This window comes from Lycorma delicatula, chromosome 13 (assembly GCF_047948215.1).
Source record: "Lycorma delicatula isolate Av1 chromosome 13, ASM4794821v1, whole genome shotgun sequence".
Classification (NCBI taxonomy): Eukaryota; Metazoa; Arthropoda; class Insecta; order Hemiptera; family Fulgoridae; genus Lycorma; species Lycorma delicatula.
Genome location: NC_134467.1, coordinates 49,680,514 through 49,918,735, shown reverse-complemented (window position 1 = coordinate 49,918,735; position 238,222 = coordinate 49,680,514). Strand labels below are relative to the sequence as shown.

At 32.2% G+C, this 238,222-nt stretch overlaps 3 protein-coding genes across 7 annotated transcripts; 2 read left to right on the top strand and 1 right to left on the bottom strand.

The window, feature by feature from the left end:
• Positions 1–18,419: 18,419 nt before the first annotated feature.
• Positions 18,420–102,756, top strand: LOC142333737 (integrin beta-PS-like). Of its 4 annotated transcripts, XM_075381189.1 has the most exons (17): positions 23,931–24,018; positions 39,022–39,068; positions 39,785–39,977; positions 44,931–45,132; positions 49,513–49,741; positions 54,915–55,026; positions 57,445–57,615; positions 63,116–63,214; positions 66,370–66,534; positions 67,568–67,690; positions 70,385–70,549; positions 76,981–77,229; positions 84,624–84,920; positions 87,013–87,145; positions 95,414–95,554; positions 98,329–98,468; positions 102,212–102,756. In XM_075381189.1, the coding sequence occupies exons 3-17, from the start codon at positions 39,786–39,788 to the stop codon at positions 102,281–102,283; spliced, it is 2,490 nt and encodes an 829-aa protein (XP_075237304.1). In that variant the 5' UTR covers positions 23,931–24,018; positions 39,022–39,068; position 39,785; the 3' UTR covers positions 102,284–102,756. The 4 variants fall into 4 exon arrangements, with proteins under 4 accessions (XP_075237307.1, XP_075237305.1, XP_075237304.1 ...); XM_075381192.1 differs by lacking the exons at positions 23,931–24,018; positions 39,022–39,068 and adding an exon at positions 18,420–18,438; XM_075381190.1 differs by lacking the exon at positions 39,022–39,068 and having other exon boundaries at positions 23,888–24,018.
• Positions 31,993–37,711, bottom strand: Arl6 (ADP ribosylation factor-like 6). The gene is made up of 2 exons (XM_075380923.1): positions 37,354–37,711; positions 31,993–32,195 (listed from the first exon to the last, which is right to left on the bottom strand). The coding sequence occupies exons 1-2, from the start codon at positions 37,709–37,711 to the stop codon at positions 31,993–31,995; spliced, it is 561 nt and encodes a 186-aa protein (XP_075237038.1).
• A 13,656-nt stretch (positions 102,757–116,412) lies between the features above and the next one.
• On the top strand, positions 116,413–237,133 carry LOC142333729 (integrin beta-PS-like). 2 transcript variants are annotated; one of them, XM_075381175.1, is made up of 16 exons: positions 116,413–116,825; positions 170,195–170,388; positions 174,372–174,732; positions 176,985–177,213; positions 195,083–195,167; positions 206,446–206,616; positions 208,350–208,448; positions 209,268–209,432; positions 214,498–214,617; positions 216,711–216,878; positions 219,080–219,322; positions 226,043–226,339; positions 229,575–229,707; positions 231,511–231,657; positions 233,175–233,314; positions 234,896–237,133. In XM_075381175.1, exons 2-16 carry the CDS (start codon positions 170,203–170,205, stop codon positions 234,959–234,961), a joined length of 2,610 nt encoding a protein of 869 aa, XP_075237290.1. In that variant the 5' UTR covers positions 116,413–116,825; positions 170,195–170,202; the 3' UTR covers positions 234,962–237,133. The 2 variants fall into 2 exon arrangements, with proteins under 2 accessions (XP_075237290.1, XP_075237291.1); XM_075381176.1 differs by lacking the exon at positions 195,083–195,167 and adding an exon at positions 184,990–185,074.
• The last annotated feature ends 1,089 nt before the right edge of the window (positions 237,134–238,222 follow it).

Sequence of the window (238,222 nt, the reverse complement as noted above, 5' to 3'; positions counted from 1 at the left end):
ATCAATTGCACTTACATTTCAGCAGCATTAGCAAAAACTGTTCGTAGTCATGTGACCTCAGACTAGTATAATCAAGGAAAAATATCTTACGATTATATAATTTTTGTCCAGGTCTGTTTATTGTGATTAAAATATTACACTGGGAAGGGGAATTTTCTGCCCTCCATTTTTTTCTTGATTAGGAAATTTGAGTTGAGCTTTTTCTGTCATTACAATTATATTATCTGTTTGGAATTTATAAAATTTTATTGTTTACATTCTTGCTTTTTGCAATGTTTTAAAGAATACCTTAATTGTGTTCACATTTGTATATTGGTATACTAAGTAAATGATAGGTTCCATTGGTGTGTGTGTATGTGTGTGTGTGTGTGTGTGTGTGTGTGTGTGTTGGGGAGGGGGGACAGGTGCTATTTTGGTATTTTATGTACCATTATCATGAGGTCTTTCACTACAGTACATGCTGACCATAATACCATTGTTTATATAATTAGTGTAATTAATGTTAATTAGACAAGTTTAATAGCAAAGCGAGTATTAAATTAAGTTTGGTTAGGTTTTGTTGATATTGTACAAAGTTCAGTACAGGGAAACAAAATTACATAACCAAACTTAACCTGATACTTATTTCGCTCACCAAGTTTGTCTAATTAATGCTAAATATACGTAATTTAAATTAATTTACTATTTAAAATAAATTAGGTGGGAAAATGCCACATTAGATCTCATGATGATTGTCCCTCTGTGCTACTTTAGTAACAGTTTACAATAATAATAATGTATGTATGCTTTAATAATCATGTATGTTTGCAGAGTTAACTTTGTTTACTTATTTTAATATAAAACATTTGTCAATTTATAGTAATTAAATCCATATTTTCTTATAATATCTAAGGTAACGTGTGTATTAAAAAAGTAACGGTAAAATTCTTAATTATTTATATTCTTAATTAATTTGCTCTTTTCTTCTCTTTGTAACTTGCAATTATTATGAGGAATGGCTGAAATGTAATGCACAGTTTAGTCATAACTTGGAAGCAAAGAGAGTAAAAAAGTACATTTTATTTACTAAAAAAACTTAATTTTTTCCTCATACTCAAGCCTTTACAACTACACATTTCTTCCACCAATAAACCACTTCTCTCATTTCTTAACTGAGGAATCCTGGCAGTCTTTCCTCTTTCCATGACCTTGCTGCATCCTTCAATTTGTTATCTGTGGTGAAACGAATACCCTTAATGTCCTTCTTTAATTGCTGAAGGAAGTGAAAAATCACCAGCCACAAAATCCGGTGAGTATGAAGGGTCGGGTATAGGTTCAAATCTCTACTTCATGAGATTCTTTGTGGTTGCTCTATGAACAGATTTTATGTTAGCCCAGTTGTGCAATAATGTGTCCTCCTTGTTTTTGTCTATCTTTTCATCGCTCACAGAAACGGGTTGACTGCTGCGATGTCATCCTCAATATTAGCTTAAACCACCCTTCTATTGTGTAATATTTTATTTCATACCTACTTACAGTACTTCGATTATCAGTTTCGTTACCGTAAATGGCTTTTAAAAAAGATTCACTTTTTCTGCTGTTAAAAATTCTATCGCACATGTCAATTTAGATGCATTGACTAGCAGGTATTCTCGACTCTGAAAATGGTACCTGACAGAAAATGAGATTGCGAGGGTCACCAAATTTTGGAATGTTAATAGTAGGAGAATGAAATTATAAGATGGCAGCACCTGTCACTTTGTGTGACATTTTGTTCTTGCATTACATTCCAGTGTGCATTACATATCGGTCAGCATCTGCAATCTCTTTTTATATGTATTAATAATTTTATATCTACACATATAAGGCGGTTGCTTTTATATGGATTTGAATGCTAGACTATGTATATACCGTGTTCTTTGGTGGTTGAGTTTCAATTAACCACATGTCTCAGGAGTGGTCAGTCTTGAGTGTTGAAGACCACATTTTATCGGTACTTTTACAGTTAACATGCCAGACTGTGAACAGATGTGTGGCATCTCTGCGGAGTACTGTTAACATCATTTACTGTGCTATTACTCTGTAATTTGTTAAATAAATTAAATATATATATATATTTCAGGGGTGTTGTATTTTGTCGTTCTGAAAATAATTTAATAAATGGAGTGTTGTAAATTAAATGATATTGTGTTTTGGTAGTTTTAGAAATTTTACTTGAAAGTTATCCATGATGACAATTTGAATTTACTTTATTAACAGCTTTTTATGTGTGTTTTTGGGAATTTTTGTGTTAATATTTTATGCGATTTGTACTTAGCAATTTGTGAATTTTATTTATTGATAAAAATCGTAAATAATGTAAATTTTTTTTTTTAATAATAATAACCATTGTATATTTTACTGTATTGTATTAAATATTTTCTTTGTTTATTATATATGTTTATTATTTTTTTTAAATTAAGATTTTTATATATATATTGTACTCAGAATTTTTATTATATTTTTTAAGCTATTCGTGTTCATATTTTATTATTTATTATGTTTTGTTTAACTGGTGTGGTAGTTTGTCATTAATTGGTTTTTTGATTTGTTTATGTATTAATTGAGTTTAGTTCTTTAACTTCTTTAACAGATTCTTCTTTACTTTAAAAAATGTCATCAACATTTTTTTGGAAAGGTCGTCAGCATTTTTTAAAATACTATTTGCAGTTCATTTTTATTGCACAGTAGCATGTCTTCTTCCACATGTCCAGAATAATTTACAGTTTATTCTGGTTATCTAATAAAATAACAGGTGAATATTAAAGAAATTATGAATTTTTTAGCTAAATTTTATTTGAAATTCTCTCCAATTTTGTTTTTTGAAAACTCTATCGGTATGATGCTGACATGTCTCTTTTATTTTGTTGTTTCCGGTCGAGAATTATTTGCAAAGTTATTTTAAGGTGGTTCATAATGTTTAATTGATGTCATCTGTTAACAATAGCTGTAAATTAAAATTAAATGAATGTCCTTAGAATCCAGGAACCAAATTAACTCTTAAATCGAATAAATATAGTCACATGTTTTATTTTTATACACAAACATCTATTAATGCATAAGATCTAACCTTATCTTCAGGCTGATTCCATTGGTCTTATAGTTTTTAAAAATATATTTAATTTCTTTTGTTTGGTACGGTACTCATAACAAAACATTGGAAATCAGGACCGGTCGTTAAAATATAGTAATTTCTACTAATGTCATTTATAGAGTTATTAATTTATAACTAAATTCCAAACAACATATGAGCGGTACTCAAAAAAGTTATCTACCTACCTTAGAGTGGTGGTGGAGAGGTAGCGTCATTTTTATTTTTCAATATAGGACCCTTGCTCTTTAACACACTTGCTCCATCGACTCCTCAAAATACTCTGAATGTATATTACATGCTGAAAAGAAAATTTCATGCTGAGAAGAGAAAATTAATTAAGAATATAAATAATTAAGAATTTTACTATAACTTTATTAATACAGATGTAACCTTGAATATTATAAGAAAATATGGATTTAATTAATGTAAATTGACTAAAATTTTTTATATTAAAACAAGTAAACGATTAACTGAACTCAGAAATAATATACATTCAAGCTGCTTTCAATTTATCATCAATGTGAAGATGTCTGCCCCGAAGGTTTTTCTTGAGGTTTCTTAACAGGAAAAAATTACTGGGGGCCAGGTCTGGACTGTAGTGAAGATGAGGAAGTTCTTGAAATCCACACTCCCTCAAAGTTTCCTTTGCAACATGTGATGAGTGGACTGGAGCATCGTTATGCAAAAGCAAGATACCTTTAGTTAGCTTTTATTGCTGTCCTTAACTCTGCGCAGACATTACCAGTGATAGTCTGCTTGTGCTCCATGTATTTAATCCCAAAATATTATGGCCATGATCTATCCAGCTGATGGTTGGGTCTTGAACTTTTTGGGTGTTGGGGATTCTGTGCGTTTCCACTGCATGGGCTCTTGTTTGGTCTCAGGATTCCAGTAATGAACCCGTGTTTCATCATCAGTTATACCGACCTACTGAAAAAATCCGTAGGATTCCTTTCACACAGCTACAAGTTCTCCGCACTCAACTACACACGACATCGCTTCTGATTTGATGTGAGGTTTCGTGGGACCCAAGAACTTACCTTTGCCGTGTGTAAATGGTCATAAAGTATTGCTATAATGGTTCCTTCGGACACACCACATTCTGTACCGAGTAACTGTAAAATGTGCCTGTAATATAACTAGGCCTGTATATAAGTGCCCATAACTAGGCTGTCCACTTTCTGGCAAATGTCAGATGCGGTTGCTTCTGAAGTTCTTCTGCCGCAGGGATCATCTTCGATGGATTACCTGCCCCGCTTAAATTGTTTGGATCAGACTTTCACTTGTATTGTGAAGGCGCATTATCACCATACACAGTCACCAACCTATTATGGATGTCATTTGGTGAGAATATCCTTTGGATATTTCCCTTCTTTGGTGAGAAACTTTGACCGATTGATGCTCCAATTTCTGCAAATCCATTGCCACAGCCGGGTTACTAACTTTGGAGGATTTCTGCATCGACACTTGTAAAACCTAATCATATTATGAACTACATACAGGTTTCAAACACATCTCAGTATGTAACTTGCAACATCCCTAGGTAAATAACTTTTTGAGTGCTCCTTGTATAACCGGTTTCCAAACTGAATATACATTAAATTATTAAAACAGGTTGTGTAATCCTGTACAAAAATCCAGTTACTTGTAAATTAAGATAATCGGCATTAAATTGTAATACTAATCCATTCAAGAAAAATCACTTTTGTGATTGTAGTTTGTATGGAACACAAAGATTAATGTAGCTTAAAAATTAAAACCACTGATTTCCAGAATGGAGCAGTAGTGTTTCATCCTTCATCTACAAGGAGTTCAAATTCTGACCAGATCATTTTTATTCATTATAGAATTTCCTTTCTGTATGTCCATACACAAGTTTTAGCTCACTGTGGTGAATTATAATATAATCGTAATTATATTGATAGATATAACTTTAGTTGTTTACGTGATATAAGACAGAGTACTAGCTATGAAAAATTATATCACTGCTCACAAAAATCTTTGTACCATTAAATTTTTTATTAACTAGCTTATATTTCTATAAAAATTTACTCTTAATTTTTTTTTTTAATTTCATTCACAAAAATCATGTAGCTGTCTCTTAAAAAACATGATTTCATCAGAAATTCAAAATATTCCTGAAAAATATGACTTGTTCTTTGTCTCAGTGAACATAATGCTGGAATTATCTGAATAAATTTATGTTTAAAAGCATACTAACGTTCAAAAATAACATTTATAAAAAATTATATATACAAGCAAATATGCACATAGGTGTTCTGGTTTTCTGATGCAGTTTGCTATTTGTCGTAGGTCTTAGAAAACACAATCTGTGGATATCTGGACGAAAGACAGTTGGTTTTTTTTTATAAAGAGGTATCTGTTTACAGAAAGGATTATTTTATATTTTATGTGTAGTGTAGCATTGCATTAAAATTAATGTATAGATTAACAGTAAATAACAAAATTCCTTGTTAATTACAGATAATTAACTATCCTAGATGATTGTAGATATAAAATAATTAAGTCAAAAATGCTCAAGAATCATTATCAAAATATATAACTAGATGCACATTTTGGTTTAAAATTAAAACTGTTTAAAAAGATTTAAAATATAAAATGAAAAAAAATAATTATAAGTGCATTCCTAGTGGGGAGCTATTTTATTTATCTCTGGAACTAATATAAACAGGCCATTCTACCGCACGGTAGTGTTAGCAAAACTATCCCTTACTTTCCATCAGACAAATGTATTCATACCTGATTGATATAATTAGGCGTTAACCTGCAATAAGGAAAATAAAACAGACTAATGTAAAAGTAGGGAGTTTAATATTACTTATTTCTTCAGCTTGCAGACAAGACATTCTAAACTTATTATCTTTAAATTTGTTTATGTTGTTGTTACCGTATTCAGAACCATTTATTTTACTCGTACAAGGGTCAATCAAATATAAACTAAATTTTGGTTTTTAGCATTTTTTGATTTAGAATGAAAATCTAAATTTTTACATGGTCTTCCTGAAGTTCTACACATTTTCCCCAATGTGTGTGGAGATTGCGGGTCCCTTCTTCATAAAAAGTTTGAGAACATCTCACGAGCCAATCGGGTACAATCATCTCTCCTTCATTTTTACTCAAATCAATATCCATCCGGTACCTGTTTTGGCTTGGACAAAAAAAGATCACCAGAGGGGAAAATCTGGATCTTCTAAGGTTTCCCATAAATTTTGTCTATTTTAACAGAGTACTAACGGCTGAATGAGGGGGCCTGGTATCGTGAAGGAGAAATCAAATCTTTGATCAGCTGACAACAACTTTTTATTTCTTTAGGTAGTTTTTACTTTGTCCGAAAGCTGAAAATAGTTTGCAGCATTCAAGTACAAAGTTAATGAAGACAATCTCCGGGCAATACCCTTTTCTGGCCCCAAAAGATGGTTTTCAGGACTTTTCCACAGCCAACTGGCATTTCTACCTTTACAGGCCGAGATTCTTCAATCCATAATCTATACTTGCCAATTACAACCCTGGAATGCGTAATGGACCCGTAAACTTATTGCTTGTAACAATAAATTATTGGATACAAAAATTATTTCCTTCTTTTTGAAATCTTAAGGTTTTCAACCGATTTCAAATCAAAAGTCTTGGAACCCACCTCTCGCAGACTTTGCAGAACCCAAGATGATTTATGATTGTAATGAGCTCTTCCATGACCGACACCCTATTCCAAAGCAATTTTATCAGCAGTAAGGTGCTGGTCTTCTTCAGTGAGATCCTAGATCGATCGAATACTATCATTCATCACGCTTGTATTGCCGACTCATTTTCCTTTAAATTTGCAGTCTAGTCAAAATTTCAGAGTATTTGAATCCCCTATTCATAACAAACTTCTCAACAATATGTTACACGACTGACAGTGGAACCTCTTTCTCTGATATTGATGTGAATGCCCTGGCGGCTGGAGAATCTTCCCTTTTTCCACTTCACTACAGTCAGTTTATGATTTGGATTTTATGATTTCCAATGAATAGAAGTTTGCTAATAAAAGGTTTAGAATTTCAAAAATCATCTAAAAGAAATACTATCTATAATCAAAACATACCTTTAAAAATATTCATAAAAATATATATAACTGCAATCATTTGTTGATCTTTATGAGCTGCAAGATCACATAATTGTTATGTGATCTTAACAAACAATTGTTGTGATCATATTTGATCACAACAAAAAAACGATGTATAATCACTTTCTTAAGTCCATAGCGGTAGATTTATGAGCTTTTTCATGTGACAGCCTGGATGCAAATCATCGCCTTCTTCAGATGTTTGTTTTGTGCTGTGCAAATTGGAAAAAATCCAATAAAATTCATTTCCTGTTGAAGCTAGCAGTTCTTGTTAAATTGTTCTACTCATTTATTTGAATAGTATTTTAGATTTTTTAAAGAATGAGTTTTTTTAAGTCACCTAGTGCACATCTAAGCAGTCTGGATAATTGGACATTTGGAAAATCAATTTTGGTTAATCGACATCCTACTGAATAAATACCACTGTAGACACCTTTTTTTCTTTTTTTTGTAGCGTTTTGTAAAGTTTGATTTTTTTTTTATATTATTTCTTATATATTTATTTTTAAATGTTTTTATTCAGTATTAATTTTTATTATTTACTTTTATCTACTGATACTGATTGTTGATTTTTTTGGTCAAAATGCACATCTGGTTTTAGTTGTTTATTTTATAATGTTTTTTGAGCGTTTATCTTTTTTTATTAATAATATATTTTCCAATTTTTTTAATCGCTTTTAACAAATATGAATATGTTCAGTTCCATCAGGAGGAACCCTTTTTGTTAGTTACAAATCAAATATATCTGATTTTCACAGAAAATATATAAGTGTGGAAGCGTTATGTTTTTATAAATGATGTGTACTTTTTGTTAGTTTGTTACCTTTTTGTATTATATATATTATATTGTCATGTCTGTTTCTTATAGCTTGTAATTTGTTGATAAATTTTCAGCAAAATAGCTGTATGAAACGTCCTACCGGTTTGGCCTATATAAAATTTTCACTGTTTTTATATGAATATGTATAAATTATTTCCTTGTATATTTTTATAATGTATTCGCTAAATAGCTAACTGCATATTGTAAACGGTGAATTTTGTTGTAGGTAAGTTATGTTTTTCATAATTTTAAAATTACGAATCTAATTTTGTTCTGCACATTTTCATCTTTATTTAGTTTCATTTTACCTTTTCGTATATGCAGATTATTTAAGTAAAAGGGTCATATAGAATGTAAAAAGGCGATAAAAAAGTAAGCAGTAAATCTCTTCACTTTGTCGATCTGAATGTTTACAAATTTTAATATATCATTTGTCGTACTTACCCGTTATTTTTAGAAAAATATTGACTGTTTTTTATTTTATGACCTTGGACACTATTCCGTGTATTTTAACAAGGAAAATGAGAAGATGAATAGGATGACCGGTAAGAAAAAATGTTAGACCTTTGCCTAGGAATCAAACCCAAAACCAAACGATCTAGAAGCCATCACAGTAATCGCTACACCGTTTGGCTGACCAAATGGTATTATCTTTTTTATTAGTGCGGCATACTCCTTATGTATACCTGGTGTTTTGTGAAAAGGTGGAAATCACTACCTAAGTCCAGACTATAGAGTAAAATAATATAAAACTTTCCATTTGAAATGTTAAAAAAGTCACATTATTTTGTCAATATCAGGTGGACATTGTATAAAAGAATCGTGTTGCCGGATAATAATGCTTTTTTCAGCTCTGAATTGTTTGTTGTGTCGTTTAGCATTTTATATTACGTATCGGCAAATGTTACGCCTATTTTTATCTTAAACTCCAGACTATTTTGGTCCCTGAGGATTGTTTCTATGACTTAAAATATCGGTTTGTTTAAACATTTTAGAAGCGAGTAATTAATGTTGTCATTCTATCGACGGATGTTAACGTTCTGATGTCGTATAGGAAACCCGAGTCTCATTGTTCAATTTGCATAAAAAATTCATTTTCTTTTTTATTATCCATCCAAACACAATAATGCGGCATCCATACTCTTGTTTTATAAGTCGGCGTGAAATTCTTTCACCCAAATTTTTTAATTTACGAGATTATTATTAAGAATTTTTTGGATTGCGTGTCAGTAAACCGGTGAAAAACGTCAATCCTGTTTAATGAATTTACCGATAAGAAACAAGAAAATTTGTTATAATGACGGCCAGATATTCATTATTCATAATGGATGATTGTACTGTAGAATTAACTTTTCAGTCGAGATCATATAATCGTACATTTTTTATACCGAGAAATTATAAATGATTCGTATTATGTTCCACAGGTTTTTCATTTAATCGTTAAATAATTCATTGTAAGGGTGTAAAAGTTTCTATAATGTTGAAACCTACATCATGACTACCGTAGATGATCTTGAATCCAAGGTCATTAATCTAAATGATAGCAGTGCTTTATCGATGCAAATCCTGGTCAGGCTTTGTGGTTTTTTCACCTGCTAAAAATACATTGATCATAAAAATAAGAAAGGAATAATCGGGCATAGTTACCAAAGAAAGAAGAATAATATGCAAATGAGCGCTACGTTCTATGTGACCTATATGAAGAGTGAAAAACTTCATTACGTAGAATTTAATTTTTTTTTATTATAATGAGATTGTTTGGATTTTATTGAACTTTATTCTTAATTATTTGATAATCTTTTATATAAAGATTTGATTTTTGTATGGCTTTCTTTTTATTTTTTATTTTGTTGTAAATTTACTATTGATTATTATGGAAGTATTAATTTTTTTTTTCTTTTTATTAAAGCAATTTAATCTGTTCATTGTTACTTTAACTTGTGTTGTAATATTCATATATATATATATATATATATATATTCATTGTTCTTAACAATTTAATTATGGACTTATGGTATTCTGTGATAATTTTTTTTATTTTTACATTTATTTATGCGTTGTACAGGTATATAGTGTTACAGATTTAGTAAATTGTGTAAACAGTCTACTCGCAATTATTCATGATTATAAATGGTTGTGCTACCGTCGGGGTATAATCCGCATAATAAATTTAAAGCTAAAAGTAATTTTTTATTTAATTCTATTTGAATTTTAATATATATATTTTATTTTTATATATTATTATTCTACATTAGATTAATTTATTCTTAAAATTAAGAAAATGCATTTCCTTTTTGTATCAATGTATCTCATTTTTTATATGGATTTTTTTTTTAATAATATTTAAAAATAAAAATAATTCTTTTAGAGCGATAATGTAATTAATCTTACTGAAAATATATATCTAACTTATATATAGGTAGAGTGTAATGTTGTATAACCTAAAACGGTTGCGGTAATGTAGATAAAACCGCATTTACATTGATAACACTCTTATTCACTAAATTCTAAATATAGATCGAATACGGTAAGAGATAAAAATGTTGATAATAAAAGTACAGTGTTATTAATCGGTTGGTTTTTTACGTATAGTTTTTATGAAACCGATTTGTTATGGGATTCTCTTAATTCGGATCGGTATGCTGAACCTGATTTTTCTTCCCTACTCCGTGGAGTTATATGCGAAATACAATATTGATGCGTGTAAGCGATATTTTCTGATGTTTTTAAACGTATTGCTTGCCAGCATATCACCAGAATTCTTTTTAACCCGTTAACTGACAGACATATATATACTGAATTTTTTTCTAAATAAACAGTTTATTTCATATATTATTAAGTATATAAACCTACAAATATTCTCACGTCAACAAAAAAATCAATTATCACTCGCAAATAAAACGGTTCGTAAATAGCACATCTTCGGTAAATAGCATCCAAAAATGTCATTTTTTGAAAAATACGACATACGAACAATTTATATTACGACGTATCTTAATTTCTTTTTTTTTATAAAAAAATTATTTTCTTTGCTGCAAATTAAATTCTTGAATGTACGTGCACTAAACATTTTATACGCAAAAAAAATCTCATGGTTTTTTCATCTCTTATATCATCATTGTCTAGTTTTTTTCACAAGTTCTGAAATAACGTGCCCTGTTTGATCGCAATGAACATCTGCCGCATTGTTGCCAGAAGGGAACAGTTGGTAGTGAAGGAAAATTATTTTTTTTTTCGCTCTCGGTAAGATGCTTTAAGGTATTTTTCTTTCTTCGCTCATTATTAGTGATGATAATACAAGAGAAGACCTAAAATCATTTCACAGATTTTATTATTTACAAGTCTGTATATTTTCCATAAATTTACTATAATAGAATCAACAGCTTTTGTAAACAGCAGTCCACGCACTTGAATTCTATAATTTCCAGTACCGTTGTCATGGAATCGATGTGTCGCTAATGCTTTTAACGGCCGAACGACGAAGGTGTCTTTCCTTTCTTTTTATCTGTATTTTTTTTTGTTTCATAATGGATGGATATATTCCGTTGTGGTTACGACTACCATCGCCGCCGCATTATCTCATTCTATCTAGGAATTGCAAAATTTGTTTTTTTTTTGTCAAATGTACGTCTATTTACTCGATGCAATTCTTTAGAACCGTTTTAATGGCGAATTAGGATGCCTATTTTCTCTAATGTTAACGGTTTGAAGCCACTTTTTTTATAGGTTTATGGTTTTTTTGGTTTCTCCCTGCTACTGGATTTTTGAACATCGGCGTCTTTTTCAGTTTGCTTAATAATCTCAAACGTATCTGCCGTGTCGGTTGTACCTGTTAAAGGTTAGCAAATTTTCTTCAATATCTTCGTCGTCGGTAAGTTCATCGACTTTAGGTGGAGTATGTAGCATTGACGGCAGTCGCTTGCGAAATATCTTAGTCTTCTAAAATTTAATTCTCAAGCGTCAACGGTTTTTCAAAATTCCACTTTTAACAAATTCTTACATTTCAATAAAACAAAGTTAGTACTTTTAAATATATCGCACCGCGATCAAAAAATAAACATTACTTCATTAACGTGTAAAATTGACCGAGCACTTAGTCGTAGAAACTCGACGTTTAGTAAAATAATGATTTCTATAAAATCAAAGCAAAATGTAACGACTAAAGAACACATCGTATCAATGCCGTAAAACGATAGACAAAATGAACGTTTAATGATTCTAACATAAAAATAGTACAACTTGGGATGGCGCAGTTATTTATAATGTAAGAATAACATTATGCTAGCGTGCGATTCATCACTCCATAAGCCAAAGATGCATCGTCGCACCGTTTTAAGAACCGGTATTCAAAAAAAATAATTTTCACGAATACCGACAATAATTTTCAAAAATAAAAGCGACCCTTAAATAAACAAAAAAATAGAAATATTATTCTTAACGAGCACGTCACAATCATTATATATCTTACACGGAAAGGATTAACACGATCTTGTAAAATACAGTCGAAAGATATGCAAATACTCGCAGATTTAAATTACCGTATAATTTTTTTGCGTTTACAACACCTGATAAAATAGAGCCAAATTGCACAAACTGCAAAAAATCTTGTAGAAATTAAAAAGAATAAATCGTTTACGAAAAGGTTCATCGAGCACCATCGTCTGTTAATTTACAGTTTTTACTTTCTAAATCTTCATTCGTATCTGAATGCATTTTTTTATTACATCGCTCATCGGCTTAATTCATTTATTTTTTAAATTTCTCTCTTCACTTATTCATTTGAAGACCTTTTTATTTCAAATTTGATGTCCACTTAATTCTTTTATTACCCTTTATTTCAAAGGCTTTTCAAGTCTTTTCCTTTCTGTATTTTCCGTTATCTACGATTAAAGTGTGTTATACCTTAAAGCGTGTATGTAACTCTTCGTAAATGTATTCATCGATTTCATTCTATAAAATGTATTTTTTTTTTAATTTACTTTAAAAAGCCTCTTGAATAAAATTTCTGAAAAATGTTATGTTAATGAACTAATCCGGCTAAATTTTTCTATATAATTTATGAAAACCTGAAGATCCACTTCAAAAATATTAATTTGGAACTCAGACGCGTGTAATATTGTATCGGATAATATATTCTGGTGTTCAGTCGACGAACAAAATATATCGTTTATAAAAAACTAATAAAATTGTCAGTTATTCAGACAAAATGGTAAACTACCGTCATAATTGATCGTCCTTTTTTACACCGTCCATCCATTTTTTCTTATCGTAGAATTCCTTCTTCTTTGTTTTATTTATTTTTTTAAGCGTAGGTCTGACCCTGCTTAATTATCTGCGCTGATGATACCCGGAACCGAAGAGCCTTTGTATTTAGTCGGTCGGATGCTTGTGTAGTTTGATTTGGGGAATCTTGTTTCCTGTCTAGCGACTGCACGTTGAGTAAAACCGTATCGCCTAATCCTTCATTCTACGTCAGTAATGTTAGTTTTAAAAAATCAGAATGTAATGATTAATGTGCTCTCAAGAATATTGAATTAATGCTGAAAATATGATTTTTATAATTACAAAAATTAATTTGATAAAAATATGACACCTTATACACATGATTTACGGCTATTAGAATAAATTTTAATAGTTATTTGTTTAATATATTGTAACTCAGGATAACTTATTCATGAATAATTGCGAACCGACTAAATTCTAAATGTGTGTTTTTCTTAGTACAAATTTTAATATTCTTAGTGTATTATGTATAAAAAAAATGCGTATAAAAATATATATATATAGTTTTTTTTATAATCAAAAACACTTGGGTTGTTCAAGTTGGTTTTTGATTATAAAAAATACAATATATCGGTACAGAGGAGTCGGGTCTTATAAGTATCGACTTATTTTTCATAAAGGAAAATGAATATTTTTTATACTTGGTGTAACAACTGTTCTGTGCACTTCACGTGTCGTGCCTTTATTGAATCATTCGCGGTTACTTATTTTATATAGTCGGTCTGTCACTTCAACTTTATTACAGTTTTTATTTTGGTGTCGTTGTCACGATGTATAATGTTTTTATAAGCGAGCAATTTACAAGCGGCGTTTGGAAATTCCTCGACCTTACTATGAAAACACAAGATTTTTCTGAATTTTTTTTTATTTTTCAACACAGTCACCTTCCAATTTCATACGTTTAGACCGGTGACTTTCCAACGATTTTTGATATCCTCAGTATAATGCGATTTGTCCAACTCTCCAAAATAAGCGGTCGTCTTAGCTTTGACAAAAAAATTTGTAAGTAAATCCTGCCGGAAGCAAAATCCACCGGTACATTACACGCGGAAGCATTTCAGAATGTATATCGTGGAGTTGTGCAGTAACGACCCGCTATGTGTGCGTGCAGGCGCATTATCGTATTGACAGAGCACTTTCATTTGGTAAAAAAGCAAATAGCGCGAAGCGATACATAGCGGATGATTTACTTCTTCATTTATTCCCTTGGATTTTCATATATATCCCGCACGTTAACGTACTTTTGCTTGCAAATCTACTTCTGTTCGTCCTGATCTCGCAGGGAAAAACGTCTACCTGTGACGATCACGATCGCCACACCAACCGCTCCATTCCTACCTCTGATGGGCTTTAGCGGGAGTCATCCTAGATCCTCATTATCCGATTACATATTTCTGTCATCAGTATGGCCTCTTATCAGGATGGCACCGATGCAAACGTCTTGAAAGACATTTCCATCGATGTTGAAAACCGTCGACTAATAGAAGGTATTTTTCAAACTCGCCTACATCAAATCAAAAAATTAATAACCAATAAAAATTTACAAATTAAAATATTAATCTCGCATGAGATTATTATTATTATTATTATAAAATTAATCTCATACCCTCAAAAATTGTTTGCAACATTGCAGTTTTGATCTGCTGCACCTAAGCATCCAAAATTACCTATAAATCAATTCACAAACATACCAAACAACAATAGCGCACGATTGCCGAATAGAAAAGCACCCGAACGGGTCCTTAGCCACCCAGGCTACTACTCCACTAAATACAAATACCTTCTATAATTCTTTTGAGCGTCAAAAATCTTTCAACAACGCGCCACTCATCTTTGACTTTCCAGTTAGTCTGCAGATCCAGACCCAATCCGATACATTTAAGCTCCCCGACTACCTCTGCTCGCCAAAACTCATATTTTGAGCAGACGTACAGCACGTCTGCCTAGACATGTGTTCTATAGTCACGGCTATGAACGGAGGGGTGGTATAGCAACCAGACGCTCTACTTGGGGGTTTTCATCCCGTCGGGGGGGAATTGAGAGTTTTGTTTCAGATAAATCCTGTGTTTTAAAAAGCCAAATATTATGTTAAACATTCACAATTTTAATGGTTTCGGTGATGTTAGGGACGGTCTGGCTGATGACTGTGATATGTAATCTGTTAGAGGGTTTAAAGACGACCTCCGGTAAAGCCCCTCAGGGCTTGGAAAACGGGGGGGGGGGGTGGCGACCGGTAACGTCACAACAAGGTGGGTGTCTTCCTCCTACGGGGTTGGAATGTCCAATATTGATTACATCTTGTGAAAAGATTATTTTTTTTTTTTTTGAATGATGAAAATTGATATAACGAAAGTTAAATTAGAAATTGATACTAACCGATCGGGATTCTCCGCTGGTGATCGGTAACATTCCGGTGCCTACTTTTTGGTTATAGTTCATTATTTTATGAAGAAAAACAATCGCGTAAATAGAAAATATGTAAAAAATTTTAAAACATCACTGTTAAATTAAACGCGCTAAAATGTAAAAAATAATTTTAGGAATGGATCTGACAACCTTTGATGGTAATATGTAAGATTATGTGAGCAGCTGCCCGCTTTTTAGACCGTTCATCACGCGTATAAAAAAATAGGCAAAAACATCAACTCTTTCGTTTGAAGCTACGACTCGCATAATCTTACATGTTACCGACAAAGCTTGTCAGATCCATTCCTAAAATTATTTTTTACATTTTAGCGCGTTTAATTTAATTTTGGTGTTTTAAAATTTTTTATTTTCTACTTTTCAATCTTCGTAAATTTATACTTTACGGCTGCGCTACCGCACAGGTTTAAACGTGTTTAGCGAAAGATCGGATCGGTACGCTTTACGGTGGGCGAGTGCAATCAAAACGATTTAATTTCCGGATTCCCAAGATCCGGTCGATCAAGAGTGTGCTCGATACGTTACACAGATGGCGTTCGACCTTTTTTGAAATTGCAGAGAAATGCACGCCGTCCGGAAACAATGGATTCACTCTACATACTGTAGCACATAAAACGAATTTTCCTGTGGGGTTACAGTTTTCTCCTAAACAAACCGCAGAGCCTTTGTAGGCATCGAATGAAGCTAACTTTGAACTTTAGTGATGTATCATATGCGTTCATTATAAATAGATAACTAAAATCTGCTGCTTCTTTTTCGATAACCCGGTCTTTTATTTTTTTACCCCGTTTAGCCTCCGGTAACCTACCGTTTAGATAATACTTCAGAGGATGATATGTATAAGTGTGAATGAAGTGTAGTCTCTTGTACGTTCTCAGTTCGACCGTACCTGAGATATGTGGTTAATTGAAACCCGACCGCCAAAGAACACCGGTATCCATGATCTAGTATTCAAGTCCGTGTAAAAATAACTGGCTTTTCTAGGACTTGAACGCTGGAACTCTCGACTTCCAAATCGGCTGATTTGGGAAGACGCGTTCACCGCTAGACCAACCCGATGGGTTTCGATAACCCGGTCTAGTAATTAAAATTGGATTATTGTACGATATCGACGTAGCATCGCTAAGAATCTCGATCGATAAAAGAGAAACATAAAGAAACGATACCACCGACCGCATTGATCCTTGTCGATTTAAAAGAGGATACACTTATATTTTTAAATATTCTTATACGGATAGAATTTTCTTCTGGTTTTTATTTAGCAGTAATATGAATGCAGCGATCCGTCCGTATATAAATAATCGTGAATTTGGAACAGCGACTGTTTTACACCTGAAGATAATAGCATTGTTGTTGAAACTGTATTATTTTTTTTAAATATAATTTTTCTTTATTGTTACATATTTTTTATTACGATTAATATTATTTATTTAACATTATAACTAATATCGATTAAGAACTGAGGTAATTAAAGGTATATGTAACATTAACTAATAAGTTTGAATATATAAATATTTTAGGGTATTCAATTAATTTTTTTAAGTATGTATTTTTTGGTGGTTTGTTACATACATTAATTATTTATATTATACCATATATTTTAGCATGAACTGGATAATAATTAGTGTACTATAGAATATAGCATTAATATTTATTTTGTTTTTCTTAATATATATATATATTAACAGATTACTTCTTGCTCAGATACTATATATTGTATATTTGTGTGACAATAATATATATATATATATTTAATTTTTTGGTTTTTTATATGTATGACCTTGAAAACCTCTCTATTCTTGTTATCGGTGTACGATTTTATATTTTCATACTGAATAGAGAGACTATATTGATATTATTCATCATTTCACTATCAAAAGGAGCATATTAACTTTTTTTCAACCGTACGTGCTAAACTGTAATACTCCGTATACTTGTGACGCATATCACGGAGTTCGTTAGAACTTCGTCGCCTCTTGCCGACGAAGTCTGTACGTTCACAGTTTTAAACATGATCTCGCCTAACAGTGAAATTAAAATGGGGAAAAAATAAGCGTGAAAACATTTCAGTTCAATTACATTAGTAATAAATATTACTTTCAAAAAAAATCTCGAATTTTGTTAGAAAAGTTTTTTTTCCATTTAATGAACCGCGGGACGGGACTCGCATGTTATTTTTTTAATGTATCTTTACGAATCGCGCCGCTAGATAGCAGTACTGGATAGTACTACGTAGCGTACAAAAACTTTTTTTAATTTCCATCACTTCTTTAAAAAAAAATAAAAATACTAATGTACAAGAGATTATAGTAGTTTTATTAAAAAAGGATTAAATAAATTCGATTGGTAAAATCGAATTTAACGATAAAAATCGAGGGTTACACTTATAAAGTAATAAGTGCAATATTACATCACAGATTTCGATTCGTAAAGGTCATTATTAGTTTTATTAAAAAAGGGAAAAGTATGGAGTGAATGATGTATCGACAAAAAATTTTTAAGGCAATAAATTCATAAGCTATAACAATCGGTAAATCATAAAAATATAAAAGAATCCAACAAAACACAGTGACGTCAAAAAAAAAATTACAATGAAATTGTAAACCGTACGATCAAAACAATTTTTGTAATATAAATAAAACTGTTTTTAACAAAACAATACTGATATCTAAAAAGGTAAGACAAACTAGATTTCTATTATCAAAATCTGTTATTAATTTAGAATTTTCTTTCAAAAAAAAATTACCTGTTGATAGCGTTATATGATAGCGTTCCATATAATAGCAAAAAATGAAAAATTTATTACAAAACTCTTACCTGCCCGATTTCATTTATTAAACAACGAATAATCATAACAATTGTATTATTTCTGTAAATTTGATAAGTATTACATATAAATGAAATCGGGCCGGTAAGAGTTTTATAACAAATTTTTCTTATATGGAACGCTTAAACATTGTTTATTATCTATTGTCTATTACATATTTTTAACATGTATTTTTGAAGTTACACTTATTTTCAGCAAGTTGCGGATCAGTTTGCACGCAAATGCGTGTACTGTCTAATTCAGTCAGTCGTTCAATGCAATTGATTAGCACGCTAATAAATGTATATACACGGATTTCTGAAGACAGATATTTTAAACTGTGAATATTGTTCAAATTCGTAAAACTTTGTATTGCAACGTATATTTTTGTGAAAATTGTGTATTAAGATTTGAGGTTATATTTGTGTATTATTTTTTACGAGTAATATTTTTTAATGACAGAAAATAGTACGCATCAGATAAATTCTTGATTTTGCATAAATCATTTTAAATTTACCTGAAACAAAATTTTTGATAAAATACGCTATTACAAAATAAAACTCTTGTGCCTATTCGATCGTCATCCGAAGAATTAATGGAACTAAACTAATCGAAATGCATTCGATGAACTTTGTTTTATATGACAACGAATACTTCAGTACTTTTTAAACTGTAAAAAATAAATATAATTTAAATGTTATTTATTCAAACTTTTTATTCGTGGTATTTAATGTCGTCTACCGATCGTTTGACTCTATTCAAATTTGTTTGAACGCGTAAAAAAATTATTTTTTATCCACGCCAAAGAAGTATAACTTCTTACGTGCGTACATAAGTACACACGAGCTTCTTTTTAAACAAGATTGTAAATTAAAATAGATTTTGATAATAGAAATGTAGTCGGTTTTGAACGGAAGAAACTATATTTGCGAGACTCTTACCGTACGGTTTACAATTTCTTTGTAATTTTTTCGAATAAATCATTTACTGCAGAAAAGGCAAAGCAGTTGCTTTCTCTGAGAATAATACGATATAAAATGTAGTTTTGTTATATAATACTGAATATGTTAGTATATCGCGTCAGTATTTAAACGAATTTAGCATTCTTATATCGGGCTCAGAAAACATAAACAGGAACCGTTTTTCGTGATAAGCATAATACAGAATCGTTGTATTTCTACCGTTTTAAAGTAATATCTTGCGTCCCCGAATCTGCAACTAATACAGTTAAATTTATATGTTGTTTAACAATCTAAAAAAAAATTTTTTTATTTTAATTTTCCCCGTATGTATTTTTAAGCTGTACTTTCATCGAATGGATTTTTTTATTACACCGGGGAACAAAAAATATCTTTTATTTTTGGTTCGATTCTGATCACGCAAGGTTACAACCCAAATTTTTATAAGACTGTTGACAATAGTTCCTCAAACTTTTCATCGTGCATTACTGATCGTATTTGTGGAACCACAAATATTCCTTCTTTAATTTTTACATCGCGAATTTTAGGAAACTTATGTTTTAAGTAAACGAAACCGAACGTATTCTCCATGGCCTTGACGAAATTCTTCATTAATTCTAGTTTGATATGTAACGGAGGTAGATACACATTTTTATGTTCATGAATGAGTGATTCGCGTTTAGGCCGTTCTTTTCTAACGTAATTTCTTCGCAGTGCGGAACCGGTCTCATTGCAGATTGAAAGTTAGGGTGTACCACTGTACGTTTTGATTTTGACGTAATCCCAGGCCCTTGTTTGGTCACAGACTTTACACCCAAAATAAAGTTAACACGTTTTTACTAATGGAGTAAGGTTTCGTCTTTGTGTGGAGGTTGCTTGGGTGCGTCTGATGGTGGCTACTGGTAAGTGGTGTGACTATTTAAGTTTTCTGTCTCCACGGCTGTGTGTGTGTGTAACGCGTGGGTGTTGTGGATATTAGTAGGGTGTCATGTTTTCTGCAGGTTCATGTGTGTTGTCGGTGTCTATATTTGACGTGTTGCTTCCAGTGGTGTTGTTTGTGTGGTGCGTAACATTGTTGGATTGTTATGACTGTGTGTGTGGGCGGTTCCCCCTTCTTCTGATGAAATGTTTTTATAAGCAGTCCCAGGAAGGTGGAGGTTTAGTCGGTAGTGCGCAGGTATACATACGCTCTTGGTTATAACTGGCAGAACCTGTTAGCGAGCCCGTAAATAGGGTTCGTCCTTCGGACTTGAGCGTCATTTCACCACGTACATAACAAATTGTTAGGATGATTTAAAAAAAGTTGTAAATATGTGACGTTGTATACAGTGACGTATTTACTGTTTCGGAACCGGCATCGTTTTGATGATTGTGTGCTACACTAGATCACGTTTGTACATGTCTACTATACACGTCTGAACCTGCGCAACAGTAGCAACGCTACCCTTTGAGTTAGCCGATTTGTTTCCATCATATTTCCTACGCTATAGCGGGTTTTACTTTATAATGGACAAACGGACGATAAAACGTTTTAAAATATTTAAAAAGATTAAACTGGGGGCGATCGAGAAATTACGAAGTACTTATTTGAAAAAAGGATCAAAAAACTGCATTAAGTACACCTATTGTTACTCGTGAGACAAAAATCATGTTGACCACTGTTACTATTAGTGATTAAGTTCTCCTGGAGGTCCTGTTGTACCCCTTTTGTCAGATAATTTAAGCAGGGGATTTTGTTTATTTCATTTGGACAGTCTGTGGATCGCATTAAAAAACTTAAGTAAATGAGATGTGAAACTGTCATTAGCTTAAGGAGTTTTATACGGAAAAAAGCTGACAACACAGTTGTAGGCCTTTCCTGTCACGCGGCTTTTCTCTGATGCACGGCTTACACGTACAACTTAATTTAAAATATTTATTATTTTATTTAAATGTAATATTTTTTTCGTTTATTTAATTCAATGATTCTAACCACTGGTTACCACGGGTAACCCGTCGACCATTGAGCGTCGCGGTCGGCACTAACTAAACTAATGTGATTTCACAAATTTCGCTTGTACGATCGGCAGACCGGTCTAGCCGCGAGTCTTAACGCACCAGGTACAGAGTCGATCTAGTTCAAGATCCGGCCAGACCGAGTTACGTTTTTACACTTTAAATATTATTAATTTTATTTAATTCTACAGTTCACCGGTTACATCACAACGTAGCAGTAGTTCAGACATTTTTTGGGTGGGGTTGCGATTTTGCAAAGTTTTTTGCAACGTTTTTTTTTAATCGTTAAAAAATGCACCTTAGAAAAATATTACCTAAATTACGCGATAAACTGAGGGTGAACTTTCTGTACAGCCTCACCCACCTTTGAAAGTTGACCTTTGAAAGTTGAAAATTTAATGGCATCTATGTTCCGTATATTGAAGTAATCTGACCGAGTTTGGTCGAAGTCGGTCCAGTACTTCGAGATGTAAGCCGATTTGGAAGCCGACACCCAACACGCGAACGTAACATCCGGGAAATTTCCATCCGGTTTTTTAGGTGTCAAGATCTGGTGAAAACCACATACGTCCAAATCGAACCGAATACAGTACTTTCCCTTCTAGAGTTATAGCGCTATCTACACGGGAAGGTAAACATTCTTTTTAAATGTTATTTTAATATATTTATTAAAACGAATCTCGTCTGAAGTAGTAAATCATTTTTGAAACGTAATATTACGTAGCCGACAATGTCGATCGATTTATGAATTTAGAATACCGGCTTCTAGATAAGTCTCATTTCGATTCTCGCTAAGGGATTTGGCATATTTTATAACATTTCATTTTACATTATATAACCTCGTTAAAATATTTGCATAATATATGTATAAATCAAAATAAGTCGGCAACCCTGATACGAAGGCGGAAATCGAAATCCTGTGACCTTGCGTACCGGATATGGAGCATTAGACTGCCGTACACCGTACATTCGTAGCGTAAGTGTATTTAGCGATTCGGTTTTGATCAAACGGCGATTATTCGGTGAGCTTTTCAATATTCCTAGCTGCAATACTGTAAAGTTTTAAATAGCAAATTTCCAAATTAACGCTTCCGCAACAAATCGCCAGGTTCTGCGCGCTCGATGAGAAATCCACCAAACGTAGACGGCCAGGTAGGCAACGATGTTTAGCCCTCGGCGCTTAACCGGAAAGCACTCTACAGCCCTTTGTTTATCCAAGGTGACGTCAGAAGAATTCCAATCCAAGGATTTGAAGTTTCGTCCGTATTTTACTACGGCGGTACATTCCGATGAAATTGTTCTGCTGATGTGTGAAAAACTAACAAAATTGTCGTTACTGGTCTGACGAATCCGAAGCGGTTTCGTACGCGTCTTCTTCACGGTCTGCGTACGACCGTCCGGTATGCTCCGGCAAGTAATGGAATCGTTGACCCCTTATTTCTTCTAAGAGGAAGGGTACGTAACGGTAGACGATTTTTACCGGTACAAAGCGATATTATTTCCTTGCTTTTGAACCGCATATTCGTGGGATAGACTTAAATGCGGTACGGTTCCACCAGGATAGAGCGACATTTCGCACTGCCAGAGCGTCCTTAGAGTCGGTTTGAGAGATGTTTTAAGGACGTGTGACTTCCAAAGGAGGATGTCGCTTGACCGACAAGTTTCCCAGATCTTTTTACGAACTATTATTTTCTGGGTGTCGTTATGCAGAAAATATCCTCTTTTACACATTGTTGTAGTCTGTCTCGCCAATTTCACGTCGCTGGTTGTACCATGTAGTCCGGCAGGCTACCGGGAGGCATGTAGTCCGGGATGATCACTCAATTTGAGTGATCATCAATAGACCTATATCGTTAACGAAATCAAAGCCTCCCGGACTACATGGTACAAGCAGCGACGTGAAATTGGCGAGACAGACTACAACAATGTGTAAAAGAGGATATTTTCTGCATAACGACACCCAGAAAATAATAAAATAATGAAATTATTTGAAAATTCCTCTTAAAATTATTTGTTTATGCGGCGAAAGGCCGATGCCCAATAATAGTTATGACGTTTGTAGCGTTTGAAAAACGCCAGACTGGTACTCAAACCTAGAACCTCCAGATAAAAAATTAAGAATGCTACCGTATACCACGGATCATTCATATCGGATAATATTAATATGAACTCTTAAAATGTGTTTTAAATAAAATATAACTAAAAATAGTCATCATTTTTAGAGCTAATATAGAGTGACTCGTATATTAATAAAAATTTTCTTTTTAACGTTGAAAAAAGATAAACTTTGTATTTTTTTTTATCATTTTATACGTATAATGCCTGGTTCATTTTATAACTATTATTCATTTCCTGCTTTAACCTCAATTCTCCATAATTTCCTTCCTTATAAATGTAATGCGTTATACATTAACGCATTACATTTTATTTGTAATATTTATAATATCATTTTATTCGTAAAGTATGTCGAGGTTTCATGTAATGTAGCTACCGCACGTAAGTTTATTTAATTTCTTTATAGAATAGATTTTGTTTTAAGTTTAGTGCGACTGCTTTTATGTTTCTGGTATGTATTTTTTTTTCTTATAAATAAAATAAACGCAATAAAATAAATAATAGTGTACTTAAATAGTTAGGATAAGTAAATTAATGAAATGTTTAATAATTACAAGATAAAAAATAAATCTATACTTAGTAATAACACTGATAGACAAAAACGTTTTTTAATGTTTCTTCGAGTGTGATACCGTTTCTTGAATCGCTTTTTTGCGTACATTACAGATCTGTAAATATAATTTTTCTATCGCCCTTAGTTTTAAATAAATTACGTTTCAAAAAAAAAATGATGTTAAGATATAGTTAAAATCTGTAAAATTTAAATTTTGCACGACCATATCTGAGTTAGAATGATTTCGCCGATGCTTTTCTTTTATAAATGGCCCCAGACACGTTCCGAATTAATATCCAACAGTATCGGCTAGCACGTTAGTATTCCATTTCCCATTATAGCGGCTTTCCATCGCCGAAATATCTTGGTGGAAACGATCACCGTGTTCGTCACTTACGTTTCGGAGGTTGTCCGGGAAAAAATCCAGAGATGCGAGTGGAGGAAATGTATTTTCAAATATACATTACGTCACATAGCTCTGTATGAAGTAAGAAGTTCATTAACTATATCGTGGTAATTGTCGAGAAAATGTTTGCAAACTTCTTTAAATGAAGCCCGAGCTGCACATTCTACATTATTTAACATTTAGTTAAACACATCATCTTTGATCGACTCTCTTATTTGAGGACCAACAAATATTTTTTCTTTAATTTTTCCTTCGTTTACATTCGGAAATTTCTGCCAGATGTACAAAAATCCGGGACTATCCTTCATTGCTATTACAGAATTGTTCATTACTCCTAGCCTGATATGAAGAGGGAGTTAAAATATTTTTTTGGGTTTAACTAAGCGCTCGTGAATAATATTTTCTCACTTTGAGTTAAGTTGTCTCGTTTCTTCCACTCTTTGGTAAAATAATGTTTATCCATAACTCGGCTGTCCCATTCGCAAAGAAAACAGATATATTTAATATAGCCTAACTGCACGCCTTACAAAATAGTTATAACTTTCAAATCACCACATACGTTTCAGTTACGTTTTTTATAATTTATTTTTTCAAGAACGTCTTTCACCACATCGTATGTCTCTTACAAATTAATACCGTAAGCGATCGGTATCGAAGGATATTTGTTACCGTTGTGTAGTAGAACCACTTTCCGCCAGTCCTCAGGTTTATGAACTTATACTAAGTGCGACAAAAGGACAAAAGCTCATCAATATTTGTCCGATAAATCAAATTATTTTCATCGATAAATTACTGAGAAATTTCTTTTTGTCAGCTTCGAAAGCCCGAAATTTTTGTATTTTTTTTTTTTAAATAAATTCCAATCTTGCAGTCTTGATCCTAACAGTACGGCTTGGTTTTTTGATAAATTTAAATCCCTAACCGAGTCATTTAATTCACCTTGTGAATTAAATGACATAAGATCTTACAATTAAATTAATTGTAAGATGTGGCTTATCGGAAGAGAATTAAAAATCAAAATCATTTTTGTCTTCAGAACTGCCCGATTCTTCATCGGTGCTTTCGAAATATACATTCACAGCCGGAATAATTTCACTGTGTGGTACAGGCCTGATTGCAAATTGCAATGAACGATATTTTACAGTACGTTTAGATTTTTAGAAATTCCAGAAACAAAAGTAACAATCGGTTACATGATCGTTTGGTTCACTGAATCATAAGTACACCAAACGGCAAAGCCTATTACCTTTCAGTGTACCTTTCAGCCATCCTCTTAAATATTCAGAACAATTAGCGCATACTATATGAGGAGCCCACGTTTTATACTGATCACCAATTTTACATTGAAAGTATAAACGATATGCTTTTTTAATTAAAGGTGTAATATTTTTTCTATTTGATTTTACGATAAACTCACCACGTACGTAACAAAAGGCATCCACACCGTTTACACAATTTCGAATCGTTATGACACTGTTCTGTTAACAAACTTAAGACGGCGATAAGAATGAAAAAATTAATTCATTCCTAAATCTAGAGCTTTAGGAATGTTTTGACCTGCACATGATTAATCTTGTACATGATGGCTCACCTGTTTAGTATTAAATATGACGTCATAATATGTAACTATAATATGATTTAACTCTTTGTCTACTATTGTTTATTTATAGCTTACAAATTACGTTAAAAAAGTTAAACGATAAAAAATGAACTAACAAAACACAGTATAGCTTAAAATGCTAACTATACGTTAAAAAATGAAAAAAAATTCTTTAATTAAAATTAAAAAATTTTTCAAAAATGGCGGGTGATAGAAATATTCTGAGTTCATATTCAAAAAACAGTTTAATCGTGTATTGCATGCGAGGGCCTCCCCGAACGTTCTTCATCGTGCACATTATTCGTTATTTCTAAACCTGTCACGCTTTTATTCATTACATTATTTCCGTACACAGGAACCGACTACCTATAAATTTCAGCCGGCTTAACGTTTTGATGGTTTAAAAACGTATGACTCCACGTATTTCACAATCGGCGGTAACATCGATTAACCTATTTATTTTATGACGTAATAACTAACGCGTAATCAAAGATACTACAATGTACGGAAAAGCAATGCCGTGTGGCGAAAGCACAGTTTCGCCAACCTTAAAGAGAGAAATTTCTCGGCGGTCTTTACTTTAGAGGTATCCCTCCTAAAAGTCACGAATTAGTTCGCTTAGTTTTGCTTGTGTGATAAAGTGAGGTTCAGTATTTGATTCTTCTGGGATGTAATTAATATATATTGCAGTTTAGCATTCATCGGTCAAGCCTTCTGGGGAATCAGAAATTTCTTTCCAAGAAGTAATAGCGATCGGAATCTGTGAATCGACACCGTCATTGCCGGTCTCATAGCCGAACGAACATTTGGGTATTTTTGGTTTGCTTGGCATTTCTCCCGCTACCACCTCATTCGGTCGCCGTAAAGCATACGACCAAATGTTTGTGCCACAAACGGCTACTGAGACTCGAAGAGTTTAACGACTAGGGTAATAAATAGCTCCTAAAACTTACCTAACAGCTTGAGAGGACTAAGCGCGGTGCCATACATCACCGGTTTACGTGTCCCAACCGCTTATTTGTCATAAATTTGCTAAAATGGGTAGGCGCATCTCGTCAACTACTAAAAATATAAATTAAAATTTATTTCGTCGAGACAGCAATTCGCTGCCACGCCTAGGTCGCTGAATGCCAGCAAGTACTTGTCCACCACATTAAAGCGCTTGGAGCCTTAATTGGCTGGTGATCAGCCATATAGCCATATATATAACTAGATTTTGCTTCCTACAGCAGTGCAGTAGTAGTCTTTTCCGTTAGGTAAACTACTGTTGTCAGTTGAACAAAGCAACTGCATCAAGGAACTCCCACACGGTCCGATAATGCGGCTCTGAGTCGCCGCTTGTAAGTTGCAAATTTTTCCCTTGACTTCTAAGTTCCCCCTAGACTTCTAAGACCGGGCCAGGGTGGCCTGGTCTCTAGATAGAGCAGGGCAGTCAAACATCAGGCGTTCATTTGACTGGACTTCCCTGTTGACACATAGCTCATCAGCTGCCAGGGCGGAACTGAAACAGGTATTGGTTTAAATTAACACGGTTGGTGAGCACCTGGGCACCCATTGCCCTTAATAACAAGCTCAAGGTATACCGTCCCCCCAGATCCTGTATAAATTTATACAAGGATCTTCCCTTATTTGTGGTGTGCCATTCCAGCTGCCATGTACCCATCGCAAGGCTGTGCAGCCTTTTTCGCAGGCGTGAGATGGAAACATTTGGGGATGCAATACTGCTTTTATTGTTTGAATTGAAACCGGTAATATTTGTTAAGCAAAAATAGTAGTTATCATAATGGTTAGTAGGCTCACGCCAAATCATAGTTACGCCCAAAAGGCAAATGCCCTCTATTATCTTTTAACCACTTTTCTTCTTTCTTTTTTCCTGTTAGCCTCCAGGAATTACTGTTCAGTTATTACTTCAGAGGATGAATGAGGATGATACGTATGAGTGCAAATGAAGTATAGTCTTGTACAGTCTCAGTTTGACCGTTCCTGAGACGTGTGGTTAATTGAAACTCGACCACCAAAGAGCACCGGTATCCACAATCTAGTATTCAGATCTATATAAAAATAACTGTCTTTACTAGGACTTGAATGCTGGAATTCTTGACTTCAAAATCAGCTGATTTTGGGAAGATGCGTTCACCACTTGACTACCCGTTTACCTTTTAACCACCGGGTTAGTTTAACATAGCGCTTGATGAATGCTACATGTGTAGTGCATTATTTATCTTGGTCTCCTAAGCGACATGTACGCAAGCAGTTTTCAGCGGTTTTCATTGACTTCCAAGGTGAATTCTCTGTAAACGTAACAAAAAATATTTGAAGAACAGTTACAAGCCTGATTTTATTCACTGTAAAATTCAAAATGTTTTAATGAATGAAAGTAAATTGAAATATTAAAGAAATACTTACATAATTAATTAAGTCTTAATTTATAATTACTTAAAATACTTCATAAAATTGTTTCATCATGGAGTACAATAAAACACACCACAAAATACACATGCACACACTTCTTAACGTTCTTAACGTTCTTGATGTTCAATAAATTAATACCAAAAGTTGTTCTGCTATAAAAATCTTTAACTACATTTATGGGATCACTTTATAAAACAATCTTTATAATATGTGCATATTAAAACCATTACCTCAACTAAAGAACAAGGCAAGTCATACTGAGAGCTGAAGTATACTGAAGAAATTTTCATCTTGTTGAATTAGTCTTACTTGACTCGACGTGTCTATACGTGACTGTTATGTATCAAATGTCTACAACATGCATCACGATATAAATCAGGTATGAATAAGCAGACATACAGATGTACTAACTTATTTGTATTGTTTGTTCTACGAATGATGGAACAAATAAATTTAAGGGGGTTGTAACATAAGAACATTACATGATGGATTGTTTCAGAATACATATTCAGATTCAACATATGAAATACTATGTAGAACACCTACTCCCTTTCAGTTACAAATTTTATGTTGACCAGTGTAATTTGTAAAATTAGTAATAAATATTAAAAAAATAATTTTTTTGTATTTTCTGATCAGACCTCTTACCTCGCGCTCTCTCTCTCTGTACAAGATATTGCTAAGTTTTTCTTTTTTCTTGATTTAGGCCGCATAAACAACTTTACATACGAGTTTTAATCGTTTTGCTCCTGCAAATTGTAATTTTTTGTGAATGGAACACATTTTCTCTCTTCAGAACACATAATTCATTCTCTTAATTCTTGAAATCCAGTGAAATTCTTGATTTTGTCCTGAAATGTGTCACAGTTCTGTGTTTCTTTATGGTGATGTTAATATCTTCATATCTTTATGGATATCATCGATCCATCTATTGTTCTTTTGAGTTGTGTTATACATCAGGATATGTTTAGGTCATGGTATTATGTGAGAAATGTGGCCAGAGAATTGAATCTTGCATTTTCAGAGGATACTGGTTGAGTTTTTGCAGTTTGTGTAGAGTTATTTGTCTATTTTGAGTTTGTAGTTTTAGGTTTTCCTTGGGCCTAGGATTTACCTGAAGATTATTTCTTTTTTTAATAAAAAGATTCCTTTTTTAATTTTATCTTAATAATAAATAGAATTTTTAATAATTCATTTTATTTATATATATTACCTCACATGCATTACTGTTAATGTAGAATATTATTGAATAATCTTATATAAAGCTTTAATTATTACATAAAGTCAATAAAGCTTTTACTGTGAAAACACTTTATTTGTAAAAATTGAGCAGTTTTATATTTCATTGAGTAGCATATTTCATCTAGCAAGACATGAATAAAAATGAATTCAATCGACCAGCAAGACTGCCATAGCAGTGTTATCTAAATCGGTCTTAAAAAGATCCTGATCAGGATTCTGTGCCTTTACCTTAGTGCATTTTTCTAGTTATTTGCGGTCAGACAGATCTTTAAACTCAGGATCTTTTAATTGTTGAAATGTAAACATGTAGCTTGCTTATGGTCATAAAATTCATTTTTTAATGTGCATGATGTATTTACCAATGTGTAACAGGTAACAGATCTCAATTTGGACCTGTGGTTCTTAATAGGCAAAGCAGACTTCTTATTCTTCTTTAATATATAGAAACGCATATCTATTCAACTGGTCTGTTGTCAGTTGATTAACCAATACCGTGCGTCTTCAACAAAAAAGTAATACACAATTGCTAAGTAACACATGATAAATTCATCTGATAGTTTTTCTGCATAGTTAAAATACAATCGATATTAAACCATCTTACGGCCAGGCTGTAGTATTTTTACATTTTAGTATAGCACCATCAGTCAGCGTACTTTACCTCCAACATTTTTTTCAGTCTGACTTCTATATTACATATGGCTTCTATCTTCATATGGCTTATTTTGAATGACATTTAAATATGCTTCAAAGTCACCATCACCTTTAATACCTCTTTCTAATGTTTTAAAGACTGTAAAGATATTTCTTGTAGCCCCAAAAACAGAAAAATAATCTAGATATAACTGGAAAATAGGATTTTCTCTACATTTTGGACCAAAACTAGATTTTTTTTATCAGACTGACCTTAAAGATGAAACAGTGTTTAAAAATCGCTCCCAAAATTGGGGATACTACAATCCACATAATTATGGGAATAAAAATGTATTTTCTTTTAAGTAAAACCTATAGCTCTCTCTCAACTGATATTTTCCTCTGTTACAGATAACAGAACTCAACCTGCACTTCAATTGAAATTGATAAAAAAAATTTTGTATATCCTCATACAAACAGTGATTATTGTTATATAGTATTTGCAACACATTACATGATGTAATGTGTTGCAAATGCTATTAATTACATACAATCTCAACACATTACATCATGTTTATCTGGTTGTTGACCGGATTCAAATGTTAATAAAATTTACATTTCATATTCCCACGCCCAACCTTTGAGCATAAATAGTTAATTAATCATTTAACCAAAAATATATACGTTTGATAATGTTGCTGTATGTTGGGAAAATTTTATGATACTACATACATAATTTTGCAGAAAATATCACGAAATATTTTAACTACTTTTTGCATCTGTACTTTAATGTGAACATTTTTATTTTATATACATTACCAGAAAGACATTTTTTCCTTATTATACTCTATACATAATATATCACAAGGAAGAAATGTCTTTCTGCTAATATGTATAAAATGTAAATGTTTACATTAAAGTACAGTTGCAAAAGTATATTTAAGTATATATATTATATACTTAAGTATACTTAAGAATATATATTTAAGTATATTTTACTTAGTAATAAAATTATTTCCTTTAATAATAAATTATTATTATTATTTTTATAATAAAATTTTTCCATGAAACGATTTTTGCTTGTTAATGAAGTTTTTGCCCAATAACTGTTTGATAACGTATTTTTCATTAAAGTTGTTTTGGCAGTCAAGTTTTAATAAAATACAGCAACTTTTATTAAATATTGTTCATAAAAATATACATATAAATTTCATGATTACTTTAATAACAAATAAATATACGTATATAGCTTCCGCATAAATTTTTATGATAGATTTAACAAAATTAAGAGACAGTATATATCTGTTTCTAACAAAAAGCGCTATCCATATATATATATATAGTTCATAATATTGCCACTAGATAGCATATTTTGTATTATCATAATATGCGGTAACAAGCATTAATGCACAATTAAAATACAGTATGTATATACTGTATTTTAATTGTATATTCTTGTATAAGAATATACATAAACATTTTATAAATTTACAAATTAATATTTTTCTACGATCATCCGACTGCTTCGCATATTTGTTGCGTAAACCACTGTATTCCTTCTTGAAGTCCTTCACCTGTTACTGCATTTGTTGAACATATATGCCACGGTTTATCTTGCAATCGATCGAGTCCGAGAGCTGCTGCTACTTTAACGCTTGATAACGCATCTCTTAAATCCATCTTATTGGCGAAAAATAATAACGGTATCGATTTACCTGTAATTAAATAGAGGATTATCAAAGTTTATTTAAGTATTCTAAATAAAAATATGTTAAAATTTTGAATATTATCCGGAACCTACCCTTCTCCAGGCTGTATTTATTTAGTTTCAATCTAATTTATTACCAACCGACAAGAACTAATTTTTTAATTAAATTTATTTTAAATTTTGCATTTTGAAATTATTCTTTCTATTATACATTTTTCAACAACCGATTCTGTACCTGAGATAGGATTGTGAAAATTTTGACTTAAGTTTTTCTAATATAGCGCCGTTGATAAAATACAATTATTATGTATAATATGCACTGCTTACCAACATATTATTGGTTTCCCTCAAGCGTTTTCGGCTATTCTGCCGTCTTCAGGAGGGATTATAATTTACGATTGAAATATATTAGATTATCACAAGCTACATAGTTCATAACAATTGTGGTATTATTACAATACGGACGTAGTTACTTTGACTCAAGACGTTTTTTTTCTCACACTGATTGTAATGTTTAATTTTGTTACGCGAGAAATTCCAAACTCGTTGTTATCGATCGTAAATTTCCGGCACCATTAATCTACATGACGTACCGATCGTTACGATCAAGCGGCGACAAATTCACTGCGGTGGAAATGACTCCAAAAGACTTAAAAACTTTTCTTCTCTTCTGCAAGGTCAGATTGTTTTAAGAAATAAGGATACAAAAGGAAACGCCTTCAAATGGCGTGATGTTGCGCGGTTTCAATACAAAAAAGAGTTTGGTCAGGTTCTTTCAAAAATTTTTGACCGAGAGTGAAGATTTTAAAGCGATATCAATGAAAAGAAGAATGACTGCTTGAAGGGTTTCTTTCTGCTGCGTATTATAGACAATCCGCTTCCTGTAAGATGTACTTTCGTTGTAATTAATCTCCCCGATATTCCATCGGTTTTATAGGGACTTAAAAGTTAACGAAATCATAAAACACATCGACTCTGATATCGTGGAATACGTTGAAGATTAAATTGATATTTTAAATATTATTTCTTTCGTTATTTTGTGTTTAGCGCACTTTTACAACGAAAAGCTTCAAAATATTGAACATTTTAAAATGTTTCTTGAGTTGTGTATTTTTAACACAACTAGCTCCCTTTTTACTGTGATCGCGAAACATTTAGGTTATTTATGGTCAAAATGGATATTTCCGTTGAAATCTGACTTCTTGTAAGAAAGTAAAAATGTGAGCACATACAACAAATAGACAAAACCACACACCATGCTCTTTCATGGGAAAGGATACACAATTTCTTTTTATATTTATCAAGTTTGTGTCTTTTCCACCAAAATTATCCTTGAATAAATCAAAATCGATTCTATACATGTTTAACAGTATTATTTAAACTAGAATGGTACAGATGAGTAACGATTAGCAACATAAGAGGAAATTTTTGGAGGTAATTTGTAAATAGCTGTGCTCATAGTTACGGTTTATTTTTATAATTTAATGTGAAGTTACATATACAATGGTTTGTAAAGTTATTAATTAGATTTATTTTTTATTTTTATAGTCGGTGCGTTTGATTTTTGTTAAATATTATAAATTTTTGTTGAGATCGTTCAGATTAATTTTTTTAAGGATCTTACGTTAAAAGAGCAAACTGAAACCATTAACTCTAGATAAGCAATCTTTAACGCGTAGCTGCGATACCAATTATGTGTCCTGTACGAACATTTACAGTGTCATCCTGTTCTACCTTCGACTTCCCTTCTGTGCAACAGATTAAATTCTAACGTCAGAAGGATTATATTCATACCAGACCTGGGTGATGGTACTACACTGTTTGAATTTAAAATTCATAAATATTTCTATCGATGACTGGCAAGTTAAAAGAGATGAAAACTTATAAGAAACAGGTGCGATAATGCACAGCAGAAACACAAATACTGTACAATAGAGACTTGTAAAGCGTGAAAAATGTCAGAGTTAATGTCTTAACATCAGATTATACATCGAATTTTTAAACACTGTGTTCTTTGGTGATGAAGCTTGGATCCATCTCGACGGTTTTGGGAACGGTTATGGTTGAATTTGGGCGGTTGAAAATCCTAACGCTTTACAAGACAAATCTTTGCATCCTGAAAAAATTGGTGTATGGTGTGCGATATATTGTCATCGTATAGTCGCACCCGTGTTCTTCGAACAGAGAGTAAATGGTGAAGTATACAGGAATATTGTGCACCAATTTGTGTCTCTACTGGAACCTCAAGAACGATATTGCTGGCTTCAGCAAGACGGTGCTACGTGCCACACGTCTTGAGAAACCGTGGATTTTCTGCAAGAGTTCTCTGATGATCGAATAATAAGCAAGGGCTTATGGCCTCCAAGGTCCCCAGACCTCACATCTCCTGACTATATTAACTTGTGGGGCTATATTAAGTCCGAGGCCTTCAAAAACAATCCTCCCACTATTGATGAACTTAAGTCAATATCACAAATATTTCCGATGTAACTTTTTTTTTTGTTTGTTGTTTGTTGGCGAAAAACGCCTGGGTGTTATCATCGCCCGGTAGTTATCAGTAAAAGGGTAAAATAACAAACTATACAAGGTGTAAACGTAATATCAATCATATAATAAAAATTTACTACAACAAGCCAAGAAGGCAAAGTAAAACTCAAAACTGTAACTCTTAAAAAGGTTTCTGCTAATATGCTGAAAAGAGTCCGTGCGTGTGTAACCGCAAGGGGTGGGCATTTTGAGCATGTTCTTTAACGATTATGTAAGTAATAGCTTTTTATTAAATTTCTTTTGTAAGTAACAACACATTTTTTTATTCCTCCTAAATTTCCCTTTCTTAAATTACATTTAAAATTGGGCAACAGGACTAAAAAATCACTCTGTAGCAACGTATGGGATTAGTAAAAACTGGCTGATTCATTCTGTATTCTGTATTTAAGATTGTAATTGAACTGAGCGATGAAAGTTGTTTGAACAGTATTGTATGTGTGTTGATAAAGCAGCTCCAACAGAAAATTGCGCTTTTGAAGATCGGCTAAAAATTAGGTTTCTCAGACATGCATTTCATCATGAAAGAGAAACATGTGTGGTTTGTTAAAGGATAGATGTTTCTCTTAGATGCATCACTGAGATAGTGAAACATCCGGTAAAAACATTTGGTGATATTTTTCTTTGAAGGAGATTCATTGTTTTGTTTATATTGAAGTAATGATGAAGAAGAATAAATAAATACAGAGATTTTGTAAAAAGTAAGAATTTGGATCCCTGTTATTCTTCAAGTCTGAAAAAAGTTAATAAGTTCAGGAAAGTCATCCGATATCAACCCGACTGAGAATTTATGGGCTATATGTAAACAGGAAATGAGGAAGTAAGACTACACAAAAAAGGCAAAATAATTTACGTGCAGTCCATGCATAGTTTTGGAATAGAAATCATATCATTTTGCAATTATGCCAAAAAATATTGTTGTAGTTTGTACAGTATAAAGTTGGATTTATTTCATGTTAACAAAATTTATAGTGTAAATTTATGTAAAATTCATTATTTTTCAACAATGAATGAGAAAATAAAATCTAAAATTACATAAAACCACTTTACTCCTCATCTTCCCTTTGGAAGATTTTGGTAGTTTCATATCAGACACATATGACTATTATGATTATGATGCTTAAAATACAAAAAAAAAAAAAAACATATAAATTAAAAAAAAACCCTACAAAATGAATATTTCTATGTTTATAAAAATAACAACTGTTAAAAAAAAATACTACAAATTTGATTTTGGTAAAATATTTTTACAAAAACTACAATTTTTTATTATGTTTATTTTGAAAGCAACTGGAATCAAGTCATATAATATTCTAAAAAAAAAAAACAGACTATTTACTTTATTCCTATCACAGGTTTAATCATTTTATTAAAAACGCTAATATCTTTTAGTTAACCTGTCATGGGTAGTGAGAGGTTAACCGTAGATCATATTTAAAAAACTAAAGCTAAAGAAGCTTATTTTAACCCCTACTACATTAGAGAATGTGTTTTTTAACAACCTTCCTTAAATACTAATAAAAATAATGTTTCAACCTTTAAACAAGTATATTCAAAGGGATGTTTATCAGAAAAATATCTGTACTACTTAAAATCCTACAAATGTTATACAATTTTTAATGTTAATTTAGAAACTCAGCCAGATTGTCGTGTATCTAGATTTACTGCTTTGGAAATCTTCTGCTCGCATATATACTTCATTGGAATTTATGCTACACACTTTCAATTATTTAAAATACTATATCTGGTCTATCAAATCCTATCTAATTAACTATCTAATTTTGTTTCATTTTAGATATTATTCTGCAAATGTAAAAATTGTGTGCATATATGTCTTTTCCATTCAGTCGCAAAAGTTTCATGGAAACATTTTCCTTTTTTATTCATTTATAAATGACACTACCGTATTTATATTCATGATACAAAGAAGGCAACTCTGTAAACAGTGTACAAAAATTTCAAATCGCTTTTAAACTTTGTTTGATTTCAAGAAATTATTTAATACAGAGTGAAAAAACTGAAATATTGAGAACTAAAGTTTAATTCAGGAAAGACCTCTACATTAATCTTTGTTCCAATTAGTGCAACATGTTGAATTGCATATATACTAGAGTAGTATCAATGTGCCTGGATTCTAAAGCTAAGATTCTGGTTGTTGGTATATTTAAAACTGATCTTTCCAGTAATTTTACAGTTCAGGATCTGATAATACTTTTTTCAAACTATTCTTTGTGATTGGTTATTATTATGAATAATGTACACTCAATACTGACTGAAAAACTGTTTTCATTGTAAAAAAAGACATAAATGGCAAAATGTGAATTATGAAGTAATTTCATCACAATCATCACTGATACTATGGTTTTAAATTTTATCGACTAAATATGTTATACATTTTCTAAGCTAAGATTTTTTATTTATAAAGATTTTGTTTTGTTTTGCTGAACAACATATACTGTTTTTGCTTCAGCCCAAAAAAGATGTCTAAAAGTTTAAAAAACAACAATTACGTTAGGACAATCTATTCAGTAACCTTGTTTCTGATAGTTAACTAAACTTGTTTATCGGGTGCAACTTTGAAAAATGTATTAATTAATCGCGTATTATTTTTTTTATCCTACCTGCAACATCAGGATGCTGTAATAAGAGATCTAACTCTTCTCTAGCTACAGCAAGTCTTAGTCTATCGCTGCTATCAATTACAAACATAACTCCTTCACATTCTTTATAATAATGTTCCCATAAATCTCTATAACGTCCCTGACCGGACATATCTAATGCGGTAAACAAAACTTTTTGGTTTTTAAATTTTTCAACACTTAGACCAACAGTAGGTACTATTTCACTTGAACGCTCTTCTTCTGGTTTTAACTGATTTATTATTGTTGATTTACCACTGTTGTTTAAACCTACAACTAATATTTTAACTTCTCTTTTTTTAAGTCCCAAAAAACTGGTTAACTTGTCTAATAAACCCATTTTATAAATTAGTTAAAAAAAAATTGTATTAACTATTCTATACCAGTAAACATACTTTCTAAATGTTTACAATTAGTTGCTCCTAGTTACCGTATTTTGATAATCAATATTACTACGTAACTGTAATGTTCCTAACACTTTCCTCTGATTAAAAAAATAAGAAAAAATATAAGGTTTTTTAAAAGTTATGGGTTTTTGAGAAATGTTTACGTATCAACGGACTATTACTTTAATCATGTTACATCAATTACCAAATTGTGATGATATCGACTCTCTTCGTGAATCTGTTTTTAAACTTTTTAACGATTGCGTTATCAGATTTTTTCAACTTAATACTTTAATAAACTGTACATTTCTTATTATGTTATAATCTATACGCTTTTGTTTCATTTTTTACGTGCAAAAACGAGAAATTTATATCATTTAATTGTTTCTTTTCGTGATATTAAATTATTTTTATTGTATTTTAAGAGAAAAGTAGGAGTAAGTTGGTAAACCTTGCAAACAACTGTCATTTACTTCATTTTTAAACGTTGTATTTTGTAGTTATAGGTTATTCACATGAAATTCAATTTCGCTTTCTTGTATTTTGTTTTGTTAAGTTTTATCTTATTTTAAAATTTTTATGTTTTTATTAGCCATTAACAAAGTTATTGTACGTCAAAAAAAACTAGCTTTTTACCCCAATTTATTGGTTTTCATCCCTAATTTCTCAAAAATTACTGCAGATACGGTTCTGGGAAATATTTTATTAAAATGTTTAGATCAAAAACCATAAGAAATTACTAAAGCTGCCCCTTAATTAAGTACTAAAAATTTCAGTACGACGTAATTTAATCGGGGTGGCTGAAATTCGAGCGAAATCTTTCACTAGCCGTAACTCACAAACGAAGCATTTTAGGACGTACGTTTATATGAACTTTTTCCATTATTTTCACGAGTAGAATAGGTTAAGAAAGTCCCTGGAGACCTTTGTGGTATACCTGTTTAATAATTTAAACCGACTACCATGCATAACCTCTATTTTTGACTTTGCCAAAGCTTTTGACACCGTCAATCATAGATTACTATTAAATATTTATAGTTATGGAATAAGAGGTCATGCATTTGAATCAATAAAAAAGTATTTAACAAATAGAAAGCAGTTGACAAAATTTGGTAAAGCAACTAGTTCCATGTTAGACAAAACAGCCGGTGTTCCACTGTTCCAATTTTGGAATTAATGTTCTTTTTATATATAAATGAAAAATTAAAATTATCAAAGGAAGAGCATATTTTTTGTGTGCTGATGACAGTTTTAATTTGCACAGGTTGCTGGTCAACAGCTCAGAATAACATGATTGAAGCTGTAAGAAAAGTGAGTAACTGGTTAAGCCTTAATTATCTTTTTAACATAGATAAATTGTATACATGGCATAAATTGAATACATGGTGAGTTAGGCAGCTATGGGGATGGTGGATGCTGCAAAAAACAATTATCTATATGTTTTGCAGAGTTAACAGCAGTAGCATAAAATTATGAGTCAGGAAACTTTTACTAAGTTTATCAGGAAGAATAAATCTTAAAATTCAGATGGAACCCTGTTAAAACTATCAATTTTTTAAACAACAAATCAAACTAAATTTAATGATTGTAACATTTACAAAACTTATAATTTTCATTTCCTCTTACGATGACTTTCATTAATGTTGCTGTTGTTTTCATCTGATGTTCTTGTTGACAAATTTTTAAAGTTTGACAATTATATATTTCGCAAAAGTATGCTGAATTTTGTTCATAATGTTAAAGTATGTTTACATGTGCTCTGTCAGTCCTAAAATAAAAATTTATGGTGTTTTCGTACTCATTTTTTTGTGTTTTAATTTTATTTAATTAATATGAGTCAATATATCTATTGCACCCATATGTGGTGTATGTAATTACTGTGACTGAAAAATGTTAAAGTACATTATTCGTAGGTTTTTATTTTTATTTTTTATATATAAATTATATACATACGTAAATAATTATAGATCTACTAAATTTAATTTTTATAATTTCTAATTTTATTTATTTATTTTTTTTAATTTCAGAATGAAAATGGAAAGGAGGAACAGCAACTTAATATCACGTCCATTTACTTCAACAGTTCTATTTGTCTTTATATTATTCTGTGATACTACATTTAAATATATCGCTTGTCAGTCTGGTCAAATTTCATGCAAAAGTAAACAATATTGTAATGAATGTGTGCAAACACCATCATGTGCTTGGTGTACTGATATAGTAAGTTTAGTGTTTTTTTTTCATTTTATTTTATTTAGTTGGATCATTTTTTTTAATCAGTAGTCTCTGTAGGGTCACGATAAATAGTTTCAATTATTGACAATTTATTTTTTTCTTTAAAGTAAAGAAAAAACTATTGACAATTATCTCTTTTCTTTCGTTTCCACTACTTTTTTTCATTTTGGATTAATGTTATTCTTGCCTTCATTGGATTCATTCTGTAATTGTTCTTTTCTTCTGTACTCCATATCTTTTGAGTTTTTGTCTGAATGCGTCTGTGACATACTTTTTTCTATTTTTCTTTCTTTTAGATCTTTGACCGGTTTGAATCTCCTGGTACCAACCGCTTAAAACTTGGATTCCAATCGCTTGGTGACGAATCATTAAATAATTTTTCAATCGTTAAATAAAGAATAATGAAATGCTCCTATCCTGAAATGCTTTACTTTTTAGCATGAGACCACAATACCCCAAGACCTAATGGTGGAGGAGTGGCAAGCCACTCAAAAATTTTAAATGAAAGTTTAATCATTTTAAAAATGATTTAAAGCAAAAATGATGATGTAAAAATATTTTGTTACAACAAACCTAACCAAAATGACAATTTCAAAAGCGGTCTTTTAAATAACTCCTTGGCCATTAAACACTAAAAAAAATTAATTTAGCGAATGCTTCTGTCTTGCAGGAACCTTTCTGTTGTTTTCTTGAACAATGATTTCCTTGGTTTATCTGTTTTTGTCCATTCTCATCAAGTATCTGTTGAAGAGGGTTGTTTCAATTTTAATCTGTTGATGATTTATGATTATATATACATTTTTTGTGATATTCTTCAAATATCATTGTAATATTATTGTAACTTTTACAATTTCTTTTCGTACTTTAATTAGACTATGCAATCAGATCATTATTTGATTGAGTCTTTAAACACCAAAAATACTATCCTCATACCAACAAAACAAGTGTTGATCGCAACAACAACAATTTTGTCCTGCGATTCAATTTACTCAAAGTCCTACTGATTTACTTAAAAATCAAGAAACAGATTCACAAATTTAATAAGTCTGTAATGAAAACATACCCTTTCTCTCACTGTTCTGGTCTGCTTTCAGGAGTGAGATTAATGCCTACACCCTCCCACACTGCAGCTGTGTCACAGAGTTCTCCACACATCCATTATCATCCTAACAGCGAATCTCTCAGCTAACCGAGGTTTGATACCAAAATGCCTATCTTGGTGAAGTAAACACCCAGACAGGACCCTAGCCACCCAGGCTGCTGTTCTATCTGTACATCTATAGCAGTATCAGACCTCACAGCCATCCTTTGTAGGGCTGAGAATCTAAGGAAGCCGACAACTATGTTTCATTCCTTTTTTAGTTTTCCAATTAACTTGCAGATCAAAACCAGAATTGATTCTCGCAAGCTCTCTAGCTACTTTGGTGTGTTCAGCTTTGTACCTGGGGCAGACATATAAGATATGGCGTACATCAGTGGCCCTATACTTTGGACACAAGCCTGAGTTAATCAAACCAAATCTAGTCAACCTATCTTGAAAAGCATCACATCCAGAAAGAAACTGTGTAATATGTCGATCGGGGGGAAATTCACGTAACTATCTGCATTCTTCTCACATCAGGAAAATTACCATCCAATCGGAACTGTCCGATGTAAGACATCGGACAGTTCTGTCCACCTGATCTGCCATAAATTGAAACCTTGGTCGTCTATTTCTTTTATGCACCCAGAGGTAAGTTGCCCTTTCTTCTTAGCATCATAATGTAATTGGCGCTCAGTTGCAAGGATTATCAGTGGGCTTAATACACAGAAATTCTGTGTAAACTTCTGATTTATGCTATTATATATATATATATATATCTGTTGTGTGTGCGTGTGTGTGTAGATACGAGGGATATCTCTAAAAGTAAAGACCGCTGGGAAATTGCTCTCCTTAAGGTTGGCGAACCAACCTTAAGGTTGTCATTCATGGCCACGCTATTAATGTACACACTGCATTGTTGTCGCGTTGTAGTATCTTTATTTGTCAGTTATTATGTTATAAGATGAATAGGAAAATCGATGTTGCCGGCTGTGAAGTACGTAACGTTTTTAAACCTCAAAACGTTAACCTCACTGAAATTCATAGGCAGTCGGTTACTGTGTACTGTGATAATGTGATGAATGAAAAAAACGTCCGAAAATGTTATGAAAGAATGTTTAGAAATAACAGAATTAATTTGCACCATGAAAAACGTTCGGGGAGGCCCTTGATAATCACCGATGACTTGTTGAAACGCGTCGATCATGAAATCAGAAAACACGGTCGCTCAACGATTTCCGACCTATCCCTTCTTTTTGCCGATGTTTCAAGAACTGCTACCGGCCGCATTGTTCATGTCCATTTAGGCTTCAGAAAGGTTTGGGCACATCGGGTGCCGCACGTCTTAACGGAACGCCTCAAAAAAATCCGAATGGGGTCTGCTTTTGAATTTTTGATGCGCTACACGGAAAAAGGTGATGAGTTCCATAATTCGATTTTTACCGGCGAAGAAACACGGATTTCGTATCACACGCCAGAGAAAAAACGGCAGTCAAGTGAACGGTGTCATTCTCAATCGCCAACCAGACCGACATAGGTCAAGCCGCAGCCATTTCTACGCAAACTGATGGCCACAATCTTTTGGGATCGGTTTGGCGTACTGCTGATTGATTTCGAGCCACGTGTAACGAATATAAATGCAGAAACCTACTGCGAAACTCTACGAAAGTTACAGCGCGCCATTCACATGTTGCGGATACGACACGTGATTTACCGAGAACATTTGGTTGCGAAATTTACAAACACCCACCTTATAGTCCGTCCGGATTTAGCTACTTCTGATTACCACTTGTTTGGGGAAGCGAAAGGATTTTTGAGCGGTAAGCAATATGTAGGTGACAATGAACTTAAAAATGTTGTTAATCAATGGCTAAATGGACTGGCGACGGAAGAATACGATGAGGGTATATTGAAGCTATATATATATATATATATATATATAATTATAATTTTTCGAAACTCATTTTTCGAGACCCATATCACCTCTGTACTAATAATTATTGTGTATGTGTATGTATATATATATATATATATACACACACACAATTCACCTTGACCCACCCAAGTACAGAATTAAATAAAGTAAATTGACACTCATCTTACTTTTTTATGATGTCTACAATAGTACTTTCGTCGCAATCCACATCCTCAGTTGTAATTCTTCTTTATAATGTTTATTACCAAATTACATATTAAAGTCAAAATGATAATTAAAATACACAAAATTTAATATATAAGATTTAAAAATTAAAAAGTTAAAAATTTTCAAATTTATAATTTTTTTAAATCTTTTTTTTAATATAAAAATTTTTAAAATTAATATTAATTAAAAGTTATGTATATATAAATATGACGTCAATTTTTATAAAATAAAATTAAAATTAAATAGGATAAAAACAAAATAAACTACTTGTTGGTCAGCCAATACTATATAGTACTGTATGAATAATTAAATTTATGTATTATCATTATCTTTACCTGAAAATGTGCTGACAACTATTGCCACCATTATAAGTGTGCCATCCTCATACTCTGTTTGCAAGTTGACCGAGTTGAATTTCTTTCAAAAAAAATTCCATTATTATATGCTTATTTCAAATTGTTGATTCCCCTTGAAACATGTACCTTGGAAGAACAACAAGCTTTGATAAGATTTTTGTTTTCTAAAGCTGTGAAACCGGCTAAAATTCATTTGCAGATGTTAAAATGGTATGGTGCAAACCGTATTAACTATGCAAATTCTTATAAGCGGATTGAAATGTTCAAATCGGGCAGATCAAGTATCGCATTGATTTTCATTGTAGTGAAGTCCAGTGGAAGTTTTGATCATCATTTTGCAAAATCGAATTAATGAACTTATTTGCAAAGAACAACGCATAAATGTTCACGAAATCATTGAAATTTTTAGCGCAAGTATCAGGACAGTCCATTCCATTATCCATGATAAGCTGAATTACCCCTAAAATACATTCAACGTGGCTTGACTCAGGATGGTTGACTCAAAGGCATCCAAATTCTCATTTGCAAGGAATTTTAAACAACAGTTTTTATCAGAAGGTAATGGTTTTTCAGATTGCATAATAACTTATGATGAAATTTGAAATCATTATTTTCAGCTGGAATTCAAACTTCAGAGTATAGAATGGAAACATCCTAGTTCACCCCTTGAAAAAATTCAAAACCTATGCTTCAGCCAGTAAAGTGATCCTAATAGTATTTTGGGATTATAAAGACCTAATTTATTACGATTATTTGGTTGAATCAAATACAGTCTTATTATGACGTGCGAGAAAGTAAAGTGAAACCTACAATAAGAAGGAAACAACCTGTTTTTCTCAAAAGATGTAAATTCTTGTGCTTGATAATGCCCACCTGCCGTAACACTCAAAAATCACAGGAAGGTATTCAAAAGTCAAGTCAGGAGGTATTGATTGCCACATCTACCTTACAGTCCTGATTTTGCACCATCAAATTTTTATTTGTTTGGTCTTCAAAAGAGGTTTATCTGGCGCTAAGTTAGACACCAGTGGGCTGATCAACAACGGCTTACATATAAAAATAAACAGTTCCTTACTACTGGATTGAGAGAAAGTACACAGGAAGATGGGACAAGTGTCTAAATTTAGCCGGAGATTATGATGAAAAGTAATCTTAGCTTCATTGTCACTGAATTAATATCATTTCTACAGCCATTTACCTCTAATTATTGTATGATCCTCATAATTTTTATTAGAAAGTTAACCGAATGAGAAATTTGGTTCACTTTCAGTCATTTTTTTTGATCGGGATAAATGATTTTTTATTGTATTAATATTAGTTTTTTTAAATTGTATTTATTTTTTTTTGTTTTACTATAGAATTTTAAAGATTCAGATCGCTGCTTCCAATATGCAGGAGAAAATGCAAATGTTCTTAATGGAAAAGAATGCTCTAATATTTACTATCCAAAATCTAGTATTGATATCACAGTTAACAAAAATTTAACCAAAAAAATAACTGATCCGGAGCAAGTAACTGTACAAATTGCTCCGCAAAAAATTGAATTAAAATTACGATTAAGTAAGTTATCTTATTTCTTTTTATGAATTTTTTTGTTACTTACTAATAGGTATAATAAGTTTTTGCTTTCTAATAATATAAATTTATGTGCAAAGGGTTTTCAACTACTGAGTGAATCCTGACGATTTAAAAATAAAATAAAAAATTTAATTTATGTATGTATGTTTTAATATGTAATAACAGCAAATATAATGTCATAACTTCATTTTTTAAAAATTCATAATATTAGACAAATATCCTCCACCATTTTCCATTCACTGATGTAGTCTGTTCTGCAGATTTTGCATGGCTGCTATTATCATGTCATCTGGTAGCTTTGATTTCCACTTGTATGAATGGTTTGAGTTCATTAACCATATTAGGTGTCTACTAATGAACACTAGACTTTAGATACCTCCAGAGTAAATAGCCCCATACTGACAGCTCTGGAGAATGTACCAACCAAGCAATATCTCTTGAACCTTTACCATGGATGCTCTGGCAATATGGGTTTCGTGTAATTTATAGTTTACCAATCAGAATTGACTGTCACTATGTGCTCTATTTCTTTGAAGAAATAAGGATCTACGATTCCAAAACTTACCAGAGCACAACGGACAGTTACACATGAAATCACTTAGGATTCATATAAGACTGGTAATGAAAATTTTGTTTGTTCAGTGTGCCCGATAATTGGAAATATGCTTTGTCACTCATTAGCAGGACCGTTTCATCGGTAAACACATTAATAAAATTTGCATAAAATGTTACTCGATTTGCTTTGTCACACTCACTTAGATCTTGGATCACTATCATTTTATGCGGATGAAAGTTCAAATCCTCAGGTAGAATTCTTCTGACACTGTTGTAGGATAAACAAAGGGCTGCAACATGCTTCTGGTTCAGGTCTCATCATCGTCGCCTATCTGAATTGTTAATATTTGATGAAGTTCTTGTGTAGTGCACAAGACCTGTGGTTTGTTATAGAATTAGTAATTCAGAAATTTGTTATCCACAACTTTATTGCATTGCGGCTAGCCATGATGTGTATTGTGGTACCACGATGTGAGTATTGAAATCCCAACAGAGTAATTCCTGTGTAATCACAACCGAATCATTAATTTTAAAATACATTTCTACTACGAAGTCACGGTGAAGTCCACTGTCCATATTTACTGAAATGGACTCTGGTATGCAAGGTCATAGCCATATCAATTCCTTCTTACCTGTTGGAGTCGACAACTTATTTTGATTGTAAAATCGCCAGGTTTCCATGACTCATTTTGTGTATATACAGAATGTATCACAGAAACATCATAATCGGAATAGGTCTCAGAGAGATGTTAGTCTCTACGCGTTGGACATAATTTACAGTTGACCGAGATTGTAGATGGTGTATCACATACAAATTTTGGAAACTCAGCACACTTTCAAGAGAAGTTTTTTTGCAGAGGGTAGCGTTTTGAATTTTTTTGATTGTGGTGAACCATATCAGTGGTATTCCATCTTCTGCTGTTCTTCTTCTAGGTAATAATTATCCACCCGAGTTTTTTCTCCTGTCTCATTATAGGAGAAGAAGTCATCTTCCATCTTGACAATGTTTCAGAAGCTATTTACAACATTCCTGTCATTGCTGTTTGTTCTTTTCTGTAGTTTGCACGATACCCATTCCAAATAGATTTTATGGTAGCCTAGTTCTACAATAATGTGTTCCTACTTGTTTTTTTAATATGCTTTTCTAGGTGGTGATGTGTTGTGTGATTCGATTGTCATTTTGAATCAATTCATCCACCTTCTTTGGTATTTCTCACCCCACTGCAAGGTTCATCCTCAATATTAATTTTTATCAGCTTCTGGTGTTCTGATGTACAAAATTTTATTATCGGTCTACTCATAGTACTTCGATCAGTGATTTCAACACCATTAATAGCTTTTCCTTTTTTTTTGTTTAACTTCTTAGACCACCGTTAGGTATTGCTTCGAGGATGAGATGAATGATTTGTAGCATCATTAATAGTTTTTAGCGACAATGAATGTCACTAGTGTTTAATTTTTTCTGCTGCTAAAAGTTCATTCAGATTTCAAGTAAGAAATTTGGTAAATAGTTTTTTGAACACAATGTTATCCTTTTTAATTAAACTCATTGCTCTTTATTCGTATATATTGTCCTGTAAGAAATGTAGAAAAAAGTTTATTTGGCTCCTGTTATATATAGACACGCAATTAATCAAACTAATTTAAGAGAGATTTATGAATCCTCCATTGGGGACAAATCCAGCAACCTTTGAATTAAATATTATGAAATTTTAAATGTATTATATAATAATAATGTATCAAACCAAAGAAACAAACATAGGATACTACTTTAGTCTGTGAGATATACTTTGTGTTTATCTTAAAATATATAAAAAATAAATAAAAAATAAAAAATTTAATTGATAATTAAATTAATAATAAAAATGTATAAATTAAAATATATGTAATAGAACTGAATAATTTATTTGAAATTATATTCAAAGTGTTTTTCTTTTATGTAAATAAATGAATGAGCTGATGAGTTTAATTAGATAAATCTAGATTTTCTGCATATCCTAACGTATATTTGAATATTTTTCTGTTAATGCCCATGTGTATCAGAAAGGCAGAGTTAGTTAACAAAATTCTTTCCAAAAAAAAAAATCCTTTCCAAAAATTGTTTTTACTTTAAATATTCCAATAAAGTAACTGTAATTTGGGATATTAAATTAAATTATTAATATTAATCAGGACTTGCATTGATCAGGAATCGATGTGGTCTTGTTGGGTCGATTATTAGATCTTTACAATCTTTTAAATTTACCACAATATATAATTAGTTTTTATTTAATTTATGTATTCAACAAAATCTTTGATTAAGATATAATGATAAGTTATTATTAATACAAATACTTGGCTGTTTATTCAAAAGCAAGCATTTGCGTGATGCAAAGGTATGCTCAGGTATGGTTGATGCAGACTTACCTTATTGCCTTACCTAATTAGTGTATTGCAAGCTTTCCTTCCTATAGATTTAGAGGAGGTAGACCTGGGATTTGCAGGTAGACCAGGTAGACCTGGGACCTGCGGTAGATTTGTGACAGGAAGACCAGTTATATTTTTACTCTGTTAACATTTAGATGTTGTCTCTCGGCCATTACTTTGGCCTTCTAATTAACGACACACCTGGTTTATTGAACCAGAGCTGTAGCAAGCTACAGATAGATCCCAAATTGACAAAACTGCTTTATGTATGTAAAGCATCTATATTATATTATATAATAATTATAATTTTTTTTTTTTTTGTATTATTATGGACTACAACTACTCTTTTTGTATTGGCATTACTTAGATCAAGGATTCTCTTCTCTAAGGTTTTTCTTCATCCTTCCAAATCAGATTTTGCAACAGTTCTTTTTAGTTTTCCACGAAATTGCTTGCCTACTATTCTTTTAGCAATTTATGTATATCATATCCAAATCATTATGCGCTTGGAATTTATTGATTATTAATACTTAAGAATTTTCAACTGTAACAAAATATGTATGCATGATAGTGTGATTTCCTTGTATGACCGTACAGTTCTGGACACTTCAGTACACTGCAGTTCTTCTATTTGTTTGAAAACACTTTATTTAGTTGATTTCATGGAACGGTTTGGAGGTACTGTACTAGAGACCCGTTCAATTATTTGTTTTACTGATTTATCAGAAATAATGTGCTAACTTCAAATCCAAAGCTCAAAGGATATATAAGTTGTTTAAAATTATCAATCTTTAAATATTATGCATGAATCACCAAGTAAGGTGATGCAATATGATACTGATTTGTTAGTAACAAGCACAATTAATCATCATTACCATTTTGTAGATTGATGTAGCCGATTATAAATAAATTAACACTATGTTGAATCTTTTTAAAAAAGTTATTACTTTTGATAAGGCAGCTGTAAAGACTAATATACTTTTAATCACGCTATCTCCCTAACTAACTCTTAAAGGATTTCAGATTATTACAATCGTGTTTGATTTTTCAAATAAAGCCAAGCTTTAATCTACAAATCTACAAATAATGTGACACCAAAATTTAAAAAAAAAGGAAATAAAAATCCTTAAATTGATGAGACTTATACTAAAAAATGTAAGATAACAAAATATCAATATTTGTTAATATTTTAATTCAGTTCATAGTAACTTTTTGAACATTCTCTATAAATGTCTAATTGTGTTCTGATCTGAATGAGATTTATCTTTTAGTGTTATTAATGCAGAAATGATCCGACTAAGGACAAAATTAAACAAGGATTAATTTGTAATCACTTTAATTTTTATGCTTGAAATTTACAGAATTAATATATATATTATATATATATATTTTTTTTTGCAGATAAAAAGGAGACATTTAAATTTTATTATCAAAAATCTGAAGGTTATCCGGTTGATTTATATTTTTTGATGGATTTATCCAAAAGTATGGATGACGATAAAGCTAAATTATCATCTGTTGGTGAAACATTGGCAAATTCAATGAAAGAAATTACATCCAATTTTAGATTAGGATTTGGAAGTTTTGTTGATAAACCTGTCATTCCGTTCGTTTATTTACCTCACGAAATGTAAGTAAATCTAGTTAGCTAATAACACTTTTTGTTCAAATCTTATTTAACCCCAAAAAAATATTAAATTGCTGAACAATAAAACACATACCTTATAGTTCCTATTTTGTTTTGTTCCAGAATTTTATAATAAGAGGGTCATTCAAAAATTAAATAGACAAATGGCTGTAAAGAAAAATTAATATTTATTCATTGAATAAAATGGAATATTTTACAGATTCAGGCCTAGAAGTATAGTTAATTGTATCTCAACCACCAATGTCTGGTACACCAGTACTCACTTTCCAGTATTAAAATCCGTATAAAAGCAACTAACTTTTACTAGAATTTGAGCCTCATACATATCATCCTCATTCATCCTCTGAAGTAATAACTTCAGTGGTTCTAGAGGCTAAACAGTAAAGGATTTGAACTTCAGAATCGTCTACTTTGAAAATCAGCTGTTAAACAACTGATTTGTGATGACGAGTTAACTGCTAGACCAACCTGGTGGGCTTGAGAAAACATTTAAAAAAAAAATTTAACAAAAAAATAAATTTAAATAAATTGTAAATAATACTCTTTAGAAGAAAAATAATAATAATCTTTGTTCCACAAAATATAAACTGATTAAAAGTGAAAATAAAATTATTTAGTTATAAATTCTTAAAACAAAAGCTTAATAGACATATAAAATAAACAGACAGTAATAACATTTATTATTTATTCATTTATTATTTATTAATATCATTTATTATATATGAGCTTGTGGAACTGGGTACCCGCTATAATAATAACTGTATTGGAGGTTACCATCTATTATTTTTCAACGAGTAAAGTAATTAACTAATCATTTATTGAAAAATGGTCAAGTGTGGATTTCCAAGCGGACTACAAAGTTAATTACACTATACAAGTCTTACAGTACTAAAATTTCAAACTAGTGGCAAGATTATATATATACAAGCAGATTAGATAACTCAAAACCATAAATACAATACAGGAATACAGTGATAAAATTGAAAATGAAATTAAACCTAGATAAAATAGAAAGAAAAATAATGATAATAAAAATATTAAACTTTCAAAGTTACAGATTCCACCCAGAATCACAGGCCAATTAATTAAAAAAACTCTACATCTTCATTTGACAACAACCAATCTTAAATTAATAATGAAAACTTGTTAGTCTTCTATGAATTTAAATTCCCTCGGTAAGTGATTAAATGTTTTTGGACTAAGTACAAATAAATAAAAACATTTAAATTACTCGATTCTTGGCGTAGAAGGAACTACTCTATCTGCTTACCACAAAGGCCTCGTAACAAAAATACCAAGGATCCTATCCTGTTTACAGCCTTTATAATACGTCATTAGTATTTTATAGAAATACATGTAACACCGCGGCAAGATCTTAAGACCTATGAATAACGGGAAGGATGTCTAGTTTTACCAGATATTATATATGTTACATGTTTCTGAGCGATATAAGCAGACCTAAAAACATTGTGGTAAGCTCCAACCCGACAAATTTATCTGTACTTTAACCTTGACTGTACAAAAGCATTCAGAACTCTGACGGCACAATATTTTTTTAAATAATAGAATTTATTTATACAAATCCTAATTGCTTTTTTGAAATTGTAATCTGGACGTTTCAGAATAGTCTACTGTCCAAAGTATTTCACAAATGTAGCATGTGAAATGTCCTTTGCAAACTGATATTCATGTAATTTGTCTTATTTACATTCGATGAAATTCCGTTCATTACAAGTCACTGTCTTATGACCCTTAGATCAGCCTCATGTCATTTTAAATGCAAAAAACTTTAAAAAAAGACAAATTTTTTATATTTTTTTTTACGAATCTATATACTTTCATGAAAAACTATAGCTGCTGCCTAGCCGGGAAGTAAAAGTTTTGAAAAATAAACTTTTAATATTTCTTGAAAAGCATAATGTATTAACAAAATTTTCAGTATGGCTTTAGGAAAAATTGTCACTTGTTCAACCATTTTCTTTCTTTTTTTTTTGCAATTTCAATATTGCATTTGAATTAGTTCTGATTTTTTTACCGATGACAAAACTTAATATCTATGATACCAAAGGAGCTACTTACAATTAATCGGTTAGTGTTATCTTACCGATTGTAAACAGGTAGCTGAAATTTCATCTTTTTATAAGAATTAATGTATAAAACCTAGGTCGTAACTTCAAGATGTAGTGCCACAAAGAAGTATCATCTGTGCCTTGCTTTTGTTATTGTTTATTAATAGAATAAACTCTCTCAAAAATGTTGAACCTTTCATTGTTACCATCTTGTCGGCTGAAATAACCATACCTACATATGAAAATAATTATTTAAAGGGAATTAAAAATTACACAATAACAGTTCAAAAAATTATTCCCAGAGAAGATTATAACCAACCTACTTTAAATATGGATAAAACTTCTTTTCAGGAGACATAATTATATGGTTAGAACTTCCATTTATGATAATGATAACACTTCTGTCACCCATAAACCAAAATTTGTGGATGCTTTATTAAATGACAGATACTCTTGAAACAAAGAAATTGTTTGATTTGCAACAAATCAAATGGTATTGTTTTGCTTTGAAGTGTCTTAATTAAACACTAAGATTATAATCAGTATTTAATGTTTATTATGGTTACATTCATTTCTATATCAGATGTATAATATAATCTCTTGTTACTCCCTCAAAAATCATAATTAGTTTTCAAGATATAAAAATGGGCTATCATATCGTTGTTTGGCATCCATAAGTATTAATCATGTAGACTGACATTTAAAAAATTAACCGTATATTAATATCTTTAACTTATGTTTATATGAATGTATAATCTTTGCTAAAATCTCTTATTCTTTAAAAAAATAACAATATCCATCTTTACCAAACCAGACAATTGAATAGTTTTCATTAAATACAATACAATAATTTGGCTTATGAGAAAGTTCTGTTGCCATTTTTAATAAATTTCCATATCATTTGAAAAATTCTCCCTCAAATTAGTAAAAGATATTTTTTCACAAACAATATTAGTCGGTCAATGAATTTTAAGTAATACTAATTAAAAAATTAAAAAAAAACTGTGAATTTTCTGCATCTGTTTAAGATATATTCTCAAATAATTTTCATTAACACCTTCTGAATTGTAGTTATTTTTACTGACTTTTGAAGAAAAATATGGAGTTACTTTTGGTCTCGCAGAAGAATTAGGGGGTGAAATAGAATTTTTTTTTTGTTTTGAGATATGAGGAGTATGAAAATATCATTCACTTAAAATGTAATTTCTTTAATATATATCTGTTAAAATTTTGTATAAAGGTTTTTTGCCTCTGTATAAAATTTTGTGACTCGAAAATCTCCAAAACTACAAGATCAATTTAATTGAAATTTAGACATATTGTAGTTCTGTATCAGAAGTTGTGCATGTGAAAATTTGATGAAGACTGGGTGAGTCGTTCTTAAGTTGTGCTCAATTTAAGGTTGACGACAGACAACTTCGGGAATTTTTTTCAATAACACGATGTTATTACGGAGTGAAAATTAATTTTCATGTTTTGAGGTATGTAGATTACAAAAATATAATTCACATATAAACTTTTAAGGCTCAAAAATCTCCAGAACTACTACATTTTCATTATAATTATGATGTAGTAGGTATCTGAAGTTGTGTATGTGAAAATATTATGAGGATTGGTTGAGTCATTTCTGAGTTAAGTTGACTTTGTATCGGTGTATTTTTCATATGTGCTTATGCAGCGAGTCATAGCGGTAAGCGAGTTTAAACTTGATACTTGTATGTAGGGTCAGCTCTATTTTTATTTATCTCAAATTTACAATTATAATAATAATTTAATTTTCTTATAAACAGATAATATATTTTAATATTAAATAAAAATAAAATTATACCTCTATTAGTTTTCTCATTTAATTTATGTTTTGTATATTTCTTGTGCAAAATATTGTATAAAATAATTATATAAAAAAAATTACGAAAATTCGGTCTTCTTGCGCAGAACAACTGAAGAACTTTTTATATTTAGTATCTTCATACATTACTGTAATATTATTTTGCATGTTTTTATTTGAAATAATTAATATTTTTAAAAAACCTTTTGAACTAGAATCTTCATTGTTCATCATAAAAAATTTAAATCTAAATATATACAATCAATTAGCATTACCTGAAACAAACTTATTTTACTCCGAAAAATAAATAAAAGTATTTAGAACAAATGTAGTGAAATAACTTCAGTTAAAATATACAATCAACTACCAAACAAATTGAAGGAGCTGAAAAAAAAAAACAGAGCAGTAAAAGTTAAGTCTTTCTTAACTTTTTTAAGTCCAAGAAATACTTTAAAACTGGTTAATTAATCGCAGTATTTAGCTAATCACTAGAGGATGCAAAAAATTTAAAAAAATAAAAGATGAATTTCGTATTTAGTTATGTAAGTCAGCAATAAAGTATAGAATAATTTATATTTGTTTTTCAGTTTGTGTCCAGTTCCTAGACCAGGTAACTTAGTTTATTTAGTTTTATATGTATATATATATATATATATATATATATATATATATATACCGGTAACTTAGTTTATCTCTTTAGAATTATTTATACATACAATTTGTAATGTGTAAATACTGTAATAAGAAACTGAATAAATACCTACATACTTTAATCACATCTATTTTTTTATTTTACAATTTATATGTGATGATACTCTGATCAAGGTTTTAATGTGTTTTGTTTCCCTTGATCTTGGTGGGTAAACATTTTCCCTTTTTTTATACATTTACGAACATAACTATCCAATTCCTGATGTGATCAGAATAAAAAATTTACATGCTTTCCATAGACATTATTTATTTTATGTATAAAAAAATGCGGGGCTCTATATGTATATATATATATATATATATATATAGACTATTCTATCTGTTTGCCACTCAAATCCACGGTTTGGTGTTTATCAAGGTAATAGATAATCAAGAAATATTTTATTAATTAATCGACATAATCAATTCAATTTTGTATGAAACATAAAAATATGAAATGAACATACTTTGAGCAGTATTATAACAAAATTCTAATTATATATTTATGCAATAAATGATTTTTTGTTATTAAATATACAGCATTAAAATTATTTACTTTACTTTTCAGAAAAGCAAAGAAGTGTGCAGAAATAAATTATAATGAAAATGATGAAAGTTGTGATGTTGCATATGGATTTCGAAACAACATGCCGCTTAACAATAATACAGCAAAATTTTCAGTAAGTAAGAAATAAATTTGAATTTAATCTATTAACTGATAGTTCCATCTTGATGCTCCACTTCAGTATCATTTAATTATACTTGGTTAAGTTACATATGCACTTGCACATGCACACACGCACGCACGCGCGCGCGCACACACACACACACACACACACACACACACACACACACACACACACACACACACACACATACATACATACATACATACACACACTCACACTCACTCACTCGCTCGCTCGCAGTCTTATAAATCAAAAATATTTTATCTAATTTATGCATTATTGACAGTAGAGGCAGTATAATTTTATGTTACATACATATATGCATACATATATATATATATATATATATATATATATATATATATATATATATATTATATACACTCCTGCTGTTTTAATTATCTCTATGTTATGTAACATTCTTTTTTAATATATTATCTATTCAAAATTATTGTACGAGGATTGTTCAGATGACTAGAAAAATTATTATTTATTCAACGATAATGAAACTAATGCTACTTTTCTACATAATCCCAAGCTAAATTTAGGTAATTGATCTTTCTTATTTCAATTGTAGAGAATTGTTCACCTCAGTGCTGGAGCCATTCTTGACCTGCTCATTGTTGCCAAACATGGCACCACATAAAGACTCTTCAAGTGGACAAAACAAAAATAAATCTCATGATTTCCGATCAGGACTGTAAGATTGATGTGGCAACACTTTCTAACCTAACTTTTGAATAGCTTCTCATGACTTTGGAGCTGTGTGGGGCAGGCATTATGCAGAAGAATTACACCTTAAGTTCCATACAAATGTGAATTCATGTGTCTTTGTAACTTTGAATCTATCATTTTGGAACTCACATTGCGAATCTTAGAACATTTTTTGCAGTAAATCGGCTCATTATGAATAATGGAATAAACAGTGCTGGTACTCGCACTACAAATTGAAGCAATTTCCTAAAAATTTTATGTCTATCCTGGCAGATAAAATTATCAATACGATTTTATAAAGCGTCAGTCGAAATGCCCATCAGTCTTTCACTACGATGAAAATCAATAATGACACTTGTTCATTGCAATTTAATCTATTTGATCCACTTATAAAAATTTGGACCATTATTACTTTGTACATACAGTTTTAACATATACAACTGAATTTTGGATGTCTTCACCTTCAGAAGAAAAAATCTATCACAGTGTGCTGTTCATTCTCAATACATATTTTAAGTGAAGCTGATATTTTGAAATAAACAAAAGAGATTTTAATAATTGAAATTCTTTTCGAACAGCTAATATTTTTATTTCAGGGATGCCAACTTGAATGTCAGACAGTTTCAGAATTCTGTTAATAGCTTTCTGTTGTGGCGATTTGTCTCAACTTTTGAATGATGCTTATCTCAGTTGCAACATGAAAACAGTTTTTAGGTTACTTGACATCAGGTAGAAGTGTGCTATGGTTAAAAAATCATGTAAAACTGTAACAAAAAAAAAAACAATACTCAAAAACAAAACCCATTTGTATAATTATATTATTACTAAATTAAAAAAAAACCATAAATATATCATATATGGAAGGGTACAGCCCCCCCCCCCCGCTGTACCCTTCGATGAGCACAAACTCCTTGTGTTCATGGAAGGGCAAAATGGGTTGTGCTTATGGGAAGGTTGGATGTAATTCCAAAAAAGGTAACAAATTAATTAATTAATTTAAGGAATTAGTAAACAAAAAAATAAAATTTAATAGTAATTTTAAGATTTTTCATTAGGAAAAGGGTTATATTTTGAGTTCCATGCAAATCTTAAGAAAGTTCAATAAAGCCATTCTGATAATGACTTATTTTCTTCTACATAAAAATTTCACCACTATACGTAGGGCTTTGTTAATCTAGAATGAGAATTAAAAAAATTATTCTTTTTACTTTAAATATTCCAATAAATTATTTTTAGATAAAAACTGGGTTACTAGATTAACTTATCTGGACTAATCTGGACTTTAATCGATCACGAAAATGTGCAGTATTATAGGACAAATTAAGTACAATCAAATAATTGCTTTTGTTTAATTTACTTAACTATGTAACAGAATGTTTGATTAAAATATAATAATAATAAATTATATTTATTATTAATAGGAATATTTTCTTTTTATTCAAAATTATATATCAAAGTGATGGGAGAAAGTTAATAACTATCTGACATGGTGATGCTAGAGGTAGACAGTTTGGGACAGGAAGACCAGTTATATTTTTATGCTATCGCCTTTGTGATGTTATTTGCTGACCGTTATTTTGTAGGTCTATTTAACAACACGCCCAGTTTCTTTGCAAACATACAGCCATTACTTTTTTTAATTTAAATTTTATGTTATTACTATTTTTATTTATTTATTAATTTATTTTTTCTTAGAAAGAAGTAACGGATGCAAAGGTATCATCTAATGTGGATTCACCAGAAGGTGGTTTGGATGCTTTAATACAAGTGATCGTTTGTAAGGAGGAAATCGGTTGGCGTGATTCAGCTAGGCATTTAATTATTTTTTCGACCGATGCTGCTTTTCATATTGCTGGTGATGGTCGGGTAAATTTTTAATATCTTATCACTAGAATTCAAATTGTTTTATTGTTTTTACAAGGAATGTTTCAGAAGTAAAGGCCAGGTTGATAATTAAAAGCGGTTGGCAACAGTGAATCTTACTGCACAAGCAGGACAAATTAAACCGCTTAATTAGGTAGCTATAGGTCATCTTATCAGTCTGTTATTTCTCCTACTACAGCAATGATATCTGCCATAATAATAAACAATCCTGCCGGTTCTGAAATCCAGAGTATGATTTGATTTCTCAACATGAAATGTTATAAACACTTCTGAAATTCATAGTGATTTGTGTGAAATGTACATCCACATAGTATTAAATGAGGCAGAGGTAAGCAAGTAATTGTGATTTTAATGGTCATACAAACGTTCATGATAAGGAGGGAAGTAAAATATTTAGTTTTCAAAAAGATGACTGTCGAATGAGTAAATGCAAGAGTTAAAGAAAACTGGTGCTTTACAATTAGTGTTCTTGTAACAGAATTTCCCCATTTTTCATGGAGTACACTGTTTCAGCAAAATTAAGTAATCATAAACTGTGTACAAAATGGATCCAAGAAATCATAAATAACCATGAAAATTAAAGAATAGCATCTATATGTATGGATCACTGCAAGAGAAAGAGAAATAGTTATTTCTCATATCATAACTGGTGAGTTCATACCCCAGCCTTAAGTCTGAACAACAAACCGTACATTGCTATAATTCAAGTACACCAAAGACTACACAAGATAAATATTAAAAACACGGCAGCCGAAAAAAATTATTGCAGATAAGTATTGCTCTTTTTGTTCTGGCTTTGTTTCATTGTGATTTTGTATTATACTAATAAATATCCCGTTTGAATTTTGAAAATCGAAGGTCATTGCAAAAATATAACTTTGCTGAGATATTATAAGAGCACTCAATTGCATCTCCCAAAACAGCACCCCAGGGGTACCCTGTTTGTTACTAGTTGGTGGTGATGGTCGGTCTAACCCCACATGAGATGCTCGCATCACCTCACACATATTCTCCACGGGAAGCCCATTATTATTAAACAGAAATTTTTTTAATTCATTTAACACTATTTTATTTTATTTAATGTAAATTTAATTCTATTATTGTTGTAATATTATTCATTCGATTGATTATAATGATTAAGTTCAAACCCAACTCACACACTGGTAGAGGCTCACAGTTCATTAATTCAGTTCATTAAAGTTTGTGTTTCAACTTGCAAATCTCCACTAGTACATATATATATTATTTTTTTAAAAGCAATTTTTTAATGACCATACTCTGTACCAATACAAATTAGTTTACATTTAACAGATCAACCCTAAGTACAGAACAAGTGAAGTAGGATGACACCTTATTTCATTACATAACAGAAGCGCTTTCACAAATTTGATTCGCATAATTAGCTGCACACATTATATATATTATACATATGATTTTGTAATATAAATATATATATTAAAAAACCATCAAAAACTTGGAACTTTTTATCTAAATTAAAAATATAAAAATTGTAATCCCAACAAGAGATAAAAACATAATATAAATTTTTTTTTTAAATTACAAAGATCAATTAATTAAAATTAACCAAATTGAAATTAAAATGTAAAAATGTAATTAAAACGAAGTTAAAAATTGCATAATGAAATTAAAACTTTTAAAATAAAAACAAAAACTTAATAAAGTAAAATCAGTGAAATGGCTACCACATCATTTTACTTGGCTTAATTTTGTATTTTTATCTTTGTTTTAATTACATTGTACATTTTAATTTTGACTTAGTTAATTTTAATTATTGATCTTTGTAATTTTAAACAATTTTTTTTAAATTTTATGTTTTTATCTCTTCTGTTGGGATTATAATTTTTAATTTAAATAAAAGGTTTTAAATTGTTGTACGGTTTTAAAGTATGACAAGTTAAATTTAATTAATTTTTGTTATTTAATTTTTTAATTAATTTTTAACATAAAATTATAATTGAATGCGGCGTATATTGTCATGGATTATAAGTTTTTGATGGCTTTGTAATGTGTATATATATACACGAGGTGCTACCCAAAAGTTTGGGGAATTTGAATTTCGCACGCGAACCATTGCTGGTACGACCCGTTGCCGCTAGATGTGGCTAACAATACTCTTTGTCAATCAGTGTTTCGATAGCTGTGACGGTGAGAGGCTGCATTGTTGACTTTCATGCGGTTGTGTAACGTTGTGTTTTACTGCTTCGGCGAAGTTCTAAATGCAGATTTTAAAGAGCAAAGAACCCGCATCAAATTTTACTTCATGCTTAAAAAAACTGTGGAAGCATTTGGTGACAATGCTATGAGTAAAAGTAAAACTTTTTTTCGGTACAAACGATTCAAAGATGGACGAACGACAATTGATGACGATGAGCGTCGTTCAGGAAGACCATCAACAAGCGCAACACCGGTAGACAAACAATCCATGATGTTTGTGCAATCGTACAAATGTCATATGTGTCCGTGCAACGCATCTTGTCGGACAATTTGAACATGAGACGTATTGCTGCAAAATTCGTACAAAGACAGTTGAAACAAAACCATACCAGAAACAAAATCGGGTAGCTGACTGTAACGAATTGAAAGATTCAGCAAGAGATGACCCTAACGTCATCTCCAACATCATAACCGGTGATGAGACATGGGTGTACGGGTATGACCCTGAAGCTAAGCGGCAGTCGTCGCAGTGGAAGTCACCAAGTTCACCGCGGTCTAAAAAAGCACGCCAAGTTCGCAGCAACGTGAAGTCCATGATGATTCTTTTTTTCGACATCAAAGGCATTATCCATAAGGAATTTGTTCCTCTTGGTCAAACCGTCAATGGGATGTTCTATTGTGAAGTTTTGAAGCGGTTACGTGAAAGCATTAGGCGCAAACGTTCAGATCTGTGGGGTAACAACAGCTGGGTTCTGCACCATGACAACGCGCCCGCACGCACATCGCTAGCTGTTCGTAATTTCTTAGCTTCCAAAAAGACGGTAGTGTAAAATTTCCATTGAAAAGCCGTCATTTTAACACAATTGAGGAGATTCAGGAAGAAACGCGGAACGTGCTTCAAACACTTACACCTGCAGACTTCCAGGGATGCATGGAATCATGGGAAAAACGCTTGGATCACTGTATCAATGCCCAAGGGGATTACTTTGAAGGAGACAGTGGAAATTATAAGTTATTTGTATTTTTATGGTAAAATTCCCCAAACCTTTGGGTAGCACCTTGTATATAATTTGTGCAGCTGATGCGAATCAAATTCACAAAAGCGCTTCTGTTATGTAATAACATAACAGAAAATAAGGGAAATAAGGTAAGTCATCCTATTTCAATTGTTCTGTAGGGTTGATCTATTAAATATAAATTAATTAATATTTATACAGGTTCTACCATTACTCAGGTCATAATGAGATATCTATTTTTGTATTCCTCCAGTTTCAGCATAGAATGAAACTAATGTAAAGAGAACTAATTCTTCACTGTTCTCTTAATGATTTTATATTAATTCTGACCAGAAAGGAAATTATTCAGGTGCAAAAATACATAAAACTGGTTCAAAGATTTATCTTTTTTTATTTAAAAATATATAAGAAAACTGAACATACAGGCACTTTGTATGCACTCTTGGAATGTCACTGACCACTGAGCATGCTTTCTTCCAGATTTGTTAGAATATTGTTTGAATGACTCAAACATGTTTGGCTTGAATGAAATGGCACTGTTTGACTGTTATATATCAAATAAAGGTGTACAGCATGCATCACAATATAAATTGGATGTGAATAAGCAAACATACGGATATACTAACTTATTTGTATTTTTTTGTTCTACAAATGATGGAACAAATAAATTTAATAGACTGTAACTTAGGAACGTTACGTATGAGTTGTTTCAGACAGAATACATACTCAGATTCAGCATGTAAAATACTAGATAGAACACCTACAAACTTTTCAGTACGAAATTTCATGTTGACCACTGTATTTTTTAACCGCCTCTAAAGTATCCAAATTTTCATTAACAATGAATGTACAATTGGTTCTGTACAATTTTCTTTCATTCATACATACCACCTATCTTGGCAGTGATTAATAAATCTTATTTATACAAGTAAGAGGTCCAGCTTTTTCCCTTCCTTTTGCACTGCTGTCTTAACTAACCTTTACATGATTTTAAACAAAACCTGGAATTTGCAGTTGGTTACTACAATTTTTGTTTAATTGGATATCTTGTTGAAGAGTGGACTGAAACCAGCAAGCAGTTTACTAAATATTGAAAATATTTTTCCTTATTATAAACTTGTAAATAATACTTTATTTTGCTTAATAAATTTGTTTGTTTTTTTTTTTATTTGAAATAACATTATTTCAACTAATTCAATTTTTCTTCCCGATCTCTTTCATCATTTCCCACTGCTTTTTGTTTCTTTCTTCTGTCCGTGTATACTTTTACCACTTTTTTTGTTTTTCCTGGAAACGTGTGATGTTTTGCAATTTCTTTCTGAGCAGTGAATCTTCCTTGATATCTTCTTGTTTTATTTTCAATTCTCCATGTCGTCCAATTTCTCTGATTAATTTGTTACTGGTTTTTAGGTTTTTAAAGTGTAAATAGTTGTGTTTTCCAGACCGTTAGAATTCATTCTTTGTAGATGACTATAAAAGGTAATTCTTCTTTTTCTAATTACATAAATTACATGTATTTTCTCTGTTCGTGTACAGTTAATTATTTTGTCTTCTTCTGTATTCTTCTACGTATTTGATATGCCCTAGCTCCTTTCTGAGGAAATAGTTTGTCAATTAGAAGTTTCTTGTTAAATGTCAGACATTCAGTTAGATACAAGCTTTCAGATGAATGACTGTAGTTTAGTTTAGCGTTCATCGATATCAATTTCATAGTTAATTGATAAGTGTTCTAAGTTAATTAATAGGCTAGTTTCATTTTATTAATTCTTGACCTGACGGCTTCCTTTTCAGAGACGTTGACTTTGATATTTTGGTTTTGTTAATTTTCCCATGTGCAGTTATTAGTTTTTTGGGGGCTGATTTGATGTTCATCATGTATTGTTTTTTCAAAAGAAATCTGCAGCCCTGTTTTTATCTGCTTGTTCTTTTAGTAAGGTTATTTGCTTTGTTGGTCTTTTTATTGAATCTAATATAATAGCTAGATCATATGGAAATGTTAGATAGTTTATTGTTAAGTTTTCCTTTTATCGCAGTGTGATTTTGTCTGTAATTTTGTGTTAAACTTCTTCTCCATTCTCTAATAACGTTTTCCAGTATACAGTTAAAAAGTAGAGTCCATAACCTTGTCTTGCCCTAGATTATATCAAATGTTTTTAAGATTTATTGTCAGAACTTTACTTTGTAGTGAATATTTGTTAAAATTTGTCTGATGACTTCTCTTGTTTTATTACCTTGGCCAAATTCCTTCAGGATTTTAAATTAAGTTTATTTTATTCTTTTATTGTTACCAGTTGGGTGGCGTAATTCAACCAAATGATGGAGAATGTCATTTATATAAGAAAAGAGAATATACTCATTCCACTATACTGGATTATCCGTCAATCGGACAGGTATGTATTTTTAAATTTTCAGTAGAGTTTAAGAACTAAAAAAAGGGTTTCTTTTAGAAATTTTCATGGTATGGTACTCACAGGCTATCTGCAAAAAGGCAAATTAATTATGCTTCACTACTGGACCAATTAGAAGATGTTAGTCAAGCTAAACATTTACATCTAGTGAGAACAGAAGTGCTCTTTCACAAGAATAATTCTATTGCGTGCATGTCTAGGATTGTTTCTGTAAAACAACATCACCTATACTTCAAAGTGCTTCCAGATGTGCTGTATTCACCAGATTTGACTCAGGAGTGATTACATTCCCTTCCTAAACCTGAAGAAATAGTTTGCTGGACGAAAAATTATGTCAAATGATGAGGTCAAATCTAGGACGACCACTTATTTTGAAGAGTTGGACAAATGATATTATGATGAAGATATTAAAAAGTGACAAGTTTTTGGTCTCTATATATGGAATTAGAAGGCAACTAAATTAGAACCTCCGTTCACCAGGGTAATTACGGAGTGTTATGACCCTGGAAAAAAAATATGATTGATGGAAATTACGGTTTAAATTTCTACATTGGCCACAGGTTCTTGAAATATAGATTGAGAAGATTAGTTTTACAATAATTTTATGTAAAGAAGGTTCCTAACTTACTTATGACTACTGCAAAATTAATACGTTACAGGTTTCTGCAGAAAACATGAAGCTCAGTTTTGATTTTTACTAATAAAAATTACGATCCAGTATAAATATCTGGTATGTATATAGTATTACAAATTACAGTACTTGAAAAAAAAAATTAATAAATATTTACAAAGAGAAATAATCGCTTATCAATTTTTATTTTTTAGTGTTTATCATAATTTTTCTAATTTCTTTTTTCATATTTCTCAAAGTTATTATTTTATTAAACTCGTAATTCTGTTGTTCAAAAAAATTAACATATTTACGGCTTCTAAAGCCATAGAAGATTTAATTTTTTTATTGCTCATGTCTAGGTTATCTTCACTTGTGTCACTTTATGAATCATTCTCTTCAGCTGTAGAAGGGACATCTTTTGCTGAAGATGACTTTTGATTAAGAATGACAATGTCATTATTGGTTTTGTCATTCTCCAACCACTTGCTCACATCTTCTCTGTCTACATTAATAAAATCTAGAATAAATTTTACAATTTCAAGGCAGGATTTGAATTTATCTTCTGGTATTTCTTCTTCAAAATCATCGGATTGTAATATTTTTGTCCATGAATGTTTTAAGGTTTTGTATGACAAATTATTCCAGTCCTTGTTAAGCAAATATCACGTATTTTATTGTCCACACTTTTAAAATGTCTTTCATTGATGCGGCACAGTTTTCTTCTTAAACAACGAAGAAATTTTTGAACCTCCTTTTAAAATTGCTTATTACTCCTTGATCCACTGGTTAGATCAAAAATGTTACATTTGGTGGAAGGTAATGAACGAAAACTTGACCATCTTCAGAAATAAAACTGGTTTTGGAAGGATGACATGGAGCATTATCTAGTAACAGGATTGCCTTGGGCAGAAGATTTTTTTTCTTTTTTGTACTGACGAATTGATGGGACAAACACGTTAAAAAACCAGGTTTTAAATATTGCTTGTGACATCCAAGCTTTTGGATTGTGATTAGTAATTGTAAGGAAAAAATTGCCCTTAAAAGATTTAAATTTCTGTGCCCTTAAAAGACCTAAGCTTTTTTGCTTGACCAATAACAGTTAATTTGATTTTGTGTGTTCCTAATGCATTTGAGTAGCTCATAATAGTTAGCCACTCCTTACTAGATCTTTGACCGGGGGCAAACTTTTCTGACTGGGCTGCTAAAGGTTTTGTTGGCGTAGATTTCCAGAATAGACTTGACTCGTCTTCGTTATATATTTGTTCTGGAGTAAGAATGAACCTTTTTTTAAAGAATAAAATTCATCATTAAATAAAGTTGTGGCTGCTAAATCTACAGAAACGCTTTCCCCTTGAATATCTAATTGTGTATTGCCATGTCATTTTTTAAATCTGTGTAGCCAGCCTGTTGAAGCAGAAAATGGTTTATTTATATTTAAACTTTTATGAAAAAATAAAGCTTTCTTACTCACCATCGATCCAGATATAGCGACTCCTTCAGCACGTTTTTGTTTAAACCAATCAAAAACAGCAGCATCTAGATCCGATAATGTAGACGTTTTCATATTTTTTCTCGATAAAAGAGCAGATATAGAGTCAGCGAATAAAATTGAAAATATCCTTTTTCCGTTTGAAAAGATCTTGGACAGTTTGTTTACCAATTCCAAATTCCATTGAAAGTTTCTTTATGCTTTTGACTTTGTCCACCACATGATTTATAACTGCCAATTTTTGGTCCATGGAAAGAACAATGCACTTCCTCTTTGAAGTCATATTTCCAAATTCAAATTGAATTGCGAGACAGTAAATATGGTACAGTAGTAAAAGACAGTTACTGTACCATTAAAATAGCACAAAAACTATATCCAGTACAGTTTAAAAATCACATTCAAACTGCAGTATTACATACATAGATAATAAACTAACATAAAATGGTGTGATTGAACCACTGGATAAAACAGATACGAGTTGACAGCTGTTCAAGGTCATTTTATGTTGTATATGCAGTAGTTCTGCACATTGTATTGTACCTAAGTTGTTAGAGTACATTGGTAATGGAGATAACTTTTCTGAAAAACTGGTAAAGAATTCTCAGAATTTCGTGCTCTGTCACGTCTGTTCAGCATAACACGTGTTTACTCGTGTTTATGGAATTAAACTGCATTACTGTTCAATATGTGTGGTACAGTAGTATGTATTGTACAATGCAATCGAAGTACTCTACTGTAGTAGAGTGCCATTTAAGGTAACATTTACAAAGAATAACATAGTACTGTATTTCTTACCCTAATACAGTATCCCTCTTCTTTTTTTTTTTTAATAGCTATGGTTACTAAAACCCCGGATAACTGGAACCCCAGTTAATGAGAGTTCTACTGTATATTAAGTAATAAACATCTTGTATTTTCTTTGTCAGGCCGAGAACTTTCCAAATGTCCCTTGTATGTCTCATTTTTAATTAACATTGCAGAAATGAGGAAGAGGAAAAATTAAGTTGAACTAACTGGTTTTTTTTTTAATTTCAGGTTATCCAGAAAATCAGAGAACATTCTATGAATGTAATATTTGCCGTTACTGAATCTGAAGCTCCCATTTATGAAGATCTAGCTAGTAATATTGTGGGATCATCTGTAGGCCTCCTGGAAAAAGACTCAAACAATATTGTTGATATTGTTAGAGATAAATATGCTGTAAGTTATACCGTATCAATCACTCTCTCTCTCTCTCTCTCTCTCTCTCTCTCTCTCTCTCCTTATGAAGCACATACATGAGGTCTGTTCAAAAAAATATTTAATAGTATTCATAAAATGTAATAATATTCTGTTCATAAGACATCTGTAGATCATGCCATAACAATGACTTGCTTATTTTAGTAAGCTTACCATGCCCTTAAACTAGTATCCTTCCATTGCTGGAAACACTTTTTGTGATTCCCTTTTGGAATGACTGTTAGCTGTGATATCATGTTTGTCATACCTTGCAAAAACACAGAATTATTGTGCGCGTGTGTGTGCACATATATATATAAGTTATTGAAGTATGAAACCCTTAAATGTTTTTTCTGTTTGAGATAGAAAAGTTAAATTTAATAGATATGCTCCTTCTTCAAGACAGTTTATTTTTTAGTATGAGACCATCAACCCCCAAACCTCCTTGAGGAGGATGTAAAATATTTTAGATAAAAAGAGTAAGGTTGTAACATATTTTAAGGAGTACTGAAAAACAAAAATTTCTGACATAAAATAAATTTTACACTAGGAAAACCCTAACCAAATGAGAGGCAGTTTAGAATTTTTCTCGGCTAGTTTCAAAAGTGGCATAAAAAATATATCCTAAGTAGTCTTATACTGAAAAAAGATCGTTTGAAGACAGGAATTTTTGAAAAATTTCATTTTTTCTTTAGTTTTTCACTGTGTAGATTAAAAGTTCTGAAACTAGCTGTGAAGAACATTAAATGACAGCTATTTTGGTTAGGGTTATTATAGATAAACTTTTTTTGTCATATTTTTTTGTTTTTTAATACCCTTTAATATGAATGAAGAAAGTTTTTCTCATATACTATTCAAGGTTTACCATCCATTGAAATTTTCATTAGATTATTTTTTGAATTTTTTATTTAAATTTCTAGACTGTGGTAAATCACAGAAACTGAATCTTCAAATTTATAAAAATTGTTGTACTGTTTATTATCAAAGATAAACATCTGTCTTTTGTCTTTTACAGGAAATTAGTGGTTCCATAGAAATGAATGATAATGCACCTGAGTTTTTAAGCGTTACATACAGAACACAATGTACAGATAAAAATGCTCCATTACAACAAAGAAAAATCTGCCATAATTTAAAGGTATTTATCTTTATTTATAACTATTTATTGTTACTAAGAAGGTAGTTCTATAATTAATGAGACAAACTGCAACTGTGGAAAAACTATTAATAAAATAAATTGAAACTGTGTGACGTTCAAGTTGGCATCTCAGACAGAAAGTATCAAATGTTCAATAAGAGTTTTTATTATTATAACCCTTTTATTTATTTTAAAATTTCAACTCTGCATTTCAACTCATGTATCATGGAAATACTGCATGCAGAGGTAAAATTTTTATTTTCTAAAGCTAATCAAAAGTCAGGTCGGGAAAGGTTGCCCACTGGGCTGGTCTAGTGTACTTAACTCATCATCACAAATCAGCTGATTTTGAAGTCGAGAGTTCCGAGGTTTAAATCCTAGTAAAGGCAGTTACTTTAATATGAATTTGAATACTAGATCATGGATACCGGTTTTCTTTGGCTGGGTTTCAATTAACCACTCATCTCAGGAATGGTCAACCTGAGACTGTACAAGACTACAGTTCATTTACATTCATACATTTCATCCTCATTCATTCTTTGAAGTAATACCGTGTGGTAGTTCCAGAGGCTAAACAGAAAAAAAAGGTCGGGAAAGGTTGCCACAGCTCTACCTAACAGACTCAATCTCACACCATTAATTTTTTTTTTCAGTCCAGTGAAAGATTTATTTAAGTGACACCAAACTCGGCAAAAATTTGTAGGTCTTGAATGCAATAAAAAATGGATCAGACACTGATGTGAACAATTTTTTACAACTGGAATAAGAAAGCTCACAGAAAGAAGGGATAAATGCATAAATTTTGTCTGGGATTTTGTTGAAAAGAAGGGTTAATTTCATTATGATTGAACACAAAATTATTCTACAGTTATTTGTCCCTTTATTATTTGTACAGTTATTTGTATTATTGTTTAATGCTCTCATATAACAGTTCTAACTATTAAGTGTAAAGAATTTCAATACGTTTGACTATATATAATGACCACAACATTCATGTGATTTGACAGGTCGCAAAATTTTATTCCGGAGAATCAAATGGTATTATATTTTTTCAAAACCAAATCACCTGAATCCTATCTCAAATTATGATTGAAAATTCTGTTGATTTTAAAAAACAGGATAAATGTTATTAGAAATAAATGTCATTCAGTGATTAAATGCTGTCAGAAATGCAGAATGATGACACTGTGAATATTTCATCTGATGTATAAGGGTTACTGAAATGTAATGCATGTGGAACGTTTGAACGTAATGGGAAAACAAAACATCACACAAAGCAACATGTGCTGCCATCTTGTTGTTTCATTCCTCTACTAACATTCGTCAACTCTTTGACCTACGTTCTGTCATTTTCTGTCAGGTGATATAATTATGGAGTCGTCATTCTCAACTTGCACTCGACTGTAAACTAGTTGCAGTAGAGTGCCGCATAGGACCAGGTCCTAAAATTACCTCTGGCACCTACCCCTTACAGGAGAGTGACTCCTGATAACAAGACTTTTTACTCGCTCTGGACGGAAAGGGAGAGTGCATCATACGTGTGAGAAGATAAGCTTACAAGTAAATCATTTTGTCAGGTAACTGCCACCGAAAATTCTTTGTATCAGAAGGCAGTCCCAAGATTCACATAACAACGAATATCAGTCAGTTTTACATTTATTACTCTCCAGTCCACTATAAAGACTCAACAAACGATATAAGTTCTTATACTGCAACATGGGAGAGTACTGCACCCTCTGACATCCTTGCATTCTGTTCTGTTCCTATCCCAATCCACCTAAAAACAGAGTGCAGTGGTGAGGGAGATGACTTCCTTTTCAATGTTGTGCCAGAAAACAAAATTTGAGTGCATCATTGCTACCCAGAAGAAAATAGCAGAGTGTGGAAAACCAACAGTATGGCTTGTCCCGATCAAAAAAATTCAAAAAACCGTATTCAAAAAAAAAATTCTCTTGACAATATTCTAGAATTCCAATCATGTGTACGTGATTGACCTGCTGCAACCGAGTCAATTGTTAATTCTATGTGATACATAGAAACATTAAAACACTTTAGGAATGTCTGTTGTGTTTGACAATCCACAGAGCCAATAATTCCGAGTGTGCTACCAAGGATTTTGTGAAGTTGAAATTTAAACCTATTCCACACTCTATAATCAATGGATTCGACACCTCCGCAGTTTTCACTTCTTTCCTCAATTAAAATGTAAATTAAGATATCTTCATTTCACTACGAATAATAACCTGAGGGCGCAGTGACATTGTGGATTGAGAAAGACCACCAGCGTTCTTTATTGATAGTGTAAGAAAATTAGTTCACTATTGGGAGAAATGTGTAGCTTTAAATGGTGACCATGTGGAAAAATAATTGTAAGTTTTTGTATTAAATAAATTAAATTTATGTCACATTTGTTTCATTTGACTATCTCTTTTTATTTGTGAGTTATGAATAAGGTTACATTTTGGCTACCTTTCATACATTAAACGTTTTATAATAAAAAAACTTTGTTTAAATCATTTTTTTATAATTGTTTTCTAATCAACAATGTATAATGCAAAGCACAAGAAGTCAAATATATAGCCCATAGCTTATTTGGTCGAAACAAGTGCGGTTTTACTATAATACTGAAATTTAATGAACTAATTATAGAATTTAATATCATTAATTATTAATTTTTTTGTTTTATTTATAAAGGTTGAGCAAAAGATTGAATTTGAAGCTGAAATTGAACTGAGTAAATGTCCTTCCGATAAAAATTACGTTCATACGTTTCAAATTTATCCAGTTGGAATAAATGAACGTTTGGAAGTTAGAGTTGAAATGTTGTGCGATTGTGAGTGCGAACATGAAGGATTTAATGTAAGTACCTATATGTTTCTATTTTTCTTTATTTATGTATTTTATCTTGAAATTTTTGTTATTTTTACTTATCTTCTCTATTATCGTTCTTCTTTGGTCATGATTTTGGTTAATTATAGAGCCGTACTAAATTTCTGTATTTTTTAATTTTCCATCGGTGTACAACAGTTTTTTTACACAGATAATTTTGGCATATTCTAGCTTTTTTTGACTGAATTCAAAATATCCTCAAAATTTATTTTAAGTGCCACTTTTATTTTATAATTTTCACTTGTAAAACATTAAAATGATTTATTTTCTATATTAAAACTGAACACTTGTAAAGATTTGTTGTGGGTAAATGTTTATACAGAGTGGCGCAGAAAAACGAGAAAATCTTGGATAATTAGAAAAAATGAAGTAATGTTATTAAACTTTATTTGATGTTGAAAATATGTTCTACTAGATTTGAAATTTCAATATTCATTGCTTTTAAAAATTATTCACTTAAGTGCTATCGATTTTTGTGTACACATTCATCCATCCCGATACCATCGGGAAGACCATCCACCTTATGACGATGCCACTCCCACCACTTAGCCACTACTTGATGCCGCACCTCCCCCTCTGTTCTTAGCCCTGATGGGCTTTACTGGAGGTCGTCTTTCGTATCCTCAATACCTGATTATATATTTCAGTCATCAGTACAGCCTCTATCAGGATGGCACCGATGCAAATGCCTCAAAAGACATTTCCATCAGTGTTAAAACTCATCAACTAACAAAATATATGTTTCAAACTCACCTGAACCGAATCACAAAACTGATAATCAATAATTGAGCTATAACAAAATATTAACCTCATCTCCTCAAAAATTATTCACAACATCACTATTTCGACCTACCATACCAAAGCATCCAAAAGTATCTATCTATATCAACCCATGAACATACCAAACAACAATGAGGCACAATTGCCAAATGCCCCTACTCTGGCGGAAAAGCACCCAAACGGGTCCCTAACCATCCAGGCTACTATTCTACACAAATACCCTCTACAATCCTTTCGAACACCAAAAACCTTGAAAATATTTCAACAATGAGCCACACATCTCTTTCATGTTAGCCTGCAGATCCTGAACCGATACCCTCAAGCTCCCTGACAACCTGACACGCCTAAACATATTTTGAGCCGACGTACACCACATGATATGCATCATCCAATAATAAGAATTGAGGTCACTGACCCGAGTCAGTGAAATCAAATCGATTGAGTCAAGCCAATCAGAGCCAGCCTGTCTTAAAATGCACCATGCCCTGAAAGGAACCGAGTCACATGAATGTCTGGGAAATCCATGATGCGACTCCCGATGCCCTTATGCATGTTAAGAAGCCGTGCGTATATCGCCCATCTACCATCTCATTCCACCTGTCCTGCCAAATACCAAAACCTTCCTCCTCTATTTCCCGAATATGCTGCGCAGTCAGACTGAACTTCTTCACAGTGTAATGTAACTGTCGTTCCAATGCAAGGACATCAATTGGTTTAACACCCGCAATAACTAGAACTTCCTCAGTCCTATAGCCCTGCATCACAGTAATTAACAGGAGACTCTAACAGAATATCGCAGTAGCTTTTATACCTCATTCTATTTGCCCAAACGGGTGCTGAGTAAAGCATAATCGCCTCACATACACCTTTATATAAAATTTTCATTGTTTTATAATTTAGACCCCGATCGACGTGGACTACTCTACGAATACCGAAGAAGGCATCAGATCCCTTCTTAGCAATACTCTGAAAGTGCTCCTTGAATGTGAAATTCTCACCAAGAAGTACACCCAATACCGTTGCAACGAGACATAACGAATAGGATGGCCGTTCATCGAAACACGGGCTCGCCCGTGTTTTGTGTAGCGGCCAAACGGCCCTTCAGCAGCATCATGCTGGTCTTTTCAGGGCTCAGTACCATTTTGTGTTGATAGCTTCACACCTCTAGTGGTGCTCTACAAGCCTGAGTTGCCCGGAATTTGACCTCGTTCCGCAGGTCTCCTTTGACGAGCAGAAGCCCATCATCGGCATAAGCGATGATACGACATCCACTTGGCAACCTCAAACCGCATGAGAAAGTCAAACTCCACAAACCAAAGCAGAGCCTTGGAGACACTCTTTAGACAGCATCTTATTTACCTTATTGCCACTATTGCGAAGCTCTACATATTGGTTACAAAAGTAACTTTGTAGCACTCCGATTTCATCACGTGTACACGTCTGCTGTTATAATTGATACAAGGAAGAGGACCACCACAAGTTGTTAAATGCTCCAGATATATCAAAAAATATACCCAGGACATACGCAGAGTCAGTGTTAGTAAGGATTGCAGTTACCTTTAAAATTGTATCCTCTATACCTTTTCCCGGTCGAAAACCATACTGGTCCAAAAGAGATTTTGCGAAATCTCTTGATGGAAGGTTGATTTTGCGAAATCAACCTTCCATTAATCCGCAAATACAGCACCTTCTCAAATCTTTCCGAGCATTGACAGAAGCTTCAGAAGCCTGTACAACAAACTAACAGTAGGATCCTTGTCACCAGCTTTAAAAAGAACCTTAATCATACCACATTTCCAACAAAGAAGAAAATAGCCAGCAAAAAGCATTTTATTCAGAACCTTTGTTATTACACCAACGCTTACGCCCAATGAGCGAACAAGGAGATGTAAAGTGATTCGATAATACCCAGGAGCCTTATTCCTTGCAAAACTGCAAACAACTTGCCGCGCCTCAGCCTCAGTAATCTGAAAAGCTGCTATACCCGAACGAAAAGAATCGACCTCACGTCTAACATGCAGATGATTCTGACACTCGCCTTTCATATTATCATCTGGCAGTAAATCATTCAACAGAGTGCGCAATATTTCTGTCCTGTCAGTCAGTACACCTTGCCGGGTGGAGAGAGCAGACAGAAGAACTTTCTTTCTTTCGTTTATATTCCGGAATCCTACAAATGACACCCCAGGGATCCTTATTACCCTGATCCTGCAAGAAAGAACGCTTTTTGCTGCTTTGAATCATATGAAAATACCGGGTCCTCAAATCCCTATACTCGGAAGCAAGTTCTGCTCGTCACTCAAAGTCACCCTCACGTTGAAAAGCTCATCTAAGACGACTCACAGACCGCTTCTGATCAGAGAACTCTCTCGTCCACCAGGAGCAGTTCTCTCCCGACCAGAACTACACGGGATAGAGCGTTATGCAGCACCCACATAAGCAAGAGAAAGCCTTCCTACCAACTCCTTCAAATTCATAACTTTCAAACTCCGGCTCAAGACACGAAGTCTAGCCGATAATACATCGACAGTTTTTTTTTGCCAGTCTGCTCTCCTGTACAGGAAACGCTCCTGCTTAACGGCAACATTACACCGGTACATCTCACTGAGGACATTCGTGATCTGAAACACAATCAAACAACGATCACTGGAACCGTCATAAACTGCTGTTCCGGTAATATTACTTCCGATTATCACACTATTATTTGTGCCAGCAAACAAACTTCTACCGTTCACCACTCCTGCGAAGGTCAGCAACTCACCCAAAGCATTATAAATCTCGAGACCGTGTTGCAAAATGAAACTCTTCACTCCCTTTTTCATTCGATAAAATACTGTTCCACCATAAAGACCTTGCATTAATGTCTGCACTGATCAAAATAAGACAGCCTCCAACAAACCGTACAATCGTGTTTCACTTCTTTAAATGACGCTCAACCGGATCACTAAATTGAAAATACAAACTTGCAACATAATGTTGCAAGGTCTCGATAAACTGCTTCACAACAACGTGGTGAAAATCAGAGAGCCGCCGAACAAAGTTGCAATCCAGATCTCCTCTACACAAAATAGCAGACATACTAGCAGGATGAAACAGAAACTTCTGCTAGGTACTAAAACCTGGCAGATCACCCGCCACAATATAAGGATGCTGCAGAAGAACCACATCCAGATTCCTTCGATCTACAACCTCATCTAATTCAGTCTGCACATTGTAAGCACCGTGAGTATTCAACTACCCGAAATTAATCATTCGATGAACTGAAGTACATCTCGACAACTCTTAAATGAAACTCACTATCCTTACTGTACGTAGTGCTTTGCTCTTTGCGCAGACTCTTACAATTGACACAAATCAATCCCCCATTCTTCTTGAAACTGTCCTTTCGTTTGTACCCTTCCTCACCGCAATGAGCACACAGCGACGGAAATTGGCAAAACTTCGCCCTGAGCTCATAAAGACAACACTTAAAACAACGCTGGATATCTATACATTCCTTCACCCTACAAGACGAGAAGTCCACAAACAACCTATCTTCAGAAATAAACTTCTGTAGAAGACCAGGACCCACCTCCCAACACCGCGTGGTAACGCTCTGCTTCACGTTTACCTGTCTTAAACAGGAACCAACATTCACCCTAAAAAGTCGCCTCGTCGAAATCAGTATTTTGTTCCCTGACAGTCATGAACTCATCGTCAGAGAGACGACGATCCACGTTATAGACAATAACCCTCGGTCGCCTTTTAATTTTTCAGCCTTTAAAGATTCAGTCTCACAGTCTCTTCGTCATCAGCGATGACAACCAATATAAGAAATATATGGGAAATCCTCTGGGTTTCTTGTATATTTCTTATCTTAATGCTGGACCTCTTATTACGAAGAGCAACCTGAAAATTGCTTCTTACTTCATCGGCGGTTTTTTCCAAACCATATAGCTTATTCAGAAAGATAACCTCCGGCTGCTATCTTGAAAGTACGGCCTCACGCTTATCGTTCACGCAAGGTTGATGGAATCTTGGATAGTTGCATTAATGCAGTCAAATGCTGAAGACAAAAAAAAAACCGGAGGACGTGGTGAATCGCTAATGTATGTCGATAATTTTTATTGTTTAGACTATAAACTGTAAATTTTTAACGCGTATAACTTTATTTTTGTATTAAACCTCGAAAGCTCAATTTTAACGCGTTGTATGTTAACTCGTGCCATAATTTGAGTATTTCAGTACGTACTGAATTTCACGGTTGACATGTCTCTGTCGGATCCTTTATATTCTATCGTGTGCAGGAGATAATTTTGGACTCTACAAAGCGGCTTCCGTGCGAAAATGAATGCGAGGGACGGTTTCTCTCGGCATTTCTGATGGCGATTATCGCAAGTTATCAGCCGATAACATAAAAATGATTCTGTAATAAGGCTGACTGCATCGAATCCAATTTACACCCTCTCGATAAGAAAACGGATAAATTATCTTAATTTAGATCTGTCGGTTTACGTCGCTCTTGTCAAATCGCTTCTAGAGTTTGGTCGCTTCATTAGCTTGGGCATATCCAGCGTCTCCAGAGGATTCAGGACAGAATTTTCGTGTTCTTGGGTTTGGGTTTGGCTTTGAATACCGGTCCGTGCCACCGGGTGCCTCGGAGATATCGTGGTTGGAGTCGCTGCTGAAGAGGCAACGGTTGTACGATGTGTTTCTCCGTATAGTTCTGATCGGCGAAGTGGATTGTCCTGAACCGCTTGAGCCGTTTGATATTAGAATTCCATGCCGGACTCGTTTATCAGACCTCTTCAGCCGTCGTGTATGTTCTACTAGCTGCATAGTACTATTCCGCGACTTCACAGACTCGGCAACTTGGTCTCTCCGCTCCAACACTTCTTTCACGGTAGCGGCTATCACCTGAAAAGAATATTTTAATCTTTGAAGTGCGTTACTATGCCCTGTTTTCATTGTGAATTTGTTTTTTTACAACTAATTTATTGTTGTTACTGATGGCATCTCATCCGTGTTTCGTTGTGTATTTGCTTATGTTATTATTATTGCTGCATTCGAGTTCAACGATTACCACATTTCTTCCTTTTATTGTTTTGAATTGTGGAAATCTATTGCTAATTTGTTATCGATTACTGCTATAATCTTACTTACAGTCATTATACTTGCCTGTTGATGTTAGTTATTGTTGTTGGCATTTTATTACCGTTATGTTATTTTTTTACCGGTACTTTTTATATTGTTAGATTGAGCCGGTGAACATCCTGTTATTATTTGTTATATCTAGTCTTCTAAATAAGTAATCGCTACTGTTTTATTTTTAATCCATCTTGGACTTGTAAATCGTATATATATATATATATAATCATTTTTGTGAATTGGCGTATGTCGTTAATAAATAAATATGTAAAACAAGTTGTTAAGGATGTAGGATGTAGGAGTATATCGTACTGAAACGACTGGTACTAGATAAGGAATCTTGGAGAACTGCATCAAACCGGTCAAATGACTGAAGACAAAAAAAGTATTAGTAATTATACTATATTAAAGGGCAATGTTTGCCAGCAATAATTTTTTTTTTGGCAGTCATGTTTTTTTTTTTAATATTTATATCTTGTGTGTTTTTTTTCCAGAAAAACCAAGAACAAGATGATATAAAATTCTGTCATAATTCTGGTAAATATCAATGCGGTGTATGTAGATGCAATAGCAGACATTACGGTCGTGGATGTGAATGCAATGTCGGTGATACTGCTGCACGTGGCGATAAAGAAGCAAATGTTATCGGTTGTAAAAAGGACGCTAATTCGACAATCAATTGTTCCGGACGCGGTCAATGCATCTGTAATAAATGTGAATGTGAGAGAAGAAGTAACGGAGAGGTAAATATTTTTTGAAATGCGATCTTTTTTATTTTTTACAGGTTTGTTGATAGGAAGCGGGTACAATGTTTTTATAACAGAAGTAAAAGATTGACGGAGCAGAAATACTGTTAAAAATCGGATGAAAATAATAACGACTTATATGAGGGCTGCCCTGAAAGTAATCGGCATTTACGCATAGTACTTGCATCAGTGACCTCTCATCAATTCCTGATGTATTTCCTTAGTTTAAGCCACGTTTTACTCATTTTTTTTACTGATTTTAGTAGCGATAGTTTCATATTTATTGGAAATCATTAAGTTTGAACCGTTTTAAAATAAAAGATAAGTTTTACCTGTAAAAGTTTGGCCTGACATTGTTCGTGCGTTGGCCAACTTCTATTCCAGCCAGATCAGTAGCATCTCTTCCTTTCATCCCTAACATCCTGAATTGAAATTCTATTTGGCTCGCCGTTTTTCAAACGTTTGTAATCCTATCGATAGGCTTCGAGCTTATGTCATTAATTAAATATAATAAGAAAAAAAAAGAAGAAATTGTTACAAAACTCTTACCGGCCTGATTTCATTTGTATGTAATACATATCATATTTACAAAAATAATACAATTCGTATGATTATTTGTTGTTTAATAAATGAAATCGGGCCGGTAAGAGTTTTCTAACAAATTTTTCCTTTTTTTTTGCTTATTATATGGAACGCTTAAACATTGTTTATTATCTATTTATATCTGTTTATATCTATTGTCTATTACATATATTTAACGTGTATTTTTTTTAAAGAAAATTCTAAATTAGTAACAGATTTTAGTAATAGAAATGTAGTGTTTTAACTTTTTTGATGTCAGTATAGTTTCATTAAAAACAGTTTTATTTATATTATAGAAATTTTCCTTTTTTGAGCGTATTTAACTTACTATTTATTTTACTTTTTATTTAAAGTTGTATACACCGGTATAAATAAACACTATCTCATTAATTTACCTTAAAAACCACACATCATATTATGATGTTGTAATAACTTTTAAATTCAAAACAAACGTGATAACTAGTTAACGGTATAATGTAAGTTATAATTTGTGTAAAATTCCACAGAATATATTCAAGCCTTATAAAATTTTCAAACGGGTAAATTTTCCCCTGAAAATATATCATTTTACATTCAAATGCGAGTATATTTTAACGGGCAATCTAAAATTTACATGCGTGTATAGTAAATAATATTTGTGTTAAATTTTACAATGGCGGAGACCGACTAAGAATATATAAAAGATTAAGATAGGAACATTCATTTGTTTTTAATAATAGTGCAGTTTGATAATATATTTAACGTTTGGCATTTCATAAGTCACTTAATATTCGTAAAAAAAATGAAATGCGAACCAAATACGTTTCTAATCCTCGCAAAAATAAGACGATAAAAAAACCAATGGCAATTCACATTCATCCAAGCATATTGCAGATTACACATAATATTATCCGCCTCCAGAGATTACTTCAATAACGAACCGATCAGAATATCGAAAATTTTTAACCGATCACGCGTACGAATATGATTGACGAATCAAAAAGGCATTACATTCCACCAATCACGACTGTAAAAGTTACTGATTAATTATCAGGCACTAGATTCCAACCGATCGTAAGTTGAGAGTAATACTTAATAACTAAAAACCCTTAATAACTTATTAACCCTTTTTTTTCCCCTACATCCCTGGACCGGACATCCAATTAAGTATACTCGGCCCAGAGAAGTGTCTTTTGACTCTAAGGCGGTCTTCCCGCCCACCGGTTTTACACCCGGCACGGCAGGTCAACCGCCCCGGTGCTAGATCTTTTCTTGCCTGCCTCTATTTCCCGCCGACGAGGGCAAAGCCCGGCTATGCCGTTCCCCACCGCCGCCGACAGAAACCGGGTCTCGGTCTTTATACCATTTGCCTCAAACCGGTGCGACCAGCACAAGGAGCGCGCGCACCCCCAAAAACCAGCCACGCCGGCCGGGTCTAGGTCTTATAATTTTATCCCCGCGAAATCTCCCCGGAGTCTCCGTCCCCTCACCGAAACCTGCACGCCGGGGCATACAGCCTCTCAGAGACGGGGCTGTCCACCTATCCCTATTTACGATTGAACCTAACGATTCCTTAGTCGCGCCTCCCCTTCCTTAGTGCGAAGAACCGTACCGGCGAAATTGTTAAAAACGTTCCGGTTCTGCTCCCTCCTTAGCGACAACTCTACTATGTTATTCGCGTTCAGGTTATTGACTGCTATGAATTGTCTGTATTGTGCCCATCTTCGGTATTCGAACATCGTATGCTCTGCGTCGTCCACCTCCTGGCAGTAGTCCCAGCTGGGTGTCTCTCTTGCCGAATCTTTTTAAATAGTAACCAAAACATCCATGACCCGACATCATCTGTGTTATGTAAAAGTTTTATGTAAAAGTTCACCTCGCCATGTTGGCGATCCAGCCGTGCGTCCAAATCACTTATTAACGTTCTGGTCCAGGCCGCAGCGTTAGTCTCTGCCCGTACTTCCTTCCACCACTGTCGGGTCATCGCCTCGGTCTCAGCTCTACTACACCCTTCCGCTCTCGCTTTCCTGCTCTTGATCTGAAGTTCTATCGGCGGGACCGACGCAAGCACACATATAGCTTCATATGACAGAGTACGATACCCTGCCGCCACTCCTAACAATGCCGTTCTGTGCATTCTTCGCAGTTTATCCTTGTTTCTTTGTATCCTGATTGCATCAGCCCAAACCGGCGCCGCAGACACCGCCGCCGACGCAATCAGTTTCCGTTTGGAAGCCCCCGGTACTTTGTGTTCCACGAATAATCTCCTGATGGCTTTTATGGTGAGCCCTACTTTTTGCACACATTTTCTATATGCCCACCAAACTTGAGACTTTTATCTATTATCACCCCTAGGTATTTTGTATCCTTGACCTCAATTATAACCTCTCCACGGATCACGACCCGAACGCCGCGCGGTCTTCTCCTACCCGTGAAGAGGATACACTTGCTTTTTGCCGGGGACACCTCCATGTTGTTGTTTATTAGCCGGTTGTCTATGAGTTGGAGGGAGCGATTTGCTTTATCCTCTGCATCACCGATTTCCTTATCTTCCAGCAATAGTGCAATGTCGTCAGCGTAAGTGACTACGCTGACTCCTTCCGGATAAAGTCGTAAAAGATGTTCCACGGCAAGGGGCCTAACACAGACCCCTGCGGAACTCCACCGAAGACCGGAAATCTCACCACCCCCTCCAAAGTGCGAACCTCCATCTATCAGACAGGTAGCAGTCAACCTGGTTTAGCAAGTGGTCACTAACATTCATTTCTCTGAGCGCCGCTACAATGGCCGTCCACGGTACCGAGCCAAACGCATTTTTGATATCTAACTGGACCATCAATGGGATCCTTCTGGTCCTCCAAGTACCGCTCCGTACCTCCGCCGCCCAGCTAACCACCCTGTTTATCGCATCCAGTGTCGAACGGCCCTTATGGAATCCATATTGCTCCAAATGTAGGCTTCCGTTTAGGTCCAGCTCCTCTTGGATCCTGGTAGCAAGAAGTCTCTCAGCAGCCTTACCCGTATTATTTATGAGGCTGATAGGACGGTACTCGCAAACGCCTGGGTTTGTATTCGGTTTGGGAAGAAAAACCGTTCTGGCCTCCTTCCAGCATTGAGGGAAAGTGCGGTGTTGCAGCCCATAACTCAAAATGTCCGTCATCCCCCACGTTACTATTCTAGCCAGGCCTTTAATGACCGCTTCCGGAACTCCATCTGGGCCCGGACTCTTCTTGTTATTTAACTTGTTAATTGCGGCAATCACCTCATCCTGTGCGAACCTGCCACGTTCGCACAAGACTGCCTCCCGTCTTATCTCCTCCTCCCGTGGGAAAAGTACGGACATCTGGCGCGCCGCTTCGTCCTCATTCAGCGCAGGCACTCGCCTCCCCAATCGCTTCATTACGATTTTGAAGGCTAGCTCGATGCTAACCCGTGGGGGTTAGCATCGAGCTCACCACACAGTTCCCTCCACTTAGATCTCTTGGCGTTCTTAATCAGGTAGTTCAACGTTTTCCGAGCCGTCGTATAGGCCTCCATAGTTTGTTCAATCTGAGCCTCAGATCCCTGTCTAACTCGTAATCTTTGGGCCGTTCGTTTATTTCGCTGAAATATGATTCTTTGTTCGGCGATCTCATGGTTCCACCAGTACACAGGGTGGTATCTATGCTCCGTTTCCGGTATGCTGGAAATTTCGTTTGAGATTATTTCTTGGAGGACCTCCGGATCCAACCTTCTGCCGTCGGAGATTTTGCGTGCCGCTCTCTCCACAATTAACTGTTAACGCTTAACCCTAACTACTATAACTATTAAGGGTTAAAAAATAACTATTTCCACTATTCAAAGGTTGTAGCTAATATAGTTGGAAATGAGAGAATAAAATCATTACCAGCGTTCTAATCTGTTCTTATCTTGAGGTACATTTGTTATTTTGTGTCTTTTATTTGGTGGATTTGTAGTTGGATTTAAGATTCAATTTCCATTCGTTGTTAATTATTATTATTAGAAGTTGGTGCAGTTTCACTACCTATAAACATTCTAAACTAACCTCATTCGCAGACATGTTATTATGATCATCAAAAGTATCGCTAGAACATTTGCTTTCGCATTCATCACCTGACTTCATTTAGCAAAATTTCAATTATTTCACTCTGGTAGATTGTAGAGCGAGGGGTGACTGTATGTTCATAGGTGATGAATGAAGACAATGCCTTGTTGCTTGATGAATAATGGTTTAATGAATTGTCGTCTTGACAGTTAATGGAATGAATTGTAACATAACGTGTAACTTGACGTACAAAAATAAAAAAATATAAAATTAAATAAAACATTAGAGTTAATGTTCATCCGAACAAAGAAATGGAGTCCAGTCGGACCAAGAGTATGACGTGACCCCCTTGGATCAGATTCGTGCGCCGAATACTAGTACAAGCAGAACTCTCCGGTGAGCGCTAGCACCCACTAGATCCCAGCACCGGACGGCTCGACGTGAAACGGAACACACTCGTATGACTTAAATTCTGTTATTTGTCTATACAATAAAAAGTAATAAATCACGGGTACGAATCTGCCATGAGAGAATCATTTCAACCTAGTATGTAAATGAATTAACCCGTCGAATTGGTATAGCGGTAACTATACCAGATCGTGGATACCAATGTTCTTTGGTGGTTGGATTTTAATTAACCACACATCTCAGGAATGATCAACCTGAGACTGTACTAGACTACACATCATTTACATTCATACATGTCATCCTCTGAAGTAATACCTTAACAGTGGTTCCGGAGGCTAAACAGAAAAAGAAAGAAAGAAGTATGTAAATGAATTAGGATTTACAGTATGTTAGTACTGAAAAGGTCAGAATGAAAATCATTCCAGAAGACTAAAGAAATGAACAAATAAATCGGTTAAGGAAATTCTTAAGGATAAATAGATAGTAAACCCCTATTGATATATAAATTGCTTAGTTTAAGTCTCCTATATATGGAGTTGTTACTAAATATCTTTATTAAAAAAAAGAAGAATTTATGCCTAGTGAGTTCCTTAACTAGTCTAAAAAAAAAAAAGACAAGAAATAACAAGTTCAAATTTTAACAGTTTTGAAAGATTTGAAACTATTTTATGAGTATGTATCCCTTTTTGAGTTATTTTTTTTTAATGTAACTAATTTTATACATTACAATATTTAGAGCTTCTAAACAAAAGTAAGGATATGACTCCAAAATCTTGAATTTTTGTTTTTAGAAAATATCTTGAAATATCATCTTCCCAAAAAAAAACTTAGGTTAGTCTACTTTTTCCAAAAAAATATTTAATTCAGAGTTGAGATTTTGTGTTTTTATAAGTTCAGTATTAATTAGTATTTTGCCCTATTTCCTGCAGTATCAGCCAAACATAAACTCTGGAAATAAAATAATATAGTATGTTTTGTGCAGACTGTGGTTTCTTGTTTAAACTTGATATCTTTAAAATTAAAAAACAAGGATGTTTTTAAAGCTACCACAAACCTTAAAAAAGTGCAAAAATTGGCATAAAACTGGCCATTCAAAAAATGTATGAAACATCAGAAAAATAAAATAACTTCTGTTTAAAAGTGATACGGGCCTGTGATAAAAAAAAAATTACCTTCGACTCCCTTACAGTGATCTAAAATGTTTGCTTTGTGATTAGCCCGATAGCATTGAGTTAATCGCTGAATAACTATCATTTTATAAGGTTAAAAACTTAAATTCAAAATTTGTTATATATTGTGATTCGAAACTCCTAATCCAGTGTCATACCAGATGGAATTTTGATGAACACTTATTTAATAGCATCAGTATTCTATTACATGCAGGTAAATCTGTTCTAACAGGATGTTCTTTTCACTTTTAAATTTAGCATAATTCAGCCTTAAACCAAGTCATCCTAATTTTGCTATCCTTTGCAAGATTATTTTCCAAGAAGAAACTGGGCCATGATGACCCATGTTGAAACAATAATAAAACGAACACTTTCCTGTTGTCAAATGAACGTTGTTCCCTAACAAAAATCACGATCTAAGAAAAAAAAATTAAATCTTCACAGAAAAATTGGTACCACATGTTAACACTAACTATTCTATTGCAATAATAATTGGTAAAGGAATGTTGCTGAAGGTCACATAACCTAGCTCTCTCAAAAAAGCCTTAGAATAACAACAATTTAAACAACTTTTCTACTAGACTTTAGTACTGAAGAGTTTCTATAAACAAAGAGAATGATTGATTTTTAAATAATAAGGATGACATCAGTAACAGCATTTTGTATATTTTTATTTGAGGATTCAGGAATTCAAGTTTGAGATTATCATTATTTGGTGTTATGTCCAGCGGGGCAGATCCCTCATGCCACCGCTGCTCCATCAGTTCCTGTCTCAAGCCTTCTCCTTTGATCCCTTGTAGTTTAAAATCTTCACCTCATCAATTAATTTCATCCTTTTTGTTCCTCACTTCCTTTGTTTCTTTTTATTCTCTATCTCTTTCAGTGCAATTGTCAAGATTCCTTTTTATCTAACCACATGTTCTAACCGGTTTTCTTTTCTTTTGGGTACCTCCTGTATAAGTGCTCTTTCTTTTTTAATCGCATTCATCACTCGCTTTATCCTTCCATCTTATTTTTTCTATCTTTCTTCTAATCCATTTCCAAAAAGCTTCAATCCAGTTTGAGATAGTCAATAAGTAAATGAATTTTTTTTATTTATAATTATACCTTAATTACTTTTATAAAAGGATTTATTAATGATGTTAACTTGAGCTCGCTTTTAATGGATATCAATCATTTCAATAATGTCATCACAATTTTTTTTTTAGGAATATTATGGTAATTATTGTGAGTGCGATAATTTCAGCTGTGCACGTTATAACAATCTTTTATGTAACGGTGAAGATCATGGTACGTGTGATTGTGGCCAATGTATATGTAAACCGGGCTGGGAAAATGGTCCAGGAAATAGCCCTTGCACTTGTACTACCGATGTGAATACATGTATAGCACCTTCTAGTGATGAAATCTGCACAGGAAACGGTGTATGTAAATGCGGACAGTGTGTATGCAATAAAGCTAAAAATGGTATTGAATATTCTGGACCTTATTGTGATCGTTGTGCTGTAAGTATTCCTTGTTTCATTGTTATTATAATTATTATTATTATGGATAGGCTAAAAGTCAGTTTCGATTTATTATTAATAAGAAACGATAAAAAAAAGTTTTTTATTACATGTTTTATACGAATTAAAAAGTGTTCAAACCGTTTTCCCGCTTCTGTTATGCATTCATAGCACCATTCTACCAATGTACTACTTTTTTTTCTTATAGCATTTGATTCGGACTTTTTTTTAGTCAATTGTGACTTTCCAATGGACAATTTCAGACAGGCAGTTCAGGTTGTTTGAATTTAAAGAAATACCAAGTCTTTAAAACAAATCTCTACTAGTTGGTTTAATTGATTACACTCAAAATGCTAGGAATAGAATTAAATATTCATCATAAATTTTGGGTGCTTCAATATGATCTATAAAAAGATCAAATTTGTTAATGAAGCAATTCTTAATACTTTGAACATTTTTATTGAGAAATTGAATGAAATAATCCAAGAACTATATCTTTAGCAATTTTTGAGAAAATTATTGTAAAACACAAAAAAATTGGTGTCAGAATACAATTTCTTACCGGTAAATAAGTAAACTTTTGCGACAAATTTGTAGAGAAAATCTATGTAACTCAAATAACATTGATTGAACCTGAAGAAGAGTTCAAGAAATTTGACTTTTATTAAAAACAAAACAGATCAAAATGTGGCAGTAAAATACACTATAATTTTAAACTGAATTAAGAATCATTTTAATATTATAAAATATGTAGAAACAAAATAAGTTGTTAAAAATAAATAAAAAGAAAGATGAAATAAGATGATAGTTTAAGCAATATTAAATTCCATTTTGTTATTTTAAATATATAAAGAAACTGAAATTCATTATTTGGAAGTTTTGAAAATATAAATTGAAATTCTTGTACGCTTTCAAAATTGAAGAAACTTACAGTGCTTGAGTATCAATTTCTGAAAAATTCCTTATGGCTTTCAAATTTAGAATATGCAGGTATAATTTTTGTTTACATATGTTGTAATGGATATAAGCTAGCTGTGAATTGTGAGTATAAAGAATAATTTCCTATTTGAATTCTAAAATTTTCACTATTGTTTCATTTTACCCTTGGAGCAGAAATCAAGCGAAAATTTTCACAAGCTATAACTTGAAGCAAAGGTTTAAAGACTCGTGTTTATGTGATTTGTTTTCTTTATTTTCAAGAAAAAAATTCTTTCATGAAATTCTTTACATTTCTTCAAGAGTTCCTGTATTTCGTATGCCTTATTAATCAATATACCCGTTAGTATAGATACTTTCATGCTCATTGAAAATATAGGATTCCCAAAAAAGAAGCATAGAATTACTTTTAATTCAGTGGAGCTAGACGGTTGTTTTTTGCGAGAATACATAAAAAATAATTTCTGTTAACACAAAAAATTATTTTGTTTGTTTTGAAACAAACGCCAAAACTATTTTGTTTAATTTGTGTTTTATACTTAGCATTATATTTCAGCCACCTCTCATATAGTTCACACCATAACTTTCAATGAACAAATTCTGTATATCAAATCTTGTAACTGTGTAGTATCTTGACATGTAACATCAATTTTAGAAAAATTTTGTCATGGACCTTAGATGAAAGGATGTTTCATCCTGTTGAATCACAATATCGCATGATATCTATTTTCAAGAAATGGCTGAAGCATTTTTAGACGCAAAAATGTTTTGTGTCTGCAAAAAAATATAATGTCTTTTAATGTCTCATTAACTGACTTGCACTCCAAATTTTGATTTTAAAGAATTCTCAGATGAATTCAACTACCTCATTTGGTTGATGTGACCTCCAGAATTCAGCAGTTAAACCGATTTATACATATAATATGTAATTAAAACTTCAGGTATTGTGTAACATGACAGTGGTTGTATCAACCATTCATATAACACGCTAAATTGTTCAAAACAAAAAGAATTCCCCATCCTGCTTTTCAAAAATTGTTCCCCATCCTGCTTTTCAAAAATTGTTCTCCATCCTGCTTTTCAAAAATTGTTCCTTTATTTCATTTAAATTTTATTATAAAACAAAGAAAACTATAATTATAATATTTTTTTTTAGACATGTAATGGCAGGTGTAAGAAATTAAGAGATTGTGTTAAATGCAAAGTTTACAATGAAGGACCTTCAACAAAATCATGTAATGATAGTTGTCCAGCTTCGTTTGAATTAAAAACAGTTGACAGCATTGAAAGTAAGTTTCTGTTACTCTTATTATTATAATTTTATTGTGTATGGTTATGATTGACATTACACAGGGTGAGTCACGGGAACCTGACAATTTTTAAAGCAAAATAAGTTGACAAGCCTGATGTGTCGATTGGAATTAAAATGGCTGTGACCTTGCATACCAGATAACATTCCAGTAACAATGAAGCAGTCAGTTGCTGTATACCATGATTTCATAGTGAAAAGATATTTGTAAAATAGTTGACTGGACTGCTACAGTGGATAATAAACTCCTACTCATCAAAGATATGGCATTACCATGGGACTCTTCATGCAGAAACATTCACCAGAGGACATGGTCTTGTAGCAATTATTATTAGGACATACCAGAGCTACTCATGGATACCTGATGTCAGCAGAAAACACACCATTGAGCATACGATGTGACTGTCGCTTGACTGTGCATAACATCCTCGTAGACTACATACATTATGCAGTCTTATGTTGCAAACTCAAATTACTGAGAGGCATATGTCGCATCCTAGGAAAAAATAAGAATGTACTAGATTGGGTATTGTTACTTCTAAGAAGAATCAATATACTTCATAAAATTTAATGTTAAGCAACCATAAATTTTGATTTTATTTTGTAGTTCGTGTTTTATATTTTATCCTAACGGTTATGTTTCTTTATTATTTTAGTTTTAATCTTATTATTATATTAGTTTTCATGTTGGTTTTAACCTTATTTTATTAATATTAATATCTGATAAGGGGCTTTTTGTTATTTTTTTGACCTGAGTGATGATAATGCAAAAGCGTTTTTCACCTCCAAAAAAAAGAAATTGTAAAGTAGTAAATCATCTGTGATTACATGGTGATTCTTCATCATGGTGCCAATTCTAGCTGCAATATGATAAAGTTGTGGATAATAAATTTCTGAATTACTGTTTCTGCACTGAAAAACACTCTGTGAGAACTACAAATATTGACAGTCAGCCAGGCAATGATAAGGATTCCAGCATTTAACCAGAAAACATATTTCAACCATTCATTTATCCACAGCAACGTCAGAAGAATTCTACTCCCAAGGATATGAACTTTCATTTGTGTAAAATGATGGATGGTGATGCAAGGTCTAAGTGAGCAACATAAAGCATCATATTTTGTGCAAATTTTATTAACTTGTTTACGAGTTAAAAGTCCTGCTAGTGATAAAGTGTATTTTCATTTACTAGGCACAGTGAACAAACAGAAGTTTTGTTATCAGTCTGATACAAATCCTAAGCAGCTTCATACCTGTCCTCCTTGCAGTCCTTGTGTAACTGTCCAGTGTGCTCTGGCAATTCAAGCAATCAAGTTCTTTATTTCTTCAAAGAGGAAGGCTACGTGTTGACAGTCAATTCTGAATGATACACGATGATTTTACAAGATTTTTTTGTAACATTGACTCTTTCCTTGACCTGTCAGTATGCGATTATTTTCTCTGAAAATATTTAAAGTCTAGAATGTCATCAGTAGACCTAATAAAATTAACAGTATCTAAGCCTCCACACAAAAAGAAATCAAAGCGAATTCCAGACAACATGGTGCAAGCAGCGATGTGGCGTACAGGACAGACTACACTAATTAATAATAATGTGTAGAAAATGATGGAGAACATTTATCGTTATGTTATTTAAAATATTAAGTTACGCCAATAAATGATATTATATTTGTTGTAATTAGATATAAAAACGTAACTTAGATAAATTTTATTTTTTATTTTTTATTTCATTTTTAAAACTTTCAAGTTCCAGTGACTCACCTAGTATCTATATGTAAACATATTTATTTTACCAAACTATGTTGATATATATTTTGATACAATTAACCGAAAACTAACGTAAAAAAATTGATTTTAAAAACCTTAATAAATACAATTTCTATTTAATATTAAATTAATACTGCATTGGGTAGTAAAAAAGTCACATTAAAATAGTTTTAGATAATGTCCTAATAATTTCCTTTGACAGGGAAATTTTGTTTAGGAGTTCAATTATGTTGACAATAATGATAGAAAATCTAATCGCTAGTCATAATCACTAGTTGCAATTAAATGAGTAGTAATTAGAGATGTCTTTCACAAATCCTTTGCATAGTATTTTAAGGCTTATTTAAAATTATGCAATAGTAATCTGTACATTTTATGTTTACCCAGTCGCTTAAGTGCCAAAAACATCTAAAATTAATTTTTTAATACTTTATTTTTAGGATAAAGGGAAGGTTTCCAGTTGTATTCATTTTATGTGTTTAATATATTAAACAATGATAGCAGTGATTGTCAGAGAATTGGGCAGTGCCACCAAGCAGGATGCTGAGTCAAATCGAACCTGGCTTGATATCTGGCTACCCGATCAAAAGAGGGGTTGCCAGCAAATTAAACAAGGAACTCACAGGCCTGAGCCTCCAGAAATGGCCTAAGAAGGTGTTGTTCAAACACACCATTGTTTTGTTGCTAATTTTGATGAGAAACAGGGGAGAATGAACATGGTAGCTGTCTTAGATCTGAACAAATTGGCTGGTGGGCGACTATTGAACACTCTAGCGAGTAGGCATCCCCAGGTGGCCTTACTATTGGGTGGAGCTGAGATGAAGAATGGTAATGTTATTTCAACTGCCCTTAGGGCCAAACTAATTGGCTAAGTCATGTCCAAAGAAGTAAGCATCATCAGCCAGACTAACGTTATCTATATAGACTCTGGAGAGGGTACAGGGTTGGAACACGATTTGTCAGGGCCTTTTCTGGGATTCAGACAGGTAATAAAGGAATCAGAGGCGAGTTTGTAGTGGAAATATACAGTTCTGCTTTCACTCCTTCATTATGCAAGATTCTGGAATATGAAGGACAGAAGAATGGTACAAAGTACCACATATGCTTCCCAGGCAAAGAATCCCTCCCTGTTAGGCATGGTGCTACTATGAGTAATGAGGGGCCTAAAGCATAGATGCTGCTGTTAAAGATGATGCTGCTGACCTGCTGATCAGTCAGGTCTGAAGTGGCCGTGATCAGAACCACAATGGAGATATTGTTTATTTGAAAGGCCACTGGTAAACATGGGAATAAGGATCCGCAAGGGCAAGAATGAGGCAGGTAGCTTTCCGAAGGCCATTGCAGCAATCCTCAAAGATGCTATAGTTTTGCCCAGAATGAGGCTATATCACCCTTAAGTATATGTGACCTCCAACTGTATACAATCGAGGAGGTTATCAAGGAAGGTTTGGGAAACACACTGGGAGAAAACCTGGAGGGCTTTCAACTAGTGACTCTCTTACAGTGATATGAGGATGGCTGTAGTTAGACTGGCGTCCACATTGGTTTCCTAATGCATAGAGGTAAGGTCAAGATTGGATTAATTAATTGCAGGGTTGATCTCTCCAATCTTGCACCCACATGTTACCGGTGTTTCAAATCTGGTCAAATAGCATGGTTCTGTAGGGGCACTGACCGATCTGACTCAGTTGATTTACTGGCATTTCTCCCACCACCACCCGTTCAGTTGCCCTAAAGCATGAGACTGAATGTCTGTGCCTCGTAACAGTATATGTGACCATTATCCTAAATAACTCCTAGAGCTAACCTAATTGCATGAACAGTATAAGCACAGTCTATTTCACCAGTTGCTTTGTGTCCAGCTGTTCACTTGTCATATATTTTCTCAATGGTAGACGCATCTTAAACTAAAATATATTATTAGTCATAAATAAGAATTTATTTTGTCAAAAATTTATTAAATTGAAGGCAGCAATTTACTGCCACTCCTAGGTTGCTGAATGCCAGCAAGTACCTGTCCACCATTTATAACCGCTTGGAGCTAATGGTCGGTTGCTGACCAATCCTCGATGGTAGCTTCTTCCAACAACTTGGTAAGAGTCTTTGCTTAAATAAACTACTGATGCCGGTTGAACATCACAACTCCCATCAAGGAACTCCCACACAGTCCAACAATGCAACTCATTGATTCACCGCTTGTAAGTGACCAATTTTCTCCTTGACCTCTAAGTTCCAGAGTTGCCTGAGGTCTGCCCCCCCCCCCCCCCAAGAACGGGGTGCATCAGATGTACATTCTACTGGACCTTCCCGCAGACACACAGCTCATCAATTGCCAGAAAAAACCTGTACAGATATTGTTTCAAATCCACAAGGTTGGTGAGCAACTGGGCTCCCATTGCCCTTAAAAGTGATGTTGAGGCGTACCATCCCACCCAAGTCTTTTATAAAATTATACAAAGACCTTCCCTTAGTTGTGGTGTTCCAGTTATGCTGCCATGCTTCCATCGCTAACCTGAAAGAGATTATATCCTCATAGCTATCTGATAGGATATTATTTTACAACACAGATGATAGATAAAGGCTCATAGGATACCCAGGAGTGTTCCACAGGGTTCCGTGCTGGGACCCGCCCTGTGGAATCTCATATACAATGAGGTATTAAGTGTTCCCCAAACTGAAGGTGTTGCTGATGTCCCCCCTTGTAGGATTTGCTGATGACCTAGCCATGTTGGTGGTTTCAGAGAGCCTGGGAGAACTAGCAGAACTTATCCAGTCTTCATACCACAGGGTACAACTCTGGATGGCAGAGGCTGGCCTCCATCTAGTTTCCAAAAAGATGGAGGTAGTCATTGTTATGGCTAAAAAGAAAAGGGAAAACATATCCATACTGCTCTCAGGCTGCAGAATTGAGGCCAAACCTGCGATAAAATACCTTTGCATATGGATAGAAATGAAGCTCAACTTTGGCGTTCACATGCAGAAAGTCTCAGTTGGACAGAATGTCATGAGCGGTGTTTCGGCTGCTACCCAATATAGGGGATCCAAAACAGAAACGTAGAGCACTATTGACCAGTATAACAACATCAATATTATTGTATGGTGCCCTAGTTTGGGAAGGGGTGCTGGACACTGCGATAAATAACAAGAGGATATCAGCGGTGTATAGATTTTCCTGCCTCAGGGTTTGTTCTGCACACAGGACAGTTTCCAAGGATCTGGCTGGTCAGAAGCCAGTTGACTTGCTTGCTGATATAAGGAAAAGAACTTGAGAAGTAGAGGGGGTCACCCAAAGACCGGTGCCATGAGGCTTTGCAGATCAGGGCAGTACACACAGAAGTACAGCAGAGGCATTGGAATGACATGGGTAAAGGACACTGGACTCACCTACTAATCAGCGATATAGCCAAATACATATCTAGGAGGCATGGTGATATGAACTACATCCTGAGCCAGTTTTTATCTGGGCATGGGGTTTTCAGGGCATACTTATTCAGATTTGGACTGGACCACTCAAATTTTTGCCCCAGATGCAAGGGCATAGAGGAAACAGCCTACCATGTGTTTTTCAAATACCCAAGAATCATCTCAGAGAGGAATACATTGGTGGCCAAGCTGAAAATAGACAGATTGTTCCCACGTGAGGATCTCAAAGAGGTAATAGTTACTTCAGTCGAGAGCCAGCAAGCAATGTCAGACTGGGCCAGTACTGTAATGTTGAAACTACAAGCCCAAGAAGACACTAGGAAAGAAAAAGCAGTGATGATGCCTTGGCACTTAGGTTCAGGAACAGGCTGCTTGCAGAAGTCCCGGAGGGCCCTGGGCCACTGGGATCATCTCGGAATGATGAAGCACTCCTGGTGATGACATCTCCATTGTTGGCAGCCGTAGGTAGTCACATGTAGAGAAAGCCACTCCTCTCCTGAAGTAATGGTTTAGTTGGTATGCATAGGCACACGTACGCATTAAGTAAAATCAAGCGGAACCTGTTGCGAGTCCAACATGCACTATCAGAGTATCTGTAATAGGGTTCCCCACCTAAATAAAAAAAAGGTGTTTAGCATATTAAGTGGGTAATAAAAGTCTTTTAGCTGATGCAGGTTTTTTGGACATTCAGGATTGAAAAGTTTATAAGTGTTCCTTCAGAGACTTTGTAGAAAGCTTAGACTACTTTACAGCAGTGTTCTGAAAGCAAAATAAGTTTTATAGATCGTTTTCTATCCAAATTTTCTTGTAATGGATTTACTTTAAGAATTGGTTATGGAAACAAATGGAGATTCAATCGTTTTGTTAGAAATGATATGATTATTTTAGATAAAGTTGGATTTTATTGATGCCCTTTTGCAGGGAGATGAGATATGAGGGAGAAAAAACTTTTTTCTAAACTTTTATAGATATTACTAAGAAAATTATCTGCATCAAACCCAAGATCTCTTGATTATGAGACTGGAGTGCTAACCACTCAGATACTGCCGCTTCTGTGATTATAGGTGTATAAATAAGTTATTTCAACCACTAGAAAATCTTTAAATGTAATTTACCTGGAAATGGGGCCAAGTCGGAAGCTGTCATCTTGGATTTTAAGAAGGGATTTTCCCGCTACCACCCTGCAAAAGACAATACTTCATTGATAAAGATAAACTTCATTGTAAGCTGATTGCTGTGCCTTTGAGCATGGTTCCACGTAAGCTAATAATACATAACAATAAAAAAAAAAACTGAATTTGGGGATTCAGTTGCCTTTTATGAGAACCTCCACAATCACTTAACTGCTTGAAATTTGGTGTTTGGTTTGCAGTATCTTACAGAAGAATTAACAGTGCTATTTTTTGTTCTTACAGCTTAACATATAAAAAAATGATGAACTTTACAGCATTATATAAAATCTTTATGAATGTAATAAAACAAACCTTCAGTCCATAATACTCGATGACATAAGTTAGGTGTGACTATTTGTCAGCTAACTTCTGTGGTTTATAATTCGCCTTTATCTCCTGACTTTCATTTGTAATGGTTTTTGAAAGAAAAATGTAACCAACTGGTTGTTAAAGTTGTTCAGGAATATGATAAAAGAATTTCCACGTTTAATGTTAAAATTCACTTTAATAATTTTAAACTTTAATAATAATTAACATTAAACCTAAATTAACATTTTTTCTTTCCTCTAGGAAGGACAAAATATTGATTATATTAAAGATTTCTTACAAATGCATAATAGAGTTATGTGTAATTATTATCGTTCATTTGACTTATATTCTTTCTTAAGTCTGTTCCTTCTTATATCTGTTTATTTAGAACCAGACAAAACACACATTTCACTGACAAAAGGCCAACAGGTTTTTTATTGTACTTATTTCTATAAGGGCTGTTCATAAATTGATGTCCAGTCAAATAATAAAGATGAACAAAATAAACTAGAAAGAATTATTCAACTGTATTCAAAAGTTACATACATACTTATATGGATTTTTCATACATTATTGTCATACATGATCCATTTTTCCTCTCCCATAATGAGCTGTTTCAAAAATGGTTCAATTTTTTCCATTTTAGAAACAGCTCCCATGCGGAAAGTCAATAGATTAAATTTGTTATTGTTAAATCATGTGACATCCAGATATAAATCTTTTTCTTGTATCCAGCTTTTTTCAAATAGTTAGAAACTGTTGGTGTTTAGTTTGTTATTGATATCACTTAAGCTAAAGTGCTGGTCTTGGTCTTGGTCTTGAACAGTTTTTCCTTTCCTGACCAGAGCGAGGTGCATTATTGACATTAAAATTTTAGATTAAAAACACTAGAACCAATTTTGTACTAACCGTACTTCTGATATAACATTGCGTTTGTAAACATTACAGAATTTTTTTCAATGTCTGAGTCACATTCTTTCCTTTTTTGTAATAAAATTTCAAAATGTATAGAATTTTTTTAATTTATTTTCATTAATTTTTAAGACGCAATAACTTTTAAATGAACTAATATAATCATTACTTTTCTAAAAATACACAATGGTATGTCACCTTTCAAAAGCATACTGTTAACAGATTTAATTAATATTACCAGAGTTATGCGATCCTAAGCGTCAAATGGGGGAATATGAAGGAACTTTTCCTCAACCGCAATTTAAATCTGTAAATTGATTATGATTGTAGAATCTTCAGAAAGAGCATATACATTCTGCTATGTAGCAAAACTCTTGATTTTCCTTGATAGGTCCATCATTTAAATTTTTAAAACTAATTGAAAATAAATGGACTAGGGAATATATGATCGCTTAAAAGAACGAATTTTAAGTAATTTAGCACAGAAGAAGGAAAATAATTTTCATTGAATTTGTATTACTTAGTTTAAATTAATTTATAAAAATAGACGAACAGTTTAAATATTACTAAAGTGCTCGTATAATGTTTATATAATGAAATCACAATTTTAATTAAAATTATTATTTGCTAAATATAATTGTTTTATTTGTGTTTTTTTTTTTTAGAAATTGAAAAGCAGCATGAATATAAATGTCCAGTGGACATCGGTTGCTCATTTTTCATTTATTATTATGAAAACAATAAACTTGTAATTGTAGCTGAAAAGAAAAACAATTGTCCTAAACCAATGGAAGTTGCAGGTTTCAGTAAGTATATTGATTGAATAAATTGTTCTTTTATCTTTCACGCTTATTAAGTAGTTTGATTGTCGATTTCATTTTTCATTTTGTTTATTGGTTTTGGTGTTTGATTTTTTACTTTTGCAGTTATCACATTGATCTTCTTTCCTGAAAAATGTTGAGAATTTAGTATGAAAACACTGATTTATTAAAGTTTTATTGTACAAATAATTTTGGCTTATTGTTATATAAATAGCGGACAGGAATTAACTGCCTATTGAAAATTGTTTATAACTTTTTTAATACTTAACTAATTTTTTATGAAACAAAAAACATTTTGTATAATTGTTACGCATTGCTAAAATTCCACATAAGCACCACCATTATCCACCAGCTTCCATAAACAGATGGGATGTTTGTGACACTTCTGCAGATAATCCAGTGGTACCGTTTCCAAGAACTTGGCGAATTCACTCCTCCAACTCATCAAGAGTTTTTGTTTTGATGTTGTGCGATAAACTTCCTCTTTCAGCCACCTCCAGAGGAATAAGTTTATGGGCATTAGGTCAGGACTCCTTACCCACCGGGTTGGTTAGTGGTGAACGCGTCTTCCCAAATCAGCTGATTTGGAAGTCCAGCGTTCAAGTCCTAGTAAAGTCAGTTATTTTTACACGGATTTGAATACTAGATCGTGGATACCGGTATTCTTTGGCGGTTGGGTTTTCAATTAACCACAGAATGTACAAGACTACACTTCATTTACACTCATACATATCATCCTCATTCATCCTCTGAAGAATTATATAAACGGTAGTTACCGGAGGCTAAACAGGAAAAAGAAGAAGAAGAAGAAGGTCAGGACTCCTTGCTGGCCATTGAAGGGGGCCACGATGTCCCAACCAGCGCCCTGGAAAATGGGTGTTGAGCCACGCACAGACAGGACTTGTAAAGTGAGGCATCTTGCATAAAGATTAGGTCATTGTAATTGTCCCATGCGGGTATAATACCATGAACATAATGTTCAAGCATATCAAGATACCGTTCTGCATTCAGTGTGTCCCGAATAAGATATGAACCCACAACTCTTGTGGATGTCATGCCGAACCACACTGTGACCTTTGGGGCAATGTTGGCTTTTTTCAACAACCACCCTCGGATCCTCCGATAGTGATATTCGATATTACATATATCTGATATCTGATAGCGATTCCTAGACCAGTGATAACGCTTAATGTACAGCGATACATATAATTCATTATACAAGTATTAGTGTTGTATTTTTTCCATCACTAGACCTATGTTTTATATTTTGTTTTATCATCAGCCTTTGGATGTGAATAGATTGTCATTATCTTGTACCGTGAATTTTATTGGACTGAATTTTTCAGTATAGTTGACAAAGGTGTATATGTTAACCCATATACAGCTGAAGTTGCGGTAACACAATGTAATTTATTTAGCATTATTTTTATATGAAATAATATTTGTTTACTGTTTTAATAACATCTTGCATATTTTTAAATAATGGCAGAAATGTTTTTGTTGGTGATAAGTATTTTATGTTGTCGTTCACTAAATTTAATAATTTTTTTCTTCTTCTGAGATGATCTATAATTAATTTATGTAAAAATAAACTCCAATGTACAATATTATTTTTACTGCTTATTACGTACTGAAAAATAGTATTAGTTTTTCTACGTAAATTTATCGTCATTTTTATTATGCCTACATCTAAGAAAAAAATTAATGTCGTGTTTTTGCAACTTCAACAGCAATGAATATTTAGAATGACTCATTGTTATTGTCGTGTTTATTCATCACATAAATAAATTGCAGTCTTACATTGATCTTCTAAATAAAAACTACAGTGTTTTTGTTCACCACTTTTCAGTAGATGAACAGATGATAACACACTTTGGAAGCCATTCTTGTAAAATATTCATGCGCTTTGGCTATAACATGTGGTGTTTATGTCCTTCTCAAAAGGATACCTTTTCAACTTTTCTCTTTATCAAGGAAAAGAAGCAAAAGTATGTTCTAGTTTTGGATTAGGTGCTTCAGATGTTCAAAATTTATTGCACATTGTAAACGGTCCTGGAAAGCACAGCATTTATTTTGATAGATATTTTTAATTTGTATAAATTGTTAAGTTTACTGAAGAAGGAAGCCTTTTTCGCAGCTGAAACAGTTAACGAAAAGAGGATTCAAAACTGCCCTTTGAAAGATTCTCATTCTTTGCGTAAGGAGCCTCGTGGGAAGTACCGTTATCAATTTGATACCACTAATTCAGTCTGGAGGGATACATAAAGGATAGTTACAGCTCTAAAACTGTCTTAACATGGGAAACAGATGCCTCTGTAGATCACTTTTTAGCCTTTTTCCTAACCTTCAACCTGTCTAACTCAACAGGTCCTACTACCGATAGTTATGCTACTGCCATCAAAGGTCTAAGGATCAATGGAGCCTGCAAGCTCCACCAGAAATACAGTATGGCTTACTCCTATGTGTAGTTGCCTGTTCATAGATTGGTATTTAATGTGATGTTGTTGTAGTCTGTTTATATTTGGGGAAAGACTCCAATCGGCTCAAGTGTCTATCCTGGAGTCAATACTCACGATACTGCCAAGGCAAAAGTTTCTTAAGGAGTTGCTTGTTGTAATTAAGGAGTTGACATTACAAACTTTTGTAATGTCTGTCTTGTCTTATCTTATTCCACTCTTGATTATTACAAATTATCAAGTTCCTATAAAATTATCAATCATCCAGTCACGTGGTTCAAGGAATTTGATTTTTTTTTACAGGTATTGCTATTGGTGTTGTGAGTACTATAGTACTAATCGGTTTGGCGTGTCTAATTGGTTGGAAAGTAATTACTATGATTCAAGATAAAAGAGAATATTCTCGATTTGAAAAACAAAGAGCGTTGGCAAAATGGAATACTGTGAGTAAACTATTAAATTTTTGGCTAATCTGTATTCCATTTGCTTTTATATTATTTAAATAAATATAAATTTTCCTTATAATATCTAAAAATTATAAACAGTTTAATACATGCATGTTCAGTCTAAGTTTTTCTCAGGAGGATGTACAGACCTGGTCATACTCCCCTTCACAGAATCCTTGTGAAAGAAAAACAAGTATAAATTGTGTCTGAGATATATGGGAATGGATTCTTTATATAAAGATCAAGTAAAAAAATTTTAATAAACTTATTTCTAGAAATGCTTAATGTTCTTTATGTGCCTTTTACTTTCCCATCCGGATAACGCTATAGCAGAGTTATATCTCTAGAAGGGAAAGTATTGTAATCAATCCGATTTGGGGATATGCGTTTTTCACCGGATCTTGATGTTTTGACACCTATGGAACCCAAAAAAACAAATGGAAATTTTCCAGATGTTAATGTTCGTATTTGTGTGTGTTCGATGTTTGCCTCTAAATCACCTTATATCTCTAGAAATACAGGATCGATTTTGATCAAACTTGGTCAGATTTCTTTATATGAGGCATTGATGACATTAAATTTTCAACTTACAGTAAAAGGTCAAGGGACTGTACAGCAAGGTCACCCTCAGTATCTCAAGATTTTGCGTAATTAAGGTCATTTTTCTTAGGCGCATTTGTTAATTAAAAAATTACAATATTTGTAAAAAAAATTTTGCAAAATCTCACCCCTGCCCCAAAAAATGTTGTAAATACTGCTGTGTTGTGATGTCACAGGTGAGTGGTAGAATTAAATAAATGAATAATATTTAATGTGTAAAAAATTAACTTGGTCTGGCTGGGTCTTGAACTCGATCGCCTCGGTACCTGGTGCATAAAGCCTCGTGGTTACACCAATCTGCGACTGTACAAGCAAAAATTTGTTCTATATAAGTTGTGAAGTTACATTAGTTTAGTTAGTGCGGACTGTCGCTGCTAGTACCACCACACCAACGCGAACTAAATACAGTACACTTCCGTGCTTTAGTTAGAAGCATTGAATTAAATAAAAGAAAAAATATTATATTTAAATAAAATGATAAATATGTTTAATTAAGTTGTTGTATAAACTATGCATCAGAAACAACCCACAGTTGTAGGACTTTCCTAGAATGTGGCTTAGCTGTGCGGCAGGAAAGTCCTACAACTGTGTTAGCTGTTTTTTTTAATTCTTAAGTCAAATTATACCTGAACTCCAAAAGGTTTTTAAAAATCATACCTAAAAAACAAAATGTTTTTAGAGCTATATTTATACAGATGTTTTTAGAGCTATATTTATACAGATATTTTTAGTTATATTGTACTCCGAAGTAGGTCCATTTTCTTGTTGGAAACTTTTACGTAGAAGGGATTAAAATATAAACAGAAACTTATATATAATTTATTCACATTGTAGCATGGTGACTTAAAATTTATTTTCAATATAATTTACTTTTACTGTGACAAAGATTTTCCAGCAGTCAGAAAGCTTCTGATCCCAGAAGGTGAAATGTATTATGCTTGTATGTCAATCCATCCATTGCACTGTATGAATGATTTCATTCAAGTTGTATATGGTTTCAGTCAGTGTCACAAGATATTGTATAAAATGTATAAATATAAGTGTAAAAATGATTTACTAGGGTAATTCATTTAATGTTATTTCTTCCTAATTCAAACGGTGGTAATCCGATGATACTAAATCTTATCTGTGTAGAAAACGGAATAGTACATCATATTTCAGTTTTTGTAAAATGAAATATGATATGAACATTCTCCTGGAAAAAATAAACAGGAGATTGGGTGGTTCTCTTCTTGGAATGAATTTAAGACTAGTTTTTCTTTTGAAATTATAGCATACTAACAACGAGCTCATTGTTTTATGAGAATAGAGTGTTTCTTGTACATGCCAGAAGAATTATTTTCCGAGGTGAAAGTGTGGTTTTATATTTCCCATGATAGAGGTTAGCTTGAATACAATTTATTTTGACCGAAGTGAAGTAGTATGCTTGTGTTTCATCAAAGGTTATGTTGAGTCAAATAACTTGTCTCTACCTTTTTAAATGTCATTGCAATAGCTGTTTAAGACTAAAATTCTGGGTAGAATAAACCTCTTCATTAGTCAAAAATGTAATAATTCATTCTGTAACATTAATTGTTATCTGTCCGAGAAGAAAAATAGCAGCTGGCACCGTCGATAACACTTTCATGCACATAAATATTGGTCTGGTAAGGCACATCTACCTTGTACTCATTATAAGAGCATACCGTGAAAATTGTCAGTTATATTTGGAATCTCTCTTGTATATTTCTGTTACAAATATTAGTACATTAACATTTGTTACGAACATTATTTTTGAAATCGGTACTGACTTTCTACTAATAGAAACAGTTTTTTTATTTATTTTAAGAATAGATGTTTTCTTGAAAATTTGATCTTCTGGAAATAAATGTGAATTGATAATTGGAAGAACGCTGTAACTCAGTTAGATTTATTAATACAGGGTATACAAAAAGAATTCATCAGATTTCAACTCCATTAACCGCTGTACTGCTAATGAATAAACCGTATAGCATATAAGAAGGGGGTTTCTACAGTTTTAGTTGGTTGTCAGTAGGTGCCTCCCTTGTTGTGATGTGCTTCCTTCAATCTGTTTAGATGGCGACCCGGCAACAGAAAGCATTCTGCAATCTCTGCTTAACTGTTGTGAATCCATGCCAGCTATGCAGTGTGATTTTCATTGACAATATCCTGGTACAGCACCTCCTTCTGCTCAGAGCAATTGAGATTGGCACCAACAATTTAAAGAAATAGGATGTTTGTGTAAAGGGAAGTCTGCAGGTTGCCCATCTTTGTTGGGGACGAAGACATTACACGCATCCGATAAAGTTTAGTATGTATCCGTAGAAAGTCTGCTCCTTGTGCCAACTGAGAACTAGCAATTCCTCATATGATGGTCTGGTATGTTTTTGTGCGGCTATGTTTCTTAATCAACCCACACAGGATTCAGTTGGTACAAGTTCTCCTCAGAGAAGATAAACAACGACGTGTAGACTTTTGTGATTTCATTTTCATTTTTTTTTTTTTAAATGGATGATACTTTTTCTTAATGCGTAGTGTTCATTGACAAGGCTACATTTCATCTAAGTGAAGGATGAATCAACACAACATTTGGGGATCAGAGCTGCCATTTGCAACAGCAAGCATTAAAGACAATCCAAAAGTCAATGTTTCCTGCGTCGTTTTGTGAGAAAAGGTTTACAATGTGGACTTTTTTATAGAAAAGCTCATATCTGTAAGTATTACAGAACCGGGTTTTTCCCACAGTCACAAGTCTGACCAGCAGGACAGAGCACCAGTGTACTGGCATCTGTAAGTTAGAACATTCCTTTAATATGAGCTTCCACACCATTTTTTTACATGCCCTCTCTTCCAGCAACTGTAGACAAACTGCAAAACCTCATAATAATAGCAGTGGCTGTAGTAACACAAAACGATCATCTGAGTATAGAAGTGTTTAACTATGGTATTGATGTATACCGTGCATTTGGAGGGAGCCGTATTGAGCATTTGTTATTTTTTAATTCACTGTTAGGTTATATATGCTCATTTGTTTATAAATAAAGCTTTTTGAAATGAGATGAATATTTTTGATACAAGCTGTATATTTTTTTTAATATAAATTACATGTTTAATATTATTTTTTCATTTTTCTTTTACAGGATGAGAATCCTTTATATAAAAAAGCACAGTCTACGTTCAGTAATCCAGTGTATTGCAATAATACGGAATAATAATAAGTGTATTTTGTCTCAAAGGTTCTGAGAAAACATTTTTCATCTCGAGATTAAATAAACGATCTGATATTTGAACAATTGTGTTCATTGTGGTCACAAGATATTGTTTAAAATGTATAAATATAAGTGTAAAATTGATTTACTAGGGTAATTCATTTAATGTTATTGTTAAAAATCTCAAAAAAAAAACATTCTTGAGTAGCTGTCATTAATCAATCTCTTGATCAGATGTTTTAACTATAGTACAACCATTGTGCAGACCTAAAAGCCTTTTAAACCACCAGTTGATCCAATAATCGTACAGTTACAAGATTATTACAGCTGTTCATATTAAGGATTGTTATTTTCTTTTATTATTACTAATAAAATAAATATTAAAAATTTGTATTACTATTAATTTATATTCAGTATGGACATCATTTAATTTTGTATTATTTATTTATTCGGTTATTAAATTTAGTCACAACTCATTCTCCTAGTATTTTCTCATTATCATTTTAGAATTTATTTTACAATTGTGAAGACTGTAAATTTAGACATGTCTGCAAATATGAGAAATCCATACAATAATAATAAAGGTAGAAATACCACTAACAACATTATTAAATATTTCGATAAAAAGAAAAAAATAGGTTGATTACATCATCTTACTTCAGCAAAAAGCTGTTAGTTCATATTTTTTCTGCATGTGAAGTTAATTTGGTCGCTCTGTAGATCGGTTTCAGTAGCAAAGCTGGCACAGCTTTGCTACTGAAACCGATCTTGGGGATCAGGGCTTGATAGGCACTATCAAGCCCTGATGTGACATTAGTTTGGTACTGTCAATTAATTTCGCCTCTGACATGAGAGAACAAAGCTTATATCATTTTTTCAATGGGCATTAAATTAGTTTGTTTTGCTTTTCCTTTTATACTAATTTTTTTTTTTAAATTACTTTTGGTTTTTTAGAACTGACAATTATGATGGATAGCAATTGTAAATGTTCAACAGAGTAATTGATATTACTGACTTTTAAAAATGTAACTTTTTCTTATACATGTAGTTGTAATTTTATAAAAACTGATGATAGGTCATTGTCTGAAAATTTTATCTTGGAAATTGAAGCAAATTCATCTTCAAATTAACCTAGAAATAGGTGTAAATTTTATTTCAGGGGAAAAATATTATTAAAGTACTGTGGAGACAAGCTTAAAAAATTAATTTTGTGCATGTTGGAGCCAGTCAGCTGACATTCAGGATTTTCTCCTATACAAAAAACATTCGAGGATAATATAAGGCAAGGGCAAATGAATCATCGAAGAAGGTTATTTAGTAAATAAAAAAGCAGTTGCATAACTTTCCCGAACAGATTTTTATTTTAAATATGCTGTAGGGTTTCTAAATAAGAATGAGATGTAATTATGCAATACACAATTATAAAAAAAGATTAAAATCTTAAATAAAAAAGAATTTGGGATCAATTAATTCCCTCGATCAAATGATGTTTTTACGTTAAAATATATGCAATATTAAAGAAATAAATGAGAAAAAATCAACACGCTTAGGAAAACATTTTGAGTTCCAGCTGAACCCTTTGAAGAAATGATGATCTTATCATCAAAATTGTATTGTATTTAGAGTACATTTGCTAAAAATTTTTAATTTTTTAATAAAAAGCTTTTAGTAAAATTTTCTGTTGCTCAACAGCTACTTAATATAAAATTTTTAGTAACAGCTACAATTTGAAAAACGGATGGTATCAGACATAAAAAATTTTTAATTCAATGCCCATGGGGCTCCCATTTTTATAAATCTCCATGTCATTACATTAATCAGATTAGATGTAATCAGATCTAATCAGATGTAATCTAATCATTCCATGATTAGATGTAATCAGATTTAAATTTTTTTAAATTTAGTTTACTCAAATAAGTTGGCCTGATTTGGTGCGATATTATTCAAAAAGGGTAAAAAAAAAATAATTTATTAAAACAAAAATACATATGGATAACTTTATGTCCCCTTGTCTGATGGGATAAAAAATCAGCCCAAAGTCTGGGATATACGGCCAAATTTCAAGTGTTTAGTCGACGAGTTTTCAAGATATAAGGTAAACACTGTTTAGAAATAATGTTGAATTGTTTCCTCTTAATCCAATCGATTTAAAAGTTTGGAATTTTAAATAAATTATTAAGAATTTTCATCATATTAAAATTCAATTTTGTACAGCCATTATACAAAAAATCAGAGTTTAAAAATGGCAAAAACACTACCCCTTCCCCATTTTTAATTTTTTCCAAAATTTAACAAGGTCCCAAAAATATATAGTAATTTTTTAAGCTATTTTTGAAAAATTTATGTTGAGCCAATCCAAAGATATTAATTAAAATATTTGTCGTACTCGTTGAATTGGTCCATCACTGTGAATCCAACTTACAGGAAATTGTTCATGTAGGTAGTCTCTTAACATGTAAATCCCAGCATGGTGGTGCATCATCATTTTGGAAGTAAATATTGGGTTGCCGATGTTCATTTTATGGTACTGGTTATTTCTGTAACACGTCTAAATAACCAGAGCTAGTAACCACTGGAAAGGCAAAGAAGAATGATCCTATCACTTCATAAGCAGTCAGCGCAACCAAATATAAATGTCAATGCACGATTGCTATACTTATAGTTTTATAGCAATGTTTCCACAGAAGCAATAGAGCTGTAATCAGGAAAGTTAAGATTCATAAAATTAAAGGACATAATTTTGTTAAGCATGTTAACCAGCATGTTGCAGTTAATAATTACTGACAAAAATACCAAATTAAATAACAAGCTTAATGTATTAATTTATGCTTAATGTAAATTTCCCAATTTACATGAGTACTTACCGAATCCATTGATTCATAATCAGTTATATAAATACTACTCAGGTAATATTGATTACCTTTGTTATAAATTGAGTTTTAATTAATTATGTAAATAGATATGTTTACATTGAGTTTGCTTATTAATTTGGTATGTTTTTTGAGTTTTTGTTGGTAATTACTAACATAACTAGAAGAAGGATATGAGAGAATATATTGTACATTTAAGAAAATGATATTCATGATCTACTTGTAATAGACCAGGTTGTTCTTCGCATATACCAAAAAGCATCTAGTAATACTAAATTTTGACCGCTTTTGTCAAGATTCATTTAAGCTTATTCTTAAAAATACAAATAAATGATAGTGTATTGTATAGAAGAAAAAAAAATATTACAGTATCTAAAGTAAAAGCCTAGTAAAAAAAAACCATGGTGAAAATACACTCTGTAAAAATGAATCGTAACGTTATTTTAATCTCATCTCTTTTAATTTTTACGAATACTAATTTAATTATCAAATACTGAATTTTATTTTTTTTTATGATTAAGGTTCATTACGCTCTAGACAATCGATTGCTTGCAACCAACTTGGCAAGAGACTAAAAATTAGAGACGAGAGTAGGAAACCACCAACACATAATTCATCAGAATTACATAATCCAGTCAACAGAATGAATGTTGAGGAAGTAGCTCTAGTTAACAAATATCTATAAACTAAAAACAAAAAAAAAAGAAAATATTGGGTGCATCCTTTATTAAAAGAGCATCAAAAAAAGAGGAATGTTCACTTATTTTTTTTATAAGCAAGATAGTATGAAGATAAGTTTTGTAAGAATGTCTATAAAATCATTTGATGATTTGTTAAAAACTCTAAGATTTCAATAAGCGGTAGGGATATGAATTTAGATCTTGTATTTCTCATGAAGCAAAATAAGTAACGCAACCGGCAAGTTGGTCTTTCATGTTATCTTGTTTGCCGTGATTAAGTTTGTATACACTTATATCATTAACCTTTTGGTTTTAGTAGTTGCTGTCAACGTAGTTGTCAACATCTGATTGCTCTAATGTGTAATGAGGTTTATTCAGCAAATGCACATAAGCTTGAAGCTTATATGTAGGTATATGGAATGAAAATTTTTCAGCATATAAAAAATTCCGTGCAAAACCTAGATCCAAACCAAGCACTTTCTGGATGAAAGACTGTTGAATATTATTGATTCGTTTTCAAATCAAACAGAAATAATTAATATAAACAAAATTTTAGAGCTAATTAACAGCATCTTCTTTGAGGGCATAATTATTGATGATGTTGTAGCCTGTGTTTATGCATGGTATTTTTCCTGAATGTGAGAATTACACAGCTAGTTAAGTACATTTCCCCCAATCTGCATATTACACGGTTTCTTTCTGGACATGGTACTTTTCGAGATAGGATGGCCAGATTTGGTTTGATTAATTCAGGCTTGTGTCTGGAGTATAGGCCATTGATGACATGTGCCTGTCTTATATGTCTGATCCAGATGCGAAGCTGAATATACCAACGTAGCTAGAGTTTGTGAGGATCAATTCTGATTTTGATCTGCAACTTAATTGGAAAACCAAAAAGGAAATGGAACATAGTTGTTGTCTTCTTTAAATTCATAGCCCTGTGGAGGATGGCTGAAGGGGTCTGATGCTGTTACAGATGTATAAATAGAATAGCAACCCGGATGGCTAGGAGTTCACCTGGTGGGCGCTTATTTTGCCAAGACACGCATTTTGGCATCAAGCCTTGGTTAGATGAGACATTCGCTGTTAGGGTGAGATGGATGTGTGGAGAACTCTGCGGTGTGAAAGGGTGTAGACATTGACCTCACTCCTGAAAGCGGACCAGAGCAGAGAGAGGTAGGGTATGTTTTCATTAGAGGATTATTAAATTTGTAAAACTGTTTCGTAGTTTTTAAGTTAATCAAGAGGACTTTGAGTAAATTAAACTGAATTGTAGGATAAATTTATCATTGCTGAGATCAACAATTGTTTTGTTGATATGAGGATTTGTGTTTAAGACTCAATCAAATAATAATGTGAGCTCATAGCCTAATTGAAGTCAGATATAAGAAGAGTTTTTGTGTGAAAACTTTGATACTGGAGGTAGGTGTGGGGATCGCATTTCCATGAATTGGTTAATTTGATAGTTGAGGGGTGTAAGTTATGGTAGGTGGTTGAGGTTAGAAGAAGCCAAATATAGGTGAAAGAGTAGGTGTGTAAATACAGTGTGGAAAATGTCTGGCGAGACATTTGCATCTGTGACATTCTGCAGAGTCCCTGATGATTTTGTTGTGTCACCAAGTTTAGAGGGTCTAAAAGATGACCTCTGGTAAAGCCCATCAGGGCTAGGAACGAATGAGATGTTGCAGAGACCAGGATTGTCACAAAGCGGGTGTCCTTATCTATGGGGCAGTGGCAGTTCATGTATAGGCACTGTGGAACTGCAGCACCCCCTATTTCCACTTGATATTATCGATAACATTTAATATAATGAGTCCTATTTTTTTAAATTCTTTCTTTATATTTGTACAATATATAATCCTTAAGTCAGTAGCCATCCCCAGTTTATGAAAAAGAAACAAAAATCTGTATATGGAACTGTGCACTTCACAGTTCCAGCGATGTGGTGTTTGGCTGTTGTATGCACACATAGGAAGCTGCATGTGAGGTTGCGAGGGAGATAGAGAGCACTGTCACCCCTGCAGTGCCAATCCTGGCATGTTGCTGGAAGGTAGTTTTTTTTTACTCCGCGTGTGTATGGAACATTCCTTGTTGGGCGTTCTCTTTTCTAGTTTAGCCGGTGGAAGGAATATGAAAGTGGTTTAGTTGTGGTATGAAATGTGAACATGAAAGTATTATCAGTAGTGATCAGAAGATGGTGGAAAGTAAGGGCTCTTTGATCGCCATATCTGTCCAAAAATACACTGGAGGGGCAAAAAAGAAGGTAATTAGTAAAAACTAGTTATGTGTTTGTTTCTGGGCACATAGAAATTTAAATTAAGCACTGTTGGACTATAGTGTCTTTAAGCGGGTATTTTATTATTATCTAATAATAATAAAAATATTATCTATACTGACATTTTAAGCATAACACGCTTAAAAACCATGTATCATATTCTTGAATGTGATAAAGTGTAGAACTAGATTATTATCCTGCTTACAGTTATTCTATTTGATTCATTTTATTTAGGTTCTTTTATTTTGTAGAAAACTTTAACCATGGCTTTGAAAAAGCCCAGAAAAAATTTTGTGGAGCAGCACCCCCACTATTTTAGCTATGAGCCACCACTGCTATGGAGGTCAGGATGTCATGTTTGTTTCACATTACTCAAACGTGTCAAAATCTTCAGTTTTATATCCTATGTAAAATATTTGCTCATTGTAGTTTATATTTTTTTATGTATGTCTACATTTTCTATGAGATGATTCAAATTATTGATTGTGCTGTCAGTTATATGTGTTTATAATATCCATCCATATTGTGATGAAATGTCTTAACGATATATTTTTATTACAGTCAAGTCACCACAGTTTAATTTATTAATTCCTGAGTTTCTGAGTTTATAGTGTGTGTTTTATTACGTTTGATAAATGATCTTGTGTATTTTATTTGTAGTTTTAAAGTAACCTACTTTCTGCAAAATTATTATAGATTTTCCGAAGATGTTCTAAAGTGTTTTATCACTGAATGTATTTGAAAATTAATACTCGTAGTTTTATTATTGTTAAAAAAAAAGTTCTGTTTTTTGTTATATTGATCAAAAAATATTTACTTTTAGTTCAAAATTGTTTAAATGTATGTGGTAATATGGAAACGGGATTGCATAGCGTATGAAAAATGCCATGCCTGGCCAGGATTCAAACCCAGGACTTATGGAAAACAGGCTGAGATGCTACCACTGCACCACAGAGATCAGTATAATTTAGCTAAATTTCTGTTTTACTATACAATCTTGCAAAATTTTAAAATTATTTTGTTGTGTAGTTATTAGATACTAAAGAAAGTGTACAATGAAAACTAAAGAAAATTTATGCAATGAAAAATGTACAATTTTTTATAAATCTGTTACAGCAAGTCATATCTAAAGCTATATTATTTTGAATATAAAAGAGTATAATATTTTTAATTATAGGGAATTGCATCATCGCTGTTTATACTCAGTAAGTTCAAAGTGCAGTCAATAAAAGAAAAAATGTATTATATTGTTTTCATAATTTTCAAATTTTGAACACATTAATTGTATGATAATATACATATTATTATTTCATTTCATAAATGCATTAAACAGAACATTATTAGAAAAATCATAAATTCATTATTTCATTATTAAAGTCATTAAAAAAATCATTAATTTCATTATTGAAAAATCATTATTTCATTTCATAAATGCATTAAACAGAACATTATTAGAAAAGATTTTTTTCACAAAACTGCCTTTTAAGGACCATATGCAAATATCTCACTTTTTTCTTCTGTATTTCCTTCATTAATTTTATAAGTTGTGTACTATTTCTCTAAATATATTTTTATTAGTATAGTTTTTTCTCATGTTGTATTTCTTCAGTTCTTTCATTTGTCTAATTTATCCAATTGGAGCTTTGAGATGCTAATATTTATTAAAAAGTTTTTTGTTTAGTCATTCTGAATCCAGTCAGGTCATATGACCAAGGAATCTTCAACTTGAAATGGTTGTTTCTAAATATTCTTGATTTTTATTCTCAGAGTGTGACATTGATTTATTAGATTTCAAACTAATAGGTGTGCCTGTAAGTAGGCTGTTTACATCCATTCTAGACAATTTAAAAAAAATTAATACAACATTTAAAAAATGTACAATACTGTTCAAATAAAGCTTTACTTCAGCAGGGAATATATTTTTGTTAATCTGCGGTTTTTAGTGGATTTTTTTATTGACTTTTTGCAATTCATATAGCACAAAACATATATACATTTATATTTATGTTAAATTAATTATAAAATTAATTTGTGAAAAGATCGATGGAAACTCATTAATTAGCCAAGCATGAACTATGATGTAATGATGTTATGACTTGTATCCAGGTCCGTTACATGGAAAAGCATGTTTTTCCATCGCTATTGATTGGTCGAAACAATAAAAATAATTCAATTCTACTCTACTGAGACTCTTTGTTTCAAATGATTACATGATTTTGCAACTTATAAATGAAGATGAAAGTTAAAACAAGTATTGATAACAATTTTTTTAAGAAGAAATAGTGATTTTTAAATGTGTTTTGATTACTGACCGTCACTAAGTTTTATTCCATTAAACATCTGTTTGTTGATATTTTGTAATTTTTAACAAATGATATTTATTATAACACACAGTAACATAATGCAATTTCTCCTCAATACATTTTTTATAATTAAGTTTTTCTTATAATGTTTTTATTAATAAGTTTTTTAAATGACATTTTACAAGACAGTGCAGTGGGCAGTAAACTATAATTTCTTTGAGATAATTTTTGTAAATTGTGATTCTTTTATTAATAAATGTTTACTTATCGGATTTGTTAAAGTATTACTGTATCTGTTTCTTATTACAGGTATGTTGGGAATATCTTTTTAATTTTTCTAAAATAGATTTATCTTTTTATATTTTCATCTTTTTATTAAGTTTTATACCCATTAAACATTAGAATTATGTGTCCAGTACTTAAGATAAGCTTTTTTAATTTTCCAATTATTGAGACAATCAACATTTTACTGTATTTCAGTCTTTGATTTTAATTTATAATCTTCTTCTGTCTTATTTAGTCTATGTATTTGTTTTAAAATCCTTCTTTTTAATTTTAATATGTTGTCTATTTTAGAAATATTAGCTGATTCAATCCCGTGCGATATTACTGGTTTTATCAATGTGTTATAATATTTCACTTTAACATTATTTAAAGATCTTTTTTTTGCTAATTGTACTTCATCAATATATATATATATATATATGGTTTTTCTAGACAAATCTTTCCATTTCCTAATGCTGTTTTATTCAGACTATGACTCATGATAATTTCACCCATATATTTAAATTTATTAACCATTTATTTTTCTCTATTTTGTGTTTGTATATTTTTAGATAATCTTTTATATTTATCATCGTTTCTGTATTAGAGAAGGATATGTGAAGGCCTGCCTTTTCTGCTATTTCTTTAAAGTCATTTATTTGAGAGATTACTTCTTTAGAGCTTTCTAAAAGAGCTAGATAATCTATAAAATCTAAATAGTTTAACTTATTTTGTATTTTTAAGTCCTATTTATTCTTTTTCCAAAAGATTTTCTTAATTTTATCTAGCACCAAATCAAAACAATAAACAGGTCACTGACTTCTCTCTTAAATTTAACTGTTGAAAGCGAGTCAGGTTAATTTTATTCGATTTAAAGTATTTTTTATCAATACCCATATTCTTTTGCAGTTTTAAATAAGGTTTTCCTATCCACTAAATCATAAGCATTTTGTAAGTTCACAAATGTTATGACTAACTGTTTACTTCTTAACATCTGGTATTTAATTATCAGTTTATTACTTCAAATTTGCTCTGAATATGATCTAACCTAACTAAAAAGAAACCTGGTATTCACCTGTTTTTGCATTTATTTGTTTCAATCTTTTTAATAATTATTCTGAGAAGATTTTATACATTACTGGTAACAAAGAAATACCTCTATAGTCATTGACATTGGTTTTTGATCCCTTCCCATTATTTGGTATTTTTTTTCTTTTTCCCATATTTCTTAAAGTAATTTAACTGTTCTAGGTAATTGTGTTACTTAATAGTTTTCATTGTTCTACAGCGATACCAGCTTCATCTGATCCTTTATTACTTTTCAGTGATTCTAATATTACTATTATTTAATTTTTATCTCGTGATTTGAGTTGATATTTTGAGGTTTTTTATTGAAAATCTGATTTGCTTTTTTTCTTGATTTAGAAGGATTTTAAAATAGGTGGGTAAGAATTTACTACAATTATCTTTATTTATTTAGAAAAAAGATTTTTTTAATGAGATTACAGGCTTTAATTGCTTTGGACATTTATTCCAATTGGATTTTTTTGCGTATAAAAAATGCCACGCCTGACCAGGATTCGAACGCAGGACCTCCAGATGAAAGGCTGAGATACTACCACTCAGCCGCAGAGATTGGCATTATCTATATTGTTTAATGCTATGTTCTCTTTTCTCTTAAATCAAACACTTAGGGCTGTATTTTGACATTTTACTTTTCAAGACTTTATAAAAGTTTCTGATTTTATTCTTTTGAAATAGTTTTCCACTTTTGACATTTTTCCTTAAAACCTTTTTTCTCATAGCTAAAAATTTTGTGGGCCTTTTTCTTCTGTAGTTTCAGATTATCCAGGTTGTAGGGTGCTTTTTTCTGATTCCATAATTTACAGGCTAGAAGCCTATCTTTGATTGCATTTCAAATTCCGCTGTGGGTATTTTTATAAAAATCATCGGTGATAGAGTTTTGCTATATTTACAAATATTTGGCTTATATCTTCTCAGCCGTTTGGTTTTTGAAGTTTGTTTTGGAATTGTTGATATTTCTTTGGGCAATATATCAAAATTTTGGTATTTTTTTTCTATATAGAGTTAAATTCATCGTTATTTATGAAAAATAGTTATCATAGTGAATGTTCAATAATTTCTTTGCATTGACATTTTATAATACTTTATATAAGTTTTTAGATATCACCACATGATGTAGTTAAAATTTACCTAATTTCTGATTTTGTTCTTAAAAGACAATACTTTAAAATGAGTAGACATGATCTTCATGTTAAATTGCCAATAAATTAATCATTTTTTTTTGTCTTCAGTCATTTGACTGGTTTGATGCAGCTCTCCAAAATTCCCTATTTGTGCTAGTCGTTTAATTTCGGTATACCCCCTACATCCTACATCCCTAACAATTTGTTTTACATATTCCAAATGTTGCCTACCTGCATAATCTTTCCCATCTACATGTCCCTCATATATTAAAGCAACTATTCCAGGGTGCCTTAATATATGGCCTATAAGTCTGTCTCTTCTTTTAATTATATTTTTCCAAATGCTTCTTTCATCATCAGTTTGCCACAATACCTCTTGATTTGTCACTTTATCCACCCGTCTGATTTTTAACATTCTACTATAGCACCGCATTTCAAAAGCTTCTAATCTTTTCTTCTCAGTTACTGCGATCGTCCAAGTTTCACTTCCATATAAAGCTACACTCCAAACACACTTTCAAAAATAATTTCCTGATGTTTAAATTAATTTTTTATGTAAACAAATTATATTTTTGGTTGAAAGTTCGTTTCACCTGTGCTATTCGGCGTTTTATATCGCTCCTGCTTCGTCCATCTTTAGTAATTTTAATTCCCAAATAACAAAATTCTTCCACCTCCATAATGTTTTCTCTTCTTATTTTTATATTCAGTGGTCCATCTAAGTTATTTCTGCTGCATTTCATTACTTTCATTTTCTTCTTGTTTATTTTCGTGCAGTAATTCTTGCGAAGGACTTCAACCACGGTCACTGTTTCTTCTAAATCTTTTTTACTCTCAGCAAGAATTACATATCATCAGCAAATATCTTTATCTTTTCACCTTGCACTGTTACTTTGGACCTAAATTGTTCTTTAACATCATTAACTGCTTTTTTCTATGTTAAGATTAAAAAGTAATGGGGATAGGGAACATCCTTGTCAGACTCCTTTTTTTATTATGGCTTCTTTCTTATGCTCTTTGATTATTACTGTTGTAGTTTGGTTCCTGCAAATGTTAGTAATTATTTTTCTATCTCTGTACGTGAACCCTACATTTTTTAAGATGCTGAAAATTTTATTCCAGTCTACGTTCTCAAATGCCTTTTCTAAGTCCATGAATGCCAAGTATGTCGGTTTGTTTTTGTTGGTTTGTTTTTCTTTAATCTTCCTCTAGTATTAATCTGAGCACTAAAATTGCTTCCCTTGTCTCTATACTCTTCGTAAAACCTAATTGGTCTTCTCCTAACACGTCTTCCACTCTCCTCTCAATTCTTCTGTGCAGACTTCTAGTTCAGATTTTTTATGCGCGAGTAATTAAGCTAATTGTTCTGGAGTCTTCACATTTATCTGCTCCTACTTTCTTTGGTATCATGCCAATAATACTCTTTTTGAAGTCTGATGGAACTTCCCCTTTTTCATAAATATTACACACCAGTTTGTAAAATCTATCTTATCATTTCCTCACCTACACTGTGCAGGTATCCCGTCTATCCCAGGAACCTTTCTCCCATTCTCTATTAAATTCAGATCTCAGTAGTGTATCTACCTTTTCATACTCTTCGACCTCCTCTTCTTCTTCTATAACACCAGTTTCTAATTCATTTCCTCTGTGTAACTCTTCAATATATTCCACCCACCTATCAACCTCTTCTTTCATATTATAAATCCCTGTACCATCTTTGTTTAACACATTATTAGGTTTTAATTTATGACCATAAAATTCTCCTTAACTTTCCTGTATACTTCGTCTTCTTTACCAATGATCATCTCTCTTTCCACTTCTGAACACTTTTCTTTAATCCACTCTTCTTTTGCTAATTTGCTCTTCCTGTTTATAGTATTTCTTAATTGTCGAAAGTTCCTTTTACCTTATTCATAAGTAGTATTCTTATGCTTTCTATGTTGATCCATCAGCTGCAATATATCCTCTGATATCCAAGGCTTTCTAACAGTTCTCTTTGTTCCATCTAAGTTCGCTTCTGCTGATTTAAGAATCTTCTTTTTAACATTCTTCCATTCTTTTTCTATATTTTCTATCTTATCTTTTTTACTCAGACCTCTTGCGATGTCCTTCTCAAAAACCTTCTTTACCTCCACTTCCTCAAGCTTCTCTAAATTCCACTGATTCATCTGACACCTTTTCAGGTTTTAAACTCCAATCTACATTTCAATATAACTAAATTATGGATGCTATCAATGTCTGCTCCACGGTAAGCTTTGTAGTCGACGAGTTGATTTCTAAATCTTTGTTTAACCATGAAACTTTGCATACTATCTGATACTTTGCATTATCACCAGGCGTTTTCCACGTGTATATTGTTCTATTATAATTTTTAAAATGGGTGTTGGCAATTACTAAATCATACTTCATGCAAAACTCAATGAATGGTCCCCTCTTTCATTCCTTTTGCTCAGCCTGTATTCACCCACAATATTTCCTTCCTTGCCTTTTTCAGTGCTTGCATTCCAATCTCCAACCGTTATTAAATTTTCATCCCCTTTTATGTGTTTAATTTCTTTGTACATACACTCTACCTCATCATCATCATCATCATCATGGGTACTTGTAGGCACACAGATGTTAACAATCGTTATCGGCTTAGGTTTTGATTTATTTTATCCTTATTACTATGATTCTATTGCTAAACATTTTGAAATATTCTACTCTCTTCTCTATCTTCTTGTTCGTTATGAAACCTACTCCTGCCTGCCCTTTATTTGAAGCTGAGTTAATTACTCTAAAATCACCTGACCAACTCTTCCCACTGAACCTCGCTAATTCCTACTACATCTACATTTAACCTATCCATTTACCTCTTTAAACTTTCTAACCTACCAACCTTTTTTAGACTTCTAACATTGCACTCTCTGACTCGTAGAATGTTATTTTTTAATTTTCTGGTGACCCCTTCCTTAGCAGTCCTCACCCGGAGATCCAAACAAGGGACTAATTTACCTCCAGAATATTTTACCAATGAAGATGCCTCCATCTTTTTACATGAAAATGCAGAGAGCTACATTTTCTTATAAAAAAATAAAAAAAATAAAAACAGCTGTAGTTTTCCATTACTTTCAGCTACACAGTACTCAGAAGATTGAGCGATGTTGATATGGCTGTTTAAGTCTTCCTGACCTATGCCCTTACCGACTATTGAAAGAGCTGCTGTCCTTTTTCAGGAATTAATAATTAGAAAACTTATATGTAAGATCTTCCTTCCATTTATTTACATAAAATGATGATAAGCGTAATTCTTTTAAAAGCGTTTATTATTAAATTTTATAAATATGGTATTATTTTTTGTACTAAATATATAGATTGTCTCAATGACCTATTTTGATTTAGCTGTTAACAAAACAGCCCGTTTATTGAAAAGTTTCAAAGTAAGGTTGATTAACGCTATTTGAATTTCGTGCAACCTTAAGAATGAATACGAATGCATTTTAACAAGTATAATATTTAAGTTGTAAAATTAAGAAAAGTTATATAATTTTTGCAAAGAGTATTGCTTTCGGAAAAAAGTAATATTTACTGATACTGTTCAATAGAAATTTACATCATAATTTAGTCATCTCAATGAGCAACTGTTGTTTGTTATTTCGACTAATTCATAAAACGCTGTTGTATCATTTTGTATTTATCAAGAAAGGAAATTGATATGAAATTTGCATGTAGTGTGTTATAAAATATATTTGTACAGGGATAAATGGTAAAATTGATTCAAACAGTTGGCAAACATTATATCGCTGAGTTAGTGTTGCCTAGTTTCCATTTTGGGATTGGTTCGTGTAAGTTGTGTGTTGTAGGATGTGTGGATTTTTTCTGTGAATGATTTTTTTTTAAATTTAATTTTAATGTGATTTTGTGTTTCCAAATGATTATTTATTAAGGATTATTAAATATTTATTATGTAAGTAATGTTAATGTTGTAATTAACTTGTATTAATTATAATTTAGATTGAAATTTATTTTTCTAAGAATTGAGATAGAAGGCCATTCATAAGGTTGTTAATTTGATCCAGAGTGTATGATTCATTTACGTGAATGAGTAGAATTTATTTTTATAAAATTCTTTTTTAGCAGTAGTATATTAAAAACATATAATTATTTTTATGTTGCTTGAAATTTGTGTACGTTTTTATTTATCGTAATTCAATTAAATTCGGCACTTAATTAGAGCACTGTTCTTGTTTACAAATGTGTGATCTCAGAGCACCTTTTTGTTTACACTTAGCTATTTCTATTATATACTAAAATAAATCGATTATATTGCTTATTAATTGGTAATTATATATTGTTTTTAGGGTGAAGTAATTCTAATAATAATGATGTTTTTAGATAGTATTTTTAATGATCAATTTTTTTTATCATTTTATGTTTTAATTATAATGTCATTATCTGAATGCAGATTCTCTTTGTTATTTCTATTCTTTTAGAATTGTCTCCCCCTTCATTAACTCTAATACTATTCCAATCACCCGACTATTTTATTGAATTTGCCTATACCGGTTTTATTTATAAAAAAATCTCATTCCAATTTTGTTAATAAAATTCCATACATTCTTATGTTTAGTTATACAAAATATTTTTATTGATTTTTGTTATTTAATTAAATTAAAATGACTTGCTATGTTCTAATGTGAAGATGTACCATGTACTTTCAGAATAAAAGCCAAAATTTAAGTATAGAAATCATTATAACTTAAATATGTAACACATTACATAAAAATTTATTGTGGGAGTTTGTTTTTATATCAAAATTTAATTATATTTCAGTTTTGTAGTGTACTTTTGTTTTAATATAAAAGAAGATATTGATAAAGGTTTTTATGGTATAGATCCTTGTTCCATCTTATATTGTATTATTATGATAATGATATTGAAATTTTTATTATTAATGTGTCAGTAGATAATTGTCCTGCCTTTATGGAAACAAACTGTCCTTTTATGAAAATATTATATGCCTGAAATCTGCTATAGAGTTATTTATTGTTCATTATCTAAAGAATCCAGATTATTTATTATTATTTTTCAGTTTGTAATTGTATACTTCGTTTTAATTATAATAGAAATTTTATTTCCGATTTCATTAGATAATAATCGTTTACCTGATTTTGTTAACCGTTTATAAGTTTTTTTTTGTATGTAGCTACTTTCTGCTGTAGATAGCTTAGAAAATCTTTTATTACATTAGTTATATTAAATAACATTTTTAAACTTTAAAACAACAACAAACAGCCAAAATAATTATTCAGAAAATTTTCATTTAACTTTGTGATTTTACTCATTGACTGGTGCTGGTATTTTTTAACGCTGGCGTCATCTGATATTTTTTAATTAGACACACATATGTTAAGAATGTAATTTGAATTTTGCCTTCATTCAGTACATTATTGTTTATGTTTCAAAACGTTCTTTAAAATGTGATCCATTTTTATATATGTGGGAAGAATATCAAAATTTTTATTTTTTAATAAATAAATGTTTTATTCTGGTCAGTGTATAATAATACATTATGTCAACATGAGATAAATTATAAGATAAAAAAAAATTTGCTTAAACTTCATAATAATTACTTACTCATAATAATTACCTAGTTCCTTTGGTTTTTTGACCCACCGGGTTGCTCTAGTGTGAACGCATCTTCCCAAATCAACTGATTTGGAAGTTGAGAGTTCCAACGTTCATTCCTAGTAAAGGCAGTTACTTTTATACGGATTTGAATACTAGATCATGGATACCGATGTTCTTTGGTGATTGGGTTTCAATTAACAAGAGATTGTACAAGACTACACTTCATTTACATATCATTCATATCATTCTCATTCATCTTCTGAAGTAATACCTGAATGGTAATTCCTGGAGGCTAAACAGGTAAAAGAAAGAAAAAAGTTCCTTTGGTTTGGTAAAGGTGGATATTGTTATTTCAAGAGTAAGTGACTATTCTTTTTATAAAAAATTGGACATTCATAAATTGTATATAAGAATGGATTAATATATTTAATTTAATAAATATAGATCTACACAATTACACTTAGTACCCCTGACAATATAATTTGACAGCCTGATTATTTTAAAAACTCATTTTGACTTGTAGGAGTTCTAAGAGAAGTACAATGTAACAGCTTTATCCATATCTAAAGTTAGATCGTTATAACCTCAGTCCAGAAGAATTTTTTGATTACTTTTTTCCAATTATTGCAAATCTATAAAATTTATCATTCTTTAGTAGGTAAAAATGTCCAAAAAATATCTTGTGTACACATTTCTGAAAAAAAAACATCTCCCATTGGAGATATGTGGTTTTGTTTTATGACAACTTAAATAAATTTTGCTCTAATTATTGGCTATTTACAAGAGAGAATTCATTATATTTAGGACATTTAAAATAACAATAATTTGAGACTGTTTTAGAGTTGCACTAATAGATTGTCAAAGTATAAAATTACAAATATTAAAATATTGCAACATGAAACTTATTAACAATAAATGGTACAATTGAAAACAGTTTCTTTTCTCTTGTAGATGCAAAAATACTTTACATGATGAACACCTGATTCTTGCACTGTTAGAGCCACATCCAGGTAGTCTACATCTGTTTTTTGTTGCAGGGGTAGTGAATTCTAGCATATGATCATTATTCCTTGTTCTAAGCGCATCAGCAGGATGAGGAACTGAGGCCGTGTGGTGCTGCTGTTTTGGTTCCTTGTCAAGTTCTTCCCCCTGTTGTACAAATCATGAGCTGCATGAATTAAATAAAATATTCTTCACTGTTCTCTGTATACTGAAGGTAGTCAAGAACTTTAGAGCCGCCTGATCCCTCCGATATTCAATCCACAAAGCTGTAGTAGACAGATCGGTCATATGAAATATTAATTTCACAGTCCACTTTCTAGTTCTAACTCTAATTCTGTACATGCTAATAACTTTGTCAAGAAAGTCAACGCCTCCCGTTTGTTGTATGACTTCACCATTGTCAGTCAATTAAACATTTGGAGTCTTTTTTGACCATCAGCGGCTGAAAAAGACATGCTATGAAATAAAAGTGTTTGTTAAGTTATACGGTTAGCTTGTTCCTTGTTCATCTATGAACAGTATCAGACAATTTACTTGCAGTAATACAGGTGACACAAAAAAACGAGAACTTTTGAACTCCCTCTTTTCACCTTCCAAACTATTGTCGGTTTTGTAAAATGTTTTTATGCAAAAGCACACCGTTAACCTTTTCACTCCTCCATGATGACTGAGGCAAGGTTACCTCTTCGTAAAGCAATGCTGCGAACTGTACGTGGCAGCCGCTACACGTTTCAAAAGTTCCCATTTTTTTTGTCGCCTTATATGTCACAAACAGTAATTCTGTTTTTTTAAATAAAATTAACTATCGGTAATTAAAATTCATATAAAATTATTGTAGTTATATACGATTGTGTAAATCAGTAGTAAACTTTATATGACTTTTTTAATTTTTACTTTTACTATTTGCGAAAGAAAACTAACTTGTACTTTTACCGTTGAATAAATGACCTTGTCCCCTGTTCACAATGAATTCACGAAACCTCAAACTAGTGCACCGTTGAACTTTCATCTCAAAATTAATTATACTTATGACATATCCTGCAATCATACATACATTCATTCTAAATCCTATCGTGTATGCACTGCTACCAGTGGATTCTCAGGAGTATTTATACATCCAAGCCTAAGCGGTTGGCCTGATATAAAACCAAAGCCCTTGTATGGTAAAGTGTAATAGTTTAAAAACGACACCTACTGTTATTATTTTTCTAGAATTATTTTAATTTTGAACTTTCACTATTTTAAAGATTCTTTCCATTTTAGCTTTTTGATTTTTCTCTTTTTTTATTTATTTTTCTTTTTATGTTCTTTCTGTTTGGTTACTTATAATATTCTTACATGAGAAAAAAGAAAGATTTTCTTGCCCGCTTAACTATGAAAATAGCTGTATAATTAAATTTTTTTTGTATCTGTTTATCTTGTGAAATCACACACAGTTGTTTGTATGAAAGCAACAAAAGTTGCTTGCTTGCAGTTATTTGCAAGCAGTAAACCGCTTAGTTACTGTCGTTTGCTTACTTTTTGAATAACCTGTGGTCTTAAATTGCCACAGGTTATTCGTGTCGATAAAGAAAACGCAGTCGGTTTTAAATTTCAATAATAGGGATAATTTACTTTGAGTCTTATGGAATGTGATTTAGAGGACTCAAATTATTATTAAATGAAAAATTATGCTGTAAATACTGTAAACATCCTTTAAGCTTTACTGTTTGGCCAATAGTAGTGTCATAGAAATAAATTTACATTTAAAATACCATATTTAAAGTTCACTGAAATAAAGGTATGATTCATTCATACGGTATAATGATTCATTAGTTGTAAATGAACATTAATTAGTATGTATACATATATATATATAGACACACCCACACCTATTCCAGTGTATACATAAAGGTAATTGTCAATCAGCTGTTTTAAAATCATTATTATTATTAATTGTTTATTAAAGAGAGTTTGTATCTTTACTTTTATAGTAACTTGTGGTCTTGAAGTGTACCACAGGTTATTCAAAAAATTGATGACACCGCATGACTTCCTTGTACGCCTATTAAATTACATATACACATTTTTTTGAGATGAGAAGTACATAAAATTTTATGTCATTTATAACTTCTCATTTTTTTTTTTATTGTTATTATTGAATTATTATTTATTGATATTTTTTTTACAATCGGACGTTAATAATTATTAATAAATAAATATAATTAAATTAAAAAAAAGGAGGGGAAGTCGGATTTGAATCGATGTGCCTTCTGCTAAGATCCAAATATTTCATTAATTACAATTTTATTTGGTTATAACTCTGGAACCGATGAAAATAAGAACCGCTGCTCTCAAGAGGGCTTCTTATTATTATGTAATGTTATTGAACAAAACTTAAAAAAAGAGTTCTGTAATGTCCCTTTGTCCGACGGGGTAGAAAATCAGGCTTTGCTGTGATATATATATATATATATATATATATAGCCAAATTTCAACGTTTTTTGTTAACAAGTTTTCAAGATAGGAAGCAAAAACTGCTTAAAAATAACGTTGAATATCCAGCCACCATTAAATCCGTTGGACTTAAAAAAGTTTGTAATTGTAAATAACACAGACTTTCCATCGTACTAAAGTTCAATTTTCTACAACCCCTCCTTGTTTTCTAATTTTTAACAAAATTTAATGCCAACAATAATATATGTAGAAAACATATACACATGTACATATATATACGAGGTGTGTGAGAAAAGTAATGAGACTGACTTTTTACTTACCGTAGTTTTTATTTTATTCAAACAACAATATTATCCCCTTCAAAGTAGTTGTCTTGGGCAGCTATACGCCGGCGGAGTCGTTCCCGCTCCTGGTAGCAGCGCTGGAAGGCTTCAACCGGTAGGGCATTTAACCGCTCGGTCACGGTCTTTTGAATGTTCCCCAGAGTTCCAAAATGACCTCCTTTTAAGACACGTTTCAATTTCGGTTAAAGGAAAAAGTCAGAAGGACTCAAATCAGGTGAATAGGGGGGTTAAGGAACCGTAGAAATGCGTTTTGAAGTCAAAAATTTTCTGATGGAAATGGCCGTTTGACACGGGACATTGTCACGATGAAGCATCCACTTAACTGCAATGTCTGGTCTCACGCGAATCACTCTTTTCCTGAGCCTTTCAAGGACACCTTTCTAAAACACTTGGTTGACAGTTTGTCCTGGAGGAACAAATTCTTTATGTACGATATACCTACTGTCAAAAAAGCAAATCGGCACGGTATTGATCTTTGATTTGCTCATTCGACATTTTTTCGGTCGAGGAGATGACTGAGTGTGCCGCTCTTCGCTTTTCCGCTTTGTTTCAGGATCGTACTGAAATATCCAGGATTCATCACCTGCGATCACACGATTGAAGAATTCTTGGTCGTTGTCGATGCTCTCAAGAAGATCAACGTTTCTTCGATCGTCCTTCTGTTCCGTCGTGAGGTTTTTCGGCACCGATTTCGCACAAACCTTTCGCGTGTCCAAATCGTCTGTCAAAATTTGATATACGGTGAAAGCGTTTTAATTTAACCGTTCACCCATCATCCTTATTGTTAAACGACGGTCCGATCTCACAAGAACCCTCATACGCTCACCGTTTTCGTCAGATTTTGAAGTCGAAAATATCTCTGAGTGAAGTTGATCTTTAACGTGTTTTCGGCCTTCCAAAAATGATTTGTGCCGGCGGAAAACTTTCGCTCTTGATAAGCAATGTTCCCCGTAGGCCTGTTTCAACTTTTCAAAGGTCACACTCGCGGATTCCCCATTTTCGTAACGCACAACAAAAACACAACTTGACCGATGGCGCTGTCAAAAATAATGAGTTGGCTGAAAGGAGTTGAAACTCGTACCGAACATGTGGAAGGGATGAACAAACCGGTCTAGCACAGACCGGTAGACACAGCGTTGCCAGATCGCTCGCAGTGTTACCGATCTCATTACTTTTCTCATACACCTCGTATATACGTCCATATATACATATGTAGAAAACGTTTGGGCCGTTTTTGAGGAATTTATTTTGAGCCTGTTTCGCTGATATTAATCAGAATACAGAGACATACAGATTTCTTAGTACGTACGTATTTATCTTCTGAAAATATCTATATAACTTTCTCAGCCTTTCACCCGTAGGTCCTGGGTTCGAATCCCGGTCAGGCGTGTCATTTTTCACACGCGCCACAAAGCATTCATCTCATCCTCTTCGGAAAAAATTGCTTTTTCTGCGGACCCGGAAGTTAAAAAAAAAACACAAAAAAAGTGTTGGTAGTTTGAAATTTGTGAAGTCCCTGAACGCAAAATTTTCGACCGATCTCTATACTTTACCTTTATAAATATTCTGCTACAGCTGCAATAGAAGTGTAGCGGGAAAGTAAAAATATATGTGTAACTTTAGAAGCCGTTATTATTTATACAGCCCGTTTGGGAAGTTGCATTTCTCCGGAATTATGGAAATGTAATGACAAACTTTGTTAATTATTTCATATAAACGGATATTACAATAACCGGAATAGTGGATATAAAGTGTTGAAAATGACCTCCTCTAACATCAGTACAACAAACTCTTTAAAAAGGTGATGTCCTGGGCTGTCTCGTACTTACGCTGTTATTGCGGTTTTTAGTTCGTCAATCGTGCGGTGGTCTGTTGCGATACGCTGCTTGTTTCGTTGCCTTCCAAAGAAAGTAATCTGGGAGAATCAGATCGGGCGATCGTGCAGGTCACAAACCCCTCGAAATGATTCGTTCACGAAGACGTTTCGTAAAACAATCGTTGACCTATTAGCTTTGTGCGTCGAGGCACCGTCTTGTTGGAACCGTCCGTGATTGATTTTCTCTGATTGATGTAAACCGATTAATGAAGTTTGTTGAAACAGTAAAGTGACGATCACTATTAAATGTATTTTCAAAAAATATTGGACCCGCAAGACGCTTTCTACTCGCACCGACCCAGACTCGCAATTTTCGCTCTGTATAAAGAATTCTTTGGGGACTAGTTGTCGACCATGGTCTTGAGTTTTGTGAATTAATATAACCTCCCGGCTGAAACCGCGCTTCATTCGTAAAATACCGTAATGTCGAGGATATTTACGGAATTTTGATCGATAAAACGTTTAAAGCGTCGACAATAATTTAGTTGTTTTTTTGCAAGATCTGTAGGTTTCACTTCTTGAACGCACACTACTTTGTACGGTAAACGTTTCAGTTCTTTTCTTACTACAGCTTTACGTCCGGTAACAAGTCCGATATTCTGCTGCCGTGCAAACTTACCCGTTGACTTTGATTGACTTTCGGTCGTAGCATCTGAAATATCAAGCGGGTTCTGTTCGTTTAGTTTAGTCGGTCATCCGCTTCGATTAGCGTTTTCAAGCAGAGCCTGATGCCCGAAGCGTTTTTCCAACTGCATTCCGGCGAGGAACAGGAGTGTTTGGAAACTTTTCAGAAAGCTTGCGCTTCACTAAAAAATACTTGTCACCTTCGCGAAAGACGTGTTCGACGAGAAAAATGCGTTCCTCTACCGAAAGAACCGTTACGTTTACGCAACTGTTGTTCCGATTAACGAAATAACTAAACAGCTGAAGTCCGGTTTATTACTAAGTAACGCCCGACGAAAGAACATAATGCATCGCGTAATTCTCAAACGTATTGCACAGCTACTTTCCTAACGCAAGTATAAAGTGCAATGTAATTTAGCGGATGACTTTATTGTGAAAAAAAATTGAATTATACCGATAAAAATCGTTTATCATATATGTGTAAAATGTAGTTTTTTACGTGAAAATAGAAAAAAGAAACAAGATTTTTAAAGTTTTCAGAAAATTAGAATTTAGAAAGTTACGAGTACCACAGATAACAGACCGTGGTAAAAATTTTACGTTCTAACGTTTTCATCTAATCCTTATTTGTCCCTGCTAAATAGTATTTCGAATAAACAATTTTTAAAGTCCCTGACTTTTTTTTTACGTTAGGAATCTTACGGGCGTTATGGAATAAAATTGTTATCGTTACTGAAACTAAGGTTCACCTATAACGATTTGAAATCGGAATAAAATTCTGTACGGCGTGATGACGTAAATTTATTTAAATTAGTTCGTTACTTTATGAATTAATTAGCTGTAGGGCGTGCCTACGCCACGCATCCGCAGCTAGACCTTCCGGGCGGGTTCCCTGGCGGGCGGCGTCTCGAAATGGGGTTATTAGATGTCAAAAATTGATTACCTCTTGTGTAAAATTTTTTTTTTTTTTTTTTGAATGATGAAAATTGATATAACGAAAGTTAAATTAGAAATTTATACTAACGAACGGGGATTTTCCGTTAGCGATCGATACATTCCGATGCCTAGTTTTTGGTCGTAGTTCATTATTTTATGAAGGAAAACAATCTTACAAATAAATAAAAAATATGTAAAAAAAAAAATTTTAACATTACTGAAATTAAACGCGTTAAAAGATAAAAAATAATTTTAGGACGGTATCTCAGCACGGATTTGACAAGCTTTGATGAATGGCCTAAAGAGTGGGGTGCCGCCGGTACCCCGGTCTTTAAGCCATTCATCACGCGTATGAACAAATTGGCAAAAACATCGAATTGTTAATTTTAAGCTATGACTTTCACATAGTCTTACATGTCATCATCAAAGATACCGTCCTAAAATTAATTTTCAATTTTAGTGCGTTTAATTTAATAGTGGTGTTTTAAGAAACTTTTTTACATTTTTTTCTCTACCATTTAGTGCATTTAATGTAAGAGTGGTTTTAAAAAAATGTAAATATTTTTTATTCTTCATAATTTTATACTTAACAGCTAATGCTAGCGCACAGGTTTGAGCGTATTTAGCGAAAGATCGTATCGGTACGTTTTATGGTGAGCGAGTGCAATCGAAACATATTGTTAGCGTTTTATTGAAAAAGAAAAACAATTTGTTTTTTATATATAAAATGAAGTTTATTAAATCAAATTTATTCCGTTTTGATGGATCATTTTTTGCCAAACTGAAGCAATTTTGTCTTTTCTGGACGATAAACTATAATAGGTGATTTTCACAGGTCTCTGTTGAAGCCTGCTCTTTACTGTTCTAAAATAAGTGGTTGTAGCCTGACGGTGCAAGATTAGGATTATACGGTGGACGCATCAAAACTTCTCGCCAAGCTCTTTCAATTTTTGACGGATCACTAAAAAAATGTGTCGGGGCCTGGCGTTCTCATTCCGACTGATCATCCTGACACTCCCTATAGGAGAACCACTCGCCTTGTGATGTTCGCCAAACCACCTCCCTCCGTTCCTCGCCCTAATGGGCTTTACCGAAAGTCGTCTTTTAGAACCCCTACCCTTAAACTTGATAACAATACATCCCAACCTCGGAGGGGAAGACCTTGTGACGTTACCGGTCGCCACACCACCCTCTCCGTTCTGAACCCTGAGGGGCTTTATCGGAGGTCGTCTTTAGACCCTCTAACCGATTACATCTCTGCCTCGGCAGACATTTGCATCGGTAAAATATAAATCAAATTTTGTCTTCACGTAGGCCTCAAACGGGCATCTTTACATCCAGCCTATCATAATCGAGGGAATCATGATAGGCTGGATGTTAGTTAGTGCGAGGGACACTAACTAACCGAGACGGTGGAAGTGCGGACTCCGCGACTAGTCTAATTTTGACAACACCGTTCGTGACTGCGAACGTCTCACAAAACGAACTAGTTCAAATCAGTGCTACGTCATAGCAATCAAAACCGTGTTTTACGAGACATAGAAATTCAGACCTACACCCGATAAGTCGACCAAATTAGGTCAAAACAAGGGGTACGTAACCTTATTCCGGTCCAATCGTGGAGTCTCGCGCGGCATTACCCGGTCACAATCAGGGATCCCTATCGGTCGCACGGGCTACCGTACCCCCGGCCGCCCCCGCCAACGGGAGCCCCAAATCGAATCGCAAACAATACCAATATAACCGTGGCACGACGCCGATGCGCCTACCTCCGTAACACAACACGATCATCTTTTTGGCTCTGTCAAGATGCCACCGATACAAATGCCTCGGCAGACATTTCCATCGGTGTATTTACACAAAATGCTACCGCCTTAAACCAGTACTACGTATAACTTACAAGTCTCAAATATCAAATTAATAGATTCGCGGAAGCGCGATCCCCGCGCCGTCCTGTAACACTGAAAAAAAAACTAGGTTTATCTAACTTCAGTTAACACTACCCGCTAACATTACTTGATTCAGTCTTTAAACTCCAAAAATACTATTCTCATACCGACTAAACAAATGTTGATCGCAATAATTCGATTTACTCAGCCGGCATTATGTTCCATTCCTTTTCGGTTTTCCAGTCGACTCGCAGATCAAAACCGCGATTGATCCTCATAAGTTCTCTAGCTACTTTGTTACGTTCAGCTTCGTGCCTGGAGCAGACATATAAGACATAACACATATCAATGGCCCTACACTCCGGACACAAGGCAACCTATCTCGAAAAGCACCGTGTTCAGAAAAAACTGTAATATGCCGATCGGGGAAATCCACCATAATTTTCCTACCGATCCCTTCTGATAGTTTTATCTCGATCGTTGGCAGCTCGTTATTGACAGATGAAGTTAGAATCAGTCGTTTAACCGAATGGCCGTTTTCATTCGTTTTCAAGACGCGATAAATTTCAAATAAATAAACTAATGTAACCATAACCTCTCCAAAAGTACTCGGTGATCGGTTATTTTTCAAAATCACACAAGCGGTGCCAGATTTGAGTAATATTACCGGGGTTATGCGATCCTAAAGCCATCTAACGGAATGTACGAACAAACATTCCCCGACCGATATAAATATATATATTTTTTTATTTTCCCGTCCTGATAGAGCTATAGCTCTAGAAGGGGAAGTATTACGATCGGTCGATTTGAGCATATGCGGTTTTCACCGGATGTTCACGTTTTGACACCTAAGGAACCCAGAAAACCGGATGGAAATTTTCTGGATGTTAATATATGTATGTGTGTTCGGTGTCGGGCTCTAAATCACATATCCGGAAATACTGGACCGATTTTGACCAAACTTGGTCAGATTACGTCTATATATGGGGTATTGATGTCATTAAATTTTCAACTTAAAAAATCAAAGGGGATGAGGCTTTAGAGCAAGGTCACCCTCAGAATCTCAAGATTTCTGCTAATTAAGGTCACCCTTAGCATCTCAAAATTTCACCTAATTAAGGTCATATTTTTCTTAGGGACATTTGTTATTAACGATTAAAAAATAACAAATTTCAAAAAAATTGTGAAAATCGCACCCTTATCCCCAAAGATGGTTCTAAACTGCTGTAGTTTTTATGTTGTGACGTCACAGGTGAGCGTTAGAATTTAATAAATCGATAATATCTAAAGCGTAAAAACGCTCTACGGTCCGGTGGTTAGTATATTCGCCCGGTCGAATCGGTACCTGGTGCTTAAACAACAGTCTAACCGTCTATCTGTTGCATGTTAATTTTAGTTATATTGAAGACCCATTTTCTCAGGAACTATTAATGTTAGTCTTCAGATGTTTTTCTGGATATCTGGTATTCTAAGTAGATTAGATGCATCTACAATTATAATTATAAACCACTTTCCTAATGAAATATACAAGGGTAAGTCAATTAGTATCCGCAGTTTAGTTAACATTTTATTGCGATACAAATAGGAAACTTACATGTACATCATTTTTCAACATCGTCCCCTTGTGTTTTAACGCACTTGGTCCATCGTCGCACAAGCTTCCTGATGCCCTCATAAAAGAAGGTTTACGGTCGAGCTGCGAGCCAGGAATGCACCGCCTCTTTCACCGTTTCGTCCGAGGTAAATCGACGGCCCCTTAATGCCTCTTTAAGTGGACCAAAAAAGCGTTAGTCAGAAGGGGCAAGATCAGGACTATACGGAGGACCAGCCGTTACTTCAAAGTCGAGTTTCAGCAGTGCGGGCAGCAGTATGTGGTCGGGCATTGTCTTGCAACACAACACCTTTCGACAGCAGTCCTCGGCGTTTGCTTCGAATCGCAGGCTTCAGCTCGGCGGTAAGCATCTCACCCTAACGCGCACTGTCTATTGTCGTGCCCCTTTCCTCATAGTGTACAAGTACCGGGTCTTGTGAGTACTAAAAAACTGTAAGGGTCAATTTTCCTGCGGACAATTGGTTCTTGAACCTTTTTTTGCAGGGCGAATTTGGACGTTTCGATTCCATACTCTGCCGTTTACTCTCCGGTTCGTAATGATGAATCCGTGTTTCGTCACCGGTGATGATTCCGTCTAAGATGTCCCCGTTCGTTGTCATAGCGATCCAAATGTTTTTGGCAGATATTCATGCGCGTTTGTTTATGCGACTGTGCGAGTTGTTTTTGGACCGACCGTCTTGCACAGACTTTATGAAACCCAAGTCTGTTGCGATGATTTGTAGGCAGAACCGTGACTAATTTGCAGACGATGTGCCGCTTCATCGATAGTTACTCGTCCGTCTAAGAAGACCGTGTCGCGTGCACGCTCAATGTTTTCCTCATTTGTGGCGGTAAACGGTCGTCCGGCTCTTTCGTCGTGCGTATCACTTGGGCGACCGTTTTTTAATTTTTCAATCCGTTCGTAGACGCTCCGTCGCGGCAAAAACTTGTTCCCGTACTGTACCGAAAGTCTTCGATGAATTTCGACCCCTGATACACCTTCCGATCGCAAAAAACGGATCGGTGAACGTCGCTCTTCTTTGGCGCAAACAGAAAACGGGGGCGCAGCCACGGTTAACGGCAAGGCAGCGATAACGGAACTAACCTAGCAGCATCAAACCAGCGTAAACCTGGCACAGACAACAATTAAACCACGCATGCGTCGTCTGCGCAATACGAAAGCACTACCAACATAAACAAAAATATAACTAAATTGCGGATAATAATTGATTTACCCTCGTAAATTAATAATTATAGTAATAATTTTTTCCCCGTTTTTTGGGAATTGTTATTTTTTAACGAAAAATTGTCACACATTTTCATAATTCTAGACGTAATGAAAGATATATACATATAGAATAATAGCAAACAAATTCAAGTTGGTATTTGCAGCGGTTCATAAGTTCTCTAAGAATAGTTTTTACTGGTAAATTTGCCAGTTTTTAAATGGCAAATTTGCGAAACAGCTGTAACGCAATTTAAAAAAAAAAAATAAAAAAAGATTTATTTGTTTGCATACAGTTATGAATATTATATGAAATGACTCGGAAAATATATGAAAAAACTGACAAGAAATTCCAAAAAAGCTATTTTTTTTGCCTCCTTACCGCTTACGAATGGCGTTAAGCCTCGCGGCTACACCAGTCTGCAGATCGTACGAGTAAATATGTTCTGTGTAAGTTGTGAAATTACATTAGTTTAGTTATTGCCGACCGTCACTACTAGTACTGTCACGCCCGCGCGAATTAAATAAGTATGCGCGCGCTCGCTTTAGTTAGAATCATTGAATTTAATAAACGAAAAATTGTCATGATGTTTAATGACATCTTCCAGTAAAAAAAGGTTACAGAAGGATGTATATACGTAGGTAAATTGTGCTCTTTATTGCTTGATATCTCCAGAGTGGTTGGATCGGTTTGGATAAAAATGAGAGTATGTATTCCAATCGGTCAGAAATTGCCACTAAATGTTTTGTAGACTAGTTCAAAATGTGTTATTCGTCGATTGCATTCTGTACTTTCAATAAACTCTTTAAAGTAATGAACGTTCTCAGTTTTGAGCGTCTATTCATCTTATTCGTAAATAAAAATGTACTTCTCATTCATTTACAGTCTAAATATTTTATAAAAAATAATGAAGTCGATTTTTCAAAAACGTTTTTTGCAAATATCGTTACGTTTTAATCGTTAACAAATGGTCTAAGAAAAATACGATCTTAATTAGGGAAAATCTAAAAATACCTTGCTCTACAGCCTCACCCCTTTGACCTTTTAAGTTGAAAATTCATTGGCTTCAACGCCCCGTGTATAGAAGTAATCCGACCGAGTTTGGTCAAAATCGGTCCGGTAGTTCTGGATATATTAGTTGATTCAGAGGCGGACGCCGAACGCACTCCCATACATTTCATTCCGATTTTTTTCTATTCCTTTGTCGTGAAAACGTCAAGATCTGGTGAAAACCGCGTATGCCGAAATCGGACCGATTACAGTACTTTTCCTTTTAGGGCTATAATGCTAGACGGGAATGTAAAAACTGAAAATTTTTGAGAAAAATCCTAAAGTAAATAGTAATACAACGAAACCGAGAAAATATCTGATTCCATCAGAAAAAGAAGAGCCGCCAGATTGTTCGGCCACCATACGAGAATAAACGATAACGGGTTCACAAAATCGATCTTCAGTTACGCTTACGACGAAAAGAAACGGAAATTGTGTATCTCGGCGGTTACAAAAAAAAGTCCGAAAAATAGTTTAAAATAGAAAAACTTTCAGAAATCGGTATACGAGTTTCAAGAGAAAAAGAAATGGAAAAAAACAAGGCGAGAGGATGAAGAACTAGCGAAAGAAAGCGAAACGGAGCTTCACGTGGTCGTCAGTCGGGGCAAAAAAAAGTACATTTTCAGAATCGTTAGTGTTACTGATTTGTTTATAATATTAAGTCGACTTGAGATTAGTTTTTATATCTTAAAAACGCACCTCGATGAATGTTTTAAATGCAATTTGAATATGATTCGCGTACTTATATATATCGTATAAATCTTCTTATTTATTAATCGGCGAGTTGCTAACCGGTTTACTATATAGTTGAAGCGTATGGTTGTAAACGTACGTCTGTGTACGCCCATTTGTTTTTTTGCGTAGGTGTTTGTAGATGAATATTGTTGTTTTTAGGTACAGGTACCGAGTTAGTTTTATTTCAATTATTATTATTATTATTTACATCGGGTGTGTCGGTATTAAATAAGTCTTCTGAACGCGTAGTCCAAACTGTTATATCGAGTTTTTTACTTTAGACTTTGAAAGAGACCCGATAAAGACTTGTTCACCCACACGCTTCCTGTATTATGGTTTTTGTATTACACAAACACACACGCGCGCTCGCGTTCACCTTTTGTTGCATTCTTCAAAGTACGTCCTGTTCTCGTAGCTGCCTACATTAAACGTCGGTTGTCGGTTCATATCGCAGCTGTTGCGATATCGACTTGTTTTGTATCGTGTGTTTTACCGTGATATTTCGCTACCGTTCGTTATTATTAATTCCTATGAAATATAATATTACATTTTACGTCTATTTCGATTCAGAATTTAATCGCTTTTTCATTATTTTTTTAATAATATTCACTTAGATTACACAGCAGAAGTATTTTTGTGTAACTCGACCCAAATTTTTTTTTCGGCGGACGAGAAATTGTTTTATGCTTTCATTCATTTTTTTTTTTTTTAAATAAGTTACCTGTGGTTAATCAACTAATTTAAAATAATATTACACGATTTTAATGACATAATATTATTCGGTCGATCGATTAGTTTTTAAATAATAATAAAAAAATTAATAAAAATCCTGCATGTCCCGTTTAAAGTGTCAAAATAATGGGCTCAAATAATTTTTACTTTTCCGTCTAGATACCGCTACCGCTAGAGCAGAGCTAAAGCTCTAGAAGGGAAAATATTGTAATCGGTCCGATTTGGGGATGTCCGTGTTCCACCCGATCTTTACGTTTTCAATCCTAAGGAACCCGACAAAAAAAATATAAAAATAAGTAAAATATTATAAAATATAAAATAAATTGAATTTTTCCAGAGTTAATGTTCGTATGTAGGCGTGCGCATTTGTTGTCGTCCTCTAAATCACCTTATATCTCCTGAACTACCGGACCGATTTTGACCGAACGTGGTCAGATTACTTCTATATACGCAGCATTGATGCCGTTAAATTTCCTTCTTTAAAGAACAAGGGGGTGAGGCTGTAGAGCAAGATCATCCTCAGTATCTCAAGATTCATTCTAATTAAAGTCATATTTTTCTTATTTGTTAACGATTAAAAAGTAACAATATTTGCAAAAAAAAAAACTTTTGTAAAATCGCACCCTCACCGTAAAAATTCCGTTGTAGTCGTCCGTTATGTTGTGACGTCACAGGGGAGCGGTAGAATTTAACGAGTGAATAATATTTAAAGTGTAAAAAAGTAACTCGGTCGATCGGGTACGTGGTGCGTTAAGCCTCGCGGTTACACCGGTCTGCCGACCGTACAAGCGAGATTTGTTGTATGTAAGGTGTGAAATTACATTAGTCTAATTAGTGCCGACCGTCGCCGCTAGTACCCGCCGCATCCGCGCGAATTAAATACGGTATGCGCGCGGGCTTTAGTTGAAATCATTGAATTAAACAAAAGAAAAAATATTTCATTTAAATAAAACGATAAATATTTTTAATTCACCTGTGTGTGTAAGCCGTGCGTCAGAAATAACCCGCTGTTCGTAGGACTTTGGTGGAACGCGGCTTTAGCCTTGTTGTCAGCTGTGTTGTGACCTTTTAAATCTAGTTGTAACTTTTCGTAGCTAAATCATATCAAATTGTTCGCTAAATCAGTTTTCTATGACATTTTCAACGATTATTACTGTTTCTTTGCATTTGTAGTGTTGTTTTTTTTTACTTTTTATACACACACACACACACACACACACACACAAACACACATTCAGAGGGTATAATATATTCATCTATATATATATATATATATATATATATATATATATGTACACACATATAGATGATTATTCAACCTGCACTTTGTATGTTCCGGATGATCGTAAATTATTCAGCGTATATTAGGTGTTAATAAAAAAATAAAAATCTGATGCGGACGCTACACGACTTCCTTGTACGCCTATTAAATTACAAATACACTTTTTTTTAATGAAAACAAAACTTTATTTCCTTAATAACTTCTCATATTTTGTCTTTTTTTTATTGTTATTGAATTATTATTTATCGTAAAACTTTTTTTTTACAATCAGAGGTTAATAATTAATAAATCAATATATTTAAGTTTTAAAAAAAAAAAAGATGAAGGCCTGTAACTCTAGAACCGATGAAAATGAGTACCGCTTCTGATATATCGTTGAAAAGCTCTCGATGAGGGATTATTACTGCAGATAAGAAAAGTCCAAAATCCAAAGCGTTAGGATTTTGGACACTTTCGGTCCAGGCGATTGCAATCAAAAGGGAAGGTGCACAACTAGATATTACAACTGTCCCAAATCCAAAATTTCACCGTCCTACGGCTAAACGATTTTGAGTTATGCGAGGTACATGGTACGTATAGACGTTACCCCGAAACTAGTCGAAATGAATTCAGGGGTGGAATGGATCAACGAAATATCCAAGTTGAAATCTGAAAACGAAAATTTTTCGTGATTACAGTAATTCCTTTACTTTTTAGAAGGAAGTAAAAATTTCTGAAGGACATTTTTATGTATGTAAACTGTTTTTTTTTTCTTTGCTTGATATCTTCTTACTGGATTGTATGTTGCATTGATGACATAATTTTTATCGTATGGGTAAAGGTGACAGGATATCGGGATCTTATGGGTCCCGTATCTCAAAATTTTACTTAACGGCTAAGTAAATTAAAAAAAAAAAAATAATTTAACGTTTCTTAGGTGCTGTGCTGCTTTCTGATCGTATTTTATTGAAAGCCTCATTAAGGGGGTGGGGGCAAAAATCCTTTGTTTTTTCTGTTTTTCTAAATTCATAGTCGCATCTTGCACATATTAAATGATTTCCGTGCATTTGTTTGTCGCGTCGGTTATGTATTTGGGGATTTCATTCTAGAATATTAAATTTTTGTTTTTTTTATTTCGATTATCGATTTCTTTGATATCTTCAGACTGGATTAACCGATTTATATGATATGTTTGTGCGATTACTTCTGAATACGGGTCGTAGATGTTTGATTTTGGTTTGATCGGTCGAAGGATTGGAAATGTACTAAGCGGTCGCTACAGGTCCAATATTTTATAAATTCTATTAAGAGTAGAATATATTTTTTACGTAGTTATTTACTTTCATACTTACGCGCTTTAATATTTCGCGTAGTTTTCTTCGCGAGTTGTTTTCGACAAGTCTGTCGAGGGCGAGTCCTCGGTATGAATTTTAATCGATCGATTAGAGTAGAATATTAACAAATTGGTTAATTTTGTACACCGCAGTCTGATAAAAAAAAAAATTGTCTTAATTTAACGGAATTGAAAATTTATTTTAATTTTTAACATGTCGATAGATTTTTACTGCATTTTTACGAAATTACTGCATAAATAATTCCATTATGAATATCCTGAATGCAGAATAGTAGTTGCATTATCGTTAATTTCTTTTAACCGGATGTTGTTTGAACATAGATATCATTTTTTATTTATAAGTAGATTCAAAATATATATATATATATATGCGTTTTTGTTTGTGTGTATATATAAACTCGTAAAAGTTGAGATTACTATATACTTTTTCCGGTCGTTATATTGTATTACATTAGGAAAGACTAGGCTTTATTGGATGAATACGAGGTGCGGCTATTAAATAACGAGACTAATACCGCTACAGAAGAACTGCGCATGCGCCAAATTCGTACTACCGACAACTGTATAGCGTGAAGCCACCTCTTACGATTGTTACCACTTCACTTTTTGTAGGCAATTTAGTCTGGCCGCGGCCTTTGTTTGAATATTATCCTTTTTTTTGTTTTGCCGAAAAAATGATGAGCGTTTTATTAGAGCAAAGAAGTGTCGCGAAATTTCATACGACACTTGGAAAAAACACTATTAAAACTTATATTTTATTAAAAAAGAAAAAAAAAGTATATGGAAATGAATTTTTAATACGTGCGCGGGTTTTTGAGTGATTTAAGCGTTTCCAAGTTGGCTGAGAAGACGCTGAAGATGATGTTCGCCCGAGTCTTGGTTTTTCGATATTCATGGGATCGGGTTCCTGAAGGTTAAACTAATAATGGACATTGCTACCTTGAGGTCCTTGCTCAACTCCTTGAAAAAATAAGACAAAATCGACCCGAAATGTGGAAGAACAAGTCACGGGTTGTTCATCAGGACAACGTACCGGCTCGTAGTGCGTTGTCTGTCAAGACATTTCTAGCCGAGTATAACATCCCGATGTCAGACCATCCGCGTAACTTTTATCTGTTCCCCAAGGTGAAATCTGGATTAAAAGGAACAAGATTTCAGATCGTTGAAGCTGTGAAAGAAAACACGGCACGCGTCATGAAAGAGCTCACAGAAGAAGACTTCCAGCACCGTTTCGAACGATGGAAAATTCGCATGGAACGTTGTAAGGATAGAGGAGGGGTGTGTATATCGAAGGGGATAATAACTAAATATGTATAAATTTAAAATGAAATATTTCACAGCGTTAGTCTCGTTATTTAATACACATCTTGTGTCTCACCTTTAGGTCGGCCTTTGTGTACAGCAGTCGGATAGAAAATAAAAAGTTCCTCAGAGAGTTTTACGGGCATAACTGGTCCTGTCAAATCTAAAACGCCGATTAGCCTGTAACTTAAAAAGATTCACGTAGAATTTAATCGAAGTTCAGCAAAAAAGAACTTGGGAAAATGCCAAAGAATCAAAAGGGACGGCTGATAAAGGAATGATGTATTCATCGAACGAATACGAAACTAGACAAAAACCTCCTAAAATCTTTTCAATTTGGACTTTATCGAGTCGATAATTGCAAGAGAGATCGGATATCTTTACCGACAACCAAAACATCGCATTATTATTAACGGGTTTGCTTTGATTTGCTCAATAATATTTAGTTGTAATCTTTTTAGACCTCTTAAAAGTACGTGAAATAGCGAAATGATGAATATTATCGGAATTATGCAAACTGAACTATAGCGATATACCGACTGAATCCCTACCGGTTAGTTTAACCAGTAGGTTAACCGTCTGTGTTAACAAGTTCTGTACCTAAAAATGCGGTTTGCACGTTCTCTTCTGTTTTGTTTTACACATCAAAAACCGTTTAAACCGGGATCAGTAGTTTAGTTTACAGATTACCTGTTTATTAATGCGAATAATTGTAGCGTATTTTTCAGTAAATGTTATATCGAGACGGATTAAAATGCAATATTTTACCTACGAGGAGCGGTTGAAATGTATTGCACAGTCGCTTATAAAAAAGAGGTGGACAAATGAAACAAATATTCTTTAAAGGTAAATTTTGTTTTCTATAAAATTTACCCTCCTCTATGAATCAGGAGACCTTACCGTTGGTGAGGGGGCTTGAGTGCTCAGGGATACAGAGTAGCTGGACCGAAGGTGCAACCATATCGGAGAGGTATCTGTTGAGAGCCAGACTAAGGAATGTTACCTGAAAGAGGGCAGCAGCTCTTTCAGTAGTTGTTAGGGGCGTGAGTCAGGACGACTTAAACGGCCGTATCAACATCACTCAGTCCTCTGAGTACTGCGCAGCTGAAAGCAATGGAAAACTACAGCTGCTTTTTTTCCAAGAAAATGTGGCTCTGCATTTTCACATAACAATAATGGAGGCGCCTTCCTTGGTAAAATATTCCGGAGGTAAAATAGTCCCCCGTTCGGATCTCCGGGTGGGGACTACTAAGGAAGGGGTCACCAGAAAATTAAAAAATAACATTCTACGAGTCGGAGCGTGGAATGTTAGAAGCTTAAAAAAGGTTGGTAGGCTAGAAAATTTAAAAAGGGAAATGGATAGGGTGAATGTGGATATAGCAGCAATTAGTGAGGTTCGGTGGGAAGAGGAAGGCGACTTTTGGTCAGGTGATTTTAGAGTAATTAACTCAGCGTCAAATAATGGGCAGGCTGGAGTAGGTTTCGTGATGAACAAGAAGATAGGGAGGAGAGTGGAGTATTTCAAAACGCATAGCGATAGAATCATTGTAATAAGGATAAAATCAAAACCTAAACCGACAACGATAGTTAACGTTTATATGCCTACAAGCGCCCATGATGATGATGAGGTAGAGTGTGTATACGAAGAGATTGATGAAGCAATTAAACACGTAAAAGGAGATGAAAATTTAATAATAGTTGGAGATTGGAATGCAAGCATTGGAAAAGGCAAGGAAGGAAATATAGTGGGTGAATACGGGCTGGGCAAAAGGAATGAAAGAGGGGACCGACTTATAGAGTTTTGCACGAAGTATAATTTAGTAATTGCCAACACCCAATTTAAAAATCGTAATAGAAGAATATACACTTGGAAAAAGCCAGGCGATACTGCAAGGTATCAGATAGATTATATCATGGTTAAGCAAAGATTTAGAAATCAACTCGTTGACTGCAAAACTTACCCTGGAGCAGACATTGAAAGCGACCATAATTTGGTGATAATGAAATGTAGATTGGGGTTTAAAAACCTGAAGAAAAGGTGTCAGATGAATCGGTGGAATTTAGAGAAGCTTTAGGAAGAGGAGGTAAAGAAGATTTTTGAGGAGGACATCGCAAGAGGTCTGAGTAAAAAAGATAAGGTAGAAAATGTAGAAGAAGAATGGGAGAATGTTAAAAAGGAAATTCTTAAATCAGCAGAAGCAAACTTAGGCGGAATAAAGAGAACCGGTAGAAAACCTTGGGTTTCAGACGATATATTGCAGCTGATGGATGAACGTAGAAAATATAAGAATGCTAGTGATGAAGAAAGTAAAAGGAACTATCGGCAATTAAGAAATGCTATAAACAGGAAGTGCAAACTGGTGAAAGAAGAGTGGATTAAAGAAAAGTGTTCAGAAGTGGAAAGAGAAATGAACATTGGTAAAATAGACGGAGCATACAGGAAAGTTAAGGAAAATTTTGGGGTACATAAATTAAAATGTAATAATGTGTTAAACAAAGATGGTACACCAATATATAATACGAAAGGTAAAGTCGATAGATGGGTGGAATATATTGAAGAGTTATACGGAGGAAATGAATTAGAAAATGGTGTTATAGAGAAAGAAGAGGAAGTTGAGGAGGATGAAATGGGAGAAACAATACTGAGATCTGAATTTAAGAGAGCATTAAAAGATTTAAATGGCAGAAAGGCTCCTGGAATAGACGGAATACCTGTAGAATTACTGCGCAGTGCAGGTGAGGAAGCGATTGATAGATTATACAAACTGGTGTGTAATATTTATGAAAATGGGGAATTTCCATCAGACTTCAAAAAAAGTGTTATAGTTATGATACCAAAGAAAGCAGGGGCAGATAAATGTGAAGAATACAGAACAATTAGTTTAACTAGTCACGCATCAAAAATCTTAACTAGAATTTTATACAGAAGAATTGAGAGAAGAGTGGAAGAAGTGTTAGGAGAAGACCAATTTGGTTTCAGGAAAAGTATAGGGACAAGGGAACCAATTTTAGGCCTCAGATTAATAGTAGAAGGAAGATTAAAGAAAAACAAACCAACATACTTGGCATTTATAGACCTAGAAAAGGCTTTCGATAACGTAGACTGGAATAAAATGTTCAGCATTTTAAAAAAATTAGGGTTCAAATACAGAGATAGAAGAACAATTGCTAACATGTACAGGAACCAAACAGCAACAATAACAATTGAAGAACATAAGAAAGAAGCCGTAATAAGAAAGGGAGTCCGACAAGGATGTTCCCTATCTCCGTTACTCTTTAATCTTTACATGGAACTAGCAGTTAATGATGTTAAAGAACAATTTAGATTCGGAGTAACAGTACAAGGTGAAAAGATAAAGATGCTACGGTTTGCTGATGATATAGTAATTCTAGCCGAGAGTAAAAAGGATTTAGAAGAAACAATGAACGGCATAGATGAAGTCCTACGCAAAAACTATCGCATGAAAATAAACAAGAACAAAACAAAAGTAATGAAATGTAGTAGAAATAACAAAGATGGACCACTGAATGTGAAAATAGGAGGAGAAAAGATTACGGAGGTAGAAGAATTTTGTTATTTGGGAAGTAAAATTACTAAAGATGGACGAAGCAGGAGCGATATAAAATGCCGAATAGCACAAGCTAAACGAGCCTTCAGTAAGAAATATAATTTGTTTACATCAAAAATGAATTTAAATGTCAGGAAAAGATTTTTGAAAGTGTATGTTTGGAGTGTCGCTTTATATGGAAGTGAAACTTGGACGATCGGAGTATCTGAGAAGAAAAGATTAGAAGCTTTTGAAATGCGGTGCTATAGGAGAATGTTAAAAATCAGATGGGTGGATAAAGCGACAAATGAAGAGGTGTTGCGGCAAATAGATGAAGAAAGAAGCGTTTGGAAAAATATAGTTAAAAGAAGAGACAGACTTATAGGCCACATACTAAGGCATCCTGGAATATTCGCTTTAATATTGCAAGGACAGGTAGAAGGAAAAAATTGTGTAGGCAGGCCACGTTTGGAGTATGTAAAACAAATTGTTGGGGATGTAGGATGTAGAGGGTATACTGAAATGAAACGACTAGCACTAGATAGGGAATCTTGGAGAGCTGCATCAAACCAGTCAAATGACTGAAGACAAAAAAAAAATAATAATAAAATTTACATTTCTTTTATCGTGTAATAACCCTTAACAGCTACACGTTTCTTCCGATGTTGATCCGGTCCTTTCATTCCTCAACGAACGATGCCGGAGGTCTTTCCTTGATCCACGATCTCACTGCATCCTGGAGTTCATCGTCATCCCTGCTGAAATTTAATACCCTTAATATCCTTCTTTAATCGCGGAAAGAATTGAAAATCGCAGGACGCCAAACCCGTCGAGTATTGAGAGCGATTATCGGACACGGCACAAACATCTGTTAAGGTGTTTCGACGTCTATGTATCGCGTAGAATTAACAGTCGAGACCCGGCTTCCACGTACACGCATCTGAGATCCCTGAACACCGTCAAGAGAATTCTCTTTTGCAAAGGGTTGTGTTTTGATTGTGGAATACTGTAGTCCGGTATACCGTGGTCTATTATTTTTCTTCTGGCTCGTATTGATGCGTTCGAGTTTCATTTCCCTTAACGATATTGAAAAGCAAGTCGTCTCTCTCGTCACCAATTTTTAGAAACTATAACATTTTTTCGTCGTTTGTTATTTTCTGTGAGTTTGTACGGCACCCACCGCGGACAAATTTTACGGTAGCGAAGTTTTTCAAAATATTCAATCTTTCGATATGCCTATGCGGGTGGCGATGCGTTTTGTGTAATGCGAGTGCCGTTTTGAATCGATTGGTGCATCTCCATTTTGTGCTTTTCATGAGTTACAGAAACCGGTAGATCGCTGCGAGGTTCTTCCTCGGTATTCTGTTACCGGGCTTCTGATGTACGAAATTTTATTATCCGCGTGCTCGTAGTACGAGGTCTGTTCAAGAAATACGTAGACCGTGTGAATTGCTCGGGTCCATTTGGTTCCAGTCAAATCGGCTTGGCGTCGCCACTGTTTTTTGATCGCAAATATCGCTTGGCTACGCGGTTGTTTGTGAAATGTGTTTTTTTTTCGTTTGGCGGATTTTAGGATGAGCGACTTGAACGAGCAAAGAGTTGCTGTGAAATTTGGTGTTAAACTCGAAAATTTGCGAGTGAAACTTTTGATTAGCTCAAGACGGCTTACGGCGACGTTGCTATGAAGCGTGCGACATGTTTTGAGTGGAATGGACGTTTTAAAGATGGTCGTCAGTCGATTGAAGACGATGAGCGTCCTGGACGTCCATCCAGGTCGACCGATGACTCACACGTAGACAAAATCAACATCCTGATTCGGGTAAATCGACTTTTGACCACCAGAGAGCTTGCTGAAGAGTGTGAGATATCAGTCGGATCGTGTTACGAGTGTGGCGACTGGTTTTTTCATCGCTACAACGCTCCGGCCCGTTCAGCCCCCGGAACTCGTGAGTTTTTGGCCAAATACTCGATCGCTGTTCTTCCCCGTCCACCCTACTCACCCGACCTCGCTCCTTGTGACTTCTTGTTACCCAAACTCAAAAGACCTTTGAAAGGAAAAAGATTTGGGACGATCCCCGAGATCGAGGCAAATACGACGAAGGAACTGAAGATCATCGCAAAAGAAGCGTTTCAGGACCGCTTCCAAATGTGGAAACACCACTGGGATAAGCGTGCGCGTCGGGGAGGAGAGTGATTTGAAGGGGACTCAGACAAGTAACTTCTAAATTAAATACATTGTATTTTTTGAACAGACCTCGTACTTTGATCTCGGATTTTAGGCGACGGTCACTAGCGTTCATTTCTTCTGCTTTTACAAATTCAAATACCTCATGTTGTTTTAGATATGTCGACGTAGCAGGCGTAGTCGCCTCCATAACAATGGCGACCGATAGAAAATAAGTCGGGAGTTCGTGAGTTTTTGAATATTAGTAATAGGGGAAATGAAAGTACAAGATTGTACCGCATATAGCTTTGTGCGGTATTTGTTTTTCTGTCGCGTTTTAATTTGCATTACATTTAAACCGCCCTTTGTGTACTCTGTATGTTACTGGTCAACGTAAAATTTATGCGGTGCTCCAATCTGTGCGAATCCCTGGGGAATGCGGTCGGGATGGGTGTTCGCTCTCTGGAGAGTGGTTTTTTCCGGGTCGAGTTATTAGTTTGTTATTGAGGTCCCTGCCGGAATTAATTTTCCTTTTTCCGTCTTCGATTCTTCTTTCCTGATTTTTCGATCGTACGGATGTAATAAGTCTGATCTTCCTAGTTCCACGTTTCTGAAAATGCCGGTATATTTAAAGTCCGACAGGTTTCTCAGAATTTGGGAATTCTGTTTTCCGTTCGGTCGCTACACAACAAGTCTTAACTGCTGAAATCCGTTTTGGGTTGTTTTATATTTGTAAAATATTATTACGTATTACACGGCTCGGTTGTCGACCCGTATATGAGAACCGATTAGAATTCCCCGGGTTACCTCGTCGATTCGGAGATAAAGTCAAAAAGTGTTACTGTATTGACCGATTGCGGTGCGGACTTTGGTGATAGGTTACACTGTCAGTTTTGGGTGGGGCTGTGCTCCGCTTTCCACTACCGCTTATCGGGTAGCTCGGAGTTCGAGTCAACAACGTGGGCTTTGTTTTCTTATCACCGGAACGGTTACGTTTTGTCCCCCCGATTACAGGGGACCCGTTACGGGTGTGCCGCCCGATTACAATTTGAATGAATGTAGAATTCTGTTTGATATTAGTAAACGTACGATGTTAATACAGAAAATCCGATGCGGACACCGCATGACTTCTTGTACGCCTATTAAATTACATATACACATTTTTTCTGCACTTCATTTAAACTTATTTCATTTGAAAGTGAGATACGATCCTCCAATTCTTTAATATAGCGGATAGTTAGATACACGATTGCATTGCGGTGGACAACACATTACATCGCTATTTTTTTGTCCGTATCAGCATTTCGTATCGGTGTATATATTAATTTTGTTTTGTTTCACGTCGCTCAAGTAGGTTAGTGGTGTAAGTAAGAACGTATCGGATCCGTAACCATACACACATCGGTTCTAAACCGACTTCATATACATATATATTTTTTTTTTAACTTTTTTTTAAATTTAAATATATTGATTTATTAATAGTTATTAATTTCTGATTGTAAAAAATTTTGAATTAAAATGAAAAGTACATAAAATTTTATTTCACTAATAATGTATTGGTATTGAATTATTTATTGTTAATTTTTTTTTTTACAATCAAAGGTTAATGATTTTAATAAATCAATATATTTAAATTGAAGAAAATGTTAAAAAAAATATATGTATATGAAGTCGGTTTCGAATCGATGTGGCTTCCCCTTGTAAGACCCAAATATTTCATTAATTAAAATTTTATTTTGCTATAACTCTGGAACAGATGAACATGAATACCGCTTATGATATGTCGTTGAAAAGCTCAACGAGGGCTTATTACTGCGGTTAAGAAAAAGTCAAAAATCCAAATCGATTTACAGGTCTGACTATACGCATTTTTGGCCCGGACGATCGCAATGAAAAGGGGAGCCGCAGAAATAGATGGTACAACACTCCTAAATACAAAATTTCAACGTTCTACGGGTAATCGTTTCTAAGATATGCGAGACACACAAATATACAAACGAAATTTGTGAAAATGGATATTTCCGTTGAAATCAGAAAACCGAAATTTTTCTCAATTACAATACTTTTACTGCAACAAAGAATATAAGTATGCATATCCGATAAACATTGTGACTCATTTTTCTTAATACATTACACGATTGAATTCTATTTATACACGTATTACTTAGAATGGCATTACCGATTTCCTGTTCTAACATCATACAATACACCCACACGTAAAGCATAATTTGTATTTAGTTTAGCAGTCATGATAATCCGCACACTCCATTAAATACGAGAGGAAAAATAGGTTCGAGAAATATATAAACGATAGTTTTAAGATTAACAGGATGACTCTCGATGTATTTTTAGAATATACACACTTTGCGTACTCGCTTGGGTGTACGTGTGTTATGTTTTAAGTTTAAAAAAAGAAAGAGGGAGCGAGCGAGCCAGCGTTAGTAAATTGAAGGGGGAGTTACGGGGAAGCGGCATTTACAATGTGTTTCACCCTCCACCCATTAGGTCACCGCTCCAGATCCTAGTAACGAGTTATCTTTTGAGTTAGTCATAACAGTACGTACGCGTATGTGGCACACGTACATACGCGCTGTTACTATATCCGATATGTTATAGATGACTTATGCTGCATTATTAACGGAAGAAAAACCTTCAAACCGTAGAAAAATTACCATCATACAATGACTACATCGATTGTGTGCTTTTAAACACTATATGTATATGTCGAAGGAAGAAAAGTTTGTTTTATAACGGAAGTAATTAAGTTATCGTTTATAAAAATACCGTAACATGAATATAAATAAATCACACAATTAAATGATAAATAAGAACTATTAGTTCAAGTATAAAATGATAAGATAGGAGAGTTCATCATTTTAGTATTTGTTTCTTTGATATATGCGCGCGCGTGCACACACACATAGAATATAATGCATTTTATTGTTTATTATGACACGTCAGGGTCGCCAGTAGTCTCTTTCTTCGCGCCTCTATTTTTTTTTTTTTTTTTAACTCGCCCAGAATTTATGTTTAAGCGCGGTTTGCAGATGGGATTATCGCTTAATAATTGTTTCCATAATTTTTTTTTAAATCTAGGATAAGCTTTTTTGTAACCTATTGTCTGAGTTCACTACTAATTGAAATTTTTCCAAGAAAAACTAATAACAAATAAAATAAAAATATTACAAATATTTTAAACCGCAACATAATTGTAGAACTACGGGTTGTTCCTTATACACGGCTTACACACAACTTAATTTAAAATATTTATTTAAATACAGTGTTTTTTTATTTAATTTAATTCAATGATTCTAACTAAAGCGCCCGCGGTACTAGCGGCGACGGTTGGCACTGACTAAAATAATGTAATTTCATAACATACAACAAATTTCGTTTGTACGGTCGGCAGACGGGTTTATCAGCGAGGCTTAACGCGCCAGCTGCCGAGTTCTGAACCCGATCAGACCTATATACCTTTTTACGCTTAAAATATTATTCGTTTATTTAATGCTACCACTCACCTGTGACGTCATAACATAGCGGACGACTAAAACAGCATGTTTTCGGATGGGAGTGCGATTTTGCAAATATTGTTACTTTTTAATCGTTAACGAATGCGCTTAACAAAAATAATGACCTTAATTAGGCGAAATCTCGAGATACTGAGCGTGACCTTGTGATACACCTCTTTGACCTTTTAAACTGAAAATTTAACGGCATCGATTCCCCGTAATCTGACCAAGTTTGGTCAAATTCGGTTCTGTAGTTCTGGAGAAATTGGGTGCTTAAGAAGCCGACACCTAACGCACATACGAACATTAACAGCTGGAAAATTTCCATCCGGTTTTTGGGGTTCCTTAGATGTTAAAAACGTAAAGATCCGGTGAAAACCGGATATGCCCAAATTGGACCGATTAAAATACTTTCTCTTGTAGAGCTATAGCTCTGCTATTGCGATATCTGGACGAAAGAAGTAAAACTTATGTAACAACAACATTCATCGACATTGAAGAAGCATATGACTCCGACGATATAACCTTTGTGATATTAAGACTACCTTAACAGACAAATTTATGGGAGAATTATCGGAACCGTTTATAATCAGAACTGAATTCAGATCCTTATCTGATGATGATATCAATTTTATTCAATTGCGCACTAGAAAAATCGGTCGAAGAATCGAATCAAAACCTAAATGAATGTAATGGAATTAAAATAGCGACCAAAGGACTAAAAATACAACCGCCTACCGTTTACAGATAATATAGCTCTTATAGCAAAAGATGAGGCCGAAGCAGAAATACAGATTGAAGAATTGGAAAACGGTTTACAAAAATAGGACTCATCATTCTCGAAGAAACTAAAATACTAATAAATACGAGTTGTGTGAGAAAAATAATAAGACTGACTTTTTATTTACCGTAGTTTTTATTTTATTTAAACAACAATATTATCCCCTTCAAAGTAGTTTTCTTGGACAGCTATACAGTGGCGGAGTCGTTGTTCCCGCTCCTGGTAGCAGCGCTGGAAGGCTTCAACCGGTAGGACTTTTAACCGGTCGGTCACAGTCTTTTGTATGTTCTCCAGAGTTGAGTTCCAAAATGACGTCCTTTTAAGACACGTTTCAATTTCGGGAAAAGGAAAAAGTCACAAGGACTCAAATCAGGTGAATAGGGGGGGGGGGGTTGAGGAACCGTAGGAATGCGTTTTGAGGTCGAACATTCCCTGACGGAAACGGCCGTGTGACACGGGGCATTGTCACGATGAAGCATCCACTTGTGTGGAGTGTCTGGTCTCACGCGAATCGCTCTTTTCCTGAGCCATCCAAGGACACCTTTGTAAAACACGTAGTTGGGAGTTTTTCTTCGATTGCAAAATGGACCGGAGAACTTTATTCGACAAGAATATTGACCCGGCAAGTCGAATGACGCTTTCCTCGATTGCCGGATCGGTCGGCATTGTCTCCGTGACAAAGCTTGTTTGCGGTGACCTCAAAGGTCATCCGATCTGAACCCGTGACATTTCAGATTTTTAATTTGAAGCTACGACTTTCACATAATCTTACATTACACCGTCAAAGCTTATTGTCAAATCTATTCTGAGATACCTTCCTACAATTATTTTTCACATTTTATTGCGTTTAATTCAACAGCGATATTTTAATTTCTCTTTTACATTTATTTTCTATTTTTAGTGCATTTAATACGAACGGTTTTTGAAAAGTCTTTTTTATATATGTTTTATTTTCTACTTTTTATTCTTCATAATTTTATACTTAAAACCTACGCTAGCACACAAGTTTGAGCGTATTTAGCGAAATATCGGATCGGTACTTTTTACGGCGGGTGAGTGCAATCAAAACTATTTAATTTCCGGATAACCAAGATCCGATCCATTAAGAGTCTGTACCTGATGCGTTAAACAGTTAGCGCTCGACCTGCTGATATATACGCCCTTTGAATCGTGGACGAGCGGTTGCCGAGATATTACGGTGGCACCCTCTCCCCTATTTCCGAACGGCGCCCCGGTGGCGCTTGAAAATATTATCGTCGATCGGTACCAGCGGTAGCGGATGGGGTATCGTCGAGGGGGGTCGACAATTTTTTCAGAGCGCTAGGACCGACGGTTTTTTTTGAGGTGTTTGCGATTTTCGTCCGAAAATTCGGATCCGGTTAAAAAGTACTAAATTTTCTCAAAACTTTGATATACATATCTGTAGATATATAACGATACATGTATACGCCTGACCACCACGAGACATGTGCTAACGAATCGGGATTTTCCGCTAGCGATCGGTACATTCCGGTGCTAAGCTAAGGAGAACGCACACACAGACACACATACAAATGCCGTTTAATTGGGTGGGATTGTGCGTGCCCCTCCGCTACGCACTGATCTTCCCGGTTTGAGGCTTTGAAGCAGCTATCACTTTTATTAGTCCAGACATGCCGGGTAAAGCGTGGGACGAACTCTCCTATTCGTCCGATTTGTATCGTGCGATGTGAAAAGTATTCCTTATAGGGAAAAACTCTTATCTTATTCTTTCATTCTATTTGTGATTCATTAATATAAATCTAAGCTTTAAAAACCACGATATTCTTTTCGAACACTCTTTATTAAGCGTTATTAAAACGTTTTTCCCACATATTTCGTTTGTTTATCATCCAAGTTTAATGCGCTCCCTTGCTTGTTAATAACGTTTGTATATTTAATTTATTATTTAACATTTTATAATAGAAACTACTCTCACATGTCCTGTTAAAAAATAAATCGGGGTAGGAATTCGTTTCATTCGATTAAACTATCTCGAATTATTAGAGTTACAGCGTTCAAGTACTAGTAAAGGCAGTTACTTTTATACGGTTTGAATACTGATCGTGGATACCGGTGTTCTTTGGCGGTCGGGTTTCAATTAACCACACACCTCAGGAACGGTTAAACTACAAGACTACTCTTCATTTACACTCGTACGAATCATCGTGTGAAGTATTACCCGAACGGTAATTCCAGGAGGCTAAACAGGAAAAAAACTTGGAATTATTAATCAGATAAACGCTTTATAAAAATGTTCTCGTTTATCGATATCCCAATTAGGCTATTGAGTAAACGGTTAGAAGGATCCAGTCTCGTCGTTTCTTATCCGAATTGACCTTTGCAAGGCCGAATCTGGATAACTGGAAAATGGAAAATTAGAAAAAGGTTTATTTCTAACGTTTCACGGTACCAAAATTAATAAAATAACGAAAATATAACAAAAATAAATGAATGTATTCCTATAAATTAAAAAGATACTAAAAAATATAATAATCAATTACAAATCTATCGAGTAAGAAATTTGCTAATAAACGGATCACAGTTTACGAAAATAATGTGAAATAAATTAGTATTTACAAAAAATTACATTTAAAAGACTTATAAGAAAACACTTGCAAAAGCGTGTTGAAGAAAAATTGATTTCGGTGGCGGAGCGGTAGCGTCTCGGCTTTTCATCTGATGGTGTCTTGGGTTCGAATCTCGGTTAGGCATCACATTTTTTATACGCTATAAATTTCCATTCTCATAGGGCAAAATGACCAAAGCCCCCGTCATTTCAAAAAAAATTGAGGTAAGGTAGTTTGCGTTATAAAAAATATAATTTCTCAAAAACGATCAAATATTTTAAAAAATTATTACGTTTAGTAGAATAAAATTTTGTAATTAAAACTCACCTTTAAAAACATTATTTCTTTTTAAAAAAAATTGTTATCTGTACTTAATGATGATTTTTTTTATGCGTGTTGCAAGGTCTCGTAATCTTTTTAAACAAAGAATTTGTGTAGAATCGCATTTTTTTACCGCCCGACCTGTCTTTAGCGTTCGACAAACATTCTTGAGCTTTTTTCGTGCTAGATGGCCCTGAATGCATAGTTCACGGTCCACTACCGATTAATATATTTCCTCAATCTTTTCAGACGTTAATTTTTTAATAATTTGTTTAACATACGCCTAAATTTACTACATATGTGTTGACGGTCGACGAATCGCAAAAGAAAAAAAAAACAGTAAAAAACCCAGTAAAAACAAAGATCGATAAAAATTGATTTCCTGTTATAACAAAGTTTAACGTGAATAGTATTTTATAACTTTCAAATTACCTAGTGTAAAGGTAAGGAGTTCGGATAATCGGGTTTCATTGTATCGTTAATCGATTTTTTGTAATTTTGCATAAGAAAGGATTACTATTAAAGAAGTTTGTTGTTATTTTGTCCTTCCTTCGATCTTTTCTTTGTATACCACTGCTGAGAATCAGGACATTATCGGCAATGTTTTTCTCTTCTTTTTTTCTTTTTCTGTAAAAATATAGTTTTTATTTATTCATTTATTATTTTCTGTAGCTCTAGTTACATTAATGATTATACACACATTTATATTTTGTAATAGGTATTTTTAAAACGGGTGCCAAAGGTAATGTTTTTGGCGTCACCTTGTTTTATACAGTCTTACACGCAGACCTATTAAGTTTATTAATGTATATAAATAAAATTTTCATCGTTTGTTGTAATATATCGATTGCGAAATCCAATAACCAACTTGTATTCGAAGATTAAGTAATAAATGAACACGTATTACACATAAAAATCAGATAATTTTTTTTTAGTCTTACTTTCCTTTTTATTTGTCAAATTTTATCAAAAAAAAAATCAAATAAAAAACTGAACCGGATTGATAATTTAAAAAAAAATTTGTTACATTCTTTTTTTAATCGTATAAGCAAACACAAGTATTTAACGGTAAACTCGTGTTTGTTTAATTTCTACGATAAAATCATTTTAAAACAAGAATTCACGTATAAGTTTTTTTATTACTGTATTTCATTCGTGCATACTCTTCTGTATAAGAACAGTAAATAGATCGACAATAATTTTTACCTTATTAGTTATTTGTCCTTGGGTATCGATTATCGTAAGATTCTTGATATATATTTATTTTGTGACATCATTCAACGTTAACTCCGATTACGGTTGTATTTTACTAGAGTCGGTAGTAAAAAAATTGGCGTTTAAACGAAAGCTGTTTGTTTCACATTATATTCAAACATGTACACCTGGTTAAGAGATTACGCAAATTAAAATTATTGTAATGAATTTTTTTTTATAGATTGAATTTTATATTATTTAAATTTAATTATCGCGAGTCGCTTCGATTAACATTTTTAGCCGATTTTAAATAAATATAAATTATTCTGATCGGTAGAGAGATCGTATCAAGATAACCTATTCCTCGAATAGAAAAAAAAGGAACTGCCCCGGAATTTTCTCGGATGAACCGGTAGAAACCGCGGTAAAAACCTTAATGAAAGCAGAATCACAAATACAGAATCTTATATAAACCCAAACGTTTGCCGTGTTCTTATGTTCTCATATCGCGCAAGAACCGACCAACCGGTTTTTAAATTTGCATTATATATTCGTGTTATCCCAGGAAAATGTTTAAGTTGTAGATCGAGGCTCTACCCCCCTTGAAGACGAATGAAGTTATCGATGAAAGAAAGATCCTCGTCGAAGAAGAAAAAATTAAATTAATTTCTGTCACCGTGGCGACAGAAATAAGTTACGAAAATTTCCCAACCGAAGGTCGGTGTAGCGGTGAACTCGTCGTCACAAATCAGCCGATTTCGAAGTCGAGAGTTCTAAGGTTCAATTCCTAGTAAAGGCGGTTACTTTTATAAGGATTTGAATACTAGTTCGCGGATTCCGGTGTTCTTTAGCGATCGGGTTTCAATTAACCGCGCATATCAGAAACGGTCGACCTGAGACCGTACAAGACTACACATCATTTACACATTCATACATATCTTCTGAATTAATGCGCCACGGAGGCCGGCTCATCATATGACCTAGAAATCTTAATCTTCTTTTTCTACAATTTCTTTCTAGTTTAACAAATATTTTGATAATTTCTTTATTTGATCTTAATTTATAAGGTATTTTGACCATTTTTTGTATATTTTTATGAAGACTCTCCTTTATATATATATATTTTTTATAAATAGTTTAGTATTTTATTAAAGCGCTTCAGAGCAAATAAGAATGGTGATTTTGTTTCAATGGAAATCAATTTGATGATCCTTCGAGAACTTGTCATCTAATGAAACGCTCGGAAGTTTCGCTTTGCGGGCTTTGTTGGTATCATTAATGGAAATTCTATTCGCAGATCTGAAACGTTACGTCTACCTAACTTATAGTATTTTGTAAAGTATCTGCTGTCATATTTTTAAATTTTATTTATGTTTTTGATCGTGTAAAATTGTTGGAAATACTGTTAATCATAAATGCCGAGCAATAAGATTTTTCAAAAATCTTCCCACCGATACACTTAAAAGATGGGATACACTTCCCAAAATACACTTAAAAAAGTTTTATAAAAACTATGTTGATGAAAGTTTAACTATGTGCTCAAATAATTTTCATTAACCCACCTTTCGAATCGTGATCTGTTTTGTTGTTACTGTTTATATTTAGTGCCGTCATGTAGTGTTTATACCCGATGGAATTTAATCGATACTAATTTCTACTTTACAATTAACTGTATATTTTGCGTTGTCGCTCTAATCAAGGTGATTTTAACAAAACCTTTTCTTGATCCAAGTGAATGCGCCGGGGTCAGTTTTATTTTTTTTTATCTGAAGAATAACGTATCGATCCATTCCTGACACGAGTGTATTATGTATTCAGAATAAAAGAATAATATATTTTTTTTTGAAACGAGCATCGATCGGTTTTGTTCATTTTGCTCTACGCGAATAGAAATTTGTAGCGTTTGAAGAATGTCATGCCTGATCGGTATTCGAACCCAGGACCTCCGGATGAAAGACCGAGACGCTACCACTTCACCGCGAAGATCAGCAAAAATAAATATTTACCGATCGGGCGAGACAAATCGAAAGACGTTAATCGTTGAAACCGGCTTTTCAAAAACATTGTCGATGGATAGTCGACCCGATGCTGTATTTCTTGTCAGACGAGTCGATGTTTCATTTATCTGGGCGCGTTACTCGCATAACACCGGGTATTAGGCGACTGAAAATTCTTACCGGATGTTTGAGCATCCGCTTTACGATAAGAAAATCTGCGTACGGCGTACTGTTTCTAATAATTGTACGGTCGGGCCGATATTTCTTGACTGGACTGTCGATACAAAAGCGTACCGTATAATTTTTGATCGCCTATTAATCACGGTAAACGCTCATTCGACCTGTTCGGGATAAGTATAATCTACGAGGCGTATTCGTAAAGTAAGGGCCGTCGGCTTATATTTAAATATTAGCGGTTCTGAACAGAGTTTCACACGTGCAGGGCCATCTATCGGCTATTTATGAAGCCGCTGCAGTCGTTTCGATAAGGACCCTCCGCGGACCATTATATTTTGAAGGGCTAGACCAGCACCTGCACCAAGTTCAAATTTATGTATAATAGGGGGGCGGCTTATTCAAAATTGTCACCACCCCGGCGCACGGGCGCACGAAAAACAACCTGCGTTATGTATATCTCTCCTGCCTGCCCTTACGGCGGGCAGACATCTAATACTTAATAGAGGTATATCGCGCTCAGAATAGTAAACCGCAAACCAAACTTCTACTGACTGAGATAGCTCTGAGGCGCAACGCCCCAGAGCAATCCATCCAACCACATTTCCTTAATTCAAACCAAGTTAAATTGAATTGAATTAAGTAAATAATTAAAAGTAGGCCCAAAAATCGCCTCCGACGTCCTTTCCTTATGAGAGGACGCCACCTTAAACTAAGGATTTCAGCCAACTCTTGGCTGAAATGGAGCGCGTCACGGAAGATAAGCTTATTAGCAAATCGTTCCGTCGGGCCCCTACCGACAAACCATCCATTGGATCGGAACGCAATCCAAACTTCACCAAACGAATAAACGTCAGCCACTATTAATAACCGTCAGTGAAATAGAATCACCCAGCAGCAAAGGACGAAAGTCCGTATACTGCGGAAAATAGGAGGGTATTGCACCCTCCGACATCCTTGCGTTCCGTTCCGTTTCGATAAGGTAGTCGTTTGCCTGCCGGTGATTGCAGATCGCAATGTACGCGACAATCGTTACTCCCGTCGGTTGTGAAGTGCGCGCTGCGATTTGATTTTTGTGCGCAAAAGGACCTTCAGCTGCCGAAATTCATCGGGAGTTGTGCCTAGTGTACGGACCTACAGTAATGAGTGAAGGAAAGATTAGACGATAGTATCGAGACTTTAAAAATGACCGCACAAATGTGCACGACGAAGAGCGGAGTGGCAGGCCCGGTATTCAGACCGCCGAAATCGTTGAAAAAGTGAACCGAAAACTGCGACGCGATCGGCGATTGACGATTAGTACTCTGGCTGATGAATTTCCGCACGTGTCGGACGCATCTCTATCTACACGGTTGTCACAGAAAAGCTCGGATTTCACAAATCGTGTGCAAGGCGGGTACCGAGAAAATGTTCACCGACCGACAAAGAGCAAAGAATATGCAGTGGACGGGCGTTTTTGGACCGCTATCGAAAAAATGGAGATGTTTTATTTTCTCACATTGTTACGGGCGACGAGACGTGGATATCCTACACCGACGCAGAATCGAAACGACAGTCGATGCAGTGGCGCCATTCAAGTTCCCCAAAACCGATTAAGTTTAAGCAGTCTCTTTATTCGAGTAGAAAAATGTCGGCTACCGTTTTTTGGGACGAAAAGGGCTTCGTTTCGGTTGACTTCACGGAACGCGGGTCAACAATTACAGTCGACGTGTACTGCAAAACGCTCACCAAATTGAGACTTGCGATCCAAAATCGACGACGAGGGAAAGCGACGCCTGGCGTAATCCTCCTTCACAACAGCGCCCGTCCTCACACCGCTGCCTTAACCAAGAAGATTCAAAATCGTGGGGAACTTTATGACCGTCCTCCACATAGTCCCGACTTTGCACCTACCGATTACTTCCTCCTCTTCTTGCGTTTGAAAAAGCGGCCTGGTAGACGACGGTTTGAAAATAACAAGAAACTCGACCGCCGTTGTCAACCGGTTCATTTTCCAGGCGGTGAACTTCTGTGCAGGGGGGTTAAAGAAACCGGCGCAGCGTTACGAAAACTGCTTAGAACCGAATGGAAATTACGTGGAAGAATGATAGATATGTAGTACTGTTAAGTAAAACTCTTTTCTCACGAGTTAATTTTTTTTAAAGACCAAACGGCCCTAACTTATGAATACGCCTCATATATAAATGAAACGCAGTCTTCGTTTTGTGTACCCTAATTACTCAAAACTACTTAAACGATTTTGTTGAAAATATTATTATTTGTCCCGGGAGTGTTTACATGTTAGCACGGCATAAATTGTTTATTATATATAGGAATGACCGTACCCTGAAATTTGGCGATAGCGAAGCGTTCCGCTAATTAATAGTAACGAATAAAAATGTTTTTTTGAATAATTCTTTAAAATGATGTGAAGGAATCCACTGTTTTGTCTTTGTTCTTAAAATTTGTCTGTCGGTTGATGATTTGTGAAAAAGAGTAAATTTTGCCTTTCTTTACTGTTATCAATGGAACGACAATCCTCGGTTTTTGAGACTGTGAAAATGTTCAACCGGTTTTTTCCGAGAGACACAGGAACCTAAATTAATGGCCGAAACAGCTACTAGATAAGTCAGGCCTTTTATTCCTTACAAAATTTAATATATTCCTTTACTGTGTACGTCTTTCTTGTAAAAAATTATATTTAAAAATATTAAGATTTCTGATTTTTTCATTTAAAAAACTTGTTTTATTGAACACATCGTATTTATAAATATCAAGTGAAATTTATTATTCTAATCACATACATTGTTTATTAACGACAGCAGACACTAGTTTGAGTTACATACCGCTGTTCATTTTTACTTCTGTTACATAAATATATCTTTTGCTAGGCATAAAATCTGTTTGAGTTGACTGTAAGTAAAATACACTGCTATATTAAACAATAGGTGGTCATTCGCCCGGTTTGAGATAAGTATAATTAATAATAACGAATAAAAATGTCTTTCAAATACTTCGTTAGAACGGTGCGAGGGGAATCCATTGTTCTGTCTTTCTCAATTTAACAACGATGAAATTCAACACGGTACTGTTAATTGAAAGTAACGACGCTTCTTTGTTGTGTTTATCGAGACTAACAGTCGTTTATAAATGTATTTATCTTAAGTAAAATATTTACTTGTAAAAATATTTTATATACGTTTAATGAATCTTTATGATAAAAAATCATATAAAAATGAGCGTTACTATAATAAAAATAACGAGAACAGAAGACGGTAAGTCGGTTTTACTTTCGTGCAATGTTACTAGAAAATTAGAGAACTAAAAGAAGAATAACGGTTGCTAACGAAGCATTCATTAAAAAGGGTTATGTCGTATCAGAACCTTTTGATATCTGAACCGGACTCAGATAGCGGGATGCGTTATCGTTAATACCCTTTAATGTGTTTTAGAAAAAATAATTAGACTATGGAGCGTAGAACTAGGTAATCAGACCGGTAATTTTGGGAAGGAAAAATGGAATTAAAATCGATCGTTTGGCTTTTGCAGATGACTTTGTAATCCTCTCAGAAGATATGGAATCGACAAGACCAAAAATTAACATTTTAGATACAACAGCTAAAATAAAATAAGACCAAAAATATTTGTCGAGAAGATAAAAATACATACAGTCAGGAATAGAAAAATAGAAATAGTCCAAAAATTCAGATATCTAGGTGAAACTTATATAGCAAAATCAGTAATACAAGTCGTAGTTTCAAAAACAGAAACAGATTACGGAATAAAAAAATACATACGATAAAAAACGACATAATGGTGTATGAAACTGTACGTGTGGAAAGCTTAAACACGAACACAAATATGGAAAATATAAAAAAGAAGTAAAGGAAAATAGTTAGAAAAATATTAGGCCCTGTAAAGGATATAAAAACATTTTAATTTAGAAGCGACTATGAAATATACCGAAATATAGGAAAAATGATGGACAGAATGAAAAACAAAGATTGAAAACAGAAATAAACCGGATTAACGAGTTAAAGTGTAAAATTATATTAAAAATAAAGACGACTTTCAAATCATATTATGTCGGTATTTGGTTTCCGATAACAAAAGACCAGAAGGAAAATTTAAAATAAAATGTTTGGAAAACGCAAAGAACAACGTGCGGAGAAAATGAAGAGGTACTGGGAATAGAGAAAACAAAAAAAAAAGCGAATGAGATTGGGATTTAGTAATAAAGCGACCAAAATCAAAAAGAAAAAAATGTTTAAAGAAACCCCGAAGGACTTTGAAATAGGTCGATATGAAAACGATCGGAGAAGAATAAATGAAGCGACGAGAGAAGCGGAAGTTAACATTTCGTATTATGACGGCAAACAAAATTGTATAATACAATATTTTTTTAAATAATTTACTTCGCAACTTTTTTAGTTGTCTGCAACCACTGTCTGCGATTGTTTTCGCATTCAGATGAACCGATCTTACCGCTAACAGTAATTTAACTACCAAAACCAGTAACATAGAAACCAAAAAAAAAAACTAATATACTTTCATGGGATTTCACGTCATCAGTTATGACACAACCGATGTAATTATAGAATTGTGTCGTAATTGATGATGTGAAATTCCATGAAAGTATATTAGTTTTTTTTTGGTTTCTCTGTTACTGTGTTTTGGTGGTGGTTAAGTTGTTGCTTTTTTTTATTTAATCAGCGCCGGGGCAATATGTTGATGAATTATTTGAATTTCCAAAAAAATGTTTGTGTGTGTATATATATATATATATATATATATATATATATATATATATATATAAATATATATTTAATATATATATATATATATATTAATATATATTATATATATATAAATTAGAAAAAAAGAAGATACATTGATAAAAAATTATGTTATTTGAATTTTTTCATCGATTAGTATGTTATAGTGCATTTATATCTGCATATTTAAAACCAAGTGTCCTTTACACTCATCTGCTCAACTCCTTAACCTAGATAAGTGAATCTTAGATGCGCATTGTTTATTTTAGATAGGCACTCATTATGGAAAACTATGTCTTTAAGATGGTGGCAAAGGGGGAAAATTTTTTGAATATTTGGCCTCAAAGGGGGAGGCAATATTTTCCCTTTGTTCATTGTATTGAGTCTTATTTTGTATTCTTCTCTGTTTTTTGATGAGCTCTAGAACCTTTCTGGGTCATCGGAAAGTATTTGGAATATGGTTTTTCATTTTAATGTTCTAAGCTTAGATATTTCTTGAACGGTTATCGTATAATGTGAAAAATTGTATTTAAGAATAATTTAACGGTGAAATTTTTAGTATTATGGATAATAAACATGTGCAAGCCATAATTATATATATATATATATCATTACTTACTTACGATAACAGTCGTATAATAAAAATAATAATAAATGATGCAGTGATGTTAAAATAGAGGGAGGGTAAGAGGTTTGTGTACATACATTTGCTTGTGAATGTGTGTGTTTTACACAGCTGTGCAGCAAGCATCTTTAGTATGGTGGAATAAATGTGTACAGTACCTTGGAACCAGTTGACTTCTAATCTTTCCCATATTTGGATACATGGTCTGTCTCTGTATAGACTACGTATGCAAGAGCTAAGGTTATAATATTTGTTCGTACATTTCTCTCTCTCTCACTCATTATCTTGCGTGTCTCTTTCTTTCCTTCCCTCCCTATAACACTCGCTCACTTCTATATATATATATATATGTAGTATCTTTGTCAAGTTTTTTTAAACCTCTTACAGTATATCAGCATAGGCTGTCTTTTAAGTTATTTCTTTTTCTAACGTTTGCATTGGTTACTATTAGATTTCGTGTAGGTTTAATTCTATTTCATTCACACCGATTATATATATATAATCGGTGTAGTATATATATATATATATAGTCACTTATATCTATTAGTAAACCGACTTCTCGCCTACTTTTTTAATCTTATTCCGTTATATTTCAGCGGTTCACCATAAGCAAAACCTAATATTTGCTAATGTTGAATACGGTAACACTTTCGTTTATATGTATACGTAAATAATTTTTTATCTACGTATTTATTAATTTTTTACTCAAATCTGTTTTAGTGAAATAAAAATTAAACGAAATCTTTACTCCATATTTTAAAAATTATATTTTTTACGAAGAAAATTGTGCTAAAAATTTCATTCAATTTTTAAAAATTTTAGACGTGTTTTATTTATTGTAATAAAATTAATTACTCTGCTCTTTTTGCATTTTGTTGGTAAATAATGAAACTTATTTTGTCATTTCCGAATTTAAACGCATTTCTAATTTAAATTATTAAACGTTTGAATAATTTAATTTAATTATTTTTATAAGGGTTATTTTATTTTGTTTGTTAGGACCTCCCAGATAAGCCTTTTTTCATTGTTCTTACCAGGTATTCATTCGAGTCTCTTTTCTTTCTATTTTTGCAGTCTTACAACCTCTAGATACTTTGTGCCGTTCCTTTGCACTTTTTTTTTCTTGTTCATCGCTTCCGGTTTGTATATTGACTTCTTTCGTGTCCTCGACTACCTCTTCGGATCGGTTTCCCTTTTTTTTTATGATTAATTCACCGATTAAGCTCACAACGCGGGAATATGAAACGAAAGTTTTGTAGCGTGTGAAAAATGTCGTACCCGGGACCTCTGCATGAAAGGCTCAGATGCTACCGCTCCGCCGCGGAGATTGGCAAATATATATTTCTGTCTTTCTGTTTTTTCTGAATTGTAGAATCGTTTTAGCTAGCCTTTCCGTGAAATTAGAAGCACGGTTTTCTTTTCCCGGCTGGTACAGCTCTTCATCGGTTTATAATCTGTATATTTTCCGATCTCTTTCTGAGGAGATAACACAAACATACATAATAAGAGATGTGGCTGTTAATTAACGAGACCGATCCTGCTACAGAGGAACTGCGTATACGCCAAATTTATACGACCGACAGCTGTGTAGCGTGAAACCTTCTCTTTCGATTGTTTCCACTCCAGGTTTCTGTAGACGTATTAGGCTGGCCGTGGCCTACGTTCGGATAACATCTGTTTTTTTTTGTTTTTTTTTTTTAATTTTATTTTTAATCATTGCCCGTCGATACGGATATAAATTAATTATATAATAATTTCCACTTATCAACTATTTTTATTATTATGTCCGAACGCTTTCGGATATTAACTTATCATCAGGAACATCTATTTGGTATGCGTTATAATTATTTCCTTCGCAAATTAATATATTAAATGAATTCTCAATTTTAAAACAAAAATTATAAATACAACAATTGATCGGTAAAAATATATAAATACCAGACATCGTACTAGAATAACAAAACGTAAAAATAAATTTAATTTTGATAAACAGGGAATATATAGTTTAAAGTGCTCATATTGCGATTTGGAATATATCGGGATGACTAACCGATCTTTGTCGATCAGAATTAATGAACATACTAATTGTATGAATAAGGGAAATAAAAAACGATCCGATTTTGCTAGACGTATCTTAGAAAATAATCATGATTACAACTCAGATAATTTTATTAATATTTTTAAATATTCCAATAACTTTCATAAAACAAATATATATTCTTACAAATTTTTTTTTGTCTTCAGTCATTTGACTGGTTTAATGCAACTCGCCAAGATTCCCTATCTAGTGCTAGTAGTTTCATTTCGATATACCCCTACATCCTACATTACCAACAATTTATTTACATACTCCAAATGTTGCCTGCCTGCACAATTTTTTCCTTCTACCTGTCCCTCCAATATTAAAGCGACTATTCCAGATGCCTTAATATGTGGCCCATAAGACTGTCTCTTCTTTTAACTATATTTTTCCAAATGCTTCTTTCTTCATAGGTTTGCTGCAACACCTTTTCATTTGTGACTGTATCCGCCCGTCTGATTTTTAACATTCTCCTCTAGCACCGCATTTCAAAAGCTTTTAATCTTTTCTTCTCGGGTACTCCGATCGTCCAAGTTTCACTTCCATATAAAGCTACGCTCCAAACATATACTTTCAAAAATGTTTTCCTGACGTTTAAGTTAATTTTTGTTGTAAATAAATTATATTTCTGACTGAAGGCTTGTTTCGCCTGTGCTATTCGGCGTTTTATATCGCTCCTGCTTCGTCCATCTTTAGTAATTCTATTATCCAAATAACAAAATTCTTCTACCTCCGCAATCTTTTTCTTCCTATTTTTACATTCAGCGGTCCATCTTTGTTATTTCTACTATATTTCATTACTTTCGTTTTGTTCTTGTTTATTTTCACGCGGTAGTTCTTGCGTAGGACTTCATCCGTGCCGTTCATTGTTCCTTCTAAATCCGTTTTACTCTCGGCTAGAATTACTATATCATCAGCAAATCGTAGCATCTTTATCTTTTCACCTTGTACTGTTACTCCGGATCTAAATTGTTCTTTAACATCATTAACCGCTAGTTCTATGTAAAGATTAAAAAATAACGGGGATAGGGAACATCCTTGTCGAAATCCCTTTTATATTACGGTTTCTTTCTTATGTTTCAATTATTACTGTACTTAACTAGTAAAAGTTTGATAAATTAACAAACGAAATTTGAAAATGATGTATTATTTAAACAAATATTAAACAATAATATTGATTCTTAGGTTGGTTATACCGATTAATACTAACAAACATAACAATTGAGAGCTTCATACTGACATGACGGCAACGTCGACATTATTTTTACCTTTCACGATCAATTGTATTTATAATTTTTGTTTTTAAATTTAAAATTAATATATTAATTTGTGAAGGAAATAATGTTCCTGATGATGGATTAATATGCGAAAGCGCTCGGACGTAATAATAAAAATAGTTGGTAAATGGAAATTATTACCTATTAATTTTTTATTTTGCCGAAAAAATGATTCATGTTTTATTAGTGCGAAGAATTGTCGTGAAATTTCATTTGAAACTTGGGAAAACCGCTTCTGAAACTTATCTTTTATTAAAAAAAGTATACAGCAATGAATTTTTTATACGTACACGGGTTTTTGAGTGGTTTAAGCGTTTCCAAGATGGCTGAGAAGACGTTGAAGTTGATGTTCGCCCGAGTCTTGTTTTTTCGATATTCATGGGATCGGGTTCCTGAAGGTCGATTAATCAACATTGCTACCTTGAGGTCCTTGCCCAACTCCTTGAAAAAATAAGAAAAAACTACCCGAAATGTGGAAGAACAAGTCACGGGTTGTTAATTAGGATAACGCACCGGCTCACATTTCATTGTCTGTCAAGACATTTCTAGCCGAGTTAATATTATCAGTATATTTAGATTTTTTGTTATTTTATTCCGTTTGATTTTCATAGTGGAGTGGTAGTATTTCTGCCTTTGATTTGGAGTTTCTAGGTTCATGTCCCAATCAGGCATGGAATTTTTTATGCACTACAAAAATTCAATATCGTTCATCGACAGCTTTTATAGAATAGCAGCTTGTTGTGAAAAATAAAAAAAAATAAATATGCTTGTAATATTTATTTTAAGTGTTCTTTTTTTGTTTGTCATTCCTACTTAGGATTTTTTTTCAATTTTTATCTCCAGTTGTTTTATAGCCATTTACTTTACGACAAATATTAATATTTTTAATTTATTTATTTTATTTTCATATTTAAATTAAATTTTTTAAGCAAATTAAATGGAAACAAAAAATACATTTTCACTGCAGTTTTCACTTTTTAAATACATATAGTATAATATAATTTTGTTATTTTTTTTAAATGTGATATTTGTACCGCAATTTCATTATCAGTCCATATATTGTAATAACAGAATAATTAATTTTCTTTCTGTAACTAAGGTAGTAAACATATGATCTCTGTAAATAAACTTTAAGACTAGCTTTTTGGCAGCCAAATTGGCAACACTGTAAAGTTACTAGTAAACATATGGATGTATGAACACCTTATTTATATTAGGTGTTATTATTTTTAGTCTATAGCCATGTGAGACGTTAACAAACATTTCGTGAAACGAGTTTTTGTTGTGCGTTACAAAAATGAGTTATACTAAGCAGCTATACAATGTGCAGTCACGTTTTATGTTAAACTCTGTGACAACGCTACTGATCAAATTTGAAAAGGCATTTGGAGATGACGCTCTGTCATGAGCCCAAGTGTTTAGGTTGTTCAATGCATTTTCAGATGTCAGTAGCGGATGATCACGCTCTGGAAGACTGTTAACTTCAAAAAGTGATGACAGTGTTGAGCGAATCAGAGACTTGATACTGCACGACCGACCATTAACTGTCAGAATGATTGCAGAACAGTTGAATTTGAACAGTACCACAACCCATCAAATTTTGATAAAGAATTGGACATGGAAAAAGTTTGTGCAAAATTGGCCCCAAAAAAACCCCTCGCTGTTGAACAGAAAAACAACTGGATGGAAGTGCGCCGCGATCTTCTAGGGCGAATTGAAACTGATCCTGATTTTCTAAAAAATGTTATTATCGGTGATGAATCTTGGATATTTGAGTACGACCCAGAAACAAACCGTCAGAGCAAGGAGTGACACACTCACCACATCCCAAAAAAATAAATATGAACAAATCAAAACCGTGCTAATTTGTTTCTTCAATAGTAATGGCATCGTCCATAAGGAGTTTTTGCCTACAGGACAGACTATAAATCAATATGTCTACTGAGAAGTTCTTGAAAGACTGCGGAAAAGAGTTGCCGGCGTGAGACCAGCCATCAAAGACAATTGGATGCTGCTTCATGACAGTGCACCTTGTCACACGGCTCTCTCAATTAATGAATTTTTGGCAAAGAAAAACATTCCTGTAGCTCCGTGTAACCACCTTATTCACCTGACTTGAGTCCCTGCGACTTTTTCCCGTTGCCAACTTTAAAAAAACACCCGAAAGGACACCATTTTGGAACAGTAGAAAACATTTAAAAAAATGTAACTGACAATCTGAAGGATATTCCGGTTTCTGAATTCCAACACTGCTATGAAGATGGGAAAACCGTTTGAAGCTTTGTGTGGGTTCCCAAGGGAACTATTTCAAAGATGATAAGAGTCCATGTATAATTGGATTATAAATAAAACGTTTTTCTGAACCGGTCTCATTTTGTTATTTACAGACCTCATATATGTTTATGATTTTAATGTTTTTTTTTAATTAATCAGTCATAAAAAATCCATTTTGAAGAAGTAGAGATCTCTGTGAAAGTATTATTTAATAGAGATTAGAAAAAAGGGAATAGGTGTAACAGATATTAATAAAAATTTGTAAAAGTGGTAAAAAATATTACAATAAACACCGGTGTAAACAGTAAATTAATACTACTCTTCAGTATGAAAATTTTAAAAGTGTACATATTAAAAATTAATTGTCCGGGTTGAGTAGTTTATAATCTACTCTCCTGCTATGATAAACGACCCAGCTTCAATTCCTGGCTACTGTCTGGAGAATTTTAGTAAATCAATCACGACAATGCAATGAAAACATTTGAAGATTGTTAACTAGATAATCATAACTTCTTAGATGATCATGATCTGTAGCGGTTCATAACTTTTTTCATTGCCCCTCTCATTTTTAATTGTTTCTTTCAACCGGAACTTTGGACATTATAGGTAAATTATTACATTCTTACATCTACATTGTAAATTTACATTTTCACAACTTGATTGCCTGTACTTGGCCGTTACTCTTAATTTTGTGTTATCATTCATTCAAAGATGTTTTGCCGTTACAGAGTTTATATGAAAATCTCAATTAATGATTTTATTACAGATCTTGAAAAGTCTGTTCTTCATAGCAAACAAATGTATCGTTAACTGTATATGAAGTATAGTATTATTGAACAGCTGTTAAATATGTGAACACTGATAATTGATAATTTAATATATGAAAGAAAAAATCTTCCTCGAGAGAAATTATAAATAATTTTTAATTTCCTGATTTTACAGTTACGCTGTATATATTTTATAAGGCATGCTAATCGATCGAAATTTGGCGTGCTCAGGTTTTTGCAGATCGTTTTGTTTTGTGACCCTTTTCTAACAAAAAAAGAATGCTTCTACCATTGAAAAATTTAGGAATTATGTATGAATTTACCGATGCGTATATGTTTTTTGCTTGATGTCTTCTGACTGGATAGAATGGTGACAGGAACATTGAATGGTGAAGGTGCTCTGTTTGGGGCATTGATGTCATTCAGTTTTTATCGCTATCGGTCAAGGGGGCAGGTTGATACAAATCTTTTGTGTCATTGTATCTTAAAATTTGATTCAAAGGGTAGATGAATTTTTTAAATAATTAACTTCCCCTTAGGTAGCTAAGGTACTTTCGATGCCGCGTGGTCTTATTCGGTTCGCTTATAAAAAAGTAGGGGCAAAAAAATATTACTCTTTGAACAAAATTGGTTAAAGGAACTGCATCAAGTACAGTCACTATGGGTCCCGAATCTCAAAATTTTACTCAACGCTATTAAGAATACTACTTAAAAATAAGTTGTAATACACTTTGTTCATTGCATCTCTTTTGTTGAGATATAGTATATAAATGGTTTGAAAAAACATTAGCTTAACATAAATATGTTTAGGCATAGAGTTGTGTGTAGAAAAAAATGTCTTATATTGAAATATAAACCAAACTTCATGTAGTAGGAAAATGATCAAATAAAAGTTTAACTTTGACAGAATGTGTTTTGATTTAATTTTTCATACAGTTGAAAATGGAATCGTCCATACAGTTCCATGAAGATAAAGTCATACTTACTCATAAGTAATTTTTGGAAAAAAAAAGAACGATTGCCAATTTTGAAAATAAATTGTTGTATAGTTAGTTAGTTGTATAAATTTTGAATAGTTGTATTCATGAACACTGTTCAATATAAATATGAAATAAATCGTGAAAAATACTTGATGGAATGCATTCTGATTTAATTTTTTTCAAAGAATAGAAGATACAATTTATTATATGACTAGTATTTTAACATACGTATGCGGTAAGATTTTGGAATTTAAGTTTCTATTATTTTTTAATTTTATGCTAATTGAAATATAATCTTGTGAAAATGTTCCAAAATTAAAAATATTACTTCACTGTATAAAGGAAACTTACAGGAATGAATCAGTGAAATGTGTAATAACTAAAAATAAATCAAGTAAACCTATGTAATTTGCAAGAATTATGATGTGATTAAGATTTCTCTGTAATTTATTATTATTATGTCACTGTATATATATATATATATATATATATATATATATATATAATCAAATTTAAATGTTACCGATAATTTTTTTTTGCCTTGAAAGTTGTTCATATTATAATTTGAAATTAATTGTAAGATAAAACCATTAATTAAATTCCTTATTTGCAGTCATTTACCTTGAGAAAAGTTTCCCTTTTTATTAAAAAAAATTCCCTTTTTGCTGAAATTTCTAAAAAGCTTTTTTTATATTTGTAATATTTTTACTTTTGACATTTGATATTTTTAGTTTTGACATAAAATATAACAAACAAAAGTGTAGTGCAATCGATTAAAAATTGTATAATACCAAATGTTTTGAAGCCTTTGAGTACAAATGTTATTTGTCGATTGCATTCTGTATCGTTCGGTAAACTCTTTAAAGTAATGTAAGATCTCAGTTTTCAGTACCTTTTTAAATATACACTTTTACAATATCTATTTATAGAGAAATGTACTTTATATTGATTTACATTTTAAATATTCTATAAAAATGTTCAAGACATGATACATAAATTAAATTATTAGTTAATTAAAATAAATTTTTATTTTCTCATTAATATTATAATGTATACTATATAAGAGAAAGTATGGTAACCGGATCAAATTTTCCACGTCAGTGTTTTCGCCGGTATCGATTCCTTAACAAAAGACACAGTAATATATATCTATATACGTATGGGCCATTGAAGCCATTTAATTTTGGTCGTAAGGGGCAAGGAGATACAGATTTACGAGTCATCTCTCAAGGTGTTGCTCAAAAGTTATATAAATTTTTTTAATATAATTTAATGCTCTTTAGGTAAGATATATTTTTGTGGTGTTTAGATGTAATTCTGTTTTTGTCATTTGTGGGGACTTTAGAGTCACATTCTTGTGAAAAATTAGATGATTCCATACATTAATATGTCATTTTGGTTATTTACTCGAGTAATTTAATTCAGGGGTAAGGAGGATAATGCTATTTTTTTCCTTTTTTCACTTTTATCATTTTTCTTTATATTTTCAGATTGGATGGATCATTTTTTTTGAAATTTTGTACAATGAGTTCTGAAAAAGTCATTGATGCTATTTAATTTTGGTTGCAATTTTTCTAAGATGGGTGGACAGGTACAGGGTCTCTATGGGTCCTTATCTCAAAAGTTTACTCCAGAGTAGAATAATTTTTTTACATAATTCTTTCGCTCCCTCATTTACTTTAATGAACCGCTTGATTTTTCTCCTGTAATAATTTGTTGTGAAAGAAGTACTCGACAACCAGAGTTGTATAACATTCTTAGAGTGGCTGGAGTGTTACACAACTCTGTCACCATTTTCATGTATATATTTATTAATATTTGTATCAAATCTATCGATTGTTTAAAAAAAAAAAATGAATTCAGAGCAAGTTTATTTAGAATACATTTACTGGATTTATTATTTTGGTTGTGCAAGGCTTTGAGTTTTTTATAGCCTCAGGATATTTTTAAAACAATATGGAGCTTTTCATTCTTCTCACTTTTATTATAAAATTCTATCGTTTTTTGATATAAAATTATTTTAATTGTTGCAATTGAATTGTTCAACTGAAGTTGTTTTGATGATCATTCTGTTATCTTTTATTAAAAAACCAACTGATTTTTTTACTCTATTGTAAAAAATGTTATTATTTTAAGTAGATTTATATATAACTTTCTATAGAGAAATGACATTGCATGCCTACACACAGTCTTAGCCTATGTGGGCACAATTACCTTGTAGTAAATAATGACTTAAATAAATTAGTGATTATTTCTTTGTTTCAAACTTGTATACTTTAAAAGTTTTTTTTTAAAGTGTATACTTTAAAAGTTTTTTTTTAAAGTGTATACTTTAAAAACGCTTTAACACATCTTTCTGTGTGTGTTTTGTGTGGTTTATTTACCTGTTAGTACTTTCATTTTCATTGATGCATTCGAATATAATGAATTGCATATTATGTTTATGCCTGACGTTTAGAACTTGTTCTCGAAATGTGTTACGATGTTGTATGCGGTTGGAAGATAGTCTTAAAATCGAATTATTTGTAAATTTATTGAATTTACAGACACATTCAATGCACACGGTTTATAACTTTCCGACTTGTACAGTTAAAAATTATTATTTTAATAATTAATCTGGTTGAGCACACCTCTTAAGATCGGCTGGATATGAAAGCCATTATTCACTAGCCAAGGCTGCTGAATATGATAAGCATCTTTGAAATTTTGAAAAATGTTTAATTCTTTGTTATTTTTGAAAAGATTTTTCCTGTATATTTTATTTTGATTTCTTTTTATAGATTAAAACCATCAGGAATGTAGGGGAATGTTAGGTGGCAACTCCCACATTAAGATAGAGATCTTAATGTGGGAGTTGCCACCTAAGACATTCAAGAAAGTTTGAATGGTAAATTCATTGCCTAAACTTCCTGTGAAGGTGTGAAATTAATACCCTTTCAGGTTAAAGCTCGTAATACAATTCTTTTCTTCGATCCATTTTCCTAACGGATAACCTGCTTTCCACCGAGTTATCGGCTTATAAAGTACTAGGGTTATCTTAGCAGAGGAATTCTTATGCATTGCATGTTGCAGATGTTGAAAAAAAACATCATTGCTCCTGCCCGACACTAAAGCTGAAACTCTCCTCAGATTATTACCTAGAATAAAGAAATTTCATTTGAGGAATCAATATGCAGCCGGTGTATTTCAGTAAAATCATGTTTGCCGGTGATCTGGTCAGTAGCACTGACCGTTACCGTAAAATGTTAAGGTTTGTTATGAAGAGCTCTTTAAAGTAAAGCGATCGTGAATGAATTTATTTAAATAAAACAAAATAATGGTTGTCAGTAGTAATCACAAAAAACATAGTATTAATTAAAATAGAGGTTTTCTTGTGGAAAAGATTTCTACATTCCGGTATTTTGGTGTTGTTAGAGAAGATTGCAAAATTGAAGCTGAAATGAACAATAGAATAGGAGCCAGCAGTTGACCGTACGTAAAAGAGGCTTTATCGGGAAAAAGATAAAGATAACAGTTCATAATTCAATCTACACTTATGTTTGTAAGTCTGGAACCATTGGAAAAAATATCACAGTTCATTTTAAGTAATAGAAATGCGGTATTTGTTGTGCCGATTAAAAATGTAACTAGAAGAGGTAGAATCAACTGATTAAGGATGGTTTAAATATGAAACATCTGTGAGGCAGGATGGAGAGAACTCAGCTGTAGTAGTTTGGTCATCTTATTATAATATGAACTCAGATACTTTTAAATTCATGGTGTTTGCCAATAACGGAAGGTAAACAACCAAGAGATAGGCCTAGAAAAACACGGGAAGGCCATCTTATCTAATTTTTGGCTACCCACGGTTAGCTTGAACAAGAAAAGAAAAGGTTGCAGCAAAAGGTCGAACAAGTAGGAAGACTCCGACATCCTCAGCAAAGTAGAAGAGAAATGGAATAATTAAAGTAAAATATTTTTCTTCTTTTAGTTTAATTTTTTTAAATATATGTTTTGTTTTTGTATACATTTTTATGCCCAAACTTGAACCAAATTCTTTTTTCCCAGTACAAGGAATCACAGAAGGGGATCTTTTAGGATTAGTAGTCACTGTAGCACTAAAAGTGAAAACATTGCTAAACATTGATCTATTTATTACTAGTTCCTAAATTTTCATATAACCCTTTTTTCCAGAGCCAACACTAATTTTGGTGATTGAAAAATCTCAATAAATAATGAATTGGAATTATTAGATGAATTGTAAAAAAAAAGTCATTTTTATTTTATAAAAATCATATTTAATAATTAACTTTGTTAATATTTCTGTTACAGCGACCGGCATGGAGAGAATGACGTTATTACCGAGATGGTACATATTTACATCATTAATTTTCTACGTATTTATATTAAGTTGTTATAATACAATTATACTAGTCAACGGGCAAGCTACACAAAATCCATGCAGTATTAAACAGACATGTCACGAATGTATACAAACGCCATCATGTGCTTGGTGCTCGCAGCCAGTAAGTTATTTCTGTTTAAAAATTAATCATTAGGTTTTAATTGTATCTTTTTTTTTTATTATTATGAGAAGGAACTGGCCAATTGTTCCAATAATTCTTGATTAAATATGCAGGTGGTAATTTTTTTTTCCAGTCATTTGATTGGTTTGATCCAGCTCTCCAAGATTCCCTATCTAGTGCTAGTCGTTTCATTTCAGTATATCCCCTACATCCTACATCCCTAACAGTTTGTTTTACATATTCCAAAAGTTACCTACCTGCATGCACAATTTTTTCTTTCTGCCTGTGCCTCCAATATTAAAGCAATTATTCCAGGATGCCTTAATACGTGGCCTATAATAAGTCTGTCTCTTCTTTTAGCTATATTTTTCCAAACGCTTCTTTCTTCATCGATTTGCCGCAACACCTCTTCATTTGTCACTTTATCCACCCGTCTGATTTTTAACATTCTTCTGTTGCACCGCATTTCAAAAGCTTCTAATCTTTTCTTCTCAGGTACTGTGATCGTCCAAGTTTCACTTCCATATAAAGCGATGCTCTAAACATGTACTTTAAAAAATCTTTTCCTGACATTTAAATTAATTTTTGATGTAAATAAATTATATTTCTGACTGAAGGCTCGTTTCGCCTGTGCTATTTGGCGTTTTATATCACTCCTGCTTCGTCCATCTTTAGTAATTCTACTTCCCAAATAAAATTCTTCTACCTCCATAATCTTTTCTCTTCCTATTTTTTACATTCAGTGGTCCATCTTGGTTATTTCTACTACATTTCATTACTTTTGTTTTGTTCTTGTTTATTTTTACGCGATAGTTCTTGTGTAGAACTTCATCCGTGCCGTTCATAGTTTCTTCTAAATTCTTTTTACTCTCATCTAGAATTAATATATCAGCAAATTGTAGCATCTTTATCTTTTCACCTTGTACTGTTACTCTGGATCTAAATTGTTCTTTAACATCATTAACCGCTAGTTCTATGTAAAGTTAAAAAGTAACGGGGAAAGGGAGCATCGTGTGCAGTCTACCACATTAGGGCTAATGTTCTTTAATATCTTCTCTTTTGCAAATTTTGTAATGAAAATGAAGGATTTGACCATCTTGTACTGCACATAGATGTGCGATAGTTGTCTAAAAACAATTATCTTGTCGCTTTGTCATCCTTTGGAAGAGTTCATTTCTAAATGAAAAGGAGATTGGAAAACAGTTGTTTGCCATGGAAATGGAAATATTTTTTACCTCTTAGTTGGAATGCGTTTGAAAAACTGAATTCACGTAATAAGCTGCAGTAAGGACATAGTTGTGAGATTTAATATTTATTAAAGAAGCCATTAGTGATTGCTAGAAAACTCAAATTGTACAACCTTAATATCTTACGGCGTTTAACCAGTTTCCATACCTTCAATTAGCAGTAATTTAAAAGACGATTGTATTGTGTATGTTGATCATTTTTTTAAAAATTGATGAAAACTTGCAAGTTTGGTTGCAACTGAACCAGATTGGATTGCCGATTCCATTTAAGGTAAATGTTGAAATTGATTTATGTGAGGAATTTGTTGAATTGCATTCTGATGAGACAGTTCAAAGTTTATTGAAAACAGGAAAACATGATGTTTGGAAGAATAGTGACATTACTTGTAAATATCCGCTATCATCAGAGAAAACTAAAATATGTGTCATTGCTTTCGCACCATCTGATGTTGTGGAATCTGGCTTTAGTTGTGTAACTAAAGCCAGCAAAAAATAGTAACAAAAATATTTACGTTAGCAAAAATAGTAACTGATTTGATATAGTAAAAAGAAGTTATCTTTGATTCTCACAAAATTGGAGACGGATATTAAAATGCTAATATCAAAACAACAGTCAGAAGGATCTCATTTGTAGGGCCTATTTAATGAGATCCTATTTAATAGCCTTAGGAAGAAATTTATATGTTTGAAATATTTTTTCCTAATTTTCTCATTACAAGTAAAAAAAATTAGTTTCGGTTTTACTGATTAAAATTTTCAAAATTTGTAATTTATATTTTTTTTAATATTGGAATTGTCTAATTATTAGCTTTTACTAACATACGAATAAATATTACTTTTAGAAATATTACATATGCGTATATGTGTGCAGGTCCATACACGTAAAGTTAGGACTCTGGGTCCACAAGCAAAAAAAGGTTAGGAACCCTTGGTGTAAATGGACATAATGATTTTCACTTAACACATGATGAGATAATAAAAGCATTGACTTTTCTGGAAAATAATAATCCATTTTATAGTGATGTAACTGCTGATATAGAACAATATCTAGCTTCCATTAAATGGTAGTGTAGAATCACTGGCTCTGTCTGTTTGTCGTTAGACCCCTCTAATTATTATTATTATTATATATCGCTTCACTGAATTCCAGTGGTGGAGTAGTAGTGTCTTTCATCGAGGTCCTGGCTTTGAATTCCAGTCAAGACAGGAATTTTTCACTTGCTACAAAAATTTATGTCTTGCCAATCAGTATAATTAGGTAGTAGGTCTGTAGTTTCTTAGAAAAGCAATAAATTATTGTAATTATGATCTATTAATGTTCCACTACCGGGTAAAGAACTTGCAAATATAAACATTTTTCCCTGTCTAATTCAGTAAAAATTAGAAACTAATATGTCATCCATCTTTCTTTCGGTTCCTCTTCTGTTCATTTTGTACATATTTGCCCTCACTTTCATCTATCCTTCTCATCAAATGTTTTTTCTATTATTGGTTTAGTTTCTATGTTCTACATCTTTCATGTTCATTCTTGACTGATTTTTTCCATATATTAAAATGTTCTGATAATGATGTGTGCTGGCAATATCAAGTGCTGAACGTAGAAAACTGATGATCAATTAAAATGAAAGTACCCAAATTTACAAGTTATTTTATTTAAAACAAAATCGTAACAGATTATAGTATATTTACAAATTTGTAAAAATTTTAAATATTAAAGCTCAAAAATAGGGGATCATTTTAAAGTTTAATGATTACATTTTTTTATTATAAAAATAAATAAATTATTACGGTTGTTTATTAAAAATTCAATTTTTAGTAAAATAATTTTTTAAATAAATGATAATAATTTAAAAAATGTTGATTATATAATCGTTTAAATATAGAAGAAAGTATTTTTAAGTAATGTTAATCAGTTTAAAAGAATTTTTTACAAATTAACAAAGCATACAAACTCCTGCGTGTTTATTTATTTTTATCTTTCATTTTTTCAAAAAATCTTTAAAACAGTTTTATTAAAAATATTTATACATTGTTATTTTTAATAAATAGTACGAGGAGCAGATGTGAAAAAAATTATAATACACACTAGAGTGTAATGGGAAAAGAAAATATACAAAGCAACAAGCTTCACTCTCACTACTCGCATTAGAAAACTGATTGGCTCACACCCTCTCATTTTCTGTTAATTGTCATTGTTATGGCAGTACACCTGCTATGTTGACTAAGTAAAAACAGCCTAAATAGAGGGAAGGTACTTTAAAATGGTTTGTACTCGGTGTCTTAAGCGTGAAAGATGCTTTTTAATTCTCAAAAACTGCATGTTTGCCGGTTTGATAATTAATAAAATTCAATGATTTTATTTTAAAGTGGTGTTTGTCAGGGTGATGATTACGATTAGCATGTTTGGCTTCCTGTATGGAGGATTCTCCATAGTTTTAAGTCCAAGCCAGGCCAGAGCTGTTTTTCTATTTAATGCCACAAATTCTTCAGCTCTGTCTCTCAACTTATAATGCAGTTTTAAATTTTAATTAGTAAATTATTCTGGTCGGCCAATCCAGAGACGTAAGAAAGAAATATAAGTACATTCATTTGCACAAGCATTGCATGCAGTTGTGTATGAGCTTTGATTCAATAAGGTAGTGCAAGTATCGAGGAACTTCTAGGATATCATAGTAATAATCACTATATTTAAAAATTTATAAGTATTTTTATGTATATTATTAATCTGTTGTACAGGATTTCGGGGAGTACAAACGTTGTTTTCAACCATTACCAGCAGGTAGCACCACCAGTAGCGGTACAAGTAGTAGTAGCAGTAGTACTAGTACCGGTAGTAACGTGAAACAATGTAAAGAAGAATTTGTTTATAATCCGCAAAATGAATACGCTACATTAATCGCTAAATCTTTAACGAAAACTTCAGGAGCCGGTGCTGCTGCTTCTCGTGGTACTTCATCCGCAACTTCCGTATTTACACAAACATCATCTTCATCGTCTTCATCATCATCAAGTTTTAGTTCATCTAGTTCTAGTTCTAGCCAACATCAAGAAGTTGTACAAATTTATCCACAGAAAATCCAATTGAAATTAAGATTAAGTAAGTGGCAAAAAGTAAGAATTAAATAACTATTATATTTAATTGTTTAATGAAGTTTGTTTTAAGTCTTTCGGAATTATTATCGAAATGTACAGATGTCAAAAATTTGTTCATGAAATGCTAATGTTTCATTTACCAGATGTTTAAAATATGAGGATTGTTTAGAAAATTCTCGGCTTGACAAAGAAAACTTAACAATTTTTCAAAATTTTTTATTATTATTATTCTTCAATATACATTGCAGTTTGATATATTTAGACATTTAACTTAACTTTTCAACCTTTTTAATACCCTCACTATAATTAAATTTGTTCAACTCTGCAAAATAAGCAATTTGTCACCTTTGACCTCATTATTTCTAATGCAGCTTGCCCATTTCTCAATTTTCATTCAGCGTGGCATTTCTTCAATTTTTGAAAGAAATTGCTGAGATCCAAATACAGAGCATGTGGAAGCACTTCAAAACATAGGTCATAAAATTTGGCAGCAACAACCCAGATGTGTGTGCGGGCTTATTATTGTGATAGAACTGTTAAAAAACTTCATTGAATCATTTAAGGATTGCAGTTGCTAAGCATGTTTGAGGTAGTAAATAATTGTTGAATTATAAACAAACTGCAATCATGTTTATCGACTTAAACGAATACATTATATTGTCTGATGATAGTTGTTGAAGGCGCTTAGGTAAATTACAAAATGCACACTTATAAAATAGGCTTAAATTCGATTTGTATGTAAACAACGCAACACGATTGTCGTAATTGAAAATGCAATAAAGATTTATTAAGAACGAATAAATTCATGTGAGATGTTAACGCAGTTAGTAAAGAGACCCGACTGACAAAGCAACCAAAGAGGTTAGAACGCCCTACTGGTCAGTAGGAAAACTAACACTTTCAATTACCATCATCTTAATAAAGGTTTTAAAATTCTGATTCTAACTGTGACTTAACAAAAACATTATGTTGTTTTTACCCAAATGTGGACATTTAGCCTGATTAGCACCCTTCAATCAATCCAGTAATGAAGTACTTTCCAGTTACAGTCCTGCTTTATCCAGGTAGTCTATGAACACTGCACCTTGAGAATCCCAAAAATAATCATACCTGTGAATTTTCCTGCTGATGGAACTATTTTCGCTTTCTTTGGCCCATTTTCATCAGCTCCTATCCACACTTTGGAATGCTGTTTGGTCTTTGGCAACTATTATAATTCATCAAAGAAACTCAATGGAGGATTTAAATAAGTCTATACACCCTTGAGAAGTATTCAGTCAAATGAGTTTTTAGTCAACTGTTAACAAATGCGGCACCCATCGAGTGGAATGTTTTTCATATATATATAAAAAAATTGAAAATTTTTATGTAAAATGTAGTGGATAGTGTTTATCAAGTTGTTTGCAATGTCAGCACCTCACATTCAGTCGTGGATTATTTAATACAGCATTGTGTATTTTTATAACAATTTCACCGATCACAGAGGTTTGTAGCATCTTGAATTTATGTACAGACATGTTTAAATTCAGAAGTCACTTTTTTACTGTCAAAAATAAAGAGGAAGAATCCTTTAAAGTGGAATCTAATTCTTTTTATATATCCATCGAGGTTAAACTTTTTGAACCAGTACCTTCATTTTATTTATTTTTCAGAAAATATCAAAAACTTTGTTGTTCTACTCAATTGTCACAAACGAGCAACGAAATGTGTGCTTCTGAAACTTTACATCTCTGTTAGGCCAAGAACTTTCTAAATGACCCGTGTTTGCTTAAAACGCCAATGTCCAGTAAGACTCACTAAATGGTTGTCGGGACAAGAATTCTTTGGAGCATATGAGGAAACACCAAAATAAAAATATCTTACGTAGCTGATCGCACACAAAAATAATCACACCATAAATATTATATTTAAAAACTATGAAATTTTAAGAAATAAGTTATGATATTAGAGCAATTTGAGAAATATTACATTTACAAATTTAAAAATAAACAGATGTTAATGAATTTAAAGGAGATTATCCAGGGGATATTTTATTTAAGTTATTAGAAAAGGTATATAAAGTTTGTCATACCGATTGGCACTGTTTTTTTATAAATACTGATAAATGTAATGCAATTATATTGAAACCTTTATGTACCAATTTTTTACTTTTAACATTCTTTATGTCATAAGTATGTGTAATTATCGTGTCACATTTCTTTACATTTGTTTTATTTGCGTGATCATAATTAATATAATTTTTTTTTTCTTTTATAGATAAAATGCAGAAAATAACGTTCTTTTATGAGCAAGCCGAAGATTATCCGGTTGATTTGTATTATTTGATGGACTTATCGCAAAGTATGAAAGATGATAAGGATAATTTATCAAAACTTGGTGATGAACTCGCGTCTAATATGATGAGTATAACATCTAATTTTAGATTGGGATTTGGAAGTTTTGTGGATAAGGTCGTTATGCCATATGTTAGTACTGTCCCAGAAAAGTGAGTAAATTATTTATTTTTCTTTTTTAGTTCATTAGTTAATGTTTTATCTTATATTTATATTTGTGTGTGTGGGTGTGTTTTTTTTCAATTTTGGTTATCTTGTTTGTTTTTTTTTTGTAGTATTATTAAAAATTGATTTTACATGAATAAAAAACAAAATGCAAGTATTACTAAAAACCATCTGTAAGTTTAACAAGTGACAAGATATATTTCATCTTTAAAATGTTTTTCAATAATTTAGATTTATTTATCCATGGTCCATTTTGTTATAATGATTTCATGGTAATAACATATTTTAAAGATGGAACCTGCTCAAAGCAGCACTTCAATGAACTATTTTTTATATATACGAGAGTTATTTTTTTTCAAGGTCCGATCGGTCACGAAATTAAAACCACGGTGAAAATAAAATATTTTTTATTTGTAACAAGTACTTACATAGTTATGCTATTTCTCTACATAGTCGCCACTCTGATTTAGACATTTGTCGTAGCGTGGTACCAACTTTCCAATACCCTTGTCATAGAACGGAGCCTTCTATGTTTTTAGCCATGTTTCTACGCCGGTCTGCAGCTCGATGTCTGTGCCAAAATGTTATCCTCCTAGCCAGCGTTTCATGTGAGCAAATAGGTGAAAATCATATGGAGCCAAGTTCGGGCTGTGTAGTGGGTGGTCAAACACTTCCCAATGAAAACGCTGCAGGAGCTTCTTTGTTACTGCTGCAGTGTGCGGCTGAGCGTTGTCGTGGAGAAAGACAATGCCTGATGACAACATTCCTCTCCGCTTATTCTGAATCGCCCTTCCTAGACATTGAAGAGTCACGCAGCATGAGGCTGTAGTGATGGTCGTGCCGCACTCCATGAATTCCACCAAGAGAACTCCATTCCGGTCCCAGAACAAAGTAGCCATACGCTTTCTGTTTGAGAAGGTTCGCTTGAACTTCTTTAGTTTACTGGGAGAATGAGAATGCATCCGCTGTTTGGATTGTTCTTTCGTTTCTTCAGTTTCAAAATTGACCCGTGTCTCGTCCCCTGTGACAGTTTTGTTCAAAAAATCTTCTCCTTTATTGTGGTAGCGCTGGAGAAACGTTAGGGAGGTGTCCATTCTCATTGTTTTGTGATGTCGGACAGCATCTTGGGAACCCATCTCGCACACAGTTTGCGGTACTGAAGTCGAAGTCTCTCACTCACAATGGTGTAGAGAGCTGACCTTGAAATTTCAGAAAATGAATCGTTCAATACAGAAATTGTGAACCGATGATTTTCTCAAATCGCCTCATCTACTTGCTCAACGAGATTATCTGTTGACACTCGCTCCTTCCCTGACCGCCTGCATCATGAACATCTGTACGTCCTGCTTTAAAGTTCCTGCACCATTGTCGCACTTTGCTGTCACTCATTGAAGTTTCACCGTACACATTATTAATTCGTCTATGGATTTCAGCCACATTATACCCCTTAGCCTGAAGAAATCAAATCACTGCACGCACTTCAAATTTGGCAGGAAATGCTATTGTTGTAAACATTTTTATATGCTAGCTGCGTGTTCAGAACTAAACAAAGTGATGTGACATGATTAAAGGCCATACTAGAGACGCTGTGCAACACATATGCGCAAAGGTTCATCCGATTTTTGCACAAGTTTTTATTTCGTGAACGATCGGACCTAGAAAAAAATAACCCTCGTGTAATATATATATATTTATTTATTTATTATTTTTTTTACTGACTTGAAGTAAAGTGTTACTTTTGGTTGCACGTTTGAGTTGTGTGGGGTGAAATTGAATTTTCTTTATGTTATCTGGTATGAGGAATATGAAAATATCATCCATTTAAATTGTGGAATCCTTATATATTTATTTATAGGCCTACATATACTATATTGTGGCTCTAAATTCTTTAAAACTATTTGATCAATTTCATTGAAATTTAGATATGCTGTTGTAATCTGTCTGTGTACATATGAAAATTTGATGAAGATTAGTCAAAACGTTCTTAAGGTTGAAAAGGTTTGAGCAGGGGAAGTTAGAAGTGTGGTTCATTATGATGATGCTGAAAGTTTGAACGTTGACCTTTCTTTATCTACAGTATCTATTTTAGCAATATTGTTTGATAAATTCAGGTTGTGTCACCTCCATTGAGGGTCATGATGACTTGGTATGTGTTGGAGCTGGGAAAAAGGGAACAAAATAAAATAAATAAATAATAGTGTGGATTTTTTTTTTTTTTTTTTTTTTTTTTAATCTGACATTTCACCTTTTTATTAAAAATTATTTATTTGAAAATGCCACTGTTGACATTTAAATACATCATCCGTTTATGATGTATAAATTAGTGAACTTTGTTAAAAAAATAATAAATGTGGTAGCATATGTATTGCTTATATCGGTTTTGTTTCATCATTAATAAGTAGCTTCAACGAAGTATTAATATACTGCTCCTAGTTTCTTTCTTGTGTTGGAATCCTTTCTGGGATTCTATTATGGAATAATGCATAAGTCCTGTAAAAAAATTTGATTAACCTTGTCTAGTATTTGAGAACACAGGTGGTATATTAAGTTATTACAATTTGGTACTTTTTTTTTTTTAGGCCTTATACATACATATGTAGACCACTGTAGACTATACGTACACCATTTTATTTTTTGTGGTTTATACATGCACCGCTTGTATATGGTTTGAAATTAATATTTCCTTTCTTTTCTTATTCAGATTTAAATTATATCCTTTAATGGAATTATATATGTTATAGTAAAGTTTACAGTTGGCAGTTACATATCAAACATAATTCCCAATGCGGTCACCAAATGTAATAAACTACATATGGTGGTACATTCTGTCTTGGTTCATAGTCAGTTATATTTTCTTAAACAATTTTATATATAATTTTGTATCGAGCGCTTTACTATATAACGGTTGATTTTTTTTAGAATTAATATATTCTTTACGGCTAAGTTGAAGATCGGTATTGAAATTTAATTTATTTATTAAAAATGTTTGCTTTGACAAACCGTAATATATAAAATTATTTTTTTATTCTTGCATTTTGTTTTTTTCTTTATGTAAATTACTGTTTAATCTTTTACAGGCATTTATTTATTTATTTATAATTGCGTGCATGTATGTATTTGTTATTTTTTTTGTAGGTAGCATGGTATTTATTCATTATATCGGTACCATTTTGAATATTTTTTCTGTTTGGAAGTAATTACTAAGCGCATATTTTCATACATATTCAATTTTAAATATTACATCGTTAAACTGTGTACTCTGTGAGAGAATCTCTAGCATTATTTGTTGGAACGATGGAACTGTTCTGAATGAAATAAATATAATCTATTCTACATAAGACTATAACGTTAATATTGTAGGAAATCCTTAAAATTAGGAAAAACAATAACGCTCTTATTTTGAACGTAAATATTTCCCGTTTAAACATTAATATTGATATGAATTTCTGTGAAATTGCAAATTGTTCGGTCGTATGTCGGTTTTTACAAAGTTACATTATCGATTTAAAAGATTAATTTTATTAAATCCCTCACAGTAACGGTTATTATATACGTACAGAAATATAAAAATATATAATTTACTTATTTTTTTAATTGTTTGGCATCATTGGAGCGTAAAAAAATTTAAAGTGGTGCCTGTATGGTAAATAAATATCTTTATTTGTCATTACAATCAGTTCTCCTTTAACGTATTTAAATGAAAGTAAGTCCTGACAAGGATATAACTTTCAAAGAATGTTACGGTTTATATATTATTTTTAAATAACTTCTCTATTAATATTTAGTATAATTACATTTTTTTTGTCTTGTTTTATTAAGAAAAAATTGTAGTTGTATTCTTTTGTAACCAAATTGAAAAAATTACTAGGTATAATTTTTAAATTTAAATTTATAAAAAAAAGTAATTTTATTGATAAAAGTATATGATGGTATTAATTAAAGAAAGTATTATTCTGTTACAATAATTTATTTTACTTATAAGAGCAATCGGTTTTATGTATACACATATATACTCACTACACAACCAAACTGGATTAGATATCTGATGACTCCTAGAGTATTGTATAAATCTATTAATAAAATCTTAAGTCATCAAATTTTATGCTATTTTTCCAAACATTAAAAAAAAAATATATATATATAAGACCCTGCTATAACGTAGTTCAAAACAATGCAGATAGAAGAATGTTCCCGAAATAAAAGAACTGGTATCAGTTCAAAAAAAAATTTCTACTTTTTAGTAGATATATAGAAATGTATTTTAACTATGTATTCATATTTAGTAATAAATTGAGCACAGTAAATAAATACGCTAATAGATTTAGCTGTGTGAAATTACTCTTAGCTGTAAAAAAATATATGAACTCCAAGCAAACAAAGATAACTTACTATTCTTTCAAAAAACTGTTTTAAATGTAAGTGTCAAGTTATATACAAGTATGTTAGACATATTCTGTTATTGTAGTAATATGTTCTAATAAATAAAATAGTACTGTATTACTTTAGAATACTGTACTTTCAGTTAGGCTTAAAAGTGCTTAATAGCCAGTACGTTACCATAATTTACTGTTCTGAAAAAAAAAAACAATGTGAAAATGAAATCCAGCTACAACAATGTGTTCTGTATAATACATTCTTAATGCTGTATTTTTATTTTTCTATGTTCTATTTTATCCTATAATCTCATTTTTAAATGTAATATTTTGTATTACTCTATGAACTCCAGTAGGCAGTTTTTTTTTTCAAAATAACACGGTTAGCCTGGATTGTCTAATGAGTTGCATTTTAGTGGAGTCATACTGTATATATTTAATAAATATATACAGTGTGTCCCACAAAGAGGTATACGCTTTTGATTTGGTTTCACCTGCCCGTTCCCCCACCGATTCTATTGAAACTTTACAGCTCTTTTAACAAAGGTCTAAAGATGTTCTGTGAAAATTTCAACCTTTTAGGATTTTTAGGAACAATATGGCGGCTTTCAAATAGACATCGATTTCAAATAAACCACATTTTTATTTATTACAAAATAGCCAGTAAAAATGATTAAAAACAGATGATGTATTGTTAAACAGCCATTCAAAATGAATAAAAGAAGTTAATAATTATTCATAACCATGACTAATTATCTAATTGTTTTTAATTATTCTAGTTCTAATCGTTATCTGTTTTTAATCATTTTTACCGGTTATTTTGTAACGAATAAAAAATGTGGTTTATCTTAAATTGATGTTTTTATTTAATAGCCACGAATTTGGTTCTATAAATTCTACAAGGTTGAAATTTTCACAAAAAATTTTTAGAACCTTTGTTAAAAGGGTTGTAAAGTTTCACTGGAATCAATGAGGAAATGGGCAAATGATACTAAATCAAAAGCGTATGCCTTTTCACGGGACACAGTATATATATATAATGTACTGGATGTTTCAGGAATTTTATGCTATACTTTTTAGGCAAACTCCTTTCAACAAAATAATGAAATAAGTTCATATAAACATATATCTGGAAAAGCTTTGTTTTTTAATTATGGCTAGCAAAAATTTCATCCAGATTTTTGCCGTGAAAATTAAATTATGCCGAACCAAAAACTAAAATTTTATATATTAATGAGCAAAATTAGTGCTTTTTATCCAATCTTACTTTAAAAAATTTAAAAAATAGATAAAATGTAAGTGTCCAGCAGTTTTTGATTAAGTGGTTTTAAAAACAAGAGCAGGAGTTGAAAAGAACTTTTTTTTAGGTTTGGCATAGATTTTCCTTGTTAAATCGCCAATAAACAAATAATAAATATTCAAGAGAAAATTTGTAGAGATTTAAATTGAGAGGAAATTCGAAATAATTAAATTCAGTAAAATTTTAAAAATCCAGTTTTATTAAAAACCAAATACAACTAATTATTCTAAAAATATTGCAAAACAAATAATAAATTACATTTTTTTCTGTTATTTTGTGTGTTATTTTATTACTGTTATCGCATTGTTTAGACATGTATTTGTTCAATAAATTGTGTCCGTACAGTTTTAGTATACTATAATTTTACCTTATGTGTAGATTCTGGGTGAAATATTTCACTAATTTAATAAAAATATATGCCTATAAAATATAACAGAACTGCATAGAGATGTTTTATTCAGTTTTGTAATAGTTAGATTAGTTTTATAAAAATAAACACAACTAAATGTGCTAACTTCAAACAACATGGTAGGGATATGTTTCTAAAGGCAAATAAAATAAGTAAAACATTACTGTATAGTGCTTCCTTAACTGTAGAAAAATGTAAAAAAATAAAACTGAAAATGTAAAATGTTTTCAATAGTTGTTAGGATCGATATGAACATATGACTGATAATGTGAGATTTATACTTGTAGGATGTACAAAAAAGAATATAAGAGTTTTAACTTTGACTTTCAGTAATGAATTACAAATAAAATGACACTCTTACAGGTTTCCTTAAAAGTGTTGTATGCAAGCACCTTTCTTTCATCACCCAGGTCACATCAACCAATAGGATAATTCATTCCATTATTTAACCACCTTGTCTGAATAATGGAAGCAACAGCTTTTTCAATCCTGTGCCTCAAATCGGGTAGATTAGTAGGTAGCAAAGGCACGTACAGAAGATCCTTTATAAAACCCAAAGGAAAAAAATCACGTGGGATCACATCATGTGACCGTGGAGGTCACCATAAACAAGCTGTGTCATTGGGTTCATGCCGACTGATCCAGTGGTTGGGAAGAATGTCATCTAATGGATACTGTACAGAGTTATGCCAGTAAGGAGGCGCACCATTTTTTTTTGCTGAATAAAATTATCTGGTTTATTTTGCCGTCAAAGAAAGAATCATGTATGCAGCATATCCAAATAAGTAACTCCTATTATGCTTGCTTCAGTGGAATGTATTGATATTGCCGTTGGGATATTGCACAAAAAACATTTAATTTTGGCGAGTCAAATTGCATTATAAAAGTTCATAGGAATTTTCTGATCCCCAGATATGGACATTATGTATGTTAATTTCTCCACCGAGATGATTGTTTACTCATCACCAAACACAATTCAGTCAAGAAAATCATCGTCTCATGTAGCATCATTTTGATTGCAAGATTGGCACGCATAGCGTAGTTGCTAGATTTCAAAGACCATAACAGCTGTTAATAGTACAGATGCACATACAAACATTTCATTGTGTCATTACCGACATCGTTAATCTGCGACTGGCCTTTCTAACAGATATTTTAAAACTACAGGAAATTTCCTTGACATGTTCAACTTTTTTTTTTCAGACACTCTTGGTCGTTCCATACTCTTCCCTTTATAGAAGCATCTGGTCGTTTTAAATTGATTATGCCATCGATGAATGTTATTGTCAGACAAAGGATTACAATTTAATTTAGTACGGAATGAACATGGAACTGTAGCTACAGATTGTCATTTAGCAAACTGCAAAACCGTTTAGGAGTTTCATTTTTGGTACTAACGCAATCAAACAGAAAGGTAGAGAATCATACGTGCAACTAAAACTGACCTTTTTGCTCTTTGATTCTAGTCTTAAATCGATACTATATCCAAAAGATATTAATTATAACAAATTAAAACCCTGATTTTTTTTTTTTTATAACCAGTATATTCGTCGCTCAAAATTTTTATTAAAATTTATATTATCGGAGAACTGATTGTATTATTTTATATTTATAAATTATCGAAGGTCAAAGATTAGCGTTGAAAATAATTACGGTAATTACTAATAATGGTTTTTTTTAGATTGAAGAGCCCGTGTCAAGAATGCGTCGCTGTTTATGGTTTTCGTAATCATATGAAGTTATCGGATGATACTAAACAATTTGCTGTAAGTTAGCGATGTAAATGGAAATAGAATATTTATATCTGTCATTGTATAGTTATGTACAGTCACTGTATATGTCTTCCTGACTTATATATATATTTTTACATCGGACTGTACTGTTTTCTACATATTCTGCTGCATCGGGCTTTACTTTTTTTTTTATGTATTTATTTGTATTTTTTTTTATTCACTTTGCAATTACTACTGGCTGCTATTTATTCATTTTTGGTTATTGTTGATTTATGAATGTTATTTTATGTAATTATATTTTATCACACAACTAACTGTAAATACAAATGTATTATTTGTTTGAGCTGAATTTTATTTTGCTGTATTATATTTATGCATTTTTATTATTTGCTTACGTATATAAAATGTATTTTCCAGATTGTAATAACAAAATTTTTGGGAACAAACATTTATTTCTTGTGTTTTTATTTATACTTTAATTCATTTAGGTTTTTCACAAAAAGCAAGGTTATCTTTAAAAGATTTTTTTCTATTTCTAATATATATGTTGCAATCTGTTCAACTTGTGAACAATAAGCGATCCCTCATGTCTTGATGAGATAAGAATGATATGTACGACATGTAAATTTGGTGTAGTCTTGTACAGATTCAAGCTGACCATTCCTGAGATGTGGCATTAATTGAACCCCTACTGCCAAAGTACACTGGTATCTGCTGTCTAGTGTTCAAATCCTTGTAGAAGTAGGATTTGAATGTGAGAGCCTTCGATTTCAAAAATCAGGTGTTAAACAGCTGAATGAAAGTCAGAAAATAGAAAAACCTTTTTAAATTTCAAAGAAGTATCCTACTCTGAGAAAAGTAATTTCCTGTTTAACTCTAATCTTGTGACATTCATCTGATGCAATCCACTTAACAAGCAAACACATTTTATGATTTATATTAAATTTTACAATTATGTTCCATGTAGCAACATAATATTTATTTTATAGGAAAAATAAATAAGTGTAATGATTATTTATGAAATATTCTGTTTTAAGATAGTAGCACATATTTTTTTTACAAAAGCAAAAGTTCATTAATGACATTTTCCAGGCCAGCTGGAGGAGGTTTCTAATCTAAATTCATAATTGTAGCTTCCAGCTTGGCTCCATTTTGGAGTAAACTCCATTTAAAGATTTTTGTGTAGTTCAAATAGCTTATTTGTATGTATATCTATAGTCTCAACAGCAGCCAAACTGTGAGCATTCTGGTCTAATAATCGAGGGGTCTCCGATTCAAGTCTGTCATTTTTTTTTAACTTTTACCGTTTCTTTTCTTCTGTCTGTTTTATTATGTAGATAAGTATTTATAAGAATCTTGAAAAAACTATAAGAATTTCATGTTTGCTGATTATTATTTTATTTGAATTATAATACAAATAATTACTGAATTTTTACCCTAATATTATCTTTATATTTTCTTTCAAGATTACAGACTGATATTTAATTACATTTCTTAATGACAGCAAAATTCATAGCATATTAAAAATGTCTATCCTAACTAGAATTCAAACTCAAAATCTTCCTGTTGAAAGGCAGAGAGATTTTTCATTATCATTTATTTTCTTCACAGTCAACAGATTGAAAACCAGTTATCATTTTCTTAATGTTAGGTTAATTTCATAGCTTATAAAAAAACTCCCTACAGGGATTTGAAACCATAACTTTTAGGATAAAGTGCAAAGATGCTACCATTCCACCACAGAGGTCAATTGGGTAAAATTGTTTTCAATTATTTATCTTTTTGTATCTGAAATAGAATTAAAATTGGAATTTTTTAATTATTAAAATAATGTTCTACCACAAAACGTTTCGTATTATTTGTGTAAAATGTAATATAAATAATAATAGTGCTGTAAAAGAGCTGTTATTAATAATTTTATTTATATAGCTAGTTTGTTTAATGTCACTTGATTTGAAAATTAATATGTTTGTCTGTTGTATTGTAAATAACAGATTACATTTCATATCTAATTTCATTATAAATTAACCTTTTGACTTTTTTAACTTCTTTTTCATTTAATTTTTAACACGCTAAAAATACCATTTGTAAATTGTTTCTCTTATACAAAAGTGTTCAAAAAGTGACACAGCCTTATGGGAAATGAGTAAGTTACAATAGTTGTTGAAAGCGGCCTCCATTATCCGATTCACATCATTTAATATGACGTTGCATATTCTTAAGCACATGTAATGTTTTTTGAGGAATTGCAGCGACACATTGTTCAATTTTGCTCTGCGATTCAGAAACGGTTGAAGGATGAATTTGTAAGCGGCATCCTTAAGGTAGCTCTACAAGAAAAAGTTAAGAGGGGGGTAAATCAAGAGACTGAGGGGGCCACAACCCCTTTGAAATCACTTGTCCGTGAAAATACTGATCCAAGAAAGTTATAGTGTTGTTGACTGTATCAACCATAGCATTGTCCTCCTGAAACCTGTGTACTCTAGTCTGTTTGCATGTATAGTGTTTACAAATTGTTGCAGTGTCTTGCTCACTGTTCACTATGCCATGAAAGAATATCGTGAAGATTTGCCTACATGATTGCACACTAAATGCCCACTTTTTATCCACGTAGAGGAGACTTGTGCAGCTGATGTGGATTTTCTGTACACAAAATGCATGAATTCTGTTCATTGACAAATCCATCAAAAACCACCAATCATCGAGCTCTTCTCTATCTGGCATTAAAAATGACATGAACCGCTGTCAGAAAGCTATACATTTTCCAGTGTCTGCAGATAACAACTCGTGAAAAACATGAATTCTGTAAAAACGAATCTTTAAACCCTTCTGCGATGTTGTGTGGGTACTACCGATGGAGAGACCAGACTGGCTAGATAGCCATTGCACAGACATCTTGGGACTAACAGAATACGCAGCTTGTACGTCGACCAACTTTTCTGGTGTTAGCGTTTTCAGTCGACCGCTTTTGGCTGCATTCATCACATCCTTGTCTCTTGAAACTTATCGTACAGACGCTTGATGGAGGACTTATTTGGTGCAGCCACACCGTACTTTTCTGTTAGCCATTCTGGGTCTGGGCAAAACTGGCAATCTAATGTATCGGGAGACAGTTGTTATTCTCTGCTGCATTGTGTAACCCATTTTTCCTCAATTAAACCAGCAACAAAAGAAGGAGACATTCTTCCATGCGGTTCACTTTTTGAACGCTTTAGTACTGGCTTCAGTGAATGGCAGTATCTGTTCCCTTATCAATTCGGTCTCAATATGTAATAAGGTTTGTTTATCTATGTTCAAACCTTGTTCTTCACTGACTGATTTTGGTTTTCTATTCATTTATTTTAATTATTTAGTTTTATCGTAGTACATTATTCTAAACGTAACAGTTGTAATTTTAAATAAAAAAATGTTCAGACCAAAAAATTAATTTCATTTAAACCATCAAAATATATAAATTCAATGTTTTCTAAAGTGTTTGCTTCACAAAGTGTCCACAAAATATTACATAATTTTATTTCAATTCACTGTCACAGGGTATGTTTTATAGCAGAGCTAGATGTCTTATTTTTTGTTATATAAAATGTGTTTTATTTTTACCTACCCTTGCAAAAAATTGACTCTTCCGCAAAGTATTCTTGTTAGAATTTGATTAGGGTGTTTTCAAAAAATTTGATTCATTAAGGGCACAAAGAATCGGTAAAGTTCGGGAGCAACTGTGATAAGTAATTACTCATTCTGATTGTTTTATTCAAATTTACCCTTTTTTAATACCGCATTCAAGATATCTTAAAAGTTTGTAACGGTTCAGTTGTGTGGTAAAATACAATTTTATACTATTATTATTTGGTATTAATATGACAGATGGGGTCGGTTGGATATAATTTGGTTGCATCTGTTATAGGTGATCTCTTTATTATTTATTTTTATTAGAGGTGTTTATTTTTAGTTTATGCTGGTGGATGATTTCTGCTGCAGATTATTATTTATTGTTGATATATTGTTATTTTTATTTTTTTATTTTTTTTTGTAGCTGGTAATTCTTTTGTTGCTGATTGCGCTGGATGGTATTGCACTTTATTTCTCTCACTATCTCTATATTTCATTCTTTTTCTTTAGTTGTGAATTTGGTTCCTCTATATATATGTATTTATGAAATTGTTATGGTTCTTTTAATTATTATTTAATGGTTGGTGTTGGTTGGTATTTTTCTAGTTGTTATGTTAGTATTATTTGGATGAATTTTTTGTAATAATATTATTAAACATAATTTTTACGTGTCTTTTTTTTATGAATGGGAAATATGTAGTTGAATCCTTATATTCATAGTATATTGTAAATTATGAACATAAATTATAAAAGTAAGAAATAAATGAAAAATGAGTTTCAATTTATTTAAATTAGATTTACTTTCCTGCCGATTCATAGAATATATTTTTTAATTTTTTTATTTTCTCGTCATTGATTTGAAGCCTATATCTAGTTAGTTAGTCTTACTTATTTAGTTAGTCGGTGTGTATTCTTTTCTTTTTTTTTATAACAAAATAATTTTTGTTACATGCAGAAAAACACCAAGCCTGATCAGAGTTCAAATCCAGTACCTTGCAGATGAAAGGTAGAGATATTAATATTTTTTTTGTGGAACCATGTGATAAAAAGAAAATATTATACGAGCGATTACGTTAAACCTTTTCCTCACAGGTGGATGTGTGTTGAAAATATTTAATGTAAAGAAAATTGTAATTTTATTCTTATACAGAGTGAACAACTTAAAACTAAACTGTTTCAGACTAAACACAATTGTGTTGTGTAATATTTTTTCTTTCGTTCCGACCACTATGGATCACACTTGCATAGTTTTGACTTCTTTTTGTTTTCCCAAAAGGTTTTCATTCTTTTGCTATATTGTCCTTTCTTCCGTCCATCTATTCAGGTTTATACCCTTCTTTATCTTTCTCTCTGGAAACTAGATTCTCGAATTGCTTTTCTAAATTTATCTCTGTCTGTAGATAGATCCTTTGAAATGTTTAATGTTTTTATCTGTTTTTATTTCTTTAAACCGGTTTGTCTTTGTGGTTCTGTTCATGTAGAAATTAAATATTTGTTTTGTCAATCTTTGGATGTTTGTTCTGCATAAATATCCATAAAACTGAATTTTTTTTTGGAATAAGTTCCCTATTTTTTCTGTATGTTTGTAAACTTCTTTTTCAACTTGTAAATTCCATCTTCATATTTTGATCTATAAATTTTTCTTAAAATCCTTTTTTCTAATTTTGCTATTTCGCATTCTGCAAAAAATTGCAGACATTCTGTCCCATACAATGCTTCTGGTAGGACTACAGTTTTATATCGTCTCAATTTGGAGTTATATGACACAAATTTTTTATTGTCAATGTACCTCGTGAGACGATAGGTGGTTTCAGTTTTTCACAATCTATTCCTCATCCCATTTTTTTTTTTTTTCAGTTATATTCGTTCTGTATTTGATTTCTCCCAAATATTAAAATTTTTTGAACTCTACAATTTCTTTGTTGTCATAAATTTTAAGGAGTTTGAGTTCTGTTCTCTTTGTCATTGAAAAACCAGTTATTTTTTTCATAAGAAATTTGAAGATCAATTTTGCTTGCACATTCACTTAGTTTTTGAATTTTGATTTTAGCCTCATCTATATCTCTTGCAAGAATTACAATATCATCTGTGAAGGCCAGTATTTATGAATTTAGTTGCCCATTTTTATGTTTTTGTATGCGTTTAACTTTTTTAAGTTCTTTCTCCCATTCTCTTATAACTTTTTCAAGAGTGCAATTAAAGAGGATCGGAGTCAGTCCATCTCCTTGCTTTACACCAGTTTTAATTCAAATTGTTCTGAAAAATTTCCAAAGAATATCACTTTTGTTTTTATGTTTGTTAATTTTTCTTTTATAATGTTTATTATCTTGGGATCTCTTAAATTCTTCAAGGAATTTAAGTAGAGATTCCCAGCAGATTGATTTGTAGGCTTCTTAAAAACTATAAAAATTGTAACTAATTTTGAGTTTTTAATTTTCTAGTATTGTAAAATTTGTTTTAGATTAAAGATTTGCTATGCACTTCTTCCAGGTCTAAATCCAGCATGATATTCTGCGATTTCTTTTTCTGTTTATGCGTGTAATATATTATTAATGAAATGAAAACGTAAAAAAAATTCAATTTTGTTTTTATATTTTTTAGTTTAACCATATTACAAAAGATGTTCGAAGTTAGCACCCTGGACAGTAATACACTTTTGTGATCACAGTCACCTCATGTGGGATATTATTGTGAATATTGTTTTTTTGTCAAATTTCACCTTTGCTCTTCTACAGTGGGGATTTGATTCATAAACTCATCTTTTAAATAGCACTGAACAAAAAAAAAAATCGCAACTAGATAAATTTGAGAAACAGAGGCTACTGTTCTCTACTGATAGTTTATCCTTTTGTAAAAGCCTAATGAACACATGCTAGTGAATTGTTTGATGTACGACACATTTCTCCATCTTGTTGGAGAAAGCCATACTCTTTTTCTAATATGATAATAAAGTGTAGAATTTATACAATAGTTTTAGGCCCTTACAGATGAGTGGATAAGTTTGTATCCAGTTTCACATTTTGTTAGTTTTCTTCTAATATCATACAGGTTTTATATTAAAACATTTGTCCATGGCTCCACAAAAAAAAAATTAATTACACGCTCAAGAACATAGTTCACAATTACCCCCAAAAAATAGTTGCATTCTATGATATTATAACTACAAAAAAATTCAATTTCGCTACATTTTGTTGTTCCTGAGATATCAGAATTTATATTTTTTTTACAAAAAGATTTTTGCCCATATTTTAAAGTCGAGGCTGAAACAAAAATTACATGATGTAAACACAGCTGCATATGGCATCCTCTACTGAAATATTGCCAGAGCTTTTAAAAACAAAAGCATTTTATAATGAATTAGATCCATTTTAAATAATAATAATAATAAAGTTATTAATATTTAAAAACCTTACAGCATATTTGAAATTAAAAAAAATCTCTCGAGTGAAGGGGCAGGAAAATTATAATCATTTTTTTGGGTTTTTTCTTGATTTTTATTTTTAATGTTTCGATCCTCAAAATTTTTTTTAATTATTATTTTTAAACTAGGTTCAATAGAATAGAAATTTTTACAAGTTCCTCAAAATAATTGTAAATAAAGTATTTTTTAATTACATTTTATGATATATTAAAACATTTCTTTAACATAGAATGAATTTGTGTTAATTTACAGTTAATTTAATATGAAAGAATTATTTTCTTTTTTATAAAAGATTTTCAACTTTTTTAAGTACTGATAGAAAGGTATAAGCAAATTTTAAAAAACTTAATGGTGTGGTGTAGCTTTTTTTATTTAAAATCCTTTATTACGTGCAATTCATCAATTAAAATTTATCATAAGTTTGTGTATTAAAAAAATTATTTGTATATATAATTATATAAGGTTCACCACTAACTCATTCATGAAATATTTTGATAAATGTTACTTCAGAATATGGAGACAACTATGTGTGCGCGCTACATGCATTAAAAGTTTTTAATTATTAAAAATTATGTTTTTCATATTATTACTTTTCTGTTTTCATTATTTATGTTTTAATCTTGTAATATATATTGGTAGTTACGTATTTCATTTTAAGTTTTTTTTTTTTATGTTTAGGTAGTATTTGTATTACTAATCAATTGTCTATTATTTATGTGTTTTTATTTATTGTCATATTTTATTTTTCAAGATCAATTTACTTACAATGTTGTTTATTGTACATATTTAATGGGTGCAGAACAATTCCATTATACTGCCATTTACAGGGGGAAAAACATATTTAAAAACTTGAGTGATTTTTTAATTACTTGTACCAGAATGCAACTGTAAAAAAAAATTATGTTCAGAAATGAACTGTAGTGGCAACTCTTATCTTTGAAGTGTTCTCCTTATAGATCCTTATATTTGTATTTACGGTAGCCCCATTTCTTGAAATAGGTCTGGAACTTTTTTTTCTATCATACTGTATAAGATTTTTTTTATCTAACGTACTAAGAGTTTAGGGCTAATTGATAGCAACACAGACAAATTAAGACATGTTTCTGATCAGGCTGTACCCTTTAATTATCAATGTTTGTTAACATATGTAAACATATTTTAAAAATGACCCTGATATTTAGTTATAATGAAATTTTTAATTATACTACTATTTTTACTCTGATGTACATGTATGATTAAAATATAACGAGGATTTTAATTTTTATCATATTATATGTTTAAAGTAGTTCCGAAGAGGTGCAATACACTTTTGCCAGCTTTTCTTCCGATCCTCAAAAATTTGTAGAAAGCATTTTTTGGTATAGCGTTCACATAGTAATTTTTTTATTTCATCTATCATTGAAAGTCTTTTTAATGTTCTCTTAGGGTGCCATATCTGGAGAACACAGAGGCTGCAGCATCAGTGTAGTTTTATTTTTGGCTAAATAATCACAAAGTGAATTGTGAACTAGAACATTATTGTGGTGCGAAAATTCCGGGCAGAATTCTTTGCCCATATTTGTAATAATTTGGATTGCCTCATGTAGTAGTACTGTTTGTTAACCGTGCAACCTTGTGCTAAGAATTCATAAAAGATGACACTATTGTATTTGGAAAAAAAACAGTAAGAAGAATGTTAATACTCATCAAACTAGCAAGGTTTTTTTGCTCTGTGTCCAATCATCCGGATGATTGGACCTTTATTTTAATATCATAATTGTACAACCAAGTTTCGTCACCTGTTATTACACGTTTGAATAATTCATCAGTCATCAGCTATGTCGGCTAGCGGTTCTGCTGTGTTGCTTTTTATGAAAATTCAGCAATTTTGGAAAGAATTTTACCACTACTCATTTTACGCCTAAAATGTCAGTAAAAATTGTTTCACATGAATCATGAGAAATTCCTTGTTTCTCAACAACTTCTCTAATAATGATTTGATAATTATTGATCGCAGTGTCCTTCATTTTGTTGTCTTCACGGCCGTCTTAAAACAGGTTGTGCCATTCATAAACCTTTGATGTTGCTGTAATCGCCAAAAGCTTTTTCTAATATCTTCACCGCTTCACTATTCTTCATTCATTTTTAATATCAAATTTAATTCAAATCCTTTGTTCTATTATTTTCAAACAAAATAAAAGCCCCGCTTGTAATAGAATACGTCTTAGTTCCTTGGTTGCTAAATTTGAAATAAGTATCTAATACAGCTGAAAATATTGATATTCATTATAGACGGTGCGAAAAAGATAATAATTTGACTGAGAAATTCAAACTTTGAATTAAAAATTTTACTTTATTTTTTGTCATACCTTGTGTTGTTGATTTGTTGTCTTATATATATATAAATGATTTATAGATTATTCTGTATGAATGTAGCAAGTGTAAATAATCAAAACTTTTATTTAACGAAATATTTATCAATAAGTATCTATTCTTTTAATCTCATTATATTTCATATAGTAATTTTTCTTAGCGTAAGAAAGCTGCACATATTAATAAATGAATCTTGAGTTCTATTAGAACAAGTAATTATTAATCTTCTTTCTTCTGTTGTTTTTTTTTTCTTTTTTTAAATATTATGAAGTATTTTTATGAAGCGGATAATAGTGGAATTGTATATATTATATAATTATTTGTAAATTATTACATGATATGATGTTGATGATGGGGCTACTCTCCTTGAATCCATTGTAGTCATCCGTTAGTGTTTATTGTAATTAAATTATTTATCAGTTTAAGTAAATTGGTCTTTATATTAAATATATTGATTGATTTGTGTATAACCTGATGTGTTTTTTTTAACAGATCATTTGGTGTTATAATTTCATATATCTTTCTTATAAATTATTTTTTGTTGTTTATTCATTTACATATAAGCGACACCATTTTTATGTTTTGTGTATTTTGTTATGGCTTTTTTTTTTATTTTTCAACAAAAAAAAAAATCTATAATACTAATAATAATTTTTGTGTAGCCTGGTGGAGCCTTGTTCAAAATGTGAAGCGCCATATGGGTTTCAAAATGTCATGTCGCTTAGCACGAACACAAGCAGGTTTTCTGTAAGTCGGAATGATCGCTGATACGAAACACAGTTATGATCATTCTATTAGCACCTTTCTGTCTATTGTAGTTTTGTTTTCATTTTTTAGTTTTTCTTTCTTTTCATTTCTTAAATTATCTCGGTTATCTTATGTTTTTATGTATGTGTTATATATCTTCACATTTTCTGTTCGGCGCTTTATTTGTGTATATTTCATTTGTTTTATATGTTATTGCATGTCGCTTGTTTTTGTATAAGTATTGTAAATCGGTTATGTATGGGTGATGGATCGGTGTAAGTTGTGGTTTAAAATTATTAATTACTTAAAAATTTCTTAATCTTAAAACATTAATGGTCAGTTTATGTAGACTACTTTCTAAAAATCATTCAGCAATGCAGAAAAACATGTGATTACTACACATTTTAAAATGCAAATTGACCGTTTGTTGTATATGAAAACTGCTCTTTTTTCTTGAGAAATCATAGCAGGTATATGTATAACAACAATCAGTGTACATTATTCTGAGCCTCTGATATTGTTTATTATGTTTTTTTTTTTTAAATTAATTGTAATATAAACAAGTGAAATATTATTACGGTCATTTAATAATTAAAGACATACGGATGTAGAAAAATGATTATTCAATGACAGTGAAAACTAATGCCAACAGAATCTCCAACTACATTTAGGCACATGTCCCTTATTTTTGTGACCTTTCTTATTCCAATAATAAGGAATTGTTCACTTGGATGTCTGAACCATTCTTGAACCATTAATTGTTGTCAAACTCAGCTCTACATAAAAACCGTTTGAGAGGACCAGCCAAAAAAATTTGATGGTGCGAGATCAGACTGCAAGCTGAATGTGGCAACACCTCTTACCCTGACTTTTGAATAGCTTCTTGTGTCTTTTGAGCAGTATAGGGGTATAGGTGTTACTATGAAGTACACCTTTTGGTAGAGGACCAGGATATTTCCTCCTTTAAAGTGTACGGGTTACAGTTTGTTTTCTAACATCACAATAGTACTCGGTATTGATATTATAAATTAGGATTTTATAGTTCCAAAAAGCCATTATCATATAGGTTTTGAATTTTTTCCCGGTGGATAAACAGAGATGTTTCCATTCCATTCCCTGACATTTATATTCAAAATAATGAATACAGTATTTACCATGAGTTCTTATGCCATCTAAAAAAAAAGCTGACAACACAGTTGTAGGACTTTACTGGAACACGACCAGCCGTGTCAAATCACAACTGATTTGTTTCTGATTTACGGCTTACACATACATACATACATGCATACACAACTTATTTTAAAATATTCATCATTTTATTTGAATATAATATGTTTTTGTTTATTTAATTCAATGATTCTGACTAAAGCGCGTGCACATACCATTTTTAATTTGTGTGGGTGTGATGGTACTAATGACGACGGTCAACGCTAACTAAACTAACGTGATTTCACAACTTACATAGAACAAATTTCACTTGAACGGTCGGCAGACAGGTGTAACTGCGATGCTTACAGTACCAGGTAGTCGATTGGGTGGTCAAGTCCGAGACCCGACCAGACAACCGAATCGAGTCGATTAGGTGGTCAAGTCTGAGACCCGACCAGACAGAGTTACTTTTTTACACTTCAAATATTGTTATTTATTTAATTCTACTGCTACCCTGTAACATCACTATATAGCAGTAGTTTACAGCATATTTTGGGGGTGGGGGTGCCATTATGCAAAAAATATTTTTTTGCAAATATTGTTATTTTTTAATTGTTAAGAAATGCACCTATGAAAAATATGACCTTAAGTAGGCAAATTCTCACGATTCTGAGGGTTACCTTGCTCTACAGCCTCACCCTCTTGATCTTTTAAGTTGAAAATTTAGTAGCATCAATGCCCAATATGCAGAAGTAATCCGATCAAGTTTGGTCAAAATTGGTGCAGTAGTTCTAGAAATATAATGTGATTTAGAGGCCAGCACTGAAAACACACGCATACGACCATTAACATCAGGAAAATTTCCGTGTGGCTTTTGGATTTTTTGGGTTCCTTAGGTGTCAAAAGTCAAGATCCGCTGAAAACCGTATGTGCCCAAATTGAACAGATTTTAATACTTTCCCTTCTAGAGCTATAGTGCTATCCAGATGGGAAAGTAAAAGCATACCTTCTGTTAAAACTGTCGTTTAAGTTCTGTAGAAATGTGAATTGCGGTGGCTTTGTAATTTTGGGTAGACTATCTCAGAACCCATCGTGAACACGTTTTGCAATTATTTTGTAATTTTATTTCATTATTTAAAATTTTCTTTAAGTAAGAAAAATAATTTTATAACAAATTTGTAATCTAATGTGTCACGTATGCATTAAAAAAACTGGCCAAAAAAAGTTCTAAAAATTATTCTTATTTACTGCTTAAAAACAGATTTTTTCTCATTGTTCTCGGTCATTTTTGAACAGTTTTTAAGTTATTGGCCATTTGTTTAGTAATCTTTTTTTTTAACCAGGAATGATTAGTAGAAAAAATAAAAAGCTGATACATTAGTAAGGAAATATGTATAGAAATTAAATATAACAATTATAACGGGTGAAGTATATTAAAAAAAATTATTTAAAATAACTAGCTTATTAATACGACTGCAATGGGTGTAACAGGAATGATCATTTAATATTACCATCAACTTATATTGAATTGTGGCTTTTGCGGTTAATATTATTATGCTGATTAATCATTTTTTTAGAAGTTTTATTAATCACTTGTATTCCGTTTTACTTGTGATATTTAATTACTTATAATTATATAATCAGTATATTGATAACTAGCAATCTGTTATGACCTCTTAATATTTTAATTCGTTAACTTTATTTTATAATGATTTTTTAATCTCCTGACGATGGTCTAAGGACTGAAAGATCTCGAGAAGTCAAAATTAATTGCCGGTAAGGTGGATTTGCACTTTTTAATAATTCATACTTATATATTAATTATTAGGGCGTGCCTACAATACACCTCTGCAGCTAGGCCCTCTGGGCAGGCGGCATCTCAGAATGGTTGATTAGGTGCCCGAAATTAATTACTTCTTGTGTAAAATTTTTTTTGTTTTTTAATGATGAAAATTGTTATCACAAAAGTTAAATTAGAAATTTAACTCTAAAAATTGATACTAACAAATCGTTTTTTTCTGCTATTGATCGGTACATTCCTACTTTTTAGTTATAGTTCATTATTTTACAAAGAAAAACAATCGCATAACTAAAAAAGTATATTATTAATATATATTTCACATATATATTGATATATAAGTATACACCTGACCACCAAGAAACTTGTACTAATGAATCGGGATTTTCCATTATTGATTGGTACATTCCAGTGCTAAACTAACGGGGACGGACACACACATACAAATTCGTTTTAGTAGGGTAGGATATATAATTTATTGGTATATAATCAATCCTGACTGAAATTATTCTTACTCAAACAATAACTGGAAGCAATGTTGGTGGTTAATATCTAGAAAAGTTAGGCCAAAAGTTAACAAAAATATATATTTTTGAAATCCTTTTATATAAAATTTCACTTGGGTGTGAACAATAGAGTACATTCAAAATAAATAATAGACAAGGAATCAATACAATTATACTGTGTAGTTATACAGTATACTAAATAATGGAAAGTGTGTTAATCAGGTTAAAATTTACATGTCAAAATGTTTTGCAGATCTTGATGTTTCATCCCTCCAACAAAAAAATGTAATTTTAGCATTGAACAATTCTGGAAGGATGTATCTACATATGTATCATGTATGTATGAATGTTTACTTGATATCTACAGAGTGGTTGGATTGATTCAGATAAAATTTAGGAAATAGTGCCATTTAATTGGTAGGTGGGCAGAGAGATATAGATTTTTGGGTTCAATATTTCAAAATTTTTCTCAGAGTAGAAATCTTTATCCATAATTTTTACTTATGTAACTTTAATGTTCAGTAGCCAGAGTTAAACTATTCTTGTAGCTTTTTTATTAGTTTTTCTTACATTTTTTTAGGAAAAATTTCAGAATTTAACCTAAACAAATAAAGATTAAAAATAATTTTTTACACTTATTACGAAGCAGGTTTTTTATTATTATACAAACTCATTGACAAAGAGATTTTTAATGTCATTTTTCTGTTGTTTTCAAAGTTAAATTACATTTTATATTAAAAGCTGTTTTCAGCCTATGGACAAAATTAGTTATTTCATGCTGTTAAAATTTTTTTTCACAATTCAGTCTGTTTTGTCTTTTAATAAAGTTAAATTTCCATATCCTGTATTGAATTTTTTCTTAACTAATTTACATGAATCTTTTCAGAATTAAATTTTCTATATTTCTAACTGAAATAAAATACAACTTAATCATTTAACAAAGAAACCCAAAAACGTGTTATTTTTTACCCCCAATTTTTACCACTCTTAAATTAACTCGCCCTTGGACTATGCACTGTGTATGTGACATTCATTTTATGGAAACTTTAAGTTGAATTTTGAAGCACTTCCACTTAACCATTAGCTTTGAAATTTTGCATGCAGGTTTGCTCCTCATGATGACAACACATTTTAGCAACATTTTCAAGTTGCTAAGAGAAAAAAATGCCCCTTGAACTGATGTAACCGCGTATTTGCATAATTTCTTAGTGAAAGATACCTAGCCTGTTTTGGTAAGTTTGGATCTAAAATTCACACGCATTTTAAATACATAATTTTACCAAAATGTAGGGCTCTACCTACTATAACAACCGACGAGCTAAATGATAACACGCTATTAGTTTTATAAACAAGTGAGATATATATTAAGGTATATAGTTGCTACTAGAAATTATGTACAGTAGCGACAGAAGTTTTGGGAAAATTTAGTACTTTTTAATTGGATCTGAATTTTCAGAGGAAAATCATAAATATCTCAAAAACGGTCGGTCCTAGCGCTTTGAAAAATTTTTTCAACCCCCCTCAACATTACCTAATCTCCTCGCAATGGTATCTGTCGGTTAATAATATTTTCAAGTGCCCCCAGGTTACCGTTCAGAAATTGAGGATGGGGTGCCACTGTAATATCAGCAACTGCTCGTCTGATTTTCACCATTCAAATGGCATATGTATTAGCAGGTTTATCGCTAATTGTTTAACCCATCAATTACACTCTTGATCAACCTGATCTTGGTTATCTAGAAATTAAATCGTTAAGTCATATGTTTTGATCGCACTCGCTCACTATAAAACATTCCGATCTGATCTTTCGTTAAATACTCTTAAACCTGTGCGCTAGCGCAGCTGTACTCTACAAACCTATGAACACTAAAAAGTAGAAAATAAAAAAGAGGTTAAAAACCACTCTTACATTAAATGCATTAAAAAGTAGAAAATAAGATGTCTAAAAAAGTTTTTAAAACACCATTCTTAAATTAAACGCACTAAAAGGTAAAAAATAATTTTAGAACAGTATCTCAGAATGGATTTGATAACAAGCTTGATGGTGATGTGTAAGATTATGTGATCTTACACACACCATGAAAGACCATATTTACACGTGAAAGTCATAGCTTCAAATTAAAAATGTAATGTTTTTGCCAATTTTTAAATGGCCTAGAGTGGGATGCAAAGATTTGTACATTGACATGAGCTCCCCACTCTGTAAGTCATTCATCACGCATAAGAAAAAATCGGCAAAAACATAAAATTTTTAATTTGTAGCTATGACTCACATAATCTTGTACATCACCATCAAAGCTTGTTGACAAATCCATTCTGAGATACTGTCCTCAAATTATTTTTTACCTTTTAGTGCGCTTAATTTAAGAGTGGTATTTTAACAATTTTTCTTCATATTACTTTGTTTTATGTCTAATATCTTTAAAGCTAATGGAGTTACAGTTCTGAGACCAATTTTTTTAATGTTTTTTATTCAAAAATGTAAGAAACAATTAAATTCGCTCCTTAATTTACCTTTCCAGAATTTCAAGAAGTCATCATTTCTCTTGGGGAACCAAAATCCAGGCAAAATCTTTTGCTAGCCGTAACCCCGTAACAAAATGTTTTAAGGGCTATGTTTTTATTAACTTATTTTTCCTATTTTTAGCTATAGAATCGGCTCAAGAGAGATTGCTGTGTAGTTTTGAGTCGCTGTAAATTAAACATAATTTTAATAAACATATAATAATTTAAACTGCTGTCTTTTTGATAATTCATTGAAATCTACATTTTATAATAGCAATTATTAATAGGAAAATAATCCTCCAGTCTAACTGGCTTTTTTATTTAACAAACAAAACTCTTTGGTTCTGAGTGAGTCTGTTAACATAGGTTTTCTAATCTTATCATAAATAATCTAATCTCTAATGTTATCTTAGACTTTTTTTTGTCTTCTATTTAGTTTCACAAAATATGCCTTTAGTATAATTAAAAATTTTATTAGGAAAAACTGCTGGTTTACTTTACAGGAATATTTCTCGTGTAATAAAAATCATGTAACACCATAAAATATAACAAAGTTTCTAACATATTAACTTTATTAATGTTTTTTTTTCTTTTTTGTATTTTAATACCATGTCATCTAATATTGTTAGTTTTCTCCGACCATTTTTTTGGGTGTGGTGTGTGTGTGTGTGTGTGTGTAGGCAAATGCAATTACTTCTACCAGCTTTCCAGGCCTGGCATAGCTGCAGATGTCATCTAATATTATTTTAATTAATTACATTACTTGATTTTTGTTATTGACAAATAATTCTTTATATCTCTTATATAAAGACATTCCAAAATAAATGGTAGATTTAATTTTAGAAAAAAACACTTTATTTATTTATTAGTAGCAAAAGTTATTCACATTAAAGGTGACATAGCGTACCTGACAAATATCCTACGTGACATATTTGACACTAGAATTTTTTTGATAAAAAAATTCTGGATCACTTTTTTTGCGTAACTGTAGCTCAGTACTGTAAATAAACTATTTCAATTTAGGAATTCATCTTATTTTTGAAGCATAATTTTTGGACTTACTGAATTCAAAAAACAACAAATTGTATGAGTGAGATGGGATGATCTCAGTAGTTATTTTATTTTGCTGTTGTGAGACATGTATCGGTCATTAAATTTCCTCTACAGCAAGTGTATTTTTCATGCACCATATAGTAAATGGTGATATTCTGCTGAACCACTTCTTATCCAAAATCATGGCATCCAAATGAAGTTATAAAATCATTCTTGAATAACCCAAGGATTTTCTATATTCAAAATGCAACAATTTTGATTGTCGACATAACCACTAAGAGAATATATTTCTTTGTTAAAGGTTATTTTTTTTTTTAGCAAAATCATTTTTCACTTGTTGATTCTTCAGCACCCAATTGACAAATGCCTGGCTTTCTAAATGGTTGTCCGGCTTTGAAATGAAACTAAATCTTTGAAATATCTGGTTGTAGTGACTGACCGTGCACTGAGGTTTAGGGCCACACTTATTACACTAGTGCTTAATGCAGTGTTTTGGGTTTAATGGCTGGTAAGAGCGTATCCTTTTCGTTTGTCTTCAGTCAGACCTATTTGTTCAAATTTTTCTACTAGCCTTTACAGTTGTTCCATTTTTGGTGTTCTCCTACCAAAAATACCACACAATTTGCATTATTCATGAATTTTGTATAGTATGAAAAATGCCATGCCTGATCGGTACTCCAGGGCGGTGATAAAACGTAGGCATTTTTTGCTCTCCCAAAAAAAAAAATCTGATCGGTACTTGAACCCGGAATCTCTGCATGAAACAAAGAGATACTATTGCTCTGCCATTGAGATCACCAGATTTTATTTTCAATTACTACTTCTAATACAGAAATGAAAATGAGATTAGATTAAATGAAACAGGCTTGTATATCTATTAATTTAATAGGGGGGGGGGGGTTGAGAATACTTTAATTATTTTATTATGATAACTTCATTATATAAAATTCTCTTATTTCATGTATATTTAGAATGTTAGACTTTTTAAAAGATACCTATTTCCAGTACTTCTGTAGAATTTTTTCTTTTTTCCATTCTTGAATAAAGTAGAAGAGTTATGGTAAAGTATTTTTTTTTTTTAAATATCAGAATAATTTATTTTGTGGTACTTTTTCGTTTTACACCCCCCTTCCACTTTTTTTTTGTATTTTTTCATAAAAATTTCTTAGTATAGCATGATTTATAATAATTGATGAATAAAACATTAGAGAAATACTGTAGTAATCCTGTAACTCAATAAAAATTATCCAATAATACATAAGAGAAAACATATTAACATGCTGTGCTGTTTTATACTCGTCATTTTAAACGTTCTCCACGTTAACATATTTTACATATTAAAAAAACAACTCGATTATAAGCAGTAATTACTGAATTTATTATTTATCAAAACATTACTGTTAATTAGTCAAAGTTAGCGAGCGTTGGTTAATTTGGTTAGATTATATTTATTCTGTGTACTGACAAATCATACGTATATCAACACAACCAAACCAGACATGTTTCGTGTAAACCGAATAAATTCCTCTCTGAATGATCTTTTCTTACACATACATTGTGAATGTTTTAAATGAAATTTCAATTTCATTTGATGTTTTTTTTTACAAATTCTTTTAGCGTGTATTATTTTTTTTGATTGCAAAAATTTTGCACCACTCTTCATCATTGATATCTCGAATAAGAGAAATAAAGATGTGTTAATTCCATGATATCTGTTTTACACTGATGTAATAACAAAATAATATAGAATATTGTTTCACTATTCAACTAATATTTATATAATAGTGTTTAAAATTAGGAGATTGAACATTTTTGTAAAATTTTATTAAAATATATATTATGGATTATCGGGTTATTTTTGTTGTTATATAGTTACTATGATATTTATCTAATGTTTTATTCATAAATTATTATAAAACATGCTACATTAAGTAATTTTTATGTGTAAAAAGTGGGGGGCATAAAACAAAACGGTACCTTTTATTTTTTTGTGAGGGATCATTTAATTTCTTTCATTATTTTTTAATGTTAATTTATATTGAGTTTTCATGAATAGAAAGAAATGAAAATAAGTTTTAAAATATAATTATAATTTTTATTATAAAGCATGTTTTTTTAGTTGTGTATATTGGTTTTAACTTGAGAATGTTCTTTTTTTAATTATTATCATATTTTAACTTTTTGTTATTAATATTTATAAAGCTTTTACTAAATATATTGATTGCTTTTTGAGTATATATATATATATATATATATATATATAAACTAACATTTTTTTAATTATGATTTAAATAAAATTAGTTATAGAATTAAATATTTTGTATATTTATATTAAATATACCATTTTTTTTAAATATCAATTAATTTTGTTGAACGTTTTTATTCTCAGACTAGTTTTGGCTTGTGTCTTTATCAGAAGTTTTATTTACTTCTCATCCGGCTCATCCAACATTTACTGTTGCTTCTCCTCCTCCATTTTGACAAGGATTCGATCTCTTTTAAGTAGAAATAACATAAATATCTGTCACTGAAATTTTATTTTACACGGTTTACTTTATATAAGTACTTTTATAGAACATATTCTTTTGTAGCTGGTTATAGAGCATTTCATCATATTTTCATTGTTGTGTGTAAGCACTATTATAATCTTGGAGAATCTGTTTATACTCATATGAGTGCGCATGCTTTTTTACAGTGTTCATTTTGTACATATGTTGACCAGACATAAGGAAAGGATTCAAGATGTCAAAATGAACAAAAACGTTGACAATCCCTATCTTGGTTCATTTTCCATCTAGCCACCATTTTGTAGTTTTTTCAATAATGTATTGGATGCTTAAGAACGGATCGTGATATTTCAATGAAATTTGGTGAACGTGTACCCAACAACATCTAAAAATTTTTTAATCATTAATAGATCTGTAAATATTAATTTTATCAAATTGTGTTTAATTGACAAAAAATATTAACCGTTTTATTGTAAACATAATGACATATTTTTTCAAATCAGTTGATAAATAGCTGAGATTTTTTTTCCATTCCACATTGTGCTGCAGTTGACGTTGATATTTTAAAAAATGTTTGTGGATAGTTATGATTTTAGTACTTTTTTTTATGTAGACAGCAAAAATTTAACAGGTCTCAATTAATACTCGTAACTTTACAAAATACTGTATATGTAAGTTCACATTACATTATAAAAAACAAACAATGTTAACACAGTTGTTTGCAAAATAACCAAACAGTATAACCATCTTAACTGAAATTTCCGCTACTGTGCAATGATTCCATTAATTTGCACATACTTTATATTAATAAAGGCAGGCGGCAATGTGTTGTACAGTTAATCATTAAATACTGTAAAATTAAACTTGACACAAATTATCAATAAACTGAAGAAAAACCTAACATAAGCTTCTGTTGGAGTTGGTTGTGAATTCTTCAACAAAATAGTTATATGTCTCTCTTTAAATATTTTATGATTTTTTAAAAACCATTAGTATTTTTAATATAATTATGATGTTTGTAAAAGCACATATTTGTGTGAGAAGGAAATTTCTCTAAAGTAGCATTTTTTTGTATCGGAGAATGATATACTTGTGATTCACCAAAATAAGATTGAATTTTTCTTAAAAATACATCTGTATGGGACAATTAAATATGAGACGAGTTTAAAATATGAAGGTTTTTCAATAATTAGAGACGAATAACTTATTTATTCTGTCGGTGAAACTAATGCTACTTTTCAGCATAATTCTCTCCAAAATATACCACTTGTCCCATCTTTCAGTAAGCTTTTTATTCCAGCAGTAAAGTTCACCTTGGAATTATTCTTTTGTTGTATTCTTGATTGTTACAGTATGTGGAACTTGTTCCACATTAATAATTTGAGAGGACTAAACAAGCGAAAAACCTGAGATCCCACCATCAATTTTAGCGAGTTGAGTACTTTCCACCCATCCACTCATTGCTAAATAATGTTGATTGACTGTACAGAAAGATAATTGTATGATAAAAAATGCATTTACCGACTGTAAACATAAGCCAAAACCAGTTATAAGCAGTTATATTAAAAATGTATTAATAAAAATATCTTAAGTTAACAAAATAAATGTATTTAAAAACATTTAAATCGTGCTGTTACTATGATGTGCATATTTAAATGACATTAGTTTTCATTAAATTAATAATTTTTTCTGTATTTTGAAACATTTTATGTTTATAAAAGATGGAAAAATATTGAATTTCTCATTATTGTTATTTTTAGGGTGAAGTAAGAGATGCTGCTGTATCTGGTAATTTAGATGCACCAGAAGGTGGTTTTGATGCAATTATGCAAGCTGTTGTTTGTAGAAACCAAATTGGTTGGCGTGAAAAAGCGAGAAGATTGTTAGTTTTTTCGACTGATGCCGGTTTCCATTATGCTGGTGATGGAAAGGTATTTATTTTTATTATTATGTGTAGCGGTATATTTTTACTTTCCCATCTATAATTATATTGTATACTATGTAATGGAAAGTATGCTGATCGGGTCAAGTTTTGCATAATGAGATTTTTACTGATCTTGACATTTCATGACCTCCCTCTATTAAAAAAAACATAATTTTAGCTTTGAAAAATTCCAGAAGGATATTTGTAAATTGAAAGTCTATACTTTCAGTTTCAGCACTGAAAAGTGTGTGTGTGTTAACCTGCTGGGTTAATCTAGTGGTTAACCTCACTATCATAAAATCAACTGATTTTCGAAGTTGAGAGTTCTAAGGTTTGAGTCCTTATAAAGGCAGTACTTTTATATGGATTTGAATGCAGATTGAGGTGTTCTTTGTTGGTTGGGTTTCAATTAACCACTTGTCTCAGGAGTGGTCGGCCTAAGTCTGTTCAAGACTAAACATTTACTGGTACATTTACACTTACACATCCAACTGCGCACAATGCCTTGGCATCTCTGCAGAGTACTGTTTACATAATGTCACTGTGCTGTTACCTAGTATTACATAAATAATATACAGATCCTTCTGGAATTTTTCAGAATATATGTGTGTGTGTTTTGGCCTGTTTTTTTTTTTTTATATATATATATTATATATATTTGATATTTAGGCTGGGTGGACTGATTTGGATTTGGATGAAATATACGATAATGATTTTTATGTATGGATCATCAATGTCATTTAATTTTGGTCACAACTGCTCGTCGATGGAGCTGGGATATGCAGACCTTATGGGTCCTATAACTCAAAATTTTACTCAAAGACTAGCCAAATTTTTTCACATAATTTAATGCCTCTTAGATAGCTAAAATACTTTTTGAGGTGTTGGATCTTATTTAAATTATCTTAAATGAGTGGGAGCAAAAATACTTTTTTTCTTTTTAGGTCATGTCTGGACTCACTCATATTCTTTCACTAATTAGATGATTCCATTACATTAATTTGTCATTTTGGTTATTTATTTAGGCAATTTAATTCAGGAGTACGAAGGATAATTTTTTTTTGTTACCAGTTATAGTTTTACTTGATATTTTCATACTGGATTAAACAATTTTTATGAAAATTTTGTTTGATTACTTTTGAACACGGGTCACTGATGTTATTTAACTTTTGTCTTAACTTGTTCAAAGGATGAGGAAAATGGTCACCATGGGTTCCATAAATTTTACTCAAATGGTAGAATAGTTCTTGTACATAATTCATTATCTTTTAGAGGGCTTATACACTTTTGATTCGTTTTCAGTTCCATCGAACCCTAAATTAAAAAATGAAGAAAAACATTTTTTTCAAGTATTTAAAAACTTAGCATATTTGTTGGTCACACGTTTAAAAAAATATTTTGAACAAGTAATAATATGCCATGGGAGTAAACCAATATTATTTTTCAACAAGGTCGAGACTCAAAGTGTCAGGAAATATAAGATGATGTAGAGGGCAACACTGAACACACATACGAACATTAATATCTAGATAATTTCTGTCCAGTTTTTTGGGTTCCTTAGGTGTCAAAACATCAAAATCCAGTGAAAAACACTTATACCCAAATTGGATCAATTACATTACTTCCCTTCTAGAGCTACAGAGCTATCTTGATGGGAAAGTAAAAGAACATGGCAGTTTGTTATTATTTTTCATACTTGTTCTTTTTATTTATTTAACATTTTGTATATTTTGTTTTTAGTTGGGTGGTATTGTAAAACCAAATGATGGACAGTGTCATTTGAGTAGAGATGGTGTCTACACCCATTCTACGATTCAAGATTATCCATCTATATCTCAGGTATTTAATTTATATTTTATTTGTATAAATTTTTATTTATAACTGTTTAACAAAAACCAAAATCTTTTTCTTTGGTGCCGAAGAGGTATTTGCAAGTAACGTTATATATAAAATCATATAAGATAGAACATCATATTGACTTCCATTTTTCTTTAACTGAAGGAATTGTCTTACGGATAAGGGCAATGAATCAACTACAGAGATTATGATTATTGAAATACAATTATAAATTTTTAATAAATCCTTTAAAGTTATTTAATAAAACTTAGATTACAACTCATTTATATATATGTATAAGATTTAGAATCACGATTATGTGAAGCATGCCCTTCCACCTAAAGCTTTTAATATATACCAAAATTTTTCTTATTTTAATTCGTCATATACATTTTAAGTTTTTTTTAAGTTCAAATTAAAGATCTTTGAACAGACTTCTTGTTATATTTTTCCTTATGCTGGACTGTATTAATTCCATACTTAGCGTTAATAGATGAAATGTTATCTACTCAACTTCGTGAAGACTATTAAAGGTTTATACCTTACTTTTTTTTTAATAAGTAAATCATAATTTAAGCACCACGTCCTAGATTTATCTGTTATATGAGCAGACTCTACACATGACAACTTTTGATCGGATGACAGAAAGCTGTTGTAATATGAAAGTAGTACTCGCAGCATTTTACTTTCATTCATTATTGAGTTATTTATATACATGTTCTTACTTTTAATCCCACCTTTATGGTACTGCATGAAGAAATTTTATTAATTAGTATTATTCAATTAAAAATAATTTATTTTTTTTCTTATATTACATTTTAGGTCAATCTCAAAGTGAAACAGAATTCTATTAATGTTATATTTGCCGTTACTGCTGAAGAATTTGAAGTTTATGACAGATTAAGTAAGCATATTGAAGGTTCTTCATCAGGGCAGTTAACAAATGATTCATCTAACGTTGTACATCTTGTTAGAGAACAATATGAGGTTTGTGTTTATATTTATTTTTTTCTTAGATGTTATGTGTTTATACATAGAGAATCCTGAAAGTAGTAACTGATTTTAATGAAACTGTACTGACATGATATAACCGATGTGCAGAATTTTTCTTTATAAGATGAGAAAAACAAAGAACAGTGATTAAATTCTTTGATAAAGATGGATATCCTCCTCAGAGATCCACTGTAGACAGTAATGTTCAAAGATGGATGAAAAGATTTCAAAAGGAAGAAGGTTCATTGTTAGACAAACAAGTGGTACAACACAGATACATTAACAGAAGTGATACAACAGATATGAACACATGATTTCATTAGGTCTTCCAGAATTGTTTTATGTTATAGCCATAATACTTTGGAAACATTAATTAATGATCTCAGAAAAATCACAGAAAAATTTGTTCAAAATGGATTCCAAGAAATGTAACCTCTGAACAGGGTGAGAACAAAAAATAGAGGTGTTTACCTGAATATCTTGGTTTGATAGGGGTGGGAGGGTGAGATATTTTCTCCAGTAATGCGTCAGGGGATAAAACCTGGATCTTCTTGCGTAACCGAAAAATAAAACGTGAAGGTAAATAAATGGCACATAATTTCTTTACCTTAAAAGAAAAAGGTGAAAATAACTCTGTTGGTCCTCAGGGAGAGGGCAGTAACAATCTTTTGGGACACTAGAGTTGTGATTTGACCGACTTTCTTGAACAGTGCTCTCTTAGTGCAAAATTTAAAGAAAATTAAGGAAGCTAACAAAAAGAAACAACATGTCATTCCACTTTATAAGTGTTCTTTTACACCGTAATAAGCATGCCTTTGCACCTTAATAAAAACTTCACAGCTGTTGTCAAAATAGGGTGGACTGTAATGCTCAAACCTCTCTACAGTTTTGATTTGGTTTCCTGACACTTTTTCATACTTGCCCTTTTGAAAAATATCATTTGAAGATGTAGAAGACATAAAACTGCTTATGAAGTCCGTAAAGTGACAGCCATTGTTGTGAAAATGAATTGAAGGATGGTAGAAATGTACATAAAGTGATAGACAATACTTTGATTTGACTTGAGACTTTACAACAATTTTCTAAGTAATTTTGAAATCAAATTTCACATTTTTGCAGTTACAAATTCAAATTTTACCTATAATGAAGCATTACTTTTAGATGCCTCTATAATTTTTTTTTAAAAACATTTACTATGGTACTATTAATGGATCCAAGCTTCACTGTAATATTTCCATATTTGTTAGTTTTATTAATTATTGAAGGACATTCTAAATATCCCAAAAATTACAGTAGGGCTTCTTTTTATTGGAAGAGCTGAAATCTGGGCGAAATCTTTCGCTAGCCATAACTCAAAAACAAAGTGCTTCCAGATCTGTGTCTGTATGAACTTTTTTTCATTTTCACCAGTAGAACATGTCCTGAAAGTTTCTTCGTGGAACAGTGTATTTTTTTCGATACCAAAATTAGATCAAGAATTTTTATAGTTAAAAGACATTAATCTATGTTAGGCACATGTTAATTCCTAACTATCCTTTCTTATCTTGCAGCTAAGGAAAGATAACTATCGAAGTTTGTGTCTGATCCATGAAGGCTGACAAGTTGTGCTTTACAAAGAATAAACCATTTAGAATTTAAAAACCATCCAAACCTTTTAAATTTATTTAACACAACAAAATGGATTAGATGATGTAATGTTGCAAAATAAGAAAATGTATGGCAATCATTCAGATTTGATATCCGATCTACATACATTTCCTGGTTTATCAAGAAAAACAGTTTGAATACAGAAGTTGTTATGGATGAAATAATTGAGCAGTTTATTATAAGTTTATCTGAAAATGGTAGTGATGATGAAGGTTTTATTTCAGAAAAACATAAAATAGTTGTTATACAGCTCAATTACTGAATGGAGAATGCTAATGCTAAAAAACTAAACAGTTACACTCTTGTACTGATACATTTAGAGCAATGGTTTCTTTTAACTAGAAACTAGATTTTTTTATTAAAGTTTTAATATTTAAATCAGAATATAATGGACCTGTTGTATTATCAAACATATTTGAGTTTACATGTTAAATGGATGTTAATAATTTCAGTTACGTTATTCTATAATAAATATATTACATACATAACTAAATGTAATATTGTATAAACATTCATCAGAATACAATGAAATTTTTATACGTATTTTATGTTACTATTTTGATTACATTAAACTATGTGAAATTTACTGGTTAGTTATAAATGTAGATTGTTCATAAATTTTTAGTTTATTATGCCAAAGCTATAGTAATACGAGGGTAAGTCAATTATTATCCGCAGTGTAGTTATAAATTTTATTGCGATACAAATAGGAAACTTACATGTACATCATTTTTCAACATAGTTCCCTTGCATTTCAACGCACTTGGTCCACCGTCATAAAAGAACTGATGAGGGCACTGATGCCCTCATAAAAGAAAGTTTTCGGTGGAGCTGCGAGCTAGGAATGCACTGCTTCTTTCACCGTTTCATCCAAGGTAAATCAACTTAATGCCTTTCTGAGTGGACCATACAAGTGGTAGTCAGCAGGAGCAAGATCAGGACTATACGAAGGACGAGCCGGTACTTCAAAGTCGAGTTTCTGGAGTGTTTCAGCAGTGTGGGCAGCAGTATGTGGAAAGGCATTGTCGTGCAACAACACAACACCTTTCGACAGCAGTCCTCAGCGTTTGCTTCGAATTACAGGCTTCAGCTTGGCAATAAGCATCTCACTGTAACACGCACTGTTTATTGTCATGCCCCTTCCTCATAATGTTCCAGTATTGGGCCTTGTGAGTCCCAAAACACCGCCGTAAGCATCAGTTTTCCTGCGGATGGTTAGGTCTTGAACTTTTTTTTTCAGGGCAAATTTGGATGTTTCCATTCCATAATCTGCTATTTACTTTCCGGCTGGTAATGATGGATCCATGTTTCATCACCAGTGATGATTCTGTCTGAAAAGATGTTCCGTTTGTTACCATAGCGATCCAAATGTTTTTGGCAGATGTCCAAGCGCGTTTGGTTATGCAACTGTGTGTCGTTTTAGGACTCATCTTGCACAGACTTTATGAAACCCAAGTCTGTTGTGGATGATTTCATAAGCAGAACCGTGACTAATTTGCAGACGATGTGCCACTTTATCGATAATTATTCGTCCGTCAAAGAAAACCATATCACGTGCATGCTCAATGTTTTCCTCATTTGTGGCGGTTAATGGTCGTCCGGCTCCTTTGTTGTCGTAACACTTGTGCGACCGTTTTTGAATTTTTCAATAATTCGTAGACATTCTGATGCAGCAACACACTCTTCCCGTACTGTACCGAAAGTCTTTGATGAATTTCGGCCCCTGATACACTTTCTGACTACAAAAAATGGATGACTGAATGTTGCTCTTTGGTGCAAACAGAAAACGGAGCAGCCACAGTTAACGGCAGGGCAGCGATAATGGAACTAACCTAGCAGCATCAAACCTGCACAGACATAACAACATTTAAACCATGTATGCGTCATCTACACAACACAACAGTACTACCAACATAAACAAAATTATAACTGAATTTCTGATAATAATTGACTTTCCCTCATACATATGATATTAATCATTAGATAATTTGTTATAAACATTTTTACTTCCCCGTCAATAGCTCTATTGCTGCTGCTAGAGAATAGCTATGAAAGGAAACCATAGTGATCAGACAAAATTATAGATATCAGGATTTTTGTAAATGTTGACATTTCAAAACCCCCTTAGTTCAGCAAACACAAAAAAGGTTTAGAAATTTCCAGAAGATGTATGTACATTTGTGTGTTGACCTGTATTTTGATAAATATCAACTGGCTGGGTGAACATATATTCTTGGAAAATTTTTCAAAGCATTTTTTTATGTAGTTCATTGATGGCATTAAATTTTTGAAAAAATGAAAAAAGGGGAAGAGGTAGTTATTGCCATTTTTGAATTATTGACTTTTTTATATAATGGTAATAAAGAATAGAGTATTAGTACAATGTAATTATTTATTAATTTATTTAAAATTCCTTAGTTTTAAGTCAGATTTAGAGAAGGGGGTATGCAATATTATTTCTAAACGGTTTTTTCCTCTTATCTCAAAAACTCATTGACCAAAGAAGTCAAAATTTGGTATGAATATTTGGCTGTATTGTTATCCCACCTTTGTCATGATTTTTGATCCAATCAGATAAAAACCTTTTGAAAAAGTAATGACAGTATCCATATTTTTTTAGCCAACTAACGTTTACTTTAGTGTTGTTAAACCTTGCATGAAATCAGACTATTTTATTGAACTCTCCCCCTCCAAAAAAAGGGGCTGTTAAATGGGACCCACACTTAAAATATCAATTTAACTTAAATTTTCAAGATTGAAAATCCAACTGTATTTAGTATTAGTGTAGAGTACATGAAAACGTTTTTTTTTAAATAAGCCCAATTAAGAATTTAAAAAGTTTTGGAATTTTTATAAATTCTGATACGTTATCAATGGCTACCGAAAATGTCACACGCAAGGTGCTTTCCCTTCGGGGTCAGGATGCTAGTAGCAACATCTTTTTCCAGTAAATGTTTGTCTGTTTATTCTAAAACCTGTATTAGAAATATTCATTATATATAATGTTTCATTAATATTGTTTAATTTTTAATTAATATTTATAGTATTATTTCTTCCTTTTTTTGTCGCTTTATTTTTTCCTCATCGTCTACTTATGATTGTTGAACAATCAAAATAGCCAGCCACCTGCTGGCTTCCAAGGCACGAGTTGTAGCATCTAGGTCTTTCATTCGGAGGTCCTGTGTTCAAATCCTGGTCAAGCTTGGCATTTTTCATATGCTATAAAAATTAAATTTCATACTCCTACACACAAGCTTCAAGTTTCAATAGTGAATTTCATCAACAAAAAAAAATAGCCATCTAGATAAAACAAAAATTTTTAAAACTGTTTTTAATTATTTTTTTTTTTTTTTTATGTAGATTAGATTGTTTCTTACATTTGTTGATATGATAATATAATCATTTGTTTTAGAAAATTTCATCGTCCGTTGAAATGAAGGATACTGCATCAAGTGCTTTAAAAGTGTCTTATTTCTCGAAGTGCCTAAATCAAACTGATCTACAGCAGACTAATAAGTGTGATGGACTAAAGGTATAAAGTTATTCTATATTTTATTGTGTTTATTTGTAAAGTAATACAATAAATTTTCAAACTGCAATTTTTTTTAATGTTGTAACAAGATAATCAGCTGCGACTTAATGACAAATGTTGTTGGTAATTTGTATTTTATTTAATATTAGTTTATAATTTAAATGCCTTTATAAAATATACATAGGAGTGTCATGAAGTTCTCCTGAAACTTTCAAAACCATTTAATTACATTCTTCTTGAAAATTATGGACAAAGTTAAAAAAAACATGTCCTAAAATACTTCATTTGCAAGTGACGGCTAGTGAAATGTTTCGCTTGGATCTCAGCTACCACCGCATTATATGTACCGGTTCATGATAAATGTTGAAAAATGAGCCCACAATTTTTAACACATTTCTTGGCACGCTTTTGTTGCTGTTTTTAGTTCTTCGGCTGTTCTAAGTTGTTCAGCCGCATCCATAATGTGGACAATTAATTCCTCGCGAATGTATTTTTGATTTGTGTACAGTATTTATCCCCAGACACAACAATCTGAAGGTATTAGATCAGGCGATTTTGGTGACCAGGAATGTAAACCTTCATGACTGATCCATTTCTCAGAGAAATGATGATTTAATTGAATAGAAAAGGCAAAAGAGAAGTGGGGAGGCGCACCATTATGCTGGAAGTATATTTTTCATCTCAGCGCTCGAGGAACATCTTCAAGAAACTGTAGTAATTCTTGAAGAAAATGCAAGTAGACCTCAGCATTTTAGCAGTGATGTATATGAATGATCCAAACAACTGATTATGAAGAAGGCTACACCATATTGACACTAAATCAGTGTTAAAGATTGTCTTCCTCTCTTTCAAGAGGATTTACTTCTGCCCGTGTATGCTCATTATGTAATCTGTCCCTTAATTAACTATTTCTGTACAATCTCATTTCATGGAGGGAGCTGAAGTCCGAGTGAAATCTTTCACTAGCCGTAACTTGCAAATGAAGCGTGTTAGCTCATATGTTTATGTGAACTTTTTTCATTATTTTCACAAGTAGAATAGGTTATGAAAGTCCCGGCAGAACTTTGTGATACACTTTGTATATTTCAGATAGTGATGTTATTACATGGATGATTAATCTTGAAAAAATATTAAAAATGTTTTGGTAGATGAGTTAGTAAAAAATACGGTACCGTACTTTACTTGCATAATTCATGCACGTGAAGTTTTAAAGAATAGTTTTTAAAAAATCCTCAAAAATAAAATATTCAATCAAATAAATATAATTTTCTCACTGATTATCGCAGTTTAGTTTCATTATAAACCTGTGTAAAATTATCTCCTCGCATGAATCGCGCACCTACTTTTAGATAAAAAATTACATGAGTATGTATATACAGTATTTTTTTTTTTTTATTTGAAGTTAATTTAGTAATATGAAATTACCCAACAGGTTGGTCTGATGATAAAATAATTGTTACAAATGAGCTGTTTAACAGCTGATTTTCAAAGTCGAACGTTCTGAGATTCAAGTCCTAGTAAAGGTTAGTTACTTTTATACGAATCTGAACACTAGACAATGATAACAGTTTATTTTGATGGTTGACGTTCAATCAACAGTGTATCTCAGAATGTTGCCGTAGTCTATACATTTTCCTGTCATTCATATCATCTTCATCTCATTCAGCTATGGGGTTGCTTACCGTTCACATGTTGAACAGATAGCAACAAACACATAGGAATAGAAATAAAAATATGAAATTAAAAGTAATTAATACCTAAATGCATGATAACACAATACTGTATATTTTGATTACAGTAAAAACGAGTAAGAGTTTGGGAAATGCATTTATTTTTTTTAATGATTAATTTATTCCTTGTGTAAGCTTACAAAAAAGCTGGTACACAAGAAATTGAAAACGAAAATTTGTAGCATGTGAAAAAATTCCCTGCCTGACTGGGATTCAAACCTGGGACCTCCAGGTGAAAGGCCGAGATGCTACCGCTCTGCCACGGAGATCAGCAGATTTAGCATTTAAAATAAATGCTAAAAGATTATAATTTATCTTATTTTGCGTTATTTATTTAATAATGTTTTTTCCTTTTTTTTTAAGGTTGGAAACAAAGTGCAGTTTGAAGCAAATATTGAATTAAAAGAATGTCCAAAAAATCCTTCGGAATGGAATCAAACATTTTTTATTTATCCAGTAGGAATTAATGAATCGTTAGCGGTTAATGTGGAAATGTTATGCGATTGTCCTTGTGAACATCCAGGACATCCAGTAAGTAATTAAATAAAAAAATTATATCATAACTCGAAAATAGATCACATAACATTGTGTTTTTTTTCTGGTTTTGTTTTTATTATATTATAGTAACTTGTAAAAATCTTTGGTTGTTTATGAAAAAACCAGAATAATACAGACAAAATTTTGAGTAGTTTGCGTAGTTAATATGATTTTTTTGCCAATGTGTATATTTGTAAATTCAATAAATGATTGTTTAATAATTTAATTAAAAGTAAATTCACATTGTTTGAATTGTAAATTCATTGTTTCATGAGGTAAATACAAATAAAACAGCTGTTGATTTTTACATAAGCTTTAAGTTATTTCCAGACAAAAATTTAAAAATATGAAAGGACTTGGATTAGCAGTTACAAATTACAAAAATTTTGGCTAGTATTGCTCTTGGAATATTGTAGGATATGCAAATTTTAAATAATCAACACAGAGAGTCAATGTAAATACAACAAGATTACAGTCGTAATTCAGTCCAAATAATATTGTTGAACAAGAAAAAGAACCATATTAGAACTAGAAAAAATAATCGTGGAAAGTTATTGTTAGAAGAAAAACTGCAAACGTGGTGGGTTTTTTGTGGCATTGATAGGAATAAAATGAAAATTTTTTAATGTTAGTAACAAAAAGAATTACCAAAAAAACATTAATGCTGTTAATAAGGAAATTTATTAAGCATGAGATTAGTAAAGGTTGGGACAAATAGAAGTCATATGCAAAAGTCAACAGTGACATGTACAAATATCTAACAGTAATTGGATTTTGTTGATCCAGATAATGGAAGTACATATACTCAAAACATTTAAAACATATGACCTTCATAAAAAAAAAACTAAAAAAAACAGTTATGGAGGGAGAAAGATATCAGAAAAACAACAAATTCGACGTTTCAGAATTCTTATATTGCTCAACATACAAAAATTATGTTTTTGCAATTTTTTTGTTATCATTTGGGAAAGTTTTTCCCAGATTTATCCTGGATATGGAAAAATGCTAATAAATGAATTTTTTGTTATTTTTTTTTACGTTTGTATTTCCTTGGAAAAACATCATACTGGTTTTTTTTAGTGGGTTTGTGTCAATGGTTTTTCTAGATTAGGTTAGATTGTTAAGATTTCTGTTCATTTTCATTGAGTCAACATATATGTACTAAATGCAGATTATCTTACAATACTGTACGAACTTAATATTAGAAAGAGACATAGCTTTCATTTTCTGTTTAATTTTCCAGTGTTCTTGTAGATTAACAAAATCTTCAATGAATTGACACAAAATAAATGAGTACACACTGGTAAAAAAAAAATATCGGCAGACTGGTGTAGCCACAAGGCTTAACACACCAGATATTGACTCGACTGGACGATCGAGATCAAGACCCGGCCAGACCAAGTTAGTTTCTTATACTTTAAATATTATCCATTTATCTAATTCTACCGCTCACCTGCGACTTCACAACATAGCAGATGACTAAAGCAGCATTTTTTGGGGTGGAGGTGTGATTTTCCAAAACCTTTTTTTGCAAATATTGTTATTTTTTAAACATTAACAAATAAATATACCTAAGAAAATTATGACCTTAATTAGGTGAAATCTCCAGATACTGAGAGTGACCTTGCTCTACAGCCTTTTAAGTTGAAAATTTAACGACATCAATATGTAGATGTAATCTGACAAGTTTGGTCAAAATCGGTCCACTAGTTCTGGAGGTATAAGGTGATTTAGAGGTCGACACTGAACACACATGTACATACGAGCATTAACATCAGAAAAATTTCCATCTGGTTTTTTCGTTTTTTATTACCATAAATTACACACAGCCGTCAGTAGATCTGGATACAGATGTTCCTTCTGCTTGCAAAAAAAAAAATGACACAGTGTACCTCACAGTTGGTAGGAACTGCAACAATCTCCTTCATATTTCACCATATATGACTCATGTGATACAGAATGAAATGGCAACTTCCTGAATATATAACGATATTTAACCTTAGCCGATTTCTACTGTGCATTCGCTAATGTTGAAACTGGTTTGTTTGTGTTGAGAGATTAATTTATAAATAGCCTATTTATAAATTTCTGTTTTACATTTGTTTTGATTTCTGTATGTAAGAAACATTATTTTAGTGTTGCATAGATAATTTATTACTAATTCTTTATATTAATTTTCATTTCTTTTTTTCTAGTTCTACGAAGAACATTCAGATCGTTGTTCAGGCTACGGTACATACAAATGTGGTTTATGTGAATGTGACGACTTACATTTCGGTCGTAGGTGTGAATGCGATGTTAATAATATTAGACAAGGTATCGGTGAAGATTTGACTGCTGGTTGTCGACCAGATAATACTACTACTGTTGATTGTTCTGGACGTGGTCAATGTATATGCGGCCAGTGTGAATGTGAGACAAGAGCTGATCCTGATGAGGTAATGTTTTTTATTATTAATATTTTTTATTCAAAATGTTAATCGTTTTTTTTTAATTAAGGAAAAAAAATGTTATTTTCATTTATGCAAGGGGTATCTGGAAAGTAACTTTCATTATCTGTCACAAAAAATAATTGTGAGTAATAATGATATGAATTAGTGCAATGGTGTATATTTACAGGTAATCAGAAAAGAATCCTGACCAGTTGAAAAGTATGCTGGTAACAAGATTTCATTTAACAAATTTGTTATTTGAACATTAACAAAAAGTATTGGTAGGCCTTCAAAAAACAGCCCATTTTAAGAAAGCTGTCCAAGATATATAAAAGTGATAACGTTGCATCAAATAAAAAAATAAGAATTATAATTATTTAACAAGATTATTACCAGGTATAAGTTTCATTTCTGGAATACTTAATATCTATTACTTTTTACAGATTTCTACAGCCATTTTTTTGCTTTTTAATTTCTTCAATGGTAAAGAGTAAGTTTTCTGTTACAGGAGTCTTTCATAATGAAAATTATTCAGTAAATGAAGAACTAACTGGAAGGAAAGAAAAAATGACATTTCCTTAATTGCCCAAAAGTGTACATTTGCTACTATTGAATCAATTTGTTTAATGTATTTTAACTCTTTGAATTGAAATAAGTTATATATTACATTGCTGCTGCTGATATACTTATTTCTATGTATTATATAAATAACTCTTTTTTTTCTTTTTTTTATCTGTTTCATAACAAGGATGGACTTAAAAATCGCAGCATTGTACATTTGTCTTTGCCTCATACAATTTATGGCTGCATAAGCCTTAGCTATTGGCCTTAATCAGGTAGTATAATAACAATCAGGTGATACACATCATACTATACTGCAGTTCTTATTAAGAAATTCTTTGATTTTTTTTTTAAGTAGTCAAAACAGCTTCATAGTATGACTAAAAATATTTTACTTTTGAATTGTTTTTTTTTTATTGTCTTATATAAATTATTATGGTTCCCTTTACAGACAGAAATACTATCATACCCCATCAAATTCATTACAGAGACAGTTTACCGTACATGTGGCATTAAAAATCCAATAACAAGAATTATATCGTGTCAGATTTTTCAATTTTGCTGAAGGAAAGAAAAGGTTTTAGCTTTTATTTGTACATTACTACAAAGTGAATAAGATCCTTTTTTACCTTGGTTTTTGGGCATTTTCTATTTTTGACATAATTATAGTAAAGAATATTTTCAATATTTTTTGAGATTTTACAATTCCTCGCTCTTTGGCAGAATGACATCATGTAATGGATTTTCCTAAATTGTACTAGGGTAAATCAAATATAAACCAGAATTTTTGTTTTATAATTTATTGAAGGACAGTAAAAATACATACTCACAATATTATTTATATATATAGTTTTCTGTTTTGGAAACTAATTTTTCCCAGCATATAGGTAGTTTTTTTGATCCCACCGTCATAAAATGAAGGCGGGCGTTATATCAATCAACTGCCCACGAACGCTTCAACAGCAGCATCATCAAATTTCTATCCTCAGAGTGCTTTTAGTGGCTCAAACAAATTATAGTCACAGGGTAATAAGTCCGGACTGTATGGTGGGTGCTCCAGTGTAGCCCAGAATAAGGATGTATTTTTTTCTTGTTTGAGCTAAGTGTTGTCATGAAGCAGAATGATGTCTCGGATTGGAAATTGACATCTTTTTAAAATACTGTGGCCGGAACCTTTCCAACTGACAGTCGAGTTTTGGCTTTAATGGGTGCAGTTTCTCTCTTTTTTTTCGCCTTCCATACTTGCCTCTTTTGATTCTGGAGTGTAATGGTGCATCCAAGTTTCATCTCAAATCATGATTTGATGGAAAAAAAATCCTCCTTCAGCTTGGTAATGACTCGACAACCGCTGGCTTACCTCTAGCTGATAGAGCTTCTGATCTTAAGTGAGAAGATGAGGGACGCATAGTCACTGCCACTTTTTCAAATCCAAGATCGCCAGTATTGATTGTCTGAGCACTGCTGTAGCTTGTTCCGATCTCAGAAGCAATTTCTGAATTTGTTAATTGACAAATCTTTACTAGGGGCAGGGTTCGCGCTTCTGAGGTTTCAAACAGTTTGAGGGAATCAAGTTAGGTTGGATGTGAAGATGTCCGTTTGAAGCCTACATGAAGGCGAAATTCAATATGTATTCTACTGATGCAAATGTCTGCCGAGGCATTTACTTCGGTGGCATCCGACCAAGTCCTGACTGATGACTGTGAGATGTAATCAGTTAGAGGGTCTAAAGACGACCTCCGGTAAAGCCCTTCAGGGCTTGGAACAGAGGGGGTGGTATGGGCAACCGGTAACGTCACAAGGTGGGTGTCTTCTCCCTACGGGGTTGGGATTTGTGACGGTTGTCCTTGTTAAGGGAACAAACCATGAGAACGTTTTCAGCAGTAGCACTTGTCCTTGGGTGACACTGGTGACCTTCAGTTTAAACTAGTTCTTGTCCTTCCAAAAGCTGCTTATGCCAATCATACACTTGAGTCTTTTTAAGTGTGTTGTCCCCGAACTGTACCTGAAGTCTTCCCAAATTTCAGATCATTTCACACCCTCTGCAATAAGAAATTTAATAATACATTGTGCAACGTGTGATGATACCTCCTGTTCTGACATTGTGATACTGACTAGAAAAAAGTATTGAGCTGGCTTTCTTAGAGTGGAATCCCCTCCATGCACCCCTACATCCAGCACTGAAAGGCTCCTCTCAATTAGCCGTGCGTCAACAACAACAAAACTTCCGGTTTATGTTTGATTCACCCCTCATAACATTTCAAAATCTGGCAGTTATTTTTCTAAAACAGAGGAGATGAAGAAATATAGTAAAGGAGAAGTTTCCATCACCAAGCCACAAGTATGTTTCCTTTCTACTCATGATGTAACCAATCATTTCCAGATTGTTTTTAATGGCTGCATGTTAGATATTTTACTGTTTATTATTTACTCCCTAGTTAATTTTAACATCTACCTCTCAGACTGTTTTCCTTTTACTGTACATCGTGTCTTTCTTAATACACTAGTTAGTAAGGAAGCTATCTATCTGTCTTATCTTATTTAAATTGTCTTATTTAGTTTCCTTTCCTATCAGTATTAATCGCTAACCACTCTTTAATCGCCATATAGTTTTCAATAAAGTTATTGTTTATAATTTTCTCCTTGGAAAACTGTTATAAAAAAAAATGTGATGATGTAATTGCAATATCTCCTTGATATAATCAGTCATTAACAGTGATATCCAGTGTTCTTGGAATCAGTATGCTAAGACAGAAAGATTTTTTTAGGCCTTACATAATCGATTATTGCCAACTATCGTTTCCTGATTATTTATTCAATTTTGTTGTAGAAGTCAGTTTGTTAAAATTTAGTACAAAATGAGCGAAGTCTACTGTTGATAAAACTAGTAATAAAAATGTTTTTATTTTTAGTTTTTTTTTTTTTAATTTGAAGTTACTTTTTGGATACCCTAGATTTTATTGGGTTTAAATCTTTAATAAATAAAATAAATAGAAGCTAACTTAACTGTTTTGATTTAAAACAACAAAACATCTAACCGGTAAATAAAATTGTTTATTCCTTTTTGTAGCTTACTTAATTAATGATTTTTACCTATTGAAATTGTTTAATATTAATTATTATGGCAATGAAAGTTTGTTTTAGTGTACATTACAGCTCCCAGTTAGGGGTGAAGCATTCCTGGTTTAGACATTACTATCGACACAGTAAGTACATGCACGCTAGGTAGGCCGTATAAAAACAAAGTCGTCCATCAAATTTTGAAATAAATTCCATTAATTTTTTAATTTGTTATTTAATATGCAAATTTTTTCTAGTCCTTAAGATATGTTATTACAATGAGAGCAAGAAAGGTACAATTTTTTAGCTTTCTGTGTAATACATTGACGTGTTACTAAAAACTACTAGACTAATCGCATTTAAATTTCTACATAAGTTAACCTATTTTATTGCCTTATCACCTATGAATTCAGATCGGTATCTTTAATTGTTTTTGAATTGTTATTCCAATTGTAAAATCATATTACCTTTGGATCTATTGGGTGTACAAACACAAGACAGAATTAATAACTTTTATACCGTTACTTTAAGTTGATGAATATAATATTTGATAAAGCACGATATTGAAGATATGTTTGTAGGAATCTTTTATTTATTAGAATTTTATCGCTCTAATGAGGTAACTGAGAAGAAAAATTTTACTCTTCAGCAAGTCAGTTCTTTCACTATGCTGATAATTGATCGGCCCTTTCTTCATAAACTTTATGTGTTACATTATAATGGTGTACTACCAAACAAAATTCAGTCTGACGAGATTAAATCTTTCAACCACGTTCTAAATTTGTCGGCAATCATGTCCGGGTGATGCTATGATAGGAATAGCAACACCAGTTGCTGTATATAGTTGCAGAGTTCCTGAAAACATTTTGAAATAAATGATTAAAAATAATTTTTTTCTAAAATTTGTTTGAGTTAGTCATTCCAATTTTTTTTTAAATACAGGGGTAAGCAACTTAAAACCGAACTGCCACAGACTAAACACATTTGTGACATATAACATTTTATGAAATAGTTGAGAAAATTAAAATGTAAATTAAATGTGATTCATTATTTGTATGAAAAAAAATTTACATATGCACCATATTTTTACATAAGATGTTCAATGTGAGGGGCAAGCACCCTGTGCAGCGATGCACTTTTATTCTTGAATGATCATATTGAGAATTGTATGATTCAAAAAGCATTGTCATCAGCGCATCGATTTCTTGTTGAATATTCCCTTCAGTTCATCAATAGTTTGGGGATTTGATTCGTAAATTACATCCTTCAAATAACCTGAAGAAAAAAATTGCAGCAAGACAAATCTGGGAACGAACGTAGAGGCCACTACCCTCTCCTGACAGTTTGTTCTTCTGTAAAAGCTGTATGAATGGATATGAGACACATTGTTCTGTCTTGTTAGGAAAAAAGTTGTATTCTTCTTCATAATCTGTTAACTCAGCATAGGATTCTTAAAAAATTGTGCAGTACACCTCAGTATTGACAGTAGTGTCAAAAAATATTGATCCGCTATACAAGTACCAGAAACAGCGCACTATACATTGAGTTTGTCATCATGAAGTGGATGCTCACTTATCCATCTGGTAAGGATTCTCGGTCATCCAATTCCTGGTGTTTTGCAAATTAGCATCCAACTATTGTCTCAGTAGAATTAAGTTCTATTGCACGTCTGACATGAAATATAGAATCAGGAAAATCTGTCTATTATCAATGTGTTTGAGACGCCGTTAGCAATAATTAAGACACTTAGGTTTGTCTGTTCTCTTAAGTTGTTGTCTGATATGGTTCCAAATTTAAATTGTGAAGAATCTTACAGCAAGATATGTATTTTACACTGCTTTGTTTTGATAATGTAAGTATAGATTTTTTTTTGACCGGCAGAAATTCTTTGAATATCAGTTTTGCCCTCTGAGTCCTAATGGAAGGTTGCCTATTTCATTTTGCATTTGAAACTGGCCCCCATTATATACCATTTTTTCTTTTTGCATCATATACGCTACTTTTTGTTGGGATACTGGGATTCAGACATTTTTCTGTAAATATTTGATGTCTTTCTTGAAAGAATTCAGAATGAGCTTCAGCTTTCACTGTAGCGACCTTTTCCTTGATCGAAAAAAACATTTTAGAAAACCACAAATGTAAAAATGAAACTGTATTGTTCTGAAGAATATACAGTTTACAACTGACAACAGTAGATGAAAGTAATAAAATACTCAACAAATAGTGACACAAGTAAAAAGGTGATACTCATATAACTGGAGTTTGAGCCAGTTCAGTTTGGTTTTAAGTTACCCGTTTTGAATAATATATAAAGGCATGACTAAGGTGTATAATAACAGTTTTAAGTTAGCTTCTATTTTCTGGCAATATGTTTTTTATCTTTACTTTCTGGTTAATTTTTTTTTAAATGATGAAAACTTTAATATGATTTTGTCTTTTTTTATTTTTTTTATACATAAAAAAATATTAAAGAAAGACAGTGATGCATTATTGGTAATTCTGATGATTATTATTATTGTTTTATATTTTTTGTGTTATATATTTTTTTAATATTTCAATTATATATAATGAAATTTAAAGATTGTTGTTACACAGTTACCAACTTAATATTTTTTTTTTTTAAATTCTGAATATTATTCTGCATTCTATGATTTTCTGAAATTATAACTTAAGTTGAAAAATGTGATAAAAGTTAGCACTTTTCACTAATTATTAAATAATAATTAATAATTATATTTTTAAAATTTAATTCTCAAGTTGTTACACTTATTAAGTTGAAAAAAATAAACTTAACAAATATTGGTATTTTATATGAAGTAAATACCAAAATTATGGTATTAATCAGGAGAAAAGACATTGGTCGAGCACACTGTTAATTTTCCATACACTCTTCTCTCATAAATTGATTTTGTCAGATTCCAATCTTATTAATTTACATTTTTTTATGTTGGCAACTATGTGTTATAACAGATATGTTTAAAAAAAAAATTCTTGATCTTAAATTATATGAATAATTGTTAATAATCTAAGTTCTTGCTAGTTATGATGTATAATTATATTCTTGAAATCAAGTTAATCTATGAAAAATTTTATTGTATTTTTTTACAGCAAATTACTGGACCTTATTGTGAGTGTGATAATTTTTCATGCGATCGCAACGATGGCTTATTATGTAGCGGTGAAGATCATGGTACGTGCGAGTGTGGTAAATGTGTTTGTAAACCGGGTTGGACTCACGGTCCACGCGGTGAAGCTTGTGATTGTTGGTCCGGTAACGATACGTGTATCGCACCTGGTAGTACAGAAATATGTTCAGGTCACGGTACATGTGTTTGTGGTCAATGTAAATGCGACGAAGACGAACAAGGTAGAAGACATTCAGGACATTTCTGCGAAAAATGTACTGTAAGTATTTACAATCGCTTTTAATTTTAAGTATCATAAAGCTCTCTGTAAAAAAATTTCTCCAGATTTTTTTTGTATTTCTTGACATAAGCTCTCTTGATTTAAAAAAAATGCTAAAATCATGATTACAGATTTTGTTTATACATAAATACTGAGCTCATTTTGGCTTTATGTGGGGGTGTTTTGAAAAGGACACCGCTCATTTTTTAATTATGTATATTTAAACTATTTTTTCCAACATAAGATTTAAATTACAAAAATGTTCAAATCGCATATACTAAGGTGGGATTATGGATTATCTCTAATTGCTTAAGATTTGTTGCATAAACGTTGTTCACTGTGGGAGAGTGGCAGGAACTCTGCCTTTCATCTGAAGGTTCAGGGTTCAAGTCTTGGTCTGAAATAGTGTTTTTCGCATGCTAAAAAATCATTGTCATCCATCAGAGACTGTATTAGGAATGAGCCTGTTGTTGCGTAAATAAATAAATAAATTATGATGTTACGTATAGCCCGACTTTTATTAAACGTAATAGTTTCATTAACACTGATAGTAAACAGCTTGAACAGAAGAAGAAGGAAATTAAAAAAAAAACCTTTGTCATATAAACATGTATTCCATACATATGTGGTGGTTAGTTTGGGGGGTGAGTTAACTGACTGTATGTCAAAAAGCGGTTAGAAAGTGCTCGATTGTGAAATGGTGGTCATACAATTACTCCAGCCAGATCTGAAGCAGTATAATCTGCCATTGCATACAGAGTATTACATAAGTATCTATGCCTGTATATTTTGTAAGTGATGTAGAATTAATGATCTAGGATGGTGGCAATCGTTTCTTTATGTTGCCTGTGTGTAAATTTTATTGTTATAGTGAGTGTATTGTAGTTTTTGATACTTCGAGTATTTTATTTTGTGTAAAAAATTAATTTTTTTTTTTAATTAACTGATAAAATTCACACTTTGGGGGTGTTAAATATTTGTCTTTTTAATAATGAAAGATTGTTTCCTTTGTAAACCTTCAATCAATAGCAGAAAAAATGTTACAGACTCAGAGGTACAGGGTTTAAAGAAAAAATACCTGGTTCATTTAATAATTAAATAAATAAATAGCAGTAGCAGAATGTTGAATGGAATGTTCAAAAAGAATTTACATTATTATAATCTTTTGTTTAATTCAAACTCCTATAAAATGGTGAGGCCGAAAAGCACCTTTTTTTTGTTATTTCAAGAATTAGAATCACATTCTTGTACTAATTAGACAATTCAATTACATTACTATATCACTTTGGTTATGTATTTGGGTGATTTCATTCTGGTGTGCGCGGAAAATAAATCTAATCTTTCTTTTTTTTTATCAGTAATCATTTTGCTTGATATCTTCAGTCTGGATAAACAGACTTTTATGAGATTTTATATAATGATTACGGGTCATTGATGCCATTTAATTTTGGTTGCAATCGGTCAAGGGTGTATGAATATATGGTCATCTCCTGGAAAGTCAGGAAAGTTATACAACTCTTTGCTGGTACTTTTTAAATATTTTACTAAAGAACTTTATTTTGAACGAATAAACCTTAAACGATTAATTTAGAAAGAAGGGAAAGAGACATGTTTGAAATTTAAAATTTATGTATGAAAAAAACAATAAAATTTGTTTAAAATTTTGTTAGCACAAGGAATAGATTTTTTTTTAATGTTAATAAGAAAGGGTGTATTTATCAAAATTATTTTTTCTGTTCCGACCTGGTATAGAATGATCTTATGCTATTGTGATCGCTATGAATGTTATCCAGCGCATTATCGAATTCATGATGGACACATCAAGCAATGCAGTGTTATTTACAATTATAAATTCTGTCATAAATGTTGGTCAGTACATAAAAGAATGGCCATGTTTTATTTCAGTCGCAAAGTTGTTAAATTGTTTTTTAGATTACAAAATAAATTTTTATAACTGAAAAGCCCAACATACTAACTATTATATGAAAAGAAAGAAAGATGATCCTTTGTTAATTCACCCGTCATGGCTTCATCCACAATATTTTTTTAATGGCAAACTTATTTATGCATAAATAGAAAATTATTTAATAAGAATATTGTTTTTACATTTTTATTAAAAATAAAGAAGGAATATATGATAAAAAACAAATTGTTGCCCAGCGGCTTGGGGGAACGCTATTTACCTAGCTTTTCCCATGATATATGGTTACTTGCATTTCCCGTCGCTTCCAGGGGAAACTTAGCCGGTCATGGCTTGCTTCATTTACCCTTTCCGTCTAGCCAGAGAGCTATATCCCTTGGACCCATTGTGTTCGTTAAATTCGCGCTTGTGAGAATAATAATGATAAATAAAAATTAAAGCTATTCAATTTATAAACAAATATCAGTGTATCGTAATTTTTTCAGAACAACAAGTTGGTCAGTACAGGACCCAAAACTTTGAGTGATCTAAGAATGTGGTTTTCAAAACAATCCATCTTCATCTTAAAAATATTAGTTATAACCGGTTACTCGTACTTCATACAAGTAAAAATGTATTTTGCCCAGTTCTTAGCGTTACACGACTTAAAATTACTAGAAGGTGACCTTCGTTTGTCTTTCTTCTTTTTTTTTTTTACTTTTTTTTATTATTTTTATTTTATGTTATTTAGTCAAATAACCAGAGGCAGATGCAGCCAGTCGTTTTGCACCCTTAAAAAATTGAAATTCAAAAAAACCCGAAAATGGTTTTTAGATATTTATCTGAAGAGTATTTGCAAGCCCCAATCTACTGAATATCATTTAGTATAGTCTATAAAATGGGGAAAATTCGCAATCATTATTCAATTTTTTTTTTTTTACTTTTTTTCACCCATTTCTAGATTGAATTCTGAAAAATCGAAATTGGTTTTTAGATTTTACATGAATATTACATACACCAAAAATCAAGTTGTTACAGAGAAATTAAAAATAATAGCTGGGTTTCAAAAAAAAATTCTTTCTTAGTGTGTACTTACAACACAAGAAGAATGTGTATACAAATTTTCATCAATTTATCTTCGGCAGTTTTTGCTGGGCATTGCTGAATCAGTCAGTCAGGTAAAGTTGCTTTATAGGTTCAGATAAATTATTAACCGAATGATAATACCGCAAAGTAAAAACATAGTATGTTGTATGATTAGTTTAAAAATAATATTAACTTAAGAAACACTGGAATTTAAAAAAAGTTTAAGTAATTAATTTTTCTTTGTTACAGACTTGTCCTGGAAGATGTCAAGAATTAAAAGACTGCGTTATGTGTAGAGCATATAAAACAGGACCTTTGACAGAAGAAGAATGTCTTACTAATTGTACATGGTTTGAATTAATTCTTGTTGATCAAGTCAAAAGTAAGTATATTACATAATTTTGGTGTTATTAATGTTTATACATAATTATTTATGATTATAGAACGCTTTTTAGCGGGCAAAAATGGAAGAGTGGTAGTAACTGTACCTTTCATCTAAAAGGCTCTGGGTTCAGATCCGTGTTCTAAGAAAAATTAATACTAATTTTAAACCAAAGAGAAAAAGATTCTTCTCGGTTATTAAATATGTACTAGTGTTTAAGACTTACTCGTACATTAATTCCTAAATAATAATAATATTGGCCTCTTTAAAATCAGTTAACAGAACTGTTTTTGTGTAACTAAGCAATACTTTAGCGTACAAGAAAGGACCTTATTTTGTTTATGTTGTTAGTTTTAATAAATTGTAGCAAATTATTTTTTTTTTTTACAGGAATACTATTATCCTGTCAATAAATTTATAAATTATAATTAAAAACCTCTGAACTTTCTGCATCTTTGTTAAACGAGTACAAATAATGTGCTAAGATAATTCTCATTAGCACCTTTTGAATTGCTGTTTTACCCGATTATGCCTAAGCCAAAATGAGGGTAATGTTTTTCACATGTCTGTACGTATTGTATTCATTAGTTCCTCTCTAGAACCGTAACAGCTTGACCAATTTTTGGCAAATGGCATGTCATTGGATTCGTCTTGACACTGGGGGTTACATTCAATAGATGATGTCATGAAATTATCATTATTATGGACGCTAGCCACCACTAAGGCTCAAAAAAAAATTTTTCTTCAAACTCTAGCAATATTGTTATCAAATGAATATTTTTGGCAAAAGCGCTCCAAAAATATACAAACAAGACTTGTTCAATAATTACAGAGAAATGGCAGCAACAGAAAAGCTACGTAATATAATGAACTGAAACTGCCTGATGTTCAAATCAGCTCCTCTTACATAGAAAATATCAGCTGTTCAAAAAGAGTTTCCATTATTACAACCCCTTTTGTTTATTTTAAAATTTGACTCCATTTCAAATATATTCTGTAAAATAACAGAAAATTTTCGGTTTCTTAAAGTGTACACCTTCCCTGAATTGACTTGCCAATGTTAAAGTGAATCAAACAAAACAAGTTACCAATTTTCATCACAGCGGAAGACCGATGAAAGTTTTGATTGACACTTTGTAAAATTGCAATATGTTTTTATTTGTAAGGACAGATGCATGAAAATTTGGGTTAGTTGTTGAAATTTGTAATAAGCCAAATTACAGCAAAGCATACTGGAGGTGGGCCAAGACAATTGACTCAACTTCACGAAGATACCAAAGTCACATTTCTTCTACAGTGTTAAAGAACGGTTTTTAGCAAAAGGCTCTTTTCGTTTGCATAATGTCTTGTGATTCATCATTTTGAACCAGAATCCAAACAGTGAAATATGGAATGGAAACATCTGAGTTTGTCTATCAAGAAATGATTCAAAAACTACATGTCAACTTCAGTTTTTATTCATCTGTTAGTGTTAGGTGGAGCTTAATTTGTGTATTTTCCAACCTAAGTTTAACAGAGCATCGCAGATGTTTTCAAGAAAAATAATTAAGAATAAATTATTACCGGTGAAGTAACCAAATTGTTGCATTTTTGTATTAATCTACTTTCTGGTAAATTTTTTTAACTGGAAATACTAATTTATTTCCCAGTTATTTTGTTAAAAAAAAAAAACCCCGTAAACTGTTAAGTTTTTGGAACTGTGTATTGTCTTTCTATTCAACTTTTTTCTCTTTTTTTTTTGTTAATATATTTATTTTAAATCTTGTTTATTATTAATACAATAATTTATTATTTTTATTTCAGTGGACGAACAGATACATGAAAATATTTGTTTTTTTGATGATGAAAATGATTGTAGATTTGAATTTGTTTATTCATATGACAAACAAGGAAAGATTATTGTTGAAGCACAAAAAGAACCACAGTGTCCTCCTCAAGTATTTATTTTAGGTAAGTCAAATTTATCCGCAACAAGTAAGCCTTACATTCTTTACATTCTAAATACATAAGTACATAGTACATAATTAATTTTAAAAAATAATAGATAAATAAACTGTTATACAGAGTGTACTTAAGATGGTGGCCTGGCTAGTTATTTTCAGATTCTACAGGTAAAATGTTCAAAACAAATTTGTTTCCCCTTCATTTTCTTTCTGTCTGCCATTTTGTTTTTATTAATGAAAAATCTATACTCAAGATCAAATTGAAAGGAATCGCAATAATTTGTGGTTCACACATTTATAACAAACAAGGTTGTCGAATAAATAAAAAATTACAGTGTAAACATTTATAAATTTCAAAACGGCAACCATGTCAATTTTTCAAATGTCACGGTAATTCTCACTTTTATCATATTACATTTTATTTATAAAACCGTTAAAAATGTATTGTAAACAAAGTAACAACTTAGTTACCACCAGTAGGTAAGTAATCATCATCAGGAGGTAGTATCATGGCATATTATCTCTTATGTCTAGCTCACATTTTTTTAGCTAAGATATTCTCAAAAAATGTCCATACAATAGCGTATTTATTTTATTTTCTGTCACGAATCTTTATCCTCATATTACTTGTTTTTCTTGCACTCGATTTTTCCTCTTGTTCTTTGAGTAATTGAAATGTTTTTATCACTGTTGTTGGCAGTGTAGTCTATATCAACCTATCCTTCAACACATGAAAAACTTGCATTGTATGAAAGTCATAACCCCACCATTTTTTTATAAATTTTAGCTTACACCCTATTAGTACACTTTGTCAGAACATATAGAATTCATAGCCGCTATTATGATTAGTCAGTCCAGACAGTAAACGAAACACTATTTATAATTTAAAGAATTTGTTTTGTTTTCAGTTTATTAAAAATAGTTGTAATTCAGCTCCTTCAGACGGTCTGCTGATTACAGGTAACAGCCTGCTACATAACGTTTTAAGATCAATATTATATAATGTTTATAAAAATTGTACTTTGTTTTTGTTTGCATTGAAATGTACATAGTTTATTTAAAAAACACTTTAATATTATTGTTAATAATATTACACATTTAATCATATACTACACACCCTCGAATGTTGCAGTTAAAAACGAGAGTATTATGAGATAAAATAAAAAATAATAATACAGCACTGAAAGTGAAATTGGAGTACTTACATTAGCCGGATTTAATTTTCATCGTCTTTTTGCGGATTCACCAAGTTTAACCCAAAATTTGGTAGTACATCATTCCTCCAAATTTCACTGTTCCATTTTCATAACGCTACAAAAACACAACTTCACTTACCACGCTCTCTAGGGTCGTGTAGTTATCACATGAGGTTGAGACTTTCACCGAGCATCTGGGAATAGCTGATGCACAAACTACGTGAAGGGGGAGCGTGCATGTTGCCAGATTGTACCCATTGTTGCCAATCTCAATACTTTTTGGCCACTGTATGTTAGTTTGTTATATTTATTTTTTAATTGGTTTTAGGTATCGTCTTGGGTGTGATCGGTGCTATTGTTTTAATCGGTTTAGCTTTATTACTCGTATGGAAAATGTTAACTACAATACAAGATAGAAGAGAATTTGCTAAATTTGAAAAACAAAGAGCAATGGCCAAATGGAATACTGTAAGTATTATTTTTCACTTATAGTTTTTAGTTAATTTTAAAATCCAAAAGAATCGCCTCAACAAAACATATGAAAAATCTAATTAAATAATCAGTTATGTGTGTTTTCCTATAATTAAATGTTAATTTTTCATTAGTCTCTTTTATTTCACATTTTATTGTTTTTATTTTAGTCTAATGTATTTTCAAAATAAAAGGGAACATAATATAGAATTATTCTATCTGCAGAACACAATCATGATGAAAATGTTGCCAAAGTATTCTACTTGATGTCTCCATATTATCACTACTTTTGTAAAACATCTTAATTGTAAAAGGACATTCAGTACCACCCAAATTCTTAACCGCTTACTGGATTTTTATGAAATAATTACCTTACTTACTTTCATTATCTTACTTACTTACTTGAAATAATTCATCGTTATGAATTGACATGTTTCATTCTGTTTTTTGGTAAGTTACTGCAATATGTGTTGATCTTGTTCCATTTTTACTCTAGTTTAACAGTGAAGCGCTAGTAGCATATCAGTTCTCTATTCTACATGTCTTTTTTGTAACAAGCTGTTCCTTTTAAACAGCTGTTACCGTTACCATGCATTTGTTTTTGTTGTTTTATTCATTCCTTAAATTGTGTATATGTTGATTTTATTATTTCTTTATATTATTTATTGTTTTCATAATTTTACTATTATTTTTTTATAATTTTTCAGTCATATTTTTATTTCCAACTGTTATATATATATAAATTTTTTTTTACGTTTACCTCTGGGACCACCGTTAGATATTGCTTCACAGGTTGAGATGAATGATTTGTAGCGTGTTTAAAAATGCCATGTCTGACCATGATTCGAACCCAGGACCTCCAGATGAAAGGCCAAGACGCTGTCACTCTCACTACAGAGGCTGCTGGCCCTTTCCAACTGTTTGTGTCTGTGGATGTGACCTTTTGTAAATGACATACGAGTCGTTTACTATAACCTAACATTAGTAATTTTTTATGCGAGTAAATGATCTTTGTGGTATTATTTGAATTACTTACTAGTGTTTTACAATATTATTGATATGACAATTACATATTGTAAGTGATATTTATTAGTACAAAATGGCCTATACAACACTTGTAAATGATAGTGATATAATTGAATTTTTAAGTATTATTTTTGTACACTGCATGATAAGAAACGTACATAAATAAGTCCTTAAATTAGTTTTTTGTCATATTTCATTATGTAGATGAAAAATATATTTAAAAAAGGGCAAAGTAATAAAGGTTCAGTGAAAAAAAAAGGGCATAATAATGTGATTTTCCCCCAAAATAAAGAACCATAAGGGGGTTAATGATAAATAGCAATGTGTGCCTGCTGATTGAGTAAGTTTCTATCCACCGGGCATACCAATATTTGTATCAAAATTTCTCATTTCTCTTAAGATACCCATATCTGAGATTTTTTTTTATATTTCAATCCAATTCTTCAATTTAGAATATTTGATTGTCTTACATTGTTTAGTGCATGGGTTTAAAAAATAACTACAATTTGTAGATTTTTAATTGTTCTATTTTTTTTTTTTTCAAATTTACAGGATGAGAATCCAATTTATCGGCAAGCAACATCTACGTTTAAGAATCCAACATATGCTGGAAAGTGAAGCAGTTACTAGGAATCTATTTTAAAAAAGATTTTTTTTATTATTATTAAGAACAAAATAATATTAACCAGAATTAACTATTTATGTAATAATTTATTAATTAAGATTAAAATGTAATCACACAATAGAACTTATATAATTTATTAATTTTTTTTATACCTTAATATTATAAAAAGAGAAGAAGTGTGTTATTGTGGTTATGAGTGAACATTTACAGTTTACTTTCTATTACATATATTTTATTATTATTTACAGATCTCTACCGTGATGCTGTTCTTTAAAATTTAGTTTTATTTATATGTTTTAATTTTATATTTTCTTTTTGTTAATTAATAAGCGTTAATAAAAAGCATTGTAATTTTTTAAGCGTAGTGCTTTTTATGTAATTATAAATTAAGAATAATGTTTATTCTTGTATAGTTATTACTTTTATATAGTTTCATTGTTTTTATTTGTTTGTAGAACTGATGATTTTTTATAATTTTATAAAACTGTCATGTTCAACTAAAATAGAACATCCATGTTAATCATGAAATTAATGAGGCGGATTTAAAAGAATTAGGCCCCTTTAATTTGAAAATAGACCCTGAATATAAGCTATATATGTTTTATCTGAGGTGGTTTTTCTTTCTGTGTAAAGTCAAAGAAATAAAAATAACAGAATTTGTTATTTTATAAAGGGTAGAGATTTCCATTATCTTTAAAAATATTAAAAATATTTTTTATCTTTGTTTAAAATTTTATTTTCGTTGGAAGTCAGTCTTAAATTCTGGAATTCCATATAACAACATTATAATTTTTAGATTTTTTTTATCATGAACTGTAAGTGTAATAATAAAATACATAAGATTGGACTCATGTCAGATAGTGTATATTTTTTTGCGATGTTAGGTTTTAAATTGAATGTAGGTCGACAATCTTTTCCTCGATTGAAAAACAATTGTAATCTTGAGGATTTATAATTTTGATTTTTATCTTGAATCATTTAAGGAGTTATGTCCAATCTTTTTTAAAACTCGCATCGATTTTATGGCTGTATTTTACAGAGAGATCCAAAAGTCACCCTCATCAGTCATAAAAAAAATATTAAGATTTTATATTTTCACAACATATGCTCAAAACGCATGTATGAACTCTTTTTACCGTGTTTGAGACCGCTGTGTGGATCATTTGTATATTTGATATTGTTAATCTCCGATGTTACGTTCATCTTTAGTTCCTCCAGTATACGCGGTCAGTTTTCGTAGACCTTTCCTTTGAGATAATCCCACAGGAAGAAATCTGGGGGATATTAAATCGCGTGAATGCAGGGACCATAATCCTTTAGAGATGATACTCTTACCAAAAAAACTTGAGCAAGAAATGCACGGTTTCATTAGATGTGTGAAATGCGGTATCGTCCTGTTGGAACTAACAATCACGTTCATCATCTTCAAGAAGCGCAGTTAAATATGTAATGATATCTCTGTACAAACACTGTTCACTGTAATTTCAGAGAAAATGGGACACAATAACACGATGCCCAACAGTGGCATCTAGGTTTGTTGTTAATAACATGGTGCTATCGAACTTTTACAACTATATTACTATTTATAGACACTTTAATTTTGATGTGCGTGATTTTTGGATCTCTGTACAACCAATCTCTCCTGTGATGAATTTTTCAAAGATGCCTTTAAAATTTAGGTATAAATTTATAACATCGAGTTTTATCGTTTAATAAAGTAATCGATAGATCAGGTGAAAAAAGAATTTTAAAATCTTAAGATTAAAGAGAACTGACTGTTCGGATAGATTGAAGTTTAGAGAAATAATTTATAATGAAAAGGTTCTTGTAGATAAAGGAAACGCTAGAAGAAAATGGCCAGAAAAATAAAGACAGGTGCATTCCTAGAATATGAAAAAACCGTGGAAAAGAAGCCAAAAAAGAACCAAAAAATAAAAAAATTATTAATTTCTTTTCCCCTCCTATTGTAATACTATTTTGTAATTCAGTAAGCACTGTTAGTTGTGTTTTTGTTTTGTTTTTCAGAAAAGAGATAATGTTTTTAAAAATTCTCGAATTTTTTCTATATTAAATTAATATAGAAATTTGATTTCTTTAGTGTATTATGTATTTGTACATATATTTTATAAACCGTAAAAAAGAAAAAAATATTATTTTTATTTAATATAGAATTTATATTTCATTTATTAATTGTTGTCTATAATTTTTTTTTTGTAAAAAAAAAATTATTGCTTGTATGTTTTTAACATTAAAATATTTTTACTCGGTTAAAATCATGTATATAGTTTAATTTTAGTAAATATATATATATATTATATTTATGTTACTAATAAATTGATAGTTAGATAAATGCAATTTATTAACAGTTTTTTGTTTTGTTTTTTTTTTTTAGTAATGAATGGTGCATATATTAAATATTTATATATTATTTTATTTTAAGCCAGCTTTTATTTATTAATTTTTTTTTTTCTATTTTCTTTACTTAATATTTTCAGTTTTAAGATTTGTTTACGTACAAAATAAAATTATATCGACTCTTTGTTTATCATTTTCAAGTATATTGATATTAGTAGTAGTAAAAATCATAAAATGTTTTTATAATCGAATGATGATGATATTAACAATTTAAATAGTCTGTAAGGATGTGGGTAATTTAAATGTCTATATCTTTTTTTGGGGTTATAAGGTTATTCTATTTATATAATGTGTGAAGTATAAGAGACAGTCAAAATTGTTTTCTCTGATAGTAATGATGTTAATATATAGTAAAAACATAAAAATTATGTTTATAGTATTGATTATCAATTTTTGGTGTGCTTTGTATTTATTTATTGTTGTACTCTATATTCGATTCAGTAAAAAACAAAAAATTTGCTTACACTTTCTTAGTAATTCTACAGTTAAAAATATTTTTTTATTTTTATAATCATTTTTGAGTGTAATTTATGACTCAGAACATCTATAACTATTATTTTATTTTTTCTATTATTCGTAATATAATTTACTAATATGATTTTTTTTTAATTACAATATACCTGGAGATGATAACTTAATATCGATTGAAACATTATTGTATTTTAAATGATAATATTAAGAAACTTTTTTTTAGATAGTTCTAATCGATGTTGGAAATTTTTTAATATTTTTATTTAAATGAATTTTTAGATGTGCCTAAATGTGCCTAATATATATATATATATTTTTTTAATTTCATATTAATATATAATACGCAAATCGGTTAAATATATGCCTTC

Bases quoted from the DNA above. Each gene is read 5' to 3' on its own strand.
- Arl6 (XM_075380923.1), bottom strand. From the start codon at position 37,711: ATGGGTTTATTAGACAAGTTAACCAGTTTTTTGGGACTTAAAAAAAGA. The intron at 32,196-37,353 runs GTAGGATAAAAA...ATTTAATTACAG, and splicing joins ACAGCATCCTGATGTTGCAG to GTAAATCGATACCGTTATTA.
- LOC142333737 (XM_075381192.1), top strand. From the start codon at position 39,786: ATGAAAATGGAAAGGAGGAACAGCAACTTAATATCACGTCCATTTACT. The intron at 39,978-44,930 runs GTAAGTTTAGTG...GTTTTACTATAG, and splicing joins GTGCTTGGTGTACTGATATA to AATTTTAAAGATTCAGATCG. The intron at 67,691-70,384 runs GTATTTATCTTT...TTATTTATAAAG, and splicing joins AAATCTGCCATAATTTAAAG to GTTGAGCAAAAGATTGAATT.
- LOC142333729 (XM_075381175.1), top strand. From the start codon at position 170,203: ATGGAGAGAATGACGTTATTACCGAGATGGTACATATTTACATCATTA. The intron at 195,168-206,445 runs GTAAGTCGGAAT...TGTTATTTTTAG, and splicing joins CGAACACAAGCAGGTTTTCT to GGTGAAGTAAGAGATGCTGC. The intron at 214,618-216,710 runs GTATAAAGTTAT...TTTTTTTTTAAG, and splicing joins ATAAGTGTGATGGACTAAAG to GTTGGAAACAAAGTGCAGTT.